This window comes from Camponotus vicinus, unplaced genomic scaffold (assembly GCF_025532165.1).
Source record: "Camponotus vicinus isolate PSW18456_S1 unplaced genomic scaffold, iyCamVici1.0 SCAF_12, whole genome shotgun sequence".
Taxonomy (NCBI): domain Eukaryota; kingdom Metazoa; phylum Arthropoda; class Insecta; order Hymenoptera; family Formicidae; genus Camponotus; species Camponotus vicinus.
The window spans coordinates 8,022,283-8,248,462 of NW_028141948.1; the positions used below are offsets into that span (position 1 = coordinate 8,022,283).

The 226,180-nt window shown below is 33.2% G+C and overlaps 14 protein-coding genes and 2 long non-coding RNA genes across 34 annotated transcripts; 8 read left to right on the forward strand and 8 right to left on the reverse strand.

The window, feature by feature from the left end:
* Positions 1 to 1,130: 1,130 nt before the first annotated feature.
* Positions 1,131 to 19,407, forward strand: Mbs (Myosin binding subunit). Of its 8 annotated transcripts, XM_083084004.1 has the most exons (22): positions 1,132 to 2,205; positions 5,659 to 5,789; positions 5,924 to 6,042; positions 6,731 to 6,890; positions 7,137 to 7,281; positions 7,475 to 7,608; positions 7,686 to 7,831; positions 8,084 to 8,215; positions 8,431 to 8,513; positions 8,598 to 8,718; positions 8,805 to 8,913; positions 9,288 to 9,422; positions 10,177 to 10,347; positions 10,862 to 10,993; positions 11,760 to 11,943; positions 12,573 to 12,728; positions 12,930 to 13,113; positions 13,245 to 13,354; positions 13,611 to 13,682; positions 16,278 to 16,604; positions 17,249 to 17,341; positions 19,220 to 19,407. In XM_083084004.1, the coding sequence occupies exons 1-21, from the start codon at positions 1,957 to 1,959 to the stop codon at positions 17,339 to 17,341; spliced, it is 3,093 nt and encodes a 1,030-aa protein (XP_082940130.1). In that variant the 5' UTR covers positions 1,132 to 1,956; the 3' UTR covers positions 19,220 to 19,407. The 8 variants fall into 8 exon arrangements, with proteins under 8 accessions (XP_082940135.1, XP_082940130.1, XP_082940131.1 ...); XM_083084009.1 differs by lacking the exon at positions 12,573 to 12,728 and having other exon boundaries at positions 1,131 to 2,205; XM_083084005.1 differs by lacking the exon at positions 17,249 to 17,341.
* A 1,399-nt stretch (positions 19,408 to 20,806) lies between these two features.
* Gatb (glutamyl-tRNA(Gln) amidotransferase subunit B, mitochondrial) lies at positions 20,807 to 23,605 on the reverse strand. 3 transcript variants are annotated; one of them, XM_083084012.1, is made up of 10 exons: positions 23,365 to 23,605; positions 22,893 to 23,040; positions 22,697 to 22,810; positions 22,450 to 22,622; positions 22,213 to 22,361; positions 21,899 to 22,134; positions 21,628 to 21,816; positions 21,421 to 21,557; positions 21,229 to 21,352; positions 20,807 to 21,138 (listed from the first exon to the last, which is right to left on the reverse strand). In XM_083084012.1, the coding sequence occupies exons 1-10, from the start codon at positions 23,472 to 23,474 to the stop codon at positions 20,920 to 20,922; spliced, it is 1,599 nt and encodes a 532-aa protein (XP_082940138.1). In that variant the 5' UTR covers positions 23,475 to 23,605; the 3' UTR covers positions 20,807 to 20,919. The 3 variants fall into 3 exon arrangements, with proteins under 3 accessions (XP_082940138.1, XP_082940140.1, XP_082940141.1); XM_083084014.1 differs by having other exon boundaries at positions 23,325 to 23,493; XM_083084015.1 differs by lacking the exon at positions 23,365 to 23,605 and having other exon boundaries at positions 20,809 to 21,138; positions 22,697 to 22,827; positions 22,893 to 23,033.
* Positions 23,606 to 24,629: 1,024 nt separating this feature from the next.
* Ppib (peptidylprolyl isomerase B (cyclophilin B)) lies at positions 24,630 to 26,296 on the reverse strand. 2 transcript variants are annotated; one of them, XM_083084020.1, is made up of 5 exons: positions 26,130 to 26,296; positions 25,702 to 25,909; positions 25,262 to 25,446; positions 24,996 to 25,168; positions 24,630 to 24,919 (listed from the first exon to the last, which is right to left on the reverse strand). In XM_083084020.1, exons 1-4 carry the CDS (start codon positions 26,202 to 26,204, stop codon positions 25,034 to 25,036), a joined length of 603 nt encoding a protein of 200 aa, XP_082940146.1. In that variant the 5' UTR covers positions 26,205 to 26,296; the 3' UTR covers positions 24,630 to 24,919; positions 24,996 to 25,033. The 2 variants fall into 2 exon arrangements, with proteins under 2 accessions (XP_082940146.1, XP_082940145.1); XM_083084019.1 differs by having other exon boundaries at positions 24,630 to 25,168.
* Positions 26,297 to 26,991: 695 nt separating this feature from the next.
* Positions 26,992 to 29,756, forward strand: LOC145962729 (peptidyl-prolyl cis-trans isomerase FKBP8). 2 transcript variants are annotated; one of them, XM_083084017.1, is made up of 5 exons: positions 26,992 to 27,237; positions 27,853 to 28,161; positions 28,228 to 28,424; positions 28,550 to 28,848; positions 28,984 to 29,749. In XM_083084017.1, exons 1-5 carry the CDS (start codon positions 27,208 to 27,210, stop codon positions 29,292 to 29,294), a joined length of 1,146 nt encoding a protein of 381 aa, XP_082940143.1. In that variant the 5' UTR covers positions 26,992 to 27,207; the 3' UTR covers positions 29,295 to 29,749. The 2 variants fall into 2 exon arrangements, with proteins under 2 accessions (XP_082940143.1, XP_082940144.1); XM_083084018.1 differs by lacking the exon at positions 26,992 to 27,237 and adding an exon at positions 27,669 to 27,771 and having other exon boundaries at positions 28,984 to 29,756.
* LOC145962728 (uncharacterized) lies at positions 29,753 to 33,688 on the reverse strand. Its single transcript, XM_083084016.1, has 4 exons — positions 33,357 to 33,688; positions 32,071 to 33,229; positions 31,418 to 31,983; positions 29,753 to 31,327 (listed from the first exon to the last, which is right to left on the reverse strand). The coding sequence occupies exons 1-4, from the start codon at positions 33,384 to 33,386 to the stop codon at positions 30,722 to 30,724; spliced, it is 2,361 nt and encodes a 786-aa protein (XP_082940142.1). The 5' UTR covers positions 33,387 to 33,688; the 3' UTR covers positions 29,753 to 30,721.
* Positions 33,689 to 33,994: 306 nt separating this feature from the next.
* On the forward strand, positions 33,995 to 127,507 carry Npf (neuropeptide F). 3 transcript variants are annotated; one of them, XM_083084027.1, is made up of 7 exons: positions 33,995 to 34,094; positions 34,431 to 34,483; positions 46,124 to 46,268; positions 77,965 to 78,107; positions 118,834 to 119,185; positions 126,133 to 126,368; positions 126,709 to 127,507. In XM_083084027.1, the coding sequence occupies exons 6-7, from the start codon at positions 126,181 to 126,183 to the stop codon at positions 126,938 to 126,940; spliced, it is 420 nt and encodes a 139-aa protein (XP_082940153.1). In that variant the 5' UTR covers positions 33,995 to 34,094; positions 34,431 to 34,483; positions 46,124 to 46,268; positions 77,965 to 78,107; positions 118,834 to 119,185; positions 126,133 to 126,180; the 3' UTR covers positions 126,941 to 127,507. The 3 variants fall into 3 exon arrangements, with proteins under 3 accessions (XP_082940153.1, XP_082940154.1, XP_082940155.1); XM_083084028.1 differs by having other exon boundaries at positions 118,838 to 119,185; XM_083084029.1 differs by lacking the exons at positions 33,995 to 34,094; positions 34,431 to 34,483; positions 46,124 to 46,268; positions 77,965 to 78,107 and adding an exon at positions 112,555 to 112,571 and having other exon boundaries at positions 118,838 to 119,185.
* Spab (space blanket) lies at positions 34,614 to 44,341 on the reverse strand. The gene is made up of 6 exons (XM_083084026.1): positions 44,189 to 44,341; positions 42,390 to 42,582; positions 40,539 to 40,659; positions 40,231 to 40,380; positions 40,040 to 40,128; positions 34,614 to 38,879 (listed from the first exon to the last, which is right to left on the reverse strand). The coding sequence occupies exons 2-6, from the start codon at positions 42,549 to 42,551 to the stop codon at positions 38,736 to 38,738; spliced, it is 666 nt and encodes a 221-aa protein (XP_082940152.1). The 5' UTR covers positions 42,552 to 42,582; positions 44,189 to 44,341; the 3' UTR covers positions 34,614 to 38,735.
* Positions 47,115 to 68,733, reverse strand: Flz (transmembrane serine protease filzig). The gene is made up of 8 exons (XM_083084023.1): positions 68,190 to 68,733; positions 61,094 to 61,181; positions 54,047 to 56,460; positions 52,997 to 53,450; positions 52,149 to 52,338; positions 50,740 to 51,005; positions 50,308 to 50,462; positions 47,115 to 48,816 (listed from the first exon to the last, which is right to left on the reverse strand). The coding sequence occupies exons 1-8, from the start codon at positions 68,199 to 68,201 to the stop codon at positions 48,655 to 48,657; spliced, it is 3,741 nt and encodes a 1,246-aa protein (XP_082940149.1). The 5' UTR covers positions 68,202 to 68,733; the 3' UTR covers positions 47,115 to 48,654.
* Positions 88,460 to 112,709, reverse strand: Np (serine protease notopleural). Of its 2 annotated transcripts, XM_083084024.1 has the most exons (11): positions 111,925 to 112,709; positions 107,179 to 107,287; positions 102,192 to 102,520; positions 99,925 to 101,410; positions 97,805 to 97,948; positions 95,744 to 95,890; positions 94,697 to 94,773; positions 94,274 to 94,374; positions 92,670 to 92,941; positions 92,342 to 92,496; positions 88,460 to 91,134 (listed from the first exon to the last, which is right to left on the reverse strand). In XM_083084024.1, the coding sequence occupies exons 2-11, from the start codon at positions 107,285 to 107,287 to the stop codon at positions 90,970 to 90,972; spliced, it is 2,985 nt and encodes a 994-aa protein (XP_082940150.1). In that variant the 5' UTR covers positions 111,925 to 112,709; the 3' UTR covers positions 88,460 to 90,969. The 2 variants fall into 2 exon arrangements, with proteins under 2 accessions (XP_082940150.1, XP_082940151.1); XM_083084025.1 differs by lacking the exons at positions 107,179 to 107,287; positions 111,925 to 112,709 and adding an exon at positions 103,358 to 103,804.
* A 619-nt stretch (positions 127,508 to 128,126) lies between the features above and the next one.
* Positions 128,127 to 136,473, reverse strand: LOC145962731 (uncharacterized). Its single transcript, XM_083084021.1, has 2 exons — positions 136,401 to 136,473; positions 128,127 to 135,068 (listed from the first exon to the last, which is right to left on the reverse strand). The coding sequence occupies exons 1-2, from the start codon at positions 136,405 to 136,407 to the stop codon at positions 128,503 to 128,505; spliced, it is 6,573 nt and encodes a 2,190-aa protein (XP_082940147.1). The 5' UTR covers positions 136,408 to 136,473; the 3' UTR covers positions 128,127 to 128,502.
* A 10,933-nt stretch (positions 136,474 to 147,406) lies between these two features.
* Positions 147,407 to 165,327, forward strand: LOC145962736 (F-box/LRR-repeat protein fbxl-1). 4 transcript variants are annotated; one of them, XM_083084031.1, is made up of 9 exons: positions 147,407 to 147,574; positions 157,619 to 157,861; positions 158,192 to 158,259; positions 158,726 to 158,855; positions 158,956 to 159,417; positions 159,879 to 160,070; positions 160,143 to 160,244; positions 160,377 to 160,592; positions 161,026 to 164,910. In XM_083084031.1, the coding sequence occupies exons 1-9, from the start codon at positions 147,545 to 147,547 to the stop codon at positions 161,131 to 161,133; spliced, it is 1,551 nt and encodes a 516-aa protein (XP_082940157.1). In that variant the 5' UTR covers positions 147,407 to 147,544; the 3' UTR covers positions 161,134 to 164,910. The 4 variants fall into 4 exon arrangements, with proteins under 4 accessions (XP_082940157.1, XP_082940158.1, XP_082940159.1 ...); XM_083084030.1 differs by lacking the exon at positions 147,407 to 147,574 and adding an exon at positions 148,514 to 148,754 and having other exon boundaries at positions 161,026 to 165,327; XM_083084032.1 differs by lacking the exon at positions 157,619 to 157,861.
* On the reverse strand, positions 151,974 to 166,300 carry LOC145962739 (uncharacterized). Its single transcript, XR_014435938.1, has 4 exons — positions 166,152 to 166,300; positions 165,841 to 166,043; positions 157,005 to 157,169; positions 151,974 to 152,175 (listed from the first exon to the last, which is right to left on the reverse strand). It is a non-coding gene; the product is annotated as an uncharacterized LOC145962739 (long non-coding RNA).
* Positions 165,996 to 168,864, forward strand: LOC145962738 (uncharacterized). Of its 2 annotated transcripts, none has more exons than XR_014435936.1 (5): positions 165,996 to 166,587; positions 166,834 to 167,126; positions 167,355 to 167,677; positions 168,088 to 168,360; positions 168,604 to 168,864. It is a non-coding gene; the product is annotated as an uncharacterized LOC145962738 (long non-coding RNA). The 2 variants fall into 2 exon arrangements; XR_014435937.1 differs by having other exon boundaries at positions 166,001 to 166,587; positions 167,355 to 167,566.
* Positions 168,865 to 180,837: 11,973 nt separating this feature from the next.
* Positions 180,838 to 183,914, forward strand: LOC145962760 (facilitated trehalose transporter Tret1-like). The gene is made up of 4 exons (XM_083084074.1): positions 180,838 to 180,966; positions 181,731 to 182,002; positions 182,300 to 182,724; positions 183,006 to 183,914. Exons 1-4 carry the CDS (start codon positions 180,936 to 180,938, stop codon positions 183,631 to 183,633), a joined length of 1,356 nt encoding a protein of 451 aa, XP_082940200.1. The 5' UTR covers positions 180,838 to 180,935; the 3' UTR covers positions 183,634 to 183,914.
* Positions 183,915 to 195,333: 11,419 nt separating this feature from the next.
* On the forward strand, positions 195,334 to 202,628 carry LOC145962911 (facilitated trehalose transporter Tret1-like). The gene is made up of 4 exons (XM_083084398.1): positions 195,334 to 195,670; positions 196,437 to 196,708; positions 200,636 to 201,060; positions 201,391 to 202,628. Exons 1-4 carry the CDS (start codon positions 195,640 to 195,642, stop codon positions 202,013 to 202,015), a joined length of 1,353 nt encoding a protein of 450 aa, XP_082940524.1. The 5' UTR covers positions 195,334 to 195,639; the 3' UTR covers positions 202,016 to 202,628.
* Positions 202,629 to 206,262: 3,634 nt separating this feature from the next.
* LOC145962912 (facilitated trehalose transporter Tret1-like) lies at positions 206,263 to 210,428 on the forward strand. Its single transcript, XM_083084399.1, has 3 exons — positions 206,263 to 206,763; positions 208,351 to 208,775; positions 209,056 to 210,428. The coding sequence occupies exons 2-3, from the start codon at positions 208,408 to 208,410 to the stop codon at positions 209,678 to 209,680; spliced, it is 993 nt and encodes a 330-aa protein (XP_082940525.1). The 5' UTR covers positions 206,263 to 206,763; positions 208,351 to 208,407; the 3' UTR covers positions 209,681 to 210,428.
* Positions 210,429 to 226,180: the final 15,752 nt, after the last annotated feature.

Below are 226,180 nucleotides of genomic sequence, written 5' to 3' on the forward strand. Positions count from 1 at the left end.
TTTTGGTATTAAGATTTTCGTTTCCAAATGATCTCAGGAATCTACCATTAACGGCTGATTCATTAAGTCTGGGACACCCTATATATAATATATATAATACATATATATATATATATATATATATATATATATATATAAAATGTATATAATATATATATATATATATAATATATGATATATATACCCAACAAACAGAATATTGCAGCAATATTGCGGCAATATTACAACATTGCCGCAATGTTGCTGCAATATTTTGTGTTGGGTGGGTATATATATATACAGGGTGTCCCAGGTATCTTCCGTCCAAAAAAAAGGCAGATTCTCTGGCCAATTTAAAAACGATTTTTCCTCAGCGAAAATGTCGAGGGAGATCATTATTTTTTGCATATTCCTAATTTTTGTCATCATGTATCTTTCTAACTAAGCCTTAAATTAAAATTCTATTAAAGTAAACTCTACCTAAAATTAACTAAAGAATGTGACTTTATTAATATTTTATTCCCATAAGCCTTAGTTTGCGAAAAACCCTTTATTTTCAATCGTTTATAACTCGAAAACTATTAGTGCCGCGACATTTTCGCTGAGGAAAAATCGTTTTTAAATTGGCCAGAGAATCTGCCTTTTTTTTTGGACGGAAGATACCTGGGACACCCTGTATATATCCAACAAACATAGAATATTGCAGCAATATTGCGGCAATATTACAACATTGCCGCAATGTTGCTGCAATATTTTGTGTTGGGTGGATATATATATATATATATATACTACCTTACCATGGCAGCATGAGTGAGAATCTCCCCGCTCCTTGCCACTAAAAAGGAAGAAGAAGATATTGGCTGCGTTCAGCAGAAAAAGCTGCTTTGCAACTGTTGTAAAATTCGTGAGCCTGATTGGTGTATGCTCTTAATTTTGACTGAATCTAAGAGCATACACCAATCAGATTCACGAATTTTACAACAGTTGCAAAGCAGCTTTTCCTGCTGAACGCAGCCAATGATTGTCCACCAATCGCGAAGCCGCGTCGCGAAGAAGACCCAACGAAGAACACGTCACCGTCTTTCGGGGAGGTGCCGCGAGGCGTCGCGCGAGTCGGCAACGACGCCGAGTCTCGAGTTTCGAGTCTCACGGAGTGGAGCTCCGGTGTGGAGCGCGAGAGAGGAGCGGCCAGGAATAGCGGGGAGAGTCGCGAGTCTAGCCGTTCCGTTAAATGAGCGCCTGGCAGAGGAGTCAGAGGAGGAGGTGTTCGACCGAAGGCGATCCGATCGCGCGTACGACACGACCGCTCCCTCCGGCTCCGTAACCCCGCAAAAGCGAGACTCGACAGCGAGGATTCGGACGCGGGAGTACGGCCGCGCTGTTCCCTCGTATATATGGAGCAGGCTCCGGGGAAACGCCTGTTTCACGTGCCGAATCGCGCGCAGTGAACGCGAGTGTGTGTGCGTGTTACACGGTGGAGTCACCGCCGCCGCCGTCATCGTCGTCGTCGTCGTCGTCGAAGGGTGGCGAGGTGCGAGGTACGAAGAGGGGAGCGGTGAGGCGCGCGGAAGAGACGGATAGATAAGATTGCCGGAAGCGAAGAAAGACGGAGATAGGGAGGAAAAACGAGCGAGTAAATGAGCGAGTGACCGTGTGCGTGTCGTCCGTTTGCATGTGTGCGCGGTCGCGCGCGTGTGCCAAGCAAGAAGAAGAAGAAGAGGAGGCGGAGGAGGAGGAGGAGGAGCAGGAGGAGCAGCAGCAGCAGCAGGGGGAGGGGGGAAGGAGAGAAGCCTGTGGCGCGCGCGACGAGAGAAGAAGCGATTATAGAGCCGTCCAGCGCCGCCGCCGCCGCCGCCGCTGCTGCTCTGCCTTTGAGAGGAGGAGGAGGAGCGCGGTCGAGCGCTCCGACGAGCGCGTCGTGCTTTCTTCCCTCCGCCGTCCGCCGACGTCGCCGTCGCCGTCGTCGCCGTTGGGGCAATGTCTCTCGAGACACGTTCCAGCTCGGCCCTGTTCAAGCGCGCCGAGCAGCTCAAGCGCTGGGAACAGTCCGAGACGAACCGCGAGCCCGCGCAGCCGCGCCAGGTCGCGCGCAAGATCAAGTTCTCCGCCGACTGCGTGTTCCTGGCGGCGTGCGCGGCCAGCGACAAGGAGGAGGTCGTGCGCCTGCTGCAGAAGGGGGCGGACATCAACACCGGGAACGTCGACGGCCTCACCGCGCTGCACCAGGTGAGAGGGGGGGGTGGGGGATGGTCCCCGGCGTCCCCGGTCGCTCTTGACAGTTTACGCCCGGTCGCGTCCCGCTCCCTTCGGACGCGTCCTCTTTCCTTATCGTCGTCCTTTTCTTTCTCTCTCGCGAGAATGGGACTCCAAGATGGCTACAACGAGCTCCAGCTGTCTAATTGGAGTATTGTTTCGTCGCGTATCGATAAGATTGTTGACGAGAAAGGTTTTTGACGAGAGGAGTAGCTCTCCCGGTCTTCGACTTGATGAGGTGTCTCGTTTAGGATCGAGATGAAACCATCACGCTGATCGCGAACGATGCCTATTGCGACTCTCGACTATTAATTATTGTTTACGTATATTAGCGAAGAGGCTACTTCGAGCAATAATATCGTATGTAACGAAAACGCGTTAACCTTACTGTAAGATATTTTGACACGGTTATTGTGATTCTCTCTCAAAAGTATCCATGCAATCGGAATATCAGAATGAAAATATTTTGCTCCTCTTCCACCGATTTCTCATGCTTAATCTGTATAATTTAATATTTATTAATTGAGTTTGTGTTTAATTTCGAAATGCAATATTATTATGTATGAATTGTCATTCATGTTGTTTACCTCAAAAAAATTCAAATTTTCTTGTAAAGCATGGTTTATTTATACATTTAAGCTACTTTTATATATATATTAATTTATATATTAAAATTTTGTGACACTAAATCCTGAAAACTTAAAAATTCATGTCATTTTATTTTAAATATAAAAAACTGTTTACTGTGAAATCATGAGAGTAAATAATGAAATTTTAAGCGTAACTATATTTAAAAAAAAATTAATTAAGTTTTATATGAAGAAATATCTTTTCATTTTCTAAAAGTCTACTTAATTAAGAGATATATCATGTCAATTCTTTAGAAAATATTTATGTCTTTGCATTTTCAAATTATCCAACAAGATAACTTGTAAATTCTTGAGTAAATTTTCAAATTAAAAAATTAATTTTATGGTTCATAATTATTTAGTATTATTGTGTGATTTTTATTACAATTTTATTATAGTTTACTATTTATATGCTTGTTTATTGAGATATTTACTTCGTAAATCATAATTTGTTTTTTTCACAATGAAGTGTTCCAATGATTGAAAATTTTTATCATGTATGTATATGTGTTATGCATTCATGTTAATGTATTCTTCACTTACATGTTGGAGTATAAAATAATTGCCAAGCCCAACATATTTGATATTACTCTGAATGCCGGTTGTACAAATTGTGTATATAACACTTGGTTAAGTTATTAATAATTTATAAATACCTTTACATTTATTTAATAATTTAAAAGTTTTTAATTATCTCGGAATGTTTTTAATTAAGCCAATTATCAAATTATTTTCCAGTTTGGCTTCAAATCATAAAGAAAATAAACCCTAATTGTTTTATTATTGAGTAACTATATACAACTATGGATATATTTAATTAAAATTTATTAGAAAATTTTAACAAACTAAAGATCTAAATTGATAAATGAAGTCTCTGTCTATTAATTTTATACTTAACTATACTCCTGGATAAAAGTAACTCATAATTTTTTTTTCTCTTTTTCTTTAAAAGCTGATATTTAAATTTTAAAGAAAATGTGAAAAAAAAAAATTATGCGTTAATTTTGTCCAGGAGTATATTTTATAAAAAAATTAATTTTATATATTGATTTTTAAAGAATTTATAATTTTAATGGACTTCTCTGATTGACAACGCACTGTATAGAGCTATTTCCTTGTCACACTGGCAACGATTTTTTTCGCGAGTAGTAAGCTTTTATGAGCAGCCTATTTCTGGGTGTTTCTAAAAGCTGGCGCAACTGGGCAATCCGGGACAGCTTGTACATACATGCCGTAACGGTTATTACAGTATCTAGGTAATTAATGAGGATATACATTAAATGAGAAGGCCGAAGAATTTCTAATGCAGAAAGAATAATCATATCATAAGTCGAGAAGTAATTGTATCAATAAGAAATTTTTTTGGGGAGATTTTAAAATAATAATATAGTTTTTTTAAATTATTTATAAAATTACAAAGTATATTTGTACAATTAAATCTGTTTAATTTTCATTAAATCCGTCTAATTTCCATTAAATCTGTTTTACATATATATTTTTTTAAGCATACATATTTTTAGTATCTTATTTTCCAACTCAATTAATTAACAATTGTAACGATTTCAGAAAAACAACTAAAAAATATTTAATATAATGACATAAATGTGTATGACGAGGAATATATACATATTACAGTATATTGAATAATCTTTATTTTTTCAAGTTTTTCTTTTCAAGGTTTATTCTGAAATTATTATAATTGTAAATGAATGAAATTGGTAAATGGTATTAAAAATATATTATTCAATATATACATACATACATAAATACATACATATATATATGTGTGTGTGTGTGTGTGTGCGTGTGCGTGTGCGTGTGCGTGTGCGTGCGTGCGTGCGTGCGTGCGTGTGTGTGTGTGTGTGCGTGTGTGTGTGTGTGTGTGTGTGTGTGTGTGTGTGTGTGTGTGTGTGTGTGTGTGTGTGTGTGTGTGTGTGTATGTGATAGTAATAGCAATCAGGAGTTACTCGAGTCTTATTCAATGGAACGATATTTTCCATAAGGTGAAATATTTATGGTCGTTATTTAAGTAAGGAGGAAGTTAAAGCATTTCATGGATTTGCGAAAATAGAATGTGAAAATACATCAGGCATCAAATGCTATTTATAGCTCTCTGTTAGAAGTCGCAGGCTGCAGCATCTGTGTTCAGTTTAAATCCTCTGTGTCTAGCAATGTGTTGTAATATGTACCTACTTTTTTTTTGCCTCGGAAATATATCGAAAACTACAGGAATTTGCGTACATTGATGCGAATAATTCAACGAAAATATATTTGCTATGCACATTTAATCTGTGACAAAAAGATCACTTAATTAAAACGATGACAAAAAGATTGCAATTAAATGTATTTTTGTAATAAATATATTTCTTTATATTATTATCTCTATCTAAGTTATTCCATGATTTTCTATATATTCAGAGAACTATATTGAAAAGCTTAATCTTTTATCTTTTTATGAGAATTTTATGTGGTTTAAATTTATCACATATCTTGTGGCAAAACATTCCATCATATATTACCATGGAATTATGTAATGTTTGCCATTAAGAAGGTAATAATGTATGGAAAATCTAACAGCGTATTTGTAACATAACGTCGATTCCAAACCTTGGATCGCGACCAGACCGAGCAAAATCAGCAGTCCCGATGCCGGGATCTCGAAATACATCTTGCCAATCGCGCACGCCTTTCATCCTTCTCGTCTGACTCGTGTACCTATCCATATTGATATACAATCAGCACATAATATCGTATTCTTATTATATTTGCATTATATTCTAATTGTTATGTGTAATAGGCCTGCATCGATGATGACTTGGATATGGTGGAATTTTTGGTGGAGCAAGGAGCGGATATCAATCGTGGAGATAACGAAGGATGGACACCCTTACACGCTACGGCATCTTGTGGATTCATATCTATTGCCAAGTGAGTTGAAATTTTTACACAATTATAAAGAAGGAGATATATTTTCTATATATTATAAAAATATTCAAGATTCCGATCATGTTTATCGTATTTATTGTAATAAATGAAGAATTATGTATGTTGTTTTTTTACAGATACTTAATAGAACAAGGATGTAATCTGGCAGCAGTTAACAACGATGGTGAACTGGCGTTGGATATTGCAGAAAGCGACGAGATGGAAGACATGCTCCAACAGCATATAAATAAAGCAGGTTTGTATTTATATATGTATATTTGCAGGATGTCTATGAAGCCTACTGCGTAAAACTTTTAATTATAGATCTCCGAGGAAAATCGTAGCTGGAAATCGTAGTATATATATCGTAGTCCCGAAATATCCGTATTGCGATAATTTAAGCGAGTAATCTAATTATATAAGTGCCAAAAAATTAACTAATCGCTTTCTATCTCTATCGCTTTCCTCTTTCTATCTATTTGTAACACTTTAGACAAAAACTCTGTAACTCTGTAATGTGCATGTGTGTTGATGAACATCTGAAGTACTAAACACATATCTAAAATTCATTGTCAGTATTCGGCTAAAATTTTGCGCGTTCAGACATAACAAATCGCATATTGGCAAAGCTTCCTTCTTTCATTGACCTCTTTTCATAATGTTGATGTAATTTTATATACAGTACTGAAATAGTTTCTAGGCAATGCCTATTTATATATGATTTATTCATAATTTGCATATGCAAATACTAATTATTCAAATAGAAATATTTGATAAGAGATATCTTCCAAAGTGTTGATATCAAAAGCGTTTTTTTCTCATAATATCATACAGCTGAATTTGTTGACAAAAATTCACCATAAATATACTTTTAAAACATTAGATTAGAAGATTAAAAGTAATTGTTGAATATGAATTGTTAATTAATAAACTTAATTTTATAGGCATCGATTGTGATCAAGCTAGGAGTGAAGAAGAACAATCAATGCTGAACGACGCGAAAGCTTGGCGGTCAGGTGGACCAGGCAAGGATTCTGTACATCCTAGATCAGGAGCTACTGCACTTCACGTTGCTGCTGCCAAAGGCTACATCAAAGTCATGCAGTAAGAGATGTTATACCTTTATATCATTATATAATTAAAAAATTATATGATGTAATATATTAACTAAAGAAAGGTAAAGAAAGTGTACTTCTCATATTAAAAATATAATGTATGTAATGTAATAAAACATTATTTTAAAGTTATTTTAAAAAATTTTAGTTTTTTTTATATAATAACAGATTTGTATATGAAATTCTATGTGAAATCGAGTTTTTTTTATTGAACTTTTTTAATACTTCTGTGCAGCATATTACTACAAGCTCGATGCAATGTTGATGCACAGGACTTTGATGGATGGACGCCTTTACACGGTGCGGCACATTGGGGTCAATTGGAAACTTGCAAACTTCTTGTTGAGAATGGCTGTGATATGGATATAAAAAATTACGCCGTAAGAGAATAAACATTTATAATACGTATATAGTATAGATTAGTTTAAGTGAAAATATTTATATTGACTCTAGATTGATCCTAGTTAGTCCTAGACTAATTCAACTAAAAGATTAATTTAGGCTGTTTATGATACATGCACAAATGTTTTTTTGAAATACAATGTATTTTTCTTATTAGTATCTTGCTTTTAGGGCCAAACTGCTTTTGATGTTGCTGATGCAGACATCCTCAAAGCTCTTGAAAATCTAAAAGAGCAACAAGCACTCATAATAAAAGAAAATCCACAAACAAATAATAAGAAGCAATCATCTATACCAAAGAAACGGTACGTGACAAGATAATTGTAATAATGTAATATAAGATATCAATCTTTTATTTTAATGTATTAATTTATTATTATAGCGTTTCAACGAGTGCTGATAATGCAGTAATGGCACAAGAATCTGCAGAGATCTTTGAAGAAGAAACACCAAATAAAGTTAAGAAGGTTGAATTGGAGATTCAATCTGACAAAGAAGATTCCAGCACTAGTACAAACAGCGATGTTGGTAAGTTCTTGTTTGTATTATATTGCGACATACGATCTAATCCGCACGTTTTTTTTTTAAGAAATGATTACATTAATAACTATCTACTTTGCAACTTCTATGTTTTTCTGAGAAAAGGGAAAAGAGAATAATGTTTGCAAACTATTTTCACACAAATCTCTATATATCTGCTATTGTCCAATTTTGCGAATCTAATCTTTATATACTGTTAACTGTAATCTGTATTTCTTATAACATTTGCTGCATGGACAGAAGCAACACGTGAAACACACATGGAAGAGAGTGATGGTGAAGGTGAATCTGAGACTAGCTCAGAATCACACTCTTCCACTTTCTCCAATCAATCTGATAAGTCTAACCATGTGACATGTCTTACAGATGATGGTAAGTTTGATCTGTAAGACCGTTTTCTTTTTTCTTTATATAAAATACAAATTATATTGCTTACTATTATATATTGCATGTATATTCAGATTTTTATATCAGAATATTTTAAACAAAATATTGGATTTTAGTTATTGTTTCACAGAGAGTCAGAGACTTCAAATATTTCTTTTCAAAATTAGTAGTGTAATAATTTTTAATCAATTGTTTTGCAGAAAAGAAAAATAGAGTAAACAAAGATGAAAATGCACTCCATAGTCCAATATCTCCGGTCGAAACTAATAAAGTTCCTAATCAGGTAAAATGTTAATTGTTTTATTTAGTAAATCGTTAATTTTGTGTTCTTTTAAATAATTTTTTTACTTGTGTTATCTCTTGCAAGGCTCCAATATTGCCACCAAAACAACAGACTGAGGATAATGAAGAAGGTGTTGTACCATCTTGGAGACGTTCAGGTTCCTTTCGAAATAAAATGCAAAGTACTGAAACTACTAATTCTACAAGTAAGTTCATTGAATATATTTTAATTACATTTCTTTTAACTTTTAAGTTGTTTCTCTAATAATCTCATGTGTGTGTCACTTTTTAGAACTCGAAGATAAGGATAACAACATTAAGATAACACCAGTACCAAATAAAATTAGCGGAGAGCCCGATGTGGTGTTAAGAAGAACACATAGTTTTGAAACAGACGAAAAGTGAGTGTGTAATTATGTCCTTTGTTTAGCGCGTCATTATTATTATTATTATTACTATTACTATTATTATTATTATCATTCTCATTATCATTATCATTATTTGAAATTACACAAGTCTACAGCTTTATATTTGTAGAAATATTGAGTGTTTTCTTTTCTTTTTTTTTCTTTTTTTTTCTTTTTTTTATTAATAAAATCAACATATATAATGCTATTAACAGCTGTGCTACGTTCCAACTAAGATATTGTATTATACGCATATTCCATGTGTCTGCATCTTAATTGCAAACTTAGTGTCTCTTTGTAACGTATGTCCCTATACCCATGATAATTAACGTAGAAATATGCATGGCACGGTAATGCATGTGATGCAGGTTTTATGAGCAGTATTTGGCATTACGTGCTCGCATCAAGGCGTTCTCGTGTCCTACGCTCCATCGCTGCAATGCAGCTGCTACTACTCACACCAATGCTACGACTCGTTCTGCATCTCTACGCGAAACACACAGGTATATGCCGCTTGCTTCTAATCGATGTGTATACAGCTTTTATTTTTACGATACAAACTGTAATTGTGTTAATTCTATATATCAAATTGTTCAATACAATTATCTTGTATAATATGTAGAACATTGCAATGCATATTATATTATTTGTATTATTCAAATGTATGTGTAAATCTAAAAGATGTGGTTTTAATATTTGTTTTATACATTATGTATGGAATGGGCTTTTAATGTGGCTTGCTACTTATTATCTTAGAGCTTGAAACTTTAAAATGCTTTAATTTAAAACAATAATTTTGATGGAAATTTTAACTCTTAACAATTTTTGAACAATTTTATAAAAACTTATATATATGTATATAAGTTTAATAGGAGTAATTTTCTTTAATATTACACTTATAACCCTGTCATGATTAAAATAAATATGACAAATTCAGAAATTTAAAACTTTACATATTTACGTCTTTTTGAGAAATAAATTTTAAAAAATATATAATTTATATTTATCAAAGAACATTCAAAATTTTTTATAAGAAATTTTTTTGTAAAAATTATTTTATTCTTAGTCACGAAAAGATGAATAAATAAGATATTCTTATTTTTAGTATGTGCTTCTGTGAATTTTACTTTAATATATTTGCTGATAATATACGACAATATGTCTGTCATTAAAATGTATGCTACCATTAATATATTATTATATATTATTATTACATATTATTTCTTTTTAATTATTTATTTTATTCTGACACTCTAGAAAAAAAGACGTGAAATTAAATTTGGAATTGTCAAGACTGCCACAAGGAAGCAATACACTTTCACCAACATCCGCATCTAAAACATTGGCCTCGAGTTTATTGTCATCCATCACAACAACTACCACTGCCACCACAACAACAAGTCCTATTCCAGTCAATCAAATTCGCAGGTAAATAAATTTTTATTAGATATATGTATACATATATATAGAAATATATATTTCTATAAATCTCTAAAACTTTATCTTATATCACTTAATTTATTTTACAAGAAACTGTAAATGGAACTGTAAATGGAATTGCAGTACTTTATGAACTGTGTAAAATATTTTGTGGTAAAATTAGATTTAATTATCTATCTGCAATATTTCCAAGAATGTTTGATTAATATAGTGGATTTTTTTTCAATACTTTCACATTTTACTTCCATTTTTTTATATACAAGATGAAAGATTCCATAATTCTTTAAATTTCAGAATGCTCGATATGTTTTAAAATTATAAGGATTTCAAATATGCATAGTTTTTGCCATATAATTGATATTATATAAAATTTCGTATTTCCCGTGTAAGAGTCCTAAACACTTATTTACAACATCAGAATACATTATTACATGCACATAATTGACATGTATATTTTTACATTTTGTAATGTACATTATATAATATGAATGTGGCTGGATAGTGTTCAACCAATGGAAGCTGCATCTACAGTTGTATCAAATACAAATAATGCAGTAACATCTGCTCCTGGAACTCCCACTACACCAGGCGGGAGCAAACTAAGTCCAGGAAACATCTTCAAGAATTTCTTCAAGTGGGTACTCACTCTGCTCGGAAGATCCTCCTGAAATATGACTTTTGCATATATATATCTTCAGATGTTTACGTGTAATTTACGTTAATTTGCTGGCAGTAGCATGGAATTTTGCTTTTGCAGTGTGATTATTCTTTTTATTTGCACATTAATCGTTTTATATTTGAATTTTGTGATGTTGTCTCATTCACAAGCAATCACACATCTGAATTTACCAATTGCCAAAATGTTAGATAATCATAGTCGATAAATGGACACACTTTGCTACATATTAATACATTTTATTTGATTTTTGTATTGTTAAATATATAAATTTGTAAACACTGTGATACTTGCATCAGTTCACTGTGACACAAAAGTTCATTGATATTCTGTGGAAATTATTAATTGAAACAATTTTTTATTATATACGAGCATTAACCATTACATATCTACTTCTTTAATATTTTAATCAATCGAAAAATTAATATATTCTACTGCAGGAAAAATGAATTCTTAATGACATCAAAGATACATCTGGAACACACAAAGAAGATGTATTAATTATATTTTACAGGGATATATACATTTACAGGGATATATTTTTGCTGTTTTCTGTGAAATTTTTAATATTGCTTACAAACTGCATTGAACATAATGCTTACTAAAAGTTTGTTACATTGCACAGATAAAACGACCTGATGATATATTGTATATCTTTTGTTGCAATTTGTAAACTCACAGATATTTTTTCATCTCATGTGTATTATTGCGTATATCTGTACAGATCCTTCGTTCCGCCGGTACGCGATGAGGAAAGTGAAACCCAAAGGAAAGCCCACGCGAAGAGAGTGAGAGAAACTAGAAGATCAACTCAAGGTGTGACGTTAGACGAGATCAAGAGCGCGGAACAATTAGTCAAGAAGAAGCAACAAAACAACGAATCGTCGGCAGTAACACCATCCACGCAGGTAAAGATCGTATCAATATTTTTATCGCATACGGATTGTCTTATCAATTGATTAAAGAATGACTAATCGCACGAAGTGAGCCGTTTGAAAGAATTTTTTTCATTTGCAGTGTATGATAGTGTTAAGAAAAACGCCCTCTTTCATCTTTATATGAGAATGTTGATAAAAAGTGAATATTAAAACGTAATGCGGCATATTAATTACTCAAGAAAAAATGATTTTTTTTTTTAAACCGAAGAAAGGAGATTATTTCTCGTAGTTTTGTATGATGACTATAATTCTGGCTTTTAAATTGTTCTATCACATCACAATTTGAAGACCGGAATTCTATTTAGCATCAAAAACCTACTAAGAAAATGATTTTCCTCTTTCTTATGTTTCAAAGTTATTTTTTGTTCAATTGTATTACTGATTGTGCATAATTAACGATCGACGATCTAATATATTATTCCATGGCTTCCATGAAGTACCTGTGTTGTTTAAAATTAAAAGTACATATTATATTTTATTTTTTATTATATATTATATTCTTATATACAAATATAATGCAATAGGACGATTAGATAAAGTCCAGACGATGCATTACGAAGTCGATACATTTATTCATTTTTTTTTTTTAAATAATACAGCCTACAACTACTGTCAGCAATACAGCTTCGATCACAGCTACAATAACAACTGCAACCTCAACTACTGCTACCGTGACTACTGCGAATAAAATAGAAGAATCTAATTTGCCTGAAAGACGACCATCTTGGAGATTAAGGGTAGACAATGGGAGCAAGGTCTGTGCGGTATTTTCTTACGAAATTATTATTTATTTATATTTATTCGCGCGATTATCCGTTATAGTCGGTGCTACGCCGCAATGCGTTACAAGATGTAAAATGTGATGAAATTCAATCACAACAATAGAAACGAAGCATCATAAATATCATTGTATAAATCAAGATACATAATAACATATATTGTAATTCATTGTATAGTTTCAGTTAGAAGACGCTAATAATAAATCTGCCGATAATACAACGGCCTACATGAGAAGACCGTCTGGTGGAACTGGTATACCTAGACCATCATCAGCGCCAGTAGAAACTATTGCTACCAGTAGTACAGAAACCACAATTACTTTACCCCTTAGGAGATCATTAAAGCAATCTGATGACAAAGGTAAGGATCTATAGAATAATTTAAACAATATAAAACTTGTTTTTTATGCAATATTTAATAAAAATATAGAGTTAGTTTGTGCAGCATTGGCGATTATTTATATAAAAAATCGAAATTGTGTTATGTTATAGAACAAGATAAGGAAAATGATAGTAGAAATGCACAAGCTACACAGGCAGTTATACAAAGGAGACGTAGGCCTAAAAGAAGGTCGACAGGTGTAGTTCACGTGGATATGGATGTTAGTAACAATTTCATGAAGTCATCTAAAAAAGTTATATTAATCTTTCCTTAAAAATGTTCTAATTCACACGAGAAAATAAAAAAGAATTATATATTTTGAAAGAAAAAAAATAACAGATTTAAAATGACAAAAATCAACTGAAAGCTAATCATATGTAATGAAAATTATTCTGTAGAAATTATATATATAAATAAATATGTTTAAAAATATCAGACATTGGAATATATCTAAAACGACATTTTATCTTTTATAGGAAATCGATCCAGAGAAACAAGATGTAATTGCTGGCGGTGACTGTGATGATTCCAAGATCAATCACAATGAAGTAAGTAAATTCATCTTTTTCTACTTCAAAGTCTTGCAATTTCTATTACATAATGTGTCAACTTTATTTTATTAGAGTATTATCGTTAGAAATATATAAAGCACTGCTTAAAATTGAAATAAGTTCGAAATAATAAAGAAAAATTATATTGCGCGAATAATAAAGCTGATCACTGCATGATGGACGAATTTCACCGCTGATCCAAAATATATCGTTTCCCCGTTTTCGGCCATCTTTATTTTTTTTAACTAACTAAATCCTTTTAACGCCAAAGTGTCCGTCCGAATTTCAATTTACGAGTCTGTTGTCACGGATTTACTAGACATGTGCCAAGAAACCAAAATTGGATAACGCGCAGTTATGTGACGCGAGAGAAACATAAGGAAAGAGGGGGAGGGGAGTGTACGAATGATGAGGCATCATCTCATTTTGGCCTCGATAAATTTCTGTAGCTTTCGATTGTTGGACAGGTCGGACGATTGTGTCATAACTATTCTGCCAAAGTTTATGCAAAATGATGCAAATAATAAGAAAAGAACAGATGTTTTCTCTCTTTCTCCAATATTCAATATATCCAATATTAAATATATTTTTGTAAGTTTGAAAGACAGCTCGTTCTCGCACAAAGTTCCAGCGTAACTTTTTCATTCACCGGATATAAATGGCTTTAGTAGGCTACCGGAGCTTGGTGTTATTTTTAGCTTCTTGGAAGAATAACTTGTATTTCGCACATTCTTGATAAAATAGTTCAATAAAAAAATCTTTGTATATTCTTGATTATAATAGTTCAATAATCTTTATTTGTTCTGTCATTTATGTGTTCAATATTCTATATAAAAATATATATATATATATATATATATATATATATATATATATCGTGAGACACACGTATAATATATATATATATATATATATATATATATATATATATATCGTGAGACACACGTATAAAAATATATATATATATATATATATCGTGAGACACACGTCAACACATAATTTTATTCACTTTTCAAATAAATATTTCTCTTCTGTTCTTTTTTTAATTTAAAATTATCGAGTAGATTTTAGCAAGTAATGGTAAAACTTCATCCGGAAAGTTGATCGGCAATTGAAGTAAAAAAAGATGATCGTGAACATGGCCCGACCGTGTCTAAAAGTATTCTATCAATGTGCTCGGAATACAATTTGACGCTTTGACATTTAGGATCGTATACGTTTACTGCTCATGAACACCGCTAAACGTCAGTCAATCTTTTATTCATAATAAACAAATCATCAACGCGTCTATATAAAACTTATATATCGGGAGCTAATGTTACGAAATCTCTCTATAATACTCATATTCTCATGTTTTCCGATTCTCTTGATCTTATTTCTAGTATAAAATTAGATATATATCATATGTACTTGATGCATTTATGAATTGAAATTTTTATATTTCTATGAATTATGTGTTAAAATGTGTTTAAACTGCGATACAAGCTGCATTTATTCTCCGAAACCTTGATATTTGTGTGTGTGTCTACGCGTGCATTCCAAAAATAGCGCATAGTAGTAATGCTTTAAAGTAAACTGCCTGAGAGAGAGATGTCTTGGGTTCTCCTGCCCAGTCTCCGTCAGTCTATCATCTGTTCTCCGCAGTATTGGATGCACGCGCTTTGCTCTAGAAATTATAAAACTTTTGCTATTGTGGTATCGCGTAGGCTGCGATAACAGTTTTCGCAACCGTTAATGTACGAGTAACGTATAGAAGTTAAGTGACGAATTTCGTAAAAAAAAAATTACCGATGCTGTAACGGCTCGTAATAGCTTTACACGTGACGTAAACCATGTCTTCGTACAGAAAGGGAGCACAGACTAAGCCAACAACAGCTGCGGGCTTGAGAGCTCAAGCGTCAACAAATGGGAAATCAATTTATGGAAACAGGTCACGAATCGGTGGATTGCTTTCGCTAAATCAGAATAATTTAACGTACAACCCGAGTTTATTGAGCACGAAAAATTCCAATTTATACACCGGGTCGAGTTTCTTGAATAAAAGCGCAAAGAATAGCGATCTATTCCGTATAAGTCCGTATGTGAAATCGACGAACAATACGAATTATCAAAATCTCTACACTACGTATGGTGGAACGAATACGGGATACGGTGGTGTGACTTTACCCTCTCACACAGCCGTAAATTCCTTAAATTTGAGTCCTTCTCCCAGTTACAACTATTTAAACGTAACGCCCAATTTAAACATTCGCCCACACGCGCAAAAAACAGAGAGTTTTAGCAGATCTAAAATAAAACCGAGTTTAAATATCAGATCCAGGAGTTCCAGTCTAACTAGTCTAACTAGTTCCGAGGGATACGCTGTAAGCGATTTTTCTTAAAACATAATTTTTAAAAAAAGATTTATATAATCAAACTTTTGAAGAATCTGCTAGAGATATATTTGCTGACCTTTTGAAATATCCTTACAAATATTTGTAATATTCTCGACAGTGCTAATATTACAGAACCTATCAGAATTTTTTTTAAAGGAATTTAGACAATAATGCATTTAACAAAAATTAATGATACTTAATATTATATCTGTTTTAGAGTGGAAACGATCGTTCTTCTGTGAGGACTAATAGATTAGGTTCAATATCTTCATTATCATCAGAAGCATCATCAACGCCGATCAGATTAAAATCCAATAATTCCGAAAATGGCGAATTAGACTATAAGAAATTGTATGAGGAATCTCAGGCCGAGAACGAAAGGTTAAAGGACAAATTGAAGCGTTCCGATGAACAATTGAAGGAAGTTAGAAGTTTATTGGAGAAAGCGCAAAGCAACCAAAACAAAGTAATTCTCTCTGAGGCAGAAAAGAGAGAAAGGCGAGCAATGGAAAGAAAACTTTCGGAAATGGAAGAAGAATTAAAGGTAAGCTCAGATTTCACGTATTAATTCCTTCAATTTTTCAACAATTCTTATTTATGTGATAGCAAATGGAACAAAGACGCTTTCATACGTTGAATTAAATAATTACGAGACTGGACCACAATTTTCTGTGATTTTATCTCTGTGTACGAATATACATCTCAATGTATATCTGTATACTCACAATTTTAGATTTTGTTCTCTAGATTTTTTCCTTTTTTTAGTTAGTTATACACCCGTCATCTCTTTTTGTTGTGTTGCTACGATTAGTAGCGGCAAGAAAACATCGATAATCCTTTTTGTAAAAAAGCGATTCGATTGCTTCGGTGCATCTATTTTGTATGCTTTTCCTTACCTATCATTTTTTTGAAGGCGCTTTACTCTTTATCTTATTCTCTACTCAGATTAGTCTACTTGATTGATTTTTCAATCGGGAAATAATCACTTCTGTTCGCTCGTTTATATCTCTTCCTCTGTGTTTCGCTTCTCAGAATTTCTAGCGTAGTTTAGCGGGGAATTGCACGCGGTTTTACTTATCTGTTTTAACGAAACGCGTCAATTGTATGTTTTGGGACTATTTTGGGACTAAAAAACAAAAAAAAATAAATAATGGCGGGATTTTAGGCTAATTGTTTAACTGTTTACAGCAATTGCAAAAACTCAAAGCTGAAAATGAGAGATTGAAAGCCGAAAATCGGGCACTTACCCGTGTCGTATCCAAACTCACCAATACTAAATAGGTAAAGAACACAATGACAGCATCTGCGTTAACGATAGACATCGTGTCTCACGTATAGCATTATTAATTAATTAATTAATTAATCGAATGATTGATTAAAATTTCGTGTTCCTCGACCGCCAGTATTAAAACAACAAAAAACGATGCTACTCATTTACTTATTATATAATTCAGCTTTATAAAGTGCATTCCAAAGCGATCGTTAATCAATCTTTAATTAAACGACATTAGCAGCTTATACTTTTGTAAAGGAGGGACTTCAGTCCTTTTATAATACATACATTTCATCCCGAATATCATAATGAACATTATACGATCGCACATCCTTTTACTAGTGTGATACTAATAGCACTTCTATCTTTGCAAAATCAACGCGAATTTTAACGCGAGAGAGATTATATGTATAACATTATACACGTATACGATTATTTAAGATTGCTGTAAAATTTCAAACCGTGGCAATTATAATGAATTATTCGCGACTGTTTGTGTGATGCATGTTATAAACGCGACTTAATAATATATTTACTAAAAAAAAATCATTGCATAAGTTTTAACAAGAAACAGAAGAACGCAGTCTGTCATGTATTAAGATGCATAGGAATGAATATAGAATTCCGCAGTTTTATAACTCTTTAGGAGAAATTTTACCTTCATCAATAAAACCACCATTCAACATGCAATATAACATTTGTAAACTGAATGCGTCATCACCAAGCATCGATAATCATCTTTGGCACGTGTTACACATCAAAAACAAAGTCATGACTTTGCAATTGATTATTCCTTTTTTTTTCATTTATTCATCTTAATTGTAATTGTGTGACAGTTCCCGAAATATGTTCGATACGTTAAAATCAACATGTACTACACATTTATTAACTTAGATCTTCACTCCTCTACCTATCTTTCTTTATTTCTCAGAAAGCATGTTAAATGTTAAATTGTTGCATTTTTATCGCACCTTATTGACATAGATCTACTTTGTAAAATGGTCAATCCATATATGAGATTGGCATTAATCTTACTTTAATTTTTATGTACATAATGTTACATATTTATCATTATTACATGGTATGCATTAGAAAGCTTTCATAATCAACAATATTATTTTGTAGTGTTCTAAAAGTGCTCGAAAGGAAAGTATGTGGTAAATGATCATAGTCGATAACACACATTTAATACGCTCTTTTAATATTTTTATAAAATGCTCCTGAAATCAAATTATTGATTAAACCTATGCATATCTTCTAAACACTGTTAAATTTAATTCTATAACTAAGCTTCACTTAGATTGTATACGAGCCTAAGGAGATTATTGTCCTCCAAACACAGATATAAACTTTATTGTGTAAGATCTATACGTAAAGATTTATTATTTTTAAGTTTAAGTGTGTCAGGTTTCTATAATTTTGTAAATAATTATGAAGAGAAAATTTAGTAATTAACAATAGTGAAAAATCTATAAATATATAATTATAAAGAGAATTTTTGTGTATACAAATGCAATATTCAATTATAATCAAAAGAAATAAAGAATCTATGATGTTGCTGTTATATGTAGTACGAACATCATAAATTGATGAAACGCTACTTGCTCGATTCATTCGATTATTTTTTATCGTTTCTTTATCTGAACACATATATTAATTTCTGCTAGTATACAATATACCCGAATATATACTTTAATGACTTTTGATTGCAGTAATACTTGTGAGTGCCTCTCTCTCTTTCCGTTTATCTTCCTGTTGTTTTTTGTGAGCACTTATTACTCCGTCTATAACGGCATCATTTCTCTTTGTACTCCTCTGTATAATGTAACTCCTCTGTTAAGTTTTCGTTTAGCACATAAGAATTAGTGTGACATTTTTCTTTCTAGGTGATGGACCAACTAAAATGCGAAAATCAGAGGCTAAAAGATGAAAATGGTGCCTTGATCAGAGTAATCAGCAAATTGTCCAAATAAATCTTGTAGTCTCGACTACACACCGCAATGAAATTTTAAATTGTTAATTCTATGTTATGATTTGTATATCGAAATGAATTGCTTTAATTATCGCAGCATTATTATCTAGTATTCTTACAAACGCACATCACGCTATCGATGAATTTATCCTTGTGCTAGTAATTTAACTTATTCCGATGATGAGAACAAATTATTAATCGCATGGCTGTGCCAAAGGCGAAAAAAGATGTTACTCCTATTCTTAGACTGTGAATATTTGATTTTGTAAAAGACTTAGAGAAATTTTACTTTGCGGAATTATTTTTTATTGTCTTATATATAGAAAGATAAATTTTTCATAATCCACTAAAATTAATTCGATGCTTTGTAGTAAAAAAAAAAAAAAAATCCAGATTTACTTTATATTTGACTTCCTAGAAAGAAGAAAAAGTGTTGATTTTTTACAGCTTTCTTTTTTAACAAATCACGTTATCAATGTTGAGTTTCTTTATTAAGGATATTTTTATGTAAATATGTAATAGACAATGGTGATGACAATGCGGCATTTTAATGATTGAAAGAAAAAATTTTTACTTACGGAGTAAGTCTCTGAAATACTCTGACTGCAGACAAATAAACACAGTAAAACGAGTCCATTTATATTACCGAAAAGCAATAAACGATATTTCTATTTCGCTTGGTTAAATTATACAGCTAGTAAAGAAGAATGGAGTCACAAAGAACATGATCTTGCTACTCAAGTGGCCTTTCTCTGAAGACTGCAATTTATAAATCCTTCCATCATTGCCATTTTTGCAGTATAAGCAGAAATTTGATGCATGTACGGGAGAATAAATGTTTTTAATTTTACTCTGTAATATTAATACATTTTCTTATAATATCACAGATATACATGTAAAATATACTTAAGACACATTGGGATTTTTTTTAATCTCCTTAAAGTGCTAAAATTACTATATGTTAGAGCTGTGGCTGTAAAAAAAAACTTGAGTTCGAACTGTTGATGTGGTAGAATCTGTGTTATTATTTTTAACTATTTGTCTAATGTATGAAATGCTGTTACCTATTATTTTCTTATAGCATTAATAAAAAATGATTGTTCAATATACACTCTGGATAAAAACGAATTTATAAATATTGGATTATGGAATGTGTAAACTGACAGTTGGCATGTTTTTTAATGATATTATTGTAAACAATTGTAAAAAAAGGATGATTCAATGTAGTTATTTCGTAATGAAGTTTATTAGAAAATAATATTTGTGTAAATATTTAATACATAACTTACACAACATATGAATCTTAGTTTTATTTTATTAGCTTTTAAGTCACATCATAATAAAATAAAATTTCTATACATGTTTTATACATATTGTAACATGTCTTTTGAATATTTATATATAAGAATCACATATGATTAAGCAACTACATCATATATATTTATTAAAAGGTAAGTAACTTTTAATAAAGTAATAAAACATTTACATATTTTATTTTTATTTTATGATTTTATTTATTCTCAAATATATGCTATATATATTTTATATTTACAATATATTTCTCTATAGAAACTAATTCTATAAATCTGCTCAATCTTATATAATCTGCATGTACTATGATTTTAATAATCTTTCCATAATGTTTGCAACAAGAGCCATATCTGCACATTGGTTAGTGATTTTCACCATTTGTCCCATTAGTGCAATAAATAATTTTTTCTTGCCTTTTTTATATCCTGATACAATTTTCGGATTTTTCTCAATAATTTCTAAACACATTTTTTCTAGTTCTTCTTCATCTGATATCAAGAACCAATTATGTTCTTCAACAATCTGCATATAAGAAATAAAAACAATCACATAAATTTAACAAGAAATTTTCGCATTATATATTTTTTATATGAAAGAAATATGAAATTATACCTCTTTTGGGGATTTCTTTGTATCAGATATTATTTCGCACAAAATCTTCTTCGCTATTATTAAATTAACTGTTTTGTTTTGTAATAAATCAGTCAATTGACCAATAAAATCTGCATATGGTATGCTAAAAATTTGTTAGATGAGCATTTTATACAATTAGAAATATAATTAAAATAAAATGAAGAGCCTTACCAAAATTCAATTGTAAGTTTGTTTCTATCAAGAAAATTCAACAGATCCATGACAAGAAACTTTGCAACCAATTTTGGATCACGATTGCCATCTTTTCTTATTATTTTATCAAATAATTGTAGCAATATTAAGTCACTCTAAAAAAATACGAAATATTAAAAACATCTTTTGTACATATTTATTTGATTGTAGTGCACTGAAACCTACCATTAGAGCTACAATTATTTCAGGAGATATCTGAAGAACGTTCCTTAATCTCTCACGTATCTGTTCCGGCAATTCAGGCAATTGTTTTTTTAATATTACAGCATCGACTAAATTGTTTTCATTTGATAAATCTTCTCTGACATGTATACGTAAAGGTGGCAAGTTTGTTTCAGGCATAAATCGATAATCCTGTAAATGTTTTTCATAATAACTTCAAAGATAGAACAATTTGTTGAGAACAATAGCATAAAAAAAGAAAATGATACATTACTTCTTTCTCTTCCTTTTCACGCATGGGAATAGTTGTCTTGTTTATCACGTTCCATGCGCGTGTCTCATTAAATATTTCATTACCAGCTTCAAGGATAGAAATTTGTCTATTTATTTCATACTTAACAGCGGCAGCAACAGCACGCACACTTCCGATATTTTTTATTTCCGTTCGAACACCCAAATCGTCGTCTCGATTACTTACAGAAACGTTAGCATCGATACGAAGTGCTCCTTCTATAATTTATAAGAGTAATAAAATGTGATATATACCTACAAATATCAACTCAAAAGCCAAATAATTTTAAAAATGACCTTCCATTTTGCCACTACAGACACCCAATAACTGTAATATAAGCGTAAGCTCCTTAACAAGTGCAGCTGCTTCTTCGCCATCAATCAAATCTGGCTCAAACACAAATTCCATCAAAGGCATTCCAGCACGATTAAGATCAATTAAGCTTCTACAAAAATATTAAGTCATTTAGAATACTACAATTTTTATCATTTTCTAAAATAAAAAAAAATATATATAATTAATTTAATTAATACCTTGCTATATTTTCATCGTGCAAGCTCTTGCCACTGTCTTGTTCCAATTGAATTTGCTTGATTTTAGAAGATTTCAAATACGGTGACTTGTGTATTCCTGGAGTGAACACATGAAATTTAATTTCACCATCGACAGCAATAGGTTGTCGTTGTTGAGTGATTTGAAATCCTGCCTAAATAATTAAAATGATATTAAACATGTCGATATAAAATATAAAAAAAAAGTACTGAATCTTGTGATATTCACAGGTAAATCTGCATAGAAGTAGTGTTTTCTCTCAAACAGAGAAGTCTCGTTCAATCGGCATGATAACGCTAAGCCTGTCAGCACTGCCATTTCCACGCATTTCCTGTTCAATACCTGCAACACATTTGTATCTGCAACAATAATTAATACATATCACAGCAATTTAGATAATTTTTATTAATTATCGGTAACTTACAGGTAGCGTTCCTGGTGTGGCGCAATCGAAAAATGAGACACACGAATTGATGGCACTGACAAAATTCGTGGATGCGCTAGAAAATAACTTTGACTCTGTTGCAATCTGAGCATGAATTTCCAAGCCCACGATGGATCTCCATTTCTTCCTGAAATTGTCAGAGAGAAGAAATAGGATTAATGAATCAATTAGAATATTTTATGCATGTATCAGAGCATAATATATTTCTGAAACTAAATGTGATATATATATATATATATATATATATTTTTTTTTTTTTTTTTTTGAATATTTAATGTGCCTTCAACCAGTTTAGTCCAATTATGGTTATTTAGGCACTCTCTCTCTCTCTCTCTCTCTCTATATATATATATATATATATATATATTTATTTATTTATTTATTGGGAGCAGCAACATAAGTATTATTTACATCTTCACATGTAAATATCTTTCATAACCTAATTACTCACCGCACTTTTACTTCTGTTTCAGTATTAGATGAAAGAAATCGCTGTGAAGGATTGCCATTTAGCCTTTTAATCCATTTATACATAGAATGTATTTGTCTCCTTGGCAACATATTTTATTTTAATTGTTCGATATAAAATTGAGAAAAAGTAAAGGAACGCTTGAATGACAGCCAGTGGATTCTCAAGCATGCGCATTGATCTCTGAATATTCAAATGTCAATGGGCATGCGTCACGTGCACAAGGGAATGTCATGTATGTATACATACACAGGGTGTCCCAGACCACCCGTACATCCCTTTTAAAATGAAAATAAGTGGCTTTTATCAAAAATCGCGAACAATTTTTAAATAAATCGGGTACGCTCTATCAAATGGTGATATTTTCAACTTTTGATTCCGACCGGAAATACGCCATCCGGATCGGGTTGAATTTTTTTAGGGGAACATGATACTTTTTATTACAGATTCGAATTGTACGTGAAAAAATAAGAAACTTTTGTATCAACCGTTTTTTCTAAAAGTGTCTGTCAATCTTAAAATTGACCTTGAAAGTAACTGATGAAATAATGAACTTCAATTTTAAAATTGACAGACACTTTTAGAAAATACGGTTGATACAAAGTTTCTTATTTTTTCACGTACAATTCGAATCTGTAATAAAAAGTATCATGTTCCCCTAAAAAAATTCAACTTCCGATCAGTATGGCGTATTTCCGGTCGAAATCAAAAGTTGAAAATATCACCATTTGATAGAGCGTACCCGATTTACTTAAAAATTGTTCGCGATTTTTGATAAAAGCTATTTATTTTCATTTTAAAAAAGGTGTACGGGTGGTCTGAGACACCCTGTATATGTGCATGTATGTGCTTCAATCTGATAACTTCTCGAGCAAAAGATTTTGTATACCCTGAAACATTGCAAAGCACGCGCTATTCAATTCTTTCTACTATGTAATAAAATATTATTATAATAATCTAAAAAAAAATATATCTTTTTTTCGCTGATTAACAGCTGAGAAAAATAGTGAATGAAGCAACATAAGCACACAAGTATAATAGTCAATCAGCATCAGGAAAAGGAACGCATTCTTCGAGCCTTATATCGATAATATTCCTTTCCTTTAGAAAGGGATTCCAAACAATAAAATGTCACGTCGATCCCACGTATCCGAAACCGTACTTTCTAAGTAAATGTATGTCTATATGGGATTAATGTGATGGAGTATACGATAAAATAAATTTATGTAAAAACAAAATATAATACATATACTTCAAACAACTTATATTTATTCGTGAATGTAGAAAATCTTACATATGTATAAAATTTGTTGTGCAATGTAAGTATAGCTATAACAATTGGAATAGAAATAATCATTTCTATGACAAATTACTCTACAATATACCAATCGCTTTAATATTTTGATTATTAAAAAAATGCTGTATTGTTTTTTACAATTACTGTTGATATGGCATCTTCTATTGCTAAACCAATTGATTGTTGTTAAACAGTTGAGCATCACAACAGAGAGATCGAGATTGTATGCCATTGTTCATACTTTCAAAAAAAAAGCCGATTAATGAAGATAGAGATCATAATTTAAAGAAATCGTTTTGTATAAAATCAGACTGACCATAAATAATAGTGTGATCTATTAATGAACACTGACATTTAATCGGTAGCATCCTCTTTAGATACGCTAAATGGCTCTGCTACAGTCTCTGCGCCACTGTCAGCAATAACAATATCCTTCTGTGGTCTATCTCTCGGATCTGTGCTTGTTTGCTCAATTTTACGTACTACACTCTGTAATATAAGAATATAATTCCATGAATAAGTGAAAAATTATATTTTGACAGATTATCATAATGCATAGATGTACTTTGTATTTTTACATACCATTCCTTTGACTATTTTACCAAAAACAACATGTTTACCATCAAGCCATGGTGTTTGCTTAACTGTGATAAAGAATTGAGATCCATTAGTATCTTTGCCAGCATTGGCCATAGATAACCATCCAGCACCATAGTGCTTTAGCTTGAAGTTCTCATCTGCAAAACGCTCTCCATAGATACTGCGACCTGATGAATAACACAAATCAATAAAAACACTCAGATATTTATATATAAGATATATGTATACTAAAGCTCATATTACATTTGTCAGACAACAAATTTTTTTAAGCATATTGAATTGGCTGCAGGATAGAAATTCCTTGAATCTCTATTTTCTATTTTGTAGCTGATCAAACACATTAAAAAAATTTGTCATACAACAAAGGCAATAACTTAATCAGCTTAACTAAATAATAAATAAAACAGAAAAGTATACTGAACCTCCAGTTCCATCTCCCCTTGTGAAGTCTCCTCCTTGGATCATGAAATCTTTGATTACTCTGTGGAATAAGCTGCCTTTGTATCCCTCACCCTCTGGTTTCTTGGCGAGTTCCACGAAATTCTTGACCGTCTTTGGGACGGTTTTACCAAAGAGACCGATTTCAATTCTTCCCGCATCGGCACCGCCGATTTTGATGTCGAACCATACCTGAAAATTCAATTTGGCTTTTTTACTTATCGATGTTAATCGACACATTTATTGAGGTTTCTTGACAAGTCTCGAGAGAAGAGGCATTGTTGGTTCCGAGACTCTTTCCATTTGTACAAAACCGAAGTAAAGAATAAAATATGCCACGTATTCATTGTTCTGGTTCTTTTCACGAAATTACATCGGTTGTTTCAAAGATTGCACTTTCGGAATCCCATACCTTGTCAGTGACTTTCGGCCCGTTCCCGCAGGAAACCGCGGCCACCAGGCCCAGCAGAAACAGCAGCAGTTTCATGATACGTCAAACTGCGCGAACAAAGACCCCTCGATCACTGATCCTTTGTGGCGGCCTGTCAGAGCCGGGACCGCTACCGGATGCGAATCGAGATGCGCGGACGTGGACTTGTGAAATGTGGGAGCACCCGATTGGTCGGTTTCATTGGTACAGTGAAAGGAGCGTGACGGGGGTCCATGGAGGTAAAAAAATTGGTAAGGGTTCATTTCTGCTTGAAAAGAAATTATAATCCGATATTTCCGCGTGTCTCGTTAATCTGGATCTTTTTGAACGACTGCTAATTCCAGCACCAAGCAGTATTGGTTTGATATTCGAAATTTGAGTAATCAAACTTTCCTTTCGATTTAATTTTATCAATAAATCTGGCATTCAAATCTCTTGAAAATTATCGATAGGCGGGAACGATAATCGATTGTCTAATGAGATTAATACTAATTATGAATATTGATAATAATGTTGAAATGAGATCTTTATGAGAGTCGAGCACGTATTTTAATTTTCACAAATGCTATTCTTTTTTAATTTTGTTAAACTTTATTCGGAATAAAAAAAATCCAACAGAATTTTAAAGTAAAATATTTGTAAGTAAAATATTTTAATAATATATTATAAATTAATATTTCAATTTTCATCTGATAAAAAGTTCTGAGATAAATTCTTTTTCTGCATAAAATAATTTTTCAATTCTTTTTTTATTTATTAAACAGGAAAAAATTAGCGTATAATTTTACAAGACAATCGTCAATTATTATTATTACCTGTCTCGACAGTTTTCAAGAAATCTAAACGTCAGATTGTGATATAGGATTAAAGTGAGAAAAATTTGAATACTAAAATTCTGAGTTGGTTCTGAGATTCAAGCAATTTCTACGCGTGCGCGAGATTCAATGTCTTCCAGTGTAACTTTCCAGTAACTTCCTGAGTCCTGACTTCTTAAGTGATTTAGTCTTGTTCAGTTTTATTCTTTATCATTTTCAATCTTGCGTGACAAATTGCATTTCCAATGTCTGTTGATAAATTCCCACAGAAAGAGGTACGATTTTTATCCTATTGTCAATTATATTTCATAAAGTACGATTTAAATCCATCTAATCGCTCTGTGAACACATTAAATAACATCTTTGCATTATTGCTTATTCATCATCGTATTCGTTACCTTTGCATAAAACTTAACGTAATAAATAAGAAGTAAACTTCTCTCCTACAATATTTATTTTCAATGTATATCGAGCCTAGAAAATATCAAGTATATTTAGAATTTTAAATAACCTATAAATCAAAAATAATTAAAACTGAATAAATTAAGTTCATCATATCACATAATTCTATAAAAGATAATATAAATTATTTATAGAAGATTGTACAAATTATTTACAATTTTTGTATATTTACAATGTTTGTATAATTTATTTACAATGCGTTGTATATTTTATGCTTTATTTTTATATGTATCAAGACCATTAAAAAAATCCATTATAATTGGAAAAAATTTTAACTCTATATTATCAAGACTTATAATTATATTGGATTATAATGTCACAAGCAAGAAATCGTGAATCGTTTTTCTGTTAAGTTTAATTAAATTCTAATTTATGACTATAATAAGTAGGATTTTTAAATAATTAAAATAAAAATATTTTTGTTTAAGATGGACGAGAGTATGATGCAACAAGAAGGAACACAGGCTGATTTTATTCGTGAGGAATTAAATTTTAATATTGATACTGAGGATCCTATGACAAAAGCTTCTTTAAATGATCATCTTGTGGATGAGTGGGTAGATATATTGGGTAACGGTCAATTGAAAAAGAAAATTATAAAAAAAGGCAAAGATGGAACACGACCAAACAGAGGTGAAATATGTACATTAAACATTACTGGAAAACTTGAGGATAGTAACATAGTAGAAGAATATGAAAATCTTGTGATACAATTGGGAGATATGGAAGTGATACAGGTATTATATATATTATTGTTTGTTAATATTTAATTTGTAACAATATTAATACTATTTAAATTACAGGGATTAGACTTAGCAATTGCATTGATGGATGTAGATGAAGTTGCTGAAATTATAGTTGATCCTAGATTTGCTTATGGCAAGCAAGGAAAAAAACCTATACCACCTGATGCCACTATTACATATATGGTTGAATTGAAAGCAGTAGAGTTAGAGCCTGAGATAGAAACATTAAGCATTAGTCAAAGAAGAGAAATAAGGTAATAATTTGCTTATAAAATTATATGATAAAGGTGATTTATATTGGATTAAAAACTTTAAGGACAAAATTCGATGATTTACTTAACTTTTTTTTTTGTGAATGATTGAATTTATTTTTCTAAAGCAATAAAAAACGTGAACGCGGGAATTGGTGGTTTGTTCGAATGGAGTTGCCTTTTGCAATACAATGTTATCGGAAAGCGTTAGAATATCTGTCATCAGCAAAAAGTAATACAAATCAAAATGAGGAGGAAGACTCATTTAGCGATGCTGAGTTACAAATTTTACTAGAGGATCGCATAAAAGTACACAATAATTTAGCAGCTGCATTGATTAAAACAGAAGCCTATGATGCAGCTTTAGAAAATGTGGAACATGTTTTGAGATGTCAACCACAAAATGTCAAAGCATTATTTAGGAAAGGTAGTGCAAAAATTCTAATCTTCGTATTTATTATATTTATATATTTAGTTTTTTTTTTTAAATAAACTATATATTCTTGATTATATTTTATATAAATAAATTTAAATATATGTATATTGCATATGTGTATTGTAGGAACAATATTGAGACTCAAAGGGGAATATGCAAAAGCTTATGCAATCTTCACAGAAATGCAAAGATTAAATCCAGAAATGAAAATATGTACTACAGAATTAATAACTTTGAAAGATAAACTTTCAAAGGATGCAAAAAAAGAAAAGCACTTATATCGTAAAATGTTAGGTGTAGTTGAAGATACTAAAAATTCATCAAAGAATGTGAAAGCAGATGATAAAAAAAAGTTTACTAAGGGAATTTTATGGACATTAGTTGGGGCAGCATCTGTTGCTGCTGTCAGCATATTTGTTCACAGATTTATTTCATGAAAAAAAGGTACAAATAAAGATATCAGTTAATGTGAAATATTATTAAATTCTTTATGTTTAAAAAAACAGAATAAAGGGGAGTTGGCACTATATAGTATCATATTAACTTTTTATAAGTATCAACTTTTTGTAATTAAAAAATTTTTTTTTAATTAAAAAATAAAATTATGAATAATATGTGATGAAAATTAATAAAGACAAATTACACAAATAATACATGGTGAAAAATGATAAGCTTTTTGTTTATTTAAGGAAATAGAATATTTAATCTGTAAAGTAATATGTATTCGTTCTTTCTAAATATTTTTAACTATAACATATATACATATATAAAATATTATATACCTAATATAAGCATATTTAATAAATGAAAATGCAAAAAATATTTGACCTTTGATTATATATATATCGTTTATTAAGACAATTTACATTTTTTACATTGTAAATATTTAATAATTAGGCGAGGTGATTTCTAAGGTGCTTGTGATACATAGTTAAATAGAAATACATTTATACTGTATATATTACGATTTTATAATACATGATTAAAGTTTACAAAATGCAGTTTTCTTTATAATACATGATTAAAGTTTACAAAATGTTAACATATTAGAAGAAAAATATAAATGATATAGTTTTATATACAGTTCTATTGCTATATTATATACAGTTCTATGTGTATATATATATTTCTTTTAATCCTAATACAGCAAACCTGAATAAAACTTTTCAATTTCTTTACACAATCTCCACTTATATTTTAATGTACAAAATTAGACTAGTTATTTTTATATAATTTTTATTCTATATATTTTTCCAAATCAATTTAGCTCGAATAAATAAATTATACATATGAAATTTATATATGTTATTTATATATTAAAAAATGGTTGAGAGTTAAATTTCATATTGATATATTTTCTTTTTTATATATTTTGAAAATAATCTCATACATAAATAACCATTTAATACTATAAAATTAAATAAAAAATATATAATGTCATATGTACACACATATATATTACGCTCTATACATTTTTCGCTTTTATAAAATATGAAAAAAAAAACATCTTATACACATTTTAAATCAAATTTATACATATGTATAACATAATGACAACTTTAAAAATAGAATTAAGAGATTTTCTTATTTCATGTATGAGGTAGGTAAGTGAAATCTTTTCTATTTTGTTTCAGAGAATACATATTTTTATAGATCTTCAAAAACGAGATTTCCTATGTAATGTTAGATTAAATAAATTTGTGACAAAAAATATATTATATTTTATAAAATTTAATAACATCCTTAACATGTTAACGATAAAAAAGTAATAATATTTTTGTATTAGTATTTAATATATACCTGAAATATGAGCAAATGCAAACTGTATATTTAAAGTATACATATTCTTTTATTCTTCAAATCTTTAAATATTAAGAAACGGTGAAAATTCGTTTATTAAATAACTTTCTGTTATTTCCATTTTATCATTACTGTTTATAAGCGAGAACGAACCTTCAATATTTTCTAACGATATTTCCGAATAATTTGTGTTATCTTCCGATACGTTTGTGCAATACGTTTGATCGGTATTTAAAAGATTGTGAAATTCTATATCTTGATAATCCGGTAAATTTAATATTTCACTGCAATTTGTTCCAAATTGATCAATTAACTCATTGGTAGATAAAAATTCCGGATTGGCGACTTCCACAGTAAGTACTTGTCCTGTATTTACATCTACTAATGAAAGAACCTGCGGAATGGAATCGATAACAGATAAATTCGTAAGTTCTGCTGATAAACTTGAGCATTCAGAGTTTTCTTCAGAATTTGACAATGGCTGTATTTTCAATGGTGAATCAACATTTATAACTTGTTCATCTATATTTGTAATTGAGCAATCTTTCTTCTTGTTCTCTGCAATTGATTCACACTCTTTTTCAGTTTTCACTTTATTACAGTCTAATTTGTTTGGTTTTTCCGGCATTGGCACAAGATGACCATCTTCCGTTTTCATGAGTTTTACTACCTGTGTTCGTAATCATAATTGTATTAGATATATACAGATAAATATATGAAAATAAAGTGAGATTACATTTATATTTGAAAAAGTATTTACCTTTTTCTTTTTTTCTAGTGTAATTTTGTGACAAGTTTCCATGTGACGAGTGAGATGATGCGAGCGTTTAAATGCGGTGTTGCATTGCATACAGACAAACGGCCGATGTTGTTCGTGTGACAATTTATGCCTTTTAAGTAAACTGTTTCTTTTGAATGCTTTACCGCACACCTCGCAAATAAATTGTCGCTCTTTACTATGAACATAAAGCACATGATCCTTAAGAATACTGATGCTTGTGAATGTCTTGCCGCAATGTTCGCATACGATGTTTCGCTCTTCTACATGCAGTTGTTTATGTCTATCCAAATCTGTCCTTCTAGCACATTGAAATGTGCATCCATATATATTACACACGAATCGCTTTTCGCCCTTATGAATACGTCTGATGTGTTGATCCAGGGCTCTTTGTGTGAATAATTTTTTCAAACAGATAGCGCATGAAAATATGGCTCGTATAGGGGTGTCCCTGTTAATTTTATTTAGATGTAATGTAGATTCCAAGTGGCGAGAATAGTCGTCCTTCTTGACAAATGTATGTCTGCAATTATCACAAAAATATGGACCTATAACATAAAATTATTAGATGATAAATGATAAGAGAGAAGATAGATTTTTTATTTTAATGTTTAAAAATTTTTTGATATATTTACCACTATTATTTGTCGATTCTGACTTGTTTAACTTTGGTACATGAATTGCCTTAAAATGCTCGCGTGCCTTTTTTTTTGACGCAAAACTGACATTACAATTTGGACATTTATAATTATTGTGATTTTGAATATGGGACAAATATGTCTGTTTGATACTGAATGTTTGCAAACATTGTTGACATTTAAATTGTCTCTTTTTACAGTGATTTTCCTCGTGCTCTTTTTTATCTATATCTGCATTTAGCATTTCTCCACATTCAGAACAGACTTTACCATTTTGATAGCTATGTTTTGCTCTATGGCGATTTAAGAGAATACGTTTAGGAAAACTTTTGGGACACACATCACACAAATAAGCATGTCTGACCACTCTTTCTCCGTGCACACGAAATAAATGAACCTCTAGATGCTTCCGTCTAGCAAATTTCTCATCACAATGAGAACAATTATTTTTTTGATGACCTTCCAAGTGACGATCCAAGTGTCTCTTATATCTAAATGTCATTAGACATTGTTCACACTTTTGAACTTGTTCATTTCCATCTGATGGCTTTAGGGAAAGATTATCAACTCTAATTCCATGTTTTAACTTTGATATGACATTTTGATTTATACAATTGTTATCTTCATTTACATTAGAATATATATGCTTATTATTTTTTTTGTGAAGTTTGATAGAATAATTATAATTCTCTATTATTGGCTTTTTTTCTGAACACTGAATTGTTAAATCTTTGTTAAATGTATCAGATTCATTCTTGTTAATAGTTGTTATATCACCTGATTCTTTGCTTAAATTGCATGAAAAAGTATTGCAGTCTAGATTCACTGTGTCAAAATTTCTAATCGAGCATGAAATATTAACTTCTGATGATTTTTCTTGTTTTATTTCTTTGCTCTTTGTACAAGGTTTATATTCTTCAGCATTTTGCAAGAATAAGTTTTCAATTTTCATGAAATGAAAATCAATGTTATTCAAATTAACATCATCCAAGTTGTCTTGTAAATCAATGTCAGTGGTATTTGTAGGTATGGCTGATGAACTGATCCCAGAATCTTTATTTTCAAGATTATCGATGCACTTTTCCAAATAGTCATAGTTCCCTATCTCGCAATTCTCCATACATATGTTTGGTATAGCATCTAACGTCGAATAATCCTAAAAGATAAATAATAATATATAATTTAATAGTTGTTGGGGATATAACGTATAAGTCATGTGTAACATAAAACAATCATAGTAATAATCTTTTGTGTAAAAATAATTTCTGCATGTGCAATTTTACCTGATTGTCAAACAAACGTAGTGTCATCATTTCAGATCGTGAAGCTTCAACAATCGATAAGTTTTTAAGTATTTGCTCAGGAATATAATTGTCATATTATTAAACATAACAAAAAAGTATTGTTTTATTTGTAACTTTTTTTCAAAAAATTATGTTCGATATATCATAAAATTCATGAAAGCATTTGTAATTTCATGAAACGTAATCGCACGTTGTGCGTTATTACAAGGAAAAAACATTCATATTATCTCAATATACTATAGATACACATGTTACATCTGGAGCTGTCTGGAGCTTATAAAAAATACGGATTTTTATCCACAAGGAAAAATGTTACGTAATAAGATTAATGGTAGGTGGCGCCACTAATGTCCTTATCATTTCCGTTCGAGACGCAGAGATTAATTTGAAAATGTTCAATCAGAAATTAAATTACAAGTATAAAAAAAAGATCAGATAAATACAATATTTTTATAGTCATCACATTTGTCTCAAAATTCTAATTTTAGTACATATATTGCGAGTAGTTTAAGTAAAGCCTGAAAAGATCAGATCTTCGATCGAAAATCGATAGAATGAAGTTAGACGCGCGTTTTAATCACGATGTTTTAGAACTTGCGACTTGCAGTTATCTTCAAATCGCGGTTCGGTGAAGACGTGCCTCGTAATTCGCGGTTCCAATATTATTTTTTTCGTTATAATTTTGAAGAGACAACGCGAGCATGTTACATTCAAAAGGTATGTTACATACTGATGAACTTCTATAAAAAGCAGAGAGATGGATCTAAAAGAATTGATATGAGAAAATTGCGTTTTATGAAGTTATGGATTCGATCAAACTAAACAGGACGTCACGATTGTTGAATTCTTTCTTATTTTTTCGATTTCTTTCTTCAAATATCAGATTATTTCAATTCTTACAAAAAGCAAACGAAAAATAAAAATATAAAAAATGTAATTATATAATAATTATATATATTGAAATCACAAATAGATGAAAACAATTTTCAATTTAATTAAATTAATTTTTGATTTATGTAAATCTAATTTATTTAATCTCCCTCTTTTTTATAGAATTTCTTGCCTGATTGATTGTCTACTCGAACGTCATAAAGAACAACAAAATGGTAAGTGCAAAAAAATGTATATTAATGAAAAAATATTGCCAATTTCTTTGTGGACTAAAAATAATATAAACTAGCAAATATCGAACATGAGAATGTATTCGAGGAGAAAACACTTGATAGCCAAAAGGAGTGACAGAGAAATATATTCGGTTTATTTTATATGCACCATCATGTATTTCACATTTAGCTATTAGAACTCTTTTTTTTAAGTATTGTAATTTTGAACGATACATTTACATATATACGTCATACACATAAAGTTTTTACGCTGGGATTAATTCTTACGATAGAGGTACTTTCGACTCAAGGCCAAGTGGCCGAATTTCCCTTAAGACCTGTGATAGCTTGTACATATGTATGTATCTATTCGTTACCACATCATGTTCCGTGTTTTGCGAACATGAGTTCGAACTTCCTTACAAGGCAAACTTCCTTACAGGCTATGATATGTAATTTTTGTGTGCAGTTCATAACATTTCAATCATTTCCTTAGCCCGACTAAGAGAAAAAAGATATGTTCTCACAGCAGAGATTTTTGATAAAATATATATGTATATATAAAGTTATATAATAGCACGCGCACACACACATATTTACGAAATAAAATATAAATATATATAAATATGTAATATATAAATATAAATATGTAATATATATATAAAATATTTGCAAGCAATCGCGATATTATTTTAAGTCTAAAGAAGAAATATAATACGTATACATATAATACATAAACATATACAGATATTGCATAAATAATTATGGGCTCAATATTTATTTAGAAATATTGTTTCATATTTATACAGAATAATAAAAATTAAATTTGAGAAATGTTTTTTAGAATATTTCTTATTGATCTTATACACACAATACACTGAAATGGTGTTGTACATAATTAGATAGAGATGAAAATTTATTATTAAAAAAATTTTCAATTTGTTTAATTATTATTAATATATTTTTTTTCTTGAAAAATGTTTATAGATTGTGATAATAAATAAGATGTCATGCATAAAAAAATTGATTAATCGACTTTATATAATCGACCATGAATTCACAGTTGCAAATAATCTTATATTCGTAATTTCAGAGGAGAAAAATTGCGCGTAAAAGATCGATAAAAGATCATTATCAAGCATTTTACATTATATGGGATATAATGAACGGACATGTGTGTATGTGTGTGTGTTTGTGTATATACGTTATTTTATATATATACATATATATATATATATATATATATATATATATATATATACATATATATATATGTATATATATATATATATGTATATACGGTTCGAGAAAATATACGAATATTGTGTAAATATATAGAGCTTAGAGATTACATATGGATCAAAGATAAAAATATAATTTTAATAATGTAATATGTATATATAATATATATATCTCGTAGTTAACATTCATATTTAGAACTCTCTTAAATGCATTAGGCATTTCGCATGATATGTTTTGAGTTTCCTTACACAGGTAGGTTAACGTTTTGGGAAGTATTCGAGAACTCTAGTAGATGATTAATTATTAATATCGATCAGAGATTCTCTTCGAGGGACTTTCTTGGCAATCACGTAGCACCACCGGTCGCGTGAAAAGCGAGCATTTGCTGAGAGTTTTTCCTTTTTAATAATAAGACAGAGATGACAGGTACTTTACGCATACTGAGAGCATACTTAGAGCATTGTTGTTATTGTTATTTGCTATTGTTGTTGTATGCGAACGTGATTTCAAGGAACGCTTAACACTGCGTCTCCCACGATTATACTTAAAATATCGTGCAATCGATCTTTCAAACGATTATTATTTAACATTACACTTTTTTTCCGACGATGTTATAACGATTAATATTATAACGAATTTCCACAGAATAATATTTCACATAACCACAGACTATATATATATATATTATGTATTTAGTATTACGATTTCATTAATATTAGTACAGTTAATAGAGAGCGATTTCCACAAGATTACGCAATAGAGCGATTTCCGCGATTAATACTGAACAGAGCGATTTCCGCGATCTTCTATTTAATAACTTCCTTTTTTCTTAATATTCATTCGGGATTTTCTTTTTTTTTTTTAAACGAACAATATGCACACTTATATTTTTACTAAGAGTTAACGTATTTCTCTTTCTTTGCTTTTATCATATATATATTTATATATCTAACACTATATATTTCTGAATATAAGCTAGCGAAGCAAAACTTCTCCCTCTTTGATATGTATCGTTTACAGTGTAATCCTCCTACATTTTAAAATGTCTCGTTTTGCAACTCCACGATACGATTTACATTACGAATACATATACATACCGACAAAGTATGTGTGTGTGTGTGTGTGTATGTGTGTGCATGTGAAGTTTTTTTGGAGAGGAGAATAGGGATAAATGTATCCGACATAGTCGAGTAAACGTCTAAATACGTCTTTTAAGGGTAAACTCGAAACATCGACCGAATTACAATATATTTTGCGCCTTTTTCAGCTCTTCCCCCTGTAGAAAATACTTTTCCGTCATTGAGACTGTCCGAACGACTTCGCGTTTCGTTCGCTAGACGATCGTTCGTAAAATGAACGAAAGAAAAAGAACAAATACTTTGCGATCTGTGCGTTTGAATTGTTAGCAGGACGTCCAATGGCGGATTTATAGGTAACGGGATTTTTTACGAGTCTTTAAAAACCTTCAACTGGCTTCACGGATTCAAATTTCTATCGTTCTGCTAATTTATGGCTGTGCTTTATATATTTAAAATGCTCATCTTTCAATGCGATTGCAATGTATTTCCGTAATTAAAGATATTATTTGACTAAAAATGTTGTTTCCGATTGTGTACATTTTTATTTGAACCTTAAATCCGCCATTGCGTTTCTGTCATTACGTCCTGCAAAACTGCTGGCATCCGCAGACTCGTGTTGGGATCTTTCGATCACCAACTAAAAATATAAATCACGACTTGCATTGATACCTCTATTTCTTTTAGCTGCATTTTCCTCATCTTTTTATTCTGTCAAATATTTATGACAATATATTTTACACGTGAAATGACACAAAAGTTCAAAGAATTCTCACGAAAACATTCATAAAACGCTTCAAAATTTGGAATTAATTTTGGAATTCAATTTATGATGTTTTTTCACTCTATGAATTGTTTTTTTGGTGCAGAAAGAAATTACTTTAAAATTGTATATAATTTCCACAGAGGAAATTATTTCTGTTAATATGCGTAATTTATTTTTGAAGTATATTCTGAAATAAATTCTAACTTTGTGACACGTATCACACAGCAAACATATGAAAATGCAGCTAAAAAGTACAGATCCGATGCATCGTAGAACTTGAATGACATTATCGTTCGCAGTATCGACATTGAAACTTCTTGTATCGAGAAAAATCTCATTTGCCATGCAACAACATCGTTGTATCTGTAATCGTTGAAGATACATACATCATTATACCTCGGAATTCTCGAAACGTGGACTTTGTCGACACACATTCTACAGATTAGAGCGTATTAAGAATATCGTTGATTGACAGAATAAAATAATCAATGTTGACACTGCGACGATAATGAGGACTCTTCGCTTCTTCATTTGTGCACGCCTCTCCACTTTATTCTCATTTATTATACTTATCTCTATAACCATGTACGATTTATATCACGAACAATTAAGTGATCCACTAATCTCTTACTACAATCCAAAAGGAAAGCTCAACCGGTAGACCGGTAGATAAATCGTCTAATGGAACTTCTCTCGAACGTCCCCTATATACTTTACCCCTAATATACTTTACCCCTATCATTAAGAAACATCTTTGTCATATGGCGCTTTTATTCATCAGCGCGTTTTTTCTTAACATAACTATGCTAGCATGTCTCTTATTCTTAGAGAGACCTACGAGACGGGTCAATATGATATGTGTTATAGGTGTTTTCAGTTGCGCTATATATTCAAAAAAAAAAGAAAACAATCTCGAAGTAACACCTCCCTGAATAATATTTAGTTTTATTTTTGCCGCGTGATTTTCTTACACTACCCTTATACTTCCCGATGTATCGTTGGTGTGGAGGAGAGTTGGGACTATAGGAAGGAGATCGAGATAATGTCGAGTCGACAAACTTAGACCTAGGTGTCTTCACAACGACTAAAGGAGGATTTGATTTTTTTGTAGTTTATCTTACATTGTATACTTCACCTTCGTCGCGTATTGCCAGGTACGACGAGCGGGTATTTAGGCGAACGGCATCCGCTTAAACAGACGGTTGCCCTGTCCGGTAATCCGTTTCTCACCGGAGGTGTACTGGATCACGGACTTTATCTGATCCGTCGCCACCGGACCGATGCAGACTAGAGGGTCCTTGAAGTACGAGCAAACCTGCGGAAATATTTTTTAATTATTAGGAAAGATTACTTGAACATGATATCAAGAAAAATTTTATTTTTAGTAGATTTTAGTGAAACAATAAGATATTTATTTTTTCTTACACACACATACACAGAGAAAATCGGAGATTGATTACGCAAAAATAGAACTATATTTTTGAAAGCTAATGATTCGAAAAGCTACTGAAAAGGAAGAGAGCTTTTTGAATAATTTTTTTAAAACTATAGATATAGATATACAGGGTGGCCCATTTTAATACATCCAGTCGAATATCTCGAAAACCAAGCCCGGGAGAGAAAAATGTTTCAGACAAAAGTTGTTTGGTTTCGAGGGGGCCATAAGATGGTACATTGGTTTGACCTTGAAGAGTTATTTGAAGGTCACATGAAGGTCACCTTCAATTTCTTAAATGGAACCTACTATTTGTCATTGCATATTCTTGTAGCTTATCTCGAGAGCTTTCCAAAACACTATAATTAAGTACCTTTTCGTTAAGTACTCTTTGAGTTATGAGGCTTGAAATAATTTCTTAATACATAAACCGTAAAATATCTTGTAAAATATTCATTTTTCGATTATCCTACCTTAATACTTTTACGTACAAAATAATGAGAGGAATCAATTGGTGTAAAGAAAACACATAGTTGTTTTGAAGAAAAAATATGTAATTTGCAATTAACAATTCCATATTTTTTCTTAAAAACAACTATGTGTTTTCTTTACATCAATTGATTCCTCTCATTATTTTGTACATAAAAGTATTAAGGTAAGATAATCGAAAAATGAATATTTTACAAGATATTTTACGGTTTATGTAAAATTAAGAAATTATTTCAAGCCTCATAACTCAAAAAGTACTTAACGAAAAGGTACTTAATTTAGTGTTTTGGAAAGCTCTCGAGATAAGCTACAAGAATGTGCAAAAATATATAGGGTGTTCCATTTAAAAAAATTAAAGTGACCTTCACGTGACCTTCAAATGACTCTTCAAGGTCAAACCAATGGTACCATCTTATGGCCCCTTCGAAACCAAACAACTTTTGTCTGAAACATTTTTCTCTCCCGGGCTTGGTTTTCGAAATATTCGACTGGATGGATTAAAACGGGCCACCCTGTATTTTACAATTTAAACAATAGATATATTCCGTTACCTTTCTAGGAGCTTGTCGGTGTCGCCTTTGTAGTTGACAGCATAGTCCACGACTGATGTCACACTCACTTGACATAGCGCATTCTTCATCTGTAACAAATATATTATTTATTGATGAAACGTATTTATAATCTCGCGCAGAATTATATTTTTTTTATATTTTGCAAATATAAATTATGCTTATCAACGCACTGTATAATTTATTTGAAGTGGTCGGCGGTTGACACGATTTTGTTTCACGTCCAGATATCTCGGCGCACATTAAGCCGGTTTCGCAATCGCTATCCCGCCTGCAGAGCTCACCTTGTGTCATGCCGAAATCGGAGACGCATGTTCCAGTAACTAGAACATCATGCTCATAATTACCTTTTTGATCGATAATATGGAATGTGATATGAGAAATAATGGGTGTCTTTATTATTTTTAATTATTTTAGAAAATCTAATTAATTTTTCACAAGTTATTTTACGCGATTTTTTATTAGCAGAGTTTTTATTTACCTCCATTGAAATTCATGCAAATGGAACCTGGACAACAATGATCATTGTACATGCATTTCCTCTCATAGCAAGGTTCTTCCGTAGGTTCTGCTCCCTCTCCGTATATGCCATCATATCCTTCCTGAGAAGAAAGAAAGCGATTGCTTTATTTTAAATATATTTTAAATATATTTTAAATATATTTTTTTCACGATTTTCTAAATATTATTTAGAACCGCAAACATTCAAAATCAAATATTAAAATCGCATTTTCTATGAAATAATTTGTTTATGTTTTCTTTATGTATAATTGACTTAATAGATATATTTTATTTTATTATATACTTTATTTTATTATGTTTTACTTTATTATACATTTTATTAAAGATTAAAAACAAGGAGGTAAAAATATTTGTTTAATCTTTATTAAACTGTATTAATGTATCTTATTAAAATAATTTACTTCAGCCTGTATATTAATGCATCTTGTATTAAAATTATTAAACGTAAAATGTTTTAGAAATTCAGTTAAAAAAGAGAAACTTGATACGATATTTATCAAAATTCTATAAATTAAACAAAATTAAACACAGAAATGTGGTAAAAAATGTTATATGCAATATTCAACTGTTTCATCGTAATCTGAGAAAGTAGCTTTTTTTCGTTGATTCCTCTGTTTACTTAATCATCAATTTCCAATCATATTATTCATTTCCTATCATTTCCTATCATATTATTTATTCATATTTGTAATTTTATCTAATCAATTTATCGCGTGATGCATTTTTCATCCATAGGAAAGTCAAATGTGAATTAAATGATAAATGCACCCGATTCGTTCACAAATTTATTTACATAAACTTTGATTATACTTTGCACACTGTTCAAATAATTACACATTAATAGCAAGATAATTATACATCAATTTTAATATAATAATTCCGTGTTGATTAATGAATAGGATTTCGTTAGTACGGGCTTGCTAATTATGCGACAAAAGAGATTATCTTTATATATATATAAACAAAGATATATATATATATAAATCAAGCGATATACGGATATTATCAAGCTCTCGAATATAGTGGAGCAACTATAGTTTTACTTATTTATCACGTTGTTGAAACGCAGTAAAAGTTTTTATAGTAGCATAATTTCGCTACGAGGGTAATTCCATTCAATCTCCGGATCGCAATCTCGAGGTTAATTCACAAGCGAAGAAAAATGGGAAATAAACGGGGCCACCGGGGAGTTCTTGCAAGTTTATACAAGTGCAAGTGCATGCGGATAGAAAATAAAATATTGATCGTACGTGACCCATACTGCGTGTTGCTAATTAAATCAAATAATAAGAAGTACAAACGAATTCTAAAAAAAGATGAAAGGGAATCTAAAAGAGATTTTTTTCTCAAAAGGTTTTTTTCAAAATATGTCTAAAAAAATCTGTTTCTTCTCTAAACATATAATTTAAAAATGTTAAAAATAAGAATTCAAAAATCTTCTAAAATCTTTTCTTTCAGATCATTTTTTTATCGATCCAGAGATCTCTGCGGGGATTTGAAGTTTAAACGTTATAGATTAAAGTTCAGAAAATATTATATTTTTTCAAATATTTATTAAACATATTTTAATTGGAAATAAAAATTTAGAGAACTTTTTGGAGATTTTCTTTTAAATTTTGTCGATTTCAATAAAAAAGCAGATTAAAGAAACATTTAAAAGATTAGAAGATTTTTAGATTTGTAACTTTGACGTTTTTAAATTATACATTTAGTACGAGAGAAAAATTTTACGGAACACATTTCACGTGTCTTTAGAACGAAGTATAGAAATCGCGGGGCAATTTCCTTCAAGAAAGATACGTTTTTTTACCTGTAATAGCCCAGGACGATTCATGTAGCTCCCGTGACCGCCGTAGCCGAGATTAGAGAGCATCTCAGGACTAAAGCGGTTGAAGAGGCCACCCCATGCCTCGACACCGATATATGCCGTGTTTGCTACGAGCACTAGCGTTATTGCCGCATATACCCTCATATTGTTGGAGATATACTAATCTTCGGGCACTCTGCAATCATTCGAGGAAGAGAAGGTGTTCATCATCGTTAAATCTTTGAATCTATTCAAAGGATTCGCAGATAATTAGACGTTATTAAAAAGCGAGTTTTAGCACATTACCCATTATTATGCAAATATCTCATTCTAACTAGAATTATCCCAAACGAGGAATAAATTTCTCTCTGAAATTTGTTCAATTACACTTTTTAAACATGTAATATTTATTTTACATAATATTTATTTAATAAGGAGGAAATTAGGAGGAATATTTGAAGTTTTATTTTTTAATTTTGCACAAAAAGGAATTTTCTTTTTATTATACATAATTTATTAAATTTGAAATTATATTTATAAGTTATATTTATCTAAAAGATTCTACATGATTGCATTTGCGATAATTATCGGTCTATCGATTAAGAATAAGAACAGATTGATCCGACTTGTGAAACCGGGTGAGAAAAAAATTCGTTACCGTTTAAATTGCGACAAATCTTGCATGATTATTTCTTCGTGTTCTCATGAACATATTTTATTTCTGTTTATCCCTGAATGTTTTTGCTGTAAGCAATAATCCATAAGACGTGACTAGCCGTTAACATCGAACCCCTTTTTACACGTTTATCATGTCAGATGTCGATGATGCAACTTTTTTACTATCTTCTCGCGATTGCTAATACGCGGTTTCATAATATAAAAGCGATAAGAGCACTCTTCATGCAATTCATCATTATTACTTGAATTTATTTAGCACGATTTACTGTTGGGAAGATCATTGCGGCTCATATGTTGCATGTAATTCTGCGCTATGATGTTAATTAAGTAATTAGTATTTGATATACGAGAACAATATATCGATTGCACTCGTTCATATAAATATTTAACATGATAATAACGATGTAACATTATTTAGTAAATATATATGCGTAATTGTAATAATACGTTATATATATCATAAAGCGGAAAATTAAATATATTAAATTGCTTGTAAAATATTGGGAAATATAACAAAATTCTTTCATATTCTGAGCAGGGACTAATTGCAAATTTATGATGGCTTCGTTTTATGATACGAGTCATGTTGGGTCAATACCAGCAATAACTTTGACTATACGATCAATAATTCTTCTTTCTCCGATCTTGTCTCTTTTTCATTTGCAAATGTATTTTCGTAATTATTCTTATGCGTTTATGCGTGTCATTTAAATGGATTGTAGATGAAATAGTAATTAGTCAATTTAATTATAAATTTCATTTAATTTAATTCAAAATTTCAGGTTTTTAAATGGCCTAAATCATCTTTTATCAAATTAATTCAGCTGCATAGATATCCAAACATTTCCGAATTCTATTTTAATTTTAACTTTATCTTAGACAATTATAATTGAATCTTATTTTCTATTATATTTAATATTATCGTAACTGTGAATTATTCATGAAAGACGTCGAGGACTTTTCAACGTCAAGGATAAATCTCGAAAAGCGTAATATACAGAGTGTACTATGACGAAACACTTAGAATGTCTGACACTTATAATAATATAACTTCTAATATTATAATATCTGAAATATCCAAGACACCTTCTCTTGTTGAATTTAATCAGGAATAGACGACTTACAATACGTTCTTGCACCCTGAGCTCGTCTAGAACGTCTTTGCACCTCGGCCGGGCAGGATCGGCTACCACTCGACCCAAGATAGACTCCGCACAGGATCAACAAGTCCTCGATGGAGTTTACTGGAGGACTGAGTCCGTGCCGCGCTTGCTTCGGCAATCTATACTTCTACGTCGTTTCGGTTGCCGTCATACAAGCGCATATACACGGTGGCGCATGCGCAACCATCCACTGGCTCGTCTTCTTCCTCTTTTTTTTTTTCGCGCCACCCGATCACGACCTACGTGACATTTTGTTCATTCAGATCTTCGGCTTTCTATCTATTCTCGAGCGGCTCGAGATAACAGGCCGAAGGAGCTACTCAAGCACTCGAAGCTACTATTGACAAATGATGTATGAAGCATCGACAATGCTATGATTGAGTGAGATAATGGTACAACGTGAGTGTTCGATTCTTCATTATAAAATTTACTTAGGTATTAGTGCAACAAAATTATTTTTTCTCGATTTTGCAAGAAAACATTGAAGAAGTTTCAAGTTACATTTCTAAAAAAAATCAAATGCAATTTTTTTAACCCATAGTATATACGATATCATCTCTTTCAAATTGCAACATTCTCCGGGATATTATTCTACCGGCAAACACATTTAGAAAACGCGATGTTCCATAACATCCGGAACGAGCATTCGGATTTGCGCGAAAGGTCAAAGATAAACTGGAAATAAGTTCATTCCTGGCAAACTTTACTCTAAGGTGAGTTTGTGTCGCGGATTTTGTTTAATCTCATTATGATATTTATCTGCGTTCCTGGATGAGCGCGAGAGTGTTGTACTTTCGCGTCTAGGACCTCACGTTCTCATCGTTTCAGCGGGCTTACTTTTCCTTTGCTCGCCTTGCTAGTCCTCTCTCCTCCTCGCGCTCTTTCCGCCACCGGCGTAGTTTCGTTCTCTCTTGGCCGTATTGATCCAAGGTATCCTGATGTGCCCGCCGGGCGGCTCGCTTCTGCTCCATATACTCTCCTCGCGAACCCCCGCGTGCTTCCTCACATATACCGAATAATGACGAAGCGAAAACGACTGCGATGCACTGCCTACTGTTGTTTAGTCCTTTCCATTCGGAGCCGGCAGTTTATTGATACATAGATCTGAATTTTTCATGAGAAATGTTTCGAGGCTGTAGATGAAGATTTGTTCAAATGAGGGAGGGAGAGAGAGAGAGAGCTGGTTTTAAAATCTGAAATAATTTTCAAGTTTATTTAAATCTTTAGTTAAAATAGTAATATAATCTTTTTCTCTTATTGAGAGAAAAATACGAGGAAAGTTTATATTTAAAAAAATACTTTTTTATGTATGGTAATTTCTAATTATTTTATTGTATTCGTTTTTATTTCATAAACTTGCAACAATATTCTTAATTTATATTATTTCTAAACACGGAAAGAGAGATATATCTTATTTAATTAAAGATATAAAAAAATATCATATATAACATTTTTCTATAATATATATGCAATATATATATATATATTTTTTTAAACTATATATTTTCTTAAAATAATTATATAATGAATGTGTTTACTAAACTATATTTATCTCCTATATTTGATATAGTGTATGCTTTATTTTTCGTATATTTTCTTTCATTTATAAATTGTTGAATCAATTTGGCGGATATATATTAAATAATGTTGTCATATATTAAATAATGTTTCAACAATAATTCCTTGGAAAATTTATTGTTTTAAATTTTACATGCAAAGAATCAATTTGTTTCTTCTTGATTCAGTTTTATTAATTTTTATTAATCATCTTTTACCAGGATTTATTTCATATATTATCCTGCCTCGCGAAACCTTTGAGCTTTCAACTTTAATATTGTTTTGCAACTGATAATCAACCTTGAGGTCTAATTACGACATTATTCTTCTCTTTTCCAGAAAAGGGCATTGAGCGGACATTTTCGCGGAGGAGGAAAACGAGTCGCTGGACGCGCGCGCGGAGACTCTAGACTTGCAGCGCAAATTGCATTTACCGTCCGTCCACGATGCAACCACCTGTGTGACGAAATGCCAGAGTACACAGGTGAATACGCGAAGCATACATGCATCCACAGGTCGCGTCATACGTGTGTATGCACGCGCCATTAAATCGCCACGCTTATTTCCGCTCCAACATTTCGCGGCGTGCTGCTTCGGAAACGTTACCTCGGCCTTGCGTGTCGCACGCGCGAACTTCCGAGAAACTTTGTCCATTGTGACGGAACAAGCATTATATTACAACGCAATAGGTCTGGAATGATCCCTATTACTTTTTATGAGAAATTTGTTTTCCCTCGGGATTAGTTTCGACACGCCACTTAATGGCTTGTCTGACTTAAACCGATCTTTTTCTACTGGAAATACAGCGTTGTAGTCGTTCATCACGTAGATAGGCACTTATGTACATTTTTGCCTAAAATAATAATCCAACCGATTCGATTTTATTTTTCATCTATGGAATTTTTTATTTTCATATATTAAATAATGTTTCAACAATAATTCCTTTAAAAATTTGTTGTTTTAAATTTTACATGCAAAGAATCATCAATTTGTTTCTTTTTGATTCAGTTTTATTAATTTTTATTAATCTTACTCAATTGATATATTTAAATTATATCTTTTGATATATTTATATTATATCTTTTGAATGCAACGATATACAATCAGTAAATGCATTTTTATTTTCTACAAGTAATGCGCATGATTTCATAATTTTTTATCTCGCAAAATTTACTCTAAGGAATATTAATAGCAGTTGTAATGCAATATTGATAAACAGTGTAAGAATTTTCTTTTATTCTGGATAAAATATTCAAGTAGATATTTTATAAACATATTTAACAGAATTTTTCCATACAAAAATTTTAACAAGCTAGATATGATATTTCGTTTCATTTCATAACGTTATATTATATAATCCTCCCAGTTATCATATAGGATTAAAATAATGCATAAAATTATCAAAATCGCTGACGAATCGCTGTTTTAATTCTGACACAATTTTCGATTTTTGCCGTATTAAACGAACATATAACATGTATGTGCTATAGTTTGAAGTTTTTAATCGATACTGTATAACTTTTCAAACTATAAGCGATAAAAAAAAGTTATGGACACACCGGAAGTGACGTTATCACCAGAAGTGACGTTATTAGCACGATGACGTTATTCATATATAATGAGATGAGAATATTAAAAGTTCTATCGATTTAGAAAATATTTGCCGCTATTTTTAATGGTAGAATCACCTTTCTCCAAGAGGATTACGATGTGCGATATATACATGCACCGTGATATCAAAATATCCTCGACCACGTCTTTTATATACGGGGTGTTGGTAATGAATGAAACAGTCACACGTGTTGTTATCGTATAAAAATGTATTTAATAAATAACATCTAACAATGAAATAAATAAGGCATGGAGCTCGTCTTTAAGTACTTTTGTACTTATGTATCGCGGAGTCGGCCGATGCGAATATTTACGGAACAAATAATACACCCCTCCGACAGAGATATAAAATACGAGGAGAAATATAGTTCAAAATTTAAATTTTTTAAATTTTAAATAAATTAATTTAAAATTTGCACGCGTGATGATGAGATTTTTTTATCGATATCAATTTGTTTTAGCATAAAGTCGATTTTTTCTTCATAAAAGTGCGTTCAAGATTGAACAATAAATAATTCGAAATTCTCGTCGACAATATTAAAAATTCTTTTAACGAGTTAAATATTCTCGTTGGGAAAAAGTCACCTTTGAATTATTAACGAAAGAAGCTACGATATATAGAGGATTGACGCGAGTGATGAATTATTTGCATTCGTTTCTTCGATCGTAGAAAGAATATCAAATAAATGCACAAAGTTGTCATTCTGAGAGTAATAACATTAATAAAGGATTGCCGATGGATATTCTGAATCTGCTTTAAAGCCGGCTCTGCGAATACTCTGTGTGTACAGGCACATAAGGACGAGTTTAAACATTGATACGCATAAATGCAACATCGGACGTTGGTCATGCGCCGAGAAACAATGTCTCGCCGCGAACAGTTTTGCACAGAATGCTATTTCGAAATTTAAATAACTCGAGAGTCGCCTCTCTCTCTCTCTTTTTTCTCTCTCTTTTATGCTGCTTACACAATGAATCTTGTTCGATGCTTATATAAGTATTTCCGCGCGCTAGTGGAAAATATAGAATAAATGCGTAGGAGAGATATCTCTCTCGTTATTATCCAGATATCGAGATAGCACTCCGATATTTCAGGTCCGGTCACTTCCGCGGGTGTATTACTTAATTGAGCTTCGTACGCTCTATCCCCCCGAAGGGAAATAAATTAAGCTTCCTTTGTACATTTATACACAGAATGGCATCGGGTGCCGCTCACACACGTAATCACACGAGGACGTGATGATAATCAACGATAATCCTCAGACTCCGGTAATGCTGTGTAGCCAAGGTTTGAAGTAGGTCGTCCTCATGTACACACCCGGTAGATACGGAGACGCACATTTTATACCGTGAGAAACGGTTCCAACCAGAAAAAATCTGCCGTCCGGTCGTTCCATCACTAGCGGGCCACCGCTGTCACCCTGAACAAGATCATTAACCGTTATCCAGATTGTTTGTTTTGGCATTAATGTTACAGGATGAAAGATAACACAGGTCTACAAAAAATGGGGTCATGATTGTTGTTGGGCAGCTGGGGGTCATTTCCGAAGTAATTTTCTGCGTAGAATCCGAATCCGAGGTCAGAATTGGCCCATCACGTCAGGATTTTGAGATATTTGAGGTTATATACTCGAAAAATGGCTTTTTGGGCTACTTTTGAGGTTATGTACAGGACGCACAAAATTTTTTAGCTCTTTTCTTCTAATTGCATCATTTAATACTACTCTTTCCTTTCAAAATGAGCTGTCGAATGGTTATCTACGATTTTTCCTTGCAAAGTTACGGCCATTTTAAGATGGCATGATGAATTCCAAACCCTGCGCCGTTATAGCCCAACAACTTCATGAGCATTTACATTAAACCTGTAAACTTTGAACTATAAACCCGAAAACCTGGACTGAAAACTGTATATATGAGTTTGAGGTCGATCTGAAATCAGATTCCAGATCAGCGACCCCAAAAATCCATGTTTTCAGTTCTCAGTTCAAATTTGAACGAAATTAAAATTTTTTTCCACCATATTGGATCCGCCATCTTGAATTTTCAAAATCTGATTTCAGATTCTCCATCAAACCCATATATACAGTTTTCAGTCCAGGTTTTCGGGTTTATAGTTCAAAGTTTACAGGTTTAATGTGAATGCTCATGAGGTTGTTGGGCTATAACGGCGCAGGGTTTGGAATTCATCATGTCATCTTAAAATGGCCGTAACTTTGCAAGGAAAAATCGTAGATGACCATTCGACAGCTCATTTTGAAGGGAAAGAGTAGTACTAAATGATGCAATTAGAAGAAAAGAGCTAAAAAATTTTGTGCGTCCTGTACATAACCTCAAAAGTAGCCCAAAAGCCATTTTTCGAGTATATAACCTCAAATATCTCAAAATCCTGACGTGATGGGCCAATTCTGACCTCGGATTCGGATTGTACGCAGAAAATTACTTCGGAAATAACCCCCAGCTGCCCAACAACAAAACCTTGTAGACCTGTGTAATTATTTATCATAATATCGGTATCAATTTGAAGAAACGAGAATCGTTAATCGTCAAAACTTTAAAGAATCCATTTCAAAAAAATAAAAAATCTAAAATAAAATAATAATAATAGATAAAAAATTTAAAATTTGAAATGAGAATATTAGAATTTCCATAATCGATAGAGTAAACATATGTTACTTGGGATAAAAAAGATAATGCTGAAAATTGAAACGTGTTTCACATTTTTCTCTACGGAACGAAAAATAATATTTACATAATCAAATAAATGGTTATAAGTGAAAAACACTCACATGCAATCGACAAAGTAATCATGTTATTTGTCGCGAGATGAAAGAGATACCGCTAATGGCAGAAACGGTGTTAATAAAGTTAATAAATTACGATGAGAAGCGAGATAAATCCCGCTGCAAGATTACCTCGCAGGAGTCCTTCTGACCGTTCGCGTATCCGGCGCAAAGAAAGCTGTCCAAAATCAATTTCGAGTGCCCGCCTGTTTGAAACATCTCCTGGCAGACCGCGTTTTCCATTATGGGCACCTGGACTTCTTGTAGCACCGACGGCACGCCACCATCTGTCGAACGTAACCGATACCGTTAGTAGGGTCTTGGCGGTGAATCGAGATGCGAGAAAGGGGGGAAAGTCGTAGCGGAATCGCGAGCAGAATTCGGACGCGTAGGAGGCCACGCGAGAGTCATCGTGAAAGTTGTTTTACTCCGCTCTCGTCACGGTAACCTGTTCCATTTTGTACTTTCTAGTCTTGCGGCAAATTTGCCGCGTGACTCGCACGCACACGCACCTTATTGTTCGCGATTTGTAAATCGGGCGCGAGCCAGAGTCGACGTACTCACTGTATTTAAGTCGGCCCCAGCCCGTGACCGTCGCCATTCGTCCGGTAAAGTCGATGCCGTCCTCGGGCATGCAAATCGGCACGATGTGCTCGTCGAATTGCACCGGTGACTCCAGCTCGAGAAGTGCCAGATCATTCTCGAATGTCGCCGGATCGTAACCACGATTCACGATGACGCGGCGAACGTTCTTCGTTACGCTGCGTTTCGACTCCAACTCGCCCGAAATGTCAAACTCGCCGAACACCGCGACCAGGGAAGCCAGGAAGCTGCACAATACAAGATATAATATAATACATATTTGAATATTCTTCATTTCAAAGAGAGAAGAGAAAGAGAGAGAGAGAAACATTAGCTTATTTATGCAAAATTATTATGTGAAACTATTTTAATCTAATACTATTTTTGTTATAAATCTAGAACGCTTTAATCGGTTTATAGAAATCCGTATAAAGAAAAATAATATACAGGGTGTCCCAGACTTAACGAATCAGCCGTTAATAGCAGATTCCTGAGATCATTTGGAGACGAAAATTCTAATACCAAAATGTTGAGGGAGGCTTCATAAAAATGTTCAAACCACTGACTACTGTCGCATCGAAGACATAATCGCGCTCACTACAGAATTCCATTTTTTATTTTATATTGATCCCTTTATCGATATCGATATTATCGCGCTGTATGTGGGCCCCTTGATGCGCTATGTCCCTGAGCACAGGAGAACGTAACGCGCCGATTGGTAATCTTTAATCTTTTGTAGCGCCGAAACTACATCTTCCTCAACATTTTGGTATTAAGATTTTCGTTTCCAAATGATCTTAGGAATCTACCATTAACGGCTGTTTCGTTAAGTCTGGGACACTCTGTATACAATATACAGGGTGTTTCATAAGTGGTGGGCAAAATTTCAGGAATGGATTCCTTATGCTTAGAGAAGAAAAAAAAGTTAATCAACATAGGTCCGGAAATGATTAGTTTTTGAGTTATTAAGATTTTGGACGTGTTCGTGTATACATGAAAAAAATATGGAATTGTAAACAAGAATAAGAATAATACACCGCGCTAACGTAAACATAGGCCGCCGAACTTGAAAAACATTGTTGATGCCTGTAAAAGGACTTCTAAGACGAGAAATGAGACAAAATTTTGTGTTACAAAAATCTTAATAACTCAAAAACTAATCATTTCCGGACCTATGTTGATTAACTTTTTTTTCTTTTCTAAGCATGAGGAATCCATTCCTGAAATTTTGCCCACTACTTATAAAACACCCTATATAATAAAAGATGAAAATATTATAATTTTATAGAGGATTATATAATGCGACATATTTTTTTATAAATAAATACGAATGAATTATGTATTTTTATGCCTTGTTTCCCCAATTTTCGGTCAAGTCTTGCACGACTTACCCTGGTTGGCAATGAGCTGCTGTGATCACATATTTGTCGGTGATAAGTACACCTCCGCATTTGTTTTTCGTGAACAGACCGAGCCAAGTCGCTTCGCGAACCAACACCTGCCATGGCCATTCCCCAAATTGCGCGCCCTTTCCGCCGACTATTTTTCCCGCTCTTGAGACCAAAGGCCTCAAGCCACATCCTGTCAATACGACAAATCGTACATATACCGTTACATATACCGATTGTAATATTACGATCAGTGCCGTGCCTAGGTAGTTTAGCGCCCGGGGCGAGCTAGTCCTTTAGCGCCCTTTGAATAAAAGTGACGTCAAAAAATAAGTGCGCATTTGTTCGGGTTTATGAAGGAAATAAAAGAATATAAGTTTATAATAATTTATATAATTTTAAAGTACAAAGCTGAACAGTAATAATCACAACGACAATCATGATTGCAGACATGAACGAGCAACAATGTAAGTTACATTTCTTCAGAGGCGCATATATTAGCGACGTCGTTTCAAGTGCACCGCGCTCGGATATTATAGCGATAACAACGCATCGCACACATACAAAATATTTTTTATATTATCACAATATTGTAATGCATATTAGCTTTCAAAATTTCATCTGCACTTGCGCCCCTTCAAAATTTGCGCCCTGGGCAAGGGCCCCGCTCGCCCCTGTCTTGGCACGGCACTGATTACGATCGTGGTAATAGCGTGATAATAACAAAATTTTGCACATTTTTACAAAAAATTCAAAACGCAGAATTGTAAGATTTAATAAAAAGAAATGATAGTGATTCTGATTTTTTGATTGTGGAAGTTTTGGAACTCGTTGACTGTTTGCTCACTTACGAGTCCGAAATTCGGGCTGGTTCGCTTCCACGTCATTGCTCTCAGATGTACTCAACAAGGCCACACTCTGTTCTTCCGGCGGAATCGTTTCCGTGCTGCTGGTTGATACAGTCGTGGGTTTCCTGGTCGGTTTCGGGCGCTTCGTTGTTGCCTGAGGTCTCTTGGTCGTAACGTTCTGCGACGTAGCAGGTTTGGGCCTCGAGGTGGTAGCTTTGGTGGGACGTGTTGGTTTTTCGGACGACGGTTTCTGGGTGATACGAGTAGGCCTCTTCGTGGTCGCCGATGGCCTCTTTGTCGGCCCCGTCGTCGCCGATAACGACGACGGTTTGGTCGTGGGCTTTCGCGTCGGTCTCCTTGTCGTAATGCTTGTATTAGTCGGTTTTCTTGTTATGTTAGAAGGTGTTACCGGGGCTGCTGTAGTGCCATTTCCATTGTAAACCACGTCTTTCAAGCTCTAAAAAAACAATTGGGAAAAATATTTCACAAAAACTCGGATATCTTTCTTTCTCTTTTTACATATGTATGTATGTATGTATTTTTAAAAATGAAATATGCATTTATATTTTTTTTGTATCGTTGCTTTTCATGTTATTCATCTAAAATATTATACGATATTTTGTATCAGATTTTTATTACATAACTGTTCGCGTAAATGCTTGTTGAAAAAATATAAATACAAAATAAAGTTTAATATTTAAAGAGTAGGAATTTATAAACAGAGAAGTAACGAATTACATAATTAAATAAACGTAATATTAAATATTAACAATATTTAATTACATTTAATTATATAATTAAATTAAATAGCAAATAAATGAAAAATTCAAAATAACAAATAAATTCTTAATGCTCCAATTTCTATAAATGTATAACTTGTATATAAATGAGATTTTCATATAAATTATATTTATCAAATGAGAGAGAGAAAGAGAGAGAGAAAGAAAATCAGCGTTAAAAGCTAGGCTGTCGTTCGTAAAACCCGAAGCAATCTAAAACTTCGTCAAACAGCGAGTAAAGCTCTCAGGTAAATAAGTTATCTCTCATCGTTACCTGGAAGTTACCCTGCAGCGACTCGACAAGCTTGTTGACGAAAGCGTCCACTTTATCCGTCAGTACAGCGTCTTCGAGGAACGTGGGTGTCGGGATATCGTTTTCGCTGATCAGCTCGATGTCCGGATACCCGGTGTTGTTGTAGATCTCGACGATCGTCGGTTTCTCCTGCTGCGAGATCGGCACGGAAATGTTGAGATTCGGGTTCCGCACCGGTGGGAAGTTGATGAGATCGTCGGGCGCCGCGGTCTCGTCGTCACAAGGTACAGTCATCGTGGTACCCTTGATGTATCCATCTTCATTCGTGGTATCCTTGAATATCAGGGTACTGACCGGCGTTAGATTCTCGGCCGACCAGCTCAAGCTGGGCGTCGACGGTTTCAGACTGAACGTCGGCTTGCCCGACCACGAAGACACGGTGGTCCAGATCACAGGCTTCTTCGTACTTGGCCGCTGCTTCGTGCTCTCTGTCTTCGTAACGATCGCCTCGGTGCTCGTTACGTCGACCATCGGCGTCGCGCTGGTGCCGTCCTTCAGATTGACGCTGATGTAGCTGGTAGATACTACGTTGTTTGCAGCGTTGGAGATGATGGTGTTAATGTTATGGGTTACAGTGGTGGATACACCGGGCTTCTTAGTATTGACTAATGTAGGCTTCAAAGGCGTGGTTTTAATCGGAGTTAAAATCGGTTTGATGGTTGCACCCGAGGGTTTCCTCGTAACAGGTTTCTCGGTGATTTTCGTGGTAAATTCCGTACCGAGTGGGCCGAGAACTATCACTGTTGGCGCCGGAGGATTCGTCGTAGGTCGGCTGCCGGCGAAGGTGCTGCTGGAAGAGCCAGAATAGGTAGTTTGCGTGGATGGACGCGAAACGTACGGGCTACTGGAGGTCGAATACTGTGACGTATAAGTCGTTTCCGTGGGAATGAGCTCGTAGTTGTAGTACGTCGAGGAAAGTTTGGAGGGTTGGAGGGAGCTAGGTTTGTAGTAAGTATACGCGAATGTCGAGGGCGCGAGTGTGGTAGACCGATAGTTCGAAGAACTGATTTTCACATGAGAGGGCTTCGAAGTCTCGTCGATGCTCACCCAGCCCTGAATCGGCGAGGAATTTGCAACCGGAACGGTCACCGATAGCTCCGATTTCGGAGTAGTATCGTTCAGAATGGAGATTATATGATTGATGGCGAGCTCCTCATTATCGAGAACATCGTCCTTCTTCTTGTTGCCCGATGGCAGGTCATATGTAATCGTCGGTACTTTAACTAGCTCTTCTTTTATGCTTGAAGCTGTCATTGGTGTAGTAGTTTCGAGCTTCATTGGACTCGTTGCTTCTTTCGTAGATATCTTCTTCTCGATTGTGTTCACCTTCTCGAATGAGCTTTCCATAGTCAGTTGAGTACTTAATATGTCGCTCGTAAGTTTCTGCGTGTTGGCATACATCTGAGTCACCATAGGTGTCTTCGGCATTACGGATATTGTTGATTTCGGAGCCTGCGACGTAGAAGTCGACTCCACCGTGGAAGAAGCGGACTGCTCTGGAAACTTGATCCAGATACCCGATGTACTTCCACTCTGCGTGATCCTCTCATCGATCGACGTTTCGGTGGACGGTTGGAAGATCTCGTCCGGATTGTTCGTTTCCTCGAGTATCGTGCCATTCTCATTCAACAATATAGTCTCCGGATAGCTGTGATTGTTTTTACTCAGTCCCTGAGAGAACAGCGCCGGAAGCTGATCGACCGGATCCGCTATTTGCAGAATCTGATTCGGACTCAGCAACGTGGCGATAGGATTCACCGCCGGCAGGTCCTGGTGATCCTGAATATCGTTATTGGAGTCCGAATGTGTCAACAGTCCCGGTAGTCTCAAGTCATCAATGATGTTTTGCTGACCCAGAAGAGTCGGGAACTTCTCAGCCAAGTGACTGACGTCCGCTTGCTCGACTAACTGCGTCTTTTCAGCGTTGTTCACCGTACCAGGCAACGGTGGCGTTGACAAAAAGTCCTGATTCGAACTGGAGATTTTCGTGTATATGGTCTGTGGATAATTTGAGGCACTGATCGGTCTGTCGTCGATCTTTGTAGACTCGTCGCTTGGCGGAATAGACATGCCGATCGGCGTGCCGTCTGGATTCAATAAAATGGGTATGTCGGGTACATGATCGAGCTGATGCAGGTGAAGAAGCTCCTCGGTGCCAGACGGCTCGCCATTGTCGCTCGTCGAGCTCTTGGGCGGCAATTGGCAGCACGCACCGAAGAGGAAGCCGTCCATGCAGGCGCCGACGACCTCGCCGTTGCGCCGCGTGCATTCGTAATTGAACATGCATATCGTCGGTCCGCTTGACTTGGTACGTGATGGCAATGACGGACGGCACGCCTTTGGCATTATCGTATAGCCGCCAAACAGCTTTCTGCCTGGAAAATAATCCGAGTGAAAAATCAGTTTCAAAACAGGCAACTTCCTCCTCTATTACCACATTTTAATATTTTTGTGTATGTTATTTTAATTATATTATATGTTTATCTCGAGGTATTAAAGAAAGGAAAAAGTCAAACATAATTTAATTGAGACAAAATTCTCTTCTCTCGTACCGATAAAATGGAGATGCGAGAAGTATAAAATGATTTTGATCTCTAAAGCTTGAGAAAGAATTATGAAAGTTGACTCAACGTCAAATGTAGAGAAAGATTCGATGATTTGATAAAAATTCAATTATTTATTTCCACGTATGCAGTTTCAGAGAATTTTTACGATTTCTTAAGAGGCTATAAAAAAGAATAATTTATATAAAATGAATCATTATCATTCCACGAGCACATCGCGTCGCATGACACGAAGAAGATACTCCCGAAGATCGCTCCGTTTGGTATTTGGGTTGTGGAAGAGCATCGCATTTACGTTCGAAACGCTGCCCCAATTTCAGCTTATCCTCGAAGAGAAATCGAAGGCCATCATATCGAAGATTTATATCGAGTGCGATTTGTATCTGTAGCGGAAAGAAATTAAATAACCATTTTCGCGTCAGCCAAAAGATACACGGACGCGTTGTTCATCCTGAGCGAGGTAGGAACTGCATAAGCGAATTTCGTGTCGACACTCGCTGACTTGTTTGAGAAAAGAAGAAGGAAAGATTGTTTCTTCAAGAAATTGTCTCTCTAGCTTATTTCCTTTGTAACGTCGCTGATAATGTCTTTCGTACAGTCATTCGTAAAGAAGAAAATATGATCATCAACGATATCAAGTTAACACGATAAAAAGAACATCGAGATACACCGCCCGCTTCTCACGTCCGTATGTTGTGCTTGTACGCGGTTATCTCTTCCGGTTACGCTTAGCTGACCAAAGCATAGACGAGCAAGCATGTAGGCTTTGCTACACGTGCATTCTACACATCGATATATAATGACCTACTCCGAGATGCTCGTCTGGATCTTCACGGCCGGCGTTCCAGATTTTTCCTATGCACGGGCTCTCGCGTCTCACCATCCACACATCGTATTTATCATCATCAGTATACCGCGTTCCCTCGTCGTTTCTAAATACCACATATCTAAGGAACGTAAAATCCATCGTAAAGTCGTTTGAGAGATGTCCCAACTTTTCCTTTAGTCTCCTAAATATCTTCTAGGCAACTATCTCTACACTTCAACTAACACATAAGAAAAAATATAATATAAATATTTATATAAAATAAATATAAATATTATATAATTATATAAATAAATATATAAAATAAATATAAATATTATATAATTATATAAATAAATATATAAAATAAATATAAATATTATATAATTATATAAATAAATATATAAAATAAATATAAATATTATATAATTATATAAATAAATATAATAATTATATAAAATAAATATAAATATTTATATAAAATAAATATAAATATTTATATAAAATAAATATAAATATTTATATAAAATAAATATAAATATTATATAATTATATAAAATAATTATATAAATAAATATAATAATTATATAAAATAAATATAAATATTTATATAAAATATAATATAAATATTTATAAATAAAATAAATATTATTATGCAATAATTAAAAAATAGTAAATTTAATATATATGAAATTATAATTTTATAACACATATGCAAAATAATAAAATATTAAGACAAAATATGTGACGAGATGTAATAACAATATGTGACGAGATACAATTATGTATATAATGGACAAGTTTGCATTCTGATTAGGAACTTGAAGGATTGGACTCTCATCGTCTTTGCTCGTCGTGGTTTTAAGATGCAAAGATATATTCTTGCGCGAAAGAACTTTGCTCATTTTTCACAGCGTTTGCCGCGCAACCACAGGCTATTCAACTTTCTTTTTTATGCGACGGGGAAAAAAGTGAGCAATTTGCAATTTAGATTAACCGCGAGATTCTGCACAATGTCGCGAAATATGGGTTGGCTACGTGATTCGCTTATGGAAGCGCGATTATATGTCCATTGTGGAGCACGTAAGACGCGCCACTTAGCGAATGGTGTGCGCAATCTTTATGAAAGCGTATAAAATGCGTGGTGCTGGACTAATCATTGCGAGCGCGTGACGTAACGGCGAATATATCATAAACGTTCGTTGTCGATTTCATGTATAATAGAATCCCGTTTAAAACGGGAACCGCTGCATTAAAAATGCACAACCCCCAAAAGCTTCGCAGGGAGAGATTCGTGAATTATTAATTTCAATCGAAAGCATCGCGTTGCCTTCTCAAGATTCTGACTGCTTCGTAGATGTAGATTTATTCGAATTATGTAGATTAGATCTCGCACCTTTTTCTTTCCCTCTCTCTCTCTCTCTTTGAAGAGAAGAAAAGGTACTAATATAACAGTTTATTGATTAATAATGGGATCGCACGGGAAAATGGACTCTTTATAGAAAGCATTAAAATAGCATTAAAATCGCGATAAAAATGACGTGCAATTTCTTATTAAATATTAACCGGTCTCCCATTTATTCTAGTAGAGTCGAGTAAAATATACATAGGGAACAACTGGTAATAATAATTAACCCCCTGCGGTGTCAGACTTTCTGCTTCCGTAAGCATTTCCCACGATACGCATATTTCTACGCTGGCAGAGTACAGGAGATGCGCTTTGAAATAGATAAGGTGAAAGCAGCGAGAGAGAATAATACGAGTATTTTTTCAAAAGTTGCTACGTTCCTTATCCTGCATTTTATGTCAGATCAGATATTTCAAATCTCCATGAAATAAAGTTTTGATTGTACAGATTGAAGAAAATGTTCAACTTCGATGTGGATCTCATAAATTCCATATAACAAATGTACAACGAGAAATGTGATACATGATAAATTATTAAAACTGTAAATGTCACACACCGCGATATCATGTGCATTCATGCAAATTCTCTTGACACAAATCAACGTGTGAAAGTGGAGAAAGGTGAATTTCTGATATATAGGGCGAAGCTGTCATACATACGCTAATGTGCATTTAAATGCGATTGCACATTTAGCATGCACCGACTGTGAGAATAATTTCGAGAATATCGAGTCGAAAGAACGTTCTTCCTCATGACGTTGAAAATTCAATGTGTTTCAACAGAGACGACATTTTCTAATTCGCCGTCAATTTATTATATGTATAGAGTGTTTTAAAATTATTATTTCTCACAGTTATAAGTTCTACGATAGATTTGAGATAAATTTTTTCTCTGCAAAAGTTTTATGTGAATTTATAATTTATCGCGAGTTTTTTCACAATTTTATTCGATATTAAATATTTTAAATAAATATAACCCAATATTTTTTAAAATAAATAAAACTTTAGTTACAATTAGTTTTTTCATGTTATATCAAATAAAATCAAATTCATTTTCTCATTAAAATTTCGCTTTTAAATTAATAAATAGAAACAGAGTTTTATTATTTAAATTTAATTGCGAAGTTTAATTTACTATTTGTTTATTGTGTTAAATATGTACCTCGATTTCCGTCATTCAAATAATTGCCGGCTATTCAAATTTATTCTCTGTAAACGTATCAACGATATATTTATACCGAAAAAATATCACTTCAATTTTGAGAGACCTATAAATTTAAAACGATTGTCCGTTGTTTTCAAGCACGTATCTTAAAATTTTCTTGCTTCTTATTGATACAAATAGACCCGCGGGAGTGTCACCTCGCGCGACTTTCGCAAGAGGAGGTGCGAAACCTTAAGTAGAATTCGGTGTCAATATTTATCGTGTCAGAAACTCGTAAAAAACGCAAAGACTCGTTAAATCATGAAACATGGACGACGCGCGTTGCTTTTCTCCGGCGACCCTTGACCTTCCTCTCGCGCTCGCCGGAAGGAACCGAAAGCAGCATGCGAGAGACATCGATATTCGCGCAACTCGGCAGAAAATCGAATTTCACCTCGTCCGTACGTTTATAACGCGCGACCGGAATAAAATGGCGAAAAGCTTCCTTCTGTACGACATCTCTTTGTGGTTCATTTTCTTCAAAGAAGAACGGAAAGTAGAATTTGGTGTCAGTAATGACTGCTGACTTTAACGTATCATTTTGCGGCACGAACCGCGCGCACTGGCATGCATATTAACGAGAATATATATTAGCAAGAACAATAAAAGTAGAAATTCAAGTTTGTTTTATTTATATGTTTCTCATGTATTTACTCTTTTCTCTCTAAAATATTCTAAAAGACAGATGAATCTATTGACAACAGAATACAAATATATTTAAAAAATAAAAAATAAAAAAATATATAAAAAAGAAAAAAAAGAAAAAATATAAAAAATAAAAAAAAAGATATAAAATGTATGAATTATATATTTTATTTTCATACATTATATATAAAAAAATGTGTATAAACTTCTGTTCCATATAATATATTTTCTTTAAATAAGCAATTTTTTAGAGTAATAAAATGTTACAAAATATTCGCTTGATAAAAAATTAGAAAATATTATTAAATGTTTTACGATAATATTATTAAATGTTTTAAAAATAAATGTATAATATAGGTAATACCAATTTTTCTTATAATTACCTTCATTTTGCGGCGTCCAAGAGTGAGAAAATACGCATGTCAAAGTAAGAAAGATGAATAACAGACGAACAGTTTTCCCAGCAGCCATCTGTAATGAAAAAAATTAATATAATCGTTAATATAAAAAAATATTTCTGTCTTAAATGACTTATATTGATTATATCAAAAAATATTAACTATACAGAGAATTAAGAAAATTCTTTTCAAACTTAAAGATAGCTCTGCTTTAAGTCAACGTTAATTTATTTATAAAGGCGGCTCTTGGCACCAGTTCAACGACGATCTTAAAGTACCCTTTAGTTTTAAACCCGACTTTGAGACATAAAAGGTGACGTAAAAGATGTATGTATGTTTATATTATGTATGTATATATTTACAAGAAAGAAATGGAAATAAATTGCAATTTTCGTGATATAAATTTTCTTAGAAAAATATTACGCATTAAATAAAACGACTAAATAAAAATAACTTAATATTGTTTCAACCGGAATTTTATTTTTCATTCTCATAATAATTTAAACATATTATAATTTAAAATATTATATATAGAATACATATGCACACATATGATATAAGATATATATTTTATCATTTGCATTTCTCTTTTCTTTTGCGTTGAGTGTGAATTTATAAAGACAACTTTTTCATTGAATTGAATAGAACTCGTATCTTTTTAGGTTCAATTCCAGTATACGGTAATCGTTCAGCAACTGTAACTTCCTAGATCTCATTACCAGATCGACGTAGATATTTGTCCTTTGTAACGGTACAGAAATATCAGCTACTCGTATATGCCAGAAAAACTAGAAGTTGCAATATAATGAGTTTCTACTCCACAGGTTTTTTTAATCAATCTTTTGTTACGAAGTAATAATTAGCTAAATTCCGTCACAATGTCTCTCTATATGTACATTAAATAATATTTATCATTCAACTCAAGAAGATCGTATATACTTATTTCTAAAAATTAAAAAATTGAATATGATAAATATAAATCACTCATATGTAAAAAATATTCATTATAGATTATTTATAAAATATTGCATATAATATTTTAAATATAATATTATAAATATTTATTATTATATTAGCAATAAAGCAATACCAAGTGGAATTGTATAACAAAATTACATTAAACATAATAAATTGATTTAACAAAGTACAATTAAAGATAAATATAATATGATTTGTGAACAATAATTTTTTATTACACCACAATATATTGTTTCGTTATACTTGGTTCATGCACTTTGTCATTTTAATTATTGATCCACAGAGACGAATACAACGGCTGATAATTTAATGGTAACAATGGACGAATATATACAACGAATTAACCAATATTTCACAAATATGGATCGATCTCGTATAAAAACGTGTGCAACGTGTGCACGTAGGTGTCGCTTACACACGAAGAAAAAACCTCCGACAATAAATGCAAGCGCGAGAATAACTCTATTAATAATTTTTGCAAAAAAGAAAAAACGAAAGGTCAAAACAGGTTTCCCGAGCGTGCCATTATAATTTATAAAAATACAGATCCGTAGTTAATTTAACCTAGAAATAATAAGGGATTAAAAGAAAAAGAAGGAAGCGCAGAAGTAAACAAGATGAAGGCAAAGCAATATCGTCGAGCACTGCGGAAGGAAGGCTAAACCCCTCGCTCCCTCCTAGATCTACCTTCGAAAAATCCCTTGAAAATTCCACGAAACACTGTTGCGCGCACCTTTCACACGCGAATCGTGCAAAATAAGGAGGAACATTGCCCTGGACCTATGCACATATCTCTTCTACCTCGGAGGAAGGTTCACGCTCACACGCGCCTCGCTCGCGGTGGACAACAAGCTGGCTGTGCATGCGTGTATCCCGCGGAATCCCGTTACAGTCAGTCACACGGGCCTGTACGATAGTCGTGAAGGCGAGGAACGGGGACGAGATATCGGTGGAACCTGAAGGTAAACGTCGCGCCGGGATATCTTCGGCGGGGAGGCCTTGATGAGAACGAGACGAGGAGAATGGAGAACGAAGTGAAGAGACGAGAATGAACGGTGGTCGCTCTTTAACGCACAGGTTCACCAAGGCACTGGTAACCCAGTTTACCAATTCGCCGCCGTTCTGCTCCATTCTTTCTGCAGTCTCGTTAACTCGTTAAAACTTACTGTATTAATGTAGTATAGGGACTGTCGTCATTTATCTAAATGTCTGATGGGTTTTAAAATTCCAAGATTCTGTTTCCCCAAAGTTGGTTCTTTGGTTTCGTCAATTTTATTTATTGTAAAACCGTAAAAATAATAATTTTGGACCGCAAAGACATAGACTCGAGTACGATATTAAAGTTTACTTTTATTAAGATCGGTTGCACATGCGGGAATAAGTTGTAATTGAGTGATGGTACAGATTAAAGAGCGACGATTTGATTGTCGAACGATCGCTTTTGGAAGCTATGTGTGTGTGATAATGATTTTGCATATAAATGGCCCGTTCGTGCCGCTCTGATTTTTAATGCGATCCGTTAAAATGTTAACTGTTGTTCCATTCTCTCTCGCTTGTTAACCTAAAACTACGAAGCGTTCGGTAAATTTATATAATGTAATGTAGCGTAATTATGTTAATCTTATTAAACATAGCGATATTATGTTAATTAAACTAAATGTACCGGAATTATATTACACATTCGCATTTTAAATATTATGTCGCTTGACATTTAAAATGTATGTTTCGAGGCAAATTAATCAAATTAATAATTTCATTCGATGGCGATGATTTCACGATAAATTAGAAGAGTAGAAGCAGAAATTCTAGAGATAAAGAGACCGATAAATATATATTTTAATTTACTTTCTTATGCTATAAATTTACAAAGGACGATCATAAATTACACATAAACAATGTTCCTACAACTATTAATATAATTCATAATCATGAATCACTTTGTGTAAGTACGAGCATTAAAACGCGCACCGCTTCATTATATACAGTTACCTTGATTCAGGGTTGGAATCACGATAACGCTGTTGTGTCGCGTAATAGTCTCGCACATTATACGGATTACGTCGTGAGAATGTGTGTTACATCGACGTGTTGCGCTGTCAGAGATGCAATCCTTTCGTTCGCCCTAAGCACGGCCGTGAAGTCACTTTCGTTGCAAGTGTTCCGTTTTTCCGGTTACCATCGTCGTTTGTATCGATCGGTGCAAAAATTCTATTTATTTATTCTATTTATTTTTTACACCACCTCTCGCTCTCGTTTTTTCTTTACATCGTAAAATAATGTTGTACGTAGCTTTTTGTCCGTCTAAAATTGTCGCTTCGCGTTTTCATTTCTATTATTGATCGCCAAGTGCGAAACCCACGTTAAGGTTCTTGCGCGAACGTTACTTTCCAGACTATCTGCCGCGATGATCAAACTTGGCAAACTCGAGTGTACGTCTCTCGATGTGCTTTACCGTCGACAAAGAAGAAGCTGCATATGATGGAATTCTCTCTCTCTTTTCCTCTCGGCGAGCTGGAAAAATGTCCGCGAGAAAAACGCGGCGAGATCCCACGCTTGCCTCGAGGATCTTCGCCAGAAGGGATCCTCCAACCTCGACCCGAGCGAGGTCAAAGAATCGAAGATTCTTCCGCGTTCATTGGCCGTTCGTCAATGCCGGGTGTATTGGTATGCGTGCATTATATGTACACATCTATTGGACCCCGGAGAAAGCTCAGTTCGACGTGCCTTGATTATTGGATCTGGGTGACCCAATTGCTTCGCACTCGACAGTAGCTTCCTCGTCCTCGACAATCTGTCGCGGATCCTCGCGAAGATCCTCTACAATTGACGCTGGCGATCGATCATATGAGCATATATGTGATTGATGACATCAAAATGTATATTGAAATGTCAATTTCAAGTCTTACTAAAATCTCATCAAAAGATTCAAAGTCAGAATCTAACAATCACATGCACACACGCTATATACATATATATATATCTTAATTTTAGCTCTTTTGATAATTGAAATTTCTTTCTATAGATATTTGTACGTGATCTAAGAAGAAATATTCGCACGATTTTTTTCCCCTCAACCTCGTTTCCGCGATTCACTTCTCGCGGATAAGCGCGATTCGAATTAATCCAACAGGTCGGAACATCTTTGGCCTCTATTTTCTCTTCGCGTGAACGTCGATTATCGAGTCAACGGTGATTAGCGAAATAATCCGAGAAAGTAGGAGATCCGTGTTGTTCGAACGGAACTTCCGCGATTTTTCGCGCGAAATTAGACTTAGGATGAGAATGCGATTGCAGACGATTTCTGCTTTCGCTCGTTCACTTTAGATATTTTGAGCGCGATCATTCGTGCAAAACTGATCGTTTCCTCCTGTGTTAGATTTAATGCCAAAGACGAAACATCGAAAGTGACATTTATACGTGAAGGTTTTCAGTATCGATAGCACGAAAATAATAATTAATTATTAATAATTAATTTTTATTTACTATTATTAATACTATTATTATTATTAATATTATTATTAATAATAATAATAGTATTATTAATAATTAATTATTATTTACTATTATTAATACTATTATTATTATTAATATTATTATATATATATATATATATAATATTATTATTTATTTATGATTCTATTGCAAAAATATTCCGATGCGAAAATTCTATTTTTAATAAAACTTTCTGTAAGCGAGGCTCGTTGGTTAAATATAGATATTTCTAACTGTTAAAAAAAAAAGTGGCAAAAACAATTTCAACCGTTGAAATTTATTTAAAATCTATTTATATATAACCCCACATATTTTTGTGATATTTCTAACAATAAGATATAATTTATTAAATATATTTTGAAGAGTATTTTTTAATTTAATAGAGTCAATTTTAAAATCAAGAGAGAGATAAAGAGGAAAAGTTTTCAAATACAAAAGAAAATATGTAGGTGTAATTCGCTGTTGCATTCTCGTAATATTTTACCTTTCCCGGTGTAAAATTCCTATCAAAGAGAGAGAGAGAATTTCTGTCAGCGTTGAGATTAATTTTAAAAAGCGCCACGTGTTGCGCGTGTGAATGTTCTCCCATTAGTTGAGCCGATAAAAAGCGTCACGTAAAAGCGTTAAATGCACAAATGAGCCTACATGATTGGAAAGAGCGACAACGAAGCGTCGACAACCGTTACGACTCGCCGCCACATACCTGACTTAGGTGCACATCAGACGTGTGCGTGAAGGATGTGTGCGTTGGGAGCTGTTAGGGGTCAACGCGAGAGATCTTTCGCCTGTGGAGTTTTCTCGCCAGACAGTAGCGGAATTACACGTCTAAAAGTGAAAATATCTCACATATCGACTCGCTATTTCCGTAAAACTCCTCCTCGATCTCTCGATCTCTCGATATTTTTAGAGATTTCTAAAAATATCCATATGTATAATAACAAAAGAGAAAGAAAGAGAATATAATAAGAGAGGATGATAGATCTTGAAAAGTAGAATCTAGTCCGAAAGAAAAAAAAAATAGCAACGCACACGCAAGCACGTATCCTTCGCTTTCCTATCAGCTTGATAATTTCTTTTCTATCATAAACATAACTGTATTTAAGATTCGCCAGTTACGGCAGTGCGTGACGGTTGCTGCGTGCACGTTAATTCGCGCGATGCCGATTTCTCGTGGCTCAAGGTGTACTACGGCTTCACGGTCGTCGCGTCTCGTCTGCCGGCGAACCAGGGCAGGTCCGTGCAACGAGTCAGGTCGACGATACCTGTTTACTTGCGTCATCGATTTCATCTGCCTGCCGGAGATTTGCCTGTGACTTTCGGCGTCTAGCTCGTCGCGTCGTGTCACGCACGTTTAACGATGCGTGGACGAGAAATACGTGGGGATGAAAGATACGGCGCGAGCCGAGGACGAGAGGAAGAGATAAGTTGAAGTGCCGCGGTGCAACGGAGCATGTTATCGATGCAATCGGTCTTCCACGTGCGTCGAAATGCTCTGTTTTAAAACGTCGGCTGTCCCCACGATCGCGATTGCCGTCGTCCGCGTGATTATGCCGATTTCCGATCACGTCTTGATTCTGATAGACGGTCCCCGATCCTCGAACGCGCGCGCTTTCCGTTGCCGATCTTGAATCTCGCCGTTGACCTCGTGTTGCACTTTCTCCCACGAGATTAGAATGTATCTGGCGAGCCGATGATACGAATAGGGAATCATGTTTTTTCATATGAGCAATTTTGTTATTATTTATCGCATTTAAATTCTAGATAGATATGGATTAATTAAGAAATATTTGTTTAAGAATTTTCTTCAAATTATAAAATTGTATAAAATATCGGTTTTTTAAATAATTGTCTTTATCTTCAATGAACCTAATTCTAATAAATATCTTATTTATATTTTCAAATAATATAACTCAGTTTTTATATACATTAAACTGAGCAGAATTAAACATCATTAAAAGATTTCTGTCATATTCCATTTCCATCAGAAGTTTATTTTCTGCAAAATACCTACGCTAATGATACGTAAATGATGCAATCAAGAATTCCGTTGTAATTAGATATAGAAGACTTCAGAAAAATATCTCTAGGAAATAAATTGTATAATTGTATAATTAATTTAAAATTCAGAATTAAAGCATGACATGTATATAAATGTCAAATTATTTCAACGAGAAATCTCATATTTTTCAACATTTATATTTTAATTGCAAGTAATAAGCGCGATTTAATTTCTAAATTTTTTAAAGCCTAAAAGCCATTTTTATATTTTTTAATATAAATATTTTTTAATATAAATATTTTTAATATAAATATTTTAATATAAAAATTTTTCAATATAAATATTCTCTGGAAAACTTTTTCTATTTAAATTCTTTATTCCTGTCTGATTACTTATATATGATGCTCAGAATAAATTATTCATTTTTATAATTCACATATTAAGTGGAAAAGTGTGCGTTAAAAGTTTCCGGGTCAGAAATGCAATATATCATGAAGACGGAGAGCAACTCGAGCGATTCCCTGCGTGTCGGCACATGAGGGAAATTACGTCACGCCCATTCCACCAGTCGCATCATCGATCAAACAACCCCTTAAGGGCCGAGCCACTTACCGTGCAGCGCATTAACCTTTAGGTGCAACGTCGAGAGGGCCCGTTAAGCGCGTCTCATAACGTCGTTTTAATTCCGGCAGACGTCAGGTCCGCTCCTCTAGTCTGCTTCCTTCCGCGAGAGAGGAAACGCGACCTTGTCCTTGTCGTGTCAGCCAGTTAGATCGTCTCTTCCTCGAGGCTTTCCTCTTCGAGATCACTGATCCTCGTCCGCACTTCTTCACTGAACTTGCCCTCGTCTCGTCGCCGGTCAACTCGTTGGTCGATGCGTCGAATCATACGCTACGCTCGCAGATGATCGAATTTAACGAACCGATACCGATCTCGCGATTATCGAGTTTCCCTTATCGCGCGCGCGTTATTACACTATCGTCGACCGTCAGTCATATCGACGATACCAGGACTTGATTGTCGCGTGGCTCGTCGCCGAAACCGATCGTCCAACCTGGAGATCTCTTCTCTGGTGACTCTTACGCGCTCGCACCAATCTATACCGCACGATCGTCCATCCGGCCAACCAACGGGATGGTATCTGTCTGGTCGTCGTACCACGGCATGTGCTGCTGGAGTCGCATGGCTAAGTCATAAGCGGCGCCTTCGAGGATCGGTGGTGGTGGCCGGTCCGATGGTGGAGGTCGTTTATGGTGGAGGCAATACTGCGTTCGACGGAAGCCCGGTTAAAGAGAGGAAGGGGCAACCGCTTCGTGGTGGACAGGGGCCGTCGAGGGGACAGGTGAAACGGGCCGAAGGGGATCGAGGGGGGAACCTCATCGGGGAGAAAGGGAGGGAATCAGGAGAAACCAAAGTGGGTCAGTAGCCGGGTCACGTGGAGAAGAACGGGGCCCAACGTGCAGGACGGCGACACACTGTCCTACTCATCCAGTGGTCGCTCTTGGCCGCTCCAGGTTCTGTCTATCCATTCAGGAAACGCCTCGTGATACCTATCGTGAAAATGAGATGCGATCTATCTCTCTTTGTCGGTATCCATCTCGAGGAAAGAAAGAGCCTTCGATGGAATCGCTCGAATATAAATGCAACGAAAGCCAGCTATAGTCAGCTGATAAAATCATGATAAGATTGCATAGATTATCTGCCTTTGGCATCCTATGTTGCGTTAATAATTGCTTATTAAATTGGTTATTGGAAATTCGCGTTTAATAACAAAAACACAGAAAATTGAAATCATCGAGCGATCCAAATTGACATCAAGTCGCTTCTGTTTTATAAAGAAACATTTTATATCAAGTATCGCTCAAAGAATTGATTATAGATTCCATCTGCGCGTGAAATGTTATTCTTCATTGAATGAGTTTGCTTCGTAGAAGCGATTAAATAAATTTTATGTCTGGAATTCTTTCAAAAAATACATTTCTGGCGCACGTTATAGAAAAATTCTTGTTATGATATTTGTTCTGATCTGAATTAATATTGAATTAATGATTATCGAGATATCGATTGTATTAGATTTTCCGCGTCTCCTCTCATTTTTTTTTTTTTTTAAATCAAATTTATAGAACGACAACATTTTTGCAAAAACATTTGATATTATTAAATAATTAAAGAGTATTATATAATTATATAATATAATTAAATAAATATAAGAGTATTATATAATATATATAATATAATATATATAATATATTATACAGGGTGGGGCATTTATAGTGACACAAGCAATTTTTTTGAAAACGAAGCGAGATATAAAAAAATGTTTCAGACAAAAGTTCTATGACTTGAAGGGGGACATAAGAGGGTGCCATTAGTTTGACCTTGAAGAGTCACCTGAAGATCACGTGAAGGTCACCTCCAACTTTTTAAATGAGACACCCTATATACTTTTGCATATTCTTGTAGCTTCTCTCGAGAGTTTTCCAAAACACTATAATAAAGTATTTCTTCATTTAGTACTTTTCGAGATATGAGGCTTGAAATAATTTCTTAATTTTATATAAACCATAAAATGTCTAGTAAAATATTCATTTTTCGATTATCTTACCTTAATACTTTTATGTACAAAATAATGAGAGGAATCAATTGGTGTAAAGAAAACACACAGTTGTTTTTAAGAAAAAAATATGTAATTGTTAATTGCAAATTACATATTTTTTCTTCGAAACAATTATGTATTTTCTTTACATCAATTGATTCCTCTCATTATTTTGTACATAAAAGTATTAAGGTAAGATAATCGAAAAATAAATATTTTACTAGATATTTTATGGTTTATGTAAAATTAAGATATTATTTTAAGTCTCATAACTCGAAAAGTACTCAATGAAAAAATACTTTATTATAGTGTTTTGGAAAGCTGTCGAGGCAAGCTACAAGAATATGCAAAAGTATATAAGGTGTCCTATTTAAAAAGATGGAGGTGACCTTCACGTGACCTTCAGGTAACTCTTCAAGGTCAAACTAATGGCACCATCTTATGTCTCCCTTCAAGCCATACAACTTTTGTCTAAAACATTTTTTTATATCTCGCTTCGTTTTCGAAAAAATGGCTTGTGTCAGTATAAATGCCCCACCCTGTATAATATAATTAAATAAATATAAGAGTATTATATAATTATATTATATAATTAAATAAATAAAGAGGAACTTGATGTATTTTAATTTATTAATTAGAAGAGGAGCATAATAGTACGCACTGCTTTATGTAGCACTTTGAAAGAGATAAACGAGTTTCCTTTATTATATTGAAACAAAAAATTCCGGTGCTTCGTCTTCGTCGTAACTCTCACGAGAATTAATAAGTTTTCCTTATTAAGAAGATATAGAGCGGAGAAGCAACCCGTAATGTAAGCGCAATTTTTCTGGCGGATTACAACGTTACCAGCGCACACACTTTCGAGTAAGCAGTTAAATAACATCCGCATTATCTAAGTGGTTGATTATAAACAGAAGAAGACATTACTTTATTAAAACGTAAAAGTAAAATTATAAAACATTTAGAAACGTTTTAAAATATTTAAAATCAATATTTTATTTTTAATTAGTTTTAACATCTTATGAAAATCGGATACCTTATTAAAGTTCCCTATTGTTAACTAAACTTTTTGCAGAGAATAAAAAAGCTATTCATAGATTCTTAATTAGATAACTTTCTATAGATTTTTGACACAAAGTAAGCCTTTATCATTAATCTTTATTTTAAAAGTGCAACAGAGTTGATCTTTGAACTTCTTACACGTAAATTCTCTATTTAATGCAGCTTCTTTTTTGTTGAGCTTAGAAATCTCATTAGAGTGGTTAATGACAAACGTTCGTTTCTAATCTGTGGTTTCCTTCACTAAATGTTCCTACTTTCAGATACAAGATAATTACAATAGAGCCATGTGTGCATTATATGAGATAAATATAACTTCCATAATGCGCGTTTATCGTTTTATATAAAAGTCTGTCCACCTAATGTACATTATCTCATTATCGGTAATGATACACGTTTATTAATGCAATGCTGATTATTGGATGAAAATCGTAAATGCACAACACGTTGCAATAAAATCAATTAGGGGATTAATTATTCTGCGCGCGTAATTGAAAATCTTTTTTATCTTTGAGCAAATATCTCGCGTATTCGCGATGAAAATGTAACTTTACAATCATCCGGAGAGTAGCCTTGACTTTTATCATGCTTTACAATATTAGAAAAAGCTCGCATAAATTCTCATTATCGTGATAATAATGTTCTGAGCTACACGTGTAAATTGTAATATCACCTGTTTTCGATTACCTTGATGAGCTTTTAGCATGTGCGTGCAACGCGTTGATTGCATAATGTAATGAGATTATTACAGTATATTTGCATATATTTGCACATATGCTACATTTGGATTTGTTGGACATTTATCGATATTTAACAAATCGACGGGAAAACACAACAGTTACTGTGTAACTTTTACCAACTTCTCTTTGTCTCTCTTTTCTTCTCGTTTACTTCTAATGATATTATATTTATTGTGCAATGTAAATTTTTTTTATAAAGTCGTTGCAAGAAGATTATATTTACTACTAGTTATAACTGTTTTCAAGTTTTACAGCCTTACATTAAGCCTTGAATTGTATAACGTTCACGTTTGTCCCACTGTTGATTAATATATTCCGCCCACAATGGAAACAGGTTATTCGTAATCCTATTTGTGTAATCGGAGCGAGACGAAACGTTCGACAAAGCACATCATTGCTTTCGCGAATGACGACTCGCTATCAGGAATTTTAATTGAAACCATAGCCGAATTTCACTTCCTTTCGGAATCAGATCATCGTGGCTACGATGAATGGCTTAAATTGTACTTATTCGTGTACGATAGTAGTTGTAATATTTATATAAAATTATAAACAAAGTAATACAATATAAAGTTACTAACAAATTAGTAATTATTTGAATTTTTTGCTAATATATACAGGATCTATCTGAAATGATGCACTAAATTTTAGGAGCGTATTCTAGAGGTCAAAATAAGACTTTTTTTTCCTATGAACATGGGTCCGCAAATGAACCCCCCTCCGAGCTAGAGACCTCTAAAGTTTTGGGGAAAAAATTAAAAATTGGCTGTATTTCAGAAAGAAAAAGGTTTTGGCGTTACCTATCACCCTCTCTTGAGAGATAAATAAATTTGCGTTGCGGGTGTTTGGTCAATTTCACACATTTTCGAATTTTAGCTCGGAGGGGGGTTCATTTGCGGACCCATGTTCATAAGAAAAAAAAGACTTATTTTGACCTCTAGAATACGCTCCTAAAGTTTAGTGCATCATTTCAGATACACCCTGTATAATGTCACCTAAAAATTTCAAAGAATATAAAATATCCTCAAGAGATGTTTTCTATTAATACAGATTAATAATTATTAATAATATAAATCTTTTATAAAATAGATGTTTATTTGTTATTACTGATATTAATATCTAGATAGTTTTCAATGGTATGCTTAAATGGTATATATCATTGTGTAAAATTAACGTTCACGAATGTTCACGTCGTCGATAAATACTTGATCTTTAATATAATGAATGTCGTTATCAACATTACCATTATGATACCAGACAATGATAGTTAGCTGTTAATAGAGCTTGATTTTAGGCCTCAATATAAGAAGTATAATTCCACAGCAACGAGCTGTCATCATCATCGAGGATGTGCATCAATAATTGACGATTGTATGCAGTAATATATACGAAATAGTGAAATTGCGGAATCATTTATTGCTCTCCCCGTGTAATCATGGTGAAATTATGACCAGTCTCGAAGAATCCATGTGTGGTTCTTTTAAACGCAGCCTTGCAACATAGGAATGCGTAATTGATAACGGTCTCGGTACTCTTTCACTTCAGGCTGTTTTGTATTAATGCTCGGTCATGCATTCGAATAATATCGCGAAACCTAATTTCCCTACATATTGTTGCCGATCCTATATCCAAACTTTTTTTTTCATCAAAATACTAAGTGACATCAAGGTTAATGACTTTTCAAATAATTTTGCGAAAAATTTAAAATTGGATAAAAAAGTAAGAAAATAAAATCTGTTACTATACAATAATCATATACGCGATCTTTCGTGTATTTTTACATCATTATATTGTATATAATGTATGTATTTTGCTTAAGATTTATTATTAATATTCAATGAAATATAATATAAAAATAGTTTGAGCCTAACCAGGGTTTACGATAAAATAAAAAGAAGGAAGGGTTCCATAATTTATTTATATATACATGTGTAGATATATTTATTTTATTTAAGATTATTATATATACACGATTATTATACATATGGACGTACATAATGTACATATGGATATACATATGTGTATATACAGGGTGTCCCAGGTATCGTCCGTCCAAAAAAAAAGGCAGATTCTCTGGCCAATTTAAAAACGATTTTTCTTCAGCGAAAATGTCGCGGCACTAATAGTTTTCGAGTTATAAACGATTGAAAATAAAGGGTTTTTCGCAAACTAAGGCTTATGGGAATAAAATATTAATAAAGTCACATTCTTTAGTTAATTTTAGGTAGAGTTTACTTTAATAGAATTTTAATTTAAGGCTTAGTTAGAAAGATACATGATGACAAAAATTGGGAATATGCAAAAAATAATGATCTCCCTCGACATTTTCGCTGAGGAAAAATCGTTTTTAAATTGGCCAGAGAATCTGCCTTTTTTTTTGGACGGAAGATACCTGGGACACCCTGTATGTACATATACATATATGTATACAGGGTGTACCAAAAGTCTGGAAACGGTCGAATATTTCATAAATTATGCATTCTAGAAAGAAATGTTTCAGACAAAAGTTGTTTAGTTCGAAGGGGGACATAAGATTACGTCATTGGTTTGACCTTGAAAAGTCGTTTGAAGGTCACGTGAAGGTTACCTTCAATTTAAAATAGAACTCCCTATTTGTTATTGCATATTCTTGTAGCTTATCTCGAGCGCTTTCCAAAACACTACAATAAAATATTTTTTCATTAAGTACTTTTCAAGTTATGAGGCTTGAAATAATTTCTTAATTTTACATAAACCGTAAAATATCTTGTAAAATATTCATTTTTCGATTATCTTACTTTAATATTTTTATGCACAAAATAATACGAGGAATCAATTGGTGTAAAGAAAACACATAATTGTTTCGAAGAAAAAATATGTAATTTGCAATTAACAATTACATATTTTTTCTTAAAAATAACTATGTGTTTTCTTTATACCAATTGATTCCTCTCATTATTTTGTGCATAAAAGTATTAAGGTAAGATAATCGAAAAATGAATATTTTACAAGATATTTTACGGTTTGTAAAATTAAGAAATTATTTTAAGCCTCATAACTAGGAAAGTACTCAATGAAAAAATATTTTATTATAGTATTTTGGAAAGCTCTTGAAATAAGCTATAAGAATATTCAATAAAAAATAGATGGTTCCATTTAAAAAATTCAAGGTGACCTTCACGTGTCCTTGGCACGTTCACTCAAGGTTAAACCAATGACACGTAATCTTATGTCTCCCTTCGAACCAAACAACTTTTGTCTGAAACATTTCTTTCTAGAATGCATAGTTTATGAAATATTCGACCGTTTCCAGACTTTTGGTACACCCTGTATATTTATAAATAGCTACTCGGGGGCAGCTGAGGTGGCAAGGTGATTGCCTGCCATAAGAAGAATCTCGGGATCGATACAGCAAAAATGAAAATTTTCTGCGATATCGCCTTTCCTATGTATATTTATTATATAATATTATAATATTAATTTATTTATGAATTTGCACGCATTGATCTTGATAACCTCATTCAGCGATCATAGTATCTGCTTCATCCAGCACAAAAACAGATCAGAGACTTTACATTTTAGTCTCTAATCCCAACCACTAGGGACCCGGGGTCCCTATAATTATATGCTCGGTGATTTTTAATCCACGAAACATTTCTTCTCCTATCACGGCATATTTTATTTTTATTTCGAAACAAAAGCGTGACATTTTTGTCATTATTTCGCCCGTTTGGATCGCCAATTCGTAAGTTGGGGATAAATAAAGTACTTGGATAATCTTTTGCAGTATCTACCCAAAATGGCTAGTACACAGGTAATAGTTTTACCAGTTCCAGTTTGAGATTGTGCAATCATACGTTGTGCTCTCCATGAGGCGATATTTTTTCTTGGACAATGCCATGTTGCTATGTTATTACAGAAAAGATATCGGGGAACGTGTTGGTTCGCTACAATAAACGCTATCGCGCGGTGAGAAAGGATTGCTGTACATTGTTTGTATGAGAGTGCTATGCACTATCGCAAGTTCCATGACAAAACCGGAGGGATTACTCTTTACGATTCTGGAAGACTTGATATTCTTGCGAAAAATCCTGCGAAAATCCGTACGAAGAGAACGACAGGTAGAAGGCCGTTGCCGAGCATGTCGTGAACGCGACGCAGAAGAACTTTAGTCTGCGTTGCATCAAGGAGCATCTGTTTAAAAAATCCGACTCGAAGGACCACAGAAAATGTTCGCGAGAGACAGTAGAAAATAAGTTTATTAAGGAGTCACAAAAATCAAATACAAATGAGTAGAGAAAATTAAGCGGTTACAAAAGCGGTGAGACGAGGTTTTCGAAACGGTTGAGCTAAAGCGGTTTAAATTGCAAATTCGAGATTGAAAAGTGCGAGTGTCTGGTGACTGGTAATTGATGATTGATAATTGGTGATTTACGTGGATTTTTACCCCCTTTTATTGAGCGCGATTTCGGGATTTTTTTTCACGTAGATCAATGAATCTTAAATTTGGCGGTGACCTCAGGGCGCCGCGCATGATAGGCTGCGATGAGGTCTAACGTGTCAGATTCCGAAGTTGCCATGCGCGATACGATTTTCAATCAGCTGATCGCGCATGCGCCCATGCGTTACATTTATTCTATCGACGATTGACTTTGTTTTGGTAAAGTTTATAATATATATTTCTTATGCGACAGAAAAACGAGGGTTAGCGGTTGAGTTTCTCTACCAAACAAAAAAGTCGAGAATGTTTTAAAGGACCGTTATTTCCGAATTTAATGGAATACTTATATTAATTTTCAGAAAATATGAGATTCTGATCGTAGTAAAATTCGAATGACTTTTCTATTTCGAACAGCATGAGGCACAAAGTTTTTGTATTATATATTTCAAACAAACTATACTAATTGAAGCAAATGTGCCAAAATTAATAATTAGGAATTTGGCTGAAATAAATAAATCAAAATTAAATCAAAATTGGCATAAGAGCCACAGCGCGGTAGTTGGGACACGGGGGAAGAAACAACACTTCCTTACTTAATTGTTTACATTGGAAATGAACAACAATCAATTAAGTAAGGAAGTGTTGTTTCTTTCCCTGCGCCCCAACTACCGCGCTGTGGCTCTTATGCCAATTTTGATTTAATTTTTATTTAAATGTGTCAAGTTTTGCCATTTTTTTCATACATTTTCCATATATTTGTCCATATATTTTAATAAAAAAAACATTTAAATATCTTAATATGAAAAAAACAACTATATATGCTGATTTTATTTAGTGAGCGTTATGCAATTAAAATTGCAATTAAAATTAATCAAGAATAATAACCGTATAACTAATAGCTTGGTCAACTTCATATTCGATTACAATACTTTGAGTAGAAGCAACGCTCGAATGGTCGTCATTTTTTCGGTGTCAAGGTGATTCTGAGAATAGAAATTTACGATCTCACAATGTATTTAGAGTTGTATTAGGCTTGTTACGGTACTTCGGGCTCATCCGGCTGAGTTTTGGTTGAAAGAAGATTCTAGAGAGATGACATCTCATCTAACGTCTCTCTTCACGCTTGAAAATAATCTCCGGGACCACCATACTGGAGACGTCCGAACAGTCATTATCATCGAATTCAGCTTCCGCTTGAAAAACAAAAAGAATATATACCTCTTCAGAGAGTATGTAAAGTTCAATCCTTGAACGTGACCGGTTTAAAGTAGGCCAGGACCTGTATCTTTCGGCGCGCGTCGTCAAGCACTGAATGAAATCTCATTTACTTGCAAGTAACACGTACATACACATGTGTAACTCCTCGTTACCGCACGTTTTATGTATGTGAGACATGCACAAAAAATATCGACAAGATAATTTCGCATTCTTTGCTCTTGAATATCAACAAGATATACACATGCGTTAATTGACTCAATTACATTATCTAAGTTTCGCCAAACGCATCCGGTACTTAATACTGCCCATCAAAGATATATAGAAAAAATGAGTTATTAACGTAATCTGTTACAGCTGATCTGTCGGCGAGTGAAACTCCATAAATTATCGGACGGTTCTCTTCTCGACTCTGCGATGTGGACGATTCTTTTCTCTCAGAAACATGACGCATGCTGGAAGATCGAGCACACAAGCATTGGCCGTGATCGTGACTTTAGGTAAGTGGGTTAAAGTTGCTCTCCGTGTATAAATGTAATTTATAGAACCGAAAAGAAATGTAGAAAGCAACATACATGACGTTATGTTTATTATCGCTGTAACTCGATACTCGCTTCGATCGTGTCGTATACAGCACGTATACACGCGAACATAACAATAATAATGAAATAGAGAACATGATGAGGTGCCGCATTATTATTAACTTTCGCCTCATAATAATTTACACGATAAGACCGTAGGCAAGGTTGGGGTTGGAAGACAGTAATAGATTCATATCTACACCATTATGCTAAATAAATTATTGTACATCACCTAGTACATTGTGTGCTGATTAATGATATTAAGTTATAGCAAGCGCTTTAATGAGGTATATATATTTAAATTTATCTTTTTATTTATCTGCTTTTCAAAGCTATATATGTTCATACAATAGTGAATTCTTTTTATAAACATGATATATGAAATTAATGAAAAAAACTTGAGATTAGCCATTTTTAAATTAATGATAAGTGTCTTATAAAAAAAGCCATAATAGACACTTTTAAAGTTCTTTTATTAAAAAAAGACAGAGAGAAAGAAGAACCATAACATTATTTTGTTACAGAAAAACACATGATTCTTTAACCATTTTTAATTATGCATCACCTAGTACATTATATGCTGATTAATGATATTAAGTTATAGCAAGCGCTTTAATGAGGTATATGTATTCAAATTTATCTTTTTATTTATCTGCTTTTCAAAGCTATATATGTTCATACAATAGTGAGTTTTTTTTATAAACATGATATATGAAATTAATGAAAAAAACTTGAGATTAGCCATTTTTAAATTAATGATAAGTGTCTTATAAAAAAAGCCATAATAGACATTTTTAAAGTTCTTTTATTAAAAAAAGACAGAGAGAAAGAAGAACCATAACATTATTTTGTTACAGAAAAACACATGATTCTTTAACCATTTTTAATTATTCATCACCTAGTACATTATGTGCTGATTAATGATATTAAGTTATAGCAAGCGCTTTAATGAGGTATATATATTCAAATTTATCTTTTTATTTATCTGCTTTTCAAAGCTATATATGTTCATACAATAGTGAGCTTTTTTTATAAACATGATATATGAAATTAATGAAAAAAACTTGAGATTAGCCATTTTTAAATTAATGATAAGTGTCTTATAAAAAAAGCCATAATAGACATTTTTAAAGTTCTTTTATTAAAAAAAGACAGAGAGAAAGAAGAACCATAACATATTACTATGTTACAGAAAAACACATGATTGTTTAACAATTTTTCATTTTTACTTAAAGCACGATTCGAAATAATTGATTAATCTTTAAATTGCAAGCTTTGGAAATTAATCTTCGCGACAATGGCGACTTTTCTCAATTGAAATGTCTAGCACAATTTTCGAAAACGCGTAGGTAGATATCCCCTTTGCATTTTTTCTTGATGTTTGATTATTCAAATTACGGTTCACGGTTCGCACCGTAAATTCAAATGACAAGTTTTTCAGCGGAAGATTGTTCCGAGAAGCAACGAGCTTCGAAGCGTGCGAATCTCTCGCGACTATCGGGGAAATATCCGGAATGACAACAGTGCCGACATAAATCCCAATTAAACCGCCTCATACGCGCCGGTAAGAGACACCTGTAGACCGAGCCGACTAGATCCCAGCTGAGATATAAATTACCAGTACCAGTAGGGAAGACAGAGAGAGTCGGCTATTTTCTTAGAGCTATTATATCGCGCGCGCGACACCTTGCAACGCCATAAATCCCTGGCGATCGTTACAGCGCCTAAATCCCAGGGAAGATCCGAAGCATTTGGGTCGCGACGCCATGACCAGAGAGGGGAAACAATCGATGGTCATGACCCAGGACACAGCTAGAAAACTGGGTCAGGATTGCACGTGCCCTTTCACGTGACACGCGCGTTCGTTTTTCTTCGCAGGTGCTCGCGGCGAATTCCTAACGAGCGGACGATAAGTTTCATTCTCCCCCACATCTCCCTTCTCTTTCTCCTCTTCATTCATATCACAACCTCTATAAATCACATTCTTTCTCTCCGCTCCTCTCTCATATCTTTTTCTCTACAAAAAAAGAGTAAATAAAAATAGAAAAACGCCGCATGGAGTCCTTGTCCTGTTCACCACCAAGTGTCATGGGAAACTCCTATCGATTTTACCCAACATCGAAGATCTGTCTTTAAGTAACGCTTCTCGCAGCGTCGCGATATATCAAAGGTAGCACCTAATGCTGCCTTTTCGAGGGGACCGGAAACAGCACGTGACCGTCGCGTCGGAAACGTCATCGAGTTCCATCGAACGTCACAGTGCGCGTGTACTGTGTGGTGTAATTTCTCTGACGTCATCGGGAATTACCAAGGTCAGACCGTGACCCTGCGACACGGCTGAGCCAGGTCACGCTGATCCTGAAGAAAATCCGTTGATCGATCATGGGCGCAACGTCGAGCGCCGACGCACCGCGTCCCAGGCAGCCGCTATCTTGCTGGTGCCATCGGTGCAGCACCAGAAACGCGACCGGTTCTCGCAACCTTCACGTGTACTATTTTTGTACCACGAATTGGTCACTCGCGGTCACGCTATTTTACCGTACGCGGCTAAAATCACGAGAAAAGTCGTCGATCAGAAGTATTTATTTTCCTTCGATAAACGAGCGAATTAATTAAATTAACGAGAAATTTGTCTCCAAAAAAAAATTTGATCTTTAGAAAGTATATTTCTACGTGTTTTACGGCGCATCTTTTGCTTCGTCTATTTTTTGAGCGCATTTGGAATTTAGCAATAATTTGCGATCTCTTATTCGCGAACCTGTTTATCCGGATATGCTAATTTTCTTTAATCATTCGTCTGTAAAAATATATAAATTTCTAATACTTTCTTGTTGAAGGTAGGAGCAAAAAATACGCTATCAATAATTCTTTATTGAATCTTATACGATTTTTATGCGATGAAAAGCCGATACCCGTATGTGATATTACAATAAGCGTATGATAAATATCGGGAAAGGTGTTATGTGGAATGGTTACGTTTCCTGGCGAAATTTTTCTCGAAATATGCAGGTCATCGAATCAGGATTAAACCGCGACGTCTCTTTCAGCTGTGCGTTGATGAGGAATTGAGAGCGATGCGGCGAGCAATGATAAGATATAATCTCATAATTATCCGGCATCACGAGAAAACACACGTACTTTCGAGAGTAAATAACATGATTGCGCGATTAGCGGGGCTCCTTTTAATTTGCGATTTCTTACGAGTCCTTGGGGAAACTCACAGTGACAGCGCATTTCACTGTCGCACTTTAGCGTTTCTGCTATTTTATACCGCACGGCTCATTTGCATTTTTGTTACAACAATCAATTTACGTTTTTCCTTCTAGGTTTCTCTTCGCATTGCGGTATCAGTGCTATCTAGAAAATTATATTTAACGTCATCTCGCTAGAAAAATTGCTGAATGTAATTTATATCTTAAGAGACTACATAAAAATTAATCATCAATATAAATTTTAATAAAATCAATGTATATAAAAAATATAGTCAAAATATCCTGTATTGTCAAAAAATAAGCATCTTTTTCTTGCAAAATTTTTTAAAAATGCATCAAGTATTTTATTTTTCACTTTCAACACATATGATATTTTTCTAAAGCTATTAGCATGTTAAAATATTCTTTGCATGAATATTCTACGGTTGTTGAACAATATAATGAGAAAAGAAAGAAACTCAAAAAACTAAAGTAAATAACGTTTACTTTGTTTACATCACAACAACGGAAAGTACACTTCACTGCCATGAGGAAAAATTATTTATATTTACTCGAATGAAATTTTCTAAACTATTTTATTACAAAAATGTAAATATAATAATAGATTTAATTATAACAGAATTTTCAACATTTTTATATAGAGAATAATAAGATAGTAAATCCATTGTATTAAAGAAATGATACATCTCGTGCGAAAACGTTTATTACAGAAATTTTCTCAAAGATGTTTATTTTCTTTTACAAAGTACAGTGGTACCTGTTTGTATCCCATCTGGGATATATTTTGTAACATGTTAAATTTGAAAATTTTTATACACAAACAATTAAAAAAAATTAAAAGAGAAAAATAAAATCGACTACATAATAATTAGAAAATTACAATAATATTTGGAGGGAAAGAATCAGTGTTTTCCCTGATAAAATTTTACCATTAAATTGTATCATTATTTTGAAATAATTAAAATTAAAGTGCGGAGTCTGTTGGACACTCGAGTTAATCATCGAAAAATTCATATTCTTTAATATCGCGGTAGAAATATTTACCGCGTATGTACCGTTCCGGTCATCGAAAAAAGCCTTCATGAATCGCTATCAAGCGACGACTCTCGGTAGCCTCAAATACAACTTTCACGTACGAAATACCCGCGAATGCAAATCCGCGGGCCTTTCGGGTCCCTGTCCACGCGCGCGTTGTCCCGATTAGGGGAATAAAACCTCTTGATGTACGACCGTGCGACGTTATTGTTCCTTATCGATTTGCATCGACGACGCGACCGGCAGGTGAAGGCCGACGTGATGATTTGCTGATGGGTACCTCATACCGCATAGAGGTATTCCGCCTACGGTTTCGTGACTTCATAAGGAAAAGGCGGAGGTATAAGCTGGCTTTCTCCAAAGCCACTTAACCCGATCCAGTAACATCCATCCACCGAAGCCTGTCACGCCTGTGACATTTTCAGTAGTTTTGCATCGGCCGGCATAATCGGGAGGCACGTATGCGTGGTGTACATGTGTGTGTGTGTGTGTCACGTTTAATTATTTTGCTATTATCGAGTACGAGAATAAAATCTCATAATATTGAATAAAATTATCTTGGCCTCTATTAATCCTGCTGAAGCTTCGTTTTAGTTTATCGAGATTCCTACGCGCCTCTAATTTATTTATTGCCGCGATATTATTCCTGTATTAATTTCGCAACATTACAAATACTGGGAAATATAATTTAGAGTATGTTATATTGACCGAGATTCTTCAACAATTTCGCACAAGTTTGAAATATATTAAATTATAACATATCTTATAAATATGTAACGCGTATAAACTATGTTTATCAAAAAATTTAAAGTAACTGAGTTGATAAAAAAATTAAAAAAGAAAAATAAAGTTAAAATTGAAAAAGTAAAAAAGAAAAATAAAATTAAAATTAAAAAAGAAAAAAAGGAACTTGTAATTAACTTGGAAAATTATTATGCAAGAGAGTAATTCTTTAATGTTCTTTAACATTTTATCTCTACCTAAAAAATAATTGTAATAAAGAAGCATTATTTTATTGTATACGTTATTGCCATTTTTGGGAAGTTTTTAATGAGAGTCATTAATGTTCGCAATTGTACAAATATAAGATCGATGACATTTATCTGAATAAGTATTGATAAATACTTTCTAATATACTTGGACAAATAGTAAACACAAGTAGTAAACTGTGGTTTTCCGCAGTTCTTCGGTCAATATCTCAAATCTTGCGGATGCAAACCAAAGTAAAAAAGCCATAAAAACATTTGTACATAGTTGCGCTCTTAACTGTACTTCGACCACATATTGATGCACATAAATAATAGTTTTTAGCGGCTGATGATACACATTGAACGAATATCTAGCTGATGTTAGAAATGATCGTAAACGCAATATGATAGATATTACAATGATTACAATGATTATTTCATATAGTAAAATAGACAGTTGATAGAAATGTATTATAGGATATATAACGCATTTGAATCAACGTGTGTGACTTTATCAATTCAAAAAAATATTTTGAAAGTGATATTTTGAAAGTAAAATATTACAAATAATTGCATATATCATTGAAACAAAAGAGAAGTAAAACGCAATTCTCTAATTAATTTGCACCTGAGTTTTCCGATGTTAAAGTACCGAATTAAATGCACATAGACAGAATAATTACTTGCATACCATGTTTATTAATTCTGTGAAACATGAAATTTTCAATGCTATATTGAGTATATTGCGATAAACGGATATATAGCCAAGAAAGATTGATATATTACATATTTATGCATATTTCAATTTCGCTTACAAGATATACATCGATAAAATTATTATACGATGAGAGATACTGCGTATTCAATAAATGGAAACTTGTTCTGCAATAATGATCAATAAAATATAAAAGCAAAATGATAAAACGAATTGAGACTTTGAGATCCAGATGTATTTTCATATTCTAAATATTTTTGAGGAAACAAAATCATAAATTATCTATCATTCTTCTTCACGTGTTTTGTCTGACTCTTATTATAGATACCGCAATAAGGCGTTCTCACTTATAATTGAGCGTGTATGTACATCATCCCTAAGCTATCCCCTAAGTATACATAATTCAATAGACACACCTCATGTAAAACGAACATATTCATCAATTAGTCATCAAATAGAAGAATAGCGATAAGTGTGTTATACTGAAAAATATACAGTATTTCTTAGAATCGAGTTTTGTTTATGTAATGTACTCATACAGGATGTCCGATTCGTGAGGGACCAAACGAAAAGTGATGATAGATTGGGTCAAACTAAGAAGAAAAGTCCTCTACCATTTTGCAAAATTCGCAATAATTATTAAGTAATAAGCAAAAATGAAGGTTACCTTTAATTTTTTAAATGGAACCTCCTATTTTTTATTATGTATTCTTATAGCTTATCTCGAACACTATAATAAAGTATTTCTTCATTAAGTACTTTTCGAGTTATGAGGCTTGAAATAATTTCTTAATTTTACATAAACCATAAAATATCTAGTAAAATATTCATTTTTCGATTATCTTACCTTAATACTTTTATATACAAAACAATGAGAGGAATCAATTGGTGTAAAGAAAAAACATAGTTGTTTTAAAAAAAAAATTTAATTTGCAATTAACACATTTTTTTTCTTAAAAACAACTATGTTTTTTTTTACACCAATTGATTCCTCTCATTATTTTGCATATAAAAGTATTGAGATAAGAATTAAGATAATCGAAAAATGAATATTTTACAAGATATTTTACGGTTTATGTAAAATTAAGAAATTATTTCAAGCCTCATAACTCGAAAAGTACTCAATGAAGAAATACTTTATTATAGTGTTTTGGAAAGCTCTCGAGATAAGCTATAAGAATACATAATAAAAAATAAGGGATTCCATTTAAAAAATTAAAGGTAACCTTCATTTTTGCTTATTACTTAATAATTATTGCGAATTTTGCAAAATGGTAGAGGACTTTTCTTCTTAGTTTGACCCAATCTATCATCACTTTTCGTTTGGTCCCTCACGAATCGGACACCCTGTATATTGATATTCTGAGAAAAGAGAAAATTGTAATTCCATAGATAAGTGGAACACTATAATAGACTAGATTTGCTTATAAAACGGGGTAATGTCCATCAAATATTTTAAGAAAAATGAAATATGTTTCTTAAAGGCATCCACGCAAAACGAGATTTACTCTACATCACGTGATACTTTCAATGCAAAACAAAGTCTGTAATTGTACTATTCAACTGTTTCCAACTTTCTAAGATAGCTAGTGCTATCGTGTCTCTTGATAATAAGCTTGAGATTAATTATATCATAAACATTGACCTATATATATAATTCTAGATGTTTACTCTTCATTTTTTAAATTTGTTTATTTAGATTCGTGAAATTTATCTACTGACTGAAACTGTTGTTGATTATTATGTTACTTAATTGAGTGACTATAAATAATTTATTTCTTTTTTCACATAGATGCAATAATTACAGACGCGCGATAAAACCGGAAATAACAAGTAGAGATGAAACGAAGAAACATTCCTGAAAAACTATACAATCTGACGAGATCCGAAGGAGAGGAAAATAAATATAGATGCGGAATACTCGTCATTATAAATAGTAGCTTCTTACTCAAATATTTCTTTCTTAAAATCAATTTTTCAGTGAATTTTAATGAGTATTTTACAAATAGATCGTCTATAGGATAGAATTGTGTCGGTTTTCTAAAATATATCTATGTTGGTTTTATAATAAAAATTTTTACAACTTCAATTTTTTATATCTTTATTTTAGGGACTATTTCACCTTTAACTGATAGAAAGAATCTGCCAATTACGTGATAATGTTAATTAAAAATGTCGAAAAAGACTTATACATACATATATAATTATTTATTAAATGTAATAGAAAGGGAAGAAAATAATTATATATTATTTTGATTTGAATTACAATTAAGCTAAATTAAAAAGAACTCAAGATTTACGGAAAAATTTTATAAATTTGATAAATTTGATAAATATTTAATTAATATTAATTTTATAAATTACAAAAAAATGTCATAAAAGATTTTATAACAAGTTTATATTTTTTTCGTATCGTATAATTTCGAAAAAGTGGAATAGAAAAGAATAAAGTGTCCATCCACCATTTGTGTTGCTCGAGCAACACGAATCATATCGTTGAATTTTATTACTAGTATTATGTCAGGAAAAAGTTGTCCGCTTAAATAGCATTTGAGCGTAAATATTATTTTAACAAGCTTATTTTACCGAGCGCTTGAATCGCAATGCGCGAATGAAATCACGTGGAAGGAGAAAAGAGAGAAAGAATCACATTCCGGACGAATTGTACTGTCGCATAAAAATCAACGGCGACGATTGTGTCGTGTTTGCCCCATTAAACATAATCTAAAAACCGCGATTCCTTTCTAGGCCGGCTATTTCTTTCGTGTTTTGATCGGGAAGTATCAAGCGCGTCGGCTGTCTCTGTAAATCTGGACAGCATTTGTATAAATTTCATATCCGAAAGATGTTTGTTTTACAATTATTTTAAAATATTTTTTAATTATTGTTTTTGTTTTTATTTTAATTGGAATTCACAATCATAACAATATTTTAAAATAAATATTTTGAGAGAAATTAAAGAATATTAAAATAAAAAAAGAAATAATGAATCATGCGCGAGAGAGAGGAAAATTCTGAAAAATATTTTTCTATTCGACAATTTTTCTATAGTAATTATAAATTATGATAAATATTAATTAATTAATTAATGGAGAAAAAAGAAATTTGAAACTAATTATTTGATTCTTGTAGAGACAAATAAATCGTACAAATAAATCGGTCGCAACTACCTTCAACTCATTTCTATAACAAAGATAATGAAACAACGTAGGTGGAACCATTTTACCTGTCTGACAGTGACAATAGAGCCTGTGTGTCTTTCTCTTTTATTTGCGTTGAGTAAAAAGTAACGAGATTTCAATCTCGATTCTCATTAATGCTGTACGTTCGCTTTATTGTTTTACGATTATATCGCAGCGTAAAACATGCACTAGAAATTCTGCATCTTTATACCTTTATTGCTTTATCTAATCTATATGATATATTCTTTTAATAACAATTAAGTCAGACATGATACTTGTTTGTAGCAAATTTAAAAACTCGATTAATTATTTATCTAAAATTAATTGAACATAAGTTTGCTGTACCTAAGTTTGTTTTATGTAGAAATTTAGCTCGCTAAGATATTATTTTTACGTGACATTTCTACACTCCATAAAAAAGTTCTGAGTGCACTAGTGTGCGAATAACATGATGTAATTACATGTAGCTCTACTCAAAGCCCTGAAGGGACTTTTCTTTGTGTATTTGTTCAGTATAATGATATTCTTTTTCGCTATTCTTTTACGATATTTAAAATTTTTAAAGACACTGTCGAGAAAAATAGAAGAATAAAGTGTTTCTTTGTACTTTGTGTGTCTTTTTAATTTTCAAAAGATGACTGATAGAACAGATTTTTCACAGAATTTTCTCTTATCAATCTCGTGTACGAGTCCCATGAAATCGAAGAAATCGAATCTGTTCTACTATATTCAATACGAAATCGATTTCGCTGCGCGATAATTGTTGTAGGAATTGAAAATATATGTAAATACAACGATAATAGTCATTGAATTTGCGATAAATAGCAGCAAAACGTTAATCAAGAGACTTTGCGAGTCTATTGAATTTTAACTATATCTTGAAAGATGCTTGACGATTGATCAAGTGGCATTTATTATTGATATTTATTAGAGAAGGAAAATCGATTTTTTCGAGTGTGAGTTCAACAATTCTTGAACGTTAGCATCAGGAAAATTTATAACCGTCAAACCCTTTGCAATGTGTTTATCACTCTGTTATGTTTAAAAATACGAGAATATTTATTTTTATAGCTTATCTCTTATCGAGAGTTTCTCCTACTTATCTAGTATTTTATAATATCTAAAATACTACATACAAGTTTATAAAATATTAAATCCAATATGAAATCCATTAATTCTAATTCTATTTTGATTTTAAAATCTTCTTCCTTAATTCTTCTATTAATTAAATAATTTTAGATATACAGATTTTCTGAAAGAAACTTTCTTAGGTTTCCAATAAGGTTTCACTTTACATCTGAATGAAGTAAAAGGGAGAGGGGGAGAAAAGGGAAAGGGGAGAACTGAACCAATACCCGAATATTTTTGTATAACGTATACTTTAATGATGTCAAAATCAAAGTTTTCGTGCAACACTCGCGGCGTTGTATCGCGATCTCGTCTCATTATGAGTTTATCGAGCACTCCCGGTCTCTCGTTAAAGCGGCGAACTCAATTTTGCAAAATTTCAACCTTGGTTTACGCTGGCGCACAGCCAAGCAAGGGGCGTGGGCGTTTACGACGCGTGGGCGATGTTCGAAATCATCGACCCCCTCACTGCGCAAATATCAAACACCCACGCCATTGTTCGCGGAGATACAGAGGGTGGCGAGACGGGGAGCATAAAACACGCGGTAAATATGCAGTATCAGTAGAGGGAGAGAGAGGAGGAAAAAGGGGTGAACAAGAGACGTAACCCGCTCGAGCTCAAATACGCTTTTACGGAATGCGGATGATCGCTTTTAACGCTCGTCAATTGACTACAAAAGCGGACGGATAATGACAAGAGATGAAAAGCGGAAGGAGCCCGTCGCGCACATCAAACCACATCATACCACACATCAAACCACATGACATTACATCTCAATCCACGATCGATATCAAATATTTACAGATGCATCAAAATCGTGTTATTCCGATTGCAGTATCGCGCACTCGCACGTTTGTCGATACATTTTAATTAGTGAAAAACGCAACGCGAACGATATAATTTTATACATTTCGAGTATAATCGGTGCACACATAGAATCTCATTAAATTGTTGACGTGATCGTGAGCGATGAATGTTTTTGAATAATTAAAATGTTGACAAATATCATTTAAAAATATGCTACAGAATATGTCTATATAAATCGCATTTCTGGAACGAACGCGCGAATAAATTACACGCGCGTATTTGTCTCGTTGTCTATATGTAAAGTATACATAATATAATCTTCTATATCTTCTATATTCTTTCTATAGTTTTATTTTTCTTTATAAATTAAATTAAATAATATCTCTCCACATATCGCGATATAGATGCACTTATTCTCTTTCCGCTCTCGATTTACAGTCAAACTTATAATTACATCGAATATTTTTAAGATCGAAATGTACATGACGACTACTCGATCGTTCATGAACTTGAGAAAAGAAGATTAATGAGTACATTTTTTTACCTTTATCGTAGCATTATCAGTTCGTTTCTGCTTGAGACTAGACTCAAGTAACTACGAAGTGAAGTACTCATTGTAGAGAGAAAGAAAAAGAGAGATGGAATTCGCAAAAGGGAAATGCATTTTCCTACGGTTCTCCCGAGGATCAATCGAGATAACTGGATATTCATGGAACTTCGACGAATGCATTGAAATTCTCATCGGAATTCATTCGGAAAATTATTATGGAAATCTATAATAAGGTTCACGAGAGAGAGAGAGAGGAAATGCATGGGAATGATGCAATATGGAATTTTAAGTCGTAGTAATGATTCAAATACATTTTACCCTATTATTATACATTATTTATAGGACAATTAATAAATAATGTATTTATAAGAGCGTTCTAAAATAATCGAATGAAATCTAAATATGATAAATGTAAAATCGAATTTTTATCTAGTAATTTAGAGATTTTTTGATATAGAAATTGCACGATATAAATAAATAGGCAGGAGCTAAGATACCCATATATACGGATTGTCCTGCGTAGATGTTGCAATTTTTCTACATCTGAAATATATATTTAGAGGACTAAAAGATATAAAGTTCGTTCAATTTCATTCTTTGTCCATTTGCAGCCAAAGGCTGTAAATTCTAAGTAAAGCGCAAACAGCGGTTCCATTTTCTGTTCCTTCACTAAATAAACTTGTCGTCGAATTTTTATTCGGGAGAAGTCTGACATATATGATGAAGGGGATATAAAATCTTCTCGTCATAATATCATTTCTGTATTAAGGTTTAAAAAAAAAAGACTTAGATTTCGTCTTTCTACAAATGTTCTTTCACTTTTCTCGCTCGTTTCAATGCGCTCGACGTATTTTTCATTATTGTTTTTAAATTCATGCCTTCATCAGACGACATGGTTCGCCAGATTCCGAACTCGCATTCGTAATTGCCTCTTCAAGAATAGTCCTCGATTAGAGTTTCGAAGAGCTTTATTCGCGAGAAGTCGAATCGGTGGCGCCATACGTCGTCCGGTTTCGCAACACGTTGGGGATCTCTTATTTCTGTTCTTCCCCTTTTTGCACTAAATTACACTTGGCTCACAGCTCCGGCAGATGGTGCCGTTTGTCCGCTCGACGGTCGTCCCGAGTGTCCGAAGGAGTCGGCGCGGCACGAGAGCGCGAATTTTGAGCTTCCGTCGATGGGTTCAGAACTGCAGGATCTGATTGATCCACTCGCGAAACTCCGAGATGCGCGTGTAAACTCCTGGTTGATTGGGCGCAGCGCAACCGATTCCCCAGCTGATGATCCCGGCAAGAATCCACCGCTTGTCTCGCGCTCTTTGGATGACCATCGGACCACCGCTGTCGCCCTAGAGAGAGCAGAAGGTTCTAAGTTAGGATATGTTATTATAGCTACGAGCTATGTTAGTATAGCTACGAGCTTTCATGACAATAATGTAAGTCTCTCAGGCAATTATCACGTGTGTCTGAGAGATATCAAGATGTCAAAAGATGTCAAAAGAAAGATGTCAAAAGAAAAGAAAGATGTCAAACTTATATGAAAGTTATAATCTCGAGAGATATGTTTTAACAAAATTTTTAATGTGGCAATATATATAGGGTGTGCCTAAATTCGCGATAAATAGTTTAATGACAAATTCTTTGTAACATTTTAAGACGAAAAGTCTAATACGAAAATGTCGAGGCTATAATAGTTTTTATATGGGTGACAAAATGGCTAATGGTAAAAGTGCTTCCATGAATCGAATACTTTTGACACTGGAATTATTGTGAAAATATTCAAGAATTTCATAGCCTCGACATAGAATTTCATAGCCTCTCATTTTTTTATAGCCTCGACATTTTCGTATTAGACTTTTCGTCTTAAAATGTTACAAAGAATTTGTCATTAAAATATTTATCGCGAATTTAGGAACACCCTGTATATGTCAAAAAGATATGTAAATATGCATTATACTCTCTCTTATATAATTTCTATCATAAATCTTTTAATCAAAAAATTTGATTGAGAACATGATTGGTAAATTTTTAAGATAAAGAGTACAGTGTGGAATCATACGACACTTATCTTCGTGTTTTTATTTTCATCATTATGTTAACAGTTGTTTTCTTATTCATATGTTTAGAATTTAATCAACACTTTTTGCTGAGTATGTTCTTTCAGAATTTTAATCTTTTTATTCAGTTTGAATAAAATCAATATTTTTGGATCCCTTTAATCATTTGTATTTTTTTATAAAATTATGATTATTAAATTGATTATGATCATATATTGATTTAAAAAATAAAATCAATCGAACCAGTGATTTCTAAGGAAAAGACCGAAGAATATAATTTTACAAGAGAACATTTCAAAGGAGATTTGACGCTACTCTTATATATATTCAACATTATTTTTAAACTTTTATAAAAAAATTTACATGGTTTAAATATTCAGCAAATTCTTTATTTCTTTTTAAACTCTTTAATTCTTTATTTCTTAAAAAATAAAAAGAATTTTATAGTTATTTTAAAACCATCCATTTGCTAAATCTATGTAAAGCAAAGAATACTGACTTCGCAAGAGTCAAATCCACCGTTTCTCCAACCGGCGCAGATAAAAATGTGCGGAATGTGCTCGATGTAACCCGCATTTCTGTACATCGCTTCGCATACGGAGTTATTAATGACTGGTACCGCAACTTGCTGTAATACGGATGGCAGTGGTCCCTCTGCGAAAAAATAGAAAATAACGTCTTCAAGCATTTGCGCGTTGACGAAGAAAAAATTTACTTGATATGGCTCCCAATAAAAAATTGCTTTTTTTAAAGTAATCAAAAAATTTACAATTTTAATGTTAACGTCACAATTAACACACATGTTAATTATTTAAATGTACAAGTACCATCGTAAAGTCTGCCCCAGCCAGTAACATAGGCGGTGCGACCAACGTAAGTTTCATCATCGTCGGGCAAACAGATCGGCAAGACGTTCGGTTGGAAGGGTATAAGAGGCTCGTAGAATCTCAGAAGGGCAAGATCATATTCAAAAGTTCGCGCATCGAATTGCGGATGAGTCGCTACGATTTGTACTCTTCTTTCTTGATATCCGTATGGTTCGTCTTCGTTCGCCAGATCGTGCTCGCCGATTCTTAATAACAGATCGGCAGGTAGTACACTGCAAAATACACATTTCGCCATTAATTCTTCAGAAAATAAACTTCTCCATCTAAAGATAAAACACTATTAGCAATCTCGCTATATTTATATTTTAAATAATACTCTTATATTTTAAATAATATGAAGAAGTATACAAGGTGTTTAGATAAAAATGGATAATTTCTCATGGCATGATAAAATAGAGCAGATAAAAATAATCCCACAAATTCTTATCAATATTTTTCTACAAGCAATGCATCTCTTTCGAGCATTTATCTTTAAACTTAAAATTTGAGAAGCATTTTTCTTTCTACACACTTCGATATTATTGCACGTTATATATGTGTTTCTAAAATTCAAGAATTTCTAAGGTTGAAATTTTTAATGTACGTTTAATAGGATATTTCAATAAAGGATATTTATAAAAGATCATTTATAAAAGATATTTATGAAGGATATTTAATAAAGGATATTTACAAAGGATATTAGTATATTTCAATAAAGGTAAGCAATCTTTCGTGGACATGTAGAGCAAGTAAAAATAACTACATAAATTACTTTTTATCACTCTGTAGATTCAATGGTTTATAATAAGTATTTTTATGTTTAATAAAGGTTTTTAAAATAGCGTGGCAGATTTCTTGATATTACCTATATATGTGTATATATTTAGAAATATATTTTTAAAAATTTTTCCTACATCTTTTTTTAAAAAAGGATACTCTTGTTTTATTTCATCAAAACTAACTGTTTTCGAAAAAAAAAAACACATTTGATCGATGGAAAATAAATGATGATGATAAAAAAGGTGCATCATAGAAAAAAATTTTATAGGAATTTGTATAGTTATTTTTACCTGCTCTACATGTCCACAAAAGATTGCTTACCTTTATTGAAATATCCTGATATCCCTTATAAATATCCTTTATAAATATCCTTTATAAATATCTTTTATTGAAATAACCTAGTAAACGTATATTAAAAATTGTAATATTAGAAATTCTTAAATTCTAGAAAACACATGTATAACATGCACTAATATCGAAGTATTTTAGAAAGAATTTTGTAATTCTGATTCCTGATAACGATGCAAAGCTGTTTTACGATATCTTGTTCTACGATGCAGAAATCCACTGTCTGATAATCTTTATTCTTCTCCGCCTTTCAAATGTGTTAGATGAGAAAATGTACAGGCAAGGAAACAATCTTTTTTCATCGCGCGAAAAGATTACAGACGCGCGCTATCGCGAAAAGTCTCGCGAAACGTCCTGGGAAAAATGGCTGGCCAACATGAGAGCGAGGAAAAAATTGGATTATGAGCATCGCGCCAGCAAACACGATGTACACTCACCTTTCGACGCAGTGCGCTGCGGTAATAGCCCAGTTCTCGTTCAACAATGCGGCGCCGCATTTGTGCAGATACGTCTGCGATCGCCATTGACGTAACGAGATCTGCAAGGAAATCTGCCAATGTGAGAGACTCGTCGATCTACGCATTAATTCTTACACGTAATACGCGTGAGTGACTGTTATTTTCGTCGTGGAAGACGTTCTACTACTAGCATTATCATTACCTTCTTCTATATATTTAAAAAAAATCAATCACTACGACGATGGCTTTCGATCCGAATTTTTTTAATAATTTTTTTATTAATATTTAAATAGAATGTATAAGTAAAATTGTAAAAAAATCCTATCTCTCGTTTGGAGTATCTGTGCAAGAAATATAGGAAATTTTTGAACTATAATTGCGTGCAACTTTTTTAATGCTCACCTGCCAGGGCCACTTTCCGAAGGAGCTTCGGTCACCACCGACGATTCTGGCCTCCGGAAACAGCCTTCGTCCGCACACTGCAAGGATAAACATCGTCGAGTTCATACTCTTCAGTAAATTCGCGAGTTGGACGATCATGTTGAAGAACGGACGGGCTGTGTTCGTTCGACTGGATAAACGACGGTACCGTTGCGCGGATGCATCGCTCATTTAATTCTTTAGTCTCTACCCGCAGGCGGAATTGGGATACTTTCGTATCGACAATATTATGTGCGTAACGTTTACAACGTTCAATTGCGCACATCGCATTAATTACGGGAAATTACAGGTGTTTTGAATTTTATTTATGACTGTACGCCGCATCATTATTTAAATTAAACTATACACTAGCAGCGATGGCAGGCAACTTAGATGTAATGGTGTAAAAAGTGGTAAAGTATACGTTAGTTACTTGTAAATTATAGTGTTTGTTACACGTAATTTTAACTACTTAAGTAAAATATAAATAATAAGAATTATAGAGCGATTATAAAAATGGATTGATTCGCGAAATATGGCGATGGATGTAGGTGAAAAACAGCGGAATTAGCAGATTTGAGAACTTCTAACTGTTACATTGTAGTATCAATACATTTTATAAACAAGATAGTTGAAAAATTCGATACTAAATATTTTACTCGCAGCAGAATTTTATGTTGCTTATAAAATGCAATCGCTCTCTCAGGTTTGACAAGTTATCCTCCTCATCGAGCAAAAAGTCGGATATTGCGAGAGGAAGATGAAGACGTCGCTATCAAAAGTCGGATCATCTTTAAAGTTTAACTGGGGCAAAATCGAACGGAATAACGCGAATTCCGATAGTGACCCGAATGCGGTTCCGCATTTCACCGGTTATTTTGTTTTTAATCCCGAGACTAGTTCTAGTATAACGATTCGTTCCGGTCACCCAGTGTGGGAACGATCCAATTTCTTGCATTCGCTTCTGCATAATGCGCGTATGCTGTAACATTACATCGCGATCCGACCGTACAGTATTTAAGCATTAACCTTGTTTGTAGTCCGACATATTGAGAGTCTCCATCGGTACCGGAAGCTCCGTGTCAATCGTAATACCGGTAATCGTTGAAGGCAAAGTGGTCATCATCGGTTTCGTCGTGATGTCGGGACTGCTGGTGGTCTCTATTAACGGTTTGGCTAAAAAGAAACAAAGTATTTAAAAAATAATTAATTAATTAATTGTAAGAACAATATTTTCATCGTAGCGTCTTTTCTAATATATATTTAAAAAAATATATATATATACAGGGTGGCAGGGAAATTTTGACAGTTCCGAAGTGTGAAAGTAGATTGGCTCAAATTAAGAAGGAAGCTACTATACTATTTTGCGATATTCGCAATAATTAACGAAAAATTAATTAAAGAAGATCGACCAATGCGCGTGGCTCGGAGCACACCACGGCGAAGGCGGTCTGACTGTAACATAATGGCGGCGCGTGGCAAAGCGATGATTGGGGAGGGGAGGAGCCTTCGCCACGCGCTTACACACTCATCGCTCCTATATATATATATATATATATATATATATATATATATATATATACAGGGTAGGCCTTTTTAATCTTCGGACGTAAATATCTCGTATAGTAAGCAAGATGGAAAAAAATGTTTAAAATAAAAGTTTTTTTACTATAAGGGGGACATAAGATGGTGTCATTGATTTGACCTTGTGTAATCATTTGAAGGTCACGTAAAGGTTACCTTCAATTTTTTAAATGGAACTTGCTATTTTTCATTGCATATTCTTGTAGCTTATCTCGAGTGCTTTCCAAAACACTATAATTAAGTACCTTTTCGTTAAGTACTTTTTGAGTTATGAGGCTTGAAATAATTTCTTAATTTTACATAAACCGTAAAATATCTTGTAAAATATTCATTTTTCGATTATCTTACCTTAATACTTTTACGTACAAAATAATGAGAGGAATCAATTGGTGTAAAGAAAACACATAGTTATTTCGAAGAAAAAATATGTAATTTGCAATTAACAATTCCATATTTTTTCTTAAAAACAACTATGTGTTTTCTTTACACCAATTGATTCCTCTCATTATTTTGTACATAAAAGTATTGAGATAAGAATTAAGATAATCGAAAAATGAATATTTTACAAGATATTTTACGGTTTATGTAGAATTAAGAAATTATTTCAAGCCTCATAACTCAAAAAGTACTTAACGAAAATGTACTTAATTATAGTGTTTTGGAAAGCTCTTGAGATAAGCTATAAGAATATGTAATGAAAAATAGCAGGTTCCATTTAAAAAATTGAAGGTAACCTTTACATGACCTTCAAATGATTACACAAGGTCAAATCAATGACACCATCTTATGTCCCCCTCATAGTCAAAAAACTTTTGTTTTAAACATTTTTTTCCATCTTGCTTACTATACGAGATATTTACGTCCGAATATTAAAAAGGCCTACCCTGTATATATATATATATATATATATATGTATCTGAAATGATGCACTAAACTTTAGGAGCGTATTCTAGAGGTCAAAATAAGACTTTTTTTTCCTATGAACATGGGTCCGCAAATGAACCCCCCTCCGAGCTAGAGGCCCCTAAAGTTTGGGGAAAAAATTAAAAATTGGCTGTATTTCAGAAAAAAAAGGTTTTGACGTTACCTATCACCCTCTCTTGAGAGATAAATAAATTTGCGTTACGGGTGTTTGGTCAATTTCACACATTTTCCAATTTTAATTCGGAGGGAGGTTCATTTGCGGACCCATGTTCATAAGAAAAATAGTCTTATTTTGACCTCTAGAATACGCTCCTAAAGTTTAGTGCATCATTTCAGATATTCCCTGTATATATTATATTGTATATATTATTTTAAGAAGTTGTGAAGATTTTATCAAGTATAAATTCGTTCTTAGTACTAAAATCCAACGAGAGCTTTCAGTTGATTTCTTTAGTATGAATTGGAAGATATTTCCTCCAAGTTGTTGTTTGTTTGCGCGATTACGCCAACTCTTGAAATTTCTTCAATCGCGAGCAAACTCCGCGGAGAACGCTCGCAAAGGCTACAATTAATATATCTTACCAGAAGTCAAAGACTGTACAGTGGATTCCGCAACCGGTTCGGTCGTCGACTCTTGAGTCTGCGGTAACTTTTCGGTGGAAGGCGATTGAATCATTATCCAGCCGTCCGGAGTCGTTATCGGGGACCAATCAGTTTCCGCTTGCTCTGCGAAGCGAATAGACAAAATAGAGTCCAATTGTATTTTAATTCATCGTGAATTTACAAACTAAAGAATCAGAATTCTCGTTACATCTAAAGGACAAGATTGGAGGTGATTCATTGCGATAAAAATAATCCGCTCGAGAGTAAATTGATTTCAAGTTTGGCCGCAAGCTCGTCTTGAGGTATAAAAAATACACTAATAAATTCTTCCTTTAATCCGTGAACATTCGTTTCTCAGAATGCCTTAGTTTCGAGCAGATACGTTATGTTAATTTGAGGCAGTACGAACCGGTTTGATTCTCCGATTTGGGATGGTCGAGAGGAGAGCGAGTTTTCTCTTTCTTCGTCTCTTTCCCGGGAGGTAGCGAAGCGGAGCATATTTATTAGAAGATAATTCTCGCTTGCACGATGAGACGGATAGAGATACGTAAAGAAGGTGATTATGATCGCGTCGGCGGAGAACTCAAGAGATGGCCGGTTTGTAAACCGTTACGACGTTCCCAATGGTATATCATGATGCCGTGTTGTCGAAGCAACGGCGTGATCCTCTTTCAGGATCTAAGTAACCTTGATTCGCATCTATAATATTAGTTAAAATTTTTCTGCTATTTTTTAACTCAATTTTCAGTTTAATACTTATTTTCATATTTTAAGTAATTAGATAATTTTATAACTTTGTCGAAGATTCTTCTAAATCGGAATTATTCGTTCACAGCCTATATAAGGTGCAAGCTTAATTTCTGTATAAATTAAATCAATTGCGAAAATCTTTAGGATTCATAAACATGAGAAAATTAAGATTGAAAATAGGAGAAAAATTTTGACTTTGGTAAGCTCGACTTGTTGAAGCAGAATAAAATATTCGCAGGTGAACTATCGAGAACTAGAAAAAAATAAATATATGATGGATTATCTGTTTATGCATCTCGATGTATTCTAGTTTCGCGCTCTATATGCAATTACCGAGTTGCAATTATGCCATTTAAGGACGTGTGTCCGTTTCACTTGGACTTGACACGTGCCCAGCGACATTCGAGGGGAACCGGTTAAAACAGATTACGCCGAATCATTGACCTCATAAAAAAACGTGAATTTTTGAAGCAGATTAAACCCTTTTGCGTCATAAACGCGATATTAAAATCCGGAAGAGAAAGAGATGTGAATTTCGTTTTATTATCTCGAAATAAACAGATGTGTGAGACATGTTCAGAGCAAAAATGGACCAAGTTCATGAAAACCTTTTGATGCAAAATCACATATTTTTAATATAGACTTTTACAAATTATCAAGTTAGTCTTATTTTTTGCGTAAAATCATAAATGATACCCCAAAAAATAAGTCTTTGCTTAATCATTTATCCTGCAATAGATTTTTGCCACCGATGTCTTCATATATTATACTTTGATGTTTCATTACACTCAGCGATGCGCAATTGTGGATTTTAAATATGCTCCCTTCGTCGATCACTACCTTCGAAGAATTATTGGAAACGTGATTAGCAGCCTTATTCGTTCTGCGTCTGTATGTTAAATCGGTGAAAACGAAGAAAACGAACGTTCATTGTGTAATGCTATGCCCTTGTCAATAGGAAATGGTGATAGCGATTCACCTGGAACGCCGCATGCATCAAACGCTGAGAATAGCGAAAGCTCGGTGAGTTTGACGGATTGCTAGTAAATTTATAATAGTTGCTTTCGCCTTTTTCTTTCGATCGATGATATGATAAATAGTTAAAAAATTCAAAATTTTTCTCTTTTAAATATTTGTGAGAAGTAACGTAGAAAAATACAACAATTAATCTTAAGATTAATTCATAAATATTATAATTAAATATTAAATTAATTATTTAAAATTAAATATAAATTAAAATTAAAATCAATAATTTAATAATTAATAAAGTATTTAAATTAATAATTAAATTTAAGAACTCTTACGTCACAATTACCAGAAGAAAATTCGATGACATTTATTTTACTAACCTGATGATGTAGCCTCTGTCGACGTTGACGAGGATGTCTCCGGCGTCTTTGCGGTAACTTCATCAGAATTCGAACTCCACGTCACTAAGCCTGGGGAATAGGTAGTCAACGGGATCTCCTCGAGGGTGTGATTAACATTCTGACCCTTGGTAGGAGGCACGTAGGTCGAGGTGCTTTCGTTCCTAACGGTAAACGTGGATATCGAACTCGAGATACTCGTGGTGACTTCTACGATGCTGGATGACATATTTACAGGAATCTTCATCAAAGGTGTAGTCACTGGTTTTGTCGTGGTGGGTTTAGGCCTTGTAACATCGACCGTCGATCCAATGATCGACGACAACGACGGCTTCGTTCTCTCTGTAGTCGTCGTGGTGTTATTTTCATGTTCAGGTCTAGTAGTAGGCTTAGTTGTTGTGCTGGTAGTTTTAGTAGGTTTCGGTCTCGTCGTAGTCGAAAGCGATGGTATAGACGTCGTCGTTTTATGAGTCGTTGTTTTAGTTGTCGTCGGTCTGGTGGTGGTTGTCTTGATGGTCGATGTTTTCGTCGATGTTGTCGTCTTCAACGTCGTCCTCGGAGTCGTTGTTTTCGCGATAGTTTGATCCGGGCTTTTCGTCGTAGTGGAAATCTTTGGACTGCTTGCGCTTGTAGCTGTTGATGTTACGATAGTCGACGGTCTGGTTCCAATGGAGACTAAAGTACTCTCCGTGATGCTTGTGCTGGATGATCCGATGTTGCTGAAGGAGCCGGAGGTCGAGAGAGGTCTACTCGTCACTGGTACAGTAGTACCAAGACTGGAATTCGCGAGAGGCCTCGAAGAACTCGACGGTATTTTCGTCAGAGTAGTGGGTCTCTTCGTGGTCGTCACCGGACGTTTCGTTGCCACAGTGACAATCGTGGTGGCAGGTCTCTTGGTACTGTGAACAGTGCTAACGGGCTTTTTGATAGTTGTCTGAGTCAACGGTTTGGGCGACGTCGTGTTCCTCGGCGGGAATCTGGTCGAAGGTACCACTTGCTGCGTAGTCGTGAGGACGTTCTTCGTCGTAGTCGATTGAGGGATCGGTCTGCGAGTGGTCGAAGCCACTGGCTTCTGAGAGGTTTGCGTCGTCGGTTTCTGCACCGTTGTCGTCGAGACAGCGGGTTTCTTCGTGGTCGCTTTCGAAACCGTCGTGATGATCGCCAGTCTCGTTGCGTCTTCGCTGCTGGGCCGCAGAGTGGAAGTCGAAGTGTACGGTTTCGTAGGTTGCCTCGTCGTGCTTGGGGATATACTTGCTGGTCTAGTTACTGTACTGGCAGTGCTCTTTGACAATGCAGCTTCCGTGCTGGATCCAGCGCTTTGCACGGTTTGAAACGTGGTGAGACGAGTAGTCTGCGTAGTCATTTCGATCGTCGTGATTGCTGGCTTTTTTGTCGCCAATTTTGTCGTATTTCTCAGTGTACTCGCTAAAGTTTGCGTGCTTTGCGTACTCGAGATTACAGGTGTTGTCTATAAAATTATCGATACATTAAAATTATTGATAATTAATCTAGACAGTATGCAATATTATTTCTATACTATCTTTAAAAAAGCGACATCCTCACGAGCTGATTAGCTGATAAAGTTAATTTGTATTTTTTAATTAATTTTAATTTAATTAATTTTTTTTACAGCATTTCTGAGTAAAAGGAAATAAAACTTAACGTATGTTGAGTGATTCAAAAATTGTAAAATTTTTGTATTTTAAATTCATGTACATATATTTTGCTACATGTATGCTGATGATCAAGCACTTTAATGAGTAACTTTCTTTCTTGAATATATGAATCGATTGCGAGATTACGTGAGTTACTACTAGTTTATCTCGATGATCTCACGCAGAGAAAGTTATTATAATATCTGAATGAGAAATGAGGAAACATGATGTCTCACATTCTGCGTATTGTAATTCAAATTGTACTCTCACCGTTATATATTCGCTTTTTTAAAAATTGTTAAACCAAATTTTCTATATAATTAAATTAAATTGCAAATCGATTTTCCATCCTAAAAAATTTATAAGCGCGATTCAAATCAAGCGTCATCGAGAAGAATGTACGAATTATTCATTATCAGTCTATTTTATCTATATTAACTCCGCGGGGATGACTTGACAGAACAATTATTCTCGAGAGACGTTACTTCGATTCCATCGATTCGCCTCTAACAATTTCAAGCTGTCATACTACTCATCTCGCTGACACGGCGAGGCCGTCTAGCTGCTTCATTAGCAATCGCTACGTCTACTTGCCGTGGTTTGAGGAGCCTCTGTTGGTTTCCTCTCATCTGTCGGCTTTGGCCTCGCAAAGTACTCCGGGATGCTGTTGCTCGGGATGGGCTTGCGGGTCGTGATGAACGGCCTTGGAGGCGGCGGCAGCGGCCCATCGTCGATGCTATTGTCCTGCGGGAAGATGTCCGGCTCGTCGTCGATCTTGCAGCAGCTACCGAAGTAGAAGCGATCGATGCAGGTGCCGAGATGCGTGCCATTAGCCTTCGCGCAGGTAAACGCAAACATACACACGCCGGTCTCGCCACTCCTGCGTGACACGCAGGGCAAGTGCCTGATGTTTCTGCCCGTGCCTGCAAAGTGGAAGAAGAAAAAGAACGATCGTCATTACGTTCCTCGTGTTTGTCTCTACGACAAACTGATCAGAGTCCTCTGATCAGAATTCCTTATTCCTCAGTATTTCTCGATGCAATACGTTAGATAAGAGAGTATATCCTTAATATATTGCTATTAAAAGTTGATTTTTATCATTTTTATATAACGACTCATCTTAGTTTCTACAATACATATTTTTACAATTCTTGGTTTACATTCTCGCAAAAGATATACAGGGTGTCAGGGCAATCTCTTGCCAAAAAAAGCTCTTGTAGCTTACCTAAAATATCTAGTGAAATATTCATTTTTCGATTATCTTACCTTAATACTTTTATGTACAAAATAATGAGAGGAATCAATTGGTGTAAAGAAAACACATAATTGTTTCGAAGAAGAAATATTTAATTTGCAATTAACAATTATATTTTTTTTTCGAAACAATTATGTGTTTTCTTTACACCAATTGATTCCTCTCATTATTTTGTACATAAAAGTATTAAGGTAAGATAATCGAAAAATGAATATTTTACAGATATTTTATGGTTTATGTAAAAATTAAGAAATTATTTCAAGCCTCATAATTCGAAAAGTGCTCGATGAAAAAAATACTTCATTATAGTGTGTTTTGAAAAACTACAAGAGCTTTTTTTTGGGAAGAGATTACCCTGACACCCTGTATAATATTAATATTCTTCTTTATTTATTCTTCCTTTCTTCGTCGACTTTGTAAGAATAATTCACCGGAACTTTGTCTCATAACGATACGCGATTGTTTCAGACGATAGACATAGAATTCTTCCGTTCGGGAAGATTACCTCGCGAGCATTAAAGGCCTGCTTTATCGCGGGGAGAAGAATACGGGAATTGAAGCGTTACACGTGAAAATGCCTCGAGGAGAAATTTGCTCCGCGCCGTCAATGGCGATTAGATAAATGCTTCCGTGTTCCTTGATCTCCTTCGAAGAATGTATATCAACCCCCTCACCCGTTGTCTATAACTGTTCACTTGACGATACACATTCCCGGCCGTAACACTTCGCTCTCGTATCGTCAACCTATCCGCTTATAATTCTCTCTTAATGGTCTTGCCGTGCGTTCAACCGCGATCTCGCGGATGATGGAAGACGCGGGATGGCATAAACGGCGCATAATTGCGAAACGGAATCAAAAAGAAAATGCGGCGCAAGTATGACGGATAGCTTCGACTCGACGAAATTGTGATAAGCGCAAATATCAGCCGAATACGTGAGCTGATAACCGTAATATCCTATTAATATACCGTCCACACACAAAAGCTACTATACTTTATCGGTATTGTTTTCCGTAATTTGGTTTACAAGTTTGTAATAATATTATTTGGAGGGTCTTGAAGCACTTTTGCTAAAGAATAGAGAAGATCGTATGTATATACGTTATTAATTAGGATGTCAAGAATCTTCTATTTTAGCGCATTATGTCGACCGAGCGGAAAATGGATAAACAAACAGATGTCACATGTAAATTTAAAATGTCGGAAATATCAGAGACGTATAACGGAATGACAAGAGCCTGCTTTGACAATGATTCATACGGTCGTGCAATACAGTTAGCCGTGAAAGAGCAGCGCGCATCGCAGGAAGGTAAAGAAGCTCTCCACAAAATAAAACCTACGCTTTCAAAAAGTAGAAGGATTTTAAAATATCAGCAAGAGGTTTTTAGTATAATTATATAGAAGCTTCACGTAGCTAATGGACATCGTAGGGATAGTTTTACTTGCAAGATTGATTAATGTCTCAAGAAGCAAGAAAAAATAGCATCCATTAACGACGACTCGAACAAAAGTTGAGAGGAAACTCGTCCTTAGTTATGAAAGATTTCACGGGAATGTAAATCGTCTCGTAAAAGCCCAGGATTGGAATTCTTTCACAGCATCATGGTTTTCAAGCGACTGATTGTAAGCTAAACTCTAATACGTATACGGCGTATGGCGCATTTCATCGAAGAACGAATTGATGTCAGGCGAAGCGAAGCATCTCGGTACCGTTAAGTTTCAATGTATGAGCTAGTTGGCCGACCCAAAAGTGGGTCACAGTCATAGCCTAATGTAACAGCCCGTTTCCTTCTAAGACACCATCACAATCTCCTCCTCCCGCTTCCTCTCCGTCTTTTTCTTTCTCTCTCTCTCTTTCCCTCTTCCTCCTAGGTCTTCAATCCAACGAAATCACCGTATGCATTCCAGAGTGTCCCGGCTTGGCATGATTAAACGGCCATACCTGACCTGACATGCCTGGATGGACCAAACGGGTTCTTGGCATTCACTTGGAAAATCCGTGAATATCCGTGGTACACCGTGTATATCGCGCCAAAGAAAGTGACAGATCGTTTAGCGCGATGAACACGGGACTTTACATTGTTGAATAATGCTACGTAATATTTACATCAGCTTTAAATAATACTTCTTCTTCGTCCTTTTGTTCGATTCCGAACATGGCGATCTCTCTCTTTCATATATCTGTGTTGCGCACCAGATTATCACACGTATATGGGACCTACAGTTTAATGCCGATTCCGAACAGCTGTACATTAGAGAGATGTTCTTGGCAAGATTTCTCGATGGTTTGCCATTGCCTTCTGAGAGAGGAGCGAGCGTATACAATTTTTCGGTTCAACCGGGAATCGAACCCGGGGCCTTTGGCTTTGTAGACTAGTGCGCTGTCTATTGTGCCACGCTTCGCTCTTAATAATCGCTTCGCTTAAGTAATACTAGAGTAGAGAAAATAGAATTGTGACACTTGGACGACAGATTCGAAGTGCCATCCATAAAATTACACGTCCAAATGGAATTTGCTGATTAATTCGTTTCATTTGATTTGGTGAGCCGAACAACAACACAAATTCATAAACGACGGTCAAAGCCAACAGTTAGAATCAGCGCTTCAGAAACCGACGGGCCGTTAAACCGCCGTCGTTTTTCCGCGAATGTTTACTTTCTTTTGCGGACGCTTCTCGCAGCGAGTGAAAATCAAGCGTAAAATTGTTTGCGGTTCCAGCATTCGAACTACCAGGTCAGTCGGTCAGACCGCTCGCCCAAAAAGTCCTGCGCCGGTCATCCTTCCGCGTTGGGAATGCGTGCTAGCGGAAGTGACACGTTAGTTAGTCATCGGCATGAAAGAAAGTTGACGGCGCCTTTATGCGGCTGGCGGAATTTCAGCCGGCACACATGCTCGCATCGGGTATGCGTTGCCCGCCACCCACACAATCCTGCGCGAGGAATTTCACTCGCGCCGCGGTTCACATGGCAGGAAAGTGCTTTATCTGATATTCAGGAACGGAAGTTCCGCGCGGCAAACATGGAAGAAAAATCTGTCGTCGACAGTGATTTACATATCAATATTATAGTATTGCCAGAGACACGAAGTTGCGAGTTAGTCGCAACTTGATGCGAACGATATCTTAAAATTTCATAGGATTATAGAGGATAGTTTCAATACGCAGCGTTAATTAGGGGAATGACGATAAAATATAACGAGATCGTCATTCGCGGCTTCAATATTCGAAAAAACAAACGGATGATGGAAAAAATCTCTGCAAGCCACGTGGCCCGATGACCGTATGTGACCCACTTCTACAGAAAACTGACCAGTCCGCCCACGTTCCGTTCGAATACAAATTCAAGGTAGGTTCAATGTCGCTGCGCGACAGAGACAGGTAAGCGCTTACGCACACGCGTAGAAAATGATCGGACCTTGCTGTGCCGGTTACTGGTATTTGTGTACCGATCCGTTACTCAGCTGACACAGGAGGAAAATGCAACGAGCGTGAAAGAGTCAGAGCGAGACGAACGCTGATATATCGTAGGAATCAGTTTAAAATGCATGCTGCGTCCACAATATCTAAAATCAATATTTTCAATTGTAAATGCGCGCATCGAGATATTAATTCTGGAAAACTGAGAGAAATATGTCCGTAGAGAATTAATTTTCCTTGCACACACAATAAATTTTATATAAATTATATATTTTATATTAATTATAAATATAAATAAATACAAAATAAATATAATACACAAATATAAATGTTATAACTAAATATAAATATAAATATAATAATATATAAATATAAATATAAGTAAAAAAATAAATATAAATAAATTACTAAATAAATAAATTCCTATAAGAACAGAATATTTCATTAAATTGAACTCGATAAACATTGATATTTGCAATATTCACACTGCGCAAGATTTTCATCTAAGAACATCGTACATCTTGCAAAAATACCGTGCGAACTTTATATTCCCAGATATTGCCAAAAATATAGAGCAGTAATTTTAAGCGGCATCTTCATATTGTCCTGGATCGATAGCGGGTCTTGAGAAGCTTTGTAGCCATGTGAAAGAATGCAACGAATTTATTTCGGTTATACTCGCAGAATTATGGTCAATTAAAACTATTTATAATCGAAGATCGATCCGCCGGAGGCTCAATTTCCGTAAAACGACATAACGGTAATTTAATCAGCAAATTGCGATCATTGAATATCGCTTTAGACTCTCCAAACTATCCGGAAAATAGGCCCCCATAAACTATCGATGCTATCTGAAGGAAAACTATTGATACACTCTTCTCGCGAATAATAAAGCGATCTAAAGTACTTACTTCCCGGCAGAAATTGAGGAACATAGATCGGACTGGCGATAACAACGGTGTGGATCAACACGCTGCTGATGAAAACGACGAACCAAGCCTGTTTTCGCCGGTCACACATCTGAAACACAGACGAAAACAATCAGAAGTTAGAACGCTAAAACTTGATTTTTTAATATTAATTTCTTACGCTTATTTTTACATTTTCTTTGAAAAATAAACATAACTATGAGTAATAACGCAAAATAAAATTTTATAAAATTACAATGGCTCTCTTTATTTTCTCAATGTAATTAATGACTTACATTCCAAGCGTTTTAAATAAATTCAGACAGTATCGGCATTTATGATACGACATTTATAATGAGTCTAGGAACATTCCCACGAGATGAGAATAGACTGTCCGTTCGACTGGACATAATTACACTTGCAATTGCATTTAATTACAGCGAGATGCTACACTTTAACGTTCATTTTTTGCGGCACGACTCGCATAGAAACTGTCTAATTTTAATTCATCATCTAAATTTTGTTACTTTTAGTCACGCGATGATCCTTTTTCGCGACCACCATCATTTACATCTCTTACAATCACAGTTACAATTTCGGAACCGGATTAATTATTCCAAGATGTCAGAGTGATATTGAATCGCTTGACAAATTGCTTTCTTATTACACCGAAGGGCAGCTCATTCATCTTTCAACGACAAATAAAGCAAACAAATGTTCAACTGTGCATATCGTATGCACGACGCGAAGTGTAAAATGTTTTCGTGATGTAAAACTAGATGCTAGTATCACTTAATTAATTACGATTAATTGATGATTAAACACAATTTTCTTAATAACAGGAATGTTAAAAAATAAACGATAAACCGGATTGTTTATCGAGCGTGAAATTATATTCGGATTTAATTAGCTATTGATTTATATATTCTTGTAATATATCCATCAAACATGCTTGAAGCATGTGTTCAACATTATCTTCAACACACGATATAAATAAAAAATTAAATTAAAGGATACACACTCACATTTGTTTCATCAATACATTACTCTCGATCTTTTTCTAATTTTCCTAATTCAATTATCCGGAATTCTGACAAAAGGAAAAAAGTTCGGCAAGTTTACAGCTGATCGCGAACTGTATGATAAAGTATAATAATTTCAAGGTCTCGCTATGACAGTCGCTTTTTCTACAATTCAGTCTCAACAGAAGACAAATAGATTCCGTCAACGATTAGGTTGAGCGAAAAACGTTCATTTCACAGGCTTCATCGATTTGCCATCGATAAAACTGAAGAAGGATAAGAACCAAGTTGATTCGCCTTCAAATAGGAATATCGAGATTTTGTTTCCGATTTGTAGATCTAATTTTTGACACTTCGCATCTGTATCTTACGTCACTTCGAGGTACCAAGAACCATCAGGGAATTCAGTGACGATAACCATCATCGTACGATCGGCACCCGGAACCGGGTTACAGTTATTCGGAGGCAAGAATTTGGGTGTAACATCATACTTTGCCGAGATCCCACTGCGGCGATCAACAAAGCGATCCACGGGTGTACTCCTTATATTTAAATCGAAAAATTCATTCGATTATTATAACCACGAGTTTATCCTTTAATTTAAATCTATTAATTGATCTTATCTTAATATTTAATTTAAGTCTTCTAAGAAATTTTCGAACTATTTTTTGAGAAAAATATATTTCCTCCCCCATAAATATTTGTTATCTATATTTTTATTTTAGTTTGTGTAAAATTATTAATAATTTATATAAATAGAGTTTTTATAAATAACATTTTATAATATAATATTCTTTTTACGGGGAGACGAGAAGTTACAGAATTTACACAAGTTTACCGTCCGAGCGATTGTATCGAGAAGCGAGCGAATATTTCTACATTAAATCTCCGGTCATTTACTGGCGGAGAAGATGCAATGATTTCATTCAATGTACATCACTGCTTCATCTCGAGGAAGCGATAAAAAGCGTTACAGTTATACAGAGACAGGAATTCGGGTGAATGAAGCAACGAGCGAAAGAGCGTCGACGTGAGTTGCGTTAGCTTGTCGATGGTCAGGTCATCGATTCTTTCCCGGCTTCTAAAACGTTGGGCAACGGTTATCTTCGCTGGTCGACGCATTTCTAATTAGTATCTTTCTTTGCTCAAAGTACAAGCACTCGGCGCCCCTATTAATTGACGTGGGGTACATAATCTAACAGAGTGTCGACTCGCAATTGGCGATCGAATACACTCGATCGTTGGAGAAACGAATCGTTTTTCTCTTTCCACTTGCGTCAAATAATTTAGAATATTATCATGTTCTTTGTCGGTAAAAAACTGCTCGTAATTATACTTTATAAAATGGGAGAAACTGTTTTTGAATAATAATTAATTTCTTAATAATTAATTTCTTAATGATCTTCAATTAATTTAATGGTCACCGCGATGTTGCAGCGAGCTTAAAAGATGTAACGTAACATATTTGTAACATTACTTATTTATTTCGTACAGATAAATAATTTTTAGAAGATTCCTTTATTTTTATTTTATCAATCTTATTTTTATCAATTTTATTTAATCAATTATCATACGCGCGTCTTTTCACGCTAATGTAAGCGTCCTTTTTCTCCGCGCTTTTAGTGTATTAATTAGACTCTAACGTATTCACGAAATTGATGTTCTCTTTCGTTTGAGAAAAATGACGCGTCTTAATTGGCGGACGAAAGCGACTAGAACGCACGTGCGTACCACGTATATACGCATCGTAGGAATGGCTTTTGTCGTAAGCCAGCACTCGCTTAATAACGGTACCTGCCACTTTCATTTGTACTCGCGTATCTAATGCGAGGCGCACATGTGGGTTGGCGCCGAGATACGCTATGCGCGAATAAAATCCTACGCTCAATCCCTGGATCATTATCGTAGATTATTTCCCTTTAATGGATAACGCATTTACAGATATTACATGTGTACGGTAGCTTATGTAAAATTGGCTTGAACTTTGATTATGACGATGGGGTACCCTTCAGCTCTCATCCAAGAAAATTGTTTGAGAATTTTATGAAGGGAATTTTATTTAATATTGAATAAGTAATAATAATGAGACATACTATATATGTATGTGTGTGCCACAAAATTGGCTTGAACTTTGATTACGATGACGGTATCTGTCAACTTCTATCCAGGAACATCATCTAAGAATTTGTAAAACTATCCAGCTATTTATAAATCTACTATTTGAATCTCAATTGAGATCTCATATAAAGATTAAGATGTTTTTGAATCGAAAATTTGCTAGTTCTTTAATTTACATTTTCTCACGTTTATAAATTTTTAGGAGATTTATAAATAATTTTAAATAGATATATGTAAATAAGAATCGACTTCCTATTTTGTATCTCAAATAGACAATAAACGAACAAAGATTTCTCATTTAGAGAATTAAAAAAATTTTCGTATAAATTAGAAAAAATTTCAAAGGAAGCGTTGATTGTATTTAAAATATCAAAATATAAATTGAAATTTAATTAACGAAAATAGAAAAATGTTGGCTCGAATTATGTAATTCAAGGTTTCCTGATAATTCTAAATTACTACCCCGATATCGCTTTTAACAAATTACAAAAAAACATTCTGACAAACAATAGTGCGTCTTATCAGCGATAGTTCATATCGCCTTAAAAAAGCGTTTAAGAGCTATTTTGTTGAAATAAACACTCTGTTTCAAAGAATACCAGATTTTTTCTCGGCGAGAGCGCATGAATAATGCATGAAACCGCGTAAAATCGGAAACAGACGTTAGTTTACACACGTACAGGTATACGTATGGGTGCCCGGGTGCCACGTACGAATGAAATTCAGCTGAAACGAGTCAAGTATACCGCTATTCTAAAGACATGCGGTTGACTTCGACAACGGATCGGCAATATGTCCCGCTCGTCAATGTAGTACGTCACGGTAGTATATGAAATTCTGAATTGATTATTCGGCCAATAAACCGTGCTCATCAGGCGGATAATGAAATGAAGCCACTGTGTAATCTATCTATTCTTACATTTTTTTGCTTGGCTTAAGTTTAACTTAATCAAATAATAATTTGATTAAGTAATTTATTTATTTAATTTAATTTAATGTAATTTATTTATTTATCATTTTGTCCTTTTTGTTTATTATATAAACAAGATTTGTTATTTCATAAAATTAATTCAACTCTATAGCTTTCAAAGCTAATTTTGTATGCTTAATTACATAAAATCTTGTTGAAGCAATATTATTGGAGAAATACTATATTTGACAACTATAATTTTTTATAGATTTGTTGATCACTTCAAAGCTACATCTGCATTTTTAAAGAGATTAAGATAATATTTTAAGTCAGAATCTATTAAACTATAATAAAACTGTATTTATATATTCTTTTTGATTTGGGACAAGTTAAATTTCGTCTATCAATAATTACTGACTATTCGATCGCAGAAATGGAAAAGTATAAATCGCGCCGCTGTTGATCCCAAGGATCAAGGACGAGAGACCGCAGGAGAAACCACCTGTTCGCTCAAGTTCAGTATCCACCGTGAAACCCGCGGCAGCGCAGGAACCGCTTAATTATCCGCGAAAGTGCGTCGCCCTCCCCCTCCGGCAAAAACGATACCGACCGTTGCCTGTTGTAATCTCAGCGAAGGTCACCCGTACAAGAAAATACGACGCTTCTTCATATACCCGGGACCTTGAGACGTGAGCATACCTTGACTGACACTGCCGAGCTGCTGTTGCTTCTGCTTCTATCGCGTCTTTGCGTCTACAGTTCTTCTCAGACCTCGCGATGATGCATCGTCGCCTTCGAACGAAACAGTGTTTCGAGCCACCGAGTCAGATTTTCGCAATGTCCCACGCCAGATCACCTGGAGATCACCTGGAACGTCAGCCACCCAGGCCTGGCACTCCCGATCGCAACGGGCACCTGCGGCCACGTGGTCGAACCCTGTCGAGTGGTGGAGTCTCCGCGCCCGGCGCCTCCCCGTCTCATCTGTGACCCGGCAACCCCTTTGGGTTTAGAGAACGCCCTTCGAGCGACCTCGGGGCACCCGCGACAATCGGACCGGCTGCGAGAACCGCGACAGGATGAAAGAACGTGTAACCTCTCGGACTGGCAGCCGCCGGCTCGATCTGCTCGCCACGGCTGGCACCTATCTAACTGGTTTGCTCGGCTCACAACTTCTGGATCAACCGATCCCTCGATCCAGGTGGGACTCGCTCGCGGTCTCGCTCCCCCTGCACGAAGAATCGGCAGGCCACGACGACACGCATCGGTCGAGCGCGCGCGCGCTCGCTCGCGTCCTCGTGAGAGAGGAGCACAACAGCCCCCCCACGAGTTGGTGGGTAGGTAGATAGGTAGGTGAAGCCGAGTAGGCAGGTATAAACGACGGCAGGCTAAACTGCGGGACAGCCGCGGACGGTAGACCGTGTCGGGGTCGACGCTTTTCGTGACGACGGGGACTCTAGCGCGTATGGTCGGGCTCTCTCGAGGTGAGGTAGTGGCAATGACCGTTCTCTCCCGCGTTCTTCTTCGTTTCTCTCTCGCGCGATCTTCTTCTCTTCCTTCTCCTCGCCCCCTCTTTCTTCTACCTGTTGCGGAGATTCTGCCACCACCACCGTCACGACCACCACCATCACAAATAATCACCATAGTCAGTTTCCTTCTCCTGCTCATGTGTGTTGTCTTCCCTTACCCTGGCTGCTCTTCTCCCGTCTTCCCCACTACGACCTCGTTGTCGCCGTCCGCAGATCGGCGGCAGACGGTCGCTGGTACCGTCGACGGTGCCTCCTTTTTACTTCCTTTTTTACTATTATTATTATTATTTTTCTTCCCCGATCGTTCCTCGGATTCGTGATGTTCATTAGAGGATAGCAATGTTTTTCTGCAGTCGCGATTTGACCGAATGAACAAGACCGGATCGTGGTTAATGAAGGCGAGTGCCGGTGGTCTTTTCATGTATTCGCGGTTTCAGAACAGCGACGCGATAATTGGAATAATAATACGGTTGAGGATCAACTTGCCTCGAACCTACCTAAATTTTTCAAGCTATCTATCTCAGGATCTGGGACTTTTAATATATTCTAGTAATTTGATTGTTTAGAAAAGCGGGCGACCTGGTGTAGTAAATTTTAAAAACATCTTCCAGTTATGCTAAGTAATTTTTTTATACAACGGATCTTTTTATAACGTATTAATGTGTCAAAAATTTGCAATCTTATAAGCGACGATTTGTTTTATGTGAGAAAAGTATTCCCAAACACTGAATGCATCTTTTAGAAAGCAATTTTATAAATACACTGATTATATTATCGTAAAATACGATTACTGTAAAGAAAAGTACTATATTATAGATAAATACTATTATATTATCCAAATCAAATGTTTATCTGGTCTTTAAAATATTACAAAATTATTAGCCAGTATTATATATTATATTAAATTTTTTTTATTAATTTACAAATAATATATTAGCAAAAGGAAATCAATATATAAATTAGCATTAGATATGTGCTTAAATTTACATGTTACTTACCTGCACCAGGTAAGTCTTTATCTGTGGAGTCTTCTCTACAAGTTCTACAAGCAGAGCGTTTCTTAACATTTTGTTCGCAATCGCAGCAGATACTTTAAAGTAGAATAAAGTAGAATTTTTTATTCGAATTTTTGAGATAAAATTATATATTACATTAGAAAATGTAAAAGGTAATTAATAATAATAAGAATAATAATTTGACGCATTGTTTTTATTAAAACAAATACGAAATGGTTGAAATTATTTAATTACTTTTTATCGCACAAACCAGAAATTAATATTAATATAAATTGTCGCATATGTTGTTTTTAATAATAATGTGATATTTTTGATAAAATAAAAGCTAGCGCGATACTTTTATAATTTATAGCGTGGACGTATTTTATATTATTCAAAAATATTATTAAATTATTATTAAATGGCCTTTCTCGAAAGTGATCAGAAAGCAAAAAACACCGACATGAATGGAAATTATGCAGATAAAACTATTAGTTAATATGTACCGAAATTATATTTACATTTAAAGAGGATATACCATAATTTTTTCTAAGAAATTAGACATAATTTTCACGCGCATTTATCTATCTCAATATATTATTCATATATGTTGTTCTCTGGATTATTTTTCTGACCTACGCTTAATCTTTTTTCCTCCCTCGGAGAAGAACAGGGCACGATCGGGGATTATGCGATACGATAAGATCGATTCGTCGCAGGCGCTTAATTCATTCGAAATAAACTGTAATAATTACTAAATCTAATTTTACATAACTTTTACACACGATTTGTGCAAATTATTATATAATAAGTACCGCGTAATAAAAAGTTACTTGTGCAAATTTATAAATCATATCATAGCTTCTTTATAAATATTCTATATAATATTTTAAAAAATTAATACTTTTATCCTACAATATATATATACATATATATATATATATATATATATATATATATATATAATAAATATATTAAAATATATTAAAAATATTTTTATTAAATCTCTTTAGTACAATATACTTTCTTACGTTGAATTGTTGCGTTACAATTTATTATACACACACGCACGCACACATACACATCATTATTCCGGTTCGACTCACGAAGTAAGCTTCTTTCCGAGCTTGCAATAACTATAACCCGCGCTTTACGGAACCGGTTGTAACTTTATCGGTTAACTCATCTACCGTCAAACTTCTCTATAACTTCGAAACGGCTTCACTCGAAACGACTCTGCGAATGCAAAATGTATTTTAAACGGATATTTAAATATATACACGAATGCGAGCGAGCACTTAGTTTGAATCAAAAATTCGATACCCACAACTACAATCTGAACAACGGAAGTATGCTTCTCAGACGCAACCCCCTGATGTTGATTCCGCTCCGCGGTACTTTTATCGCTTTTCCTTCGTGGCGAAAAGGTAAGAGTGTGAACTCTCATATCGGATTAACTTAAGCTCGTTTCCCGACAGACTTGATAGCCACGCAATGACATTTTTTTATGCATCGTCTGCGAATCTTCACCATCTCGAACGATCGTTAAGCGCCTGCGACGAATCGATCGTATCGCATAATCCCCGATCGTGCCCTGTTCTTCTCCGACTATGACCTCTTAGAACAGAAGGAGACAGTCGACGATGCGATATATTAGCGATTGCTTATCGGTGTTCAGTAGTTACTACCTATCGCCACGAGTAAGTGTAAACGGAACATCCAGAAAATCGATTCGATTGACGTTATAAATCAACGATGGTGATAAGCACAGCGAGAACTAGAGGGACAGAGGAACAAAAGGAATCGTTGAAAAGGGGAAATATAGTATGTCTAGAAAGCTTAACAGAACCCTCGTAAACGCGGGATTCTCTTATCACGCGCATTGCTTCTTTGTCAAGTTAAAGACGAATCGGTGACGACGAGTCAGGTTATTCTTTCTCTGTTTTAAAGCTAAAAGAGCTATTTTACTCCAATAAATATTCTGTCACAGGCATTTGTAAGCTACTACTGTGAATAATGGCAAGATTGTTCTTAAAGTTCCCTTTTTTTTTAGTTATTTTGTTATTGTTAATGTATGCATTTATATATATTTTTTTCTCCCCCTTCTTTTCTTGCAAGTCTATTTTATATTTAAATAAATAAATAAATAAATAAATAAATATATATATATATATATATATATGTATTTAATAATATAAATAAATTATATATATATATATATATATATATATATATAATATGTATTTTAATAATATAAATAAATTATATATATTTTATATTTTAACTAAATCCAAGTTGCATTTATAAAACATTTAAATTTAAGTGCAACTTTTATAAAGTTATTTTTATAAAATTAATTAGTTTCGTTTCACCTCAGATGAATTTTGAAAATTATTGATTTTCTTACATATTATTAATTACACAGGTCTGCGAAATTTTAAGTTTTGTTACTTAAAAAGCAGAGTAGGTGAATCTGATAGATTTTTTGACGCTGAAGACGAATCTGACCGAAGAATTTCTCCAGCACATCAGATTTTTAAATAACTTGTGATTAAATAGTCCAAAAATGGCTATTTGGACCATTTTCATGAATTTATTATGAGGGAACTTAATTTTTTGAAATATTTCTGCCAATGGCATCGTATAGTACTAGTCTTCACCTTTTAAATCCATTTTCAATTGCCGCCGCATGATTTTTTTTCGTTGAGATGTATAAATTATAAGACCGGTCATGTATAAAGGTTCAATAAACCATTCCAAGTCAACCGTACCACCTCTCTGTCTTACCATGAATCAAAATTTGGGTAAAAAACATAAATTTTTGAACGTCATTTTTTGAATTAAAAATCAGGGAATCCAATATGACGGGCAGAATCACAATAAAAAAGGTATAAAATTTAGAAAAATTCATCCAAATGTGTAACAACTGTATTAGATATATATCTACAGAACTTTTTCGACAATCGAACCTGACAGATGTAAAATTTCAAGATGGCGGATATGATACAGCTCTGTCATATTGATGCTTACATAAATTTTCTTTAACGTAAATTTTCTTATAATTTCATACTTATATACTCAGTGAAAAAAAATCATGCGGTGGCAATCGAAGATGGATTTGGAAAGTAAAGAGTAGTACTATATGATGCTGTTGGCAGAAATATTTAAAAAAATTAGGTTCTTCCATAATAAATTCATGAAATTGGCCGAAATAATTTTTAGATTATTTAATTACAAATCCGCTCTTGTTAAATTGATTCTTGCAATTATTATTGCCGCTTTTCTGCGATGCTAATGATTGTCTCGATTTGCATAGTGCGTTATATTCAGAGCATCGAGCGACTGTCATCGTGGATCGCAAAGATTAATAGTTTGACAGTTGTTGAAAGGAATGAAAAATTATAATTTATATATATATATATATATATATATATATATATATAAATTATAATTTTTCATTCCTTTATATATATATATATATATATATATATATATATATATATATAATTATATTATATATATTAATAATTATAATAATTATATTATATACATATATAAAATAAATGACGCGCTTTGTAGTGTCTAGTTATTCAAAAACCTGACGTGCTGGGAAAATTTTGCGACCAAATTCGCTTTCAGCATTAAAAAATCTACCAGATTCGCGCCTATTGTTTCACCTAATTGCTTTTTGTAACTGACCTTCGCAAGCCTGTATTATTGATTTCTAACCATACTATCTCTAAAACAGCTGGATGAAATAATCAAACACGCGCTCGTATGTTTCGAAGTACGAACCTAATATTTTGTCATCATACTCAAATCTCGGATTGTATAATTCTCAATAATAATATAATATCTATTTACATGATGATCTGTACTTTTTTTTAAATCAGTTTCGCTATGTATATTTAATTGCAAAAAATTGACAATTGATACAATTTTTTTTCGATATACATGATGAACAAGATAACTTCCCTAAACGGATTATATATAATTTGGAAACTTAAAGGAAAAAGGCGAATTAAAGCAATCAATATTGGCAAAGATGCGGATTAACGGAGTTTGCGGTAACAGTCGAAAATGGATGACAGTGGATCCTCGCGCCACAGGATATCCTCTTATTAACAATGTTTCACCCCATCATCCCCCAACCAAGTTCTTATTGGTTCATATTTGTCGGTATGTCCGTCACGATCTATCTACCCACGCATGAGGAATTATGTTTCTTTCGATTTCTCTTTCTCTCTCTCTCTCTCTATCTCTCGTTATCGCTCTTGTCATTCTTATCTGCCAGATTTCGCGTGTGTAAGCTTGCGTCGTTATCGCCATTTAAAAGTTGGAGAACTAAAGGATACTTAATGTTTGGCGATTGTGAGATTGATCATGTCGGATACGTTTCTCTTAAACTTTTCCAAAGTGGATATCTGTATGACCTACATTGTAATCGGTCAGTCTGGAGGTGCAAATCGGCGGATGTATCGTACGAGTCGAATTTTAATATAAAGGTGTTTCATTATCAGATTGCTATATGGATGGGTTTAGCGAGAAAATTTGAATAATAGGATTATAGTCAAAGCTGTTGCTATATGTATATTACCGTAATACAGTATCTCTTCGGTTGACAATAAATCGTGTGTGTATAACTGAAAAATGGATAAGTTCCTAAATTTTTTTGCACGACGTTTAAATAACATTATTTAATACAACATATAATTGTGCATATATACATAGATTATTCGATATCTTGATATTTCTGTACGAAATTCTGTATCTAGTCTCTTGATTTATTGTAATAATATTTGATTTTGATCAGCTTGTTATAAAAGCATATTGTTCGTTCGCCAAAAATTATGGATTTTCGGAATTTCGGAGATATATTCAAAGATGTATAAGAGTATCTATTGAAAAGAATAATAATTAAACATACATTTATGAACAATTATAATAACATACGGTTCTTGCACTTTTTAAAAAGACAATGTGACAAAGAAAATGTAGATTTATTTTAATAATTAATATTTTGCGATCGATTTATCGATATCGGGAGATTTAATCTTTCTATATTTAAGTGATCGCATTTTATCCAGAAAGACGGGATCGTGCGAGCGCGAGATGATCCATGAAGAGAAGATCGTAAGGAACCGCGAGTAGGAGGCACGATTGGTGGGGGAATCTCGAGGATTGGCTACGGTTGCCGGGGGATGCGTCGCCTTCGCAGGTATATATACTCCTGTCGGCGGCGCAGCCACCGATCTGGACCACTGAAACGTTCGCCAGTATATCAGAAAGACACACCAGGGTGCCGAGTAGGTGAAGAAAAACTCGCCAGGTGCCAGTGAGACGGACTTAAGATCCCCTTCAAGTGCGAACTAATATCGTTGATCGCGATTTATTATTTGAATCACTAGCAAATCGTCACGAAGATTTGTTTGTCGATTGGTGAGTATATGCGACTGTATAGTTGACTGTTGATAAATTTGAAATAAAGGTAAATTGTATAATGTTTCTATTGTCGAGCTCGCGATTGATTCGAAAGAGCGTTTAAAAGTTTTTTTGATAAATCTCTTTTAAAAATTTCTGATTATTAATGTTAAAGTAACCTCTTAAGCAAACTGTTTCCTTTTAATTACTTTCTTAATTGTTTGTGTAGTTATAATGTCAAGTATAATTTTGTTTTAATGTACTTAAAAATATAAATTTAATTATACGAAACAGAAAATAATTATTTGAAATTACAGCTTTTTTTCATCATGAAGAACAAATTATAAGACTCTATGCATTTCTTAATAATTTATGTGTTTTGATTTACGTTATTTTAATTTATGTGTATTTCTTAATAATTTATTTATGGATATATTATTTTATTATTTTTCAAATCGCAGTTACAAATGTATACATAATAGTATGCATTATACTGAATCAACCAAAATTTATAATAAATGCATAACTAATTAAAACGCAGATAAATTATTTAGCAGATTAATATTATTTTATTAATAAAGATATATTGTATAATGTTCCTAAAGCTCGATTGATTAATTTTGTAAATTTGTATTGTTTGATTCCTTTTTTTATATTTAGCATTTTTAATATGTTAACTTATGCATGGTTTGTTACCTTGGAATTATACATAACACATTTTTATGAAACGCATAATAAAAAATTTGTATTGAGATTGCTTGCCATTAATAACATTTTTTATAAAGCAACTTCCATGTGATTTAACAAGTACGAACTTTTATATTTAGTAAAATCGTATGTATTGTACGTGCATATACATAATAAAATCATGATTAGCCGATAAATCTTGACAGACAATTGATAAAATTTGTTCTAATTGTAAGAATTTCGTCATGAATGGTGCCGTGAGCAGAGATACATTTTATCGGAGGAGGTAATCGGTCAATGTGTGACGAGCGTGTCATCATCACAGAAGAACGCGTCTGAAAATCGAGTTTCGTGATTGATTCGATGGCTTCGTTATCGCTATAATCAGTCATAGTCTCTGTTCTTGCTTTGCGTCCTCACTTTGCGTGTATAATCACATGCATTAAGATGCGACACAATGAAGTTTACCATATTTAGCGAAATTACGCGGCGACCCCTCTTGTCATTTCGTTCGTGACGCGCTTACCTCTTAACGAATTTATTCCGACGCCTGTATGTCGCTATCGAATCGATTCCATAAGCAAATTAAGATTAATATTGTGCCTGATTCCTTGTCGTTTACTGTCTAAAAAATTCCATTTTATTCCGGCGATTTATAATTAAAGTTGCGACAAAATATTTCAGACCCAGAGGAGGAAGAGATTCATGTAAAGAAATTTAGAAACGTTTCGTAATTCATTTTCGAAGATTATAAGAAAACATGAACAATACAATATGTTTTAATGATATTTCATAATTTTGTTTTTCTCAAAAATATCCTCAATTCCTTATCTTTGAAATGTCACATTGATATTTGCAGTCTATTTTTAACAAGTAATTTTCGCCATCTTCTATTTTCGTTATCTAATCAAACTATTTGAATTTCAAAATACACATTATTTTAATCAAACTATTTGAATTTCAAAATCTATATATTTTAACAACTTTGTTAAAACAGCAAACTTTTTCTGCAATATTAAATTTTAAATATAAAAATCTATTACGCGAGAGAGAGAATTATTACTGATAGGATTTCGTCTATTTTCGAAAGAGAGATTTCTTCGCAGAATTTTACGCGACGCTTTACAAAATAACAATGTGTATTCTTCTAGCCTCTTAACTGCTATAAAGCGAGAAGATGGTCGATTCAGTATGCTTCTCCGTCTTTATGAAAAACGCCACGCGCGCTATGAACTCGAACATTTGCGACGCTTGCCGGTAGACAATATCGTCGCTTTAGATGCTCGTAAAGGTCACATAATTAATTTCGATCCGAGTATCGGTCATGAGATCGCACTACGAACAGAGATCGTCTCTATCATTCATCGCGTTCGCGAGTTTTCAGGATATCGTGCTTTCATTATTTGACGAAATAATCTGATACATGATTGAGTTATACGCGAAACAAATTTAACGAGATCGATACAGCATGAGAAGAGAACATTATTGTAGAATAATCAAGGAATTTTCAGATAAAAGAAATTTCATTTTTTCAGTCTGTCGATATTTTCGACGTTTGAAAGTTCGCTTACTGTTCTTTCATCTGTCACTATTGCATGGATATATCAAGCGTAATTTCCGCCGAGATAATTATATATACCGCACATACATCTCTAGGACGTGCTTGATTTATTCATAATATTAATCTTTGGAAAGTTCAAGATTGAAATTGAATGAGTAATAGCTATGATCATAGTCATCAATAATACCTTGGCGTTATCTATGAAAGCGCGAATTTTCGATGCATCATCGTGCTGTAGCGTTAATCTGTCGTTATCTAAATATTATAGTCACCTTCAGAGTAATAAAACTTGATACGATATCGCGTGGATAAAGCGTAAATTAATTACGCATTAACTCGAAAATAATTTCACGTATCTCAATCTGTGCGACCGTCATTCGATCGAAAAGTTTCGGGACCGAAAATATCTCCCGAAAATAAATGTGTCGAAGAGAGATCAATAAGAGAAATCAATAGGATTACATATTTTTATGAAATTATACACAAGATCTCAACTATTAAGTAACTATATAATTATTAAAGAGAGAAAAAAAAGGATAAAATTTTCTTTAAATTGACTAAGAATAAGTTTAATTATTTTTATTTTTCCTTTTCAATTTTGATTAATTCCCTCTCGATTTATTATAATATGAAATATTATTTTAAAATTTTTAATTAAAAAATTTAAAATTATTATTAAATATTCTATGTCAAATTTAATTATTTTTATAAGATTATTTCTTTTTATTCTTATTAATAATATTTTAGGTTTATTTCCTTATGTTTTTACAGCCTCTAGACATTTAAGATTTTGTTTATCTTTATCATTATCTATATGAATTTCAATAATATTATTTAATATTTTTTCTTTATTTATTATTTAATATTTTTTCTTTAATGATTTTTTCTCACACTTACGAAATTTTTCAAGGAGATAATTGCAAATAATGAATGCAATGTTCCCGATGTTCGAGATGCCTGGATCGTCATCGTATTTGGCAACGTAATATTTCGCTTCGCCATTCTTGCTACAATCGCGATTCGTAAGATGTATCGGCGTAATGCAACTTGCGAAATCCCACGATGGAAAGCGAGTCTTCATAATCGTAACGTCAACGGTAGCAGTGACGGTATCAAAACGGGCATACCTACGCGCGGCTCATTGTAAGACGGAGCTGTATTCACTCGTGCCGTATAACTGATGATGTAGTCTTACGGTTGTAACAATGTCGACAAACAATAACGGATATTTTCATTCAGTTGCACGTGCCGGCCGACTAACCATTAAGTGCGAAAATCGTTATCAGCGCCTTCAACGCTTGCGATCTCTTACGTCGCGTACGCGTTTCATTTCGGCACGTTTCTCCTTCATTGACTTTGCTTTACCTGCATATTATTGCTGCCATGTGTGCAATAAAAATTTTCCTTCTCTTTACGCGCATGCACTCTAACATTTTTTTTCTATTTAAGACTATTTATTACGTGTATTAATTTATTATTTAATATAATATATAATAGTTTTATGATAATTTTAAATTTATAATTTAAATTTATAATAATTTTATAATAATTTTATAATTTTATTATAATAATTTTTCTATTAAGAATGTATTACGTGTATTAATTTATTATTTAATATACGAGCGATTTATATTTTAATTATGTCATTTTTATTGATTAATAAAATTTTTTGAAAGAAATTGCGAATCTTTAAAGATTCTCTCAATCTCTAAATTTCAAGAGAAATGACAGTAATAATTAATAATAACTATTATTTCTGGAACAAAACGTTTTTTTAATTAGAGCGATTATAACGACTTATTATCAAGGAAAAATAAAAGATCACAATATATTATATCTGTAATTTCTATTTAATCTGCTACATTATCCGGTTACGTAAACAATTCTAAAAAATTTTTGAATTGTCCATTTATCTGTTTATGAATCAATTCCAAGTACAATCAGAAAAATTAATGAAAAATTCTTTTAAATCCGAATATGACGAGTGCAACAAGCTCGAAACCATCGTAAGTTTAAAGCTATCGCAAAATATAATATTTCCAATTACCAGATAAACTATATACATTCGTATCAATTTATATTTCGTTAAATATTTCGATTAATTGACATTTGATCGTTTTGTTTGATCATCAAATTGAGTTACGTATTGAAAGATCAGTCAACGTGTGCGACTGATTGAATATGTAATTAAATAATTGCTTATTATATATTCGATTTTAAGATATTTTATGAATGAAAATGCCTATATAAATATATGAATCAGCGAAAATGTTAAACATCCGTATTTTGTACTTATTAATCAAAATTCTTCGCTTCTAGGGGGGGCCGCAATTTATAATATCTCGCGCTTCTTCCGCGTGTCAATTCAGTAGAATTTATCACTCTGTACTCGAAAGACGTAAAAATATGCGAAGTATATGGAATTACATTGTGCTGCTATTTATATCCCCGTGTAATAAAAGTACAAATTCTTGCAATTCTTTAAAAAATCGTACGTGTGATTGTCGTTTCACGATTTAGTTCAAAGTTCACCGAGATATTTCTAAAAGTACGTGATGACTGGATCTTTTACAAATAAAATATTACGAGATCGGTAACGTATTCCAATTTCACAAAGCGCTCAAAGAAATACGCTGAAATTTAAGAACGTGCAACAGGACAAGAAACTTAGAGAGAATATCCATCCATTCTCGATATTCAATTTCAAAGCATTCACGGCGCAATTTATTCGACACACTTTTTTCGCAAACTCGAAAAGATCAAGAGACACGCATCATGGCATGCGTAGTATTTATAGGAAAGGCAAAATCGAAAAAATTAAGAGACACGTGTCATGACATGCGTAGTATTTATAGCAAAGGCACAATATTTATACGTGGAGTCCTAATTGATAATGATTAACCTCTTGAACCTAGGAACCTTCTTGAATTAGTTTCATATCTCATATTTATTACGGCATTAATACTCAATGATGCCGTGACATAGAAAAGTTTCGGTATACTTTCGAAGACGAAATATTAGGTACAAATTACTGTGACTTCGATTCGCCGATCGACACTTGATTTCAAACGAATCGATACCCTTCACAAAGTCCGTCCGTTACGATAAAGTTGTCCGTTATGATGCAACAGGTAACTCAACTTCATGATTTTGCTTTCATCCGCGAACTTCTACCCTACTGCATTTCGACTATAAAACTTCTTTGCTGCGATACTTCTCCTGGTTTGCTATTTTTTAATCTCATTAATTGGTTAATTTCACATAACTCGAATTATATTATGTATAAAATAATTGCTAATTTTTAATAACCTTTATTAAAAATTTCTCTTCTTAAATTTACTTTTTTTTTTTATCAAACTATATTAGACTAGCAGTGCAAATAATTGAAAAATGAATTTGATTAATAATTGCAATTTCATTCTAATAATTTAATCTTCGGATATTCATATACACTTGATTTATTGATGCTTCAATCTTTCATTCACAACGAATAAAGCTAAATAAATAGTAAATTTTATTTGATAGACACATATATGGAGGACAATTTCATTTTTTTTTCCACAACACTGACTTTTATATAAAGAAATCGATTAAAATTTTTCATTCTTAAATAATATATATAATAAAAATGTGAAATACCGACAAAATTGTCTTGATCAAGAATTAATAGCATTAATTAATTATTCTCAATTATATACCAAAAGTTATTTGGAGTTAAATATATTTATAAGATGAAGGGATTAAATAAAATTTTGTTATACTTCTATTTAATTTTATATATTCAACTGCCATAACAGCTTATTGCATTTGCTGGATTTCGTAAATGTTTTTTAATCCTAAATGTCATTTAATCCTACACGTTTTACTGTAATCTCCGGAATTCGCGACATGCATAATTTAATATCTTGAGAATGTGATATTACGCACCTGCGATTTAAATATAAAAATAAATATAAAATACCTGATAATAAAATACCTGAATATAAAATATAAAAATAAAATACCTGATTCTATAATATATTTTTTACTAGTAAATTTTTCAAAGAATTTTTTTAAATTTTGAACATTTTATCTCGAATACTTTTTAAGAGAAAGAGAGAGAGAGAGAATTAAAGGTGAAGAAAGTGCGGAGATTTGAGATGCAATATATAAATAGAGTATACAGTATTAGTAACGGCAATTTTATCTACGCTTATAATACAGAAACTGCTAAATTTAGCTTCAATGATTCCTCAACGGAATGAATGAGAAGTTACGTTAGGAATGTAACTTTCTTTTAATTTAGGGCGCAACGACCGCTCGGCACGGCATTCTTCAAGAACAAAGCATTTCTCGACAACAATTTCTCGAAGAATTTTCCGGCTTCTTCTGGAGATAGGTCGAAGATGCGCGTTAGTTTTTGCATCTTAATTATCTTTCGCGCTCAACCACCTCCGCTGTGTCCTTTTGGAAGGCGCGTTCGAAAACCGTGTGGGAAGTTCGCGGTACTTGATCATCGTCGGATGGAAGTTTCAATACTTTTGGAAGCGTATTACTCTAAGAAAACTTTCGATTGTATTCCTTTGATGCGCGTCGCGGAAAGTTTCGTCACGACGGAAAAAGGAAATTGTTTCCCGTATTTTCCCTCCGGTTTCGATCACACGCATATGAAGTTTAAAGCCACACGCAGTTGTTTCTCTCCCCCGATCTCTCCTTAAGCTTCGTCGTATCGTTGCAGACCGAGACCACTATTCCAGAATCAAGACCACTATTCCAGCCATTCGAAATGCGGGCGTGGATAATGAGCCTCGCATATTTCTCCTTTTGCTTATTCACCGTTATCGGAACAATTGTCCAAGCCGAACCAGAGTCCATGGCTAGGCCGACCAGACCGAAGGTATTCGGCAGTCCCGAGGAGCTGAAAAAATATGTCGACCTTGTCAGAGATCATTATTATTTGATCGGAAAAGCGAGGTAATGATCACATTCGCAAGCACGTGATATTATTTTCATAATATAAACTAATAAATAATCGCTTAAAGGCTGCTAATTATAAGTTAGTACACTATATCTCAAATTAAAACAAACGTTTTTAGAATAATTGATAAGTAATAATCGCACACATTTATAATAAAAAGATTTACATTAGAATTATAATCAATAAATAAGTTAAAATATGTATTAATTATGCTAATATATTAAAATAATCTTACACAGAAATGCAACAAAGAAACAATATAAAATTAATTCGATACAATGTAAAATAGAATTAATTATAATATTAAGATTAAAAATTTATCAATTACATACGTAGATACGGCAAACGAGGTGACATGGCGCCTATGTCGACGGAATTGAACAACACTTGGGAAATTCTGAGGATGATCCAGGATGCGCGGCGGCAAAATGAACAGCGGAGGCAGAATAAAGAGCAAGTTCTGTTCAGTGACCTCCAGAGTTCGGACATCGACAAGCATACATCGCGCGTCGCTACACGACCTGGCTCTCTTTCGGACATAATCGGCAACTATATCGATGTACAATAAATGACTTCGCGTAGCATCCTCTCCTCTCTCCTAATTTTCCTAATTTCCTCTCTTAATACTGAAAATAGTATATCAAAGTATATCCTTTACCGTCCCGAATTTACGAATGATCGTAATACTTGTTGATGTTACATTAAATTTTCACTTTTTTCTCTTCGCCGCGATTTAGTTTTGTATTATGAATATCTCGTTAAAGATAATTGCGATGCAGTGCCTGAAGATGATAGAGAGCGTGTGAGGATGCTGAAAGAGTAATCTCGAGGACATGTGAAAACGTTCAAATCGGAATCTAATTAATAACGCTTGAGATAAATCGAATTCTACGAATTATGTGATACGAATCTAGGTAGCAAAGTTGTAACCCCATTTAATCTTATATGTATAAATTTCTTTGTTAATAATATTTAACAAGTATAATAAAGCTGAACTGACGAATAATTGGGGAATAACTGCCATCCGTTCATTAACGAATTCTATTTCGATGTGGACTGTACGTCAATATACATATATTGATTTTGTTAAATTTACTTGTGATTAAATTTGAAATTAAATAAATCATCAATAACATCGAAGAATATATTAATATGAATTAAAAATATATATATTAATATAATAAAGAATATATTAATATAATAAAGAATATATTAATATAATGAAGAATATATTAATATAATAAAGAAAATATTAATATAAAAATATTAATATATATAAGAAAATATTAATATATATAAGAGAACTTATATAATATAATTATATTCATATAAATATATATATTTGAGATGATCATATTTATATATTATACATACATATATATTTAACGTCCTGATACAAAATATTTTAAAATATTAAATATCTTTTTTCCTCAAATAGGCTTTGCTAAAAATAATTTCGAAACTTAATATCATAAAAATATTTTGACATTAGAAAGAAATTAAAGTTTAAATAAAAAAAAAAGATTATTATTGAATTAAAAAAGATTAATATTAGCAATTATTTTTAACTTTTGTTAGATTGTTAAGAGTTCTGTTAGTATAGTATACTAAAATATATAATTAATAATCCATATAAAGAAAACAATAACAAAAATATATCGTAATGATCGATGATGATTCACAGATTTATTATAATATTTAAAATCAATTACAAAATAATTTTTAATCCATAAGTTATACTAAGGCAGAATCCATTGTAAGATTATAACGGGGACTATTCTATAAATAAATAATTATCAGCGAACAATAATTACTTTTTATACAATTATATATACAATTATATATTATATTCATACAACGATATATACTATGTGTATACTAGGTTTTATTTAAACTAAATTTTAAAAAATTAAAACAAATTTAAAACGAATTATAAGTCACGATACAAGATTATATGTTGATAAGCAAATGCAATAATAATTTTTAAATTTTGAATATTTAAGAAATTGGCCAAAATCAATTAGTTTAAATCAAAAACTATGTTCTCCGCATACATTTTCTATGCTCTTCATTTAGAAGTTCCATCGAAATATCCTTTTCTATCATTTTATGAATCATAAAAGCACGATCTTAATTGAATGAACGTTTACCGCAAACCGCGTCTCTCTTATTTTTACAGACTGTATCTTTGGAGTCGAAATAAAGAGGTTCAGGACAAAGTTGAACCCACGCAATACCGTTGCTGCACATACAAAACTTTTTGCAATCTTCATTAGGAAGTAACACTGCTTTCGGAGGATCTATTTCGGGGCAGGTACCAATGCATTTAGACGGGTCTAATGGATTTTCAGTCGTTGTTTCATCAGTCGTTGTTTTATCATCAAAATTATAGATGTGTTTAGACAAAGAATTGTCATATATCCCCTGGTCATCATTATTCTCTTTGTTCAGAGACGGCAATGAATTCTTCTCATTGAACATTCTATGATGCATGGATACGCGATCTTGATTGAATAAACGTTTGCCGCAAACAGCGTCTCTCTTATTTTTACAGACTGTATCTTTCGAGTCAAAATAAAGAGGTTCAGGGCAAGGTTGAACCCACGCAATACCGTTGCTGCACATACAAAACTTTTTACAATCTTCATTAGGAAGTAACACTGCACGATCGGGATCCTCTTCAGGACAGGTACCAATGCATTTAGACGGGTCTAATGGATTTTTAGTCGTTGTTTCATCAGTCGTTGTTTTATCATCAAAATTATAGATGTGTTTAGACAAAGAATTGTCATGTATCCCTTGGTCATCGTTATTCTCTTTGTTCAGAGATTGCAACGAATTCTTCTCATCGAACATTCTATGATGCATGGATACGCGATCTTGATTGAATAAACGTTTGCCGCAAATAGCGTCTCTCTTAATCTTGCAGACTTTATCTTTGGAATCGAAATAAAGAGGTTCAGGACAAGGTTGAACCCACGCAATACCGTTGCTGCACATACAAAACTTTTTACAATCTTCATTAGGAAGTAACACTGCTTTCGGAGGATCTATTTCGGGGCAGGTACCAATGCATTTAGACGGGTCTAATGGATTTTCAGTCGTTGTTTCATCAGTCGTTGTTTTATCATCAAAATTATAGATGTGTTTAGACAAAGAATTGTCATATATCCCCTGGTCATCGTTATTCTCTTTGTTCAGAGACTGCAACGAATTCTTCTCATCGAATATTCTATAATGCATGTATACGCGATCTTGACTAAATAAACGTTTGCCGCAAATAGCGTCTCTCTTATTTTTACAGACTGTATCTTTGGAATCAAAATAAAGAGGTTCAGGACAAGGTTGAACCCATGCAATACCGTTGCTGCACATACAAAACTTTTTGCAATCTTCATTAGGAAGTAACACTGCTTTCGGAGGATCTATTTCAGGGCAGGTACCAATGCATTTAGACGGGTCTAATGGATTTTCAGTCGTTGTTTCATCAATGGTTGTTTTATCATCAAAATTATAGATGTGTTTAGACAAAGAATTGTCATGTATCCCTTGGTCATCGTTATTCTCTTTGTTCAGAGACTGCAACGAATTCTTCTCATCGAATATTCTATGATGCGTGGATACGCGATCTTGATTGAATAAACGTTTGCCGCAAATAGCGTCTCTCTTAATCTTGCAGACTTTATCTTTGGAATCGAAATAAAGAGGTTCAGGACAAGGTTGAACCCATGCAATACCGTTGCTGCACATACAAAACTTTTTGCAATCTTCATTAGGAAGTAACACTGCTTTCGGAGGATCTATTTCGGGGCAGGTACCAATGCATTTAGACGGGTCTAATGGATTTTCAGTCGTTGTTTTATCATCAAAATTATAGATGTGTTTAAACAAAGAATTGTCATATATCCCCTGGTCATCGTTATTCTCTTTGTTCAGAGACTGCAACGAATTCTTCTCATCGAATATTCTATGATGCGTGGATACGCGATCTTGATTGAATAAACGTTTGCCGCAAATAGCGTCTCTCTTAATCTTGCAGACTTTATCTTTGGAATCGAAATAAAGAGGTTCAGGACAAAGTTGAACCCATGCAATACCGTTGCTGCACATACAAAACTTTTTACAATCTTCATTAGGAAGTAACACTGCACGATCGGGATCCTCTTCAGGACAGGTACCAATGCATTTAGACGGGTCTAATGGATTTTCAGTCGTTGTTTCATCAGTCGTTGTTTTATCATCAAAATTATAGATGTGTTTAGACAAAGAATTGTCATATATCCCCTGGTCATCGTTATTCTCTTTGTTCAGAGACTGCAACGAATTCTTCTCATCGAATATTCTATAATACATGTATACGCGATCTTGACTAAATAAACGTTTGCCGCAAATAGCGTCTCTCTTATTTTTACAGACTGTATCTTTGGAATCAAAATAAAGAGGTTCAGGACAAGGTTGCACCCACGCAATACCGTTGCTGCACATACAAAACTTTTTACAATCTTCATTTGGAAGTAATACTGCGTGATCGGGATCCTCTTCAGGACAGGTACCAATGCATTTAGACGGGTCTAATGGATTTTCAGTCGTTGTTTCATCAGTCGTTGTTTTATCATCAAAATTATAGATGTGTTTAGACAAAGAATTGTCATATATCCCCTGGTCATCGTTATTCTCTTTGTTCAGAGACTGCAATGAATTCTTCTCATCGAATATTCTATGATGCGTGGATACGCGATCTTGATTGAATAAACGTTTGCCGCAAATAGCGTCTCTCTTAATCTTGCAGACTTTATCTTTGGAATCGAAATAAAGAGGTTCAGGACAAGGTTGAACCCATGCAATACCGTTGCTGCACATACAAAACTTTTTGCAATCTTCATTAGGAAGTAACACTGCTTTCGGAGGATCTATTTCAGGGCAGGTACCAATGCATTTAGACGGGTCTAATGGATTTTCAGTCGTTGTTTCATCAGTCGTTGTTTTATCATCAAAATTATAGATGTGTTTAAACAAAGAATTGTCATGTATCCCTTGGTCATCGTTATTCTTTTTGTTCAGAGACTGCAACGAATTCTTCTCATCGAACATTCTATGATGCATGGATACGCGATCTTGATTGAATAAACGTTTGCCGCAAATAGCGTCTCTCTTATATTTGCAGACTTTATCTTTGGAATCGAAATAAAGAGGTTCAGGACAAGGTTGCACCCACGCAATACCGTTGCTGCACATACAAAACTTTTTACAATCTTCATTTGGAAGTAATACTGCATGATCGGGATCCTCTTCAGGACAGGTACCAATGCATTTAGACGGGTCTAATGGATTTTCAGTCGTTGTTTCATTAGGTTCTTTAGGCCATTTTGTGGTGGAAATAATGGGCATGGGAGTAGATTTTGGGAACATAGAAGCGCAACCGGACTTATCTGGATCGTTGCAAGTTTTCTGAATGATATCAAATTGCAGACTTTCCGGGCATTCATGAAGACTCTTCTTTCCATTAACACATTCATAATAGTGCGTGCATTTACAGTTGTGAGGAAAACGTATTTTCTCTGTAGAATTTGGAGGACAAACGTTTTGAGTAATTATTGAATAAGTATTATCAGGGAGATCACAACTCTTATACGGATAATTGCATATTTGGAGAGTAATATTAAAGTGGAGTCCTGCTGTACATTGTTTCAAATTTTTCTTACCGTTGGAACATAAATAATACGAGGAGCAGTCGGTTTCGTGCCGAAATGCTCTGCCTTCCGGAGAACATTTATTATAGCAGCTGTCAATCGAAATATCATGTGTTGGAATTGGCCGGATACAATTCACTTTCCAACTCCAATCGCAAACCTCTCGTATGTAATCAAAGTGCTTGCCGATCGGGCACATTCGTTGTTCCTTATTACCATTTACGCATTCATAATACAAGTAACATACCCAAGGATGAGCAATCCGCACTTGTGCGGTTGATCCTTTAGGAGGACATTTTTTTCGTGGGTTTTCAGGATCATCTGTAGGTGTTATTGTTGAATCTGTGGTTGTTGTTGTAACAGTTACTGTTGAATCTGTGGTGATTGTTGTATCAGTTACTGTTGAATCTGTGGTGATTGTTGTATCAGTTACTGTTGAATCTGTGGTGATTGTTGTATCAGTTACTGTTGAATCTGTGGTGATTGTTGTATCAGTTACTGTTGAATTTGTGGTTGTTGTTGTATCAGTTACTGTTGAATTTGTGGTTGTTGTTGTAACAGTTATTGTTGAATCTGTGCTTGTTGTTGTTGGTTTAGTTGTACTGGTTGCGCAAATGGCTTCATCCGGATGCTTGCAAATTTTCTCAATATAATCAAAATGTAGGTTATTCGGACAATCTCGAAGAGCTTGATTTCCCCTAACGCATTCGTAATATTTTCCGCAATTACATTCATGGGGCAACAATACTTTTTTTGTGGAACTTGCACAAGGACAAACATATGGACATTTAGCATCATTCGGTTGATTGCAAGTATTCCGAATACGATCAAAATATAAACCATTCGGACAATTTCGAGATATTTGGTTTCCATTAATACATTCATAATATTGGGCACAATCACATTCATGAGGTAACAGTACTTTTTCTGTGGAACTCGAAGAAGGACAATTTGTCAGATTAGTCGCAGGCAGGAACGTAGCAATAAAGTCGCAACTTGCTTTTGTCGGATAGTCACACATCTGGAGAGTAACGTTGAAGTGGAGTCCCGCCATACAATGTTTCAGAATTTTTTCACCCTCAACACATAGATAATACGATGAACAATCAATCTCGTGTTGAAATGCTCTGCCTTCTTGATAGCATTTATTTTGATAGCTGTCAATTAGAATATCTCGAGTTGAAATAGACTGGACACAGTTTACTGCTTCGGACCAATCGCAAACCTCTCGTTCATAATCAAAATGCATGCCGATCGGGCACGTTTGACGTATCTTGTCACCGTTCATACACTCATAATATACGTTGCATAGGCATTGATGGGCAATCCGCACTGTCTCAATTGAGCTTTCGGAAGGACACTTTGTGCGAGGTTTTTCGGAGGCTTTCGTAGTTGTTGCTGAGATTGCTGTTGGAATCGTTGTCGAAGTCGACGATACCGAAGAACTTGGTAATGAAGGCATCGTCGGAGGAGGACTGGACGACGATGGCAATATCGGAGAACTTGATGATGAAATCGTCGACGGAGAACTAGTCGACGATGCCGAAGAACTTGATGAAATCGTCGTTGTCGAAGGATTAGACGACGATGTCGATAATGTCGGAGAACTTGAAGTTGTCGGTGGACTGGATGGTAACAGCGATGTCGAAGAACTTGATGAAGTCGTTATCGGAGGAAGACTAGACGACGATGGCAATATCGGAGTACTTGATGGTGAAGTCGTCAACGGAGAACTAGACGGCGATGTTGATGATGCTGGAGAATTTGATGATAAAGTCGTCGTTGGAGGAAAAGGACTGGACGACGACGTCGGCGATGTTGGAGAATCTGATGAAGTTGTCGATGGAGGGCTAGATGACGACGTCGGCAATACCGGAGAACTTGATGAAGTCGTCGTTGTCGAAGGATTGGACGACGATGTCGACAATGTCGAAGAACTTGGAGTTGTCGGTGGACTGGATGGTGACAGCGATGTTGAAGAACTTGATGAAGTCGTTATCGGAGGAAGACTAGACGACGATGGCAATATTGGAGTACTTGATGGTGAAGTCGTCAACGGAGAACTAGACGGTGATGTTGATGATGCTGGAGAATTTGATGATAAAGTCGTCGGAGGAGGAAAAGGACTGGACGACGACGTCGGCGATGTTGGAGAATCTGATAAAGTTGTCGATGGAGGGCTAGATGACGACGTCGGCGATACCGGAGAACTTGATGAAGTCGTCGTTGTCGAAGGATTGGACGACGATGTCGATAACGTCGGAGAACTTGGAGTTGTCGGTGAAGTGGATGGCGATGTCAGCGATGTCGGAGAACTTGAAGTTGTTGTCTCAGGAAAAGAAGTGGATGACGATGTTGATGATGTTGAAGAACTTGATGAAGTCGTTGTCGGAGGAAGACTAGACGGCGATGTCGATGATGCTGGAGAATTTGATGATGAAGTCGTCGTCGGGGGAAAAGGACTGGACGACGATGTTGGAGAATCTGATGAAATTGTCGATGGAAGACTAGACGATGCCGGAGAACTTGATGAAGTCGTCGTCGAAAGAGAACTGGACGATGATGTCGGTAATGTCGGAGAACTTGATGATGAAGTTGTCGTTGGAGTATTAGACGACGACGTTGGCGATATCGGAGAATTTGATGAAACTGTTGGCGGAGAACTAGACGATGAACTCGACGATGTCGAAGGACTTGTCGGCGTTATCGAAGCTGACGTTGACTTAATCGATAGCTTACATCCTGCAGTCCTGGGCCAATCACATACCTGAAGTACAGGATTGAAGTGCAATCTGTTACCTTTATTATCCATGAAAGGACAATCTAGTGGCTCCCCTTTTGTTCCCATATAACAACTGTAGAATTTCGTACAGTCATTTTCATGAGGCAAATAAATTATTTTATTCTGTAGCTCCGCTGGACATTCTGTCGGAAAATCAGTCACCGATGATTTGTTAAGCGCAACGCTCAACGTAGCCACATATAAAACGGCCACTAAGTATAGCTCTATAAATACAAGAAATATATAATATTAATTTAATAGAAATATATAATATTAATTTAAAGAAATATATAATATTAATTTAATATAAATATATAGTAATATTGATTATCTAATTGAGAGAGATGCCATTAATATATAATGATAGATTTAATAAATAGATTAAATTTAAAAGAGTATTCCTTATTTTTTTATCAATTTACTTTAATATGAGTAACGTTATGGTTTATCATAAATTAATTCATTCAGATATCATGAAAAATTAAATTTTAGCATCTTTTTTATATTGTATAAAATTTTACGAAACCTCTTATCAATCATAAGTATTAAATGGATGGAGCATTTGATCGAATATATATGTATATATATAAAATGATGAAATAAATTAAAATCTGAAGATTGATAAAATGTGTGTTAATGAGATTTTTTATGTATTAAATTTAACATTAAATGTATTAACATAGTCTAAGAATTAAACAAATTAAGCAAATTCAAGAGAAAAATATTAACTATTAAGACTAATATATTGTTATTTAATTATAATATGATTTTTTTTTCTTAATATCTCTTAATTTTATTTTATTAAAGAGAAAAGTAGATTAATTTAATTTAATTAGAGAGAAAAAAAATAAATATTGCATATTTTATATAAGAGAGATTAAAGGATTTAATAAAATTAGGAAAAGCGCGCAATGTGTATATACTTAACAGTTTATCATATAATTATGATAAAACATTAAAAAATCCCCTTTTATATATATATATATATATATATATATATATATACATATATATAATCCTATATAAAAACAATAACTTCCCATTAGAAAATATTAACATTGAAAAATAATTGTTAAAAATAATTATTTAAATAATCACACACAATTTTAAAAAATTATATAAATAAAATTCTATTCAATAATGTGCCTGTCACATAATTCTCTGCTTGTTATTTTTTATCTTATTTAAACTTATGAACAATATTTTCTAATCTGATCATAAATGAATGCAAAATCGAAGACCTTTACGAGAGCAAAGGAGAGAGAGAGGGAGAGAGAGAGAGAGAGAGATTTATTAAAAATATTTTAAACATGTGCACGTATATATATTGTTATAATTATTTTATGCTTTGTCTATAATCGACATTTATTCACAATTAGATTAATTGCACTATACACAACTTTCCCGCACACAAACATCCCATATATTTGATGACGATATTGTTCAACGATAAGGTATCAAATCTCTTTTAATCGTTTGCCACGAATTATTATATATCATATAAATTATCATTACCTTATTACACTATTAAAATTCCATAAATCGCGAGCACTCACCTTTCATCGTGAAACTCAATAACCCAGTCGCTAAAGTTAGGGACCGGGAACTATATCTTCATTCACATTAAATTACTAACTGATAAATTTGCCTCTACTCGAAATGATTTTTATAAGCAAAGTGAAGTGTTATCGCCTAATATGAGTGCGGCTTATCATATCTAACATTGGCAAAATTTTTCTGTTAAAATTAATCAGAGAATATTAAAGTAGATACAAACATATTCCATATATATATATATACACTCACCCGCAAAAAAAGCGGTACACCTAAAATTTGAGAAAATTTCATCAAATTTTAAATGATCATAACTTGGTAAATAATGATGATAAAAATATGTTTAAAAAAACAAAATGAAGGCTGTAATGTCCACTTTAAGAATATTTAAGTGGCAATTATGCTCAGCCATTGTTTTCAAAATGGCGGATAAGGAAGTGAAAGGATGTAAAATTGATTATTAAAGGATCGAGTTTGGGACGGTGCACGGCGTAAATCAGGTAACGCAGCCCAATGAGACCAAATGCTCGTGAAAGTGTGGAGTGTTATCTTTAAAATGTTTTTTTACCGAGCTCGATACGATGATTTTTCGCTGAGTTATTCCGAATTTAATTAAAAACGCTCTTTTTTCTTCTTCAATTTGCAGCTCAGCGAATAATTATCGTATCGAGCTTGGTAAAAAAGCATTGTAAAGGTGATACTCCACACTTTCACATGCATTTCGTCCCATTGGGCTGCGATACCTGATTCACGCCACGCACTGGAGCAAAGCGGGAACCTTTATTTATCGGTTTTGTATGCTTTCATTTATCCGCTATTTTGAAAAAAAATGGTTGCACATAATTTCAATTTAATTTAGGTGTGTGTGTGTGTGTGCTCGTTTGTATACCACAAGGATAAGGACCCCGTGGTTCGTCAGCTCCACAGTATTTAAAGACTCCAAACCCTCCTTGTGGCGTGTGTGTGTGTGTGTGTGTGTGTGTGTGTGTGTGTGTGTGTGTGTGTGTACGGGCGCACGCATGTGTGTATTAATAGTGGGTATGACCTCCTCGTGCGCGTATTACCTCATTCATACGATCAGGCATACTCTGTATTAGTCTTTTTATTTCATCCTGCGTAATTGCATCCCATGCATTTTGAAGAACTCTTTGAAGTTCTTGCAGTGACTGAGGTGCAGGTACGTGATTTCGTACTTTCTTGCCGAGATTGTCCCACAAATGCTCAATGGGATTTAAATCCGGACTACTTGCTGGCCAAACAAGTCGATTTATGCCAACTTCATCGAGGAAATCAAACACTCTTCTCGCAGTGTGTGGTCGAGCATTGTCTTGCATAAACAAGAAGTTCTCTCCGATAAAGGGTGCATACGGAACAACATACGGAAGGAGTATGTCTTCCACGTATACATCTGCGTTCATGTTCCTGTCAAAAAAGTGCAAATCTGTATGAGCGTCCCAGAACCAGGCCTCCTCTTGAAAGAATTGGTGTCTAAGTACCTGGCATAAGCACGTTGCACAGTTGACACTGACAGATCAAGTGCCTCAGCAACGTATCTTCGACTTCTGCCATCTTCAATTAAAGCAACAACTTGAGCAGCTTTTTCTGGAGTTATCGTTGCCATAATCGAGAAGTAATTTCGAGAAGAAGTAATTAATTATGGTTTCAATAGATGAAGTCGCAAGGAGCAACGCGTCTAGAGAGCTAGCAAATCAATCGCATAACTTGTACTATAGTCTTTCAATGTTTTTTCCGTTTGAGACGTGCTTATGCCAGGTACATTGAAAGACTAAAGTACAAGTTATGCGATTGATTTGCTAGCTCTCTAGACGCGTTGCTCCTTGCGACTTCATCTATTGAAACCATAATTAATTACTTCTTCTCGAAATTACTTCTCGATTATGGCAACGATAACTCCAGAAAAAGCTGCTCAAGTTGTTGCTTTAATTGAAGATGGCAGAAGTCGAAGATACGTTGCTGAGGCACTTGATCTGTCAGTGTCAACTGTGCAACGTGCTTATGCCAGGTACTTAGACACCAATTCTTTCAAGAGGAGGCCTGGTTCTGGGACGCTCATACAGATTTGCACTTTTTTGACAGGAACATGAACGCAGATGTATACGTGGAAGACATACTCCTTCCGTATGTTGTTCCGTATGCACCCTTTATCGGAGAGAACTTCTTGTTTATGCAAGACAATGCTCGACCACACACTGCGAGAAGAGTGTTTGATTTCCTCGATGAAGTTGGCATAAATCGACTTGTTTGGCCAGCAAGTAGTCCGGATTTAAATCCCATTGAGCATTTGTGGGACAATCTCGGCAAGAAAGTACGAAATCACGTACCTGCACCTCAGTCACTGCAAGAACTTCAAAGAGTTCTTCAAAATGCATGGGATGCAATTACGCAGGATGAAATAAAAAGACTAATACAGAGTATGCCTGATCGTATGAATGAGGTAATACGCGCACGAGGAGGTCATACCCACTATTAATACACACATGCGTGCGCCCGTACACACACACACACACACACACACACACACACACACACACACACACACGCCACAAGGAGGGTTTGGAGTCTTTAAATACTGTGGAGCTGACGAACCACGGGGTCCTTATCCTTGTGGTATACAAACGAGCACACACACACACACACCTAAATTAAATTGAAATTATGTGCAACCATTTTTTTTCAAAATAGCGGATAAATGAAAGCATACAAAACCGATAAATAAAGGTTCCCGCTTTGCTCCAGTGCGTGGCGTGAATCAGGTATCGCAGCCCAATGGGACGAAATGCATGTGAAAGTGTGGAGTATCACCTTTACAATGCTTTTTTACCGAGCTCGATACGATAATTATTCGCTGAGCTGCAAATTGAAGAAGAAAAAAGAGCGTTTTTAATTAAATTCGGAATAACTCAGCGAAAAATCATCGTATCGAGCTCGGTAAAAAAACATTTTAAAGATAACACTCCACACTTTCACGAGCATTTGGTCTCATTGGGCTGCGTTACCTGATTTACGCCGTGCACCGTCCCAAACTCGATCCTTTAATAATCAATTTTACATCCTTTCACTTCCTTATCCGCCATTTTGAAAACAATGGCTGAGCATAATTGCCACTTAAATATTCTTAAAGTGGACATTACAGCCTTCATTTTGTTTTTTTAAACATATTTTTATCATCATTATTTACCAAGTTATGATCATTTAAAATTTGATGAAATTTTCTCAAATTTTAGGTGTACCGCTTTTTTTGCGGGTGAGTGTATATATGGAATATGTTTGTATCTACTTTAATATTCTCTGATTAATTTTAACAGAAAAATTTTGCCAATGTTAGATATGTATATATATACAGGGTGTCCGATTCGTGAGGGACCAAACGAAAAGTGATGATTGGGTCAAACTAAGAAGAAAAGTCCTCTACCATTTTGCAAAATTCGCAATAATTATTAAGAAATAAGCAAAAATGTTTCGGCGCATGAGAAGCGGTAGATCGCTCGCAGTGTCCGATTAATGAGTGATCAAACGAAAAGTGGTGGTAGATTGGGTCAAACTGGAAAGACAAGTCCTCTACCATTTTGCAAAATTCGCAATAATTATTAAGTTATAGGCAAAAATGTCTCAGCGCATGAGAAGCGATCTGTCTACCGCTTTTTATACTCTGAGACATTTTTGCCTATAACTTAATAATTATTGCGAATTTTGCAATATGGTAGAGAACTTTTCTTTTCAGTTTGACCCAATCTATCACCACTTTTCGTTTGATCACTTAATAATCACACACTACAAGCGGTTTACCGCTTCTCATGTACCGAGACATTTTTGCTTATTTTTTAATAATTATTGCGAATTTTGCAAAATGGTAGAGGACTTTTCTTCTTAGTTTGACCCAATCTATCATCACTTTTCGTTTGGTCGCTCACGAATCGGACACCCTGTACATATATAAGGTGCCCCAAACCACCCGTACACCCCTTTTAAAATAAAAATAAATGGCTTTTATCAAAAATCGCGAACAATTTTTAAATAAATCGGGTACGCTCCATCAAATGGTGATATTTTCAACTTTTGTTTCCGACCGGAAATACGCCATCCGGATCGGAAGTTGAATTTTTATAGGGGAACATGGTACTTTTTATTACAGATTCGAATTGTATGTGAAAAAATAAGAAACTTTTGTATCAAACGTTTTTCCTGAAAGTGCCTCTGTCAATCTAAAAATTGACCTCGAAAGTAACTGTGATGAAATAATGAACTGAATGAAGATTGTCAATAAAGATTGACAGGCACTTTTAGAAAAAATGTTTGATACAAAAGTTTCTTGATATTTGACATATTTCTCCTTCCCATACGAAAAGAATGTAAACAAACATCTCGAAAGGACTTTTTTTTCTTAGTTTATCGGTCCTCTATACGTTGCCGAAGTTTTAACGTTTAAATTGGGGACACTCTGTATATATATGTGTATATATATATATATATATATATATATATATATATATATATATTCGTATGTTTTAAATATATAGTGATCAATAAACAAACGTTGAAATTTTGCAAATTTAATTTGCAGCATTGATATTGTAATGTGATACCGAATATATGCGTGTCTTCCAAAAATGGCAATTATCGAAAGTATTTTACACAAGAGAGAAAAAGAAAAAGAAAGAGAGAGAGGGACTCTTTTTCATTTTTTTTTCTTTCTCATATAATACTTACATATTTATATTATTTATATATAAAATGCAATATTAATTAAATAATATTATGCGTGGCATTTAATAATATTATTTAGTATTAAATATCATAATATTATTTATTAAAATTTGATTTGGCAGTTTTGTTCGATTCAAAGTATTTGCTAACAGTTTTTTTTTTTATAGTTCTAGAATTCTAAAATAGTTATAGCCCAATTCGATAATCTGTTCACATAAACATGATATCCAATTAGCAGTAATAATCGGAGATTTTATCTTCCAGAACATTCGTTTATCAGAATTTGATTGAGAGCACAATACTCTCGAAATGATTGGAAAAATATGTAAAAATATTAAATACCTTTTTATTAAGATTTCTCAAAGAAACATTAAAAAGAAAGAAATATTACAAAGTTTTGCTATAATATATAAATATTATTTTGCAATTTGAAAAATTTTGCTAACAAAAAAGTCTTTTAGAAAAGTTCAAAATGGACGATATTTTAATGAAATTTTAAGTTGAAAAAAGAAAAAACTTAGTTTTAAAAATGTATAACATTGGAAATGGAAAAGTTTAAATAATGATCCTTTGTGAACTTTTCTATTAAGAAAAAAATGACTCCAATTTGAAATTTTAAGTTGAAAAAAAAATTTGGTTTTATAAATGTATAAGATTGAAAATTAAAAAATTTAAATAATGATCCTTTGTGTTAAAAAGAAGGTGACTCCAATTTATTTAATATTATCGAGATTTTAAAGTTAAAATTTGTGGCGACATATAAAAAATATTATTAAAAAATAATATTAGATTAACGAAATTCTTTAATATAATAAAATAATTTACTTAGATTAATATAATTATCTCATTTTATCAATATATAATCAGATATAAAATGCAGATATAAATATCAAATCTATATTATTAACTGATAAATTTTATCAATTTGATAATTCATACATATAAATAACTTTTTGCTTAATTAACTTGTGCATATTTGTATGAATTTTCTTTCTAATTAACTATAAACATACAAATCTAAATGTATTATACAGGAGAATTTTTTGATTTATTTTTTGATATATGTATATAATTCTTTCTTGTCAATAATATCTGAAAAAGAGAAATGAATGACCATTCGAATCATCGATCGCAGTTTCAACGAACAATGAATAATCGATGGAGAATCAATAAAAAGTTGCACGTTGGCATACCTTTTTCTGCTTTAATTTTCCTCCAACTTATTATATTCTCATACATTTTTTCTTCATTTACTGTTGTTTACATTTGGCTATCCATGGCCAAGTACAGATCTGTTACAATTAGAGCAATGCAAACCTTTTGGGCAGATATAAAGAACGGAATGCCGTTGTAGGATTTGCAATACTTGTCACAATCGACATGCGACAATATCATGCTATCCTTAAGACATTTACCGATGCATCCGATTGCATCGTCTTTCTCTTTTTCGAGTACATCGTTGATTGAATCTGCAGGAGTCTCGATCCGGAGGAACTTCCAATCTCGAGAAATAGCCAATCGCATTGCTTGATAATTGGATTGAAGTGTAGATACGTATCAAGACACCATCGAGACACGTGTGAACTGTTTGCTTGCCGTTTTGACAAACATAATACAAGGTAGAATCTTCCTCAAGAACCTTAGTATCTTTACTCGAAGTACATTCAGGTGCATTCTTCCCAGTGCATTTGAGAGATGACGCATTTAGTTTGCCAATATTTGGGTTCCGGTAAACACGACAACTGCCAACACGATGATGATTACTGAAGAACGTCCCACATATTATAAAGTATATTTCCGATTATTAACAAGAATACTTTCTACTTTTGTTTAATATTTTTATTTGCATATGTCTAGTGATACCGCGATTGTAACGAGAAATGATTTTTATCAGCTTTTTTATAGTTGGAGACATTATCGTATGATAAAATGAAAATAATTTCGTACGAAAGGATTAATTATTTAAATTCTTTTTATTAATAAGATTAATAATAAATATAATAAGATTAATAATAAATTAATAGTGTAGTTACTTTGACAGAATAGTATATTAGATTTAGAATTTAAATTATATATATTTATAAATTCATTCAAAAAATTTACTTTAAGATATATAAATAATAATTAATAATTATAGTAATATGTATATTAAATTAAATCTTTTAAGGATAATTTGTTTAATTGTAATTGTAATAAGAATTGTAATAGGAATTGCTTTTTTGACTTTATTAGAACGAAAGATTTTAGATTAGATTCAGGAACGAAAAGGACCAAATAAAAGATAGGAAATTATTGCAATTTTTCAACTATTTAGGGATGCAATTAAATTAATCGGGAAAGAAGTATTTTTTATTTATAAATCAAATTATAATTTATATTATTTGTGTTCATTAAATAATAATAAATTATATAATAATAATAATAATAATAATAATAATAATAATAATAATAATAATATGAATTTTGTATCTTTATATTACTAATATTTATTTTTTAAATTATTCTTTTTTATTAATAATTATTTAATATAATTTATTAAATTATTTAATATATTTATTTAATATAATTATATTTATTTAATATATTTATTTAATATAATTTATTTTCAATTTAGTGCTCATAAACACGCCTTATCTAAACGGTGAATAAAAGATTATTTTCTATTAGATTTTATTTAATTGATTTGGACTTAAAAATTATTAAATCTTTGTTTGCACAGTCAAGCAGTTTCTATTGTACTTTATGAAAGAAAAAGAAAGCTAAATTTACATGCAACTGTAATGCACTTTTAATGCGCGCGCGCGTCAATATAAAATTTTATATTTTAACATTAAGAAAAACTGAATTATATTATATATAAGTGATCATACACATACACAGAACTTTCAGAGATTCATCTCTCAGTCTGGTAAGGTTTTATTGTATTGCAACATTTCGCATATGACAATTTCAAGTGCTATAATTGACTATAACAAGCATATCGATTTTTATATTATTTACTTTATCACGCGATAACAACTTTCTGCGAAAAATTTTCATTTATTATACACGTAAATGTAAATGCGTAATCTAGGATTTGTATCGAATATTTTAATTGATATTATCATTGATTGATGAAATCACAAAAGAGTAAAGTTATCAAAATTATAAAAATTACAAAAATTATTCAAGATTTTATGAATATAATAGTATGCAATATTTTCTACAATTGTGATCGCGCAAGAGAAAGAGAATACACATACTAAATATATAATCTCGTGCGTTTATATCGCAATATTATTTAGAATCTTAAAATATTTTTAAATAATATGCCACATAACAATCATACTTTTTATTGTCAGAGTGTAAAATTTGCGCTAAAGAAATGCACGATATCAAAGAATAAAATTAAAGAATGAAATTAAAAAAATAAAGAATGAAATCATAAAACGAATACGTGCGATTCAGTGAATCTTTTATATCGTAAAAGGATTCACATACATACACACAATCTGTCGAGCAACACACCTACTTATCAGATTATAAGAACTTTTTAAGAGATTATCTACATTTTTTAGCTTAAATTATATAAAGTAACTAATTATTAATTTTACAGCATAAATAATAAGAATAATATAATTATTGTGTTTTTTTTAAATAACAGCGAAAGATATTGATTAGCGTGTTAAATAACAGCAATAATTAAATGTAATGTTCTGCAGCAAAACAGCAACTATTTAGAACCAATTATTTAGCACCAACTATTTAGAACAATAAAATATGCATTTGTCCTACATATTTGATTATCACTATATGATAAACATTTTTATCTTTCAATTTTCAGATAGATAACAAAATAAAATTTAGTGACAATCAGATCTGAAAATATCTTGTCAAAGTAAGATTACATTTAATTAACGAACTAACGTATTTTAATTAACGAACTAACGTATTTTATTTATTAAGGACAATATTAATTTAAAAAATCTCTTTTTCGTCTAGTTAATATGATAATGATAATAAAAAAGTAAATAAAAACTAATAAATTAATCGATTACTCATATACAAAAATAGAAAAATTGCCAAAATAAATGGATTCTCATAAATCTTGCGCGTTTCTATTTGAGTAACTTTTAGATCAGTAATCGATTAATTTACTACTTTATATGTATATAAAACTTTTAAATAAAAATGGAAAAATAGAAACAAAAATATTAAACGATATTTGTTTACTTAAAATAAATGTGTGTATTATATAAATTAATTATATCTTTTTCTAAAACTTATAATTAAAGTGTCATGTGTTTTTTCTTTAAAGCAAACTTAGTGTAAAAGAGTACTTATTTATTAGTATTCATAGTAATTATTTCTTATACAAATTCGATATCAAATTAATTAAAAAAATAAATTCATAAAAAAATGATAAACGATAGAAAGCAATATTACACAATACACATTCCTCTACGTAAAAGTAAATATATTTTTGAAAAGTATTCCAATTAATCCGCAAAGTCAAATTTGTTAAATTGTTTCCTCTTTCGATGATTTATCTATGCCGATAATTTTAATAAATATCGATAAGATCATATGTATATTATTCGATAACGATAAAAATGTACGTATTGCGTTTAAAATATTGTAACTGGTTGCAAGATTTTCCAATCGGAAAGTCCAAAAAGCGCTTTTTAAATCATTGCTACAGATCATTGTAAATATTTGTTACATATAAAAGATAATTATATACATATATATATTTTTTTTCGCTCAGTGTTTTATTTAATTAGCTTTCTATTGATGACAAATGTAATGATATACGTATATGTATTGTATATATGATGATCATACGTTAAATACCGTATCGTTAAACGTGTTAAAAGTCATGCATTTTATGTTAAATCAATAATTTAATCAGAGATAAATCTCTGAAATCGTAGCTTGTTCCAGATTACGACACGTATATATGTACATTATAGTTTTTTTTATCGACCTCGATCTAACGCTTCGATAATATCGCATCTTTCGACCTACTAAACTTTACACTTGAAAAATACAATGATATTTTAACTCGTCGATTGATTGTCATTTAATAATATATTTGATTCAATTGAAATTATATAACCAAGTTAATACGCGGAAAATAAACAGGAATAAATTGTTTTTTTTTGCATCAATTTTATAATTTTATAAAAGAGATTTTTTGACTATATAATTAGCCATGTAATTAAATAATGATTATCATTTAATTAAATCTCTCCTTCCCGACATATAATTACTGTAACATTTTCAAGTATATTTTTTTATTTTACATCCTAAATGAATTTACTGAAAAATAATAGCCTTTTGTATATTTATATAAATATTTTAGTAATAATATTCAAATACAAAATACATTAATTGAAAAATAATATCTTTTTAACACGTGATTGAACACGTGTTATATGCATTATGGTACATTAATCGATGATGTTATGTGTTTATTAGGCTTATCATTCTACTCAGCATCGATTGTAATTCGCATTCTCTTTGTTGTGCCGTCGATGATATCACTCTACGTTATTGAATAAGCTATGAATTATACCTATGATTCTATCTCATTAAATTCTACATTTCTATATTTATTCGCGTTTATTATGTCATCGCAAAATTATTGCCAATTGATAGCTTTGACGAGAGAAGCTTGTTGCTTGTTAGATAGTAAACTTCACTAACGCGCGACGAGATACTCTCGACGAGATACTCGTGTGTCGTCTCTCGCGATCCCTCCAACCGTAAATTAAATATTTCGGTCAAACCACAATTGAATCCAGGTCAACCAGAGATTATTTCTCTACCGAAAACGCGAATCGAAGGCGAACCTAGCAACACGCGCCTTATCTTAACTTGGCGCTCATCCGGGACGCGGAAGGCCCGTCCCGTCATCGGTAACCCCTGGGTAACCCGATGACCCAGCTGATTTACGTCAACAACAACGCCATCTGCAATGCCGACTGCAGGTGCGCGACAGCACCTCTCCTTTGTCTCGGGAGCAGCGGCAGGCTCCTCTCTCGACGTCGTTGTCGCGCACAACAAAGCGCACGTCGTCCGTCGCCCTACTCAAAAATAACGATCCAATGGGAAGCGTGTAAACAATGGATACGCGAGCGCCGATTGGCCGCGCTGTCGTCAAGTCGACCGCGGACGGCCAATCCGGGCGTCGTACGCCGCGGGCCCGACGGAAAGCGGCGGCGCACCGTTCCGTCAGCCTCCCTCCCGCCCCCCCCCGCTTCCCCTCCGCCGCCCCCCTCCGCGCTCCCCGCGCTCCGCGCATTCGTCGAGCATTCAGTAGACTCGGCCATTTCTCTCGCGAAGCGTAGCTACTCGTTCGGCCGCGCGACGTTTTTTTTTTGCGACTGCACCGTGCGGGTACTCCCGGAAGTTTTGCAAAATAACGCGACGCAAAAGGATGATACACTCCGGGCGCACCAGGCTCGAGGTAAGTCGAAACGAGCGTCGGCCCGAGCGTCGCGGCCGTGATAAACGCGGCCGTGGAAAACGCGCGTCGAAGTGCCACACGTCCGGGGGGGTCGTGCGTGTTCAATGTTGTCATTGCCGAGGCGAACAGCTGATTCGTTCCCCTGGCCTCCGCGAAGCGCGGCGGCCACCATGGGCATCTTCGTCTCCGCTCCCTCACGATTCCGGGTCGCGATCGCGACATCCTCGAAGACGACGACGACGAACGATGACAACAACGACGACGATGACGACGATGACGACGATGACGACCTACGGCAAGGACGACGGTGGTAAAGACGTCATGCGCCAGGGCATTCTCTCGTTATCGTGGCTGGCAGGCAGGCTGGCAACACGCTGTCATTCGCGGATCTCCTTCGCGTGCGTGTTACGTATATATTCTCATCGACCAACCAAGCAACCGAGCGAGCCTGCCTAGCTAGTCGGCCAGCTCCGTCCTTTGTCCTTTCTTTCCTCCTTCCTCCTGTCCTTCCTCCCCATCTTTCTTTATTTCTCTCTTTTTCGCGCTCCACCTCTTTGTCCCTCTCTCTTTCTCCGTCCCTCTCGAGAATCGCCAGCGGTGGCTACGTCGCCAGCGATGCGTTCTCGTTGTTAAATGCACGCCTTCCCCTCCCCCGCGCGCGCCTCTTACTATTCTCTTTGTTCTTCGTTTCTGGCGGCGTTCGAGCATCGACGACGACGACGACGACCACGACCACGACGAGACGACGACGACGCGCGATCGGAATGTCAATGAGCGTCATTGTTCGCCGAGCGACCGCGTTGACGGTCACGACACTGCCAATCTGATCGGACGAACCATGTTCCTCGGCAGTCATCGCGTCATCGTTCGCGCGCGCGTCGGACGTCGCTCTCTCGGACGAGACGACGGCGAGGCGAGGTGAGGCGGGACGAGATGACACGACGCGACGCGACGCGACGCTCGTCGTCGCGACGACATCGCGCCGAAAATCGCGCGCGCGTCCCCGCAGAAACGAGCGTAAACACGAGCGCGCGTGGCCGTGCTCTCGATAACAATGTGTGCCCAACAGTGATAAGCGAGAAGCCGTGAATGAGCCCGTGTTTTCGTTTAGCGTTCTCTGGCTGCAGCGCGCTATCTCCCGATGGAGACTAAATATTTTGTATACGAGTTGCGTGTGTGTGTACGTATGTGGGTGGAAGATCGTATATACGTATTACGTATGTCTCTTTGTTGGAGCGTTTGTTTTAGTAATTTTTTATTTTTATTTTTCCAATTTAAAGTACGACGCTCGTGCGATTGTGTATCGTAACAATGCGGTCGATTTTCATAAGAATGATAATGGGTCCTTATTAACAAGCTGCTTCGCTATCTCGCTGTGTGAGTTAGATAATTCGGATACATTGATAACACACGTTACACCAAGTACGTAGTGTGTGTTTTTCGATTTAAAACCGATATGTACAAGTATGCGTGGTATAGATATTATATACGTGATATTTATGCGACTTTATTTGCGTTCTTATAAAATTACGGCGCACATCGGCTATCTGTCAAATTCGAGTAAATTACTTTCGGACGTGAAAAGTAAATTATTAATTCGATAATAATTTGTCTTGAATATTCATACATCTATATGAGCTCCATAAAAATCATAATTAAATAAATATAAAATTATATTACATTTTTTTTTTTTTTTCAGATTTTTTCGTTAAGATGTTTTCTGATAAATCTATTCTGTTTTACATGCAAATTTTTTTATTCTTTTATGCTTTCTTGCTTCTTTGCTTTCAATAAAAGATGTACATACGTTATGAGCAAAACGTTTCAATGTGACATCATGTTATTGCAATCTCGGCAAATGTAATCTGTTCTGCTATTTTTATTACTCCATTCATGAGTTATAAATTGCAAAAGGTTATTGGCTCGCATGACAGGGCTTCTCCGATTACGAGCGTTTTATTAGACAAAAAATAAAACGTGTAAATTATAATTAAAATATGAAAATGTCGCGAGAAGAGTTTTCCAGGTTCTGAAACTACGCAATTAAAGCAGAGATTTTTAATCGAATCTTCAATCCGAATTCTCATCAAATTTATCAAATTGATTTATATACTCTTTGTCGTCTCCATCTCCCCCCCCCTCCCTCCTTCGTCTAATATTCTCAACATTTCTTTCTTCGTCGACGCCGACTTTTTTCACGTTTCAAAACTCGACATGCTCCTTTTAACTGCATTTCTGCTGTTGCGCTTCTTGTACTCGAGACGCACGTAAGTTTGGACTTTGCGAGAGAGAGAAAGAGAGAGAGAAGAGGATAAAATTTGTACACAGGTTAAAAAGAACGTATCAGGATGTCCTAGAATTGATGAAAGGTGGACGTGGGTATAAATTCCCGTTCCTCGCGAATTTCGGGGGCAAACTTTTCCCGCGAGCGAGAGCTATCGCAGGAGGAATCGCGCCGTTTCATTCATTTTTCGCGATTCTCCCATCGCAAATATCGCGACGTCCCGCAAACTGTAAAGCCTCGAATTAAACTACCGTTAAAGCGAAACCCGCCTCTCTCGGATCCGACAACGAAATAACGCGTCTCGCTGATTTATCTACCGGCCTGCCAAGGTTAATTCGCGAAAGCCCCTTCATTCGCGAAAACTATCTAGGCCTCCTCGACATTGCGCCGTCGAATAAACATCGGCGACAAATTTAACTCGAGGAAGTTGCATCTGTCAAAGTCACCCCCCCCCCCCCCGCGCGGCCTCCCCCGCTTCTCTCGCGAGCCGCCGACGATCACGTTGCGCTTCCTCCGTCACCGGACGGTGTCTATCCGAAATATGAAACGGCAAAACCGTTCGCGATTCTCCGGAATGTAATTTCTTAGCAACACGCTCGGCGCTCTCGTGATTCCCCGAAGAGAAGAGAAGAGGAAAGGAGAAGAGAGGAGAGGAGATGCGCGCGCGCTGACGAAGCAACGAACGCATCGGCGCGTGTCGTCACGAGAACGATTCTTTCTTTCTCTCTCTCTTTCTCGGCCATCGACACACCGGTGCCTGAGATTTCGCGGAACGAGACCCTGGCGATTATCCATTCATTCCAGAAAATTCAACGGATATGTTGACACTTCGCCGATCGATCCGTATCAGGTCGCGCTCTCCATCTCTCTCTCTCTCCCTCTTCTCTTGTGCGTAAAATTCATGTAAACATGACACGTTCTCTACCATGTATACAGGGTGTTCCAGATTTAACGAATCAGACGTTAATAGCAGACTCCTGAGGTTATTTGGAGACGAAAATTCTAATACCAAAATGTTGAGGAAGACTTTATAAAAATGTTCAAACTACTGTCGCATCGAAGACACAATCGCAGAATCCTACTTTTTATTTTATATTGATCCCTCTATCGATATCGAAATTATTGCGTTGTACGCGGACCCCTTGATGCGCTATATCCTGAGCACAGGAGAACGTAACGCGCCGATTGGTAATCTTTAGTCTCTTGTAGCGCTGAAACTACATCTTCCTCAACATTTTGGTATTAAGATTTTCGTTTCCAAATGATCTCAGGAATCCACCATTAACGGCTGATTGGTTAGATCTGGGACACCCTGTACATTTCTTCTCACATTCGCCAGGTATGAGTGCAGTGACAAAGAATCTTGGATATTAATTCTTCCTCGAGAACTTTTCAATCTTGCTGTTGCATGTAAATATTGTGGACGAATCGGAACGGGCGCCAAATTGTCGGGAATAACTCGAGAGATATTGTTATTTGTGTTGTTTTTATCGCGATGCGTATTATTAGCTAACACGCTGCGTAGGTTAAATATTATATAGATATATTTTTTCTAGTGAGATAGAGAGACTGCGTCCACGCTTCAGGGCCGCATCGTTGGCGCGCTTTCTCGTGACGAGCGAGCGATGCGATTTATCGCGAGGGCAAGAAGCTGTAACGGCATATTAACAATGCGATGCAACGAGATGGAGGTCGCGGACGATCTATACGTATCCCTTGAGAACTTATTATTAACTTGGGAACCGTAAATATCTCCGTCTCTGAGTGCGCCTTTCTCCTCTTCATTGTCGATTTTCATCGATTTCAGCCTTCGATCGAGATTTTGCATAATTTTTCTTAATTTAATTTAATATCTCGTAGAAAGAGAGAGAAAGAGAGAATGCTATAAATATGAATTTTTAAAATGATTTGTTTTTCTTCGTGAGATCAGGTGCTTTATCTTTATCAGATATTAATCTTTGATATCAATTATTATTATTTTATTAAGCCGTATATATATAACATATCAATCTGTGATATCAGAGCAAGGAAGAAAAAGTACGAGAAATAAATAATAGATAACAGAAATATATAAAAACAGATATGAATTAATAACATATATCTTGAAGCGGAAGATATAAATTTTTTAATAATAATAAAATTTTAATCGATTTTTATTTAAAAATACAATGGAACATAAATGGAATCTGAAATTTCTCCGAGGCGCTTCCGTTCAAAGACAACTATTTTACCCACGCGCGATTCCTCTTGATATCCCAACTTTTCATGCCAAATAGTTTGCATACTTTCATTGTTCTTGGAATTTTGCAACGAAATCCTGTAACAAGAAACGAAAAACTTTTCGTAAAATATCTAAAAGTGCAAGCTCATGTGCATTTTCCGATCGATATAGTTAAGCACTCGTGTTTTTTCGACACGTATCTCGACGATCTTTAATTTGAGATGGAGCAATTTTTTCCTTCCCCGCACCTCTCTCTCGTTCTCATAAACGTGATCTATGGATCGGATAACGTCGGAGGAATTAAAGGGATTTTCGTTTGAACGGCATTTCTCTCTCGGCAAAATATCATGGCAAAGGTAGCCCTAGTCGACACACGTAAACAGAAATTGTAGGACGTGCGCATCACGAAATGACGTCACATTGCATTGTGTGCTCCATCACAACGGAATCTGTTAAAAACTGAACCTACATCCACAGTAAATGTGACGGCAAGGAAATATAAATCTTAAAAATACACACAATCGTTCTATATAATTATTAAAGATAATAATAATAATAATAATAATAATAATAATAATGTAATAAAAATAATACGCGATAACTATAACAAGATATATGTGCAATATCTGCGAATAAAAGAAAGGATAAAATTGATTAAAATTAAATGCTGATCCAAAATTAGTCGAAATCTTTAAATAATATTTAATTTCGTGTGTATCGTTTTTATATAAAAAAAATCAATTTGATAAGAAAATCAAATAAAAACATTCTGAGAATCCCAAGCGCTATTTGTCATCAGGCTATCGCCCAACGACTTTTTTCGTCGTATCGTCCTCGTTTCTTTTCTCCCCCCTCCCCCCTCCCTCCCTCCCTCCCTCCTCCGATTGCGAAGCGGAGCGAGATTCTCGACGACCGCATTGATCTCTCGCGACCGCGATACCCGCTCGCTCGCTCTCTCTCTCTCTCTCTCTCTCGCGGAGTCTCTCCCTGATAAAGATAAGGAATAATAGAAGGCAATCGTGTATCGACGAGGCGTCGTGCGCGGGGGTCCTCGTCCCCAGGTTACGTCGCGTCATTCGCGATTTGCGCACTTTATTTACGGCGCGTACCGCTATTTGTCTTCCGTGTTTAACACGCGGCGCGGTGCATTCGTTATATCCCACGGCGGTGCGAATATGTGCGTACGTGTATGTGCGTACGTGTGTGTATTTAAGGCGTATGCCGAATCGATGTCCGTTTATTTTGCCGCTTTCGAGCCCGTCCGCCCGCCCCCGCGGAATTCGACGCACCGAGCGCATCGTCGGAGAAAACAGCCAAGACAGTCGAAGCTCTTCACACGTCTCTTAATTTGTCAATTTTTAATTTGTCAATTTTTAATTTGTTAATTTTTCAAATTTTATATATCTTTCTATTCTTATATTTATATTTTATTTTCTATTATATTTATTATACATATATATATGTTATATAAATGTTATATATATGTTATATATATGTTACATATTATGTAATGTTTTGAAAGATGTTAAATACCTCGCGGTAATTTATAATTTTAAAGTTAAGTAATAATAAAGTTATTAAGAAGACTCTTCGGGATTTGCAGGCGTGCTTTAACTTTTAACAGGAAAATCCACGGTGAACGATAACGCTATTAAAGTGACGACGCATGTATATTGCCGTTGGCTTGTTTGCAGTAACAGACACAAAAGCAAGGTCTAAATCTTAATTAGTCGATTAGCAATAAATTTACTTTATAATTTTTTTTTTCGACATTTATATCCGAAAAGTTTTAGATATTTCTTCTAAAAGTTCATTCATGAGTTAGAGAACGCGATCGAATAGATGTCTTTGAACGTTAATAAAAAGTGAAAGATACATTTGACGTAAAAGTGGTCGCTATGCGAAAAATTAAGCTTTCTATTTATCTCTCTTTCTCTCTCTTTGGTCTCTTCGAAGATACAAAGTTCCAATACCGACAACTGAGAAACTGTAATGTCCGAATGAGACAATATTCGTGGTGGAATATAAAATGAAAACGGATCTTTCGCAGTGGCTATTTTAGCTATTTCGTTCGCTGCGCACCGAGGACTATTCTGGATTATACGAGCCGCAATTATTCACGAGGCTGTGCGCTCGTATTTTACGGTTTAAGGCCGAACGCAATCGCGTATCTTCGTTGCATCGATGGCTATCGTTGAACCGGTCGCCTCTCTCGTTATCCTCGTATAATTTTATGCATAAAGTATGCAACGCTTGCATACTTTATGCGATAAGGCATGGAAGTTTGAAGAGCCGCCCACGATCTATGCATACGGTCGTTATTGATAAAAATGTCTTCTAGGCTTTATTTCAAGGACGCGCACAATGACGAAAGGATGTATCCCAATTTCGCGGCCCGAGTGAAATAAATCCTCGCGCGCACGCGAAATCCGCTGGCGAATTGATCATTTCTGGTGGAAACCGGCGGAAACGCATACCGGAATAAAATCTATCCTCGCGTGCGTTTACTTTCAACGCGGAAATGTAAAATTCTTATGCATTATGAATTCTATGAATTCGTTAAATAAAATAATTTACTGGAAAATTTTATCGATTTGAAAATTCGAGAAAAAGTGGGAGAAAGAGGGAGACCAAAAAACTACGAATTGTTATTAATGATTCGACAAATTATCTAAACATTTCAGATAACTTGCACTTGCATAAATTTTACGTGCACGATATTAGAGGTGCATATCAAGCATTTATATTTTTTTTTTTTATGTTATATGTATCGTGACGTTGATAATTTTGACGTTACGTGTAAAAAAATGTATTGAGAGAGTATCCTCATGCAGACAATGTCGCAAAGTTCGTTAAAAAATTTACATATTCCATTAATAAAAAATGAGTGATATGTCAAATTTATCATATGTAAATATCTTTCGAGCAGATGTTATATATATATACATGACTGCGTTTATGCATTATACAAAATATATCGATTTTCCAAATTTTTTATGGATTCCTCGCATGAAATATCAATTTTAACCTGTTTCCGATCGCGAAAGAGAAATTAAAGGAAACAAGTTTTCCATTTCAATTGGCATTAAGTAAATAAATGTTAAACACAGTTGGAAATTATAATTTCGTGACCTACAATTGTAATAGTCTTCCTATCCTTACGACCATACGACATGAGAAGCTCTCTGATTGTATATAGATCATTTTCATATATATATATATATTTCACAAACGTTAGCGAGTTCAATTGATTTATTTTTAACATTGGCAAGATACTGCTATAACAGCTGATCGCGGACAAAAGGATATGCAAAAGCAACAACCGAGAGTGGAAAAATAATCTTTTCGTTCCGAAATAATCTTTAATCATGTGCATTCGAGCACATATTTTTTTATACATCTCTCTGTATTATTTCTTAATTAAATATATAGGTCGCGAAATGGAACTTTGTTATCTTTAATTATTTCTCATCCTACGTACAATCAAGTGTTATATTGCATTATAGAGATATACATGAAATATACGGACATTACATCGAGAAGTAAAAGGGGGAACTATTTGAGATTCATTCAAACAACTTGCACTTGCAAATGTTTATTGTCAATCGTGCTGTTTTGCATCCAGCATGGATTCGCCATCGGGTTTATTTCCACTTTTATTAACTTCCTGATAATCGAGCGTTTTACGAGCCGAGCTCTCGTTGACAATGCAATGAGACATACTCTCCTATCGCATGATACCTTTCGACGAGAGTCAAAATACTCGGAGATAAAAAAATGTTTCGCGCTAATTAATAAAGGACATGAGAGGTCGCGATACGTTGAATCGCATATATGTTAATCAAGCATCAATGTACAGTCTGTTACATAAAGCATGTCGTCTCTCCATCTGAGATTATTATTTTTTTTTCTTTGACAAACCTAATGAATCAAAACTGGTGGACGTTATAGATAAGTGAAAAATGTGCATGATATACTCTATTTAAAATATATATTTAAATCCCTTTATAATAATTTTTGTGTAATTTTTGTGTAAAATGAGATATACTACTAATGAGATATACAGGATGTATAAAAAGTACCGGGACGGTGAAATATCTCGAAAACTAAGCATTTCAGAAAAAAATGTTTCAGATAAAAGTTGTAGGATTTCAAAAGATCTATTTACTGACGCAATGAGTTTAACCTTGGATGGCGTCGCCAAGGTCAGAGCAAGGTCACCTAGAATTTTTTAAATGGGACCCCTATTTTTTATTGCACATTCTTGTAGCTTATCTCGAGAGCTTTCCAAAACACTATAATTAAGTTAGTTTTCATTAAGTACTTTCCGAGTTATGAGGCTTGAAATCATTTCTTAATTTTACATAAACCGTAAAATATCTTGTAAAATATTTATTTTTCGATTACTTTACCTTAATACTTTTATGTACAAAATAATGAGAGGAATCAATTGGTGTAAAGAAAAATGTTTAATTTGCAATTAACAATTACATATTTTTTCTTCGAAACAACCATGTGTTTTCTTTACACCAATTGATTCCTCTCATTATTTTGTACATAAAAGCATTAAGGTAAAGTAATCGAAAAATGAATATTTTACAAGATATTTTACGGTTTATGTAAAATTAAGAAATGATTTCAAGCCTCATAACTCGGAAAGTACTTAATGAAAACTAACTTAATTATAGTGTTTTGGAAAGCTTTCGAGATAAGCTACAAAAATATGCAATAAAAAATATAGCAGCCACCCAAGGTTAAACTCATAGCGCCAGTAAATAGATCTTTTGAAATCCTACAACTTTTATCTGAAATATTTTTTCTGAAATGCTTAGTTTTCGAGATATTTCACCATCCCGGTACTTTTTATACACCCTGTATATGCATGTGATTGGCAGCGCTTGCTTGTATTCAAACACGACATTTACCTGCGAATTAACAGTTGTATCATTTTCCAATCAGAATACCGTGCCATCATTTAAATCCCGACTTTGCATACGCTATTGTTCACACCGAGATCGACGATGAATTAATTGGCGATTAGTATGTGGCGAAAGGAAATCATGCGCATAGCTGTATCGTAGGTGGTGTTTCTACAATTTAGAATATATGCCATAATTATTAGAGGTGGTACATCACGATGATTACACATTACAATTAGTATTGAAATTGTAAGCAAATGAAAATCAAATTCGATATATTAAGCACTAAATTATCATACGATTCATTGTCATACAACAACATTATCATAGCTAATAATTCCGATGGTAAGCAAAACTGAAAATTAAGTATCTCGGTGCAACTATTTAGACCCATATGGCATGATTAGGTTCACTTAAATCCTAGTTAAAGTAGACTTTACGTGTTTTATATAATTACGCGATTGGGATATAGGATTACGGATTTATAAGCCCTCGCTCTTGCGTGAAATCTCCCAATTTCGAGAGCGTGCGACGAAAGAGGAAACACCCGTTCAAGGCCGCGATTCCGCTTATCACGGGACGATTGGGACGATGACACATGTGTGGGATGTGTTTTTTAGAAAAAAGTAAGTCTCCAACAATTAGGAGTGGGAGGAGGGGGCCAAGGGGTACTGGCGGTCGAGGAATCGGAAAAGGGAGGCGGCGGTACCGGTGGACAATGGTGGAAGCAGCAGCATCCATCCTATCATCACCATTATCACCATCATCATCATCAACAACACTATCATCATCAGGGCGGTTATTACACGTCGCAATCGCATACTCACAACCCTGTCACTACCATGAAGCAATCCTACATGCAGGTTAGTTAATCTAGAGAACTCTACCCAGACATGTGCCAATGCTTAGATCTTTACTGCGGGCGTCTTTCCTCCCCCTCCCCCCTCTTCTCTCATCATCCGTCTTGTCATGAAAAGCCTCCTCTCCTTCTGATTCCCCGTCTTCCTCTCCTATCCCCTTCCCTACGTGTGTGTGTGTGTGTGTGTGTGTGTGTGTGTGTGTGTACAACGGAGACAGAATGTCAGCTTCTCTTTGTGAACATTTGTCGCTCCATGAGCGATAACACAACCGCGGTTCGCCTCGTCATACATGTATATTCACGGTCGTATTTAATCACGTGTCTTTCGTTGCAGCTAACATGGGTGTTTCACGATGACGAGGCGCAGATTAACAAGAAACTGCCAAAAGAATTGCTACTCAGGTACGATGACACATCGTCGGCTTAAGGCAAATTATTCTTAGATTATAAGAGGGGCGAGATTTATCGATAGATTGCTTTTCGAAAGATGCATAACATCAAGAAATATAAAACATTCGTCCTATGTTTGATTACAATTAATTTTATCGTACCTGCTTGGTGTTTGTATTTTACAAAGTGCAATAATATAATAAAGAGAAATATATGTTACAAATAATTTTTTTTATATATTTTTTATGAAGATTTTTTTCATATTAAATTGATTCGACATCCCGCAAATTTATTCTCATCCTTCAAAATTTTTTACATCCAAGGCGCAAGCATGATATTTACGCCAATATGCGAGACGTAAAACGCATTATATCCTATTAGCCTCGCGAAAAGCTTGAGTCCATACTGTTCCGTTTGCAAAGTAATCGCGAGACGTATAACACGATAACACGTGCTAACGAATCTCTGTGATTAACAGAATTTTTTCGTACCTCGATGTCGTATCGCTATGCCGTTGTGCCCAAGTAAGCAAGGCCTGGAACGTATTAGCGCTCGATGGGTCCAATTGGCAGAGAATCGATCTCTTCGACTTTCAACGAGACGTGGAGGTAAATAAAAACAAAGAGGCGAATAGTCGAATCCATCGATCTGCCGATCACTCTCTTTGATTAATGTGAGCGATGGATGGCGGGGGATGTTTGTGCGTAGGGACCAGTAATAGAAAATATCTCGAGGCGTTGCGGCGGATTCCTCAGGCAACTCTCGCTCAAGGGATGCCAGAGCATCGGCAACAATTCTATGCGCACTCTAGCCCAATCATGTCCCAATATCGAGGAGCTCAATCTAAGCCAGTGCAAGAGGATCTCGGATGCGACATGCGCGGCCCTCAGCAGTCATTGTCCCAAGCTCCAGCGACTGAATCTGGACTCGTGTCCCGAGATAACGGACATGTCTCTGAAGGATCTCGCGGCCGGCTGTCCGCTGCTCACTCACATCAATCTCTCGTGGTGCGAGCTGCTCACCGACAACGGGATCGACGCGCTCGCTAAAGGCTGCCCGGAACTCCGTAGCTTCCTGAGCAAGGGATGCCGCCAGCTCACGGACAAGGCTGTAATGTGTTTGGCGCGCAACTGTCCTAATCTCGAGGCGATCAATCTACACGAATGCAGGGTACTTATCTTATTGACTCCACAAATCCGCATGTTACGCAAAGAGAGGCAATTGCGCGTCTCAGACGCCGTGGCCGCGATGAATCTGCCGCCAACGAGACATCGCTACTATTTTTCTCGAGATAAGACTCGTTCTTGTATCGTTAAAACGAATTGAATTTTTTTTTTCCTTTAAACCGATAAAGTTGAAAGAGAAGTTGGTGCGAAATAAAGTCCGCAGTTTGATTTAATATAGCATCCGCTTGTGCAAAAAATACTAAAGCTTTTTACTTGTCAAGCGAGATGTATTAAAGTAAAAAAAGAAAATTCCAATTATCTGTATATATTTCCGTCGATAACAAACATTCTGCGTGGAATATGTTTAATTTTAAATTTGCATCGAGAGATACGATTTAATGAGCATTGTTCGGGCATTATAGTACAGTATAGTAAGTAAAAATCACTTCAGAATCCTTGTTGCAGAATATAACGGACGATGGAGTCAGAGAACTTAGCGAACGGTGTCCACGGTTGCATTACGTTTGCTTGTCGAATTGCCCCAATTTAACGGACGCGACGTTGATTAGCCTGGCACAACACTGTCCACTCCTCAATATACTCGAGTGCGTCGCGTGCACCCATTTCACGGATACGGGCTTTCAGGCCCTCGCGAGAGTGAGTTGATCGCCGATTGTCGTTTATTCCAATTTTACTTGCAACACGAAATTTATCCAAGTCGACTTTCAGAATTGCAAATTGCTCGAGAAGATGGATCTGGAAGAGTGCCTTTTAATCACCGACGCCACCCTAACACACTTGGCGATGGGTTGTCCGAGATTGGAGAAACTAGTGAGTAATGATCAAGCATCCGCATCTGTTTAGGTACAAAATGTGTTTAGTGTTTGCGGGTTTTATCGAACCGCGTTATCGAGAGCTCTAATAAAAACACATGGCTATCGCATTTGCCATTTCTGCGCGCAGAGTCTGTCGCATTGCGAACTGATCACCGACGAAGGCCTCCGACAAATCGCACTGTCCCCGTGCGCGGCCGAGCACTTAGCTGTCTTGGAGCTGGACAACTGCCCGAACATCTCGGACGATGGTCTGAATCATCTGATGCAGGCCTGTCACAATCTTGAACGTATTGAACTTTACGACTGCCTACGCATTAGCAGAGAGGGCATACGTAAACTCAGAGTACTGTTTCCCATTTTATTATATTTCATGGCGTTACGCGGAAAAAGTGATCCCGCGGCCGCGGAATTGTTACGTTAGCGTGCGTATCACGCAACTCTTTATAAATTATAGATCGTGCATTCTGCAAAAAGTACAATCCCGCATAATTGCAATACTCCGTCCGGTTGTGGAGTATATATATTGCTTTTTCCGCCTAGGATGAATCATGTTTATAAGGAACTTGCGTGGTTTACAGTACATCATCGTAGATAAATTACTGTGATCTACAGTACAGTTTAAAGACTCGTCCTTTTCTCATTTGCTTTGACGAACAAATCGTGATCATATACTAATCATATACTAATTGCAATTTATTTGCTCGTGAAAACTAGTCGTCAACTAGTTTTTTAGTTGTTAATTTACAGAGATTGAGTTATCGTTTGTATTATTTTAGGCCCATCTACCGAACTTAAAGGTGCACGCGTATTTCGCACCGCCGACTCCGCCACCCAGCGCGGGAGCCTCGCGACAACGATACTGTCGGTGCTGCGTCATTCTGTGATTTTGCCTTCAACTCCTAACTCCGAAGTAAAAATCGTCCGATATATATCCACGAGGGATTATAGTGGACCTTTATCGGTGATCGCCAGCTACGGCGATTATGGGACCTCTCTCTCTTTCTCGTGGTTACCGGAGGAGCGTTCTGGTTGCCTATCACGCATTGATAAGTGAGGACCGGGGACTCGTTATCAATCGCAAATCGTTAAATCGATTCGAGCTCCGATACGCAACGAGTGAAGTATGTCACCATCATCAACATAGCCACTGATGCTACTACTGCAATTACCACTATGACCTCTGCTGCTGCTGCTACTATTACTATTACTATTACTACCGCTGTTACTACTATTTTTACTATCATTTCTATTTGTATTCCGTTATCTCGACATAGTATGTGCATCGTTACTCGGTATTATATTATGTGCAGAAAATTAGTCTGCAAAGGAAAGAAATTCTCAGGTTTCCTTTAACGATACTATCGTTTCTCTATGATCTTCATTTAGTGCGGACATTTGTCACGCGAAAAGAAATGATACGCGTACTTTTTGAGCTACTCACGCTTATACTGAGCGTACATATTTAAAAGCGTGTAGCTTATTTTGATTAGCGTTCGGACGCGTATTTTCCTAGCGCTGCGCGAGCAAGTTTATCGATTTATGTTGCTCGATAAACACGAGATACTTATTTTAAGATACGCGTAAATGTCTTATAAATATCTTAATGAGCACCCGCGCGGATACTACCAATGGGGCAAGGAAGAAAAAAAAACGGTAGTTTTAGGAGCAATGGAGTTGAGCATAATGTATGCAATTGTATCCAGAAATCGAATTTCACATTCATACACATCTCAATGTGTAATTGTAGCAGTTTCTCAACGAACACTGCCTATAATGCTATTGATAAACGAAAAAAAAAGAAAAAAAAAACAAATACGGTGTAGCAATCGCGAATCGAATCTCGTCGTAATGATATTTAGGATATTACTCTCGTTTATCGTATAACGTAGACATATGCACCGATAAAATATGTGCGGTGAAAATGTTTCTTCTCGGTGTCTGTTTAAAAGTATTAACGGATCGCGTGTACGCGTGATTACCGAGCGATACCTATGAATTTCTTTCCTTTTATAAAAAGAAAGAAAAAGAACGCGTGTCGCGGAATTTTTCGCATTAAGGGCGCACAATTCGATTTTAACGACGGAAATTTTGACACATTGTGATTATGGACACTTGAGACAGAGTGAGAAGGAGAGAGAGAGAGAAAGATGATCGACAGATTGATCATCTTTCGAGTCTCGACTTCGACCACTGCTGCTGGCGTAGCTTAGCAGTGGCACGCGAAAGATGCATTTTACATCGATTCGCGGGCAGACGATATTCCGTCCGCGAATCGTACCTTCGAGTCCCACGTAAACGTAACTACTTCTCCTCGACAGCCCGGACATCTATTCTCTTTTATTTTTCTTTTCTCTGTTTTATTATCGTTTTTTTTTTTTTTTATAACTTGTCATGGACTAGGAGAGCACAGACTGACAAAAACGAATCAAAGCGTTAATGTGTTAAACCGATTAACTTCGAGCTGGCGGCGAACAGCGCTGGCTGGTTTTTTACTTTTTAAGCCTAGGTTATATAAAAACGGAATGGCGGCAGTATCATAAAGCCACGAGGGTATCGCGAAGAACAATTCGGCGAGCTTAGCCAACCGGATCCTGGATACTCCGTGACTACAGTGACGATGTGCCCGATGGTGAAAAACAAACAAAAGAAAAACATTTAACTACTTTGGCCAAGTGCTCGTAAAGTTCGATCGTAAGATCGACACGCAATCTTTCGATTGGGTCACGGTATATATTGTTCGATGAAGCAACCGACTTGTGCGGGACCTTTGCAGGCGAGAGGTGAGCAGTTCAAGACGCGAAACGTTAAATATGGTTTACCGAGGCTGCGAATAGATCGTGGGAAAATATAACCCATATATATTTATATATACATATATATATGGGTCATATTTTCCATTTGATTGTATGATGTACACGAGGAAATTCTACACTGCGTAGTTTCGCCGAAAATTCTCACGACGAAACAAATTTGGGTTTCGGAATCGACAAAATTTATTTTGAATATAAAAGAGACAACACACAGGCGCACACATACCGACACATACATATACACATATATACATACATACGTACACATATATACACAAGCATTGGCTATATTTTTAGAAGTGTACTCTTGCCAGATTTTTACTCGAGAGGAGACGCCGAGGACGCATTTTGGACGCGTTAATGGCCGGTCGAAGACCAAAACGCGATATTTTTAAGCGGTCCAGTTTCGAAGTGCAATATCCGTCGGACGCATCTCAACACTTTTCCTTCCTCTATCTTTGATTCGCGAATCGCGAATGTGGTATATCCGGCTGATATAGCGACACGGCGCGTGTCGTTGCGCTTAAGAGAAGCGTCGAGAAGAGGGAAAAGGAACAATGAAGTACCGATTGTTAATCCTTTGGTAGCACGTAAGGAACGTACCGCGTATACATATATATATATTGAATATATAGCGTGTAACAGAAATAACGGATGCGGCAACATATATATATATATTATATATATATATGTATATATATATATATATATATATATATATATATATATATGTAAACAACAGTAAATAAATATATAGATAAGATATGTTTTATACGCTGCATGTCATCCCTAGGGGAGTAACGTGATCATTATAAACGTGTCTCGTTTGAAGTCAGGTTAATAATTAATAAGCGATGTACGATTACGTAACCGCAATGATGCAGGATACACACACACACACACACACATAAACACACATACACACCACCACACGCTACCCGCACCCGTGCAAAGTTTTCCGATCCTTCTCGCGAATATCGATACGAGCGTATCCTTTGCGTTTTTTCTTTCGAGCTCCTCCGGACGCGAATCGTATCTCACACTTCGGGACTCGATTTCTCCTACGAGCTGAAAGCAGAGAAATGAGAATTCCCGATTGACAGCGCCTACTTGCCATTGGATTTGCGCGAGTTAAACTCAAAATACAAAGTCAATCGCAGTGCCTGAAATGTTACAAGATTAATGACTCTGTGTATCCGGTGAAATTGTTGTTGTCTGTTCGTTGCGCGACAGATTGTAACACTCGTATAGAATGTTTGGCTGAACCAAGGTTTAACTCGGCATCCGGATGTCAGTTAGGGCAGGCCGCGATGGTGATCGCCGGAGGGTAGCTCGCGAAGACGTTTATTATAGTCGTCGTTGATCGATCGGGACATCATTATTGTCATTGTTAATTACATTGCGTTTGCTGTGTAACAAGTCGCGCAGCTTGATAACTGATAAGAGTCGGCTGTCGGGAATACCCTTTGATCTAGGTGTGCGGAACTTGCTTTGACGATTTTCAGATAAACGACATTCGCTTGAATTTCTGAGAGAAGAGACAAAGTACCATCACACACTTTCGATGATCGCCACTTACAATTTAATTAATTATAATAATCCGCAGTTGTCACCGTTTTTTGAATCGTGTGTTGTAACGATAATTAAGGAAATAAGAGATCCAAGCGTTGATGCCGAATGATCGAGTAAATGTTTGGCTGTGCAAGAGGGAGGGCTGAGTAAGTTTGACTAGGAAGGCTGTGAATAGGAAGAGAAAGAAAAAGAGAGAGAAAGAGAAAACGCGAGCGAGAGTGAAAGGGCGAGAGGGTGTACGTGAGTATGTGTGTGTGCATGTGTGTAGAGAGAGAAAGAGATAAAGATTCAGATATTAATCGAAGTCAGCGAAAGTATCCTGATATCCGCTGCGTGTATCGACGGATTGACGGATCGGTCTTGTAATAGTCATGATAAACCGAGGACGATTCGCCGGGTCGATCGGATCGGGCGGATCGGCCGTTATCAATCAGCTGTTTTAAGAAATAACAAACTCCAAAAAATGTTTCACGTACAACATCCATGGTCTACACGTGTCGGCCTACACGTGCCTCCCGACAACCTCGAATGACGCTGGCTGTCGAGAGGGCGTCGTCGAACAAAAGGAAAAAGAAATAAACAGATTCGCATACGAATGTAGCTAATTATATCGACACTTCGCTGCTTCGAAAAGCTGCAGTCTACCATGTATATATTTTCAATAATGTATGTATAATAAAATATATTCGAGACAAATTACCAAGATTTAATTATTCTATATTCACATATTGCATTCTTCGTCATACAAAGTAAAGTTGAATATTGTAAATTAAATCTATAAATTCAAATTATTTAAAATTAATTATAAAAAAATTCACTTTCGCAATTATTAAAAATTTGGAAAAGAACACTTTTATATTTGTAAAAAATTTGCGTAATATTAAAGATGATTATTGGAAAGCAGGTGATATTTCATAGCGTTATAAAACTATTGTGCGTTGTATATGTATGTGCTTTCTCTCTCCATAGGATGTCCCACTTGTAGACAATTACCGCATTTATAGACAATTTTTAGTAAAAATGTCAAGATGTCAATAATTTCCGGATTATAAGCGATTCAAAAAAGAAGGGCTTCTCGCAAAATAAATTTTATAGAGAGAGTTAAAAAATAAACTACATTTTTCAAGTAATTTCAGGTAGATTTTAGTAGTATTTTAATTTGAGGCTTACATACAAAGATATGTGATGATAAAAAAATTGGAAACTTACAAAAAATGGTGATCTTCCTTGACATTTTCACTGAATAAAAATCTTCAAATGATTTTAGAAATCTGCTATTATGATGTGGCATTTCTGATTCTTTTTGTATATCCTTATATCTTGCATTAATTACTCGAAGAGGAGTAATCGATGGGATTAAATCGTGGACAGTATCAGTTTTTGAGCTCAATTTTTCATTTCATTATTAATTACTAAAAGAGAGAGAAAAAGGGGAAATTGTGATTAGACAAATAATTTGTTGAAAAATAATTGAATTATGAGGACATATCGTAACACGAGAATAGGAAGATCGTGCGTACGTCGAGCTGCCATTATCACGCGCGTTACCAGCCGATTGGTGACGCTCATTACAGTCGCCGTCATCTCGTTAATGGTCCGAATGCGTTTTGAACAGCATCAACTTCCGAGTCGACCAAATCGACCTTTCAGTCGAGCATAAATTCTCCGCTTTATACATCGTTCTCTTTGATACATTTACAATATCGGCGTTCGTACTTATTATAACAAATAATTTCGAGAGCTTTTTAACTTATTTATATCTTTGGGATAGCTACGACTTTTTGAATAGATAAAATCGAGATCATTTAACATTTCTTGTAAAAATCCATTCGAACATTTTTCAGATTAAAAAAAAATTTAGTATTAAAAAAGTTTATTAGTTATACAAAATTATATCACAAAAAATACGTATTACATGTGTAAGAACTTACGTTTGAAATAATGTGTTTTATAAATGTAAGTTTTACAAACGCATATATTTTATATCTGAGTTTATATAACAATAATTCTGATATCATATAAAATGGCTATAAACTGGAATTATAAAGGGAAAAAGAATTGTTATATATTTGCGAGATAATTTTGGATCGAAGGCACTTGACCGAAAGATTGGGTGCTCATCTCGAGGAGATTTTAAAACCCACTTTAGACGAATTGAATCGTCTTTTAAGAACGGATAAAAGTGAACGATACTTTCAATAGGAATGTCAAGCGATCGAATCGTGGATCATTTCACCTACATTCCGGGGAACGTTAATGAAATGGAAAATGGAAACGAAGATGTTCAATGGGAGTTTTTCGTGATTGGCAAACGAGTTCCGTGGAACGAAGCGCAGTCAATCTGTCCCATTTACGGACACCTAAATCCTTTCCCGGTTTCTGAAGAGCAGGAAATGGGATACGACGGATTCTTGCCGGATCCTCTAACACGCGAGACGGAAACGGATACCGGAAGCACATTGGCGGTATTCGACGAGGACACGAAGGATTGACTCGTACGGATGTTATCAAATTATCGTTCATTTCACTTTTCTCTTTTTCAAGCATAAAAAGATAAAATTTCTCAAATTTATTGATCTTATAATTTTAAAATCAGATGCGTTTTTTTTAATAACATAAAATAAATTTAATCGAAATTAAAAATTTTATACAACACGTGAACTTTGCGATCCTCAATTCTTAATTAATCGACATCAAATTTTATTCGCATTATGATCATTTAGGATACGACGATAGGATAGGAGGTCAGAGGAAGGATTCCATCAGTAACTGGACCTGAATTGATACGGGAAAAAAGGGGATACATCGATATTGGATCCTTGATGATTAGAGACTATCCCGCTTGGCAGATTGCAGATAATCAGAGGAATGATGAGAATGAATCCGCAATAATTTCTACCATGATACAACTTTTAATCAGCTGTTTTCATTAAAAGTTACGCAGATGGCACGACTCGCATTATCACAATTGCATTATAACGTTGTTTCTTTTGTACTTACTTCCTTTCGCATCTTTTCTCATCGCGCATTGGATATCTTACAATTAGTATGCATTACTTACTTAAAAAATAAGATATTTGAAAACAATTTTTTATGACAGTCAAAATAAAATTCGATTTATTGATCGATACATTAATCTAACGCTTAGATAAGTATTATAGCGGCATTAACATTTTTTTAACATGTATAGAATACTTTACAATTTTAAAGGACAGAGAAGATTATCGAGGGCAATAGTGTGTCTTTGTCGATGGGCAACAATCTCGGAAATTTTAATTTGCGTCATTAATTATGTTGAATTGCACTTTCATAAAATGACAAAACTTTCTCTGTATATTAGAAATTGTACTTTTTCATAAGATAAATTCGTACACGATGTAACTTTGGTATATTCAACTGTGACACACAATACACTTTCGTATGAAATTTAAATAAATTGTCTCCTGTGACTGATAGCTTTGGAGAGCGTATGGTTGGATGGTCGTTGTGTCGATAGTATCGATTGCACATGGGTTTTATCGGGATTTACGCTACTGTCAAAAAAATCGAACATTACTTCGTATTCACCTTGATTGGATGGTCATCCCGTGTTATCATCATCGAAAAATGGTGATTTTTATCAAGAGGAAATGGTCTGATTCTCGATAGACATCTATGTGCAGAGCATACAATCCCAGTTTTTATTGATCTGGATTGCCAGAAGAAGAGGCCTTTCGTTTGTAAAAAATGGTAAATTTATCACAAACTTATCCTCTTCAAGTTGTTGCTTAATATAATTATTTTCTAAACGATTCTGTCTTAATATATTATAAATGGAATTATCTCAGGCTCCTTAAATATTATATAAATTAATTATAATTATAATAAATGTAATTTCTATCGTAAAAAAAGAAAGAGAGAGCATTAATTCACTTTCTTGTAATGATGTTACACAAGGAGAAACCTAAATATAATGTTTTCTTGTGAATCTAGCGAGTCCAAAAATGATGAAAGATGATGAGAAAGAGAGAGACATATTAATCAATAATGAGAGATTAATATTTTCTTTCGCTAAAATGACATGGAACGAAGGCGAAGCTGCCAAAGCAAGTCTGATCATTTAGCAAATATATTAAACGCAAAGACTTTATTCATATTGAAGAAAATGACAGAATTAGATAAAATATATAAAATATAATATAAATAACATATAAGACAAAATATATATATTTTGATTTTGAAAATAATAATAGAAAAATGCATTGTCAATATATTTTGTTTTAATTTAAGAAAAATAGTTACATAAAATTTATTATATAATTATATTTATTATGTAAAAATAAAAAAATATATTTATTATATAAAAATTAGAAATTTTTTCAGAGTATATCTACATATTCTGATTATTTAAATATCACTTATGTTACGTCCAGGCTTAGAGAAAGATAGGCGTAACAATAATATATTCCATAAGTCGCACAGTAGGAGGTGAACGGGAGGCGAACGAACTTAAGGCCCGAAAACAGGTAATTGGGTCGCTAATACTCTGTTTCGACCGTTCGTTTGGTGATCCCCTTTTCAGTAAAGGAATTTAATCTCTTTTACTCGAGGCGAGACCAAGTACAATTCTTAACAACTAGAAATGGGTGAGAAAAGATAGAGATGTATGTGCGAGGAGGTCAGATGTGTCTATACCCATTTGGTCAAGAGTGATAGAATCCATCCGTGACAACGGCATGGACGCATATGTGGAGAGAGCATTCACACACTCTTCAGCCGAATAATTATTAGAAAACAATATTCGTGGACTAGAAAAATATGTGAGGTGCAAGTGGCTGGGTCGGGAATCGAACCCGAGTTTTTCGCTTTCCGGGCAACTGCTCTAAACCACTGAGCTATCCAGACCTCACACCTAATGCTGCTTTTTAACACAGTGATATACGACTCCAGAGCAATGTTGGTATCTCGCTCGATGGATGCAATGCCGATTGCCATAGAGGATCCTTGAAAAGGTCCCTCGCTGACCAAATAAGTGCCAGTGGAGGTATTCGCGTACACTGCATGCTAGCTTCCGACTGGCCTTCCGTAAGAAACGGCACAACGAGCACAACGCCGTAGAGTGACCACATCCCCCAAGATCCCTCTAGTAAATACTAAAATCCCCACTGTGCCAAATAGCAGTGGCGGATGAACCCTAAATAGGGCCGTGGCAAGCATCCAAAAGAGATAGGGATGTATCATTATGTCCAAAGATGGAAATGGGTGAATGGTGAGGTTCTTTTAAAGAATGACATAAAAAGATATTGATATGAAAAGATCTTAGTGCTTCTATGGTTCCTCACCAATCGCGAAATTTGTCTGAATTTGGATCGCGAAGATCATAATACACACTTGTTCTACGGTTCACTTTGTAATACGACCAACCAATATGTCCTCTGTAATTTATCCACTCGTAGAAATATACGATCGATATTCACAAAAGTAAACGAGAGTAAAGTTGAAAGAAGTATGGGTAAAGTATTTTTATCAATTACTTAAATAAAATCTGCGTGTATATGTAAGATAATATGTCAAAAATATACATAACACAGAAAAGAATGTTTTTCTTATAAAATTCATAGAAGGTGATAGGAAATTGCTGAAATTATTCTCTCTCGGTTTATTTAAAATGGATAGAATTTAAAAAATCAAACTGTTTGATAATCAAATTTTATCTATTATGTTTTCTACATCTCCTCTTTTCAAATGTAAAATTTTATTATCAAAATGTTTACATAATTTTTGTACTATATGCTAATAAAAATGACAAATTTTAAAATTTCCTATTCGAAACTGTTTGATTTTTTCAGTTTTACTAAAAAACAGCCGAATAATTTAAGTAATTTTTTAATTGTTACCTTATATAAGTATATATATTGTATACATTTTCATTATAGATATTCAACACAAGTTACAGATTTAACAGAAAGAATACTTAAGCTGGCTAAAGACAAGCAATCTGGACTATTGTTTGTAATGGATGATAGTTTAAGCATCTTAAACGGTTTGCTGAAGAAATGAAACCAGCAGCTATCATTATTCGTCGATACTTTCCGTAAGAATCATCTGATCTATTTAAAAATATTTAGAAATAATTATTTAATACTAATTTAAGAATCATTATGTTTTTTTAACGACAAAGTTTATTTTTATTTATACAATATTATGCGAAATAAATTGCTGTCAATCTTTTTTAATTTGTTTATTTCTGTCTGATTGAATTTAAGTGATGTCTGTAAAAAAGTCACGATCAATTCTATTGGGTTTATTAGTCCAATCATCCACAGATTGTCATATGATCATCCAATGGGCATGATTACTTTTTCGCAAAAAGCTAAGGTAGCTCTTGCTTTGAATCAAACGGATACTTGTAAAGTTCTCAATTCGTTATCCAAAGATATGTTCATTAATTGTGTAGATCGCATAAGTGCGGATCTTGATGAAGTTATCGCAAAGGATACAGATTTAATCAATGCAGCTCTTGTATCAATCGATACTGTTCGTTCAAATATACAACAAGTTATTATAGTTATTATACAAGTTATTATATTATTAAGATTTAATTGATGTTAAAGTATTAAAAATAGAAGAAAGGATGTTATATTAATGATTGCAATTTTAGATTTTACAATTAAAATAAGCTTGAGATATATTCTTTTTTCACACAGTTCCATAAATTACAGAAATTTTATACATCTTTAAATTTTTTGAAAATGTCATCTATAGTGCTATGACATTTGGAATTGTTATGTATAATTATATTATATATTATAATGTATAATTCTCGATATTTAAAATTTTCTTTCTTAATTCTCGAATAAACATTATTTTAAATTTTATTAAATTTATTTATATTTTTAACTTTAATATTTTTTACAAATATTTTTGTAATATACAGGGTGTCCCAAAAGTCCCGGAACGGTCGAATATTTCATAAACTGTGCACTTTAGAAAGAAATGTTTCATATAAAAGTTGTATGGCTTGAAGGGGGCCATAAGATGGTGTTATTGGTTTGACCTCGAAAAGTCGCTGGAAGGTCACGTGAAGGTCACCTTCAATTTTTTAAACGGGACCACCTATTTTTTATTACATATTCTTGTAACTTATCTCGAGAGCTATCCAAAACACTATAATTAAGTTAGTTTTCATTAAGTACTTTTCGAGTTATGAGGCTTGAAATAATATTTCAATTCTACATAAACCATAAAATATCTAATAAAATATTCATTTTTTGATTATCTTACTTTAATACTTTTATGTACAAAATAATGAGAGGAATCAATTGGTGTAAAGAAAACACATAATTGTTTCGAAGAAAAAATATGTAATTTGCAATTAACAATTACATTTTTTTTTTCGAAACAATTATGTGTTTTCTTTACACCAATTGATTCCTTTCATTATTTTGTACATAAAAGTATTAAGGTAAAGTAATCGAAAAATGAATATTTTACAAGATATTTTACAGTTTATGTAAAATTAAGAAATTATTTCAAGCCTCATAACTCGAAAAGTACTCAATGAAGAAATACTTTATTATAGTGTTTTGGAAAGCTCTCGAGGCAAGCTATAAGAATATGCAAAAGTATATAGGGTGTCCCACTTAAAAAGTTGGAGGTGACCTTCACGTGACCTTCAAACAACTTTTCAAGGTAAAACCAATGACACCATCTTATGGCCCCCTTAAAACCATACAACTTTTGTTTAAAACATTTCTTTCTAAAGTGCATAGTTTATAAAATATTCGACCATTCCGGGACTTTTCGGACACCCTGTATATGTGCTAATAGTTTTCGTAACAGATGGAGAACACATGGTCGAAAATAATGACAAGACAAAAAAGAATTGTTCTCTATGTCTTTAAAAGGAGAACGTAATCCATACTTTGTTAAAAATTACAAAAATTTGGCGGAAATGAATTCTGCACTGAATTTGATAGGATGGACGAAAGATTATGCTGCCTGATGTAGCTTTTATCATCGATATTTAAATTATGTGACAAGTAAAAAAAGAAAAATTAAAGAAAATAATATGTAACATAATAAGTTGTATTTCTAATAACTAATTTCTATTTTATATTCTAGGTGGAGAAATACAATGGATTGTACCAAAGGATAATGTGTGAAATGCTGGCTTATTTATTACAATCGAAGAAATAGTTATAATAGAAATAGTTGCAAATATCTGAAATTTCTGAATGCGAATGAAACAGTAATTGATATGTATACAATATATGTATACATACACATTTTTTATATTCGTAATTATAATTTATGAATTAATTTTGAAAGTAATAAATTACAAAATGAAATATTTCTTGTAAATAAATAAAATAGTAATTAAAGATAATAATGTATAAGTATTATAAATATATTATTCAATATTTGTCTTTACAAATAATTTGTAATATCTTTCGATGCCGTCTGTTGTTTGACTCTAATCTATTAGATTTTAGTCAATTTTTAAATAAATTTTAATTATTTTGAAATAAACTAACTATAATTTTTTGGACAAAAACTGGTCAGGAGTTAAAACTGATCAAAATTTTCTGGACTAATTTTTAATGACTTTTATATGTTTATAGTATATTATGTTGATGTGTCTCTATAATAATTTAATCTTAATATCTCCGTTTACTCCATTTATTTTTAATCTTAATTAATTTGTAACAAATTTTAAAATGTATTCGTTTTTTGGCTTGTGACTCGCTGTAAATATTTTTCGAAAATGGAAATACTAGCGTAAGGATCACATAGTCACCTTAATATCATTTTCCAACTAATGGATAGGAGTAATAATTTAATAATAAATTAATATTTCATTATGCAATATATCTAAATCTAATTCTTTGTGATGGAGATGTCATGAATGTATAAAATACTTGAGAGACCAGGGGCAATCATGTTTTCGTAATGGATCAACGATTGGTTACATGCGCAGAAGATCAACAGATGGTTACGTGCATAAAGACTCAACAGGTAGTCACGTACACGCAGAATCAACAGGTAGTCGTATGCATTAATCATCTTATAACTATAACAAATAGATAAATAACGCTAAGTAAAGAAAAGAGAAGCAATGGTATAAATTATCGAATAAATTCAATATTTATATTTAATCTAATAAACAATCTCTTCATCTTCTTATTCCAAATCTTAGTTTATTTTCTTTAAAAAGATAACGTCAACTTTCAAAAAGTTATCTTAATTTGCTCTTTGTAACTACATAATTTTAAAACTACGACGATTTCTTGCAATATTATAAAATAAAAGATGATAAAAACACATTTAAATGAAATTAATTAGATATCAAGATTGTTTCTACATATATCAACTAAAAATGAATAGAACAATATGTTCCGTGCACTTTTCAAGGATTGACATCTTATAATTTGTGCGCATTTATTAATATTTCAAAAAGCTTGTATATTATCTTATTTATTGTAAATTTGATTTTCATGAATAAAACAGTTTTGAATTTTATTCCACATGATAATTTCGGAGATGTGTTATAATATTAAAGCATAGATAGATATTATTACATATAGTGTGTGTTTATATAAAATTATTTATTAATTGTTCATATGTTGTTAACATAAATTTATATTTATATTTATCGATATGTATAATCTGCGAAATTATCACTGTTTGATATGTGTTTGGTACTGCAAAAAATTTATAAAATATATAAATCCCTCGTGTGTATCACTTTATGTCAAAATTTGATCTTTAGGAAGAAATAAAATTATGTGACATAATGAAAATCAAGAATTTTTTAAATAAAAGTCAAAAATCATTTCGTTAAAATAATAATAAATCAATATAATAAAATTTAATTACTTCAAAAGACATCGCAATTTATACTTTTTTCTTGTTTTATTGAAATCGGATAAATTCTTGTAGGGACGTTACGAATTTAAAAGAAACAAATGATAATTGTTACGTCCAGGCCCTTGAAAGGTCGGGCCATCTGGAAGGACGCAACCTACTTACCCGGTGACACACTTTTTCGGGCATGTGTACGGATCGGATTGAGCGCACTGTTAGGGGCCTGGCACAGGTCAGTGACCGGAATGGTCCCTTTAACCTTGTGAGTGTCCTAGGCCTAAACACTCGTCGGTCCCTTTTTGGTAAGAAAATTTAATCTCTTTTACCCGGGACTGGACCCTGTGCGATCTCGGGATTCAGGGAATGAGAGTGGGTAGAGAAAAAAAAAATTCTATCATAAATCAGAATTTATTCATAAGTTAAGTCACGAAGAGTTAAATACATCCATAAGGTTTTATAAATTTCGGAATACAAGAATATAATAATCTCAAACCAAAGGTATTATCGAGTGTGTGTATGTGTGTGGGGGGAGGGGAGCAATTTTCGCGAGTGTTACATTAATTCGGAGGTCATCAGTCAGGATAAATAGGGAGAAACTTAAGCTTAATAATTTGATTCTTGCTGGATTTCTATAATAATTATTCTTCTCTTTCAAATGTCATTTCTACATATATGTGTTTTTATGAAATGTAGAGAAGAGGACAAAGGGTCTTGACCCCCAAGGATTTTCAAATTGGATAGTAGACGGAGGGAATTTCTTCCATAAGGCTTGGATGGGAACTCCTAATGGAAGCCGGGAACCCGGGAGGTACCAGGGGATGATGGAGTCGGCAGGGGTGATCAGGAAGTTAATTAGTTGTTCGTGATCCACGGGACCTGGGCCCACGCAAAATGCTCCCTCAGCTATGGGGAAGTTGAGCAGGGGAAACTGGGATAGGAAATAACTTAATGGATCGGGATCGGTGGATTCAGGTGTTTCGTTATGGTGAGGCAGTTCTTCAGAATCAAGCGGGGATTCGGAGTTTCGCGAATCTTCCTCTAGATCGAGGAGATCTCTCGCGAAATCTTCGAGAGCCTTGCCAATTTTGGAAGAATTTGAGTAATCGTGGTCTGAAGGGGAGGGAGGACCAGAGTCAAGGGTAATGACAGGTATGGGAGGAGTACACTCTCGGACAGGAGGGGAGGGAGAACGGGGGGTTCTGGAGAAGAGATAGGAGAATAACTAGGAGGGGGAAGTGTGTGATTCGTCTTGTGAGTTATGATTTTGTCGCTTATTCTCTAAATCTAAATTATCACTATTATTACTTAAATGATTCGATGTCGAAGCGCAGTCTGTGATATTATTATTTCTTACGCTGGTCTCTATATTATTTAAACTTTGGTTGTCAGTGAGGGGTGCGGTTTCCTTAGTTATTTGCTCTTAAAACGCCCGATTCCGACGATTCCGGCGCTGCAACGCTGTCCGCCGTTTACCATGACGCGACACTAATAATAACAATTTGATGCTAAATGAGGGATAGTTTTAAAGGATGTTACTGTCGTTAAGCTTATTACTATTAACTCTACTATTGTCGCCATTGGGAAAGGATGCTTAGACCTTAGAAGAGGCAGTAAACCCATTTCAGAAGATTTGCTTTTTTCTTCTGAGTTTAAGTTGATTTTAATTAGTTGATTGTCAATAGTGAAATAATATAAGTGAAAAGATAAATAAATAATAAATAAAAGAAAATAAAAAAAAATAACAGAGCTTGCGAATGCTTTCCAAAATTTAAGGTGAGGAGAACTTAATCAGAAATCGGGTTTCGGAGATTCAAGCCGGATTAGGAATCGTTCGCGAACCACCTTGCAGAGATTCTAGACGAACTGGGAATCGTTCGCGAACCACTTTTCGGAAATTCTAGGCGAATTAGGAATCGTTCGCGAACCACCTTTCGGAGATTCGAGGCGAACTGGGAATCGTTCGCGAACCACCTTTCGGAAATTCTAGGCGAACGAGGAAGAATGAGGAATGTGATTAAAAGGGGGAATGAGACAAGGAGTAATTAATAAGAATTTAATGATTATTGAATTGTCAAAATTTATTTGTCAGATATGGATTTTAATGATTTGTTTAATATATTTATTTATCGCTTAAAGTAGCAATTAATTGGTCAAGGATCATTCCCAATGACAATCAGCTAATAAGCGGGGGGGAAGAAGAGAAAATTATATCGGACTTACTATTTATGGGGAGCGTTGAATGAAGTTGATCTTCAAATTAAATCCGCCGCAATTAGCTTTCCCCTCGTGGTTCCGATTAGTTGTCATAATGATGTGTTCAATTCAGTTGCACCGCCACTCACTTGCACTTCGCGTACTTTTGATTTATTAAGTACTCGAACACAATGCAAACGACACGCAGAAGAGAAAGATTTGCAGAAAAATTACGTAAGAATTGCCGGAACAAAAAGATTGCGTGAGGAACTGTGAATCGTCGAAAAAATTAGCATACGAAACTGTGTGTCGCGTCTTGCGCTCGCGTTTTTTAAAGTTATTGCTCCTCCTCTCTTCTGGACGGTGGAAATCTTTTTTGGACGAATGAAATAATTTCAATTACTCCCTTCTTAAGGACAAGGAGGCTGATTTTTAGGAGGAGAGGGGTTTCTTAAGATTTTTAATTGGTTGAGCCCTTTGGCTCGAGACTTAGCTCCATCCAGTAGAGAGTGGGAGTGAGCTGATTAACTTATCGTTTGATGATTTAACGATTCGGAGAACGCTTGAGGGTGGCCTGTCGAACGAGCGCACGTGCACTATCAATTTCAAGAATATTGCCGTATGTTTAGATTTTGACAATCTTCCCGAGGACTAGCAGATCTTTGTCTTAAAAATTCTTTAGATAGAGCGGCTTCGAGCAAAAAAAGCCGTACCAATAGATACGGGGCGGTTGAAATCTCTTATAACAACTTTTCGTTTTATAATTCACGAATTTATTTAGAGTTTCGTTAACGCTATCTCGACTGGTCATTCTCAGTATTATAGATTTGTTAGGTTTAAATGGTTATATACGCGGGTTAAGTTGCGTTCTTTTATGCGCTATCATTATTTTTAAGAAGGATCGCTTTGTGTTTCGAATGCAAGCCGATCCTTGATTTCTTTCTTCCACGATATCGTTTCGAAAAAAGAAAAGAATCGTGAAGTCCACCGGACGTAACAATAATAAATTATATAATTTTCAATTTACACAGATGTATATATTGTCTGTAGTACATGTTTTATTTATTCGATTTATATTATTAAACTAGATATATTACTTTTTTCATTTCCCCATTTTTTTCATTTATTTTGAATTATCCTATAACATAAGCATATAAAATTTTTCAGATTTAATTTTAAAATATTTAAAATATTTAAAATAAAAGATTTATAATAGTGCTAATAATAATAAAAGAACATTTTTAACGGAGAGAAAAAGAAATATAATAATTTTTTTAAATAATATATTTTTCTTTTTTAAATATATTTAAATTAATTCGACTTTAAAGAGGCGTATGGTGTAAATTGTTGAGTTACTATCGAAATCATTATTTTCTATAATTGTAATTATACAGGGTGTCCTAGACCACCCGTACACCCCTTTTCTTTCAAAAACTAAGCATTTTAGAGAAAAATGTTTCAGACAAAAGTTGTTTGGTTTCGAGGGAGCCATAAGATGGTACCATTGGTTTGACCTTAAATAGTCGCTGGAAGGTCACATGAAGGTCACCTTAAATTTTTCAAACGGAAAACCCTATATATTTTTGCACATTCTTGTAGCTCATCTCGGGAGCTTTCCAAAATACTATAATTAAGTTAGTTTTCATTAAGTACTTTCCGAGTTATGAGGCTTGAAATAATTTCTTAATTTTACATAAACCGTAAAATATCTTGTAAAATATTCATTTTTCGATTATCTTACCTTAATACTTTTACGTACAAAATAATGAGAGGAATCAATTGGTGTAAAGAAAACACATAATTGTTTCGAAAAGAAAAATGTAATTTGCAATTAACAATTACATTTTTTTTTTATTTTTGAAACCATGGTTTATTATATTATAGTTTTCCTATAGTTAAAACAGTATTCTTTTATTTTATAAAAAGTTTTAATCATTAGCAGCGTTAAATAATTTTTTTATGATTTTATGATCGCTCAGGAGAAGGGTGTTGAAGATCATCACATTTTTAACGTATGATTAATGATTACTTATCATTAATAATATATAACTACATGTATAACAAAACGACAGATCTCAAAATATTTATTTTTGTATATGTATCCCATAGTACGTAAAATATTTTAGCAAAAAAATAATAATATGATTTTCGGTCTTGCCGATGTGTGACGTCAGGCTTGTTTCGGCTTTGTTATCATTCGCGCGACAACATTCAAAAAGTAAAGTAGTAGTGCTTCGTTAAATTCTTTATTAAATTATTGTTTCGATATTGATTTCGAAATTGATTTCTATAAGTAGAAATTATTTCTTTAATGATATTTTTTGTTAGAATCAAATATAATTCATCCTAAATGCTTTATCATTCTATTTGTTGATTATTATTTTTTTTAAATATAATTCGGTTTGAGGACGCGCAATAAAATAATCGAATCATAGGTCAAAGTAATTAACATTATGGAAGACTTCGCGGATACATCAATCCTTTAATACACTTATAAGTAATCTAATATAATCTAAAAAAATATCTTTTTCTCTATATATTTTAATATTCTACCTATATAAATATATTAAAACATAATACATAAAATATTTCGACAATGAATGGACAATAACATAGTATTCGGCCTTGGCGGGGTATGACGCGTTATTACTTAAATGTCACAGTCTTGCTATCATTCACACGACGGCACATGAGCAGTAAAGTAGCTGTGCGAAATACTTTATATGTATATTCGAATTCTTTTTCTTTAAATGCGATCGCGACTAGTGTCGAAGCATAACACACACGCTATAATTATTACAATTAATGATTACCAAACTTTTGATAAACAATACGAAACTTTTATTGTGACAATAAATCTTTATCAAAGCGCAATCATCCAATTTTATATAAAAATTGAAGCGGCGGTTTCATTGCGATCCTTCAATTATCGCTCCTCACAGATAATAATTATTTATATAACAATGTTTATAAAGTTAAATATATTTTATCCAATATTTTAATCTTTTTTTTAAATACGTTAAAATGTCAGCATAAATACAGACCTGTGAAATTTTAGGTTTTGTTAATTACAAAAAGCAGAGTGGATCTGGTAGATTTTTTAACACTGAAAACGAATCTGGCCGCAGAATTTTTCCAGCACATTCAGGTTTTTGAGTAATTTGTGATTAAATAGTCCAAAAGTAGCTATTTCGATCAATTTCATGAATTTATTATGAGGAAGCCTAATTTTTTGAAATAGAATTTATATATAAAAATATGATAAGGAAAATGTATAATATAAGCTATACAATTATAACATTTAATTTAATATTAGCATTTAATACTATATGTGTGTGTGTGTGTGTGTGTGTGTGTGTGTGTGTGTGTGTGTGTGTGTGTGTGTACATAATTACGAAACTATATTAATTTCTACAAATATATGAATAAGATCACTAAGAATCACTAAGAATCAGTATTTCATTGATTTTCAGTAGAAACGCTTATTTTTTGTTACTTTATCTTATATCTCACTAATTATAGTCAGTGGAAGTAAAATTTCACTATAAAATCAGTAATCGCTAGTTCATTCATTTACCGCTATTTTTTTCGTATTTAAAATTTCGTCATAAAATTACATAAAGTTTGCAAAGGACGACAGATAAAATTAAAAGTATAACTTCGATTTAATTTCTCATACAATTTCAATAGAGGAACTTTAGATATTAAATCGATTTTGTAAGTCGGACAAGTAAATGTCCGGCCAATAAACGAAAATAATCCGTTCATTATCAATTTCAGTAAAATAAATCATCATCTATTTAATAAGATGCATGTTTAATATGCACGTAAATATAAATAAAATGTTTAATTTTATACGAGATAGATAAATTGTAATCTAATATTACTGATTAAAACAGTCAATATTACTAATTCTTTCAGTGAAATATTATTAATTTAAAGTGCTATAATAACTGCTGTATAAATGACTCTATTTACTGTTTTCACTGATAATATATACTGTTCACTTTTAAACAGTGTGTATGAATGCATATTTTATTAATTCTATGAAAAAACAAACCTTAAACGAATAAAAAAAAAAGAACGCATTTTAAACGTATTTTAAACGTTTCTAAACGTTTTTTTATCACAAGAAACGTATCTCTTAATGTTTTTTGAAATAAACATTTTAACCAATTAGAAATGTTATCAAGAGTCGGGTATGAAACGTTTCGAAGAAACATTTGTGAAACGAATATGTGCTATCTGGGGATTATATTGTAAAGATGAAGAAGCTATATCTTGCTGCCATAGCGGGTACGTAACGTATATGCATTCATTGAGATAAACATGGAGAAATAAAAATATTTCGGTTACATTTACATATTCATACATTATTACTTTTAATTTATAATTGCACATAAATGTTTGCAATAATTTAAATTTCTTTTTTATTAAACTTTTTTAAATAACTAATGCTTGAAGCTGGATGTGTATTATATGTAGCTGTCATTGTCACGTGAACGTAAAATTAAATATATTTACATAGATTTTAATGTCAATAATATTCGGTGATTCTGCAACAATTAGTTTCTATTATTTTGTTTGAAATCCATATAAGATTTGATGTTATGTTAATATGACTATGATATTACATGTATATTTAATTTAATTTATATTCTTCCAGTTCTTTTAATAAATAGTTATTCTTTATAATTTTATAAAGCTTATATTTAATTACTATACATTTTATGCATTTTGTTTATTATCCTAATCATTATTTGTTAAGTTATTACATGTATGCCTATTATATTTTCCATAACGGTATATATAAATTCTTTCATTTATTTAGAATCTCTATCTGCAACTTCGATTCCGCTATTTTTTTACATTATGTGTTTTTAGATACATACGAAATTATATTAAAATTTAAAAAAATTATGATTGAAAAATATTTAATAATAATATATAAATCAATTTTACATAGAAGAATATTTTCTTCTATAAAATTAACATTATTAATGTCAGTTAAAAAGAAAAAGGTTCTCAAAACCTATTCGAAATGTTATTTTATCTGGAAGGAAATCTGGGCATGCTGTCAGTTGGCCAAATTTTGGGTTGGCCGTCGCCATCTTTGCCAGTATTGATGCAAGGGAAGGATGAAAAATATCCTATTCATCTGACTCCGGAAGAAGCCTCTTGGGTTGCATCTTCACCTACATTAGGTGCAGTTGCGGGTGCCATTATTTGTACAGTCATTGTAAATATCTTCGGTAGAAAAAATACCATGTTATTTACTGCCGTACCTTCGATAATCAGCTGGTTGATGATAGCTTTTGCAACATCTTCGACAGTAAGTATCCTAGAAAAGAATATCGTATTTACATTTTGAGATTAAAAATTATTAATTAGCGAATTTTGATTATAGTTTCAGTATTTATTGTTTTAAGTTTGTCTAGAAAATGCATATCCTTGTGGCGCTTATCAATGTAATAACACTTGCTTATCTTGAAATTCTTTGAATATAATACACAATATATATACACGTCGATTCTAGAATAAATTTTAAATTCTATTCCATTCTAATCTATACAAACAATTTGGCGGGATCAATCTCTTTAAGTTCTTATTTTTTTTTTTTGCTTTATAGGAGCTGTATATATCAAGGTTTATATTCGGTTTGGCTACAGGCATCGTTTGGACAGCCACGCCGATGTATTTGGGCGAAATTTCACCAGCACACATCCGTGGTAATTTAACATCCATGTCAATAGTCGCTGTGAAAATCGGTATGTTAGTGGAGTTTGTGATAGGCCCATTTTTATCGATACAAAATCTCACCTTCGTGTCTTTGATTGCGCCGTGTCTATTTATGCTTGTTTTCATCTGGCTACCGGAGTCTCCATACTATTTGATGCGTCGTAACGCCAAACAGGAAGCCATAAATTCTCTCGTTCAATTGAGAGGCAAAGAGGACGTTTACAATGAGGCATATGAAATCGAACAGTTCGTGAAAGCCGATTTAGATAGTCAAACTGGTTTTCGAGAACTTTTATGCGTGCCGAGAAATCGCAGGTGAGATGTCAAATTTCCATTTATTGTCACACTTGAGCATTAATGAATCGAAAAAAATAAACATTTTCAAAAATATTTTTCTATTACAATTAATTTCGCAAGTAATGTAATTTTGTACAAATCCATTCTTTTCTCTGTGTAAAATAATTATATTTTTGTATAATCATTTTCTTAAATATTTTCTATTCGATTGATTTTTGACCTCATAGTAATTTGAAATGGTTACGATACAGAACAACAGAGATTATTACCACGTTTGATCAATAAACTTGATTTTACAGAGCTCTAATAATAATGTTGTGCGTGGGCATAACTCAGCACATGAGCGGCTATCAAGCAATACTAAACTATGCTCAAATAATCTTCGACCAGATGAATGTTAATCTGGAGGGCAAATACTTGACTATGATATTGGGCGTCGTACAACTGATATTTACGATCATCTGTATGTTCATCACTGATCACAGCGGTAGAAAGTCACTGCTGATAATCTCTTGCACTGGTGCAGCATGCTCAACCGCCATGGTTGCGACGTATTTCAATCTGCAATACAATCATATAAGTACCAAAGATATTACTTGGTTGCCCGTTACAGGTATCATCACATACATAATGATGTATTCCTTGGGCCTGTCTTCGCTACCGATCACTTTGCTCAGCGAAATATTTCCTATAAATGTGAAGGCACTTGGCAGCATGATTGTTTTAATAACAAATCATTTGACGACTTTTGTCGTGGTAACATCATACTTGATCATTGCCGATATTGCTGGCATACATGTACCGTTCTGGATATTCACTGCTTGCAATTTCGCTGGGGCTTTATTCATATTCTTTTATGTACCTGAAACCAAAGGCAAGACATTCGAGCAGATACAAGAAAAATTGCAAGGTTTATCGAAGCAGTGAGAATCAAAGATATATTTTTTAATCTTTTTTAAATGTATAGTGTATTTAAATAATTCATTGAAAAATATACTTTTCGAAATTGAACGGATTCGCCATGTTAATTGCGTTTAAAGAGATAAATAATAAATAGGATATATACCAAATAACAATTGGAAAATTATCAAAACTGAGTCATATTTTAAATAAAAAAGGGAGCCAAAAAAGAATTTCTTTATTCTCTTTCAAAAGAGATACGAGCACTACCTACGAAAACTTTTACAGTGTAATTATATTTTGTGTTCTTATATAATAAAAATATTTTGTATTTCCTAAATTTTTATAAGAAGCTTTACAGTTTTTTAAGTTTAATTGAGATTCAAAAATTCATTGCAGTTTTTATATTAACGATAATTATAACTTTGATTTAAGTTTTTTTGTTGATTTCAGTTTTTAATATATATTTGTAGAGTAGGTACATTTCAATATTTTTTAAATGAATTTTAGATTTTAATTGTTTCGAATGCATACTTTTTGATATATTATAGAATCATCATTCTGTGATATTACATCACATTGTGAAGAAGAATTTAGATTAATCAATTGTATTAAGTGTGTAACTTTTCAATTTCATATTTTAATTAAGTATTTTTGATCTTCATATATTTTATTCCTCGCTCTTCACATGTGTGTTATTTTTTAAAATACTATTTTAAAATTTTTATTATCAAAATTCGACCTTTTGTCTATAAATCCATTTTCTTATTTATTGCCTCAATATTCATCGATTTACATATTTTCTCACTAAAAGTTCTTATTTTCTATTAACGAAGGATCTATTATAAGTAGTAGTTCAATGACATTTATATTCATTTTAGTATTTAGTATTTTAGTATTATTTATAATTAAAATATGTTCAATGTTTCCGTAATCTTATTTTGGATAAATCTGCATAAACTGCATCCTCAACTGGAGATTAGATGTAGAATGAACTTCCTTTTATCTTGCAAAGTGCATGCGTAGATACAGTGGGTTCCACCACCCTTACGGGCGGGGAGGGCTCCGGAAAGATAGAAACTAACCCAAATCTATTTGTTTTAAAGCAGAAATAGTCCAGGTTGCACGCGTTTGTTTTATATACGTTTCTTAAACGTATCCAATGTTTTTTAACCGTAAAGCATTAATAAGAAACGTTTCTATAGAAATGATTTTAAAACCATAGCTAAGGAAATATATTTTTCACGTTTCTATAGACAAAATAAAATTTAAATTTTAAAAACTAATTTTTAATTAATTTCAAATTAATTTCAAATTATATATACATATATACATGCATACATACATACATACATACATACATGCATACATGCATACACACACACACACACACACACACACACACACACACACACACACACACACACACACACACACATATATATAATTATTACGAAAACTATATTAATTTATATTTACAAATATATGAATACGATCACTAAGAATCATTAACAAGAATCAGTATTTCATTGATCAGTAGAAACGATTTTTTTGATACTTTACCTTATATCTCACTAATTATAGTCAGTGGATGTAAAATTTCATTGTAATATCAGTAATCGCTAGATCATTCATTTACCGCTATTTTTTTCGTACTTAAAATTTCATCATAAGAATTATATAAAGCTTGCAAAAGGCGACAGATAAAATTAAAAGTATAACTTTGATTTAATTTCTGATACAATTTCAATAGAGAAACTTTAGATATTAATCGATTTTATCAGTCGGACAAGTAAATGTCGGGCCAATATACGAAAATGATCCGTTCATACCCTATTTAAATAAAATAAATCATCATTTATTTAATAAGATGCATGATCAATGCACGTAAATATAAATAAAATGTTTAATTTTATACGAGGTAGATAAATTGTAATTTAATATTATTGATTGAAACAGTCAATATTACTAATTCTTTCAGTGAAATATTATTAATTTAAAGTGCTATAATAACTGCTGTATCAATGACTCTATTTACTGTTTTCACTGATAATATATACTGATTCACTTTTAAACAGTGTGTATGAATGCATTATTTTATTAATTCTGTGGTCGCAGTTAGGATGGCTTGACTTAGTCCTTCGCCTAAACTCAATGATTAGTCGGCGATGTCAGGATACAGGAGGTTAATTAGATCTGGTTAATATAAAATGATTTATTTTGCGAAAAACGAGCTCCAAAAATATCGTCCTCTCGACTGAATCGCTCTCGGTAGGCTTTTCCACGAAAAAGAGAGACCGATCTCACGAAAGTATCGCTTAAATAAGATCGATCGGAAAGGATCTCTCTACTACAAATTGTCGGACCAATTATTACCGCCAGCTAAATTCTATCGCTCTGATTAGTTACAGTTTCGGCAGTGGGGATCAAACTCGACACATTACGGTTCTGACTCTCGAGGAGATAACTCCCGTTTCGAAAGAGAGAGAGCTACCAGCCCCAAAACAAAATAGAGTCGGTCGAAATAACGTTCGTTAATCGACCGTTGTCGAAATCGACTTAAATTCTAATATCACCGACGAGATACTATTAAAGACCGATGGTCTTATGGGACTTAGCGTGACCAGAAAAAAACATGCAAAGTGCTACTGTAGGTAACAAAATCTTTATACTGTCGATAATAAAATAATGATTTGATACATAATTTGTCATTTTTGAAGCAGGTATATAAAAGATTTATACATTTTCGATAATAAAACAATAACTGAATGACCTAAAATACTCGTATGATTTAAATAACTTTTGTAATTGTCTTCAATATAATCAAAACGGCCGGTAATATCATCAATCTTCTATTATCTCCGGGCCCACCGGGCCCACTTGGTGATCACGAAAATTTACCCAGGACTGTCGGTCTTTAACAGTATCTCGTCGGTGCTAATATTGTAATAATATCAGTAATAATTTGTAACTGTAACTCTTATGCGTCTTTATTAACCTTTGTTTCTTTTTTACATTCTACTCTCTCCCAACTCTCACCCGTGGCGCCATCTATCTATCTTTATTACACCATCCTGAAGAAGTCACATAAATAAAATAAAATCTTCCTTGAGAAACAAAACATAATATCTTCTTTTAGAACTAATAATAATAATATATTACAAAATTATATAAACGCATCTAATATAATATATAATCATTGAATTTGGACGGCACCTTTCTCGCTCTAATTGGTTTTTCATTCTCCTTGAGAGAGTCATCTTTAACATTATTATTATTACTTATATCTATAGTATTATCTTGAGTGTTGTTACTGTGATTATCACTATCTTGATTGATACTGGTTTCTGGTAACTCATTGTCCAATTCTGTGTTCGTTTTATGTTTTATTACTGACTTTCTGAGATGATTGCTGTTTCTTCTTAAAATATTTGATCCAGTATCAATCAAGTATGAACGAGGAGACTTATGTTTATTTGCTATTATCGCCGGTTGCCATTGCTTTTTGTTCCTATAGACTATCTTATCTCCTTTCTTAAAATCATTTCGAGGTCTCGCATTTCTATCATAATAACTTTTTGTTACCTTATTTTTACTTTCCAATTCTTCTCGAAACTTTTTTCTTTTGAAATTTACTTTTTCCACAATAGGTAATTTAGTTTTTAACTTTCTTAATTATAATAATTCAGCGGGTGACCTGTTCAGGCCAGTTATGGGTGTGTTGCGATATTCCATCAGCGCTACATTCAGATCTTCAGACTTCTTCAGGATATTTTTAGCTATTTGCACAAATCTTTCAGCGAGTCCGTTGGATCTCGGGTATCTTGGACTACTTGTTTTAAATTCAAAGTCATATTCTTTTGCAAAACATTACATAACGTTTACATTCATAAGAAGAGTATAGCATATTATCAGCTATTACAATATCCGGAATACCAAAAGTTGCAAACACTTTTTTGAATGAGTCTATAATGTCATAACTTTGTTTACTTTGAAGTTTTATTATTTCTAGCCATTTTGTTAAGTAATCAACAATTACTAAGTATGATTTTCCTTTAAATTCGAGTATATCTGAAGCTATTTTTTGAAATGGCAACTTTGGTATTTCGTGTGTTATTAAAGGTTCCTTAATGTTAGCATATCTATACTTTTCGCATACTTTACAATTTTGTATCATATTTTTTATATCTATCGTCATCCTAGGCCAAAATAGAATTTCACGAGCTCTATCGCTTGTACGGTTTACCCCAAAATGTCCTTCATGTAATAGTTTCAACATTTTTTCACGCAATATCTTTGGTACTACTACTCTATCATTGTAAAATATAATCTCTTTATATATATGAATATCATTTCTAATCTGATAATATACCTTTAACTCTCCTTCATACTTTTTGTTTTTCCATCCACTCATACAATATTCACGCACTTTGTTTAAAATTGCATCTTTCTTAGTCTGCACCCTAAACTCTTCCTTTCTTTCTTCGCTCATTCTTAGATGTTTTTCAACAGAGTGTATTATTTCATTCATGTCCCTATCTACTTCCTCTATTTCATTACTATAATTTCGAGACAAACAATCAGCTACATATAAATATTTACCAGGAGAATATTCTAATTTTATGTCATATTTTAACAATTTTAATCTTAATCTTTGTAATCTTGGTGAATGTACCTCACATATGCGCTTATTTAATATACTTACATTCGGCTTGTGATCTGTTATAATTTTTATCTGATTTCCATATATATAATTGTGAAACTTTTGAGTTGCATATACGATACTAAGCATTTCTTTTTCTATTACCGCATATTTCTTTTCTATTTCATTAAGTCCCCTAGATGCATATGCTACAGGCCTGCCCTCCTGCATTAAACAACATCCAATACCATTTAAAGAAGCATCTGTTTGTATTGTGATCTGTTTTTTAGGATCAAAACTCATTAATATAGTATTTTTATTTATCTCATTTTTAATAGTAATTAATGCTTTGTTATGTACTTCCAACCACTGAAACTCTATATTTTTCTTTAAAAGATCACACAGGGGGCTTGCAATTTCACCTAATTTTGGTATAAACTTTCTTACATAGTTAACTAATCCTAACAATCTTTGTAACTCTTTTTTATTTTCAGGTGCTTTCAACTCATTTATTGCTTTTAATTTATCCTTATCTATACGCATTCCCTCTTTATTGAATATGTGTCCCATATACTTTACTTCATTTTTTCTGTACTGTAGTTTTTCTTTATTAAACTTAACACCCTTTTCCCTAGCTCTGTTTATAACTTTCTGTAATATTTTATCATGTTCTTCTTTGCTATTAGCAATTATTAGTAAATCATCAAAATAGATTATTACATTTTCTATATCTCCAAAATTCTTTTGATTTATTTTTTGAAAAATTTCTGGTGCAGTTTTGATGCCAAAGGGTAGTCTTAAAAATTTATAACATCCAAATGGAGTAGAGAATATCGTGAGTTTACTCGACTTATTATCTAATTTAACTTGATAGAACCTCTCCTTGAAGTCTAATACTGAAAAATATTGTTTTCCGCTAAGTTTACTAGTTATTTCTTCAAAGCTAGGAATTTCAAAAAACTCTCTCTCAATACACTTATTTAATTCTTGTGGGTCTAGACATAATCGTAATGTTTTATTTGGCTTTTCTATAATAACTAATGAGTTGACCCACTTACTAGCACCATCAACTCTAGCAATTATTTTTTGTTTTTCTAACTGTTCGAGTTTTGATTTTAATCTATTCTTGATTATCAATGGGACACGCTTACATGGTCTAGCAACAGGAATGCTATCTTTTTTTAACGTTATTGTACAAGTATCTTCAAATGCACCTAAACCTGTAAATATATCAATATTTGACTGTATGAACTTCTCTTTATCATTAATTGTATTAATATTATTAATTTGTTTAATATATCCTAGTTTTTGGACGCTTGGCAAACCAAGTATGGACTTTACATTTAAGTCAACAATATAGAATTCTAACATTTTGTTCTTAATCCTATTTTTACATTTTAGCTTAATCTTTCCTATCGGCCTAATTATTGTTCCTCCATATGCCTGTAATAGTGTACGTGTTCGTTGTATCTGTTGATCTCCATCCGGTGCTATTGATTTATATACCTTGAACGGTATTATGTTAACCTCAGATCCTGTGTCTATCTTGAATTTCACTGCTTTTCCATTGATTTCCACAGATTCTTTCCAAATGGATTTGCTCGATTTTGATAGTTCCCCAACTTTACTGATGCTGCTTACATAATAATCTTCATCTTCAGAATAACTCTCCTCATCTTTTGTTACGTCTTTCACCTTTCTCAACTTGGCTTTACAAACATTGCTGAAGTGATTCATTCTTCCGCACTTGTAACATGTCTTTCCATATGCTACACATTCTCTATATACATGGACTTTATCACATTTGCTGCATTTAAACTGTTTTTTGTTTTTTTCTTCTGTGTTTATTTTTTTATTTTCTTCCTTTTGTTTATTTTGCTTCTTTTTTCTGATGAAATCAACCGTAGCTTCTTCTTTACTCCTTACGTTCTGTAGCTGCTTCTTGGTAGCTTCACAATTTTTGCATATCTCTATTGCATTCTCCAATGTGATATTTTGTATGTTCAATAGTTTTTCTTGTACTCTTAAGTCATTTATACCTAGAATTATTCTATCCACCAGTATTGTATCTTCTTGGTTAGCGTACTCACATGATTGTACTAGTTTTTTGAGATCTCCAAAGAATTTATCAAAAGGTTCATCCACTTGTTGATTGCGACTGTTAAACACAAATCTTTCATATGTTCTGTTTTTCCGTGGGGCACAATACTTTTTAAATTCATTTACCACATCAGCATAAATGTTTTTCTGTGCATCAGTTAACCTAAATGTATTATATATTTCTATGCCTTCACTTCATATAGTATTTAACAATAATGCGATTTTAATTGTGTCTGCTTTTTTATCTTTTTCAGTAGCAATCAAATATAGTTCAAAATTCTGATAAAATTTCTTGAAATTTTCATCGAGGTTTCCGTCAGCTCTCATGGGTTCCGATAACCTTCCAACTCCTTCCATTGTCTGTTTTAATATACTTTAACTGTCTGGTTTTATTTTGCGTTTTCAGTGTTCTTCCACGACTGCGCCATGTAAAAATATCAGTAATAATTTGTAACTGTAACTCTTATGCGTCTTTATTAACCTTTGTTTCTTTTTTACATTCTACTCTCTCCCAACTCTCACCCGTGGCGCCATCTATCTATCTTTATTACAAATATTATTGCCTACAATTCTATGAAAAAACAAACGTGAAACGAATAAAAGGAAAAGAACGCATTTGAAACGTATTTTAAACGTTTCTAAACGTTTTTTTATCACAAGAAACGTATCTCTTAACGTTTTTTCAAGTGAACCAATTAAATTAGTTTAACCAATTAAAAACGTTTTCAAGAGTCGGTTATGAAACGTTTCGAAGAAACATTTGTGGAACGAATATGTGCTATCTGGGGATTATATTGTAAAGATGAAGAAGCTATATCTTGCTGCCATAGCGGGTACGTAACGTATATGCATTCATTGAGATAAACATGGAGAAATAAAAATATTTCGGTTACATTTACATATTCATACATAATTACATTAAATTTATAATTACACATAAATGTTTGCAATAATTTAAATTTCTTTTTTATTAAACTTTTTTAAATAACTATGATTGAAGCTGGATGTGTATTATATGTAGCTGTCATTGTCACGTGAATGTAAAATTAAATATATTTATATAGATTTTAATGTCAATAATATTCGATAATTCTGCAATAATTAGTTTTTATTGCTTTGTTTGATATCCATATAAGATTTGATGTTAATATGACTATGATATTACATGTATATTTAATTTAATTTATATTTTTCCAGTTCTTTTAATAAATATTTATTCTTTATAATTTTACAACAAAACTTATATTTAATTATTATACACTTTATGCATTTTGTTTGTTCTAATAATTATTCTAACAATTATTTGTTAAGTTATTATTATTAAATTAAAAAGAAAATGGCATAAGAGCCAACGCGCGGTAGTTAGAGCGCAGAGAAGCAACAACATTTCTTTCTTTCTTCAATATTAGTTTATTAAAAAACACATTATAATAACAAAAAACGAACGTTTCGGATCACCTTTTGATCCTTCTTCAGCGCGATGTTAACAATTTATATTACAGATAGTGACGCGTTACATTAAACGAATTTGTTCTCGACGCTAAAATGCATCCCGCGGAGGTCTAGTAAGCACTCTGCTTCCAACAGTCAATTAAATATACTATAGTTATGCTACTACTATAGTTATTATTATTATATATAGTTATATATAGTTAGTATTATATATAGTATTATATTATTATTATATATAATTATATATAGTTATTATATATTATTATATTATACTATAGTTATTATTATTATTACATGTATGCTTATTATATTTTCCATAACGGAATATATAAATACTTTTATTTATTTAAAATCTCTATCTGCAACTTTAATTACACTATTTTTTAAAATTATGTGTTTTTAGATACATACGAAATTATATTAAAATAAAAAAAAATATGATTGAAAAATATTTAATAATAATATATAAATCAATTTTACATAGAAGAATATTTTCTTCTATAAAATTAACATTATTAATGTCAGTTAAAATGAAAAAGATTCTCAAAGCCTATTCGAAATGTTATTTTACCTGGAAGGAAATCTAGGCATACTGTCAGTTGGCCAATTTTTTGGTTGGTCGTCGCCATCTTTGCCTGTATTGATGCAAGGGAAGGATGAAAAATATCCTATTCATCTGACTCCGAAAGAAGCCTCTTGGGTGACATCTTTACTTACATTAGGCGCAGTTGCGGGTGCCATTATTTGTGCAGTCATTGTGAATATCTTTGGTAGAAAAAATACCATGTTATTTACTGCCATACCTTCGACAATCAGCTGGTTGATGATAGCTTTTGCAACATCTTCGAGAGTAAGTATCCTAGAAAAAAATATCGTATTTACATCTTGAGATTAAAAATTATTAATTAGCGAAATTTTGATTATAGTTTCTGTCTTTATTGTATTAAGTTTGCCTAGAAAATGCACATCCTTGTGGCATATCAATGATAATAGAGCGAGTTTGAATTATATAAAGAAAGTATCTTTATTTTTGTGCTACATGATCTATAAACGGAAATATCATAACGTAAATCGAAATCTGAAAATTTTCAATTAAGAAACGTCTTTATCATCGTCATCAACGCACATGTATGTACACAACACATAGAAACAGAAAACGTACGTTTCCTACCCTCGATAGAAGATTACGCTAGCGATGCTTTGCGATATTAATGAAATGTGTCATTAATGACATGTGTCATTAACCGCATTTTCAATAGTGACAAGTAATGAAGTGCAAGTTAAATAATAAATTATTAAATATTTATTGAAAATTAGCAAATAAAAGCCAGTAAAGTATAATAATTGGAGCGCAAGGTAAATAATAAATATCTATTTTACAAACTATATATAAATATATATAATATAATAACGTATACATATAATATGTATATGTATATATACTTATTCTTTATATATTTTTATATAATTTACTTATATACAGGGTGTCCCATTTAACTTGAGACATCGAAGTAGCTCGAAACCATGGCGGTTTCGGTGAGAATGTTTTAAACAAAAATTGTATGGTTTTAAGGGGGCCATAAGATGGTGTCATTGGTTTTACCTTGAAAAGTCGTTTGAAGGTCACGTGAAGGTCACATCCAACTTTTTAAATGGAATACCCTATATGCTTTTGCATATTCTTGTAGCTCATCTCGAGAGCTTTCCAAAACACTATAATTAAGTTAGTTTTCATTAAGTACTTTCCGAGTTATGAGGCTTGAAATAATTTCTTAATTTTATATAAACCATAAAATATCTAGTAAAATATTCATTTTTCGATTATCTTACCATAATACTTTTATGTACAAAATAATGAGAGAAATCAATTGGTGTAAAGAAAAAACAAGGTTGTTTTTAAGAAAAAATATGTAATTTACAATTAACAATTCCATATTTTTTCTTAAAAACAACTGTATGTTTTCGTTACACCAATTGATTCCTCTCATTATTTTGTACGTAAAAGTATCAAGGTAAGATAATCGAAAAATAAATATTTTACAAGATATTTTACGGTTTATGTAAAGTTAAGAAATTATTTCAAGCCTCATAACTTGGAAAGTACTTAATGAAAACTAACTTAATTATAGTGTTTTGGAAAGCTCCCGAGATGAGCCACAAGAATGTGCAAAAATATATAGGGTGTTCCATTTGAAAAATTCAACGTGACCTTCATTTGACCTTCCAGCGACTATTCAAGGTCAAACCATTGCCATCATTTTATAGCTCTCTTTAAACCAAACAACTTTTATTTGAAACATTTTTCCCTAAAATGCTTTATTTTTTACATATTCGACCGTTTCCGGACTTTTCGAAAACCCTGTATATATATATATATATATATATATATATATATATATATATATATATATGTATATATAATTATTCCGAAAACCATATTAATTTATACTTACAAATATATGAATACGATCACTAAGAATCACTAACAAGAATCAGTATTTCATTGATCAGTAGAAACGATTTTTTTGTTACTTTACCTTATATCTCACTAATTATAGTCAGTGGATGTAAAATTTCACTGTAAAATCAGTAATCGCTAGATCATTCATTTACCGCTATTTTCTTCGTACTTAAAATTTCGTCATAAGAATTATATAAAGCTTGCAAAAGGCGACAGATAAAATTAAAAGTATAACTTCGATTTAATTTCTGATACAATTTCAATAGAGAAACTTTAGATATTAATCGATTTTATCAGTCGGACAAGTAAATATCCGGCCAATAAACGAAAATGATCCATTCATTCTCTATTTAAATAAAATAAATCATCATTTATTTAATAAGATGCATGTTCAATGCACGTAAATATAAATAAAATGTTTAATTTTATACGAGATAGATAAATTGTAATTTAATATTACTGATTAAAACAGTCAATATTACTAATTCTTTCAGTGAAATATTATTAATTTAAAGTGCTATAATAACTGCTGTATCAATGACTCTATTTACTGTTAGTCACTGATAATATACAGGGTGATTCTGAACAAACGTTTGTCTTTAAAATATCAAATTCTTGAATGAATTCTAAGACGATTTTTCCTCTTGCAAAATTTTGCCCGGAGATTAGTTTTTAAACTATAGAGGAAAATAGTTAACTACTTACGGAACGAGTACAAGAGGTAGGCAGGGACAGCGCGATATAGGCGATTACGTGGGGCACTCGCCGCGATCAGCTGATTGCTATACGCGATGACTGTAACAATCAGTGTGTGTGTGTGAGAATGTGTACGCACACGCGCGCGCGCACACACACACACATACACACACACACACACACACTATAGTTACAGTCATCGCGTATAGCAATTAGCTGATCGCAGCGAGTGCCCCACGTAATCGCCTATATCGCGCTGTCCTTGCCTACCTCCTGTACTCGTTCCGTAAATAGTTAACTATTTTCCTTTATAGTTTAAAAGCTAAGCTCCGGTCAAAATTTTGCAAGAGGAAAAATCGTTTTAGAATTTATTCAAGAATTTGATATTTTAAAGACAAACGTTTGTTCAGAATCACCCTGTATACTGATTCACTTTGAGACAGTGTGTATGAATGCATTATTTTATTAATTCTATGAATAAACAAACGTTAAACGAATAAAAGAAAAAGAACGCATTTTAAACGTATTTTAAACGTTTCTAAACGTTTTTTTATCACAAGAAACGTATCTGTTAACGTTTTGTCAAGTAAACATTTTAACCGTTTTCAAGAGTCGATTGTGAAACGTTTCGAAGAAACATTTGTGAAACGAATATGTACTATCTGGGGATTATATTGTAAAGATGAAGAAGCTATATCTTGCTGCCATAGCGGGTACGTAACGTATATGCATTCATTGAGATAAACATGGTGAAATAAAAATATTTCGGTTACATTTACATATTCACACATTATTACTTTAAATTTATAATTGCACATAAATGTTTGCAATAATTTAAATTTCTTTTTTATTAAACTTTTTTAAATAACTAATGCTTGAAGCTGGATGTGTATTATATGTAGCTGTCATTGCCACGTGAACGTAAAATTAAATATATTTATATAGATTTTAATGTCAATAATATTCGGTGATTCTGCAACAATTAGTTTCTATTGTTTTGTTTGAAATCCATATAAGATTTGATGTTAATATGACTATGATATTACATGTATATTTGATTTAATTTATATTTTTCCAGTTCTTTTAATAAATATTCTTTATAATTTTACAACAAAACTTATATTTAATTATTATACACTTTATGCATTTTGTTTGTTATTCTAATAATTATTTGTTACGTTATTATTATTATTACATGTATGCTTATTATATTTTCCATAACGGAATATATAAATTCTTTTATTTATTTAAAATCTCTATCTGCAACTTTAATTACACTATTTTTTAAAATGATGTGTTTTTAGATACATACGAAATTATATTAAAATAAAAAAAAATATGACTGAAAAATATTTAATAATAATATATAAATCAATTTTACATAGAAGAATATTTTCTTCTGTAAAATTAACATTATTAATGTCAGTTAAAAAGAAAAAGATTCTCAAAGCTTATTCGAAATGTTATTTTACCTGGAAGGAAATCTAGGCATACTGTCAGTTGGCCAATTTTTTGGTTGGTCGTCGCCATCTTTGCCTGTATTGATGCAAGGGAAGGATGAAAAATATCCTTTTCATCTGACTCCGAAAGAAGCCTCTTGGGTGACATCTTTACTTACATTAGGCGCAGTTGCGGGTGCCATTATTTGTGCAGTCATTGTGAATATCTTTGGTAGAAAAAATACCATGTTATTTACTGCCATACCTTCGACAATCAGCTGGTTGATGATAGCTTTTGCAACATCTTCGAGAGTAAGTATCCTAGAAAAAAATATCGTATTTACATCTTGAGATTAAAAATTATTAATTAGCGAAATTTTGATTATAGTTTCTGTCTTTATTGTATTAAGTTTGCCTATAAATTGCACATCCTTGTGGCATATCAATGCCACAAGAATGTGCATTTTCTAGGCAAACTTACTGCATGTTTATCTCAATGTAATGACACTTGCTTTTCTTGAAATTGTTTGAATATAACACACACTCAAGAGACACCCCAGGTAGAACATGAAACTCATAATGACATCATTATGACGTCACCTAAAAGTCATTTTTAAGTCATAGAAAAATCATAATGATCTCATTTGATATACTTTTGGCAATGTTTTGGTGACTTATTTATATATATATAAATAAGTATATTACGCAATTACTTGTTTATTTAATTATTCATGTATATTTTAATTATATTTAAGCAACATAATCTTTTTAAAATTATATAATGCGATTATTGAACTTAAAAATTTATGATTCTTTTTGTCATCTTTAACTCATTTTTTAATCATTTTTGTTTACGTAACTTTTAAGTGATAAATAAAATCATGATGACGTCATAATGATGCCATTATGAGTTTCATGTTCTACCTGGGACGGTAGTGTTTCGCGCCAAGTTCATGCGAAGCATTAGCGAAGCACTCCGTGTATCTATACGCGAGTCGGACAGTTGAGAGTTGAGAGTAACTCAGATTACCGGATTTCAATAACGGCTGAACGGATCGAATTTTTACTAGGTTTAATCGATAGAGCGAGTTTGAATTATATAAAGAAAGTATCTTTATTTTTGTGCTACATGATCTATAAACGGAAATATCATAACGTAAATCGAAATCTGAAAATTTTCAATTAAGAAACGTCTTTATTATCGTCATCAACGCACATGTATGTACACAACACATAGAAACAGAAAACGTACGTTTCCTACTCTCGATAGAAGATTACGCTAGCAATGCTTTGCGATATTAATGACATGTGTCATTAATGACATGTGTCATTAACCGCATTTTCAGTAGTGACAAGTAATGAAGTGCAAGTTAAATAATAAATTATTAAATATTCATTAAAAATTGGCAAATAAAAGCCAGTAAGGTATAATAATTGGAGCGCAAGGTAAGTAATAAATATCTATTTTACAAAGTATATATAAATATATATAATATAATAAAGTATACATATAATATGTATATGTATATATACTTATTCTTTATATATTTTTATATAATTTGCTTATATGCAGGGTATCCCAATTAACTTGAGACATCGAAGTAACTCAAAACCATGACGGTTTCGGTGAGAATGTTTTAAACAAAAGTTGTATGGTTCTAAGGGGGCCATAAGATGGTGTCATTGGTCTTACCTTGAAAACCTTGTTTGAAGGTCACGTGAAGGTCACCTCCAACTTTTTAAATGGGACACCCTATATACTTTTGCATATTCTTATAGCTTGCCTCGAGAGCTTTCCAAAACACTATAATAATGTATTTCTTCATTGAGTACTTTTCGAGTTATAAGGCTTGAAATAATTTCTTAATTTTACATAAACCATAAAATATCTAGTAAAATATCCATTTTTCGATTACCTTACCTTAATACTTTTATGTACAAAATAATGAGAGGAATCAATTGGTGTAAAGAAAACACATAGTTGTTTGTAAGAAAAAATATGGAATTGTTAATTGCAAATTATATGTATATTTTTTCTTCAAAACAACTATATGTTTTCTTTACACCAATTGATTCCTCTCATTATTTTGTACGTAAAAGTATTAAGGTAAGATAATCGAAAAATGAATATTTTACAAGATATTTTACGGTTTATGTAAAATTAAGAAATTATTTCAAGCCTCATAACTCAAAAAGTACTTTACGAAATGGTACTTAATTTAAGTGTTTTGGAAAGCTCTCGAGATAAGCTACAAGAATATGCAATGGCAAATAGTAGGTTCCATTTAAGAAATTGAAGGTGACCTTCATGTGACCTTCAAATAACTCTTCAAGGTCAAACAAATGGTACCGTCTTATGGCCCCCTCGAAACCATACAACTTTTGTCTGAAACATTTTTGTTTGCTGGGCTTAGTTTTTGAGATATTTTACTGTCCAAGTTAAAATAGGATACCCTGTATATATATATATATATATATATATATATATATATATATATATATATATATATACTAGGTGCGCAACTAAGTTTCCGGGTTTCACACATGGGTGGCGCTAACGACACATGTAGTCGACATACATGTCTGAAGTTGTGTTTTTTTATAGCTTGGACATCTGTTAACAATAACCAGTCGTAATACCAACACATATCGCAACGCAAAAATATTTTTTCTAACAACGAAGATGTCGAGTTTTGTGCCAAATAAACAGCATTTGCGGGAAACTTTGCTTTTCTGTTTTAACTTGAAAAAAATGCAGCTGAAGCACGTCGTTTGCTTGAGGAGGCCTACGGCGAACATGCACCATCGAAAACTACCTGTGAAGATTGGTTTAAACGCTTCAGAAGTGGCGATTTCGACACTGAGGACAAGGAGCGTTCCGGAAGACCAAAAACATGGGAAAAATTCAAAAAGAAGGAAAATGGGTGCCGCATGAGTTGACTGAGAGACAGATGGAAAATCGAAGAGTCACTTCCGAAATTTTGCTTTTGCGGCATGAAAGAAAGAGTTTCCTGCATCGAATTGTTACTGGCGATGCGAAGTGGATATATTTCGAGAATCCCAAACGCAAAAAATCGTGGCTTTCACCTGGCGAAGCATCAACATCGACGGCACGGCCAAATCGCTTCGGAAAGAAGACAATGCTCTGCGTTTGGTGGGACCAGAAAGGAATCGTGTACTATGAGCTGCTGAAACCGGGCGAAACTGTCAATGGGCATCGCTACCGACAACAACTGATCAATTTGAACCACGCATTGCTCGAAAAACGGCCAGAATGGGACACGAGACACGAACGAGTGATATTGCAGCACGACAACGCTCCGTGCCATCGCACTTCCATCGTCCAGGACACCATCAAAACGCTGAAATGGGATCTGCTACCGCACCCGCCGTATTCGCCAGACCAGGCCCCTTCCGATTATCACTTGTTCCGGTCGATGGCGCATGGCTTGGCTGGGCTACACTTGGCCAATTTCGAACAAGTGCAAAATTGGTTGGATGAATGGTTTCGGTCCAAAGACGCGTCGTTTTATCGTCGCGGTATTCATGTATTGCCAGACAGATGGCAAAAATGTGTAGCTAGCGAGGGACGATACTTTGAATAAACCATTTTTTGTATTTCTCTTGAAATTTTCCATTTTTCATTGATCAAAAAAACCCGGAAACTTAGTTGCGCACCTAGTATATATATATGAATGTATATATAGTATATATACAGGGTGTCCCGAAACTAACGCTTGATATTTTAAAAGCAGATTCTCTGGCCAATTTAAAAACGATTTTTCCTCAGCGAAAATGTCGCGCACTAATAGTTTTCGAGTTATAAACGATAAAAAATAAAGGGTTTTTCGCAAACTAAGGCTTATGGGAATAAGATATTAATAAAGTCACATTCTATAGTTAATTTTAGATAGAGTTTACTTTAATAGAATTTTAATTTAAGGCTTAGTTAGAATGATACATGATGACAAAAATTAGGAATATGCAAAAAATAATGATCTCTCTCGACATTTTCGCTGAGGAAAAATCACTTTTAAATTGGCCAGAGAATCTACCTTTAAAATATCAAGCGCTAGTTTCGGGACACCCTGTATGTATGTATAGATACAATATTATGGATATTTTATTTAAATGATTGTAAATTGATGCATTATCTAAGCATCTTATCCCGCTTATGTGTAATCAATTTAGCGCGAACAATCTCTTTAAGTTCCTATTTCATTTTTTTTTGCTTTATAGGAGCTGTATATATCAAGGTTTATATCCGGTTTGGCTACAGGCATCGCTTTGACAGCCATGCCGATGTATTTGGGCGAAATTTCACCAGCACACATCCGCGGTAATTTAACATCCATGTCAATAGTCGCTATGAACATCGGCATGTTAGTGGAGTTTGTGATAGGCCCATTTTTATCGATACAAAATCTCACCTTCGTGTCTTTGGTTGCGCCGTGTCTATTTATGCTTGTTTTCATCTGGCTACCGGAGTCTCCATACTATTTGATGCATCGTAACGCCAAACAGGAAGCCATAAATTCTCTCGTTCAATTGAGAGGCAAAGAGGACGTTTACAATGAGGCATATGAAATCGAACAGTTCGTGAAAGCTAATTTAGATGGTCAAACTGGTTTTCGAGAACTTTTATACGTGCCAAGAAATCGCAGGTGAGATGTCAAATTTCCATTTATTGTCACACTTGAGCATTAATGAATCGAAAAAAATAAAAATTTTCAAAAATATTTTTCTATTACAATTTATTTCGCAAGTAATGTAATTTTACTACTAATTTTACTACTAATTTTATTACTAATTTAATGTAATTTTGTACAAATCCATTCTTTTCTCTATCTAAAATAATTATATTTTTGTATAATCATTTTCTTAAATATTTTCTATTCGATTGACTTTTGACCTCATAGTAATTTGAAATGGTTACGATGATACAGAATAACAGAGATTATTGCCACGTTTGATCAATAAACTTGATTTTACAGAGCTCTAATAACAGTATTGTGCGTGTGCATAACTCAGCAAATGAGCGGCCATCAAGCAATGCTACAGTTCGCTCAAATAATCTTCGACCAGATGAATGTTAATCTGGAGAGCAAATACTTGACTATGATATTTGGCGTCGTACAAGTGATATTTACGATCATCTGTATGTTCATCACTGATTACAGTGGTAGAAAATCACTGCTGATAATCTCCTGCATTGGTGCAGCATGCTCGACCACTATGGTTGCGACGTATTTCAATCTGCAATACAATCATATAAACACCGAAGATATTACTTGGTTGCCCGCTACAGGTGTCATCACATACATAATCATGTATTCCTTGGGCCTGGCTTCGCTACCGATCACTTTGCTCAGCGAAATATTTCCTATAAATGTGAAGGCACTTGGTAGCACGATTGTTTTAATAGCAACAAATTTGGCGGCTTTTGTCGTGACAACATCATATTTGATCATTGCTGATGTTGCTGGCACACATGTACCGTTCTGGATATTTACTGCTTGCAGTTTCGCTGGCGCTTTATTCATATTCTTTTATGTACCTGAAACTAAAGGCAAGACATTTGAACAGATACAAGAAGAATTGCAACGTTTATCGAAGTAGTGAGAATCAAAGATATATATTTTTTATTCTTTTTTCAATGAATAGTATTCTTAAATAATTCATTGAAAAATATATTTTTCGAAATCGAACGGATTCGCCATGTTAATTGCGAAAGTTAAAAAGATAAATCATAAATAGGATATATACCAAATAAGAATTGGAAAGTTATCAAAACTGAGTCATATTTTAAATAAAAAAGGGAGCCAAAAAAGAATTTCTTTATTCTCTTTCAAAAGAAATACGAGCACTACCTACGAAAACTTTTACAGTGTAATTATTTTTTGTGTTCTTATATAATAAAAATATTTTGTATTTCCTAAATTTTTATAAGAAGCTTTACAGTTTTTTAGATTTAATTGAGATTCAAAAATTCATTGCAGTTTTTATATTAACGATAATTATAACTTTGATTTAAGTTTTTTTGTTGATTTCAGTTTTTAATATATATTTGTAGAGTAGGTACATTTCAATATTTTTCAAATGAATTTTAGATTTTAATTGTTTCGAATGCATACTTTTCGATATATTATAGAATCGTCATTCTGTGATATTACACCACATTGTGAAGAAGAATTTAGATTAATCAATTGTATCATTAAATGTGTAACTTTTCAATTTCATATTTTAATTAAGTATTTTTGATCTTCATATATTTTATTCCTTGCTCTTCACATGTATGTTATTTTTTAAAATACTATTTTAAAATTTTTATTATCAAAATTCGACCTTTTGTCTATAAATCCATTTTCTTATTTATTGCCTCAATATTCATCGATTTACATATTTTCTCACTAAAAGTTCTTATTTTCTATTAACGAAGGATCTATTATATGAAGTAGTAGTTCAATGACATTTATATTCATTTTAGTATTCCCATAAATAGTGTAACGTTTTGAAATTATTAAAATAAATATTAAAAAACTAAAAAAATTAATTCATTATTAATTAATTATTTTTTCAAATTATAGAATATAAAGAGACATCAACATATGTATTTTAATTCTGTCTCGAACATTAATGATATAATGTTTAAATCGATAATATCAGTTTTAATTTATAATATCAAATAAAATAACAAAATATACTTTTCACATATGTTAAATTTTAATTATGTACGATATAACTCCTATTGCTTCTATTAAGATTGTAATAATAAATGCAGTTAAAAATATGTCAAATAATCTTGATATAATTAAATTATATTAAATATAAAATCTGCCTTTATATATTATCAACATCTTCGAATAATATATAATATATGTTAATTAATGTATGGGTAAAACTGCATATTCGCCTATTTCGATGACCTTGACATATGTTATCAAGGACATGTCCCTGATTAATTTGCAAAAAGTTTTAGCCGCTGCTCATTGTTTATTACAAAAGTTATTTATAAAATATGTTCAATGTTTCCGTGATCTTATTTTGGATAAATCTGCATAAACTGCATTCTCAACTGGAGATTAGATGTAGAATGAACTTCCTTTTATCTTGCAAAATGCATGCGTAGATACAATGGGTTTCACCACCCCTACGGGAGGGGGGGGGGCTCCGCAAAGATAGAAACTAATCGAAATCTATTTGTTTTAAAGCAGAAATAGTCCAGGTTGCACGCGTTTGTTTTATATACGTTTCTTAAACGTATCCAATGTTTTTTAACCGTAAAGCATTAATAAGAAACGCTTCTGTAGAAACGTTTTTAAAACCATAGTTAAGGAAATATATTTTTCACATTTCTATAGACAAAATAAAATTTAAATTTTAAAAACTAATTTTTAATTAATTTCAAATTAATTTCAAATTATATGTACATATATACATACATATACATACATACATACATACATACATGCACACATGCATACATATATACAGGGTGAGCCATTTTAATTAACGCACGCAATTATTTCGGAAACAAAGCATTTTAGAGAAAAATGTTTCAGACAAAAGTTTTATGGTTTCGAGGGGGCCATAAGATGATATCATTGGTTTGACCTTAAAGAGTTATTTGAAGGTCACATGAAGGTCACCTTCAATTTCTTAAATGGAACCTACTATTTGTTATTGCATATTCTTGTAGCCTATCTCGAGAGCTTTCCAAAACACTATAATTAAGTTCCTTTTCGTTAAGTACTTTTTGAGTTATGAGGCTTGAAATAATTTCTTAATTTTACATAAACGTAAAATATCTTGTAAAATATTTATTTTTCGATTATCTTACCTTAATACTTTTACGTACAAAATAATGAGAGGAATCAATTGGTGTAAAGAAAACACATAATTGTTTCGAAAAAAAATGTAATTGTTAATTGCAAATTACATTTTTTTTTCGAAACAATTATGTGTTTTCTTTACACCAATTGATTCCTCTCATTATTTTGTACGTAAAAGTATTAAAGTAAAATAATCGAAAAATGAATATTTTACAAGATATTTTACGGATTATGTAAAGTTAAGAAATTATTTCAAGCCTCATAACTCGGAAAGTACTTAATGAAAACTAACTTAATTATAGTGTTTTGGAAAGCTCCCGAGATGAGCTACAAGAATGTGCAAAAATATATAGGGTGTTCCATTTGAAAAATTCAACGTGACCTTCATTTGACCTTCCAGCGACTTCAAGGTCAAACCATTGCCATCATTTTATAGCTCTCTTTAAACCAAACAACTTTTATTTGAAACATTTTTCCCTAAAATGCTTTATTTTTTACATATTCGACCGTTTCCGGACTTTTCGAAAAGCCTGTATATATATATATATATATATATATATATATATATATATATATATATAATTATTACGAAAACCATATTAATTTATATTTACAAATATATGAATACGATCACTAAGAATCACTAACAAGAATCAGTATTTCATTGATCAGTAGAAACGATTTTTTTGTTACTTTACCTTATATCTCACTAATTATAGTCAGTGGATGTAAAATTTCACTGTAAAATCAGTAATCGCTAGATCATTCATTTACCGCTTTTTTTTTCGTACTTAAAATTTCGTCATAAGAATTATATAAAGCTTGCAAAAGGCGACAGATAAAATTAAAAGTATAATTTCGATTTAATTTCTGATACAATTTCAATAGAGAAACTTTAGATATTAATCTATTTTATCAGTCGGACAAGTAAATATCCGGCCAATAAACGAAAATGATCCATTCATTCTCTATTTAAATAAAATAAATCCTCATTTATTTAATAAGATGCATGTTCAATGCACGTAAATATAAATAAAATGTTTAATTTTATACGAGATAGATAAATTGTAATTTAATATTACTGATTAAAACAGTCAAAATTACTAATTCTTTCAGTGAAATATTATTAATTTAATAACTGCTGTATCAATGATTCTATTTATTACTGTTAGTCACTGATAATATACAGGGTGATTCTGAACAAACGTGAGAATGTGTACGCACACGCGCGCGCGCGCTCACACACACACACACACACACACTAATAGTTACAGTCATCGCGTATAGCAATTAGCTGATCGCAGCGAGTGCCCCACGTAATCGCCTATATCGCGCAGTCCTTGCCTACCTCCTGTATTCGTTCCGTAAATAGTTAACTATTTTCCTTTATAGTTTAAAAACTAAGCTCCGGGCAAAATTTTGCAAGAGGAAAAATCGTTTTAGAATTTATTCAAGAATTTGATATTTTAAAGACAAACGTTTGTTCAGAATCACCCTGTATACTGATTCACTTTGAGACAGTGTGTATGAATGCATAGTTTGCCTAGAAAATGCACATCCTTGTGGCATATCAATGCCACAAGAATGTGCATTTTCTAGGCAAACTTACTGCATGTTTATCTCAATGTAATGACACTTGCTTTTCTTGAAATTGTTTGAATATAACACACACTCAAGAGACACCCCAGGTAGAACATGAAACTCATAATGACATCATTATGACGTCACCTAAAAGTCATTTTTAAGTCATAGAAAAATCATAATGATCTCATTTGATATACTTTTGGCAATGTTTTGGTGACTTATTTATATGTATATAAATAAGTATGTTTTACGCAATTACTTGTTTATTTAATTATTCATGTATATTTTAATTATATTTAAGCAACATAATCTTTTTAAAATTATATAATGCGATTATTGAACTTAAAAATTTATGATTCTTTTTGTCATCTTTAACTCATTTTTTAATCATTTTTGTTTACGTAACTTTTAAGTGATAAATAAAATCATGATGACGTCATAATGATGCCATTATGAGTTTCATGTTCTACCTGGGACGGTAGTGTTTCGCGCCAAGTTCATGCGAAGCATTAGCGAAGCACTCCGTGTATCTATACGCGAGTCGGACAGTTGAGAGTTGAGAGTAACTCAGATTACCGGATTTCAATAACGGCTGAACGGATCGAATTTTTACTAGGTTTAATCGATAGAGCGAGTTTGAATTATATAAAGAAAGTATCTTTTTGTGCTACATGATCTATAAACGGAAATATCATAACGTAAATCGAAATCTGAAAATTTTCAATTAAGAAACGTCTTTATTATCGTCATTAACGCACATGTATGTACACAACACATAGAAACAGAAAACGTACGTTTCCTACTCTCGATAGAAGATTACGCTAGCGATGCTTTGCGATATTAATGACATGTGTCATTAACCGCATTTTCAGTAGTGACAAGTAATAAAGTGCAAGTTAAATAATAAATTATTAAATATTCATTAAAAATTGGCAAATAAAAGCCAGTAAGGTAAGTAATAAATATCTATTTTACAAAGTATATATAAATATATATAATATAATAAAGTATACATATAATATGTATATGTATATATACTTATTCTTTATATATTTTTATATAATATGCTTATATGCAGGGTATCCCAATTAACTTGAGACATCGAAGTAACTCAAACCCATGGCGGTTTCGGTGAGAATGTTTTAAACAAAAGTTGTATGGTTCTAAGGGGGCCATAAGATGGTGTCATTGGTTTTACCTTGAAAAGTTGTTTGAAGGTCACGTGAAGGTCACCTCCAACTTTTTAAATGGGACACCCTATATACTTTTGCATATTCTTATAGCTTGCCTCGAGAGCTTTCCAAAACACTATAATAAAGTATTTCTTCATTGAGTACTTTTCGAGTTATAAGGCTTGAAATAATTTCTTAATTTTACATAAACCATAAAATATCTAGTAAAATATCCATTTTTCGATTACCTTACCTTAATACTTTTATGTACAAAATAATGAGAGTAATCAATTGGTGTAAAGAAAACACATAGTTGTTTTTAAGAAAAAATATGGAATTGTTAATTGCAAATTACATATTTTTTCTTCAAAACAACTATATGTTTTCTTTACACCAATTGATTCCTCTCATTATTTTGTACGTAAAAGTATTAAGGTAAGATAATCGAAAAATGAATATTTTACAAGATATTTTACGGTTTATGTAAAATTAAGAAATTATTTCAAGCCTCATAACTCAAAAAGTACTTTACGAAAAGGTACTTAATTTAAGTGTTTTGGAAAGCTCTCGAGATAAGCTACAAGAATATGCAATGGCAAATAGTAGGTTCCATTTAAGAAATTGAAGGTGAACTTCATGTGACCTTCAAATAACTCTTCAAGGTCAAACCAATGGTACCATCTTATGGCCCCCTCGAAACCATACAACTTTTGTCTGAAACATTTTTGTTTGCTGGGCTTAGTTTTTGAGATATTTTACTGTCCATGTTAAAATGGGACACCCTGTGTATATATATATATATATATATATATATATATATATATATATATATATAGTATATATACAGGGTGTGCCGAAACTAACGCTTGATATTTTAATAGCAGATTCTCTGGCCAATTTAAAAACGATTTTTCCTCAGCGAAAATGTCGCGGCACTAATAGTTTTCGAGTTATAAACGATAGAAAATAAAGGGTTTTTCGCAAACTAAGGCTTATGGGAATAAAATATTAATAAAGTCACATTCTTTAGTTAATTTTAGGTAGAATTTACTTTAATAGAATTTTAATTTAAGGCTTAGTTAGAAAGATACATGTTGACAAAAATTAGGAATATGCAAAAAATAATGATCTCTCTCGACATTTTCGCTGAGGAAAAATCACTTTAAATTGGCCAGAGAATCTACCTTTAAAATATCAAGCGCTAGTTTCGGGACACCCTGTATGTATGTATAGATACAATATTATGGATATTTTATTTAAATGATTGTAATTGATGCATTATCTCAGCATCTTATCCCGCTTATGTGTAATCAATTTAGCGCGAACAATCTCTTTAAGTTCCTATTTCTTTTTCTTTGCTTTATAGGAGCTGTATGTATCAAGGTTTATATCCGGTTTGGCTATAGGCATCGCTTTGACAGCCATGCCGATGTATTTGGGCGAAATTTCACCAGCACACATCCGCGGTAATTTAACATCCATGTCAATAGTCGCTATGAACATCGGCATGTTAGTGGAGTTTGTGATAGGCCCATTTTTATCGATACAAAATCTCACCTTCGTGTCTTTGGTTGCGCCGTGTCTATTTATGCTTGTTTTCATCTGGCTACCGGAGTCTCCATACTATTTGATGCATCGTAACGCCAAACAGGAAGCCATAAATTCTCTCGTTCAATTGAGAGGCAAAGAGGACGTTTACAATGAGGCATATGAAATCGAACAGTTTGTGAAAGCCAATTTAGATGATCAAACTGGTTTTCGAGAACTTTTATGCGTGCCAAAAAATCGCAGGTGAGATGTCAAATTTCCATTTATTTTCACACTTGAGCATTAATGAATCGAAAAAAATAAAAATTTTCAAAAATATTTTTCTATTACAATTAATTTCGCAAGTAATGTAATTTTGTAGAAATCCATTCTTTTCTCTATGTAAAATAATTATATTTTTGTATAATCATTTTCTTAAATATTTTCTATTCGATTGATTTTTGACCTCATAGTAATTTGAAATGGTTACGATGATACAGAACAACAGAGATTATTGCCACGTTCAATAAACTTGATTTTACAGAGCTCTAATAACAGTATTGTGCGTGTGCATAACTCAGCAAATGAGCGGCCATCAAGCAATGCTACAGTTCGCTCAAATAATCTTCGATCAGATGAATGTTAATCTGGAGAGCAAATACTTGACTATGATATTTGGCGTCGTACAAGTGATATTTACGATCATCTGTATGTTCATCACTGATTACAGTGGTAGAAAATCACTGCTGATAATTTCCTGCATTGGTGCAGCATGCTCGACCACTATGGTTGCGACGTATTTCAATCTGCAATACAATCATATAAACACCGAAGATATTACTTGGTTGCCCGCTACAGGTGTCATCACATACATAATCATGTATTCCTTGGGCCTGGCTTCGCTACCGATCACTTTGCTCAGCGAAATATTTCCTATAAATGTGAAGGCACTTGGTAGCACGATTGTTTTAATAGCAACATATTTGGCGGCTTTTGTCGTGACAACATCATATTTGATCATTGCCGATATTGCTGGCACACATGTACCGTTCTGCATATTCACTGGTTGCAGTTTCGCTGGCGCTTTATTCATATTCTTTTATGTACCTGAAACCAAAGGCAAGACATTAGAACAGATACAAGAAGAATTGCAACGTTTATCGAAGTAGTGAGAATCAAAGATATATTTTTTATTCTTTTTTAAATGAATAGTATTCTTAAATAATTCATTGAAAAATATATTTTTCGAAATCGAACGGATTCGCCATGTTAATTGCGAAAGTTAAAAAGATAAATCATAAATAGGATATATACCAAATAAGAATTGGAAAGTTATCAAAACTGAGTCATATTTTAAATAAAAAAGGGAGCCAAAAAAGAATTTCTTTATTCTCTTTTAAAAGAAATACGAGCACTACCTACGAAAACTTTTACACTGTAATTATTTTTTGTGTTCTTATATAATACAAATATTTTGTATTTCCTAAATTTTTATAAGAAGTTTTTTAAGTTTAATTGTGATTCAAAAATTCATTGCAGTTTTTATATTAACGACAATTATAACTTTGATTTAAGTTTTTTTGTTGATTTCAGTTTTTAATATATATTTATAGAGTAGATACATTTCAATATTTTTTAAATGAATTTTAGACTTTAATTGTTTCGAATGCATATTTTTCGATATATTATAGAATCATCATCCTGAGATATTACACCACATTGTGACGAAGAATTTAGATTAATCAATTGTATCATCAAATGTGTAACTTTTCAATTTCATATTTTAATTAAGTATTTTTGATCTTCATATATTTTATTCCTTGCTCTTCACATGTATGTTATTTTTTGAAATACTATTTTATAATTTTTATTATCAAAATTCGACCTTTTGTCTACAAATCCATTTTCTTATTTATTGCCTCAATATTCATCGATTTACATATTTTCTTACTAAAAGTTCTTATTTTCTATTAACGAAGGATCTATTATATAAAGTAGTAGTTCAATGACATTTATATTCATTTTCGTATTCGCATAAATAGTGTAACGTTTTGAAATTATAAAAATAAAAATTATAAAGCTAAAGAAATTAACTCATTATTAATTAATTATTTTTTCAAATTATAGAATATAAAGAAATATCAGCATATATATTTTTATTCTGTCTTGAATATAACGTTTCTCATTGTTGATTGCAGCACTTCTGTTGTAATGCCTTTAAGATCTCAGCTTTAGAGATCTTATGTCGTAAATCTTCTTTATTTTCAGGAACAATTGCATGAACAATGTCTTTAATATAACCCCGAAGGAAAGAATCGCAAGATGTCAAGTCCGCAGACCTCAGTAGCCATCGTATAGGGCCATTAGTACCTATCCAACAATTAGGGAATCTATCGTTTAAAAAGTTGACTACAGCACGTGTTAATGTTTCATAAAAAAATTGTTTCAGTTTTTCCCACCTTTTCGAATACAATCCAAATTCAAAAATGCTTACAATCCAGTTTAATACTTACATACTAAAGATGTCGATTATCTCGTAAACGATGCGTAGTAGCAATTTTTTATTTGATACGATTTTGATTGCAAATGACCTCTACTATGTAAATGTGCAAAAAAATTATAGATATTCATTAAAAAAAACCATGTTGATCTTCATAACTCGAAAAGGTTACGAGTAAAAAAAAAATTTTTTACATGCACTTTGTAGCTGACTCAGAGTCGTGCAAATTTCTTTTATTAAACTTTTTTGTAACTTCGATCAGTTGCGAGATATTTGGTCGGACAACCACCCTATATATATGTATATAATATATATTTATATATGTATATAATATGATTCATATTTCACGTATGATATGTTTATCTTTCTTTTACATAAATTTTATTATAACTCTATAATTGAATATATAATCGAACATTTAGAACATCGAGTATTCACTCTTGTGCTTGTCGGTGCTGTTTCTTATGGAGGGCTAGTCGGAAGTCAGCATGCAGTGCACGCAAATACCTCCACCGATACTTATTTGGTCAGCAAACGACCTTTCAGGGGTCCTCCGTGGCAATCGGCATTGCATCCATCGAGCGAGATGCTAACATCTCTCTGGAGTCACATATCACTGTATTAAAAAGCAGCATTAGATGTGAGATCTAGATAGCTCAGTGCTCTAGAGCAGTTGCCCGGGAAGCGAAAGACGGGTTCGATTCCCGATCCAGCCATTTGTGCCTCACATATTTTTCTAGTCCACGAATATCGGGGTGTGCATAAGTAGCATTTCCCTCACGTAAATAATGATGTTCTTCTTTCATTCATTTGGTTTAGCATTACCTTTATAGTAATCTAATTACTAGAACAATACATAGCACGCACCATTTATTCCTTTTTATTACACATTTTTAATGATATATGCACAAAATCATACATGTCACAAAATAATACCAATATGATTGCAATCACTGCAAAAGAACGTCAAGGTAACAAGATGTCATGTCAAGAATTTTTGAATTAAAATAAATTATATAATATAGACGTTTTACAAATATAGTGATATCAACAATAAAAACGTTTCATCAAACGATAAAATTAAAAATGATGATACAACAAGATAATGGCAGATCGTCATGATGTCGAATGTACTAATCAAAACGTTTATATTATATAATTTATTGCAAAAATTTTTGACACAAACACTGATTAGAGTTCTAAATATTGTGATATATTATTAACATTATATATAACAAATTTCTTTCGAACATTATTGTTCTCGGAATCATAATTTATAGATTATGTATTTATATTATGTATATTAATTTATATATATATATATATATATATATATATATATATATATATAATGTATATTAATTTATATATATATATATATATATATATATATATATATATATATATATATATATATATAATGTATATATTATGTATATTAATTTTTATATATATATATATATATATATATATATATACACACCATATATATATATATATATATATATATATATATATATATATATATATATAAGGTGTCCCAGACCACCCGTACACCCCTTTTAAAATGAAAATAAGTGGTTTTTATGAAAAATTGCGAACAATTTTTAAGTAAATCGGGTACGCTCTATCAAATGGTGATATTTTCAACTTTTGATTCCGATCGGAAATACGCCATCTGGATCGGAAGTTGAATTTTTTTTGAAAAACATGGTACTTTTTATTACAGATTCGAATTGTACGTGAAAAAATAAGAAATTTTTGTATCAAACGTTTTTTCTAAAAGTGCCTCTTAGTCAATCTTAAAATTGACCTTGAAAGTAACTGTGATGAAATAACAGAGTTCTCAGAGGGTTACATACGATGTTCTCAGAGGGTAACATATGTATATGTCTTCTCTCTAATAATATAAATAATATAAATAGAATGTAAATAATTTAATTAATAATAATTTATTATATAAAAATATTAGTATGTTCTCTCTTTTCACGCTATTATTTATTTACTTATTTATGTGTCTTCTTTTTCTTCTCTCACAACATATCATTTTTATTTATTTATTTATTTATTTATTTATTTAGCTCGCTCTAAATCAGTCTTTTAAAATGCAAAACTAAATATTATATTATATTATAGAATTTGACTTCGGAAAAGCGCGGTAAAACAATCGAATAAATTCAAATCATTAGCATAACAAAAGGTTCCGTGATACATCAATCGTTTAATAATTAATTTAAAATAAAATATACCTTTATAATTTAAAATTCCGCGTGTATATATCGTACGTAAAATATTTCGGCAGAGAATTATCAATAATATAACGTTTGGCCTTGGCGACGTATAGCAAGCGCGCTATTGTATACATGTCACGGCCTTGTCATCATTCGCACTTCCGTGACACTCGAATAATAAAGTAGTGGTGTGCGAAATGCTTCGTATATTATCGAATTCTTTTTCCAACCCGATCATGACTAATATTGCAACATAATTCGCTATAATTATTATAATTAACAAGTATCCTTTGATTAAATTTTTCTAAAAAAAGCATGTATAAATTAATTATTAATTAAACAATAGTTATATCACGATTTTTCATTATTTTAATTTTTAATTTTACGAGATTTGTATTTTATGCATATATACTATATACAGGGTGTTCTCGGAAATTCAACGACAAATTTTCATAAATATATACATAAAAGGGGATAAGAGACTTAATTATGTTATGAACTTTCGATCATTGATGCTTATTATATTTCATTAACAATATTAGAATTAATTATATTTCGACCAATACCTTAAATTTTAACAATCCTTGTTAATTAAACAATGTACAATTTAATCGAGAATCGATTAAATGATAGGAGTCCAAAATGTTAAATAATTGCTTCGATCGTTGCGATCTTTACGGACAATAATTATTATTTCAATACCTAGAGTCACAAATATATTTCATCCGTGTTACTTTATCGTTCTACTTGAAAATCTAAAAATAATTTGGATTATGAGAGAATACAAAGTAAAACAATCGAATTATAGATGCAAATAAATAGCATAACGAAAGGCTCCATGATAAATTGTTAAAAAATAATCAATTTAAATCAATAAATTAAAATACTTCTATAATTTAATATTCCGCGCGCGAATATTTTATATTACAGAGAATATTTCGGCACGAGAGAATTATCAATAACACCATGTTCAACTTTGATAAACAGTATCGCGCTATTGTTAATACGTTACACGGCTTTATTATCATTCGCACAGTACCTTGAGCAATAAAGTAGTGACGTTTCATATATTATCAAATTCTTTCTTTACATAGTCGACCCTGGCGATATAAACAGTACCGCGGTAATGTTCTTGACTTACGATCATTCGCTCAGTGGGTCTTGAGCAGTGAAGTAGTGATGTGAGACGTTTCATATATTATCAAATTCTTTCTCTAAACACAATTGCAAGTGCAACGAGGAACTTTTCGTGAATAAGTGTAAGTGCAACGAGGATTAAAGTGCCACGAGAAAAGAGCGAAGGAAGCAAAAGAAAAAAGGAGGTTTTGGAAGTGGATGGATCAATAAGATATGATGTAAGTCATTAATATAAATTATTTATCACATTCATTATTTATTATATTGTTGCGTCTCCGCGTCCCGTCCCGCTGAATGTATTCGTCATCCGTTGAATTCTTTCGAAAAAGATCGTTTTCGCGCGCGTTGTCAAGATATTGTTATAAACAACGACTGTCAGAGAATCTAAGCCCAGCTGTCAAGTTGTGCGGACGTGCGTCTATTTGTGATCCGTTTTACGATTATTCTGAATTCTTGTATGTTACTCGCGATTTATTAAAATTCTTGTGCACCTTAAATCGCGTTATTTACGAGTGCACGAGCGTCAGCGTATGCTATGTATTTTACTGATTGTGTCGCGCGCGTTCGATATATATCGCGTTCGATATATACCGCGTTCCGCGGACGCAACAATATATAAATTATTTATCAATAATATATATATTCAAAATATACATATTTCTCGTTTCGTTTTATTTCTTTGATTGTGATTTAATAGTGATTTTAAATTGTAACATATATAATACATATACTTATGAAAAATATTCCATTTTATTTTAAAATAATTAAAACATTTATAAAATTTTTTATTAATTAATATTTTCAGATACTTTTATAAAACATTTCAAATTAATATATTTATTTAAATATTTCATATATAAAAAAATAGAAATTTTTTTATTTATCATATTTTTAAAAGTTTATATCTAAGAAATATAAATTATTTTGTAATTACGCAGTTTATAATATTAAAATATATCTATTTAAAAGTAAAAATGTAAAAATTAATTGCGCGCAATAATTAGGTTTAAAATCAATTATTTTGAACATTGCTTTGTATAATAGATGTTCTCTTATCCTTTATATTTTTATTTATCGTATATTTATTTATATTTGCGAATTTAAATTTATGTACTATATTACAAAATAAATTTCAAATTATGTATTATATTATACAGGGTGAGCCATTTTAATTAACGCACGCAATTATTTCGGAAACAAAGCATTTTAGAGAAAAATGTTTCAGACAAAAGTTATTTGGTTTCGAGGGGGCTATAAGATGGTATCATTGGTTTGACCTTGAAGAGTTATTTGAAGGTCACATGAAGGTTACCTTCAATTTCTTAAATGGAACCTACTATTTGTCATTGCATATTCTTGTAGCTTATCTCGATAGCTTTCCAAAACACTATAATTAAGTACCTTTTTGTTAAGTACTTTTTGAGTTATGAGGCTTGAAATAATTTCTTAATTTTACATAAACCGTAAAATATCTTGTAAAATATTCATTTTTCGATTATCTTACCTTAATACTTTTACGTACAAAATAATGAGAGGAATCAACTGGTGTAAAAAAAACACATAGTTGTTTTGAAGAAAAAATATGTAATTTGCAATTAACAATTCCATATTTTTTCTTAAAAACAACTATGTGTTTTCTTTACACCAATTGATTCCTCTCATTATTTTGTACATAAAAGTATTAAGGTAAGATAATCGAAAAATGAATATTTTACAAGATATTTTACGGTTTATGTAAAATTAAGAAATTATTTCAAGCCTCATAACTCAAAAAGTACTTAACGAATAGGTACTTAATTATAGTGTTTTGGAAAGCTCTCGAGATAAGCTACAAGAATATGCAATGACAAATAGTAGGTTCCATTTAAGAAATTGAAGGTGACCTTCATGTGACCTTCAAATAACTCTTCAAGGTCAAACCAATGATACCATCTTATGGCCCCCTCGAAACCATAAAACTTTTGTCTGAAACATTTTTCTCTAAAATGCTTTGTTTCCGAAATAATTGCGTGCGTTAATTAAAATGGCTCACCCTGTATATAAAATTATATATAATATAACCCTCCCATGGGGTACACCTTGTCGCGGTGGGAGGCTTAGTACTTGGATGGTGCCTTGAGGTTTATCTTAAATTTTTCTATTTATGATAAATCTTAAGGTGCCTGAATGGGAAGCTAAGTACCCTTTCGCGTCGTCGGTCAACGTGCCGCGGACGGCAAGCGCTTCGTTACCGCGTTTTCGCGTTGTAGTATTCTCGCGTCGTCGCATTTTCGCGGAACTTTTGGACTTTTCATATAAAATCCTAATTTCATTTATTGTCACGAGTCTCTACTTCCGATGCCAACTAACTGGGATGTTTCGAGTTTGCACACGTTGCTATGCAACGTACACTCTTGCTTCGTGCTTCGTCAAGTGATTCGGCCCGAATTGATTAGAACTCGATCGATTGCTCGGAATGGTCGTCAATGGGTCCCTTCTCTTTGCTCGTCTACAGCCACACGCACTGCGTATGTTAACCCTGTCGAGGAGTCGAGTGGATTCCCCTAGGCACGATTTTCGCTCGGTAAAAGGGGTTGCCTCCCCATTTTCTAAATTGCTGAATGTTAGCATTTAAAAAATGTGGGTATCCTCTTCTTTTGCCGTCTACTAGCCTGGTGTAGCATATAGCAACCGCGAGAGGCATAATATGTCCGGGCGGAGCACCTGAAATCGTGCTTAGCGGGCCCAGGTTCGATACGAGATAGGATAATTATGCGCGAAAAAGAGCTGGTGAATTTCATTTTCCTCTATTTCCGTCAATCGTTTCGTCTTCTTTTCGGTTTGGGCTTAATCTTTGCTCGTTGTATCGTTGCATTCCCGACCTATTGATTCGAAGCTGATTCTCGTAAGTGAAATGGGATTTTCGCTCGTACCGAAACCGGGAATGCCGTTGAAAGTATATACATATTAAGTATATACATCGCGCGATCAAATATAAAATTTTTAATCGCATCGAAATAGTGCGAAAATCGTTAAGTATTCGCGCGTAAAATAGCGAAAATAGTGATATAAAAATATCGCTCGTGAGTGCGGGAGTGCCGTTGAAAGTATCGCGCGTCAACAACATGAGAGGAGAAGGAGGCCTGGGAGAGGCATCAGGCACCTGTGAAGCAACTCTATGGTAAATAAATTATCGCTTATATATAATTATTTATTAATTGCGTACGCGCGATTTAAATTAAGTAATTAATCGCGTAATTTGATTTTTTATTTACATGACTTAAACAAGAGAAAAAGAGAGAAATTTTTACATAAAAACTGTAATTTAAAAGTTTCTACGTTCGAATAGCTTTTGATAGAATTATTAAATTATTACTTATTAGTAGAATTTTTTTCAAAATTTATAAATTTGTTTATCTGCTTATTATTTATGTGCGTCGGATATAAAATTAAATGCATATAATAATAATTTTTTGATCGTGACTACAATTTGAATCTTATTTGTATGTTACAGACCAACAAAAACTATTGTGAGAGGAGGAGGAGGCCTGGGAGAGGCATCTTGCATCGGCGAAGCAACTTGATGGTGAATATTTATTATTTATATATCAATTGTTATAAATCGTATGCATAATAATTCGTTCTTATAATTTAAAGGAGTTAAAGAGAAAATTAGAGAGAAAGATTTTTATAAATATAAAAATTTCTATTTAAAAAATAATTTCAAAATTCATAAAATCTTCCCATACATGTTTATATCTGCTTATTGCTTTTGCACACTGGATATGAAATGCCGCACAATAATAATTTTTTGAAATATTGAATGTATTTTGAGCTTTGTTATATATGAATATTATATTTGTATGTTACAGACGTAGTTTTAATAACGACAACGTAGTTTCGATAACAACAATTCCGTAGTTTCGATAACGACAACTCTGCTGCTGTACATCAATGTCTCGGTGAGTGACAAAAACTTTTATTTAATTTTAAGATAACTGTAGAGATTGTAGATAAATCTGTTAACTTAAAATGGATGAGCTAGGATAGATTAAATTAAATAACTTTTAATAAATTCTCTCGTTCGAAATGTATTGCATCCATCGCGAAAATATATTGCAGTATTTTAATTATAAAGAAAGAATATCGAGAAAAAATTATTTTTGTATAAATTTTACCTAATTTATTGAAAAGAACATTAAAAATAAATTCTAAATTATTAAAATTATTTTTATTTATTATTTTTTCAGGAATATTAAGAAGATTGTACATAATTATTAATGTTTAAGAAATATCTTAACATATTTACATTGTAAATATTTCTAATTATATTTTAATTATAATATTGATATTATAATTGTAAAATACAATATAATTATAAACTATAATTAATTTAACTATAATTATATTATATGAAATTGTATTTTACGATTGTAAATTACATGAATACATTCTTATGTAAATTACACGAAAAATTATCCGAAGTATACGTATAATGATTACATAATAGTAATTCATTAAATTAACATATTTAATTCTATAGTATATATTTTTGAAATATTCATAAAAGAATAATTGTTTGTATTTTCATACCAAAGAGTCATTAACAAAAAATAAATTCGGAATCTATTTATGAATTCCATATCGCGCGGAACTGAATATTCATGAAATAAATTATGATTGCGAAAATACCGTGCTCTTTCCGCGTTTTTTTCGCGTTCTTAGATGAGATTGCCGTTTTAATAAAGGATCTTATTGCCGTCCCTCTCAAATAATATTCTTAAATATTGCTAATTAAAAGTAAAAAAATATCAAATAAGAGTATAAAGAGTCGATGTTAAGTTAGCGATTAAGTATTAGCTTCACAAAATTTAACGATCGCCTTCGATGTTATGAAGTTGCGAGTCAATTATTATACGGATTTAGTGATACTTTCAATTCGATTTATGTATTTACGAATTTCGTATCCGAAATAAATATTCGTAAAATTAATAAATTACGGAAACATATCATATTTATTTCCGCATTCTTCCTCTATTCTTAGACGAAATTGCTATTGTAATAAAGGATCTTACCGCTGTCCCTCTCGTGAAATAATATTCCTGAATATTGCGCTAATTAAATTTAAAGAAATATGGAATAAGAGTGTGAAGATTCGATGTGTTAAGTCAACGATTAAATATTAGCTTTATAAAATTAAACGATCACTTTCGATATTATAGAATCGCGAGTTAATTATTATGAATTTAATAATTTGTTTCTTCGGTTATATTTGTGTATTTACGAATTTCGTATCGGAAAATATTCATAAATAAATTAATAAATTACGGTTGCGAAAACACCGTGTTTTTCCCGCGTTCTTTTCGTGTTCTTATACGAGATTAATGAAAGAGTTATCGTTGTTCCTTTCGTTAGATAAACGTTAATGAAAGTTGCGTGGTTCGTATCGCCGAGGAGTCGAAACGATTTTCATTATGAAGAATTATTTCTCATCGGTTCTTGTAAGATCCATTCACGACGTCTAGTTCGGTGCCCTGTTGAAAATTGAGGATTTTTATTGTAGGAGTGGAACTAATCCCAGGTTTTCCTGGCAATTTCCGACAGCAATGATTACGGTAGTCATTCAACGACGATACGCTTCTTTAACGTCGAATTAATTTAAATAATATATATTTAGATGTGAGAGAAATGCATCTATTCTTTTCTTCGTTAAAAATGTTCTGTCATTATTAGGATTGGTATTATTATTGCCTAATATTGCCAGAAATATTTAATAGTAGATTAAATATGGATATAGCGTTGTGTATAAACTTCTATTTTTCAAGTAATTCCATATTATAATTAGTTTTTATTAACTTTTTGGATAAAAATGATTACGAACGAATATATTTTATTAATTATTAATTAATTATCTCATTTGAAAAATTATTTCTAGGTACTGGGGATATTAATATTAGTTTTTAGTTTCTTTTAAGAAACTATTTGCAGGTATTGGACATCCATCGCCATTTTAGAATATTAGTTTTTAGATATATATTATTTTATATATATTATATATATGTATAATAAAATACATGCACAAATTAACGTATCCAAAATATTTTTATAATTTTTGTTAATATGATATATTATATATACGCGAAATTATACATGAATGTTACATCAAATGTGCGAATACTTAAAAATTTAGAGACGAATCGAATGGGTACCCTTATATCAGTAAGATATTGATTAAAAAAAAAAATTATTAATTTAAACGTTATAAGAATAAGAATCTAGAGAATTAATCTAGAATTAATTATATATTTAAAATTATTTCATTTATTTTATTTTGCACACTATTCGAATTGAAATTTTTTAAATCTTGCTGTTATCGGGTTCGATTCGTCTCGCGCGCGCAAACGGTACCCCAAATTATGTGTTCGCACATTTAACACAAACTCCAATGATGCATGTATTTTATTATTTATAAATATAATCGTTCATAATCACATTTCTATAAAAAAATCGTTATATCCATTTATTTGTCAATAAAGAAATATATTTCTTAATAATGTGAGAACATGTTTTCTGACGTGAATATCAATTTCGTGAATTGAAGATAATGACGAGGGATAATTGTCGTTGATTTATTACTGAAATCATTGCTATTGGGAATAGTCCGGAAGATCCGGGATTCGTTCCCTCCTACAGTGAAATTCCCGACGTTCAATGGATTACTTAACTTTTCTTCGCAAATTGATCTTGCGAAATCTGATGTAGAAACAAGATGTTAATATCGTTCTCCATTTTTAAGGTCGCTCCTCTTTTTATCGGATATTACCGGTATGTCATCCGCGTATCAAATGGCGTCGAATTATATTATAAAATTTATGCGCAATCGATTATTTTGAATATTATAGATTTATTTATTCGTTGCGTTTTATCGCAATTTATCTTATAAAAATTCGCACGTAAATCAGTCGATGAATTATGTATTCGCAAACATTACAGACCTCAAATTGTCTATCGAAATATCTTCGCCTTTGTGCGATAATAATTATATCGCGCGCGTGTCTATTGAGGGCGCTTCGATTATTATATTATAAAAATTATAGATATCGCGGAATCGGTTATTCCGAATATTATCAATTTATTTATTTGTCGCGTTTTCTCGGGAATTTTAAATCGCGATGTATCTTATATTTTAATATTATCTTATAATTTAATCGTTGACTTATACATCGAAGCTTTGTTTATCTTTTCACGTCTTTGAATACTGTTTCTAATAGTCCGCGCAAAATGCGCTAGTAGTGCAAATATTTTTTTTTCTACTATTTAAAAAACGATCGATAATTTTTTTAATGACTGTTTTAATCGCGATTATTTACAAATTGTGTGATAATTTGAGTGATAATAATTATGTCGCGCGCACGTCTATTGATAATTTCGATTATCATATTATAAAAATTTTCCATTTTATCTTATTTAGTTAGTCATGCGCGAAATATGTATCTTATTTTCAGTCGCGGCGTTCATATAAAATTGCATATTAATCGCAAATAAATCGGATAGTGAATTTTATATTCGCAAATATTACAGACCTCTAATGTCTGTCGAAATATATCTTCGCATTTATATGTGACAGCATAATTACATTGGGCGCGTATCTATTGAGGACTTCGCGATTATTATATTATAAAAATTATACATATCGAATATTCCGTGTATTATCAATTTATTTATTCGTCGCGTTTTCCCACGAATTTTAAATCGCGATTTACCTAACTTAATCGCTGACTTACATCGAAACTTTGTTTATCTTTCCATGTCTTTGAATATTGTCGTTAATAGTCTGCGCTAGTAGGACAAATATTTTTTTCTACTATTTAAAAGACGATTGATAATTTTATTAATGACTGTTTTAATCGCGATTGTTTACATTATTTAAATCTTATTAAACTCTACTATTACATTGATAGTTACAGATATAGTTAAATATGTAGAGTATTAGAGGGACGTTGATAAAATCATTCGTTCCGTTATTCTCTATTAAACGTGGTGATAACGCGATTTTTTAATTATATATTAATTATATATTAAAATTGTAAAGTTTTAAGATTTATTTTATTTCATTGAATTAATCATGCGCAAGATGTAATATGTATTTTCAATATGCGTCTTCTCAATCGCGACATTTATATAAAATAGCGTATTAATCGCAAATAAATCGCAAATAAATTCGCAAATATTACAGACCTTAAATGTCTATCGAAATATCTTCGCACTTGTGTGTGATAGTAATTATATCGCGCGTGTCTATTAGGGGCTCCGATTATATTATAAAAATTATACATATCGCAATCAAATATTTCGAATATTGTCGATTTATTTATTTGTCGCGTCTTCTCGCGAATTGTAAATCGTGATTTATCTTCTAAAAATTCGCAAATGAATCAGACAATAAATTCTATATTTGCAAATATTATAGATCTCAAATGTCTCGAAATATCTTCGTAATTGTTTGATAATAATTATGTCGCGCGCTGTCTATTGGCGGTTTCGATTTTCGTATTACAAAAATTATGCATATCGTAATCGAATACTACTATTATCGATTTATTTATTCGTTACCGTTTCCTCGCGAATTTTAAATCGTTATTTATCTTGTGTTATGCGCCAATAATGCAAATACTTTCTCCTACAATCGAAAAAACGACCAATAATTTTATTAATGACTCTTTTGATCACGATTATATATATTTACGTTACATAAAACTTATTAAATTCTATTATTGCCTATCAATTATTAATAATGAATATCGCATAATTCACCAATGCTAATCAGTCTTGTTTTGACTATGTAGAAATTTTTAATAAATTTTATATTATACGTATATTTTGGATACTTTCGTGTAATTCTTTGTAATAAATTAAAATTATTTTTAAGAAATTAAATTAAATTTATTTTTAAAAATGTTTTAAAAATGAAATTTAAATTATTAAAATTATTTTTAAAAAGATTAAACAAATTGCATAATTATAGATGTTCAAGATATTTTTTAACATGTTATATTTTATTTAGAAATTAAAAATATATAAATATATAATTTACACATATATATGATATATAACATTAAGTCCAAATGTTAATGCTGTCAATATCAAATTATTTATGTTATTAAACATTTGAATAAATCGAATCCATTTATTTGATATTGATAACATTATAAATTGTATTTTGTAAATTGTATTTTGTAAATTCTAATTTGTAATTTGTAAATTGTAAATAGTTATAATTGTATATTAATTATAATCTAATATTGATATTTTTAATTATTGACATAAATGTGTATAAAATACAATTATAACTATAATTTAATGATATGCTTTCCGTTAGAGTTATCTATTTATGAATTCCATATCGCACGGAACTGAATATTCGTATTCGTAAAATAAATTAATAAATTATGATTGCGAAAATACCGTGCTTTTTCCGCGTTCTTTTCGAGTTCTTATACAAGATTACCGTTTTAACAAGAGAATTTTATCTGTCCCTCTCGTCAGATAATATTCCTGAACATTGCGCTAATTAAATATAAAGAAATATGGAATAAGTATGTGAAGATTCGATGTGATAAGACAATTAAATATTAGCTTTACACAATTTATCGCGGTCACCTTTGCTATTATAGAATCGCAAGTTAATTATTATAAATTTAATAATTTGTTTCTTGAGTTATATTTGTGTATTTACGAATTTCGTATCGGAAAATATTCATAAATAAATTAATAAATTACGGTTGCGAAAAAATTACGGTGTTTTTCCCGCATTCTTTTCGCCCTCTTAGACGAGATTGACGTTTTAATAAAAAAGTTATCGTTGTTCCTTTCGTTAGATAAATGTTAATGAAAGTTGCGTGGCTCATACCGCCGAGGAGTCAAACCGATTTCCATCATGGAGAATTATTTCTCATCGGTTCTTGTGAGATCCATTCGCGACGTCTAGTTCGGTGCCCTGTTAAAAATTGGGGATTTTTATTGTAAGATCTCACAATGGCTCTTATGTGGCACGCGCATTTAATGCGTTAACGCACATTGCGTCGTCGACTTTCCATCGTCGGTGCTGTCAACGTGTCGCGGACGGTGGCATTTCGTTACCATGTTTCCGCGTTGTAGTATTCTCGCGTCGTCGCGTTTTCGCGCTTCCGCCTTGGACTTTTTGTATAAAAATCCCAATTTCATTTATTGTCACGAGTCTCTACTTCCGATGCCAATTAACTAGGATGTTTGAGTTTGCACACGTTGCTATGCAACGTATACTCGCGCTTCGTGCTTCGTCAAGTGATTCAGCCCGAATTGATTAGAACTCGATCGATTGCTCGGAATGGTCGTCAATGGGTCCCTTCTCTTTGATCGTCTACAGCCACTGCGTGTGTTAACCCTGTCGAGGAGTCGAGTGGATTCCCCTAGGCACGATTTTCGCTCGGTAAAAGGGGTTACCTCCCCATTTTCTAAATTGCTGAATGTTAGCATTTAAAAAATGTGGGTATCCTCTTCTTTTGCCGTCTACTAGCCTGGTGTAGCATATAGCAACCGCGAGAGGCATAATATGTCCGGGCGGAGCACCTGAAATCGTGCTTAGCGGATCCAGGTTCGATACGAGATAGGATAATTATGCGCGAAAAAGAGCTGGTGAACTTCATTTTCCTCTATTTCCGTCAATCGTTTCGTCTTCTTTCCGGTTTGGACTTAATCCTTGCTCGTTGTATCGTTGCGTTCCCGACCTATTGGCTCGAAGCTGATTCTCGTAAGTGAAATGGGATTTTTGCTCGTACCGAAACCGGGACTGCCGTCTAAAGTATATACATATTAAGTATATACACATCGCGTGATCAAATATAAAATTTTTAATCGTTCTTATACAAGATTACCGTTTTAACAAAATAATTTTATCGCTGTCACTCTGCAATTGAGTATTTTGAATATTATCGATTTATTTATTCGTCATGTTTTATCACGAATTCAAAAGCGCGATTTATCTTATAAAAATTCGGATGTAATTCGGTCGATGAATTGTATATTCGCAAACATTACAGACCTCAAATGATTGTCAAAATATTTTCGATTTTCTATATTTACATGATAATAATTATACCGCGCTCGTGTCTGTTGAGAGCTTCGATTATTATATTATAAAAATTATACGTATCGGAATCAGATATTCCGAATATTATTGATTTATTTAGTCGTCGTGTTTTCTCGGGAATTTTAAATCGCGATTTATCTTAATATTATCTTATAATTTAATCGTTGACTTATACGTCGAAACTTTGTCTGTCTTTCCACGTCTTTGAATATTATCTTTTATAGTCTGCGCTAGTAGTGCAAATATTTTTTTACTATTTAAAAAGATGATGGATAATTTTATTAATGATTAATCGCGATTGTTTAAATCATTATATAAATCTTATTAAACTCTACTAATACATCGATAGTTAGAGATATAGTTAGATAGTTAAATTATTAGAGAGGAACTTTGGTAAAATTATTCGTTCCGTTATTCTCTATTAAGTGGCGAACAACGTGATTTTTTAATTATATTTAAAATTGTAAAGTCTTAAGATTTATTTTATTTCATTTAACTAATTATGCGCGAATTGAATTTACTTTTAAAAATGTTTTAAAAATGAAACTTAAATTATCAAAATTACTTTCAACAATATTAAACAAATTGCATAATTATAAATGTTCAAGATATATTTAACATGTTATATTTTATTTTAAAAATTAAAAATATATCATATATATGTGTAAATTAATATATAGCATAATATTAAGTC

Bases quoted from the DNA above. Each gene is read 5' to 3' on its own strand.
- LOC145962736 (XM_083084030.1), top strand. From the start codon at position 148,716: ATGGAGACTAAATATTTTGTATACGAGTTGCGTGTGTGT. The intron at 159,418-159,878 runs GTACTTATCTTA...TCCTTGTTGCAG, and splicing joins TCAATCTACACGAATGCAGG to AATATAACGGACGATGGAGT. The intron at 160,593-161,025 runs GTACTGTTTCCC...GTATTATTTTAG, and splicing joins AGGGCATACGTAAACTCAGA to GCCCATCTACCGAACTTAAA.
- LOC145962729 (XM_083084017.1), top strand. From the start codon at position 27,208: ATGTCTGTTGATAAATTCCCACAGAAAGAG. The intron at 27,238-27,852 runs GTACGATTTTTA...TTTTTGTTTAAG, and splicing joins ATAAATTCCCACAGAAAGAG to ATGGACGAGAGTATGATGCA. The intron at 28,425-28,549 runs GTAATAATTTGC...ATTTTTCTAAAG, and splicing joins AGTCAAAGAAGAGAAATAAG to CAATAAAAAACGTGAACGCG.
- Mbs (XM_083084004.1), top strand. From the start codon at position 1,957: ATGTCTCTCGAGACACGTTCCAGCTCGGCCCTGTTCAAGCGCGCCGAG. The intron at 9,423-10,176 runs GTATATGCCGCT...CTGACACTCTAG, and splicing joins TCTCTACGCGAAACACACAG to AAAAAAAGACGTGAAATTAA. The intron at 13,683-16,277 runs GTAAGTAAATTC...TATCTGTTTTAG, and splicing joins CCAAGATCAATCACAATGAA to AGTGGAAACGATCGTTCTTC.
- Gatb (XM_083084012.1), bottom strand. From the start codon at position 23,474: ATGTTGCCAAGGAGACAAATACATTCTATGTATAAATGGATTAAAAGG. The intron at 22,135-22,212 runs GTCATTTTTAAA...TATAAATTATAG, and splicing joins CTGTAGTGGCAAAATGGAAG to AAGGAGCACTTCGTATCGAT. The intron at 21,353-21,420 runs GTAAGGCTCTTC...ACAAATTTTTAG, and splicing joins AAACTTACAATTGAATTTTG to CATACCATATGCAGATTTTA.
- Npf (XM_083084027.1), top strand. From the start codon at position 126,181: ATGCGGGCGTGGATAATGAGCCTCGCATATTTCTCCTTTTGCTTATTC. The intron at 126,369-126,708 runs GTAATGATCACA...TTACATACGTAG, and splicing joins TATTTGATCGGAAAAGCGAG to ATACGGCAAACGAGGTGACA.
- Np (XM_083084024.1), bottom strand. From the start codon at position 107,287: ATGTGTGACCGGCGAAAACAGGCTTGGTTCGTCGTTTTCATCAGCAGC. The intron at 97,949-99,924 runs GTTAGTAAAATA...TTCGCTTCGCAG, and splicing joins GACAGAGGCTACATCATCAG to AGCAAGCGGAAACTGATTGG. The intron at 94,774-95,743 runs GTTAATGCTTAA...TTATCCTTGCAG, and splicing joins TATGTCGGACTACAAACAAG to TGTGCGGACGAAGGCTGTTT.
- Spab (XM_083084026.1), bottom strand. From the start codon at position 42,551: ATGAGGGTATATGCGGCAATAACGCTAGTGCTCGTAGCAAACACGGCA. The intron at 40,660-42,389 runs GTAAAAAAACGT...CTTTCTTCTCAG, and splicing joins ATCGTCCTGGGCTATTACAG to GAAGGATATGATGGCATATA. The intron at 40,381-40,538 runs GTAAATAAAAAC...ATGATGTTCTAG, and splicing joins TTGCATGAATTTCAATGGAG to TTACTGGAACATGCGTCTCC.
- LOC145962912 (XM_083084399.1), top strand. From the start codon at position 208,408: ATGCCGATGTATTTGGGCGAAATTTCACCAGCACACATCCGCGGTAAT. The intron at 208,776-209,055 runs GTGAGATGTCAA...TTGATTTTACAG, and splicing joins TGCGTGCCAAAAAATCGCAG to AGCTCTAATAACAGTATTGT.
- LOC145962911 (XM_083084398.1), top strand. From the start codon at position 195,640: ATGAAGAAGCTATATCTTGCTGCCATAGCGG. The intron at 196,709-200,635 runs GTAAGTATCCTA...TTTGCTTTATAG, and splicing joins CTTTTGCAACATCTTCGAGA to GAGCTGTATATATCAAGGTT. The intron at 201,061-201,390 runs GTGAGATGTCAA...TTGATTTTACAG, and splicing joins TACGTGCCAAGAAATCGCAG to AGCTCTAATAACAGTATTGT.
- Flz (XM_083084023.1), bottom strand. The intron at 52,339-52,996 runs GTAAGTGAGCAA...TCGTATTGACAG, and splicing joins CCAGCCCGAATTTCGGACTC to GATGTGGCTTGAGGCCTTTG. The intron at 51,006-52,148 runs GTAAGTCGTGCA...TGTATTGTGCAG, and splicing joins GCAGCTCATTGCCAACCAGG to CTTCCTGGCTTCCCTGGTCG.
- LOC145962760 (XM_083084074.1), top strand. From the start codon at position 180,936: ATGAAGAAGCTATATCTTGCTGCCATAGCGG. The intron at 182,003-182,299 runs GTAAGTATCCTA...TTTGCTTTATAG, and splicing joins CTTTTGCAACATCTTCGACA to GAGCTGTATATATCAAGGTT. The intron at 182,725-183,005 runs GTGAGATGTCAA...TTGATTTTACAG, and splicing joins TGCGTGCCGAGAAATCGCAG to AGCTCTAATAATAATGTTGT.
- Ppib (XM_083084020.1), bottom strand. From the start codon at position 26,204: ATGAAACTGCTGCTGTTTCTGCTGGGCCTGGTGGCCGCGGTTTCCTGC. The intron at 25,910-26,129 runs GTATGGGATTCC...TTGAATTTTCAG, and splicing joins GGCCGAAAGTCACTGACAAG to GTATGGTTCGACATCAAAAT. The intron at 25,169-25,261 runs GTATGTAAAAAT...CTTATATTACAG, and splicing joins GTAAAATAGTCAAAGGAATG to AGTGTAGTACGTAAAATTGA.
- LOC145962728 (XM_083084016.1), bottom strand. From the start codon at position 33,386: ATGATGACACTACGTTTGTTTGACAATCAG. The intron at 33,230-33,356 runs GTAAAATTGCAC...TTTATCTTTTAG, and splicing joins TACGTTTGTTTGACAATCAG to GATTATTCGACGTTAGATGC. The intron at 31,984-32,070 runs GTAAATATATCA...TTTATGTTATAG, and splicing joins AGAATCGACAAATAATAGTG to GTCCATATTTTTGTGATAAT.